Source organism: Zonotrichia leucophrys, chromosome 3 (assembly GCF_028769735.1).
Source record: "Zonotrichia leucophrys gambelii isolate GWCS_2022_RI chromosome 3, RI_Zleu_2.0, whole genome shotgun sequence".
Classification (NCBI taxonomy): domain Eukaryota; kingdom Metazoa; phylum Chordata; class Aves; order Passeriformes; family Passerellidae; genus Zonotrichia; species Zonotrichia leucophrys.
In genome coordinates this window covers 47,240,830-47,529,187 of record NC_088172.1, presented here as the reverse complement: position 1 = coordinate 47,529,187, position 288,358 = coordinate 47,240,830, and the positions used below count along the sequence as shown (strand labels likewise).

The window sequence follows — 288,358 nt, the reverse complement described above, 5'->3', positions numbered from 1 at the left end:
ATCTGTCCTCACAACACATAAACAGTTTCTATTCCAGATAATTCCTATTTGAAATATTCACTGTGGAGGTTGCAAGCATGTGATCATCAAAATAGGAGGTAAGACAAATAACCTGTAATCAAGCATTCACTGGTTATTTGTAAATGGCTTCTCAAGGGCTAAAAAGTATATACCTCTGAGAGCTTCAACAGGAAATTATGTTATTCTAACGCCACAAATTATTCCTGGTGTGGAATATATAGACTCTTACACAGAGAACAAGTCTGAAGTCATCTTTCTTCACAAAACCTGCTGTTCAGTACTAACAAAACTGCAGTGTGTTAAAATGCTCAGAAAATAGCCTAGCATCCTTCCTTACAGAAAAAGCAGTAAAGATGTTCAGGCAGGTTCATAAGCCCTAAGAAATGTTTACCAACAGTAGAAAACCTGCAAAGTGCTCTTAAGTCTTTGTTGTTGGTTGACTTTGGTAGTCAGCTAAACACCACAGAGCCCTCAGCTCATTTCCCCCCTTCCTCAGTGAAAGAGGGGAAGAGAAAAAGAAGAAGAAAAGCAAGAAAATTTGGGTGTCAAGATGAAAAAACAAACAAGGAAACAAAAGTTTAGCAAGTGAAGAATAAGTGGAAGAAGAGAGAAAAAAACCCAAAACAAGTTATGCAGAGGGAATCAATCACCACCTCCTGTGGGCAGACTGATGATCAGCCAGTCCCCAAATAAGAGGTGAGTAACAAAGCTAAAACACTCCTCTTTTTTCCTTCTATTATTGCTGTGCATGACATTGAAATCAGGACTCAGGACTGGAAGATACTTTAGTTATGTCTGTTAGTTTGGGTCACCTCTTGCCTCATTGCACACCCCTCACCTGTTCACTGGGGAGACACAGAGAGAGGGCCTTGACACTGTGCAAACGCTGTTCAACAAAAGCTGTAACATTAGTGTGTTATCAGTACTGCCTTGGTGAAAAATCTAATGTGCAGTATATGAGCTACTATGAAGAAAATTTATTATCTCCTAACCAGGCCCAGTAAAATCCTTTTAATTTTCTCCCCCAAATCTAAGACTAGTCTTAGCATATGTTGTGCCTTTCTCCCAAAGGAATCTAAAATTTTCTTGCTTTCACAAATTTTGCCTTAAGAAAGCACCGTACAGAAGACAAGAATATTATTTTCCTTGTGGTACCTCTTCTCTCTCTGGAAAAGTTATTCTTCCCTTTTTTGAAGCATCTTTTTTTAAGGGGGGCTGTAGTTATTTCTCACATTGCCACAGCCAGCAGATGCCTCTCTGAGACTGGTGTTTCACCTTTGAATATTTTTCCCTGGGGATGTGATGAGCACCCTTCTATCCTTCCAGAAATCAGAACAAGAGTCATCTCCTGGTAGGCAGTGGCTGACCTCCCTGCCAGCTAAATCAGAGGCCCGGCCTCCCCTTGATGTGCATGAGCAGGACAGGACCTTTAAGAGCCAACACAGCCTTATAGTTGCCATCCCACAAGACACAAAAGTTTCAAAAGGTCAGTAAAGGTTTTTGAGGTTTACATTTTGCACAAAGCCATGTCACATCAGATCCCTGTTGCTAGGGAAGTTACACCACGCTGTGCATGGAGCCTACAACTGCTGGAAATTTCTTTCAGCTCAATGCGATGCACAGGCATGAGGACTAATAAGAACATACTGTATTATTAAAAATATCAGCTTGACAGGGCTCAGCAAGTGTACTTCAGAAACAGGGGAAAAGCCTGACACCATTAACTCTCTGCATCTGAGCCTTCTTTCTTATCTGTGGAGAGAAGCAGAGAAATTACATGAGGTTGAGATTTTAATGAGAAGAAGTAGAAAACTAATGAAATGCTAATGAGATCGACATAACCCAGTGTGTCACTGCAGGCTCTCAGTCCTCCCAAGCCTGGTAAACAGAATAGCAACTATTAATTTGCTTGAAGTGGATTCATGAATTTAACAATGGAATTTATACAGCATTCAAAGTACCCCATGCATTTAGCAGTGACACTGAATCTTCAGGGTTTTGAGGTATTTCCTGGACGTGGAAGTAGGGACTCAATTTTAGCAATGAGCTTGCTAAGGTGGCTTCAGACTCAGACAGTTCCCTCACAGGGATAAGCAGGTGACCAGATGGTTTCTACTCAGGCAACAGCTTTGTTAGGAAGGAGCCTGATGGAGAACTGGGGATGGACCATGTGTTTTCCAGGAAAACACCAGTTTTGAAAAGGGAGGTTGCTTTAGGTGCTGGTACTGGGGAACGTGGGCTGGCTGCAAGACAAGGGCTTTTGTTTCTCCTCTGTCCAGCTCATCCCCCTTCTTAAGGCCCAGCACTTCCCAGCCTACAGGGAACTTTCAGACAAGTCTTTCCTCTCCAGAGCAACATAGCCCTGGGTCACAGCAGCTTGTGTCATAAGACCAGAGAGCTAAGAAAGGCAGAAGTGGGTTGAAACTATTTTTAAAGCTCTGTGATCCAAAGAAAATCTTTGTCTTATACAAGAGAGAACAAGTTTCAAGCTGTTCTGTTTTGCTTTGGGGTACTTTTGCAGCCCTCAGTAGCCCACACTGCTCTGCGGGGATTAATGGGATACGGGGCTGTGGGTGCCACTCATCTCCTTTTAAGCAAAAGGACTTGACTCCACAGAATAATAATGTAAATCAGAGCTTTCCCAGTACAAAAACAGCCGAAGGCACTACAGGATATGTCCAAAATTACTCCTTAAGTTACATCAGCTGATTTTTTTATTCACAGCTCCTAAAAAATCCCACTTCTATATAAACTGAACTTCAGGTTTCAATGTTACTGTCCATCACAGCTACATTTGCTGTGTTTGGGACCTTATTATGAAGGACTGGTAACTAGTTCTAACCTGGAGGATAATTTTTGCCCTAGCAGCTACCAAGACAACCCTAACTTTCCTTTGGATCCTCCATTTATAGAATCAAGTTATGAATTCCAAGCACTTGTTCCAGACAAATTGATTCTTTCCCACAGGGAAAAAAAAAAAGCAGAGAGAGAAAATAAAAGCAGTCATTCAGCAAATCTACAAAATATTTTACCTTGACTCCACCTTGTTCTATATGTTTTCATTTTTGTTCTTCCAAGAGGGAAGTCTCTTGCCTTTCAACACATCTTTTCAATTATACATGTATCACAATAATTTAGCATACATTTCTCTAATCTTTGATTAATGATTTACCTTTCACTTAAGTACCTATTAACATGAAACCATCACATCACATATAATTTTGCTTGAATTCTCATATCACTGAAGTACTGTTAATGAAAACAAGATTAGCATTTGAACCTTTCAAGAGATGATTGTTGTAGTGTTGGATTCTCTCCTGACAAGATAGATTCTCTAATTCTTTCAAGTGAGAGAAAAAGCAAAATTTCCTTCCAACCAGACTTCTACACTTGTACACTTCTACAAAATTCACAAGCCAGGGATTCAGCTTTTGGGTGAAAAGTGTTCCCAGGTCACTGTTGGACATTCTGACCAGCACCTATATGACATGCTCACTAGCACTACCTTATTATTTCTTTTTTTTTTTTCCCAGCTGATATGTATGTTTCCATCCTTGCCTTCTGTCTGTGTTTAAAGAGTCTGAGACAGGAATTACCAGCTACAGAAACACAAGCAACAACACATTTTACCTTCTAAAATTCCTCTTCTGAAACAAATTTCACCTTCAGTTATGAACGTAAATTTCATTCATTCTAGAATGTTCTTTTCAAGAAAATTAGTCCTCTATATGCCATCATAGATTTAGTTACCTTCTGTATTGAAAATAAATTTCAAGTGCCAGAATTCTGTGACTGATGATGCATTTGTGTTTATAGCTAACACTTTCAAGATCCACTGAAAAACATAAAGGCAGCCCTGAGATTAGCAGAAAATTACATTCTCGAAATCCCTCTGCCTTTGTTCTCACTCATGCAAAATGACAGCAGTACTGATTTGACAGAGCTACCATGCAAGACTTAAATTCACCAGTATTTTTAAAGTACTTCAGGACTCCAAAGTGAAGTGGACTTAAAGCACTGTTGCCTTAAGAAATGCTGATCTTTTCTTGTCTCTTTTTAACATTCTGTCAGAACTAGAATAACACTGTTTTAATCCGCAAGGACATTTTGTGCATGGGGTATTTTTTTCATGACCCTGTGCTGCATTAGCACCTTTATCCCTTTCCTCATGGGTGATGTGATCCACCTGGACACAAAGGTAAGGCTTGACATCACCTGCCCTGGATGTGCAAAAACAGAGATGAGGAATTCACAGAGAGCCACGTGGTGCTGCTCCTGGCAGTGCAGTGTCTGCATGAAGGATCTTGGATGCTTTTGCTTTGAATGCGAATTGGGTCAGCAGCCGAGGCTGTCCCCTGATACCACTGAGAGGCTTTGCTGCTGCTCCCTCCTGCTGTGCAGATTCAGCTCTTTCAGATATCAGGAAGGAGGGAGCAGGACCGCTATCTCAGACAGAGAAAAGGTCATCCTTATCCAACTCTTGAACTTACTCTGACCGCCACTGACCCTGATTTTTGCTAAGTGTTAATGAGGACTGATGAGTGTTTTCCTTAGGGCAGGGTCTGATATTCATAGCAGAGTGTGTGCTATCCCTGTGCTCAGCCTAGTTCAGCATAGTGGATTGTCATGTGTTTACATGGCTTTGCTAGTCTCCTTCTACTGTTTAATTAAATGGATATTACCTGAGATTCATTTGGTCCTCTGTGAAATCTGACTTGTATCATGCAGTTAAAGAAGACTGCTCTTGTTTGTTGAAGTTTGTCCAGTGTTAATTAGAATGTCCACAGAAACCCCACTGTAATCCTTGGCCTCACTACAACTTGTGCATGTTGCTTACCAAAATAATGTAAATAGTTCCACTGAAGCAAAGGCCTAAATTACACAGGATTATAATACAGTATTTCGCTCTTCATAGGTCATTGGAATGGTGTCTCAGGGGATTATGACACCACTTAACTTCTCAGTATGCTCATCTGTGCCTCATACCTCATTTTACTGCTTTGTTAGTCAGCGTCCATCTTATATGATTGATTTCTCAGTACGATCTTAGCAGCATTATTAGAAGCTTCATGCAATGCAAATAAAACGTATGGCTCTTTAAATAGCACAACATGTAAATTAGATATTAAGTGTAAAATTAGATACTAGAGTAAGAAAAGCACCAGTCTAGATTTCACAATGATTTCATCAATTTTAAAACTATAATACAGTCCTTTCCTCCAAGATTACACCTGGCCTGTGCAGAGTGGGGTTTTAAGGCGACTCCCCCAAACCGATGAATGGTTAAATAAAGCTTAAAGACAGAGAATAGAAGAAAGCAGTTTGAGGAGAAACTGGGAAAGACAAAATGAAGGGAAAAAAGGCAATTTAGAAAGCAAACTTCAGTCTAGTTCAACTTCAGTTAAGGGGAAAGAGGGGAAATAAACAATATGATACTTATATAAACTTTTGTTACATAAAAAGCCTATATTTCAGGTTGTTTATTTTATAAGGTACTCTGTAGTAGGCGAAAAGAGAAAGCTACCATTCCAGGGCAGATCATATTGTTTATTTTATAAGGTACTCTGTAGTAGGCGAAAAGAGAAAGCTACCATTCCAGGGCAGATCATATATCTATGAAATATATATAATCAGTGTATAAAACATCACCTTTTAAACATCTTTTTCTTTGTCTTATTCCATCAAAGGATCGAAAAGTATGTTCTAGCTTTTGTTACTCTTACAGTGATAACAGTGCAGGCTTCTCCTTGCAAGGATTTCTCAGGTTGTTCTTATGACAAATATTCATATAGGGCTCACCAGGACTGAACTGGGGAAGAACCAGATGTGAAAGACACTACTGGAGATTTGTTATTTTTTCAGAAGTGTGATGGATATAGTGGGCATTTACAACAACGATTAGCATCCAGGAATACTTCTTACAAAAGATTTTCCACGTGAAGATTTTTAGTTTTTTTCAGTTTCTAGCCCATTAAAATTCCAAAATGTAATTGTTTTCACAAAATCCGTGGCATCTTCTTATTTGATCACTCCTTGCATCAGATTTCACTCAGGAAAATGCTATAATAAACAAGTTTTGCATCCTTCTAGTCTGGGGTTTCTCCATGAATATCAGGCAGCATCTACATAAAGCCTAAGGAATAAAGTGTGGGCCTAAGATCCCCTGGTTCTCTAATGTAAGCAGCACTGTTGAAGTCCTCTCAGCATAGGTGCTTCATCCTTGCCAAGCTCCTGGTTCCGGGGCTAAAGCAGAAATATCTTGCATTTTCCTTACTTTGCACTGGAAGATTTTCTTCCCAGCACAAGGGAGGCTCTCCACACCTGCTGGGTTTCTGCAGGTGCTTCTCTCTGGATTGAAGGCACTGAATCCAACCTGGAAGGGCCAAGTGTCTGAATGCCTCCCAAGAGATGTACCTCTAGCTGGAGGTCAGACCCACGAGCACCAGCTCATGCCAACGCCACTTTTGGCTATGAGGCAAAGTGATGGAGGGTTGTTGATTTGCTGAGAATTCATGGAAACCCAGTATCCCAAAGAGTTGCTGTAGCAAGTAAGACAGACTTGGTGATTATTCTGCAATCTCAGGGCTCTGCAAGCCTCAGCTCCTCTTGCCCTGAGAGCCCAAGGCATAACAGGTGCCAGCAGGGTGACACATGCCCTTCATCTGATGTGAGAGGGACACACAGCATGGCAGGCACAGACTGGCAGCCTCACTGGACTCTTTCTCCTGCTTCCCCCCAAAGGAGGGGAAAGGAAACATGACAGATTTTGATGTCAAGCCCTCCCTTTGAGAAGAGTTGAGCAGTGAGGGTGGCAAGATGGAAGAAGAAACAGCCCTGTCTGGTTTGGCAGTGACATAAATGACTAGCACTGGCTCACATGACACATATCAACTGTTTTCTTTCCTGACACACTTTCTACTTTTAGATGTTTTAATTTGCTGTAATCTTTACTCAGCCACATGTGGGCAAGTAAACAGATTGCTCTGAATCAAACAGCTGTGCTGATTTATTGCCCTGTTTTAAACAAAGCTTGAACATGTTCTTGAGTAAATGCAGGGACTGGATGTACCAGCAGATAGAAACAATCTCCCTTCAAACTAAAACATCCCCAAGAGGCAGCAGCCCGGCCAGCAAGCAGGGTGGTTTGTGAAAGATTGCCTCCTCCTGGGTCAGGACCTTGCCTCAGCTGCACAGGGCAAGGGGATGGGAGGTGGGAGAGCCCTTCCCAGAGGGAGGATGCCCAGCTCCCTCCTTGCAGCACTGCTGACCATCTCCCAGTAGCCACAGGCACAATCAGGCACTGCAGCAGGCCACGGCTCTCCAGGCAGATGGTTTCCAGCTTCCCACATACAAAGCCAGCTCCTCCTTGCTTTTCCCTTTTGTTCTGTCCCATCTCCTTGGCAAGGAAATGAACATTTTCTTGTCTGGGACCTGTGCTAGGGACCAGTGCATAAACAACCCATAACAGAAGATAACATGAACACTCAACAGGATGGAGCTCCCAAATTCTTACAATAGTTTATACACCAAATCTAAGGCAGAGCAAGTTAAAAGATTCAGGGTTATGTCCTAAATCACAGAGCAGGGAAAACTTGTTCTGTTCTTAGAGTCTCCTGGTGATCAAGGTCATTCCTCTGTTTACATAGCAATCCTGCCTTTTCCTGACATAAGGTACAATCTCAAACACATTGTATTTCTAGCAATTTTCCTGTCTGATTGTAAGGCATCTCATGGACCCCCTGTTTATTAGATGAAAAGCAGAAGAACCCCACTATGAACTGGTGTGGAAAAATACACATAAGTCTGTAGTGAAAACCCAAAGAGGTTATGATCACCATCAAGTACTATTTTTTCTTAGTTTAATTTTTGTTGTCATTTTTGGGCTTACTTTCCTTTGCAATTCTCACATCTGAGTTTGCATCTTCTAAAATTTCCCTGAATTTCCACATCATGCTTCACTGAACATTTCTGCAAGGAGCCAAGCAAAAATATTTCAATTACATTTCTAATTATCTAATGCCAGGTGAGAGATCTCCTGCCTGTGCTTATATCTGCACCATGTCCTGACTGCCTCTGACACAAAACAATCTTAGGAGAAAAGTCCAGTGAGCTTTCCTGATAGGTAATCTGCACTTTGAAAAACAAGTTTCAGGCTTCCCCTGTGTCTGTTTACAGGCTAGCAAGTCACAGATTTTAAAAACAAACTGGGCTGCAATAAAAATATACATATGTATGTGTAGCTGTTTCTGCAACTGGAACTGCCCGGGAATGATGTGTTCAGCAAGTTTTATGCTGAGATTAATCATTGTGGATAAATATCTATGCTGACCTAACCCAACAATGTTTGGTAGGAAGACGACTTAAAAAAAAAAAAAGAAAAAAGAGCAAGCAAGAAAAAAGGAAACAGGTGGCCTGTTCCAGGCTTGCCAAGAACATTTTGGAGCCTTGAGAACATCCACTCCCCTGCTTGACTGAATGTTGTTTGTCTCATCCACAGAGTGATTTCTTCTCTTTCCTACAACTTCCTTCTGCTGCCAGCAAATAACCTGCTCTCTGCTCATTTTATCTGTTCCTTGGGGATAGGCCTCACCATAGGATTCTCCACATTTTCTCCTCTTCATGTCAACTCTTCCTGACACACAGATGCCAGGTGCTGATAGATGGTTAACCTCTCACCTCCATCCTCCTCATTCTTTATTTCCACCAAATAAGTCAACACTTTTCACTTTGGGGTTGAAAATGCTGCTGTTCTGTGTGGTATATTGATGGCATTGGGGAATGCAGATGACCAGGGTAATCATGAGCATGGCTTTCCTCAGCTCACCTCTTCCCTCTTCATCACTGAAAGCCAGTACAGCATTTACAGAAAAAATATATACTATCTTTGTTCTTCAGTATGAGTACAAACGAGATCCTGAGGATTTAGCTAGCCTTCTGATTTTAATAAAAGCAGGATACTGGTTGTTATTTCTCATCCATGCTTTAGAGATGCAAATCCAAATCCATTCAAAATAATTTCAGTGAATTATGGCATTAACAGATCTATTTACATTTTTTTCTTGCTCAGTACAGGACCACATATTGCCTAAAATTCTTTTGTTCTCCAAGAAATACCTCCATAAAATCTCTACCATACTTCATCAATACATAAATAGTGCTTTCATATCTCTTTTTATGCCTTAAATATAAACAAACATGCATGTCCCAGACAATATTGTACAATGGGGGCAGTGCATCCAGGTCACAGTAAACCCCAAAATGTTTGTGCTCGTCATTTCTGCATGGGCAGGATTTGTTCATTTGGGATTTCCACATGTCTGGAGCCTGGCCAAAGCTACTCCTCCACCAGGGCTTCTGGGCATCTGAAAATTCCAGACATCTGGAAATTCCTGGGGTGAAAAAGAGAACTTATGCAGAAACCCAAATGTATTTGTTCAACTTATCAAGAAACTCTAGACAAAGTGATGATGCTCACTTGTAATGAAAATGAGCATTAAAAAATATCAGTTATCTCCCACTGAAAGACAATAGGAGTGCCAAATTCCTCTTTGAACCTCTCAGATCCCTCTTCGTATCTCATTTTGCCTTGGGTTTATTATGCTCAATTTCATTAGATCTAAACAGACACCTTCAGTAACTTCTTTCCTCTCCTCTTCACTGTGAAAACATTTCTGAGTACCACATTATACAGTGCACTTTCAAGCTCCTATCTTTACTTGTCTCAATATGTTCAGCACCAGCCCTGTTTTATTGGCTTTTTTCTTCTACATGGCTCCACAACTGATGCTTCTCAGGGGACCTGTGGGCTATTTTTACTGGCACATCACTCCCTGAGTCATACGTGCACGTAGCTTTGCAGGGCTGCTGTACAAACCCTTGGTATGAGCTGTGCATTGCTTTATGAAACTTCAATCGATTAGGCAATTGTTTCAAAACAAGACTAGGCCTACATTACTCCTAGAGTTATCTTCTAGAGATAATAAACAACTTGTGAACTGAGTTCAATTCATTCTAAGAACAGTGTGGTCAAAGGGAACATTCGTGCTCAGAATATTTGGAATGAGTGAATATGCATGAACACTCTGCTCTTACTGTGGGATGAATCAAAGTCCTGATTAATGGATGTAACTTTCATGGTCAGAATGACAAATTAGACAGTAAGATTGAAGAGAAGACAATTAAAAAAAATATGGACACATGGGGAGAACATTTATATCCTTGAATCATCAATAGAATAACAGAATTCTGGGTGTGATTTTTGGTCAGATGGCTTGCAGTTAATTTTAAATACTTGACCTATAAATTAAAAATTAATCAGGCATATAAAAACACAAAAATAGAAAAAACATGTAGCTAGGTAAAATGAAAGCGGTATCAGATTTAGGAAAGTGAGAATTATTTCAGATCACAGTCCTGTTAAGACCCACACTTGGAATTAATGCCAGGAGTTAGTTATATTGCACTGAGGCAGGCAGGCTTTACAGATAGTGAATGCTGTTGCTTATAGCTTGGTGAACTGTGCTTAAATTTTCTTTATTTGTGAATAGTTGTTATCACCACTTACCTAATTTTTTCTCGGGAGTTTCTTCTTCTAGACTATTCTATCCTTTAATATCAATATTATTTCTGCTAGGACCCATTGTTTTTTCCAGGATGCTTTCAGTAATCCAACACTTTCAAGGCCAAAGCAACAACCATAGGCATTTCAAATAAACCCATTGCATATTCATGTTGGTAAAGGGGAGAGCCTGACAACAAATAAGTTCTATAATCAAAATGTATTTTAAATGAATCTTAAATACATCTTAATCTTGCAAAAACAGATAGAAGTCCTTTTGATGCATTACTTGGAAGTACATTAGTGAATTCCTATAGTTTTTTTTCTCAATGTGTTTTCAAGCCTTATAAGTAACTTAAGGATGCAGCTTGAAACTTCAGTTCTACCAAGTTCAATAAAAACTAAACCAAATCAGAATTAGATTGTGCCAAAACAAAACCAGAATATGTTCTGCATATGGCTTAAGGTTCACTTATTAATTTTTTTTATAATAATGAGTGTATCTATATATGTATTTAAAGTAATACTAAAGTGTTTTAACAGAAAGGACTATACATAAAATGGTTTGTTCTCTGTTTATGTGTTGTTATATTTGGGGCTTTTGGCTTGCATGGATTTTTTTTTTTCCACAGAATAGCCCTTAAAGGCCCTTTTTGCATTTACTCCCTATGACAAAGGTAATACTGGCCTTAAAATGTTTTTTTGATATCTTCAGCAAAAGGTAGGATTGAAATGCAAAATATTTGTATTTAAAAGTAGACACCATTCATTACTGGTATAATCAGCACTCTCTAAGCAAATAGGAGTTGAGGTTCAAATTTTTATAGTATTAACATGTAAGTGATTTTGAGGAAAGTTAATAATTTTGTAAAATATAAGATAATGTTTTCTAGCTAAGGAGTTGATAAAAATAATGGATTTCAAAGTAGATTTCAAAAGGATTTATGATGGTTTGAAATAATCCTTAAAAAGAGCAGAAAAACCTACATTATCCAGGAATACATGTAATCTATAATTTAATGCATAGTATCTGCTCTAACCCAGACATTACCCTGTCAGAATCTGACTCATTATTGTTTAAAAATGAATATCTCAAAAATCCAAAGTGCTATATGAAATCTTTAGGTAGAATTTACATTTTGAGTGGCAAAATCTTCAGAGAGAAAAAATTTTCTCTCCAGATCTTAACAAATTCCTACACCTGACTCTGTTAGGAAAGGAAAAACAATTGTGCCTGCATAATCTTAGTAAAGATATATGAGCTTCTCTATGGAAGTTTTCAGTTTTTAGGAACCGAAAGCCTACTTCTCAATCTATAGCTAAAATCCCATGTCCTTCTAATCTGTATTCACTGAAGAAAGCAGATGGGACTGTTAGAATGAGTAAGACATCATTGAGCCCAGAATTCTTTGACAGATTATAACATTTTAAAACTCAGTTTGAATGATCTTTCAATGTAACACACAAGTTGCAGAAGAGAAATGTACTTTCTATCCATTTCTCAATGAAAAATTGTTCCATATGGAAAGAAATTTTGTTTCCATTTAGGGAGGAAAAGTAGACATCAGATGGAAAACAATTTAATTTCTTGTTTGGGAAATTCCAATTGCCACATTTGTTTGTTAGTTGTAGGGGCAAAAATGAACTTTTAATTGCAAGTCTTGAAGTGTAGACTTACAATTTTATTTTCTGTAAAAACCTATGGAATCTATATAATCAAGGACAAGTTTAATCTGTTTTCTTACAGATGTTAAAATCGACATGCAAAAATCTTTTCCTGAAGACCATATTTGTTCCTCAACCTGGTTCATCCAGTTTGAAACGTTTCCTCCCAAACTGCCTGCCTTTGCAGTTCTGTCACATTTGTCTCTGAAAAATGTCGTGGGGTTGACAATGGAAGACCTGTTTCTTGTTGTTTGTTCTGTTCAGTGATTTTGATCATGGCATTTGGAAGCAAAATGCTTCTTCTTTCCTCCAATTCTTTAATCTTGTGTATTTTCTCAAGGTTTTTCTTTGGGTATATCTCCACGACATAGCACAGTGCCTTGACAGTAAATCCAAGCCACCCTGGGCACAAGAGCAGCACACATTAACACAATGTCCTGTCTAGGTTAATTGGCCTGGCTGAGAGGATTTGTAAGCAGAGTATCATGCTGATGCTCTAGCCCTTATTGCATAAGAATTAGGTTGCAGGGTATTTCTGAGCCATAATACGGCCTTGTCCTTCGACATCTTCAGTGTCAGAGGCTGCAAGGAGACAGAGGCTGCAATACATCTCAAGCAGCCAGAAGAGGACAAAGCTCTCAGAGACAGAGGACTTGTGTAGAGAGCCCCTTCATCTGCCTTGTCTCTCGAGCCCACTGCCACAATTAGTTCCTGGCAAAGGCTGATGAGGACTAAAAGTAGCTGTCTCAGAGGGATACTGGAAGAAAAAGAGTGTGTTCACAACACTTGGCTGGGATTATGAAAATCAAATCACAGAATGACAGAATATGCTGAGTTGGAAGGGACCCACAAGGATCATCAAGTTCAACTCCTGAACCTACCATCCCCAACAGTCACACCATGTGCCTGAGAGCATTGTTCAAATATTTCTTGAACTCTGTCAGGCTGGTGCTGTGACCACTTCCTCGAGGAACCTATTCTAGTGCCTCACCACCCTCTGGGTGAAGAACCTCCTCCTGATATCCAGCCTAAACCTCCCGTGATGCAACTTCAGGCCATTCCCTCAAATCTTATAATCTGTCAAAAGTTTCAGTGTCAGAAACCATTCACATTTTTCCAGACATCAGCTCTGAAGATGCTTTTGAATATAACAAATGCAAGACTTTTGTGGCTAATGGTGACTGCACTGATTGTGTTGCTCTTGAAATCTAACAATTCCAGATGTTTCCACATATTTGGAGGAGATACTCTTTTGGCTAATGTATTCCAAGAAGAGAAGAAGATGAACAAGCCCTTTATGGCACCATGAAGTTCCCTCAGCACCTTCAATGAGTACCCAATTGTCTATTTTCAACCTTGCACAGTACAAGAAATTTCTCTCCCCTTGTTTCACTGAAAAGGGTCATAGTGATGAGCACTATTCTTAAGTCAGCATGAATTTGTGCTATATTACATATCTTTTTTAAAGCCATGATGAGAAGTTATTTGTCCTCAGGAAGAAAGCAGTGTTCGTGATAGGTCAATTTTTCAGAATTCACCTTACTCAGATACATTTTAGTGCTAAATAGCACTGCCTGGACTGTAAAAAGTGAAAGCAAACAGGTACAATAAGAAAGTAGGAAAGTGCTTGCTGAATTTTATGCTGATGTTTTCTTTCTTGACAGTTAGAGCAGTGTAATTATCCTGTTGCTTAGAGAATGACAGGGAGCTTGACTCACACCTTTTAAGTAAAATATCTCTTTAACTTGTCTAAAACTTATTTAGGTAGAAATATAGTTTTTCATGCCTGACTTCAATATACTATGCTTTAAAAATTGCAAATAGTCTGATTTCAATCAGGAAGAAATTCAAAGTAAAAAAATTCACCCAAAAAAGACAAGAACTTTGTTCAACCTTTTAAAAATAGTCTTTGTAATGACTGATAGGATACACTCATGCAGCTGAAAACAGCCTGTAGACTCAGATTCATAATGTGCCTATACTATTAGGAATGTCTACAAATGAACCTAATCCAATGGCTTTGATTTGTTCTGTGGAACCAGAAATGGAATAATAAAAAGAAACTATTCAGGTTATGTGAAAATCTTGTACGCAGGATTAGTTCCTGTAACATAATTGGTCTAATGGATGAAGCTGTGGAAGTGCATCTTTGCTGATGATAGATCGAAAACAGAAATCTCATCTCAAACAAACATCTTTATGTATTGCTCCAATTCAAGACTTCAAATGACTGCAAAAGAAATTGCTTCATATTAAAAAACCCAGTCATTTCTCATTAGGTTGTTGGGATACTCAAGAGCTGTAATGGTGTTTTTGCAGCAAAGACAGGAAATTAAATACAGTATGGTGATGTTTAGTGCCAGTACAGCTATTAACCAAACTTCCATTTGCAGTAAGGACACTATAAGCTACACTCAAAATAGAATTTAATTAATGGAAGTCATGTTAATTACCACTAGGGCTTTATTTGTATTACAGCATTTCTTCTTCAACAAATTACAGTAGCTGTGCCTTTCAGTGGCACTGGCTGGATTGGAATTGTTATGCAGTGGGCATGTGTGAACTGCAATATTGTTTATATCAAAATTCTCTCCAGCAAGGACTCGATTTGAAGCTGACCAGGAGGTTAGAAATAACATTATAAACAACCCATGGTTCTCTGTTCCAATGACCTGAGCAGGTCAAATTGGGAACAGACAAGCAGGACCATGCAAGATGAGCCATTTATTTTGCCATATTGTAGGCAACTGCAATTCCTGATTTGTTTAATTGCCTGGGATCAGACCTGGTGAGTCCTGGGAAGCTCTCAGAGCATATATCTGGGATTCAATACCATATAATAGATACTGATTAGGAAAATTTACCTGTTAAATATTTCCTGTAGCTCCCAGAATTGTTTTCAAAATTGGCTTGCAGTTATAGTGTAGCTATAAAATACTGTCCAGGAGGTGAGTCAGCAGCACATGCATTTACAGATAATTTTTGAATGAACACAGCTGTATTGCTTAGTGATTCACTGCCAAGGTAGTTCAAACTTTTATGAGGCCTAATCAGATGAACTCAAGATGAAGGCAAATGTCTCTCATTATAAATGGATTTGTTATCAGAACTATTTAGCAAGATCATAAAAAAGGCCTTAGAAATTTTCTTCGGGGTGTTTAAATATTTATCTAGCATTTCTTTTTAACTCTGGTGCAAATCTTTGTCATCTGTATATTTATCCAGTGTTTTGTAGATTTGACACAGATACGTATCTCCTGTATAAATAAAGGATAAGAACATTTAAAGCAAGATAAAGCAGGATATCTGACAATGCTGGTGGGTGGGCAAGTGCAGATCCACTAACTGCTGCTGGTCTTGAGCATCATGAGATCCTTGTAGCTGAGCAAGACAGCAATTCTATCCATATGGATGAAGCAAGTAGTGGAAACTCTGGGTTCTGAAAGCAGCTGTCTCTGCTAAATGCTTTTAACCCAGTAGTCATCTGTCCTGGCTGGAGTCTTACTGTTTAGTCAAAATAAAGGTGGATGTGACGTTCCAGACACTAAGGAAAGTGGATATAGGGTCAGAAATGTCCTCAGCAGAGCTGAAGTTTGTTTGTGGAGGAGAAGCTTTGTGTTCAATAGTGGTATAACCTTTTTGTCACCATTGGGTGACAAGGGCTAACAGCAGGGTAATAGGTGTGATGTGTAAAGTGTAAATAAGTGTTTTACAGAACTAAGGAAAGGAGATGCATCAGGACTGCACTATAAAGGGTCAGGGGAAAGGAAGATGAAGATGGTAGTGGTTTTAGCAAAAAGCAGAGAGGGAGGAAGGAGAAAAAATAAGAATAAAATTATGAGAAAGGAGAAAATGCCAAAACTAGGGAGACAGGCATTTTCATTTAATTTGATGCAATAAAGAGTAAGACAATTCTTGTTGTTTGCTATTTATTTACCCACACTCTGTCTCCATTACTTGAATCAAAGTAATTTGTAGCTCAAATTTTCAAAAGGACCTCTGATGTAAAATTCACTGGGGATTACTCAATTGAGAAAAAAAAGTCTACTAATTTTTGTGGGCTGTTTGAAATAGCTTTCGTAGACCATGTGTTGGCTGCATGGCTAAGTGGGATACACCCAAGGGAAGAAACTGAAAAAGCAGCAAAGGACTGAAGTGAAACAGGTGAACTGATAGATTAGTCTTGGTGAGGCTGCACAGCAAAAACAGTTTGTGTGCTTCTGCTTAATCCAAGATGATTCCTGAAACATATCAGCGTTAGAAGACTAACAAAGTTACTAGCCAGCCTGCTGATCTAGCTCTGCTCAGGGTGAAATCCCTTATCACATCATAACATTTAGAAAAGCTCCTAGAATTTATCTTCTGTCTCTAACATTTGGACACTGATTAAACAGGATCATCAGACAGGATCATCAGTGTCTGGTTATACAGAGCAGCATTTTATAAAATTAAATCACTTCTATTCAAAACAGATGAACTTGAGATGCTGGCTGCCCAAATAAGCACTGCTGAAGAGCCTAGGACATGGGCTCCAGCAGCTATATCTGAAATACTGTATCATCAGAGAGTAGATATAGAATGGATAAAGAATGGAAATTGCTTTTTTGTGTATTCCTAGTAAGTGTCAAAAAGATAATATGCATCTGGAAATATGTTTTCTTTTACTCACTATGTATAAAACACTACAGCCATTGCATGGGTGCATAAGAAACAATTGTTAAGATTGCTTTTTAATAACATGTATGGCAGGGGTTTTGGGGAAGTAGATTCCTCCTGCCTGTGTTTCAGACCAGAATCCTCAGTGCAGACCCAACTGTCATAGAATGATTTCTCTTCACCCTACCACCTGTTTGAGGCTTAGAAATGGTCCCTCTGTGTGCATGTCTGTGCATGCATGTGTGGAAGGGTCTTCAGGTCACACTCTGACCTTACTGGCTTCAGTCAGAGGATTTCAGTGTACCTCTGTGAGAGGAAGCTGAGGGTGGAGGACAGTTCACTGGCTCTGGGAGCCATTGGAATCTGCTTTTTTTGACGGGTCTCTCATGGCACTTTTTTTTTAAATTGTCTTTTTTCTTTTTTACTTTTCTCCTTTTCATTCAATTTTCATGGATGAATGGAAGAAGAAAAGGTCTTACAATAAATAAATAAAGACTGTCTCCAGATGATAGTGGAGCAAATTGGTGCAAATTGGTGCAAATGGTGCAAATTTTGCAATTTTAGGATTTTTTGTGGGCCCCCAGGAGCTGCAGCCTACTACCAAACCTGCTGCTCATGTGACCCCCTTCACAGTCTTGGTTGACATGAGCACAGACTTCCCTCATCTCTGATGTGAGTGCACATGGGTAGTGTGAATAGCCTGGACTTAGAATTTCCTTCTGGGAGGGCTTAAGTAGTTTCTTTAGGACTTCACACCCACAGATCTGTGACTGGAATTTGACAGACAACCTGCTGGACATTCAAATGTTCAGTGTAATTATTTCAGCCTACAGTTTGTACTGCACCACATTTCTGTACATTCAGGTGCAGAGGACTACAGATATAAGTACCTTATTCCAAGTGGAGTAAAGTCTACCAGATTATGTTTGTACAGAAATGTATTGTTAAGTACGAAAATGAGAATTTTTCCTTTATTAAGATACATTATGTCACCTCTTCTGCTCCCCCATGCTCTTGATAATTGATCTGATAGTGTGGCACAGGTTGAACCAGGATTAGTTCTGTTATTCATGCTACTAACTGGAACTGATGGGAAACCAAGAGGACCTTTTGCATTATATTTTGACTTTGTGTTAAAAAAAACAGAAGCTGAAAATTATCCAAAAACTAACATGCTCAGTATGAGTTTTCATGCCAATATTTTGTTTTCCAACTAAATTCCGCTGTCTTCTTGGGAAGCACAGACTGGCAAATGCCTTGGCCTCTGAAGTTGAGATCAGTACATGGGAAATAGTTCATAAACTTTGTTACATCCTGTCTTTAAAAGCTGACTTCAAGGAGTTGAGCAAAATAGTAAATTTGAGCATCTGATCTTCCACATTTGCCCATACATAATTGGCCTTACTGAAGGTTACGTTCACTGTGTGAATAAAAAGATGTTTAGGCCACACCCCAGTGAATTATTAGATTTTTACTGCATATTGATTATTTCAGTTAGATATAAGTAACATTTTAATAAATAATCTTCAGAGAACACCCAAAGCCTGAGGTAAAACCCATCTTTTTTGTGCTTATCCTGACAGATGTGGACAAGAATTTGAAAAAAAATTATTTGAACACACACAATAATTGACCAAAACGTTTGTACAACATAAATCTCAGTGAAAGCAATAATTTCTGTGTGCCTCTATATTTCTGATGTTTCCTTGTATATGTGCTTTATATGCATATATTATTTTTGTCTTAAGCACTTCATAAATGTTGATCTTTAATAATTAAAGTTCACCCAATAATTTACACATGCAAGACAGCAAAGGATTCAGTCAGGGTATTTAATGTCCTTGAAATAGAACAGGTGAAGTTTAAAAATTATAGTTTTAATACTTGGCATTCCTTCATGCAGAGATTATTCCAGTCCTTCCTCTTCCTCCCCCTCTGTTCCTGGCTTATTTCCGTACAGTACTGAGTGTTAAGTGACTATTGTAATATAAACCCCTTCTCAGCACTGCCAAAGAAATTTTCCAGCTAAATGCTACATAACCAGCATATGCAAAATGTAATGAACCCATCTGTGGGTGAAAGTCTGTTCATTATAGCCTAATATTGCCACCCAGACTGCATCTGGGCATGTATCACTTGCATGAGAGTTAGCAAGTAGTTCCAAATATTTGTTGAAGAGACAGTAAATGACTTTCCCATAGCAAATTTCAGCAAACTGTTACTTACTTGCAGCGCATGCAAGTTTACCTGTCATTAATTCTTTTCGAAAGAGGAAAATACTCCATGTTCTGTTAGAGTGCAATTGGATAAGCCATAATTTATGACTCAGGAAAAAAAGATTAGCCCCCATTATAATGCACAAGACTAAATTCCACTCAATTATGTTGATATAGATTCACTGTAATTCCATCAGTCAGTGAATTTTTTTCCAAATTAATGTTGAAGTGACTAAAATTCAAATGCTTCCCATAATTTCTGTTGTCATCTTGAAGCAAAATGCAGAGTGTCTTGGTCTTTTTCTTTCTCCTCAGACAGTTTTTAAAGAGTGACTGAGGGGATGGCAGGCAAAGGTAAATTTCTACAGGGATTTTTATTCTAAGAAGGCAAAATTTTTAGATCTCTGTGTATGAATGTGGAAATACTTCATTTCCACATTTTTTGACAGGGAGCAGCCAAAAGTCACACACCAATCCACTTGCTCTGCAAGAGAGACCTGAGCAGAGCACTGCAGACACACTTGCAGGGCTGGGGGTGTTCCCAGGGGACACAGAGCATCCTGTCAACTCACTCAGCTGTTTCCACTTGTAAATGCCTGTGCTTGGCCTTTCCCAGGTGCAATTATGCAGTATCATCACTATTGTTTCTTGCACGTGCCTAAAGCTGACCTGGTACCAAGGCTGCTGATTCCAGGCCTTTCTCCAGTCACCCTTGCATTAATTAGATGTTCACCACATTTTTCTAAAGAAAAGCTTCCTTCAGCTTCCCATTTATTTTCTTCTTCTAAATCAATTATAAGCAATAAAAAATAGGTGAGATTTTGTGTTTCTGTTATGATGAATAATTCTTTCAGTATGACAAGAGATTTAGTCCTGAAAAACTGAAAAGTACTGTTATACACAGATATGCTATATTGCCTTTATTATGAAGAGTTAAATGACATTTTACTGCCTAAGGAGAAGAATTTGAAAAATGGGGAAACATCTCCTAAGAATATTTTAAATTTAATTATGCTTTAAATATGTATTTTATCAAAGTTTATCTGTCTGGAAAGACTTTTTCAATATCAAGCATGCTTCTGCAATCCATACCAAAGAGCGCACGTGCAAATTTTAGAACTCTCAAGAGCTTTTGCTATGTAGTCAGTATAGTTGGAACAAAATTAATGTCATGCTTGAAGCTACATGTTTCAGTCTTTCTCTTATATATTTTTTTGGGGAAAAAGGAGCCTTTGGAAGAGGCTTTTACAGCATATCTAAATTACATCAAATAAATGCTCAGACTGGCTGCTTTCTTCATGGCAATCATGCATTACTTTATCAGGCAGTCATATGAATTTTAACTTCCATTGTTCGCTTATTCACAGTTTTCTGAGGCGAGCTCATTTGGAGTTGAGGTTAGAAGTACAATCACATCAAATTGCTTTGAAAAGTCTGGTCAAAACTTTCTGAAACTATTAGTGCTGTGAAAACTTGAGGGCAATCAGTTCAGTTCCTCTTCCATTCTCTGTGTGCTATGAAGGAGAGACATCTCATTGCCTTACAACCAAAACCAGTGGGTCAGATGCTGTCACTGAGAGATATCAAGCATAGAAGTAACAGACTTCAAATGGCGAGACTGTGTGTCAGTTCTTGAAACGGATGGACTTCCACATTTTTCATGGAAATCGAAGAATGATATAACCTACCTCCATCTCCTTATGCTATGCGCATTGATGCTCACACAGCCTTCCTCCTTCATGGAAAGAGGGTACATTTAGAAGGAAAGCCAGTAGGAATAGGTAGGTGCTTCAGTGAGCTCATTTATTCAGGTTTCCTAGACTGATCTTTAAAACACACTTCACCTTCAGAGATCTGACATTTGTTAAGACTTCCTTCCTACTGTCTTAAATTGAAAATCTTTTGAGTTTTAAGTGCACTGATACTGATGAAAATACTCTGAAACCTAAAGTTCAAACTAAAACTAGGAATGGCATTAGAAATTTACTCTCTATAAAAAAATTATACCACTTCGGTTCTATCCATTTTGATTGGACCCTTATTTCTTCAAGTTTGGAGTGTTTTAGTAAATTCTACTTGTTTTGGTTTTGGAATGGTAAAATGATGTGTTGTTGAACTTCAAAGATATGCAGCTGTGCCTGTACACAGACCAGATGCTTTGTAGATAAGAAAATGTTGCCTAAGCAGTGATTGGGAAGATATTTATAACATGCAAATCATTTACTGGCATTAGACCTCACTCCCTTTAACTCAGCATATTTTCCCTCTTGTTGAACATGATTCTTCCTGGAAATCCTGGCTAGGTTTGCTCCAGAATGTAAACTAACTTGGTAATGGGCCAGTGGTCATTCTGCTTGCTGATGTGGAGCACAGCTGTATTTTCCCAAAGAAGCTGTTGTCACTGATTCAGAATGGCATTCACCTGGCATCTGCACCTTAGGAGTTCATGTTTCTATTCATGTTCTGAAATTAACATTGAGGGATGCAAATGGAGAGTCCCAGGTTCAGACTACTTTTCAAGCAGAAAACTGATAGATAGCTTAGGGAATTTTATGACTTTTGACCTTTTCTAAATATGCAATTATTATTTCATTGCTATATATTTTGAATCTCTTATTTGAGCTTTTTTTGAGATTTCATCTTCCAGCTGAAAGAAAGGGCTGCCAAAAAAAGTGCAAGAAGGGATTTTGTCTTTTATTTGTGAAACATTCAGGTTTTGATTTATTTTCATTTTACTTTTCTATCTGAATATAGTTTGCAAACAGTAAAAAGATCAATATAAGAGTATGTGCTTAAGCATGAAAGCTGCTTATTTAGGAAATAAAATTGTCCTAACTTGTTGCTGATGCTTAATCAAAGCAATTGACAGCTTATCTATGAAAGCATCAGAAAGAAAATCTTCATTGTTTTCAATCATTAGATGGCAGGGTTTTATATTAATTTTTAGCCATTATGACCAAGTGAAATCGAGCAACACTGCATCATTTTCTGTCTTCATCTTGTGAAATCAGGGCAAAGTTGCGGCCTCATACGCCTGTGGTAACAGAAGGAAAGCATATGTTTCATACTAAATTATAATTCTTTCTCTACCAGAAGTCTTGCAATTACAGAGAAGTTATTCTGATAATCTGGTTGTGCCAGCAATTTCCCAAAGCATTAGAGAAGGGATTAGGTGAGAAAAGACAGAAATAGACCCTCGTTTCTTCTCCATCTTTTTTCCTTAAATTCCTATTAAAATTCGACTACAAAGCGAAGCAGACTGGAGGATTTAGAAAACCCACCAAGGATTTTATTTTCCATACTAAAGTGTGCCCTTCCTAATCTCTTCACATTCTCTGGGAGTCTGGTGATTGATAAGCCTTCACTGATATCAGTCAGTGATGTTTAATGGGGCATATAGCTGACCAAGTGATCTGTGAAGCTCTCCCTCTGTGGCTTCCAGCTGGGAAGAAATTCTTGTCAACCTCAAGCTACCAAGACAATTTGCAGATTAATTTCATTTGGACTGCTGTCACACCACATTAGCTCTATGAACATTTCTGGTGGTAGCAAAACACAGACTTGTGGCATAAAAATGACATAGGAAGATATGTATTTTCTGGTATTCAGTGACTCAAGTATAATCATTGCATTAAAAAAAACAATTCCCCCAAATTGCCTAATTGGGTAGCTTTAAACCTCTAACTCTGGCTCTTGAAGAGCAGAACTTTCTGCAAGAGACAGTGGGTGATCTGATTGCCAGTAGCTGCTCTGGTCTGAACCCAGCTGTGGTGGTGGGAAAAGTGGAAGGGCCTTGTGTCCCTAGTTCACTTAGCATTGCTCCTCTATGGGAAACTACTGTCCATCAGTGAACTGCTTCTTGTTTAAACTGAACCTTTTCTTGCTCCAACCAAAACGAATTCACTTAAACAGTTTACAGAGTAAACCTTACTGACCTGGTTCTTCTTTGTGCAGTTAACACATGAAACTCAGATCTGAGGAGACCTGAGCAATTCCCATGGTCAGGATCAGCCGGGTGTGGCAAAAAGGGGTGACAGAAAAACTCCCCTTTGGCTGCAATAGAGTATTCCTCTGTCTGCATCAGCAACTGATTCTTTTTGGGAGAATTTTGTGTTCATCCTGCTGGTATACTCTGAAAAAAGGAAACAAACCAAAAATTTTCTACAATGTCACTGAAATCAGCAGAAAATATGTGTACAACAACTTGGGTGAGGAAGAAGATGCTCTTTTCAGATGAAGGCATGCCCCATTTTTTGCACTTTAACAAGACACTATTACTTATGATCAGGGGTTTTGCTTGGTTTTTTCATGGAACAGAGTGTTTAGTTGCATCTCACTCTTTGCAGGATAAGGCTGAAATGAAAATATCATCACTTTCCAAACACAGAGCTTCACCACTTCTTTTTTTCCTGTGAAGCTGCCTCCCCCTGTTCTGGCACTTTTCTTCTAGTGAAATCATTTTTGTTCTATTCCAAAAGCACTGATGCAATAGGGCAACTGGAAATATACAGGGCAAGAGGCATTTCCCTCAGTGAGCCCTTTCTTAAAATGTCTGTTGGTTTCTTCCATCATCCCACAGTGCTAAGGAGGGTCTGTTTTGGGGTAGAGCCTCGATGTCTCAGTGTCATTTAAAATTCTGCAAAAAGTCTTCTTAAACTACCATCTTTAAAAAACAGAGAATTTGAATTTTCTCAATTTCTTGACTTACCTTATGATGCCATGTGCCTCATGCCAGACTTATGGTTTACTACCTTCTTTTTAATTTTACTTCATTCCCTTTCAAGTATCTTCTTCAAGAAGTGTTTTACTAAAATTCAAGATATACTACCCAAACAAGATCTTTGCTCTGCAACAAGTACTTCTGTGGAGTTCAAAGCTTCAGTTTACATTAAAGGCTATTTTCCAGACATCTATTTTTGTCTCCAATCTCCAGAGTCTTTAGATGGAATAATTTGTGAGAATTTGCATGAGACTCTCAATTGCTTGTTCTGCTTTTCTGCTCTGCCTGTAGTTCTACTTATTTCACCATGTTACTCCAGGTTTACACATCAGGCTCAAGTGAATTAAATAGGAGCTGCCCTTCCATGTATAAAGCCAAACATGCTGAAAAAAAAAGATGGTAGGCGTTATGGTGTGGCCAGTCAAAGTTACTGAGTGCTCTTTACTTTGAAATATCTGCCTACATCCCAAGGGAAACGTGCAGGAAGATATTCAGAGGTGTAGTAACCAGAGGATGTTCACAGCTAGACCTTCTTATTGCTACATTTGTGTAGAGAACCTCAACAGAACTTACAACTTGAAAGTTCTGAGCTGCATAAATCCTGCTATAGTTAGCCTCAGCTGGGTTCATAAAACAGGCTCAGCTCTGATTCAAAATTTCTAATAAAAAGGGAGAGATTCTGAATACTGAGGCAGGCACCAGGGAGGCAGGAATGGTAGGTTGTAGTTCCTGATCTGGTGAAGAATAGTAACATAAAATGAGCTTCATAGGGCAAGACTGGCAGCTGAAATTAGTTTTGGACAGTACATAAATGCCATAGAAAGATCTTCTGATAATAAATGTATTATATTATGCTATGCCACTGAACTGTAACAATGCCAGTTGGAAGCCCTGGGGGCCCAGCCCAGTCCTGCACTGCCCAGACTGCTGCATCCTGACTTCATCCCTCTTGCTTTTCCAGGTAGTGCTGCTGCACAAAGTAGAGGGCTCTCTTCCTGCATCCACGTGTCAGGAGTCCAAAAAACATTGTTCAGTTTGAAAATTTCTTGCCTTTGAGGCGAGGAAGAGGGGAGAGTTTCCTAGCAAAAAATCCACAGAATCAGATCCCAGCTCCACAGCAAGAATGTAGCAGTGGGAGAGCAGAGAGGACTGAGAAGTAAAAAACACCCTCTAAATCATGACTCCCACAAACCTACAAGTACTGCAATACCTGGTGATGTTATGACATGATAGATTTGTTTTCAATTTCGTTACTGTCATACCCAATTAAGTTTGATCCAAATTAAATCTAGTTATGCAGAAGAAGGATTCAAATTTATTTTATCTAGTGTAGATAAGAGCTATTACCTACAAACTACAGGAAGAATGGCACTGAATCCATCACTTGGTGCTCTCTCATTTTATCCCAGATGTCGGTCCCTGACGTCCCTGACAGTGAATCTTGAGGGGAATGGAAATCTCCCACTCTTGGAAAAACAGTGCTGAGTCTGTTCCCCTCTTGCCAATACCTCTCCCTGGTTAGCAAATGTGTTCTTTGCTCTGTTTGTGATGGGCCAGGCACTAAATGGCAGAGTATTTTGAAAGCAGATGCTACAAATTACATCCTAAATCCTCCTAGGAAATTAATTCCCATGTCCAGGTTCTCATCTTGGAAGACGAGATAACTACCCCCTCCCACCTTGAATGGATATTAAAGAAATACATTCAGGTCTAAGAGGCACTCAGGTACCATAGTGAGGAGAAACGCAGCCTACAGAGGATAATTCCATCTTCAGATGAGGCTATGGAGTGCAGTAAATGACATTTGGTGAACTGCACACTGAAAAACAAGAAGAAAGCAAATATTAAATAGCTGCTATCTCCATGAGAATCTTGTGCTGAATGAGAGGAAAGTTAGAAAAAAAAGGTACATCATAAAAGTGTGTCATAGTTTGTAGGCATACAGTGAAATAATTAAGGCTGTACAGGCTTCCCCTAAATGTCAAATGCTTGCTTTTTTAAATTCTAAATTTTGTTCTGCTATGTGCTGTGTTTTTCTTTGAAAATGAAATCATGTATTTCCCGAAGAGAGTTTTTCCTCACTTTGTCCTAAGAAAACTTTCTCATGTAAAATTAAACCTGAAGAGTGTTATTTTGAAGGGATAGGCAGATTTATTTCATTCCCTTTTCCTCTTTGTGTGCCGCCTTTCTCTGGGGCAGACCAGCATGGACAGGTCCTTACTGGAGTTCTGTGGTTCACACTGTGCTCACCAGGATCGCCAGGCTACTCTATCCCCTGCACCTGATGCCCACCCATAATTTGTCTGATGTGCAGCCAGCAGTGTGGGCACACCCCCGGGTCCTGTGGGGTGGCTTCTCCACTGTCCCCCTGCAGGGTGTGCAGAGCCCAGCTGTCTCTGGTGGGTGCTCGATGCTTCCCCTGCACGACTGCAGGCAGCAGCTGGCTCACACAGATTGCAGCAGCCTTTGCTGGGTGGAGGTGTGGCTCACTTACCCACGGACACTGAGCAGGCAGAAAGGTGTTAAACACACACATCTGCTCATCTGCATTCTGCCCACCTTTCTAGAGCTGGGGTGGATGTCCAGCTGGCTCAAGCACACGCAGCTAAGTCTCAGTTCACTCTCCATTCCTGTTGAAGGCGCTACACATATATTTGGGATTTATACAGACATGTATGCATAAACTTATCTCTTCCAAAATTACTGCACGTTGCTCACTTTCTTTCTCTCTTTTGTTGACATTTCATAGTGCTTTTCCATCTTTTTCATGATAGCATTTTTTCTGAGCAGAGATTTGCCCTCAGCTTGCATACCTCACAGAAAGCAATTAAGTGCTTTCTGATGACTAGCTCTCATCTTGCTCCCGAGGGACCCTCATTCTGCTGCTGATCCCTCTGACCCATAACTGGCAGCCTCAGAGCAGAAACCAGCAGGTACAGTGAAGTGCCATGCAAAATTTACCAAGTCTCTCCAGCCTGGGCAGATTTTATAATGCAGAGCCAGTACAAGTCTCAGTTTCTTTCCATAGTTATTATTTACCCAAGTTCTTTTGCATTACCATTTTGCATCAGCATTTCCAGGATCTGGCCTTTGTCAACTTTAATTTGCATTTTGAAGAGCTCAGTGGGGTTCTCTTTGAGGTCATCGTGCTGAGGTAGGAGGACTAAAGAGATGACTCCTGCTGCAACAGGCAGCTTTAGGAACAGTGCTGGCTAACTGCCCTGGCAAACTGAGTGAAAAGAGAAGCTATTTGAGAGCAAAAGAAGAAGAGATCAAAAAATTTATATGTCCTTTCTGTGTGCACATTGACTTTCTGTTTTCCACTAAAGATTAGAAGCTTGGAAACATATAATTAATTTGTCTTTCTATGAATCTCATTTTCAAGTGTGACAGCAAAGAGAAAACAAGAGATAATCTGGCTTCTGTAGCAGATACTTCAAAGCAGCTTTTTCTTTTTTTTTCTTTTTTTTTTTTTCTTTCTTTCTTGAAACACATTGAAATAAAGCTTCCAGAAGCAACATCAAGATATGAAGTTCATGCACCATAATCAGTGTGCTGACAGAGTGACGCCAGCTCCTCCTGACCGGGTGGAATTATTAAAAATGTATCATTTTAGATGAACAAAAAACAACGGGGATCAAAGGAGATATGTGCAAAGGAGATTTGTAGTTTGTGAAGTATCCCACACTGGCTCTAAGATTTTATTTTTAATATTGCTAAGTCCAGACCTGTGTTTTATATCAATCCTTTCAAACCATTTATATCTGGATTATGTACAAATCCTGAAACAATAGCCAGAGCATGATAGCTGTGTAGTTCCTGTATTTGGCAAAAGTTGCTTGTCTTCGTTGTGTGGAATAGTCCATAATTAGTAAAAATATGTAGTTTACCAAGCCCACTGTTTCCTATGGCCTCGAATGGAACCAGAGAACATCGGCAGCTCAATTTAGGATTTGCAGAAGACATGAAGAAATTATGCTTTAAAATTGAAAGAAAAGTGATAATAAAAAACGTTTAGCTCCAGCCCCATTGCACTAAACTAGGCTTATATTTTTTATGTAGGACAACAGGATGCTATAACATGATTAGCTGTTTTTTTAGCACCTAGCATACTGTATTTAGATCATGGAGATGGGGAACTCATTCCCATACCTTTCCCAATGTGCCATTTACTCTGTCAGTCCTGAAGCTGAAAAGGCCAAGAGCAGCAATGACTTTAACAGCATCAGCGTATAGAAATCAGTGAACGCTGACAAAAATAGACTTGAACGTTATCACATCTGAAAGTATCTCACAGCATTAGAAAGTAAGATTAACCACAGGACATATGAGTCAATAGACAGCCAGATGCATAACTTTTGTTTTAAATCTTCGGTAACTTTCTGAAATAGTACCTTGTCGTTTTTCTACTTCTCGATTTTCCGGTTTCAGAAGTTTCCTCTTGGTCTCTTTATTCAGGCATACAGACTTTGAAGTCTTCATCAGGAGGGAAATTTTTTTGGTTATGAGACAGAGACAAAATTATGTCTCTATTCTTCTACCAGGATAACGGCAAATAGCATCCTTCAAAGCCAACTCAGTTAAAAGGAGGATGTGGCTTTGGTTTCGATTTTTAATGTAAATCTTCTTCCAGAAGAACCTATAGGTAGGGGATAATGTTTTTCCTCACACTTCTGTCATGAATTAGCAGAGAGTTAATAAAGCTTTAAAGAGGCATATCTAACGATCTTTAACAACAGGTGGTAAAACTCACTTACCCAGTTTACCCAATACTATCTGTAAATGAGGGTCCCTCAGGAGAACCAGCCACAGAAAGCCTCTCTTCCTTTAATAATACCAACCTCTGTTTCTATGGAAACAGCACATCGTGTTTGCTGCTAGCAAGGCATGCGTTTAGCCCCTTTTAAAATAAACTGTGTTCTCTTTGCACTGTTTTTAAGGCTGAAAAAAGCACTCATCTTCCAACACACCAAATTATTAATGCCTCTCCTTCCCCTCTAATTAAAAAAAAAATACATTGGATGTATAGCCTGTAGCTGCTAATTATTGTAACAAGCCTTTTTGTAGGTTACCATTGTTGTGAAGAATGGATATCTCTCTGCTTTATGACAGGGCATTGGAAATTTTGGAATTGTGGCTAAGAACCAATGTTCACCTCCTAAAGATGGTAACTGGCAGGCTCTGTTAAGTACATACTCACTTGCAGGTTTTTCCATATGTTGGAGTTTGGTGATTTGCACCAATGCATTTTGGAAGTGCTTGCTCCTCATATCACTAGGCACTTAAAGATGCTCAAAGGCCATCTGTCAGACACCTGGTGTGCCTCATACAAGTGCATGTAGTCACCTCTTCTTCTACCAGGCCAGCAGTTTTTCAGCCTGAGTCACTACAGAAATTAATGGAGTTTTCCTCCCAGCTGTAGATTTAAAACAGCACTGAATAATTAGATTGTAAATAAGTAAGATGTTTAAAATAAGAAAGCTGCAACTTATCTGCTTCATTGATGGGTTCTTAGGTCATACTGAAACAATTTCATAAGCTGATGAGTTTACCATGGAAGCTGGTTTTATGGCTTTCCATATCTTGAGCAGTGAAAACAGACTGGTCCACCTCAAGCTGTGATGGAACAAAGATTTACAGAGCTTGGGGAGTCTAAAGGATGGCATCATGGGGTTGTCAGAGTAACAGGCCTTAGGAATCTGCACTGTTTATGTTTAAAGAGAGAAGTCAGCTGGAGGCAGGCATCTGAGACATGTTGGATTGATTTGCAGCTTAAAAGCAGATTGTGTTTGGGAAGAGAAGAATGGAACTCTGGCTTGCATCTGTTTTTGAGATTATACAACGAAAAGACGTTTTCTTTAAAAATGGCATGAACAGCCCCACTTCAGGAGTTGCAGCAGTTTCAAACACCTAGTGAAGGACAGCCTCACTTTTGCAGCAGGCCATTGAGAGAAACCTGGTATCATGGAAGAAATCAAAGCAAACCAGGATAATCAAGCTTAAAAAGTAAAATTAAAATTGCTTTTCAGTTTTTTAAAGAAAGATATATTTTATACATCACCAGGCACATTTTATACAATACCTCATATGGTATCTGAGTACCATTTCCTGAAAAGTGGGAGAGATTTGGCCCTACATTTTTCACTCAGCAAGATGCCCTTGTTGTCTGGGGCCCTCTTCAATGCTCATGAGCCAAGTATAAAAGGGTCATTTGCATATTAAGCTTTAAAAAAAACATTGTGGTGAATACAGGTTGGGAAGAGAGAAAAAAAATTCAGACTTCCCAAGTTCAAATTAAGAATTTGTAAATCTATAAATTAACTCTCTGGATTTGCAATGCAAACATGGCTGATAGCAAACTATATGTCTATGTCTTTCCTTTGTGGGAAATAGAAGTTTTACAGTGCTACGAAGCTCTAGATATGTCTGTTTTTCCAGTACTTCTCAGCTATTCTTTGTAATTAATTACTGCAATGGAATTCCTTGCCTGTTAGTTAAATAATACAGCTCTTTAGCCCGTCTGTGAAGAACTGCAATTTTCTGTCTGCCCCTATTGTGTTAAATTGTACTTTATCTCTTAGTACTGTAGCATTTCCAATTCTCTGTTGATCAATACGGTGCACTGCCATTTAAAGGGAATATTTTCACTGGAGTTGAAAAGGTTTTGTACAAGACACACAGTAATTTTCTTTTGACATGACTAATCTTCTCCTCTGCCTTGTTCTACACTATTTCTCTGGGTCTTCAGTTTGTAAAGTACGTTCTTAATATCAGCTTTTAAAGATATGTGAGACCTATCTCTATTACAGCTGAAACTGATTAAATTATTAGAGATATAGCAAACTTTTTTAGTCAATTCCTCATAGCTATTTTAACTCCCAATTCCATATAATCCAAGATACTTCCAGAAGTTTTTGTCTATAAGTTTTTGTCTATTTTTTTTGTCTAAGAGAAGTTTTTGTCCTCTCCTAAAGACCCTATTATTAAAATAGGGCCTTTTCAGTTTCAGTTTGAATAAAATAGAATAAAAAAATAAAAGTATTTGCTGTATTCATTTAGTCATTTGTATGTAATTCTGTACTGGGGAACACAGGCCATCTAAAACCTCTTTTGATCTGCCCTGCTCTCTTATCTCTTTTTTCCCCAGCTTTTTTTGCCACAGAATGATGAGAAAGTTTTTTGACTTTTCTAACACAGCTACAGCTGTCTAAATGTTGTTTCCAAATTTTAGTGAACTGACAGTTTCTCTGCTGGTACCCAGGGTGTCAAAGAGCACCGTCTTTCTTGATCTTTCCTCTCAACATACTTTTAAGAAGGACTGGATGCTGAAGCAGAAAGTACAATTATAAATACTATTCTTTCATCAGCAACAGTCAGAGTATTATATTTGGCTCCAGTTGATGAAGAATATAAGCCTGAGAATGAACTTTTGTTAAACAAATGAAGAAATATGGTTTAAGAAATGTCATGGAGAATTATTATAGACTGTGGTTGTTAAATTATTTTTCCAGTTTGTTGATCCTTAAAAAATTAGAAAGGGTGGTATGTGGGCTCTGATATACCTTCAAAACTAATCAAAGTTTCCCAAAGTGGTTGCTTTTAATGCTAAGAGATACTATGATTATTTTGTATTTAAGGTAAACCAGCAAGATGCATCTCTTAAATGTAAATTCATGCTGAAACCATCAGGTCTGCCCATTTGAGTTCCTCAGTCTTTCTTCTGTGATTAAAATCAGTGTTACTTATTTACTCTCAAGTAGTGAGAGGATTTCTTCTCATATTTAAGATCCTCTTTATTTTTAAGTACCTGTAGTTTGTATGATATGATATGATATGATATGATATGATATGATATGATATGATATCATATCATATCATATCATATCATATCATATCATATCATTGATATGATATGATGGTGTTTGCTTATACTCCTACATGCTTATTTATTTATTTATTTTTGCACGAGTAATTGTAGTAACAGATGTTTGTGCCATCCATAGGCTGTGGCACAGCAGAGAACCTGTAATGAGAGTTTAGAAACTGGAATCCTCAGTGATCAAATGTGGTTCCAATACATAGTTCATCAAGAAAAAGGATGTTTCTGTATCTATGTTTATCAAAGAAGATGAGGAAAAGGGTCCTTTTTATTACTTGCAGCATTAAAATGTGATGAATGATGGGCCCCAAAATATAAAGGGCAACTTTATATCCCATGCACACTGGAGCATACGTGCATGTGTGTGTGTGTGCATGTGTGTATTGAACCTTCTTATTACAGGCTCTGACACTTTAAGCTTCCATCCTCTGCACCCCAGTTTCCAAGACAGGCAGAATGGAAACAAAGAATGGTACCTAAACATAACTGTAGGTATTTGTCTAGGGAGGTGTAGAATTTTTTTGCATTGAAATTCAACTGCTGACATTTTCCTGTGAAACAAAGTCTGTAATCTAAATTCACAAGCAAGAAATTGTAGATGATGTGCTTTTACTACGTATTCAAACATTCACTCATTGCATTTGTCCTCTGATTTGTCTAGCTTACCTCTCTCAAATCTTTGGTTTTATCCTGACAAGATTTTAAAATTTATTTTATTCTTCTACTGACGTGTGCAAATACTTGTAAAAGTACAATGATTCTGGAATGCCAATTCTGTCTGAACAGCTTCCTAAGGAGAGACTGAAACAAACCATTCTCATTTTCTTTTAAGCTGTTTCACTGATGTTAGCAACCAGATCTCTGTTGTGTCCCTGGCAGAGAATTATTATTCTTTCCCAGTGTTCATCAGCATAATTGCATCAATCTTCCTTTCTCAACTTATGCAAAAGAATATTGGAAAATAAGAAATTTTTATTGTCACTTACACATCACAGACTTGCCAGAGATTAGAATTTGGAGTAAGGTATTGAGACTATGTTTGTTAAATGATTGCTAGGATAAACTGGCAGGGTGTCTGCTTTTAAAGATAGGTTACTCATATACTAGCACCAGAGACTGGTAAAACCCAGGGAAAAGTCAGAACCCAGGTGTTCTCCTTGATGCACAGAAAATACTCCTTTACAAAGCTGGCTCTGCTTCTCCTTTTGCCATCCCAAAAGAACTGCAGAAAAGGCACCTTTTACAGGGAGGATTTCAACCTTGCAGCTTTCTATAAGTGCATAAATTCAAAACTGTAGATTTATTTTAGAGTAGATTTCCCATGGGAATACAAAGCTGGAACAGACCTACTGATTCATTGAGGTCATCCTCTACCTTGTCAGCAGTCTCAGGCAGTCGCATCACACACACTCTTTCAACAACTGGTTTAGTGCCATCCTAAAGCTAGATGGACTTAGATATTCTGTGCATTAAGAGAATATCCCAAAATTATTCTTGTGCTAAAATCTCAGATCTTCTTAGTATAACAAAGTGAAAGCCTTTGCAACTGGGTATCTGCTTTCATAACCCAGGAGGCTGCCAACTTGAGGGGTTTCCTGATTAAAAATTTTTCAATTTGTTTCCACCTCAGGCTGGGTCATTCCCATTCCCCTTATTCTTCCAGCATTTGGCCTGGTGTCCCTAATTTCATATTGGTTCTTTCCTCTGTCCTGTAATCTCTTTCTCTGTTCTCAAATTTTCTTACTTGAGATGACTTAAATATTTCTTGTTCGAGATGGCTTAAATATTTTCTGTAAATATTTTCCTTTTCTGATGTGACTGAACTGTCAGATAGGTAATGGCAAAATCTTTGACTACAGACATCTGCTTTCAAACCCTTCAGCACTCCAGATGCTTTCTTAAACTTGGATTTACTACCATTGGCTTTGCCTCCATTCCACCCTCATGATTGTTTCCAGAATTTGTAATTCAGCAAGACAGGCCAAGAGTGTTTGAGCGCATCAAGGCATAAGGTGTGCAAGTGTTAAGCACATGGTAGAATAAAAATGCCCTAGATAAGTACACAGCAATCCTAACAAGAATAATAGAGAGCTGACCAGAAGATTTGGCCAGATTTATTTCTTGTGTCCTCCTGACTCTATTTTTATGCTGATTAGTTTCAGGGAAGGGAGTAAGGAGGGCTGGCAAGAGGTCACAAAAGAGTGTGCTTGGTACCCGACACCTGCTGCTCTGACTGAGGTGATGGCAGCTGGTGAGGAAGGAACTGATAAAAGGTAAAAGGCATAAATACAAAGGACATCAAACTGCAATCCAGCACAAGTTCTGAAATGCTCCCAGTGTCAGTCCCTCAGGGCCAGCACAGCCCAGTACAGTCTGCAGGGCTCCAGCACAGAGGCACCACCTTGCTTCATAACAGCCCCTTTCTCTTAACCACAGTAGCAGCAACTCTGTTTGGCATGCACTTGGAGCTTGTGTGAGACAATTGCGTAAATAACAAAACTGAAAATATATTTTTCCTTCAAATAAGCTGTGAAAAGACTAAGCTGTGTAGGAGATAAATGAAAACAAGGGAGGCTTTGCTGTTTTATGTACTTAATAGCATAGCAATCTGTGGAGGTCATGTTTTCTATCAGCTGAAGGAAATTGTATACAGCTACTGCACACCATCTAGCTGAAGGCATAGTTACAAAGTTACAATAGATGATCCTTTAGGAGGCATCTATATATTCTTTAAATGTACAATTATTTTGAGTGTTTATGGTAATTGCATGTCTCAGGTTCAGTTCTGCAAGATGAAGTACACTATGGTGCATGATTCAGTTTCTTAGAGTGCTTCACTCTGATATTTGAACATAGGGAAATGAGGTGCTGATTACTTTTCAGTCATTATGTTTGATTTTTAGGTTTTGTGTATTTAATCACACTCCATTCATTTAAATACTCAAAATTACCTTGTGATTTAAAACATGCAGCCAGTTATGCCGGTTAGTGTTTAATACAGTGAACAAATAGCTTTTACATATTACCACTTTTGTGATGCTTTATATCATGACTAATATAAAAAAACATAATTTTCCCTCCGTACTTTTCATTTTGAAGAGCTGTAAAACCTTATGAGAAGAACAATAATACTGTGGGGTTTTGTATCTCCTTCATTTTACAAGAATAAAATAATGTGAAATCTCTTGGCATCATTCCAAGTAACGGTTTTTCCAGCATATGCACACCAATGAATATTTTATTCTTCCAACATTCTTTTTTTCTGCCTTTAACCACAGTAGGAATGGCACTATAAGTGGAAAACATATGCCACCCACATAATAGTTTATTATTATTATTTATTATCTTGATCCTAATGTCAGTTAAACTTTGAAATCTGCAGTTAGTGACCTAAATTCTTCTAAACAACTGTTCTGTTGAGGACTACCAATGCAGACATAAGTTTAAGGAATTCTTCCAGTATTGAGCATTCCATGAAAATGCAGTTATAGTAGTTCAAATTGGGACAGATTAAGTTCAGATTTTTTAACCACATGTTTCACAAAACGAGGAAGAAAGTAATCACTCTGTTTGTGCCTTATGAAGTTGTGCCCTGTTATATTTCTTTTTTTTTTTTTTTGCAGCTGACCACAGTAAAATCATAGAATCATAGAATCATAAGAGTGGTTTGGGTAGGAAGGGATCTTAAAGATCATCCAGTTTCAATCCCTCTGCCATGGGCAGAAATGCCATTGACCAGACCAGGTTGCTCAAGGCTCCATCCAACCTGGCTTTGAACATTTTCAGGGGTGGTGCGCCCAGATTCTCTGGGCAACATATTCCAGTCCCTCACCACCCTCACAGTAAAGAATTTTTTCTCAATATCTAGGAAGAGCAGAAGACCTGAAGTGCCCAAGGTGAGGCCCATCACTACTGACACACTCTGCTACCAACTCTCATTGAACAGTGCTGTTCAATAGGCAGCTCTGTTATAATATCATGCACAGATCTCTGTGCCTGCTGGAAAGATCGGGTGGCCACAAAAACCTCTGCTTGCAACACAGTGTGTATACACATTATCTCTGTGTTTTGAAGAGGAAGGATGGTGACTTGGCTGAGTCCCACCCGCGTGCAGATGTTGGGGAATTACCCTGGTTTTAGATCACTGGAAGTGGAACAAGTGAGTAGTGCCACCATATAGCCTGGACTTTTAGGGATGGCCCACATTTTGCCCAGTGGCACTACAGATGGTATCTGCAGGAATAGCAGTAGGGATTTGTCTGCTTGCAGCCCATGGAATGATCAGGCTTGCCTAAACTGAGGGAGTGAACAGCAATTTCATGAAATGGTTGTGTTAGCAATGTGTTTGTACCATATATCTTGTCCATGGATTGTAAAAGTAACTCACTTCCCTGAATGACTGGAATTACAATACTAAATTATTTGACCAATCCATGCCTTGGTGTCATGTAATTACGTGACACCAAAGCATTTTGAGCATTATGTATTATAACTATGATTCTCTTTTGAAGCCTGGTGCCATGACATCCTACTGCATCAGTGCCATGCTAGGTGGGCTCTTCTGCAGGAGAGTCCCCAGCAAGTGATCTGTGATTTATTTTTATCATGAGACAACCCCATCAATGAGCAGTCTGTGTCTCAAGGTACTTACCAGCAGGAAACAGTGCAGTGTACCTGCTCCACAGGTGAGCAATACAAGTGGCTGTTCAGATGGCGACCTTTTCCACCCCCAAGTACCACCAGTGCTTGGGTAAGGCAATGAGACTGAGCAAAACATAATCTGAGCCTAAAAGCTTTTGCTGCTGAGCCCTGCCTGATCCCTGAAACCTGGACATCCTTGCAGGTGCATCCTTGTTGCTTTCCTGTAGGGATACGAAGGACATGCTCGCAGCACTGCTAACATCATTCAAAGGACTGGGCAATCCATGGAAAAGACAATCCATGATGTGCAATAAATCAGTCTCACAATAGATGCCTGCCAATGAATATAAATGACCACCCACACAGAAAAGCTGCCCAGCTCTTCACACTCTTTTTTTTCTTTATCATCTGCTGGTTTTCAGAAGGCCGACCTGTCTTTGTGCCAAAAACTGCTCTGGATCCCCATGCTTACACTAATATTACTGTTCTCAACAGAGTTACACCATCCATTTTGATGAGACTCTGAAAAGACTCACCAGGAATTTCCCCACCTCCAATGACCTGGGAGGCCTGTATCTCCTCCCTGTAGGGATCCCAGCTGTCTGACAAGCCCCTCACAGGGACCACTCCTTTAGGAATCACCAATATTCACCAACAAAACACCGCTGGGGAAATACGAGACCACGTAACACAAATTTCTGGTACAGAACATATGGTAAAATACAATCAACACAGTGAATCTGGAAGAATGTGGTCTTCCCAACTGCAAGGGCTAAGCAAGGTAGCAGAGGCTTATGCTGCAGGTACAGCTGAACTTACCCTGTTATGAAGAAATGCAGCAGAGGATCACTTGGCTTGTCTTGCCAGTATCTGATGAGGATGAGACTGTGAAGACAAAGAAGTTTATGTCAATATAAGAATCTGTTTCCAGATATTATGGCAGCCAAAGTTTTAAAAAATGTAGTTGGAACAGCCTGACAAAATATGAAACAAACAGATGCAAATCTTTCAAAGCAAAATATAAGTGTAAAAGTTGATACTTCAATTAAAAAAATAAAATTCACTTCATGAAGCAGAATTTATTATTGTAGGTTTAGAAGTAAACATATGGGTCCATGATTTTGTGCATATATATATATAATAGAAAGGTATCCTTTGTCTGTCCTTTTGAACTAGAATTTTTTTGGAAATAGGTTTTTCAAAGTAATGCTGTGTTGCTTTTTCCTATCTCTTCTGCAGAGTATCTGAAGTTGTGGATTTATTGCTAAGTATATATTGTGGAGCAGGCAGATCCCCCTGAGCATGAAATCCATTTATATGTGCAATCACAAATCTTAGGCGCGCTATCTTTATTAGCAAGAAAAATAAGTGGGAACTCATTTTGACTTTTTGACTTTGTGTATTTGTGCATCATCTTGTTTCTTCTGTGCTGTTTCTTTCCTCCCCTACATATACTCTCATCAAAGGGTAAGAGCATTGTCTCTACCTATTTTTGTTCTCTAAATGCCACCAAATGTTTAGAGGAAGGATGAAAGCTTTGTGCTTAGCACAGACTGAGATAGGTTTGTTAGCTAGGCAGCTAGTGACAGGTATTGACACGATTCCCAGCCAAAATCTGAGGTGCTGACAGAAGATGAGGTGGAGATGAAAACAAAATATGAGGTGGAGATTCTCTGGGGATTTCGCGGAGGAGAGCATAGCTTCACACAGGCTGTGTAGCCTGTGCCCCACACACAACCCCGGTGGGACACAGGAGAGGCTGCTGAGAAAGAATGGCAGTGGGGAGCAGGATGCCACAGCTGCCACATTAATCCCTGCTGCCTGAAGCTCCGTGTCTAAAGGAGCCAGCTGGAAAGACGGCCAGTGGGCCAGATGAGTCATGTTCTAAAGGGCTGGATTGAATCACAGACTGTGGGCTGTGTTCCTCATCTTGGAGTGCTGGCTTGATTTCACCACCGGCCATTGAAGGTTGGATCAGTTTTAGCTAAAAAGAAAGAGGCCAAAATGGATATTTATGAAGTCAAAAGCATTGGTGTTTTTGCATGAGTCACCTGCTTGTTGGAAATGGAAAGGGTGAAGTGATTTTAGTAGTGCTTCCTCACTAGTGTAGAGTGGCTTCAAGCCAAGCTGGGCACATCCCTGAGCTATAGTAAAGGCACTGAAAATACATCCCATTTATGTCTGTATTTTCAGCGCCTTTGCTATACCTGCTCTGAACTCATATTCACTATATCTGTCTCCAAAGTTTCATCTGAAATTGTTTATCCATCAATATATCTGGCCTTCAAGTCTTAATTTAATAGAACACTGTTCAATTAACATTTTTTATAAATAATAAACTTTTCAGTTATTAACCAAGTCAAGTACAAATCACATTTTATATTAAAGTGACAGATGACAGAAGTGAACACTCCAAGACTGAGCACTGCAGTGGGCAATTCTTGCACTGCAGTTGTAGATCTGTTTTCTTGCTCTCTTTCTGTTGACCTTATTTTTTTTCTAAATTCATTGCCCAGAGATCTTTGTTAATGTAAAAATCATAAAATCATAGAATAATTTACATTGGAAATTATCATGGCAGGTATATCATATTGCATCCTCCTCTAGAAAAAAATATAGCGACATTCTCAAACGTCATGAGAATAATTAGAGTGTTTGTTTTTCCTTCCTCTATGCACAGAAAAAGGTTTCATCAGAACAAACAGTTTCTTAGTGTTAGTAATTGAGGTCTGTAAATCACATCACATGCTTACTAGGACCATCCCATCAATTCCTTGCACAACTAAGCCAAACATTAGCATCGATTGCACTATATTAACTTGACTGCATTTGGAACAAGGATCTAGCTTTTGTACCACTTTCTCAAGATTGGCTAAATAAAATGAAATTCTATACAGTCACACTAAGAAGAAATGCCTGGTCTTGCTAAAGTAGTTCTTTACCGTCCTACATTATGTTGTGAAATCTGCAACAGAAGTAGTATAAATACTTTGATCAACAGTATTTGTACTTCAGAATTGGAAATTATAGTTTTTAGTTCAAGGCTTCACCAAAGCCATGGTGTTCTTCTGAAGATGTTGCCCTCATAACTCTCCAGCCCTCAGAACACCCACACCAGCACAGCTGTAGCAGAGACAGAGGGAGACCTGTTCTCAAAGAAACACCCAGTGACCCCCTGGTTGGGGTGTTTGCCTGCTGCTGTAGCGAGAGGAGGTCCATGTGAACACTTCACCCAAAGCTGAGGGTAAGCACATGAGCACAGATTTTGAGAACACAGGGACTGTCAACAAAATCATGATGCAGGACAGTGTGTTGTGCAGCCACAAAATTATGATAATTATGATGACACTTGCAAATCATCAATGGTGCAATGGGCCCTGACACGTAACTTCCTCATAAACAGGTGAGGATGCAGGAGGCACCCTGTCTATTTGACTACTTGCATGAAATCCTTTTAAAGAAACTTTTCCTCTGATTTAACTTAAAGAAGTCTGTGGGAGAAAGTAGATGCAGTGTGACATTGGAAAGTACAGTTTCAGCCCAATACCCAACCCACTTTGCACATGGCTGCTGCTCAAATAAGAAAAAAATTAGTGTCATGAGCCAGCTGGGCACATCTTTTGCCCATCTGTTCCATATTTATTTATTTTTTCAACATTTGATTTACTGTTTAGTGTTTATATTTCTCTTATTTGGTACTTGGTAGAGAACAACAAAAAAGTCATCAATGTCTCCTTCTGTTCCAATCGTCCTGGAATTCCCACAGTCCAACACGGCTGCAAAACCAAGTGCAAGCTCGGTCACCAAGAAGACTAACATTTTATTTATGTGCTTATAACTCTATATTTCAATAACTGTATATTTCAATAAACTTCAATAACTGTATATTTCCCAGCTATCTCTACACAGTCACTACAACAGTAGCAAAATATTGGAATGTCTAATTTGACTTGGGAACATTTTCTTTTCCTTTTAAAAGAATAAAGAAGTTTCTAACAGATGAGCAAGTAATCATAATTCAAAACCTGGTATGGGAGCGATCCAAAATCCTCGAACTCTTTCTTCACTTCCTGCTTCGAAAGACCAGAAACACAATGTGTTTGTTTATTCTTGGAAAATTTAAAAACTGAAGGGAAGAACTGGAGGGAAATGAATCCTAATGCTGAATGTGTCTCATAGGATGTTATTTTCAGTTCTGATTTAAGTCAGTCATTGCATCTCTGGGAATTTTCAAGGCTGCTAACCTGTTTTGGAAAGCAATTTCACTGACACATTCTCAATAAATTAGTTTAGTTTTGTTCTTAAAAGACTGCTTCTTCATACTTGTTAATATTTGTATTGTAGCTCTGCTGCTGCAGGGACACAAGTAAAGATAACGGGGAGGAAAAGAGTTACCAAGTGATCATAACCTTAATAAGCATTTAATTAATCAAAAGTACCCCTTACAACCAGCCCCCCTGGCAGCACACAGAGTTAGAGCCAGATCAGCTTGTTCTTACTTGGAACAGCTAAATCCAAAGCACTCCCAAACCTTTCAGACAAAGCAGTCCTAGGAAGTCTACACGCAGGAGCAGGAATTTGAAGGGCTGCAGGCCACTTTGTGGGGTTTGCTACCAGCTCTGCTGCACCTCAGCAGCGAGCACTGGCACAAACTCCACCATTTTCCTGGCTCAGGAATATGACCTAAAGTTACAAGTTACCAGCACTGCAGGGAAATACAAAGCTCCCCAGAAGGAACAGCCCCTTGAAGTCTTATGCTGCACATCTAGGTTTGGCCATGTCTGCCAAGCAGACATTTCAATACTCCACAGGCTGTTGTTTTGTAGACCACAGCTACTCAGCTCTTGCCTGCTGCCTCAGTTCCTAATATTTGGGTAAGAAACTGCCTGTGCACAAAGCAATAGGAAACAAACCACTTCTCGTTTGCAATCCTACTGTCATGATCATAACACCAGTTCTGGTTTTGCAATTTCACTTGGGATTGTAAACATTTCTTGGAAAACTGCAACAGTCAAACAACTCCAACAGGACAAGAAGGATGATGGAGTTGACATCAACCATGAGCACAGAGCAGGAGGTGGCCAGAACAGCAGGTGCTATTACCATATACTACCTGAGAAGCATGAATCCATAACTACTAGTAATATATATTTCCTTTAGTTATTTGCTTATTCTGTTATTTAAAACCTAGTTATTGAAATCAAACTATCCAGTCCATTCTTCTATGAAGAACATAGGGACTATAGAATAATCCAGGTTTCCTGCTTTTCATATTGTGGAAAACAAAGTGTATTGTACTGTATTCCTGCTGTTTGCCTCATTTCCAAAATTTAGATTTATGATTATGTTCAGTATCAGAGGTAAGTCACACGTCTGTAAACAACGGTCACGGTACAATGAATTTTAGATTGAGCACCTCTCACTTAAAAGCATCTGTTCTCCTGTGTTTCCTAAAAGTTTGCATGTTGTCTATTTCATTAAATATCTTCTGTTCAGTACTTCCTATTTTTTTGGATTTCAATAACTTTCTTTCGGAAAAAGAAGACAGAGAGTGGCGCTGTCTAGGGAAAAAACCAAGATAGGCTTTTAATAACAAATTCACTGCTCTTGAGAGCAGCAGTGTATTTACAGGCAGGAGAGAGGGGAACCTGGAGAGCTCTGCCCTGTTGGATATGCAAGCATCAAGAGGCTGAAAATGTCACTGAAGATGACTGGCCAAGAGAAACAGTGCTAAGACAATTCCTAACTATTGGATTCCTAACAGTGCTAAGACAATTCATAACAATTGCTGCAGAGCCTGACAACAAAGAGATGAGAGCTGGAGGAGCTGGGCAGGACAGAAATGGTTATAGGGCACGTGTAGAGTCCTGGAGATCTTGAGAATGCTCTGAAAAGGTTTAGATACTTTTGGCAAGTGCTTAGGGAAGAATCAAGGCCACTCTAAATTATGTTAGCTGCCTGGCAATTGCACACAGCAACACGCAGGAGATGTGAGGCTGGGCTCTCTAGGGCCCCACTGATGCAGCCAGAGTGGCAGGTTCCACTGATGCAGCTTTCTGCCTCTTAGCTGATCTCTGTCGCAACAGAAGCAGATTATTTCAAGAAGTTCTAGTTTTCCCCATCTGATTTCATAACACAAAGTCAGATGATATAGTCAAGGATCTGTTTAGGAATAGAAAAAATATTTTTGAAGTAATTGTCTTCAGCTTTGTTATTGGTAAAGAGCCAACATTATCTTTATTTGTGTATGTCTAGGGCCCAGGAGTTAATAACATTATATTTAATCAGCAGAAAGCACTTCTGCAATTAATTTAATTTGAAACAGTATCTGGCTTTATAACATTGATTTTACACTTCATTGAGTTGATTGTTACATTGTCGTAAAAGGACCACAGCATTCTATGTATGATTGTTGTTTTTAAAGACAAAGCAGAGTTAAAAGACTTACCGCCATTATAGCTGCTACAGGTAACTAACAGAAACTACAAATAGCTGCAAAAATTAAAATAATAGAATCACAGAATAGTTTGGGTCAGAAGGGACCTTTAAAGGCTACCTAGACCAACCCCTCTGCAATGAGCATTGACATCTTCAACTAGATCAGGTTGCTCAGGGCCCCACACAAGCCGAGCTGGAACACTTCCAGGGATGGGGCACAGCTTCTCTGGGCAACCCATTCCAATGCCTCATTATAAAAAATGTCTTCCTTATATCTAGCCTGAACTCACCCTCTTCTTCTTAAATCACTTCCTCTACATTCACCAATACTTTCCTGCTCATCTTTATGATCCTTGTCATGAATGCAAACATGATTGGATTTGATGCAAAGTGCTGGTGTTTTCTGGATTCTATATTAAGATCCATCACTGTAAGATGAAAAAGAAAAAAATTAAAAACCTGGGGAAAATGGCAAAAATCAATAGTTCTTCCATACAAAGGCAGCACCTTTCATTCCCTCCCCAGATCTCCCTCACAGACCAGCCTGGGCAAGGCTGATGTGATGAATCAGCGTGGCTCGCCCTGAGCACAGTGGCAGAATTCAACGTACCTGATGATAATTTAGGTAGCTAAATCTCCTGCACCCACTTTAGCCAACTCATGTAGGAGGTGGGAATGCAGGTGCAGGGAGAAAAAACATCAAATTTTGTTCCATGCATTGTTCTTTATATAGTTAAGGGGAAAAGTTCTATTATGAGTTTTGTTATAACACGTTGGTTAAAGTACACAGACACACCCCTGAAAGAATGGAAACAGTGATTAGAGAGGGTACAACGACAGATCCACTGTAATAAAAAAAGGCCTAATTTATTAATATCCTTGAAATATCCTAACTAAAGCTCCACTTACATGATCAGGCTTTGTTACCAATTTAGTAATTTGTGTCCCAGGCTGTATTTACTCATGTGTAGGAGCATTTTTGGGATCAAATTCTTTTGGAAGCAGAGCCTTTATCTATGCTATGTGAGTACACAAATAACTAAGAGTCAGGCTGTCTCTGCAGGCAAAAATCAGTGTAATAGGATATGGGGAAAATTTTGGAGCTTGGAGATGCTGTTGTTGAAGAGAGAAAACCCCCTGTCTTCTCCAGAAGATGCCACATCCCTGAGAGGAGAACAGCAGGTTTTGTGGCGGCTGGGAACTCCAGGACTTAATCTTATGTCTCTCCTGCTTCCTTTTCTGTCTGCCAAGAGCTATTAGCCACACATGCACAAACAAACCAGGAATAGTTACACATGCTTATAAAAAGCTTGTGCTTGAATTGCTTCTTTAAAAAGCATATTTGTGCAGTCAATCAAAGCCAACAGTATCTCCCAGCCAGTCAGTTGCACTCACTATTTCTTGCAATATACAGCCTAAATACTCCCAGACACCCCTCCCTCTCCACAGTGGAGGGTTGCCGTTGGCATCTTCTTGCTCCTGCACTCTGCTTTCTGCTCTACTCAGGCAATATTAGAAATTGTTTGCTCCATCTTGTCACTGAGGTGATCTTTCTACAGAGGCAATGGCATTCCTCTTTCACACAACAGGAAGCCATGCTCAGTGCTGGGGAAGGGGAAAAGAAAGTTTCAGGTACAATAATTTCCCATATAAATCCACTCACACACCCAATGCAGTAGAGCTCTCTGTGGCTGTATCTTGCAGAGTGCCTTGTGCTGAAGAGCATCCTTGTGGGGTCTCCTGGGCTTCTTAAACATCTGCTACACTTTGATTTTCAAAATCCTTTACTGGGAAGTAATTGAAAAAGAATTCATAGGTAGGAAAACACTGAGCAGTTTTCAGGACACAAGAGAATCACAGCAGGAACTGACTGAAAGTTTGATTAGGTTCTTTAGTCTATAGACGTTGTAACTTGCTAATTAATACTGAGTGGTGATATAGATTATTTAATTAGCAGTCTCCAATGAACTGCAGCTGCTGAATTTCGTATTGGAGTTATTTCTGACAAAATAACATTATCTTTCTTCCTTAGCTCTTAGGAAAAGAGTTAAGAAAAACTAGATTTTAGTGCAAGGTTGCAGAATAGCAATTCCAGGGAAACAAGTCTTCTCATTATCGAAAGCACTACAGTGCAACCAGTTGCCCTGACAATGTGTCTAACACTGCCATGGAGAAGCCCAGCACAAGGTGTTGAGTGGGTGTTTCATACCACTTGCTTATTAAAACCTTGGTCTTTGCTCAAACTTCCACAAGGTCTCCCAATTACTGGCAATTGTGGTGATGGTTTTGACCATGTGGGCGCTTTTCCTCCAGGAAATGGGGTCCCACTGCAGCTTTGAAAGGGGTCTCAAGAATAGCATCTCTGAGTTCAGTTCAAATTATATATTTGCTTTGTATTAAAATCCTTCAGATATCAAACTTATAAAAAATGTATAATGAGGAAAACAATGATAAACAAAAATACCTAAATATATTCTAGTCTTAAGATAGCAATAGCAATTACTTTTCAGAAAACAGAGGAGAGCAGTGATAGGGAGTAGTTAATATAAGTGACAAGCTGCAAATGTGAGAATTTTACTCAAAGCCACTCTTATCACAAATTATTACTTAAATTATTTTTCTGTGTTCTAAAAGCCATTTGGATCAGCCATGACTGACTCCTAGTGCATATCAGTATCAGTATCTGTTATTATTAAAATTAATCCTCCAATGATATTGTTGAAAGAACTTTTTACATTTCAAAGAAGCTTTGAGCAGCATTACTTGGGTAATTTCTAAAATTAACACATGTAAGAGATGAGCTTTTTCGTAGAGACAGAATAAATTGGGGTCAATGCAATTTTGTCCCCATTATGCATGTTGGGAAATGTAACAATGAGGTAAAACTGGGAACCTTCAGAAGATGTATAAAGGTTTAGAAGCTTTTGGCTTGGCATCATTAGCAAATTCTTATCCATACAAATTGAATAGAAGGAAGGCACAGAAGCAGACTGGAAGAAAACTCCTGCATACATGCATGCTGATGTCAGCTCAGAAATCAGAAGTGGCAGCACTGGAGACACAGCTCAGAGTCTGAGTGGCCCATAAGCAATCCCCAGTGTATTAGTGAGATCAAATTGATGTAAGTTTACTCCTGTTACCAAATTTTAGCAGTTTTGATGCTTCTCCCTTGAAGTTTCAGACCTCTAAGTGTGGACTGGGAAGGTGGTATTCCTGGCAGGCAAGAAGGAATATTTTTTTCTTATTAGGGCATAATCATTAGTGAAACATTATTAATCAGCATCTGGCCAGACCTTATGAGAAAGGCAACAGTAGGCTCTGCTATGCAAGTACAAATTGCTTGAATGATTATTTTCAGAGCAAACTTATTCAGCCCTGGATCTCATCTGCCCTTTCAATCCAGGAGCTTCATAGCAAAGTTATTCTTGTAAAACACAAATTTCATCCTAGTAGCAACTGCTCTGATTGAGTACAAGTGGTTGGCACTTGGATCTTCAGGCCAAAAGCAAAAGGCCTCTCTATTTGCCACTTCAGCTTGAAAACAGGATGTCCTTTTTATTGAATAAGTAGGAACATCAGTGATAGCAAGAGGAAGGTGGGACCCATGTCAACACTCAGGGAGAAATGCTGAACTTCTCTTGTCCCCATGTTCTCTTGTATTCTTCTCCTTTTGAAATAGAAATTGCTCTGAAGAAGGGTAGTTTAATGAAATTGGGCCTTCTCACATTCACATCACATACTCCCTCTGCATTTGAACTAAATTTGGCTCAGGTGATTGTTCAGATTTTCTACGCAACTAGTCAAAATAGTAACAGCTGAAAGGGGAAGATGAACAAACGTTTGTTCTGCAATAGCTGTACTGTGGGAGGATGATTCAAAGCCCCCTATAATACTTTTTTTTAGAGTATTGAGGGATACCAGATATTTTCAGCTTTTGAAACATTTCCATTCAACATCCTTCTGTTTGATTAATGGCTTGTTTGATTTTTTTTCCTCACAGATTTTTCTGAAAAAAGTTGTGTGATGTGCTTTGCTTCAGAAAATATAAAATCAATCAGAGAAAAAGAAAATTGATATTTTCACATATCTATTAGATGAACTGGTCAAGTAAGTGGATTTATGCTCTGTTAGCAGAGAAATTGGAAGTTCTGTTTTAACTTATTGCCTACAAACTTAAACTCCACTAGGATGGCCAGTTCTTCACACAGAAATAGCTTTACAGCTCTGTCTGTACCTGACCAAAACATACATTTGATCTTTTGGGCAGCAAAATATATGTTCAGCATCCTTTTGCTATATTATACCAACCTCTTTGGATCAAACTACTAAGCAGATTTTTGTCACTCTGTTTTCCTTCCAGCCACAGCCATCACAGTGGGAAGACTGTCACATATCAGCACTGCTGGACTTCTTGCACTAGATGTTCTCAAAGAGAAATGCTCAAGCTATTATTTCTAACCAGAAAGATATCTCTTCCCATCTCATCTCATAGTAAATTCATCTGTTTGTTTATACTCTTGTCCCCACAAGATCCTTTCATTGATCTAATATATCAAGATCTCTGTCTTCAGATAAGCATGAGAAGCCAGAGCTGCTATTTATACTCTGATGTGGATTTTGATGGGATGGAGTCAAGTTCAGGCTGTTAAGAAAAAGCTGGGAACATGCATTAATGCTAAATTTAGGCCTAGTATCCTTCTACTAAACAGAGGAGCTTTCTGAGGTGTTCTGAGTTGCCCTTCTGTAGATTGTACTGGTTTTGCCCATCTGGGTTTGCAGGGAGCTAAACTGGGTTTTGTGTGTGACTGAACAAATACATGGAAGTGAAATCATTGACATCTACTAAAGACATCATCTCTGACTGATTGCAAAGTATCAAAGGCTGGGAGAGTCTTTCAAGAAAGTAACTTTTGCTCTGTTTTTTTACTCCTCTTGAGGCATTTCCTGTTGGTTACTTCTATTAGTACTCTGCATTTACTTGTAATCTATGGTGTGCAACAGCCTGAACCCAGAGAAGGTGAAAATCACAACCTGCTGAAGAAGAGAATTATACACTGAAGTTTGGCTCTAGCAATGCACCAGAAATTTCCATAATGGTAAATCTTGCCTACAGAGTTTTTGAAGATCTGACTCACAGATGTCTGTCCCTTCTTAATAGTTAAGCAATCTGACCAACAAACCTCTGGCTGGAACTTTTTCTAGATGCTGATGTACTTCAGTGTTCTCAGTGTTGAGACAGAAGATGCAGTTTTATCTTCCTCTTGGAAAAGCAGATCCCTGGAAAAGGGAGGCTGTAGGTACCTTGATCAACAAAATCTGAAATAAGCAACCTGCAAGAAAAGAGGCTAGAGCTCTAAGACTGAAAAGAATTCACACTCTGGAACAGACAAGAACACATGGCATTTTACTATGTTAGGACAAAGGATGTGCTGAGCATGTGTTTCAGATACTTAATACACAGTAACAAACTATTTTAAGAAAAAAAATATTGTAGCTATTTTCTATACTTAGAACCTAGTCAGAGTGCACTGAAGATAAAGAAAAAATGTTCATGAACTTTGGATCATGCTCGTTCAGGATAGCAAACATCAAAACAGCAGGTCATGTGTTTTAACTGTGCCCACTGCCAAGGATGTTTTCCCTTTTAAGACTTTTTTTGTTTTGGTTTTTTTCCTTTTAAAATAAAGTCAGAGGGCATCCTTGGAATGAATTTCCCCTTTTCTAAAACCAGACAGTCTGCTACATAATGTAAAAGACATTTTCAGAGTCTGAAATAGGTTTCACATGTGCTGAGATGGCAGGAAGGTTATAAAGAAGGCTGCAGTGTAGGGAAGTCTTGAGTTGATGAGTAGAGCAAACAAGAACACAGTTGCAATATTATTCCTTCCTCAATGAAAGCAGTGTTTCACTTTCACATCTTGACCTAGCTTATCTTCTCAACCACGAGAGGAGGAATGGGACATAAATAATTAAAAACTTCTGCCTTTACTACCACTGGAAGTGTGGGGGAGAGCCATTGGACATGTCTCTGTAGGACAGCTGTGTTTTTTTCAAGCTCCCGCATATCTGCAAAGCAGCAATATTCATAAAAGTCCCGAGACAACATCTCAGAAACATTTCTCCTAAAGTTGCAATGGTTAATTGTGCTATCATATAGGTCTGAAAAATTTCCTTCCCAAACAAATCAACATTTCACGTCAGGTTTATGTAATATCTATAGTATGTTCCCTACACGTATAGTTGTCACTCTAGACACGATCAAAATAAGCTTTTTAGGGAATTCTGGTAACCACATTAAATAAAGGAAGTGGAAGGTATATTTTGTAGTGATAAATTTCATTTTGCTGGTTAAGCCCTGCCATGTGCTCAGTTCAAGGAAATTGCAATTGTTCAAAGAGGAATTTTTGAGTAACTTAACTTTGAAAACACCACTAAATTCACATGTGTTTTTTCTCCATCTTGACATAAATGCACACCCATGTATGAGAAGATGTATTAGCAAGACACATTTATAGAAAAGCCAGTTAGACAATATTGGACTGCATCAACAATGATTCCAGTGAAAACAAAATAAAAATCAAGCTCGCTTCTATTTTTTGCCTGTGTCCAGCTATTGCATGAGTTGGACAGAATGACAGTTTGTAGCACTTATTAAACCCATACTTTGCTAGATATCAAAGAGAATTGCGTTATGCAACTAGTATGTTTCAGGGAAATCTTGACGGTTTTGTCAAGAAATAAAATAAAATTGCAAGCCACTTGACATCCATCATCACCCCGAAAACACATACCTGTATATCTTGTTATAATGATAGTACCTAAACCAGAAAATGAAATATTAACTCAGAATAAATTGGGCCTGAAATGAAACATGCCTGCAGCAAGCAACTTAGATCTCAGTCTTGCTTCATAAGCTTCCAGGTTTTGCTAGGCGACTATAGAGGCACCTTTTAAATGCGTTGCATCTGTTGTCTGTGGGAGTAGAAAATAAATGTTTCAAGTCACTTGGTTACCTCTGAGAGGCTTTTTGTTGAGACATTAACCATATATTTATGGTCAGTTTCTAGTAGCAAGGGAAAATGTAGAGGTAATTTAGTTGGCAAGTCAGGAAAGAGAAAGCCTTAGACAGAACAGATTTGTCTACTCAGTGTAAATTAAGAAATACTGTTAATTTAGTATACAGCATAACACAGTATGCAACACTTCTAGCTTGGTGCTGGTGAAACATTTCTACTAATTAGAAAAAATCACATTTCTAATTACAATTAATGTAAATAAAATGTACACATATCACTTTGCAGAAGTAAAACATTCTACATCCTGGGTAAAATTCTGAAGAATTCTGAACAGAAATTGTACTAAGTGTTATTCTGTTTAGGAAGCCTTGGTTTACCAACCACTGCATGAAGAACATATTTTACCAGAAATTGCATAGTTTCATCCCTGAACATGATGTTAAAACTGAAAGCTTTCACCTGATTAAAAAAAAAATAAAAATCAAAGTGCGGTTCCTCAGGCAGGAAAGGGAAAATGTCGCTAAAGTCATCTCATGAGAAACAGGACATGGCTTGACACAAGGAACGCAACAGAACATTTGAATTGCAAAGAATTAATGTTTTAATCTCTAAATTACGCACATATTGATAGTGATAGGACTAGAGCTTCTTTCTTAGGATGGTGTTAGTTTACCTGTTGTTAATAGAATTAATATTAATAGTGTTTGCAGATTCCTGCTCAGGACAAGGGCTTTGTTACATCAGATTCTACAAACACACACACAGTGATAGCGGTGCCTCAGTTCAAATTAGGCTTCTTCAACCCATTACTTATATTATTTTTCCTGTAAGCAGCCTGTTCCTCAAGACAGAAACAATTTTATTTTTAGGACATCAGAGTAGGACTCTTACGTGAAGGTGTGTCAGTAAATTACAAACATTAATGCTGATTAATATCAAATTAAGACCAGACCTACCATGCCATAGAACCTAGAAATGAGAATTTTTACTTCAGACTGGGTTAATGCCAGAAATTTCTTAAGACTGGCTTATATGTAACATTTTTGCTAACTAGACCTCTTAGCTGGTTCATTAGGTAAGTTTTTAACCAAACTCCTTAATTAGTTTTCATCATTCTTTTCCTGATTTCACTCTGTCTATAAGAATAAACCACTTGAATGTTAGAAAAATACAACTACAGTTTTGATTACTAAGTTTGTTTAAATACAAGACCAAAACATAATCATTGCTGGTAAAGTAAATGTTGTGGTTTGTTTGTAGAATAAACATAGAAACTGAGCTAAGTTTTATATTCTTTTGAACCAAAAAAGAAAAATGGATACTTCTTTCCATTTTGTTCCAACAAGTGTGAATATTCTCATTCCCCCACAGTGGCAAGTGCAGGCATGGAGAAGCTGGTACTTGCAGCTGGAATACCTACATGCCTAAAGATGTTGATGCCAAAACAACAATTTCTTATTTCAGATAGCCGTGAGAAGATGGAGCAGATTTGATCCTGACACCTGCTGCTGACTAACTCTGAGCATAACCAAAAAGCTCAAATCAAAACGTTTTGCTTTTAAAATTAAATGGCTGCAGTACCAATAATTGTGAAAATGGGAGGAATCAGACAATGTATGTTGAAAATGCAAATGCTACAGAAAGTGGCCTGCAGGTGGCCGAATTATTTTGGAAGGCCTGTTGTAATAAGTACTAGAGCTGGGAGGAGGCTGCAAGCACTCAGGTCTGCCAGAACTGTTTTCTGAGTTTCGAGGATCCAGCAAGATAAGTAAACAGGAGAAGGAGCCAAAAGAAGAGGTAGAGCTGGAAATGATGCAGGAAGGCTGCATGTATCTGCCATCCTCTCAGATCCCTTCAGACAGCAGTCCACAGGAGGCAGCTGCCTTCAAAGCCTTGCAAACCATTTAGAAACAGCTCTCACTGGAACCCTGCTTCTTTTTCCTTTGTGTACTTTCAGTACACTCAGCTGAAAAAGTAAATGGCTTCAAATAATGACCTGGGTTTGGCTGAAGTTCTAAAAATGCTGGTAAAATAATACTCAGTGCTGAGCAAATGTTTAAACACAGAAGCATAAAATCAGGAAATGCTCTGTTTGTAGTCAAGCATTACAAAATCCACTTAATATGGTTATTGTAGTAAGGCAAACTTTGGTGTCTAAGAAGACAGTAATGAAAGCTAAAATTTTACATATGAGCTAATTAGCCAACATGGGAGTAATAAATTCCAGAGTTTCAGGGACTTTCACAATGAGCTAAGGCTTAGACACACTTTGTTCTATTGTATGATCAATACAAGCACCAGCACCGTTTCAAAAATCACAGGAGTGTTTATGTACTTTGAATTCTCATTGTCAAAATTTCAAAGGGAACTAATTCTGCAGTAATGAGCAAACAACCTGAAAAGTTTCTTGTAAATTAGGTTTGGTTTAATCTGGAGGAGTTCAAACAAAGTATCTATGACTGCTGAGGATGTAGTGTAGTTAATGGTGGTTTAAAGATTTCAATTACCAAAATATTTTCTCAGTTCCAGATTTTGGGAAACATTGCAGCAGCAACTTCCTACAAGCATAAGAGAAAACCTCAAGGATGGAATCTGCCTCCCCAGGCCATGCTAAGCAAAACTAACTAAGCTAACACAGATCAGTTAATTCTGAGCGCAGGCTGTGCTTCTGCAGCTCTCAGGAGCCCTTGTGAAGCGTGAAGATGATGCCATTGGGTCAAATGCTTTGCAATTGCATGAAAAGGATCATTCTTGACCTGTGACAACCAGGCTCCAAGTATGGGTGAATATACAGATCATATGAGAAATATTTTCCACAGAAGTGAGTGGTTTCAGTACACCAAGAATCAAACCACTGGTGAAACCACCAGAGTACTGAATGAGAACTGCGGTGTCCCACTCTGTTCAAGAAAAAATTTATAATGGTTAATGGAAGCAGCAAGACATGAAAGCCAGATGGACATGTGTGAGGGCCAGGAGAGCAGTGCACAGCATAGTCAAGGAGCTGATACATGAAATGGAGAAGAGCAGAAGAGTCTGAAGGGAGAAGCACACTCACGAGTCAGTTTTAGTTAGAAGCACACCCACGAGTCAGTCTTAGTTAGGTTTGACTTGGGAGTAAAAAGTATCCAAAGAAATATTTGTGAGTAGTAAAGGGGAGCTGAAATTTACTTGTTCAAGTGCAGATGAGGGAAGCAAAGGAAAGCAGCCCAGAAATCTCCATCCCTGTGTATGCCAGAAAGTGAGAGAAGAGAGTTGTAGGAGGGGAAGTCAGCAAAAGGATCAGACAAGGAGAAGGACAGGTACACTGTTAACTTTCTCTGAGGAAAGCTACAAGATCCCATGCAGCAAGAGAGATAGAAACAGAAAAGGAGGATGTAAAAGAAGTGGCACAAACATAGTAGAAAAATTACCACTAAACAAAGATGGCTGAGGTTGAGATGAATTTTCACTTTACCCACTGCAGTTCTGAGGTGGGACTTTAAAGATGTGTCAAGAAAGTTTTGTCTAGAAAACAGGTTAAATGCAAAGCAAACCTGATTCTCATCAGGTATTTTTCTTAAGCAGCTCTTAAAGGATACTATTCTTTAAGTTTTTAAGTGTCTCCTGTGAAGTACTAAGCACTGTTAGTTTTCATGGTCATCAATTATTCCTTCCAGCAGAGAAATCCAGGACACTTTCCTCTCTAAGGACCACTGAGGTCACTGAGCAGCAGGAGATGCGTGAAGAGAGAGACAAATACAGGCAGAACTGCCACTGCTGGTCTAGGGAACCAGGTGGAGGGAGTAGAAATCTAACTACTAAACCTGTCATTGGTAGGAAACCTGCTGTAGTACCCATTTCTTATAATATTAGTGTTACAATTTTGTGAAAATATATGGATTTCACTTGACACTGCTAACCCTATGACTGCTGTGTAAAATATTTAACCATCTTTCAGAGCCTCTAAGGCTTCCAAAGTCTGTTGAGGACTTCAGTGCTTTCTATTCATAGTGTATGAATAATGCATGTAGACTTAACATCTCCAAAATCTTATTAGCCTTCCTATAATGGGTCTTCTTATTATCAGCACCAAAGTTTCCATGGGTTTTACCTGTGATGAAAGTAACAATGCAGTGTGAAACACATACCTCCCTGCTAAAATTGATAATCACTCAAATTTGTAAAAGTGAAGCCTGTACATACAGAAGAAAAAGAATCTTCCTGTCAGCTTAAGAGAATGATTGTCTTAAAATCTCTGTAATTGCAAAAAATCACCATTTTTCTTCATCTTCTCCCTTCTAAATGTGCTTTCACTCATAAATTCATTCCTTAGTCTGTACAATGAGTATTGCAAACCTAGTGTTGGGAATGCATTGTTGGGTTTTAAGCAGCAGAAGTTACCATTATGTGTCTGCAGAAGAAGGCATAAGCGATCAAAACCCTGGCCCAAAGCTAGATTGTATGCACATAGAAATGGATCAATAAGATACCCAGTATACTTTTATTTTCTGTCTTAAACTAGAAGTCAAATTTGTCAAATGTAAGTAGCAAATTAAGACACCAGAGAGGGAAGTAATAGGTTCTGCTTTTTGCTGTGGCACTGATTTACAGTGGAATACCACCAGACATGCCTGACACCACATGCAGCCATTTCTTCTGCAAAACAAGTCTTTAACTGCTCACACATATCCTTATTATTTTACACCTGGGTAGGTATTATAGGCATGATAATATTTTTTTGATTGACTGTGGCTTCATGAAGATTTGTTGAGGTTCAATGCTGGCATGAATAGAAGTTATCCTAGGAAAATAAAATAAGCCAGTTGAATACGCACATTTCACACATGCTCAGATAATTACTTCTAGTCCTTATCAGCTCTATCAGTAAATAAAAAGTACCCTGTAAGATGGTATCAGGACACAAAAGAATAGAAAGTACTGTGAGAAAATAATTTTCGTCAAGAAAATATGAACAAAATATTTCTGCACCCAAGTGATCTGTTGATAAAATATAATCGTGTAGAAACCATGGCTTGAGCACTGACATCTGCCTCAGTACAGCTTATTTTTATTAAAGTCACTGAGATTTCTCATGGGTGGACCACAAAACCTATTGAAACCCCATTGAAAGTAGCTGAGGACTGCTCTTTGGAGCATTTGGACCATCTGCTGATGATATTCTTGGAAGAGAGAAGATTCATTCAACTTTCAGTTTATAAATCATACTTATATGGGAAAATTTTAGCAGCCTTTAGAACACACACTCATATTGACATATGGTTGCATTTCTCTGAGCAGTTTCCCTCCTATTTTTCAAAATAATACACAGAATCCAAGAAATTGCTTTTTGTTATATATTTGTCATTTATATGAGTTCTAGGATGGCATTAGGAAACACAGAACATTGTAGAAAGGCTTGATTTCTCTTTAATATGCTATCTATTAGCTATATAATTTGAACTACTATCAATACTGTATTATTCCATTACTCAGCAAGGGAGCTATGAGGAACATATGAGCAGATTGCTGAATTATTCTTTGGCATTTCCAGTATGTAGCATAATTATTCAAAAAAGTACTACAGAAGACAAGCCAATAGATTCTTGTCACTCAAGGCAGGGAGAAAATAGAGAGGATGCTTCTCTTGTAATACATTAAAGAACAGATAAATGAACACAAGCCTTTGAAGCATTGGCACTGTATATATGTGCACCAACTTCCCAGAAATTGTTCTCTCTGTGAGATGGATGGCAGAGGGTCATGATAGAAATTTTGTTGATATAATGTTTGAAGAGCTTCGGTTTTGATCTGGTTTAATCTCTTTTGATTAAACTTTAAAACTGTTTATGTTTCAACACTTTGCATGAATATTATGACCAAAATTTTGATATTTCTTTCTTTGACAAGTTGTATCATGTGATGGTGTTCGCAGGGGTCTTAGGATGAGGGAAGAGATGAGAATGTTGACTCCATGTTTCAGAAGGCTTGATTTATTATTTTATGATATATATTATAGTAAAACTATACTAAAAGAATAGAAGAAAGGATTTCCTCAGAAGGCTAGCTAAGAATAGAAAAGGAATGATAACAAAAGCTTGTGGCTCAGACAGAGAGTCCGATCCAGCTGACTGTGATTGGCCACTATCTAGAAACAACCACATGAGGCCAATCACAGATGCACTTGTTGCAGCAGATAATTATTGTTTATATTTTGTTCCTGAGGCCTCTCATCTTCTCAGGAGAAAAAATCCTAAGGAAAGGATTTTTCATAGAATGTGTCTGTGACAGTATCATGTCACAGATAAACCAATGCTTGCAGTACAGGCACTATTGAGCAGAGCATAATTTGTAGCAAACTTAGAAATGTTTATGCATGTGCCTAATTTTCTGCCACAAGTGGCCCTGCTGAGGCCAATGAAGCTATTCTAATCAGCAAAGTTAAACATGCACAAAGATGCAAGTGTTAACAGGGATCCAAGCTGCACTGAGATACAGACAAGGAATTGAAGGGGGCTTGGGATGAGATTAGGACACTGGTGTCAAAAGCTATGTTCCCTAGTCAGAAATAGTTGTGGAACTGCATTTCTGAATTTCAACTCAGAGATGTATTTGCAACTCTGAGTACATCCTTTGTGTTGTCTCTTTGTCCTCAAGGAAAGCATTTAGCAAGGCTGTTATGAAGATATATTACATGATTTTTAAAATTGGACGGAGTGTTCTTTCCACCATACAGAAGGGAAGAAGAATTTCTAAAGCATTCTCTGTGCTGGAGATAGACTTCCCCTGATTTTGGAGGGAGGAGAAGATGCTCTGGCCTTCATAAAGCTGGAAAATCTGTGACTTGTCCTAGTGGAAGCTGAAAGAAGAGGAGCAGGCTCTTGTGTAGAAGACCTCTGACTCTACACCTCCAACAAACCACTGCAGTACATGCATGCCTCATTGTGGGATCCTATGTATTTATTACATAGCTAAGGAAATGCGAGCACATGAAGAATAAATTGCAAGCCTCAAATTATGCTTAGAGACCTTAAATTAGCAAAATCAGACTTGAATACAGCTCCAGTTATGGAACACATGGCTGGCTTATTACTGTAACTTGCATCAGAGCAACTCCACTGAAATAAATCAATAAGACCAGTGCAAATAATAAGGCAATCAAAAATGATCTACCACCCTGTTCTGCCATGCCCCCCTGAAAAATTAGGTCAATGGTTGTATTTGTGGAAAACATCTAGATAGATGTAATCTATTCTGCTTCATAATAACATGCAGACATTCACCAAAAAATTCAGGATAGATACTTTATTCCCTTGAAAAAATCCGGTCTTCATTCTTACCATTAAATATTTTGGTAGTTGAAAGTCTTAGAAAAAGCAAGGGTAAAATATAAAAACTAAATTTAAGGACTTAGGAAGTTTTTTAGTACAGGAAGAAACTAGTTGTGTTCTCCTCCAGAGAATTCAGCATTTTTTGATATAATTAAATTTAAAAATTGATAAGCAGAAGAAAGAGACAAATCATGGACCTACAGCCCTTCCTAAGTGTTTACTTTTTCATCAGTGAGCTTTCCAGTTTGATGAAGAATTATATTGGCCAGTTCATCCTGTTCATGTGGAACTGCAGAAAAATAGATGTGGAAGGCATTGGGATGGAGTGGAATGGACAGAGACATCCATCCTCCTGCTCTGTAGTACAAAAGATACACCAACATCATTCATGACAAAAATTAAGTATCCTTTTCTTAAAATCACCTCCTGCTGAAAACCTTTGAGCAGTGTCCCTCGGATACAGTGCCAGGGAAGCAAGTGAATTCAGGGAATTCATAAAAAGGCATCAAGACCACAAAGAATTGAGCAGCAGAATTTTTCACCTGAAAGTGAGAACTAGTTGTGACCCTTGGTTGTAAATTCTCATGAGAAGAAAGCAGCTGATTACGAACATGATGGTAATTCTTCCTGGGAAGGAATGACTATTTTCAATGCAAAGCATTGCATGAGAGCAAATGAAAGAACTCAAATTTCTAAAAACTGGGAGGAGCACTGGTTTTGCATATCTATTTTCTATGCGGATCTCTTGCCATTCTTTTCCTCTCAATTGTAATACATATCACACTTGCTTCAGTTTAACCTGTTGCTTTTTATTCCATCCATGCTTTCAGTCTTTTCTGATGAGGATTCTCACTGCTGGGTTCAGTTTAATTGGACTTCATGTTTCACAACCATACACATGTAGACATGCTCCTGTTTTCTTGTATAGCTATTCATTTCAGTGAGCATGTATTTTCTTAGATGGGTTGTGTGAACATGTAATGAAACAATTTTACTTCATATAATACATCTACCACTCTTCTTCCACTAGAAATGCATATTTTCTTGTCCTAGCTATCCAATGTGATTTGTTCTTGAAAAATCTCTTTTGCCCATTATCTGCTAATTTTCATACGTGCTTTGCTTATTTATTCCAGAATTTTCAGGATATTTAGTTGACCAGAGCCAAAGATCTAGCTCTTCTTTTTCAACTTCTTCAGAGGTTAGTATGTCTAGACTTTTCTCTCCTTTCAAAAACCTACCCAAGAGCCACAGTTCTTCATATCACCAGCTCTCTGTCCTGAAATGGCCTTGACCTGCTCTCAGGCTCTTGTAACTCATCTGAGAACTGCTAAACAATTTGAAAATATCTTACAGAAACAAACCCAAGGACTTTAACTTTTTATCCAAAATTCTAGCCTGTCTTTGTACTCTTTTAGCTACAACACTAAATTGACTGTTTATGGTTAGTGTTTCAAAAAGATATCAACCAATTCAGACTTTTTTCCTTCACCTATTAATATCATCCATTCTTTGTTGAAGAGCTAGAAAAAGTGTTTTGTCTTTCTGTTAAGACTTCAGATACTTTAAAATTAATTACTTTTGGTTTTTCTTAGCTTGTCACTTTGCCTATGCTTTCATATCCTTCGATTTTTCCTTTGCATACTACAACCACTTACTTTTTTAATTCAGCTTTCAAATCTGATGTTGCTTCTGATTCATCTGCACTTTCTCTTTTTCCCTGTGAGGCCATTGCAGAGCTCTTGGCACAGTTAGATTAGTTTTCTATTACTTTTCCATTGCTACTCTCATTGGGACAGTTAGCATTTGCAGCTTTGTGTTACTACTTTCTGGAACAATCAGTTTCCCAGAATCTGGTCTACCCAGCAGCTTCACTCATGAAGAACACAAGCTGAAAGTCATCATAGTTATTTTGATATTGCAAAATGTCTCCATCCTCTTCTCACTTGAAACATATATGAACACATCCAGAAGAGAGGAAAACCAAGGCTGTTTTACTTCTGATTCTGGATAGGGAAATGTTTCCTAATTGCATACATGAATGTGGAAAAGTATTTTAGTTCTTTCCAGCATTCTAAAAACAAATAAGCATGGAAGCATTTTCAACATTAAAAGAAGGAATAAATCACATTGTGAATATTTACCTAAAACCATTGAAGTTTCAGTATTGAGAAGTTTATGGTATTTCAACCAAATTGAGTATTGCTGTCAATAATAATGCTTAATGTAAATATGAGACAAGAGTTCATTTTGGTAAATGAGCTGTTTGGTGTCATCTCTCACAAATCGCTATTAAATTAAACTTTTCATGTATCAGAAATGTGCATGAAAACTTGATCATCAAGAACAAATGCAAGGGAAACTGAATTTTATGCTAGTTCAGTGATGATGGTAGAAGTTCTTACAGATTTAGCACTTATGGAGGTTTAGGTCTTTTAGAAAAACATGCTAACACAAGATTTGATATTCAATTTTTGTTCATTGAGAGACAGAGATTGAATGACATCAGAAGTGTTAGATGTGGTGATGCAAGCACAGAGTATTTTATTTATAGAATACCTAGATTCTCTGATGACAACGCTGAAAAGATCTATTTTGGGGGTTTTTTATTTTTGGGGTGTTTTTGTTGTTTTGGATTTTTTGTTTTTTGTTTCTTTTACAATCTTTTTTTTCATAGTCTCTTGTGAATATTTTTGCCTACACTGTACAACCTTGAACTAGTATTCTATTCACAAAGCTCCATTTTTGTAATGGATTGTAAAAATTCTCCTAGCACCAGCTGATATACTCTGCTTAAGTATGAAAACTGTTGATAGTTTGTATTGCTCAGAGTATTGCACGATATAAGCAATGTATGCTTTTACAAGATTACAAGCAAACAAACATGAAAAAAAAAGATTCTAATTATTCCAGCCTTCAGTATATTTGTTTATGTTCCAGTGTGACATGCATGGCTCTGGGATGTGTCCTATATGGTTTTCTGTTCTCTCTTAATAGCAAAGAAACAAAATAAAATAATATTCTTCTTAGACTTCCATCAAGGAGTAGGAGGAAGAATATGAGAAATAGAGAGTTATTTTTCTTCAGAGATGCTCAACTGTATTACACCAGGTCATAATTAAATCAGTCGAGAGTGATATCTCTGGAACACCCATTTTAAGTCAGACTGGTATTAATCATCTCCAAGGTGATCCCAGTTTCTATGGGAACTATGATATTTGTTTGTGTTCCTAGCACTGGCTGGTCGCCCAAGTTTGGCAGCCTCCTTATAGTAATCCAGCAGATTAGAATGTTAAGTCTCCGTCATGAATTTTTCATTACTGCTGTCAGCATGACACTGTCCTTTATAGAAGTAATTACTAATTAATAAATCCTGCTCTGTGTTCAGATGGGAAAGGTTGCCTATGCTAAACCTGCCCTTTTGTAACCGAGCTGTTTAAACCCTTTGCAATTTTGTCAAGCAAAGAAAGCTCATTTTTTCACTTGCTAAGCTCTTTCAAAAGCATGTAAACTCCTCACCATTTGTTTTTATCCCATGACTTTTAGAAATACTTTCCTGCTTCAATTGATATCTTTCCTATGTAGAGATGCCATGATTTGCTTCCCTTTTAATTTTGATAGGAGGGAAGCGGACAGACCTTATAAAGTCAGTTCCACTTGATTCATGCAGAAAAGCAGATCTTCTTTCACTGTGAAGCAATATAAACTCTCAAAGACACCTTCCTTGTCATGGCAAAGTACAGAGGTATCACAGTACCTCGTGTCCTTATACTTTTTTTCCTAAAAAGACATGCTTATCATGACGAAGTTGCTCCCTCCTCTTCTTATTGTCATTTCTTTTTTTTCCTTAAAGGATTGGGTTCAGCATCCATACCTAAAGCTTGCTCAAGCCTTTCTTTTGATCTGAGCCAAGAACAGAAGCTCATGGGGCTCACTACGAAGACTTTTAGCAGGGATGGCCCCAGTCAACATGTGAAAGGTCAAGCCTCAAGGAGTGGAGGTACGGGCCCAGGATCCATTGTCATCATTCATCAATCCTCCAGCTGCAGGAAACTCCAGAGTTCACTCGCTCTGAGAGGCCCCACTCAGGGGGAGGTTGCAAGAGCCTACTGTGGGCCAGGAGAGCTCAAAGGTCTCATTTTGGACTTCTGTCTATAAGGCCTCAAAAAAGTGGGCTTTAGTCCTAACACTGTTTCACCCTGGCCACACTTCACATTGGAAACTTTCTTTGACAGTTTGTGAACAAAACTACTACCCTGATTTTGCTGTTATTTAGACCAAAAGAAAAAGTTTCCAAGGCTGTTAAAAAACCTCAAAACTAACCAGGAACTTGTCAGACAGCACAAATTCCAGACATTCAGTAATAATCACTCCAAATGTTTACATCAACTTTATAGCATCACAGAAAAACACCCATGATCATTCCAGAGACACAAGGGAAATAGCTGACAAAAGTATTGCTCAAAAAGCTTTTACATCATTTGTAAAACCCAATAAATAAACGTCAAGTTCTGAGAATATTTCTCCTTAGCATATCACAAAGAATATTTTCTGACATAAATTATTACCAAAACCTCAGATTTATTACCAAGGGTAGATAATGTTACAGAGTTTATAGGTACATAGTTTACATTTCTCCAGTTATGTCTGCCACATACTATGGAGGTTGTTCTTTACTTCTATCAAGTATTCATCAGAAAAATTATTTTATTATTTTATTTTAAATTATTTTATTGTTTTATTGTAACAAATTCACAATTGTAATTTTCCTTTTTAGTTTGCTTTGTTTTCTACCAAAATACTTAATGAAAACAAGTTTGATTTAATTTGCCCTTTTACTTGCAGGTCTCCAAAAATGATAAAGCAATAGTCCCATTGGGAGTTAATCCAAGGGTCCTGACCTAGTCCAATAACTAATCTAATGTTATGGCATACTGCACTTCATGTAGATGTAATACGTAAGAGTTTTTGGCATTCTTAATTTGTCAAGGCAAAGGATCCTCACAGTCAAAATTCACAGAACTTTGTGGTAGCAACAGCTCAGCCCATAGTTGCATGTACCAAAGAAATGCCAAAGGTTTGTACCAAAGTATTCTCAACATCAGAACTTCAGTCCAGTCATAACTACTCTAAACTTAGGTACAGTATGTGAGTCAGACATGTAGATATGATCAAGCTAGAATTAATTATGATCTGTTTTGTTTTAACCCCAGACAGCAACTAAGCACCACTCAGCTGCACTCTGTGAGATCCTTAGTAACACAGAGCATGCCATAAATCAAAGCATATGTTAAAAAGAAAAACAAACTAGTTTTCAAGTTTCTCTCAGCGGATGTCACAGCATACAAACTAGAAATTTGGGTTATTCTTTGCTCAGCCTACCATATTTTCTGCATGTGTTCGGTAAAACGCTCACAGGGTTTCCAAACTCATTTAAGAGGATATCTTTCCTCATGAAAAATGAAAAAGCCTATTATATGAATAATGATGTGGTTGAAGTTAGCTGTTGTTCCTTAGAGGAGCACCAGCCCTGTCTAGTTTAGAGGGACTTACAGAAGAAAGGAGATCCACGTGTCACAACTGTTTTAAAGTTCATGTTGTCCACAGGGTGTGACGAGTCTCTGCACACCATCCATACAAAGTACCCTTATGAAAAACAACCTTTTCCTGGCACCTCTTCAGGGAAAGAAGCAGTTGTGAGGGGGATGATACCAAAGCTGCTTAATCCTCTCATAATGAATTTACTTTGTGTGAAGTATATCAGATGAGAAGGTCTTCAGAACTGTCTACCAGCCTCAATAGGTATGCCCAGACTCCCATACAAGAATCTGGCAGTGTGCCTTGCTTCTCACAACAAGCACATTTAAAGACAACAGTGCAGTTCCGCCTCTCCATGAAGCCACACTTTCTTTCCTCTGCCATCAACTGAGGTGGTCAGCTTGCCTTTGTGCAGCTCACTAAGTGGACACAGCAGTTTCCAGTATCAAATCAATAGCAGTGTGTGAGAACTGTTAACTTTAGTACAGATATTTGAATCTGCTCTCAAGGCTAACACAGCAATACAAGGCAAATGTGAAAAAAAAAAAAAAGCTTTGCATGGATACACTAACATTTGGGAGTTACTCTTCTTCATAAATGCTAGTGTCTCCACATATAGCAAAACTAGTGTATAAATAAGATTATGCAGCATTTGTTTTTCATTGTTCTTCTGTTTAATAAGTTTCTGTCCCCGGGGCAGCCAGCAAAGGAAATATTATGAAATGTGGGGTTTCTAAAGGCATCTCAGCAGTTAATAGTTGACTGACATGGGAATCTGAAAACTCTCATGCGCTCTATTAAGAATGCCAGCTCGGAGAAACATTCAAATGTCTAAACTATTGCACAACAAAAAGCAATGAAAAGGAAAGTCAGGTTTCAAAATCTGCTTTGGTTCTAAACACATAGGTACAAACAGAATTTAATTTGGATTAGCCTACTTTTAGATTAGTAATGGCTAACCAGGTGAATATCTGCCTACTATAAGCTTGAGTATTTCTCTGGGTATTTCTTTTCCAAATCAATATTTTACAGTAAAATCATACATTATGAAACAGCTAGTATACCTCATTGCATTAAAAATTTTAAAGATAAAAGCTTAAGAACTGAGAAAATAAAGAGGAATATTATTTAAAAACTAGCAGGAAGCCTGTAAGAAGTGTTTGTTTGAGTACAGGACTTTTGGCGGGAGGAAAAGGGGGAGTTAAGATTTAGTTATGATTTATTTCTGTTCGTGACAGAAAACTAACTTAAGATTTGCTTTTTTTATTGTACTTTTATCACCCAGGAGCTAAAAAGATAGATGGATATGTCATTTCAGTTCTGCAAGTGGAACTGTGCCAAAAAAGTACTAGATGAAAAATTAAACTCACCACAAGCAACCACAGTGGTAATAAAAATGAAAACATTAAATCTTCTGCATATGCAGCAAGACAGCCCAGATATCAGGCTTTTTTTCCAGCTTCTTTCTTCCACAGGGATCATTTACTGTTCTCAGCAAAGTCCAGCATTACAGTACAATGACTGCAATTTGATAAAGCAGAAAAATTAAACCAAATTAAACCAAAGATAGCCTGGTGAATTCAACTGCCTGCTTCAACTGAGGCGAGGTGCTCACCCCAGGATGTGCCTAAGAGGCCCCCAGCTCTTCAAGCAACCTCCTAGACAGCCATGTTTTCATTAATTAATATACACACTACACTCTGTAACTATATGAAGCTGCAGAAGATTTGCAACCTGTCAAGTACATCTGAAGGTGAACAGATCATGTTTCAACATCAGCAGTTTTAAAGACTTACTTGAACTAAGTCAAAACATGAGGTTGTATCTATGTCCCACATCCTTGCCTCTTGGGAGGAGAAAAGGGCTTGTCAAATATTCCTGTGGAAAGACTTGTGTAAGGCTTCCAGGACTAATTTTTAGAACAGTGACATGCTGCTGTTGGAGGAAAGAACTCCAAGAATTGGTCAAATGAAGTTATTAAAATGAATTTAGTTACTGAATTTAGTGTACAGGTTTAAGGCAAATGGTGGCCGTATGTATATTGGCTTATAGCTTAAGGTTGGACCCTAATAATCAAACATATACAGCTAATTAAAATTGCACTTTTTTTCACTAGAGGCATAACTAGATGTAGCAATGGAAGATGCAGGTGGTGCCAGCTAGATAAATGTGCTTCCACTGTCACTGTAACAGTATAAGTCACTCTAAGTTCTAGTAAAGAATGCAGTACTATGACCTAAATACAGGATATCACCACTCCCTCACTAGTCTCACAGATGGATAAACCAAATGTGTTAGGTGGACAGAACTCTTGCCCCAGTGCTATTCTCAGTGGTTAGATTATCACATATGCTCTGACTTGTAATTATTTTTAAATTCCCACAGTGCCTAATTATGGAGAATAATTTCCCAAGGTTCCCTTTCTTATAGGCAGAGAGAAATAGGCTCCTCTAGAAGGTTAAAGGTGTTTTAGGTGTGCTGATTCACTTACTATAGAGATTATTTTTTTCTTTGAATTATTAAATGCAAAGAGGCATTGGGCAACTTAACCTCACTTTCAAGTTTGTTTCAAGCACAGCTAATATATGTCTGTGTGTTTATATGGAAGGGAAGCAAAAAGTTTTAGTCTCCATTGCACAGCTGAGTCACAGTAGTTTTGTATGACAATGTGTGTTAACTAACTTCTATAACTGTCAGCAGGAGCTACTGATTGAGGAGGAAATGGCAAATTTATGAAGGTTTGCCCAGAAAAGTAACATCCATCCAAATTTATCTTTTCTAACCACTTTGGATCATCTTTTAAAAGATGGACAGAAATATTGGTCAGTTGGGATCCAAGTCTTACCTTCATCATTATAATATGACTTATTCCTACATTTCAGCATTCTTATGATGAAGCTATGTTCAGGGATAGAATAAATGTCAAGCTGACTGCTGCTAATAAGGGAATGTTGTCAGTGATAGCAATACAGTAATGGCACACATCATTGAGAGAAATTAATAGCATAATGATTTGCTTTTTCTTTTAATTGCTTTTCATTTTACTGAAAGATTGAGACTCTGCTTTCCATCCAAATCTTTTCACAAGTAATTGGTGGATGCAAACTTCTGTCAAAAGTTAATATTTTCCTATAGCCCTCAAACCAAAGTAGGCAATAGAACATTAGGTCTGGCATTTCTAATTAGAACTCTAATTACTTAAAACCTTTTTGCCCAAAACCAGCAAGAAACTGTTCCTACTGCTTAATGGGAGTAGTGCTCCCACCAATCAACATTCTGGTACAGTGTTCATTTGTGTGAAAAGTCCATTGTTGCCTGCTACCCACTGTCCACCGTTACCCACACGTAACTTAAGTGGCAAAAATCCATCCAGCACTTTACGATCCTTCCAGCTTTCTTTAAAAAGTCTGCCTCAGCATGGTGCTTTTCATTTTTTAATAAGTCTGTTATCAAGAATAAGCTAATATCAGAAGCACTAGGGAGCCACAGCTTCAAGGCAGCAAATTCCAATGTTCTTTTTATCACCACCTAGACTCATAGAATCATTTAGGTTGGAAAAGGCTTCTGAAGTCATCAAGTCTAACTATTAAATCAGCATTGTCAATTCCATCCCTAAACCAAGTTCCCAAGTACCACATCTATATGTCTTTTAAATTCCTTCTCCAGCTCCTCCACCAGTTCCCTGCGCAGCCTGTTCCAGTTCTTGACAAGTGTCTCAGTGGATAAATTTTTCTTAATATTTAATCTAAACTTGCCCGGGCACAGCTTGAAACCAATTCCTCTTGTCATAGAACCATAGAATATGTTGAGTTGAAAGAGACCCATCAGGATCATCAAGTCCAACTCCCAGCCCTGCACAGGACACCCCAAGGGTCACACCATGTGCCTGAGAGTATTGTCCACACCCTTCTTGAACTCTGCCAGGCTTGGTGCTGTCACCCTGTCCTAGAGAGTCTGTTACAGTGCTTGACCATTCTGTAGGTGAAAAACCTTTTCCTGATAACTAACCTAAACCACATCTGGCTCAGCTTCAGGCTGTTTCCTTGAGTTCTCTCACTGATCCACAGAGAGAAGAAAGCAGCGCTTCCTCTGTTATACCTTTAGTGTATTATTTTTTCTTGCCTCTTTATACATTTTTTCCCCTATTAAGTTCAATTAAAAAGTGTTTTTACCTCACTCTCTCAATTCTACATCACTTCATTACTATTTGTGGATCTTACAGCCCGAGATGCCGCTGGCAGCTGATACTGCTCACAGTTAAATAGCTATATAGTGTTACTCATCAAAGTAAACAGCTATATAGTGTTACTCATCAAAGTAAAATTTTTCACCCAGAAGAAAGAAGGAGGAATGGCACAAAATTAAACAAATACACAGAACACAAACCGAATATACCCTAAAAAGGAATATCTTGTGCTCTATGGGCAGGAGGGAGAGCAGGGGAGGTTGTCTCATGATGCTTTCCTCTCCGCATTGATTTTTGCCTCCTCTGATTACCTGAAAAAACAATATAGCCATACAGGAAACAAAAACATTGGCAAACAGCATCATAACCAGTGTTTTCTCCACTTTCTATGTTTCTTTAATCAGACATAAGAGAATTTTTAAATTCATATCTATAAAAGACAAAAAGAGAAAGCAAATTTTTCTCAGCACAAAATAAAGGAGTTTTCTGGCTTTGAAAATTTTCATAGAGCTGGACAGGAAAGAAACATATCTTCCCAGCACAATAGACTCTGTAGTAACCAGTGTGTGTGTGACAATTTTATGTTCTTCATGCACAATGTTTAAATGTACGTGAACTGCATCAAGCTCATGCTCTCTCTCCTGTGAGCATAAAAACGTAGGACCATATTCTTGCCTAGATGGCTGCACCAGCCTGTAATGTTGGTCAGGAATGGACCTAAAAATTTCTTGCACAAGAATAGAAATGTCATTAATTCTGCCTTTACTATTGACAGGTACCCTGGCTAAAGACTCAGAGTAAATCTTTGCGTTTGCTCTTGCAGAGTTTTTGTTAAAATTCCAGACCACAGCTTAAACAGTAACATTTAACCAAGACCTATTTTTTTTAAGGTATTTAGGTTCCTGTCTCTCCTTTCTGCCTTAAAAAAATGAGAGTGAACCATGTAAATTTGGCTTCACCCACATACAGGCAATTTTGCTTATATGACATCGGATCTGTAAGCACTTTTCCAGTGGTATGTCTCTAAATTCCAGGTGTGTTCCCAGAGGCTCAGTAATGTAGAAAAGCTTCTGATAAAAACTGCTGATAAAATGGAAAATATGCCATTGCAGTTCTGCTGTAGCACTTGCACATCAAACTCCCTTCCATGGGCTAAGAGCAGATCTCTGGCCTCTGCTGTGAATAACAAAAGCATAGCCCCAGGTCTTTGCCTTATCAGCATAAATCTAAGTGTCTGAATCACTTAAAACCTCATGTTCAAAGAGATTGCAGAAGTGGTACAAAATATTCATTTGTTTGAGAAAGCATAGAACAATAGAGGAATAAAACATTTTTTCTTCTTGAGATCAGCAGTAGGAATGCTATGGATGTTTCCTAGTCAGAGTTAGGAAAATTGACAAAGAGGGCCAGCAATTAGACAGCAGATCAGTGTGTACATCCAGTTAAACTATAAGGTCACTGCTTGAGAAATCCGTACAAACACTGAAGAACAGCAGTGAGAGGGAGTCTTTGAGAAAGGAACCCAGTGGCTCCATTCCTAAAAGACAGAAAGGCAATTTGCCACGGGAATGGCTGATGAATACGCTGTCAAGTCACCTATTTGTATTGTTCCTCACCCAGATCACTAACATGGCCTTTTAAACAGAATTCTGCCTCAACTGACAGGCTGAAGCTGGTTTCTCCCCTGAGGATTTTAGGATCTTACCAGAATTGCTCACTTGCCTTGGTCATGAGGACAAGATGTCAAAGGCATGCATATGCTTAGCAGAAAACAATGTCCTTTTTAATTGGTGAAAGCAGTCTTCCTTCTGATCTTTCTATCTTCCATTCATTTACTAATAATAATTAGGTTTTGCTGTCCTTCTTATTAATTTTGTTCTGCAACCTGCAGGAGAATCAGCCTCAAGCAGGTGACTGCAGGGAACACCACCCTGAGGTAGGGGTGGTGTCTCTGGGTCCTGCAAGAGCCTGTGAGCCCCACAGGGGTCTGCCACAGAGGAAAGCAGCCTCCATTCTGTGCCTCACTTTGGGCTGTGTTTGATGTTGCACTCCCCAGATGACGACAGTAGACTCCTTCTGTAAATGGTGTTTTCTTGTGCTTTATATTGGCAGGGAAAATCAAAATAGAAGTGTATTTATCCTGTATCTTCTTCCACAAGAACTATTCTTTCCAGTGATGGTTGTCCCAAGAGCCAGCATGTACATTACCCTTTTTGCCCTAGGGTATCTTTATTATTTCTATAATCTGATGCTTCCGTGTGGTGTTGTTTTCTCTGTCCATGGGGTGTTTAAAGGCTCTGCTCCAGCCTGCAAGGGGGGATGGCAATCTTTGTGGGTAAAAATGTATATTTAGCCATCTAGCAGCAGGCGCTTAGGAGCCTTCCTAAACCTCAAGTGTAAAGGACAGCCAGATTTCAGGGCAGTGTAGACAAAAACACCAGTGAATGCATCTGTTTAGGAGTTCTTACTTCATTTGCCTCAGCCTCCAGCCTCCTGCACCAGCTAATGTGGTCATTTGACTTGTGAGCTAGGACAGAGACAAGCAGAGCCTCTTGTTTCCTCATGTGGGGCCCTTTGCAGGCTGGTGTGCTTGTACACAGCTGGTGTGTGCATCAAGAATGCATTATGGCAGCCTCCAAGGGTCACACAGCTGGTCCAGGCAGAATATATCCCATAAAATGTCATAGGAATATGAGTCCATAGGGTTCCTGCAGGTTCCTGCATACCAGGCAGTGTTAATTCAAATATTGTCACACCTTATTTGAAACCCTGGTGACTGAAGGGTCTGTAGCTACTTAAATATTTCTGCTGATCATTGGAGTAATGTAAACGATCCTTACACCTGGGAGCAAAATTATTTTCCCTTTTCCAAAGCAATGCTTTCGACATTGCTTTGTTGCAAAAAGATTTAACATCTAAGTGATTAAGAAGACAAAGAAAGAGAATGAGAATACGTTAGACATCTAGGAAATGTTCTTCTTTCACCCTCTTCTGTTCTTCTGCTCTGTGTTTTGATCTGACACCCACTGAATTAAATGTTCTTATACACGTCTCCATTCCTGCCAAATCCTGCCATCAGTCACTTCTGAGGAAGGAAGCAGATCATTGTGAAATTCTGTTCTGGAATAAACATCACTTTTTTCTCCCCATCTCTATACAAAAAAACTACAGAAATTACACTTTTGAAATTAAATTTATCTTCTTTTCTGCTTTGTGATTTATCTTACCTTGTAAGAACAGTGAAGGAAAACAGCACAAAAAATTATTATAGTAGGAATCTATCCAGATACACCTACAATCATGTGGTTAATTAAGGAGGTATAAATTCATTCACCCATTTGCCAGCTCCATATGCTGCCACATGACAGATTCAGACTCAATGCTGGGATACCTGTAACCTGTTTCACATTAGATAAACATGTATTTCCTTTGGGTGCACATGGCTCTGCAAGGATCTCCCTGTTTCCACAAGGAGCTAACCTCAATGGGCTTTTATAGCTACCTCAATTCTCTCTGGGCCCATATCATCAAAATAAAATTCAAAAAACAGTCAAAAGTCAATAATCAAGAGTCTTCCTTCAAAAAAATTCAGATATTTTACATATAACTTATTAAATTTAAAAATGTAGGCTTTTTCCATAATTTTCTCTCTCATTAATATGCAGAATGTGATCAAATAACAATTGCAGGAGTTTTGGTAGGACAGAGGGTAAAGAACGGAGGGATTTTCTTGGGTTTGTTTTCCCCTCCAGTAAGAACAACTATTCCCACAAAGAGAAAGAAAATTAGTCTCCAAACAGTGCAAGACTTACAATCAAACCATGGCAATTGGCAATGTGTTTACAGCAGACAGCTCTTTGGCACCTACTGCTTTTCAGGACTCTTTCCAGCAGTCCTCAACCCCCCACTTCCCAAAATACACAATTTCCAGCTCTCTACTGGGTCCCTGTCTTTGACAGAGCCCCTTAACTCTGTTCTGGGGCAGCTTGTACCCCTCCTGTGGAGAGTCACTCCTCTGACAGCTTTCTTGCTTGCTCAGCAACCTGCCCAGTTCTTGTCACCAGACTCCCACCTGGTTCATAATGTAGGGCAGCCAAGACCTCAGGCACTTCTGCTGTCTCTAGCCTTTAAATCATCTCCTCCTGATGCTGATTTTTTTCAGGCTCAGCTTCTGCAGTAGTCTGCGGCATCTTTGCTGATTCCCCAGGCTTACTGGATGGGAGAGATGTAGTTTTCCTCGGAGTAGTTATCCCTGATGTTTGTCACAAAGTTCTTCTGGGTTACAAGAACTAGGAGGAGAAATACCCTACCTTCATTTTGTCTCAGTTGTCTGGTTTCCCTCTTGAGGAATGCTGCTTAACTTTGAGGGGAAAAAAAAAATGGACATTTTCTGCAATTGGTTGGCTTGTTCATTTTTACATATATTTCTGATCCTGTCTGGCAATTTTTCCGTCCATTTTCCCTGGCAGTCTCCCCACACAACAAGCATCTCACTCCTTGGCTGGTTGCTGCCAGAACTTCATGTCCAGCTCCATTTGTGACCTGCCGTGGCATTTGTAGAAAAAAGGGTATTGAACCTGGCTGAATGAAGAGGATGTGAGAGACCAGAGGTGTCGGATCTCAAGATCTCAGTCCTGAGATGCTGAGCCTCCGAGACCACCTTGGGGGGCTCGGGAGTCCTGGAATGTTGCCAGAAGTGTCTGGTGGCAGGACTTTAACCCTACACAGGAGACGACAAGGATGAGGGCTTCACAGGGTGAATGGTGAAGGGATTAGTTAATTAGAGAGTGAGACACAAGGTTTAGGATTTATGTACAGGGGGGTTTGGAGGAGTAAGATGGAGGAATTGGGGTGTGTCCTGTCCTCCTTCTTCTTCCTCTTCTCCTCCATCTTCTTTGGCCACGGTGGCACCTTTGGATTGGTTATTACTGAGAATACACCGAGTTATAAGAATAGATGGTATTGGGGAAAAATGATAAATATTGTACACGTAACAATGGGTATAAAGATACGTGGCTGCCCGGGAGGCCAGACAGTGTGCCCATGGCTGACTGCTGAGCAGATCTTTGTTCGGCTGAAAGAACATCTTTTAGATAAACAATTAATAAACATAAAAACCGAAAGAAGAACTGAAGCCTCTTCTCGTCCTTCGATACGCGGGCTGCCCCAAGGCCACCCCGGGCCTTTCCAGGCCCCTCAAACAGTCGAGATAAACCGGACACAGAGGAGTGCAGTTTCTGTGCTCAGGCAAAAAAGGAAAGAAAAGCAAAAAAAAAAAAGCTAAATATTCCTTTATTTAACAGCTTTGCATGGAACCAAAACCAGAAATTCACCTTCATTCTTTTCTCTTTCAAAATAAGCATCTCACAAAAGCTTCTACTTTCCAGTTACTCCATTTTGATATTTTGTCACTTATTTCTCTTACTCAATATTTTACTATTGTCCTATTGTCATCAAAAGAGGGAAGGAGAATAAATGTATTTCATGTTTATTAGGAGGAAGCAAGGATGATTCCACCAAATAGGAAAGCCACTACTGGAGGGATTAGCCTCCTTCTGCATCCTGATGTATATCCACTACTGTAGTCACACTCCAAACAATCCTGTAGTTTGGGGTTGGTTTTTTCTGTTCAATCTCTTTTGTATTTATGATTAAGGCTTGATGATGAAACTGAAGTCAGATTCTAGATCCTGCCCTGCACTGCTAAGGTTTTCCCTGGAGAAGAGAAACTGTTCCGCAGACACCTTCCTCATAACTATGGTCGACTTGTGAGTTGGGTTTTTCTTTCAGGAAATCAGACAGTGCCAGGAAGGATCTGTGAGGGACCTAAACACTAAGCAGATAATTTTCCATCCCACATAAAACATTTGAACAAAGCAAAACAGGAGAAAATTTACTGAAGGGATTTCTGTGACTTTAATATGAAATGTGAGCAATGCCCTGTTATTTACACATAAGATGTTTGGGGGCTTTTTTGGTCATTGCTTTAGAAATATTGCCAATAGCATCAGCTCTTAAGTTTATGAGTTGTCATAAAAATACAATTCTATGAGCCCTACAAAAACATTTTAACTTTCTAAAAGTGCTACAAAGACAAATTTCTTCCTATGCTCATTCCTCCAAAAGCAAACAGAACTTATATTTGGGATTCTACAAAGAGACCCTTAACAGGAACTAGTATGTTTTCAAGCATGCATTTTATTTAGTGGCACCTTTACAAGGATATCTGTAGCCTGAGGCCTGTGGTATCAATATTGTAAGGTGCAGGCTGTGAAGGATAAGCAGAGATTCTGGAAGAGAGATAGAATGATATGGAAAATAAATGAATTCAGCCATTCTTGCAAGGGAAAGGCTTTACTGCAAGAAGGAGTGTGCCAGACTTACTGCTCTGAGTTTTATGCCATGCCCCTGATATTGTCACATTGCCTCAAGTACCTGTTAAATCCTTCCTTCCCCATGAGCAACTAAGGGTGATGCTGTTCCTACTGAAAACATCCACAGTGTGAAAATGATGGACAGAGTCAGAAGGAAAAGGCAGTTAATTTAAGCACAAAAATTGGAATGGCAAGTGTCTGAAACAGGAAGGATTTAGACAATCTCCTGGGCAAATGTTTCCTTCTCATTTTCTTGTCTGTTAAAGCCAACCTTTCACTGTGATGGGAAACACAGAAAGGTGACAGGGCAAAGAGAAAAAGAAATATAAACCTCAATTCTGACCAGTAAAACACTGAAATTTTGTTAACTAAATAAATTCTGCTATATCCAACCACATGTATGCTGTGGATGTTCATATACTTTTCAATATGTTATTTATGTTGCTTGGAGAAAGCAAATGTTGTTTTCCTTTGAGATAACATTTCAGCAGTTATATATGTCCTTTGTCAGTATTACTTGAGTAGGAGAAAAAACAGATGGTTCCTTCACACTGAAAAAGGCATGTACTACATTCTGAGCTTTAGGATGATACCCACAGCCTTGAATAACAAAAGAATCCTGAAGGAATTTATTGTAAATTGAACTATGCTGATTCAGAGCAGCATAGTTCAGAGAGACAAGACTAAATGGAAACTTTATAATTTTAGGGTCTGCATCCTGCTAGTCCTGTTGGCATTTCTGATACTGTTCAGCTTTTCCCATGTTATTAGGCAGAAGTCCAGAAAGTGATATTTTCTGCAATTCTACTGGAAAGGAAATGTAATTTTGAGATAGATTAACCAGTTGTAGTATCAGCTACTGGATTTGCAGGAGATACAGCTGACTACATGAAGATGTGTACCCAATACTGATGTAAACCCTATTGTAAAACACAGATACCGAAGTTTCTGTCACCTTTGTAAAGTTCCCTGTGTACCTGATGTTCCTAGGATAATAAAACAATACCCCTTAAAATTTAGCAGTATATATGAAATAACTAAAGGGTCTTCAACCTTTTTTAGACTCTTGCTTATCGCACTCACATCACCACTAACTTTGGTTATTAAGGTTTTTTCCTAATATTAGAGAGGCATTAAAACAAGTAGATCACTTCAGCTGGATTTGTATTCTGGGGATACTTTCTTTTAAATACAGCAGATGCCAAATGATGAACAGACATGGAGAAGCCAACCCCTTTATGAGGAGATATTGCCATTTTAACTCTTCTGGCCAGCTCAAAAATTTTGAACAGAGGCATGTTTCAAGCAGTTGTATGCAGGAAGGAGGGGGTCAGAACACATTTCTGCAACAGGTTCATTTCTGTCAATAGAAAAATGAGAAAAACTCTTGTCCATATAATTTATCCATTCTCCAAAATGGCATGTAGTTAGTTCTGTCAGATGGTGATATTTTTGTCTTTCCACTATATCCAACTTATTCAGAATTCATTCAAAAGTGTGGTTTTTGGCAAGAAGCATAAGTCTTTCAAAATCATTTTCATTCAATTTCTACAAGTTCTGTGGCAGAGTTTCATCACAGAGAAGCCAGTTTTTAAAAGTTAAATAACTTTTACTCCTCTGTGGTATCGTTTGCTTCTACAACCTTGAAAATGTAAGACAAAAGACTACAATATCTTAAGGGGAAAATTAAGAAAGGCAATTACAGCATGGCCATGTTTGTCCTCCAAATGTCTGCAGCTTTCAAGTGACTTAGAACTTACATCTTTATCCTAGCAGACAGCCATTCAGAAAGAAAGTAATCTGTAGGCAATAAAAGCAAAGCACTTCACTAAACCAGGCCCTGGGCTCCTTAGGAAGACATTCAGGTAAACATTTTTGCAGGTTATGGCTGAGCTTTCTGAACGCCTAGAAATGATCCATCTTCTTTGCCATAGTACTCAGCCTGGATGATATAAGTAGCTACAGAGAATCTGTCAGCTTCAGTAAATTGAATTTTCCACTTCAAGAAAGCCAGTGTTCTCTTCATATCTCACTATGCTCAGGTTTTAAGTAACACAAATCCTTTCTGTCTCCCATTGCATGTTTCTTTATTCTGAATCTATATTTTATTAAATATAAAAGCTGTTCTTAGATAGATAACATAAAGAACTATAACCTGAATGCAAGGCAGATTTTCTTTTCTGTAGGTACTAACCAGAAAATTAATATTAGCTGGACTACATGATCCCTGTATGTGTTTGCCAGGAGTACTCCCACGTTGCTTATCCTGGCACATGGATGAAAGTACTTTTAAGTGTTGACATCATCAAAAGCAAATGTGAAAAATATCCTTGCAAATAAGGTTATCTGTGGCTAATTAATTAGTTGTTCGATTCAGTGAAAAGCAGTCTTCTTTTTCCCAAACCAAGTTTATAACCATGATCCAGGCTAGGGTACCCCTGTCAGGAAGCTTTGCAAGCCTCATACCTGTCCTGTCTCTGGCAAAGCTTACACCTTATCCCCGTGAGATCCTTTGCATCTGCATTGGAAAAGTAAGGACTATGCCTGAAGCTGATGTGGTTATCTTTTAAATAAATTCCAGTTTTTATTCTGCAAAGCATTGTTTTCTCACAATGCATTTAAATGCCTTTCAAGAAGCTGCCAACACCCACACATGCTTGCAAAGACTGGTATCAACACATCTGAGAAGTTAGGGTGTCTTTACCGTGACAGGCATTCCTGATGTCAAGGAAGGGAAGAAGGGAAACTAGTGTGATTGCATGGAATTTACTGCTTATTTTGATAAATATTCACTCTATAAGGAGTCTCAGGCACTGATCTCAGAGATCTGACTCAAAGGGGCTGCAAAACTGTCTTGGGAAGTCTATTCCCCTTTCCAGCCAGTACACAGGTGTGAGTTCCAGGATGTCAAAAGGAAAGAGTGATTTCTTGCTGCATGGAGAATTTGGAAACATGTATCTTAATGATGTTTTATACCACTTATTATGGAGATCATGTCTTCATAGGGGTTTTTTGCTTTTTGTTAATTATATATGTGATGGTTTGCTGCTCCCCTGCTCATGCCATAACCACCAGTGAGGGTTGTGATGTCTTCATCCAGCTTACTCCAGACTTCAGGGATGGATGGCAACACAGCACACAGAGACTATTTCTGGAATAGTGACCTAGATATCTTGCTGGCATGCAAATACAACTGGAAGTCAATCATCTTACTCCATAAACAGAGGACATCCCAGGGCCTGTTGAGTTCTCCTGCATGGCTGCACACCAAGGTCTCCCTGTGAGTAGGGATGCCTCCCCAGGCTACTTCTTGAGGCTGAGAGATTCTTTACCACAACAGATTCTTGGTAAGAGATGGCAATCTTCTTTGAAATATTAGCTAAGGTGATACAAAAGGACTGGTAGTGTACATATAATCCTTTAATCATAAACTGTATGTAGGAAGGAGGGGGGTAGATCAATTCTGGATCTAGCTGTACCTAAATTCCCCTCTGAGAAGGAGTTTAGAACACAAAGAGGCTCTTCTTGAACTCATCAGGATAGACCCCCTGACAGTTTTGCCTCACTCTGTCTTTGAGGTAAATAAGCAAATGTACATCACTGTTGAATTTTTTTAAACTACAGTTACCTTTACTATCAAATTACGTTAAATCACTGGTTTATATCAATAAACATATTGCTACTTACCCATTCCCCCTTACTTACATACGCCCCCAGATGAGGAAAGGGCTTCACTCCATCTGCAACAGTGTGTGATAAGAACAGAAATATGTTTGCAATGAACTTTTCAAGCCTTTTGTCAGCAACAGATCTCTTTCTGATTCAGCGCACTAACCTTTAAATTTTTCTGGGGTTCTCAAAAAATTATAAAATCAGAGATGTCACCTTGTTTTTAAAAGTCAGAGAATTTAATAACGTAGTAGCCTGAATTCTTCATGGCTCTGGTAATATTTTAGCTGCACAGTCCCAGACTAAGAATTAGGATGCTAGACTCCTTTTACAGTTCTTTAATCTCATTAATAAATTTCACACTTTATGAGTTTCGCTTTAATGATTTATATTGTGCTTACTTCCACCGAGGCAGGAACAAATAAAGGCAGCCCATCATTTTGGACACACGTTTCTTCCTCTCCCCACTCCCTCTGCACCCTGCTGTTTTCTCTGATGAGCAACAAAAGCAGAATATTCTGAAGTAGATCAGCTTTCAGATCTAATAACAAACGTTGTGTGTATATACATACACGACTAAGTCTGAAAATTCATATGCATATATGATCTAGCATATGATTCAAATTACATAATTTAATTTACAAAAAAAATCTTTCAATGTGTTCCGGAAGTCAGTAAGACATGAAAGGGCTCAGCCTTCGATCTGGAAAGCTGCTTATAACACGAACTAATTAAGATCTGCAGATCTCTAAGGGGAAAGTAACTGACTATTATAAACACAAAGTCATTGAAAAGCACCCAAGCCTACCTTTAGCAACAGAATAGAAGCTGAATAAATATCTTACCAATAATGCATATCAAGAAAACTTTCTGCTCTCTTTTCAGGAAGAGATTTTCATTTCTGCAAACGGTGTGATCATTCACAGACGATCACCAAGACACTGGATGCTTGAAAGATGACAAGAGTAAATACAGACAGAAAATCACAGAGAGACATTCCACAGATTCACAGGGCTTCATTACCAAAATGGATATAGAAGCTACAGCCCGTTATGTTTCTAAAAACCATTAGACTATCAATGTTGTCCAAAATCACAATTCATCTGAGTCACTGTGATATTATGAAGAGAGGGTGAGCTGCACAATCAGTTGAGGCCCATCTGTCCCCTGGCAGTCTGGGATATAGGTGAAACTGCAAATATCAGGAACTTGTCAATGACTTCCAGAAAAGCCCTAACCTGTCCTACCTGCAAAGGGAAAGTGCACAGTAAAATGAGGTACTAAGATAAAGCATGATAAACCTTGCAAAGAAGTATCAGTCTTATATAACAGTGAGATAGGTAAAAATGCCATTTGAATAAAAGCATTCATTCAAAAATTCAGTGGAAAAGGAACAGGTGGAGTTTCTTCCTTAGTAGAATAATCAGGACTGTTTTATGTGACAATAAGCAAGAGCCCTCCATTTCCATGTAAGTTATAAGGCATATGGAATTACAAAGTATAGTTTAATGAGAATCTAATGTCCATTTAATTAATTCCTAATCCTTCCTAATCTATTGTATTCATCTGACTCCTCTATGCAAGAATCAAAAGGTTCTGCCATGTAATAAAGTTATAAATCTAATTCTCTTTCTAGTCCTCATAAAGAGATAATAAAGAACACTTGTTTGCTGGAGGTAACACAATATGCTCACATCACATATGAGAATGCTTCCTGATGTTAAAATGATAATGAATTCTCTACGGGTGCCAGATGAGTTTAACTGTATTGTACCCTCTGTGTGATAGAAGGTAATATTCATATATTTCACTCACATTTTTTTATTTGAATCAATGAGGAATATTGAAATACTAGTAATTGCAGTCAGACAGTAATCACAACAATAACTGGAGCAACATTCCTTTAAGGTGGAATAAAACATGTCTAAATATAATTATTTCTGAAAAATGCTAAAAACTTGCACCCTGAAAAGAGTTAGGTGAAGTGCTTCTGTATGGTGATATCAAAATAGCATTTATGAAAGCATAACAATGAAAATATATATTTAACAGACTCAAAAATTAACTTCTGTGACTATACTATGGAAACTATACAGGTCATTACTGAAAATATTATATTCCATTGAGTCCCCATAGTAACATTGTACTCTCAGCTTGGATAGCAGTTTGTTCACTGTTTTCAGAATTACATTGGACAAGTACTGTAAACCTCCAGACAATCAAGATAAGTAGGTAGAAGCACAGGAATATGTATTAGAAATGGTAAAGAAGAGGTCAACAATAGGAAAAACAATCTGGAAATGGGAGACAGGAAAGTATGGAAAATGGAAGAAAGAAACAGTGAAAATGGAAGCTATGAAACTCTTCACCTATGAGAAAGCTGAATTCAAGCCCTGGATGCTCTCATAGTGTGAGGGCACATAATCTCCCCTACAGCAGGCAGAAGAAATAGTCATGTGAAACAGATTGTAGCAAGGGATTTCAGTAAGTCAACTGACCTGACACAGGTAAGGCAATGTATGCTAAAAGTATCAATCCTTTAAATTTATTTATTTATGAAACTGCAGATAGAAGGAGGAGTTATCTGTCCACTTGCAGACCTGTCAGAAACAGGTCATACAGAAGGCTTCAGAAAAACAAAAATCAAGGCACTAAAGACTAGAATGAAAATAGGAAGCAGGGTAACATGCAGAGTAGACGTGCTACACTGAACTAGTATCTCTTTTTGAAATAATAACTTTCTGGACAAAACACACAGCAGAACTCATCTGCTCTGAATTAAGCAAAGCATTTCACACAGTAGCACATGTGAAATCATTATCCAAAATGAAGAAGAAAATTCGGAGGGAAAATATGCTGAGTATCAAATGAGAGGTGGCAGACTGGGCTGGTAGGGGGTGTATAAGGCTTCAGGGAGATAATCAATGAGGTTTTTAAAGGATGACATGAAACTGATCTTACCAGATGGCATTTATTATCAGATCTATGGAAAATGGGCATTTTTGCTGATGCAATTCTCAGAAGTCACTGAGGGTGTGGCTGAGAAAAATGGTATTTTGAGGTTGGTAGTGTTCCTTTGAAATAAATCACCAAGTTGGCCTTGCGTACCACATTTCAGTTCATCCCAAAGAGAAATCTCACAGCACACACTGGACTCCCTACAGAGGCAAATAAATGAGGAGCTGTGCTCCAGAAAGCCATAACATATTCCAATCATCAAAGGATGTTCAGTCTAACCAGCCCAAGTGTGAGCTAGTCAAGTAAAGTCTCTAAAATGCAACCAGGATGGACAGTGAGCCCTTGGCAACAAGCACACATCTACTCCTGTAGGGCTGCACTGAGTGGGTAAGTGTCATCAATATAACAGAGATCAGAAGGAAAATTGCCCAATGGGCTGGAATGAAATGGAATATAATAATAAAAGTGAAAAAAACATGTAATTTAGAGGCCAAAACCAGATACAGTATTGCCTACAAAGTAGGAACCTATTCTGAGAACAAAAAGATCCTAGAGCTAAACAAATTGTATGGTGAATCACAGGATAGCTCTGACCAATTAAGTGATTAATTTCTTTTAAAATATGAAAAACAAACCCCCAGAAATATCAATATATTTACACGGGATATGAGGTTATTCCTGGAACAATTTTTTTTAATACTGGAGCCGTTGGCTGTTGGAATGAAATTACTGTGGTGATAAGAATTGCCAGCTAATAAGGGAAATATATTTACTGGCAACTCATAATTAATTTGCAGTAGTTTTCAAAATTATACCAGTGAATTGAAAGGCTTAGTGGGATTCAGAAATGGATTAGATGTTTCTGCACATACTACCCTGAATAATTACACTAGCTGGAATAAAAACTGATAAGGGGAATCCATGGCTTTATGTTTCTTCCTATGGACAATTCACAGAGGTTGCAGACAACTAATGCTAAAGCATTATCTACCTGAATTAGAACCAACACAACAGATTAGACATACAGATTTTTATTTAATACAGTGAGATGCCTTTTTTTTTCACTTTCAATTAACTTTTTTCTTTTTTCATTTGGCTCAGAGGGGAATCTTGAAGATCATCTAGTTCCAAACCCTCTGCCATGGGCAGGGACACCTTCAACTCACCAGCTTGCTCAAAGCCCCAGTTAACCAGGCTTTGAACACCTCCAGGAATAAGGCATCCACAACTTCTCCTGACAATCCATGCCAGTGCCTCACAATCCTCACGGTAAACATTTTTCCTAATATTTAATTTAAGCCTACTCACTTGCAATTTGAACACGTGTCCCCTTGTCCTGTCACTGTGTGCTCTTGTAAATAGTCTTGCCCCATCTATCTAGTATGCTCCCTTCAGGTACTGGAAAGCCACAATTAGGTCACCCTGAAGCCTTCTTTTTTCCAGGCTGAACCACCCCAATTCTCTCAGCCTTTCCTCATAGGAAAGGCGCTCCAGCCCTCTGATCAACCTGATGACCTCCTTTGGACTCACTCCAAGAGGTCCATGTCCTTCCTGTGCTGGGACCTCAGAGCTGGATGCAGCACTGCAGGTGGGGCTTCACCAGAGCAGAGCAGAGGGGCAGAGTCCCCTCCCTTGACTTGCTGGCTATTCTAAAATAAAAGTATTCTAACTATCCCATTTCCATTCCTAATGAGACTTAGAGTTGTAATTCTGCCAACTGTTACTCAGAAAAGCAATACTGTTAAGAAATGGGCTTTACTGAATGTGTAAAATACTTGAGGTTTATTTCAGATACTGAATCCTGAAATACAAACCAATATGGCCATACATAGAATATGGATGGAGGAATTAATAAGTGGCACTTAAAAGTTAAACAGAATAGCTGTGATAACTGCAATCAATTTGCTCCCGAGTTTAATTTGAAAAGATTTAGACAAAGGGCTTGCCCTTGAGTAGCTAAATCATATTAATTGAAGCACTCCTACATTGTAATAGGCTATTTATTCCATTTGCACTCTCATGTACACATACACAGTCTTGCTAGAAGATTTATACTTGCTCATCACAATACCATATTTGGTAGGAAAATTAACCAAAAAAAAAAAGTGCTGGGAAGATGAAGGCAGAATTTCCTGGAAAGGATTAGACAAAAACTCATATAAAGAAATAATTTAAGGGTATAAGACTAAAGCAATCCAGGAACTCCATAAGCAGAATGAAACTCTTTTCAGAGAGAAGCTGCTGCAGCAGGCTGAACCTATTTCTCAAATTTCTCTCAGGAGAAACTATAGGACCAGCAATGCTGCATTTTATGAATGAGCAAAATCAACTTAAGATCTGAGAAAAGCGATATGATACAGTTGCAAAAAAAAATTATTTAGGTAATGTAAGAGGCAGGACAGTTGCAGATGTCTACCTCCAAACCTGGCAACCTCAACAATTCTGCTCAGTTAATAACATAAAATTCCACTTCCAAAACCATACTGAGGGTGCCAGATCACCTTTCCATCCTTTACACAGCTCCAGCCTTAGGGCAGCCATCAGGATGAGTAACACTGTGCCAAAGCCCTTCTGCTGCTGAGAAAACTCATGCCTTCCCATCCGTTAAGCCATGTACAATTGAGCAGCTGAAAGCATTTGTCAATCCCTCCTGCTGAACTCGGCACTGCTCTGCAAGAAGGGTTTGGTTCGTTGCCTCCCAGGGAGAGTAAATTGGAATCGCCAGGGAGTAGTTAAACTATCAACCTGTCAAGAACCCAAGCCCTGATTCAAGGATTTTATCCAGCAACCACTTCATGTAAAATACAGAAGCAATTCTGGAAGAGATTGTAACCCAGCATTGTAAACCTATCATTGTAGAGTGCTGCTCTTTATTTCCTCATGAAACTTGCCCAAAAAATGTGCTTTGTTCAGGAGGGGCAGATGTAACCATCAGTCTGATCCACGGGCAGTGATTAAAAAGCTTACCTAAGAAGTAGAAAGTATATTTTTTAATAGTCTTAGGCAGAGGAAGGACAAAACTCATTGTTTGTATGATCTATTTTTTTTTTGGAGTTATTACATATAAAGGATGCAGAACCATAACAGGTCCTCTGAATAGATGTAAGATTTAGCTTATTCTAGGAAAAAGTTGGTGGTGTAGCTCCACAATTATTTCCTCTGATGACAAAACTGTCCTGACTTTGGCTCCTTTTTCACCCTGCAGTGTATCTGAGAAACTGATATATGTATTTATATTATAACAGATATATATATTTATGGACTAAAGATACAATTTAAGGCATGCTTTTGTCTTTATCAGTTCGTTACCTGCCAACAGCACATGGCTCCCCTTTTGGCCACTGTAAGGTTCCTGTATACCCGTGAAAGGATCCAGACATCTTTGCCCTACTGCATTTTCTGATGTCTATGTTCAGGCCTCTTGAACTTTTACAAGTTTTCCCAACCTGAGCTTGAGTTGGAACTACCTAAGGAATATGAAACTATGCAGTGTCCTCCATGAACCCTGAAGGAAGGTGAGCCTTCCCCTCAACACAGCACTGGTGAGGCCACATCTGGAGCGTGGGGTCCAGTTCTGGTCCCCTCAGAACAAGAAACGATGGACATACCGGAGCTGATTGTGTGACAGGCCACAAAGACGATGAAGGGACCTACGGGGAATGACTGAACCAGCTGGGACTGCTCAGCCTAGAGAGGGCTCAGGAGGATCTTGTACAAATACCTAAAGGAGGTACAAAAAAGAAGGAGCCAGGCTCTGGAAAGAGTCAGGACAAGGGACAATGGGCACAAAATGAAACACAGGAGGGTGCCTATGACCATTAGATAATCTCTTTTACTATGAGGGTGACCAAGCACTGGCACAGGTCACAAAGGGATGTTGTGAGGCCACTTTCCTTGAGGTTATGCAAAAATCACTTTGACACAGTTTTGGGCAACCAGCTCTACACTGTGAGACAGCCCTGCCTGAGCAGGAAGGGGGGTGGACAAGATGACCTCCACAAGTCACTTTCAACCACAACAGTCCTGTGATTATCTGAATGAAATACTTCATCCTATGTTAATACGGGAACATTTTTGTAGTAGGTCGGTCAGGCATGAAGTTTGTTTATATGGTGCTATTTTGATAGCTTTACCTTGGTAAATTTCTCCCAAGTGAGTACATTTTTCAGTACCTCCTATCTGTGTTAAAATAAAAAGTTCATCCCCTACTATACTTACAAAGGAACTACCATTCCCACATATGATAGTACGTGAAAAGTCTTTTAAGCTGTGATTTAATGCAGCTGTTAAGGAAATAAAAAGCTCACATCATTCAAATCTTTAATGGTGTTTTCCATTTTTAAAATAATACTTACTGCCAAACTAAAAAGAGCATGATGTTCTTTTTATACAAAGTTTCTCATAGCAAAACCACTTTGAATACATTTCACATTTCATCGGTAAAAAACGCATTCAGCCTTTCCATGTGTAGACATGTCACTGAAATCAATTACTCTGGAAGAAATATCTTGTGGCAGGCTAGTGATTTAGGCACAATGTTGTATACAGTGTCATGATACTCAATTATACTTTGGTATGCAAGATTAGAGATCACAGAGGAAAAACCAGGTCTTACAATGGACATGTGTAGAGAGACATTTTATTGCAAAAAATAGCAAATGTCTTAAGAACACTAACCAGTGAGTTATTAAAAGCTTCATAGCAAAATATTTAGCCAACTCTGTTACAATATATAGGCTTGAGGTTCTAACAGTTAACACTATGCCTCAACTCACCGAGCAAGTAATGCTCGTGATACATAAACATTGCGCAGTTGAAATACGGAGCTGAATATTTCGTTAAATTAAAAAAAAGAGAAGGTATTTTATCCTTGATCTTTCATAATCTAAGTAATTGAGAAATTACAACATTTTAACAAGCTTGATTTTTTTTGGGAAAAGCCATTAAAAATAATTCCTGAGTACTTAGGGTAAGTGAATATATCAAATCCAACCAATTAAAACCAACACCCTGTTGGGTGAGCCTTGCAGCTTTGAAGGGACATTCTCTAACGTGGCTGTAATGGCAGAATCATGGCCTAAACAGCAATGAAATACATGAAAACCCTCTGATACACACATTCCAATTCTCCTTTTCTTTAGCAATAGCCTACAACTGTCAACTGTGAAGCTTGCTTTGCTGAGAAAAACATTGTTTTAAATGTCAATTCCTTCTGCAAAATCTTGTAATGCAAATTGACACAGCTAAGCCTTCAGTAAACCATCATACCAATAATTATGTGAAATATATAAATCAAAATTTAGGCAAGGGGCTTTCATACTATGTTAGTATAGGTATTGCATTGTATGCTTTGTAGAAGTATTTTGAACACAGAGATCTAGTTACTTAGCATCTTGTTATTGTAATGACAGGCAATATATTCATTCTCCATTTTTGCCTTCAGATGCAAGTTACAATATCATCTTATTATACGCCATGTTTCTATAATCCTGTTGGTGTTCATCATTTTCCTAAGATTTTAATTGAATCTTTCTATTTTGATTTTAAAAGTGCTGCCAATCAAAGTGGTTTAGAGACTTAATCCCAGAAAAAAAATTCAGGTTTCTTACTTTATGTATGCTCTTCCAAAATTACAGGATTAAATTACAATAGATGTAGAAAGATTATTGTACAAAGCATAGTTAATAATTCACAACACTGGTATTCACTTGATCAATTACAGTGAATTCACAAAAATGGTTTTATTATATCCACTCTTTTCTATCCACCCACCCCAGTATGTAAACAAGTTTCTCACTATGACAATGGCAAGACTGCAGTTTCTGAGATGTACTGCAAGTGAAAGACAACACCTAGGAATAAAGCTCTGGATTTCACAATTCCACTACGTGCTCCTGTTCACTTCCCATTCTAGACCACAAGACCACTGCTTTCAGTCTCTTGCAGTCTTTAAATCAAGAGAACTTACAGGCAAATTGAGCTTTTTTTCCTACTGCAGTCTCTTTTGGTGAAAAGTAACATGCGTATATAGAACAAAAGAGATAGTGACTTGGGAATAATTGGAATCAGTCGTAACAAAACTGTCCAAGCAATGACAATGTATAGTATTGCAGCTGAATGTTACTAAGACAAGAAACCCTTGGTTTTACAATGATGAAGATCTCTGTTCGCACAAGCCAATTTTAATGGGCTATTAAGAATTTGGTTAAGAACAGGCTTGTGCAGTCTCACTGAAAAGGAAACACTTGTCAAAATGCTTTTAAAAATACCATATGATATCTTCTAAATTGCAATTTAAATATTAAAATCTTGTTTCAGAAGTTCCTCGTTTCAGGTTGTTACTCAAAAACTCATCATGTTCAAAACTCAAATTATTATGAGATCTTGATATCATAAGAAGCTTTTCCTTATTAGTGAAGTCTTTCTTGACTGCTGCTTGTGGCACAAGTAACCTATCCATGGGGTCCTCCTTGTTTTCTAGTTTCATATAGCCTTTACTGTTGCTCCGATCCAGCCTGGGCCAGCTGGGGTGTTTCCTTTGTTCAGCTTGGACAGTGAGCGTAGACGGACCCCTGTCCAAATCCAGGGACTTAGAATGTGAGGACAGAAGATGCAAAGATGTGTTGGAACCAAACTGCTTCCTGGCAGCACCAGGCGATAAAAGCTTTCCTGTGCTTGGTCCAAGGGTCATAGAAGACTTGAAGGGATCAGATGGAGTGTCCACAAATGAATTGTGTCGTGGCAGCATGGAAGCAGCTGGTCTGTAGGATTCATTGGTATCAGTTAGTGGAATTGCAAGAGAATCCATTGACAGATTTCTAGACTGATTCCTGGAGATCTCTGAGTCCTCAGTTATGTTGTCTATACTGGGTTCATCGATAACACAGTTATTCAGTTTAATTACCGGCAGTGTGAAAGCACTAATGGAAGAAGATACAATGGATTTTGTTTCACACTTTATGGAGTTAGTGTTTTTGTCATCTGAAGCCTTGCTGGTGTGAGGATAAAGTCCAAACACTGAACCAGATTGCTCAGCCAGCAGAGGTGGCAGGAGGCTACTAGTGGTCCTATCTTCATTTAGGGTAATCTCATCTTCTTCAGCAGAACTATCCATTCTAAGATTGCTCTTGAAGCCAGAGAAAGGCGCAACTGTGTTTGCAGCCAGCCGTGATGCACAGGAGCTCCCACTGTGCCGGAGTTCTGCTTCCCCCAACAAGCCAGTGAAGGCACCGCTCAGCTGCTTCTGTTCCCTGATCCTCAGGGTGTGGATGTCTATTACAGTGGAGTATATGTCTCTCATGTGTATTATTTTTGTTTCCTTGTCACGGTTTTCATGGAGAATGGCATTTGCACAAATAAAAATGAAGATTCCAATGCCCATTGTGAAAGGTCCCAGCATTTTCATCTTATCTGAGTGCACGTGCTGTTCAAAGAAGCGAAGCAAAATGCTTCCTTGGCTTCTTGGGGTCCGGGTTTCATTTACAGATGGATTATCTTCAGAGCCTAACAGCTGTTCCTTCTGGGGCCAGTATCCAAGGATGGCCATTGCAATTCCAAAGAATGCGATAAGCACTCCCAAAACAAGAAAGAATCCCGATGGAGAATAGAGACGGATTTTGCCCCTGACAATTACTACATCTGTCCTGGGCCGCCGCCGAACTGGTTTCTTCTCCTCAGGAACTGGTACTCCAGCAAGATTTACATGTTGCTGAGATCTGGCAGAGTCTTGCCTTTTTAAGGCAGCCAGTCCTGTTATGACTCCTCCGGTTGCTATCATAGCTCTGTATTGTGCCCTGGAGAAAAAAAAAGAAGCAAAAATGTTGAGGCAAGCAAAGGCTGTCTCTACAAAACTAAATAGTTTTTTGTTAATATGAAAACATTTCTTGATAATTAAAACAATCTTGACTATAAAAAAGCTACTACTATAGCTCCAGTTGTGACATAGTTGCAGTTTTGAGATTCACATGGTAACCTAGAAAAATTATTTTCCCAAAGTCCTTTTTCACTGTAAATATCGATAATAAAGCTTCCATCAGTGATACAGACAGTAAAGCTAGTGTTCTTAGTGGTGATATATCAGGAATAAAGATAAAATAGCCAGAAGTCTTACCAGGTAATTTATCTCTCAACTGGTCTGCAGCAAAGTCAATAATATATTATTACCTTATTGATAATTCCAGCACTTTAGCTACTAGTTATTTTTAAAACTTCTGAGACACAATGTCTGTGACTACAGTTCATTCTACATTTCCCCTTCAAGAGATCTTTCCTGATAGATTTCAGCATATAATCACACATATTTATTACAGCCTTTATATAAGCTCTTATCAAGTCTATTCAGATTTCCTGAGTCTCAGCTGAAGCATCATTTTTGCCTTTCTTAATAATGTTGATCCTCACATATATAGATATTTTCCCCCTTTGTTTGTTCCTCTTGGACTATTGGTCAAAAACCTCAGTTTTTATCAGACAAGAAATTTTCATAAATTTCAAATTAATAATTCCAAATTTCCTTAGTTTTATGAGGAGATTTTATTTCATTTTAGACTTACTTTGGTACCTGGTTGCCTGTTACATGAGAAATATTAACCAGCAAGGGTTTAAAAGACAAAGTCACATTTGATCGTTTTTTATGAGCAAAAGTAATAAATGAAACAACACAGTTCAGGATAATTCTATTTTACAAGGCATTTTGACTCAAAAATATTTTTTGCGCTTAATTAACTAGTATTAGAATTAATGAGAGATGACATTATAAAGTAAAATTAAGGTACTATAAGTTAGGTATGAAAAAATTATGTCCTGTTTGGCAGTGTTATTCTGCTCAGAGATGAAGAAAGGCTGACAGCCTGCTGCAGAGGAAAAGGCTCTGTGTCAAAGCTGGGGGTGGTTTAAAAAGCAAAACCAAAGTGGGACTGAGTGAACAAAGAGAGGTGCTGAAAAACAGAGGTAAAGCAAATCGGTGACTGCTTCCAATTTACAGGCAGTGATTCTCATCAGATCCCTCAAACTTGTCATTTTGTTTTAGATTTTAGCAGTGCACCTCTGGTAAGAAAAACCAAAAACCATTGGATCTCCTGGGTTAGGAGAGGCAGACAGACTCTGTTATGATATGACGCTGTCACAGATTTCCAGCACTGCAAGCAGGTGCCACATAAGCACATCTACAAGCAGCAATCGGCCCAACCCACCAAATATGAACTGGATTAGGAAATTAACAAGGCATTTGAAAAAAGTGACTAAGTGGAAGGAAATTGAAAACAGTGATTCAGATGACAGAAAGACTAACAACCCTGAACTCCCTCCTTGCACCCTCACTATTAGAGGACAGAGGGCTTCTTCTCTTTCTGGGAAACCTTTTCTTTACGAAGAAAAGATTTGAAAAAGTCTAGGCTGATAAGTATACTGCATTTTCTGAATTTTTGCAAGAGAAATCATAACATTATTACAAAAATCTCAGAAATTTCACTTGTACTCTCAGGTTTCATGTTCATAATCTCTCTGGGAATTTTCAGACTTTGTAATTAATTTCCTTTTTGATGCTCCCTGGACAATTTCCATACTTCAGTGCAAGTTAATGTCTTGAATGCTTTGTTAATTTTTTTTTAAGATAAAAATGTTTAAATACCCCAAAGAAAGTGATTTGACATTGATAGTCTTTCAAACTTTCTCGTGTGCTTACATGTTTATGGGTTTCAGCCAAAGCAAAAGTTCCTTATTCTGTAAAACAATGTTTTGAATGCCTGGACAGAAATAAACAGGACTTAGTCATTACAAAAGATGTTATATTTTGTTATGACTCAATTAAATATAATTTGTTTTCTCTATTAAATAACTTAAGGTAATTACAGCACATCTTTACTGAAATGTAAAATCATTTAGCTCTAATCTAGTTTGTTCCATTAATCTTTTACAATTGCCAGACCTTTGTGGTGAACAAGGAGTTTCCATATTCACATGGTATTTTACAGGCACACATGAACCCACTCTGCTTCTTCTCAGGGCTGCCAAGGAAGGGCACAGGCACAGCAGCTTAGTGCTAAATTCACACTGTGTCTGTTGGCAGGGTTTGTTATTTTATGTACTCTTCTCTGCTCATCACAGCTACCTGAATTGCACCAAGGCTGAACAGAATAAGCTTACATCTGCTTGCTAAATATTTTAAACATACCTCTAGCAAGATGTCCTCTCTAACTCCAAAAAGCAGAGCAAATAAAAACATGCTTAAGAATTACATCTGGGGGTATCTTTCTGTAGAAAGTTCTTATTTGCAAGTTTTGCAGAAACTGGGAAGCCATATCTCAAATTCATTATTATCTATTACTTGAAGGACAGAAATTGAGATTTCTGAAAGTGAGAAGAAAGCAAGATCTCTCAAGGCACACAGCTGGGTTCCAAACTATTCTATGATTCTGTGATTTCAGGGGAACATATTCCTCTCTTCCTTTTTACTGCATCAGAAATTGGGCTCAGGGGAAAAAAAAGTCTGGCTGCCAAAAGACACAAGCTTATTTTGTACATAGAAAGAGTCTCTTTCCTATTTCTTGAGTTTACATCAATGTTATTGTACTTTCTTTCACAGAAAAAAATCACAATCAGGTTTGTAAATAATAATTTGCGATAAGCCAATTTTGATATTTTCTGCATCTAATAAAATCAATAGCGCTAAAATACATGTTGGTACAAGATGGTTTCACTTCATCCTAGCAGCTTTACCAAACCAATTACTATGAAGTGCATATTAATAAGAAAACTGTATTTTAGAAAATACTGTATTTATAATAGATGTTGAAGATACATATGTTTTATTCTGCAAATCTGTTTGGTTTTGTCACATATGAGGCACAATATGAGTGCTGCTCATTAAATGCTGCTTAAAATAGAAATAGATTGGTGCAGTTCCACCTTTCCACCCTTGAGGGAGGCCCAGCAGGACTCAGAGGACTCCCAGGCCTCCCACTGTCAGGCAATAGGACAGCTGGTGGATGAAGGGAAGTGGAAGGGGGTCCCTATTTGAGGAGGTAATAAAGATTCCTCCAGACCTCCACACTACCCAGGTGCCGCTTCAGAACAGGTATGAGACCCTGGATCTAGAGGGTCAGCCAGAGGATGCAGAAGAAACTGATCTGCCCAGGGAGCCTCCCAATTATGCTTCATGTCAGAAGGATCAGCACCTCTAACATCAAGAAGAGAAGAAGGGTAATCGTAGTGGGCGATTCCCTTCTGAGGGAACAGAGGGCCTCATATGTCGACTGGACCCATCCCACAGGGAAGTCTCACTGAGAGACTGCCTGGGCTGACCCAGCCCTCTGATTATTGCCCACTGCTGATACTCCAGGCTGGCAGTGATGAGAGTGAAAAAAGAAGCGTCAGGGCAATTGAAAGGGACTTTAGGGCACTGCGTCAAGTGGTTGATAGGGCAGGAGCACAGGTGGTGTTCTGCTCATCCCTTTGGTGGCTGCAGAGCACAGAGCACCTGGAAGGAATGGGTTGCACAGGATGTTCTAGTAGCTCCAACTAACTTCTCATTCCACTGCTATTTATTTCTCTCTTTGACCTAGGAGGCCACCACCTTAATACCCATCTTTCCTGCCTAATGATCACAACTGTACTGCTTCCAAGTAATTGTTTTTCAGAGATGGCCTAACTATTAAAAATCTGATTTTTCTCTCAGTAACTATTACCAACTCTCAACTTGCAGTAAGCTTTAAAGCTTGAGGCGTCTACTTTAAATGCCTGAAAACTAATGCCTTATCTAATTTGTTCAACTATTTTGGTATTATGTAAGTTCTTACTTCTACCTACAACTTAGTCTTTTGAATACATGCAAAATAATTGGAATTACACAGAGATCTTTCACTTAATTTTAAATTCTTCCCTGCAAAGATGGGAAGCAAACTTTTTTTTCTCTCATTTATTCTTTAAAAAATGACTGAGAATTATGTGAAATTATCAGAACTGTACATGTTATTTCCTTGTAGTTTAACTTGATGTAAAGTTTTCTGAAAAGTTCAATTCTTGTGTGTTAGCAAAAAAATTAAACATTACCACAGTAAGAAGTACCGTGTGAAATCAGAACCTGATTTCTATTACTACAGCATTTCCTATCTGACTATTTCAGCTTATTAGGAAATTTATTTCCCAACAGTATTTGATTTGTTATAATTTTACTAAATTTTGAATTTTAACAAGAACACGAATTTTAATAACAGCAAAAGTTTCTTTCACATTTGATAAACCGAGAATCCCAGAAATTATGGAGGTGACAGACTGTTTACTCATAAAATGTTTCTCATAATCAAGAATGCAAATGACAAAATCATAAGAGAAGACGCAACTGAGTAAACAAATTAATATTAAGCTGTATTTAACACATCTATAGTTTCTATTGATGAACAATGTATACAAAACAATATGCTATCTCTGCACAGAAGTTGTCATCTGGTACAATCTGTTCTACTGCAAGGCTAAAAATATCCATCTTTATAGGCCCAAAGGGATTAATCATTCTGGTAGAGACTATACTGCAATAGCCAAACAGAGAGTAGTTCCACAAGAAACAGAGAAAACCATCTCAAATTACAATTTTATTTAGCAGCAATTTTTTATTTAGCAGAGCTTAACAAGCAGCCCCTCCAACAGCCCACCACACCAACAGGACCACCTTACAATGATTCCCCCTTCTCCTATCCATTCATCAAAACATGGCCTGGCTGAACAGATTAAAAAACAAAGCAAGCATGCAAAATCTGTCTTTTGCATTCATGATTATGGGGTATTTTAATTTAACTTTAATTGATGATAGCTGAGAAGAAAGCATGTGGAATGTGGCACTGAAAATCTTCATAACTTCAGCTGATATTTCAAAGTCATGCTAGCAAAAGCCAAGGGTGTGACATTTAAAACATTAAAGCTTTGAAATCTCCAGGTAAATCCAACCCATTTGGGTTCAAATTCCCTTTAATGGTGTCTCTTCTAGGTGGAATAAGCTTAGGGACCAATCACACCCTTTTAACGTCCTGGTTGCCGATTTGCCTGTGGAAGCAGGCCAAATTGTGCAAGCAGTTTCACAGCACAAAGAAGGAAAGGCAAGCTGCCCACAGGCCAGGCAAGGCAAGAGCACCAGGGTATCCAAGTGGCAGCAGTAAGCAGACATTGAAAGAGAAGGCTCCCTAGATGGTGGTAGACCATGCAGCTGTATCCAACAGTCTGTATCTGCTTTATAATAGTACCATGTTAAACGGTCAAATCTTCGCAATCATAACTGAAAAATAAAAGTTGCTATTAAGGACACATCTGTTGGGAATTCTGAAGTCTGATCCAGTTATTTTTAAAATCTGTATCTGGCAGTGGTTTTCAAATCTGCACTGTACTGGTTGAAGCAAGACCACAGGGGCCCAGCAGTTACCTCTGCAGAATCTGTGAAAGACAACTAGCCATGGCACATCAGAACTTTTCCATTGTCCTACTATACAAATTTGAGAACTCAAACAAAGAAGGGAAAATTAATTTTTAAAAAACAAGTTCAGGCTTTAATGAGAGTTACAAGATCTCATTTTTATACATATTTTTATAACTATACTGTGTCATTTTGAAGTACACACAGAGTACCTTTGCATTGTACAAAAGGTCACAGTTCCTTTCTATCAAAGCAACTTGGATGCAAATTTCAGTTGTGGCAGGTATTTGAAGGAGACAAACTGAATCCACAGTGGATATATCAAATACCTATTTGCACTCAAATTCATTCTATTTTATTAGTTAACCTGGACCATGGCACTCTTAATTGTGATCATTTTGACAGTCCACTGCCTTGTACTAAAGCACAGCAAGGAAAGTACAGGTGTGTCTGTGAGTAACCTAACTTCCTAACCTAGCTTTACTCAAGCTCTTACAATAAGTGTCTGCATTACAACTCAGTGGAGAGGGTATAAAATTACACCAAACCCCAGCAATTATGATAAGAAAGCCTTGGCCCTTCACTGTTATTTGGAGGAGGGGAAAATGAAACTCATACCAGAGCACCAAACTAGTCTAACAATGTTATACTTAATTAAGTAATTCTCTCAACTGGACAGGGACCAGACCTTTCTTACAGAGACACAGCTGATCAATACCCAAATCATCACAAGGATTCCACTTCTGTTGGCAGTAATACAACCCTCTATTTCCTTTAGAAATCTTTTTCTCTCCTTCAGAGGGAGAAAGTTCCTTCCTTTATCCAGTTTGCACCTCTTCTGTGTGTCATTGTCTCATGTCCTAAAACCATCTGCTTGGTTCTGGCTTCTTGATCACCCCTCTGTAGCTACTGGGGGTTTGTCCTTCCAGAGCCTCCTCTTCCTCAGGGCTGAATCCCTGAAGAAGGATTCAGCCTCCCAGCTCAGTCTGTTCTCAGAAGACAGCTTCGGGTCCTGGCCTCCCTGGAGCTCCATGCTGAACTTGCTGCAGTCTGCAAACATCTTTCTTCACACTTTATTAATATGAAACTCCTTTTCTTGAAACCACCTGGACTTTTATTTGGCTCTAAACTACTAACATGAAATAATAATAAAGTAATAACTAGGGAATTTGAACTAAAATTTGCAAACTTAGAAATACTGATAAATATAATTGCAGGGTAAGAGAGAGTGCCTGTTACTCAGATTTGGGGAGTGCTGTGACTCCATACTTTAAATCACAGCAAAAAAAATCCCTTTTGAATTACTTCATCACTTACAGTATCTGCCATATACATTAATTATTCCAACTATTATGCCAAGGTCAAATGTAAGGTGAACACCCAGCAGTACTGCATAAAGATGAATGCCTGAGCTGCTTATCCTCTTTGCTATTATTTCTCCTTCAGCCTGATCCTTTCAGTGGCTCATATATTGTAATTCTGTGCAAAATCAGCAACATTCAATACTGGCAGCATTACACAGAGCTCGTTAGCTACTCACAAAAGCACAGAACACACATCAAAGAGGGAAAGAAGGAACCTGAGTTTCTATATTTTGTTTTCAAGACGCTGCTCTATGACTTGGCCTAGATTTGGTCTGCCAGCTTTTGCCTGGCCCAGTTGAACTCACTTTTAAATTTGTTCCATCCACAACTATGTCTACTGGCACACTGCAGTAGAGCAGGTGTGAGTCTAGAGAAGTCATGGATTTTACCAAGGTAAAACTCAAGAAAAATGAGGTGGCTGCCAAGGTCTCCCATGTCTAGAACAGCTTTGCAGTCATCACACAGTGAACCAAACATGTTCTCAGGTCACAAAACACCTGTCTCACACAGCATACACCCACCTGTCCCACCACTGTCATGTGTGATGTCCTGAATTCCCAGCTGTCCATCTCTCTCTAGCGGTAACATTTTAAAGTCCTAGATGATAAACTAAAGAAACACAAGATCTCAGGCACTGCATGTACTTATTTGTGGAATGCTTACATAACCTCTGTATCCACTGTATTAAATTATCAGTAAATTCAGAGCTGTAACTTGTTTTTGGAAGTGTGCACCTATAACTTCTTTACTTATGCATAAAAATTTCCACTTCCTATGCACATATACATCACATCTTGTTCCAAAATCTATTGCAGACCAACAGCAAAAAGCAAGGAGCTAAAAAAAGTCTGAGGAAACAAAAATGGCAAGTAGCTTTATACTATTTGAAGAAAAGTTGTTTAAAATGCAATTGATTAATAAAGTTTTTAAGTTTTCTTCCTGGAAGAAAAAAAAATCCTCAGAATATGCACACAGAAAAATAAAAACTGGATAACAAGGTTTCACTGTTGCTTTTATTTTCTTTCATTATCCAGTTTGTCAGAGTTTTTCTACTAAAAAACAGCTAGGATTTTTTTAGCCTAAACTGAGCAAGGTGACAACTGCCCTTAATGACTGAAGTGACAAAATCTGTTTCCAAGCTATTTTAACACTTTAGTTTGTGTAAAACCATTTTCTAGTGAAAATCAAATGGAAGCAGATATTGGCTATTTAGCCAAATATTCATAATTATTTTAGATATTTTGGTCCATTCAAATTATTAGTGTTCATATTCAGTACATAGAAATCCTGGTTTATATAGGTCTACAGGTGAGAGAAGTAAACTATTTTAAATCTTTTATGGCATGCAATCTGTCGCTTTCAGTTACAAGAGAAAGCATTTTATCAAACATAATCACTTTATAAGCACAAACTAATTTAAAATGTGTTAAAGAAGCAGACAGATATTTATGTATTTGTTTTAATTTGGAGTTTTTTTAGTTTTTATCTTTTAGACATCACCAAGAAAAAAAAAGAGCTTATTTTAGGAGAAAGTGAAAATTTTGAGGTAATGCTATAGCCTATCAACCCCAAAACTGAAATCCAAAATGCACAGAACTAATCTAAATCATGAAGCAAGTTCACACGATGCAGATCAGAGACCAGTTATCAACCACAAGTCATGAAATAAATTTTATAATGGTCTCTAGATGTTTCTGAAAGACTGAATGTGTAAAAGCTGAGTAAAGGATTTGTTCTCTATCGTCTACTGCAAAGGAAAAGCATGACTAAACACTCCAGGGTTCAGCACTCCAGAAAGGCTCAGTTTCCTAATTTAAAAAAAAAAACCAAAACATGAAACAAGATTTGAAATGTTAGGAAATACCTTAATTTTCAAGCCCTAGAATTGCTGGTTCTTCAATTCTTACACAAAAAATGTTGAATAAGACACTGACTGACACTTGGTGTGGAGGTAAAAGCGCAGCTATGCCGGGGTGCTCTGGCTACCGTTTTACACTCACATATCATCCAGCTTAACTTAAGCAATATGTTACTTGATTTAGTCAGACACAAAATCTCCAGCCTGGACACACACCTAATACGTGTCAGCAAGCAGCTCTCAAGACCATACACCAAACAAATGTCCTTATCTTCACTACACGCTCAGTTAATCAAGTTAATTCACAGGTTCTAACAACTGTAATTTCCCACTGCATACATGTCCAATGACTCTAAGATCAAACAGTACCAGGAACAAAACGAAGTAGGTATTTCACAGAAGGCTTAAGTAATACCCATATTAGATATGAAATCAAATCTATTTGCTCTACAACTAAGATGTCTGAGCAGCACTTTCACCTTGACCTAGAAAATACTTCCTGTTCTCTAAAACACACAAACTCAAAAGGAGCAGGAGTAAGCATGCTGTGTTTACTCTCAAAGACATAGCACCAATTTTTTCAACATAAATAATGCAAGACTCTAATTCTGAAGACTATTTAGTTATCTATACTGTGCAGTTGTATTAGAAGATCTCAGTGAATAATAGAGGTAAAAAAATTATTTTAAGTGCTCAACAGAACTTAAAGATCTAGGACCAAAAAGTAACTGTGAAAGCCACAGACCTAGCCTTATTTGTCCATTAACCCTGGCAATGTAATTTTAAATAAGTGGCTGAGATACTTGTCTGGGAATTGCGGTGTCCCGAGTGCCAGCCCCTTCCACCAGCAGGAAACTTCTTCCTACATCATTAGTAAAGTCCATGCAAGGGGTCTTTAGAATGAGAACTGGAATCTGGAATCCCTGAGCACCCCAGCCACAAGGTGTGAGTGCTTGTATGGCCGAGAGAAACATTTGCCATGGCTCAGCTGTGGCCCTAAGCTATCATTACACCCACCTTGTCTGTAATTTCCTTCTGAAATCTCTTCTGAAAACATGGATGTTCCTTACACTGCAGGCCTTTATGCAAGTTAATCTGCTCTGCCAGGTAGCAACACAGATCAGCTCCTCCTAAGGTCTCTGTTGTTATCACTAACAAGGTCACAGTACCTGAGCTGTCACATCTAAAGACTGTTCCAGCATCTCAACACTAATTTTTGGTGATTCAGAGGTACAGGTGGGCTCTCAATTACAATGCCATTGTATTTGTTCACAGAGTCAGAAAAAACAGTGTTGGAGGTTTAGGTTATTCTATGTTAGCAAATCAATTAGGCTATCATTATATCACAGCTATTATTAGTACATTAATAATGGCGGGAAAATTTTCTTGGGTCTCAAGAATCCCACAAAAATAAGCAAACTGGTTAGTATGATGCTATTTCCAGTATGTCAACAATAGTTTCAAATACCAGATACAAAAACAGATAGTCACACTATTTCACAGAGAATGGAAAGCATAGTTCAAAAATAATTCTGGTATACCACACAGTCAAACATTTTTGTCCATTTATGGATGACAGAGAAATAAACGATTAGTAAGTTAACAGTAAACCTCAATTATGTCTTCAACTGCAGACTAGAATGATCCTGCCAGACAACCACACGGGGGCATCAGTAGAACCTGTAAGCATCCACACTACTACTTAGCCTATTGATGGGTAAACACAAGTTACAAAGTGCACACAACAGCAGCAGTTTCAAGACACAGATTACTATTTTACATGTCTAAAACAACAGAAATGTTGAAATATGAAGCCACTTCTGCTATGCAAATTATCCATCACAACCAATTTCTTCTGTAACTGTAAACAGCTCCACTGTCACTTGTATTATAATAACCACTCTCTTTGTAGAACCCAAAACTAAAGGTACTATAAACAGAAGGAACCCACTGGGACCAAAGTAACCTGTGAGCAGTGAGACACTAAGAGAAAGACATGCTGAAAAACTGTGGGCCAAATTTATGGAACTGAATCCTAAGCTTTGGTAGCAGAATTCACTTACACAGGATACATAACTTGCATAACAACTCCCTCTTTTTTTTTTACCATCAAAAATCTGTGAACATTATTGGGAGTTAAAGCCAAACAATTCCTTGGTAGTACATGAAGAAAGGTCAGCTAAACAGAACAGAATAACTGCTACCTCCTCAATTCTACTTGCTTCCAGAATGTCCGAGTGTTGTAAGCACAGGGGACTTGACATAAAGCACATAACTTGTGAACCCTAAAAGGTCTGCCTCCCTCACCTCAGACACCCACACTCCATACTGCTGCCCTACATTTTAAACATACACAGCTCATCCATGGGACCGAGTCCTCTGATATATGGCTAAATTGCTTTTCATTTTATCTCTATAAATCAGCATATTACTGTCCTGATATTTTGCAGAAAACCACCTCCTTCAGTTGTTCCAGTTAAGACTGAGTTCCTAATAGAGAGCCTGTGGAACAGCAGACTGCCAGGCCTTAGGAAAATTAGAATAATTCTAGCACATGGGGACTGATCAACAGCAATGCTGGCTAAGGCATGGTGCCCTAGTTAAGGACCTATTAATGGATGCATTGCTGATAACATGCTGGCTTATCTGGTGTGTTGTGCATTTTCAGTGCCCTCCATTTGTAAAGTCTATATATCTGTGTTTTAACATATTTGACCTGCCCTGTAATTGCCCATGTAATTTAAAACATTATCTCAGTTGACTCGTGTGATCATGACAGATGTCAACATTGACTGATGCTAGCTAACATTTTAATTTAGGAGGAGATGCAAACTATTATTAGCATGCATTATAGGCTGCAATTTCTTCACAAAGACTTGTAGTAATTTTTCACTCTTTGAGGTCCTCATTTACTTTATTGTTACATCACCTCATGCCATTAATATTTTACTTACTTTGCTTTAGCCTGGATATAGCCATTGTTAATTAAAGAGATAAATATCAGTTTAACTTAATGTTCTCCTGACTTACACAAAGCCAGTATAATGTTCAGAATCAAGCACTTAGAAATTAGGCACACTTAAACTAAAGTGAATGCATAACTATGATTGTTTGAGGCACCTTGTTAAAAACTGTTGATCTGTGATACAAATATAGACAGCATAAACAATTAAGAGATGATTCCAACAAGAAGCTAGATGTCCAAAAGACAGAAAATATAGTCAGGATTTTCCAGTTAGTGCAAAATTTAAATTTCTGGCTTTAGGATCTTCTCAGATAATCACAGAGCATTTGCAGCTATCAGTCAGTCTGGTATGTCTAAACATTTAGTCAAATTTCTGAACACACTGCTGAAGAGAAAAGAAAGCAGGGTCAGTAAAACTTAGCAGACTACTGAATGATAACAGATGCAGTATGGGTTACTCTTTTCTTTTAGGAAACTACTGCAAAACTCCCAACTCTGTGTAAAATAATAGGATGAAGAAATTGGGAGAAGAAGATTAAGCTCGAAGTGTAGCTACAGGAAGCTGTCAGCAGCTCACCATACAGTTTTCAGTTCAGAATGTAGGGCAAAGAGTGAAATACAATGACACCAGCTAATTACTTTTTCAGTAGAAGGCTAGCAACACATTGCCAAATTACTTCAAATAGATTTATTTAAGCAGTTAAAGCAACAAGTAAAAGCAACACTAAAATTATCTATGCAAATTTGAAGGCATTCACTAAAACTCACAGAAAATAGACAGAACACTTTTAAACAAATCTTTATTTATGATTCCTCTTTTCTCACAGTTCTGTTCAAAGGTCACAATTCAACACATGTTCCTCCTAGAGGAAATACAGCAGCAGTGCTAATGTAAGTATGGAGTAAGAGACAGCTTTAAAGTATAGCAGACATTATGGAACAGTTGGGACTGTCCAGATTATTCCAACCAGAGCATGCCTGAAGTGCAACCAGTCTCCAATTTTGTGAGATATTGTCACAATGTGCTGATTCTGAACACAGGCACTGAGCTCTTTCACTTCCTTATGAAAATCTCAAGGGCTTGAGTCTGCAGAAAAGGCCCTTCCTAGAAAAACATGGGTAAAGTAAATGGGTTAGACAGCTAGATTAGTGTGCATATCTATTTATTTATACAAGAGCTCAAGTTCATTATGTGACTAAAATGTGAATAAAGTAATTACTACTTTAACAGCAATGAAAGAAGTGCAATAGCAGTACAGTAAACCAGACACCTGATAAAGTAAAAGGACAACTTTCATCTGACTGTTTTTTCCTAAAACTGTGCCGAAGAATTAGCAGAGTAAATATCAAAAGAAAAAAGTTCTGTAAAACTGAGCTCATGAACTGAGCTTGACATTTGAAATAGTGGCTGATAGAGCTGCAAACATTGAGGACCACACAAAGTGAATAAAGAGATAGAGGAGCATGCAGAAAGATTAACCAGATCATGCAACTATGCACGAACAGCCTGGAATGTCAGAGATAGAATGTAATGTAACCAAGGCAAATGCCAAAAAAATTAAGGTAACAAATGCAAACATGCTAGAAAGCAAGGAAAAAAATCAAACCAACAAAGATACCTATGCAAGCAATGAGAAAACATGACAGATTATAATAAAATCAAAAGAGAAAGTAAAAAAAGCATCTGGTTAGAGAACTCTTTGATTTGTAGGAAATATGTAAGGTCTGTGGGAGTTAACTAGTCAGATACACTTGTAGCTTCTGGCAGATTTGGCAGCTGATCACATCCTCCAGGTTCAGCTGGAGGACAAGATTTTACAGAACAAAATTCTCCTTTTCCTTTCACATCACTTCACTGTTCCTTCTCTATAGAAAGGATCTACCATCACCTGCCCAGAGGCCAAAATAATCACTTCAGTGGTGCTTTATTTAGACTTCTAATTTAGGCTTCTCATTTACTCTTTCATTTTCCTCATCCTAGGGTATCAGTAAGACACCAGCAAGAAGCAAGAAGGCTTGCTGCAGTCCTCTCAGAAGTCATGGACTGCTCTACACTTGTTCAGTATAGACAACTAGCACAGCCACCATCAGACAGAGTGGATCATAACCCCCAGCCTCAGACACTCACACCACCGGGCTGCCCTGAAACACATGCATGTGGCTTCTCAGGCTGCCTTGACATGCCAGGGTGTGGTTCTAAGAGAGGCACATCCCAACTGAGAGCATTCCAGGTTCCTGCAAACTCTGATGCTTCTGCCTTTCAAATAACTGTGAATTTGAGAAAAGGTTCAACACAAGCCTTTGGCAATTTTTCACAGCTGAGTTGATGAGTGGGTGAAAGAATGGGTCAGAACAGAGGGCACTCAACATTTCTGCTGTAGCCACTGAAAGCTAAATTCAGAAGTTGCCTACTACATAATTTGAAATATAGTTTCTGTACTGTCAGAAAACAGGATATACAATTTGGTATTTTTGTTGTTGTTAATATTGGCAAATGTCTATTTGTTGCAATGTTTTATTCAGGATCTTTGAAGGATCCTGCTGCAAACTGCAACCATGAACAAACACCCTGAGCACCTCAGATTGGTTAAAAGTTTTGTCTAGATTTTTCACATGGACAGTCCACCTCCATATAGTTTCCAAGCTACAGAAAGATGCTTGTATAGCAGACCTCTATTACACGCTTACTGATAACACGTGGCAGCCTTGTGCCACTCAGACAGAAGGAGCCTTCCCCATCCTAGGAACAGACAGTGACAATATTGACCCTGATGGTTTCCCAAGGGCTGTTACTACATGCCTTTGCCATAACAGGAGCACAACACTCAGCTCATCACTGCCAGACATGCTGAAAGGAGGGAGACAATACTAGGAACTGCTTTATTTAAGCTGACTTAAATATCCAAATACAAACCCAACTGCTGTGCACTCTTCCTAACTTTTCAGTTCATAATTAACATGTAGATCCAGAAATCTAGCATGAAAAATCCCCATCTGAGCAGCAAAATAATGTACCCATTTTGCAGGAAGTTTGTGTGTGCACATTATATGGAGGCAGGACCTTAGAAGACAAACCCAGATGTGTCTGCCTGCTTTGGGACTAGTGAGACAGATCTCCAAACTAGCCTAGAAGAAATTACAGCTTCTCCAGCTCATAGGTCTTCCCAAAGAAGACTCCCCTGCATGAAAACTCTTTCCTGATAAAATATTCTCACTTTTATTGAAATCATTATAGAAATATGAATAAAGAGCATTTTTGTTATCATCAAAGATTGACAGAACAGTTTGGATTGAAGTGACCTTCAAGATCTTCTAGTTCCAACCACTTTGGTATGGACAGGGACATCTTCCAGTAGATTATGGTGCTCAAAGCTTCATCCAACCCAACTTTGAACACTTCCAGGGAGGGTGAATCTACAGCTTCTCTGAATAATGAGTTCCAGAGCCTCACCATGCTCATAGTGAATTATTTCTTCCTTATATCTAATTTAAACCCATCCTCTTTCAATTTAAAGCGATTTCCCTTTGCCCTACGCCTTTACATGCAAAGTCCTTCTCCTGCTCCCCTGTAGGCTCTGTTTAGGTACTGAAGGTGCTGTAAGGTCTCCCCAGAGCCTTCTCTTCTCTCAGCCTGCATTTATTGGAGGGGTGCTTCAACCCTCTGACCATCTTTGCAGCCTCCTCTGGACTCATTTCAACAAGTCATTAATCATTAACAGATGTTAATGACATCATCATCATCCCCTGGTGCCATAAATACCCCATGTGATCCTGCTCACAGAGGATCAGTATCTGTAAGGAGATTCCAATTTTCTTTCCATCTGAGGTATGATGCAGGTCATGCAACTCCTAAAGCAGGACCATGGTGTCACATAAACTGCTTTCTGGGAGCAGAAAGCAGTTTATGTGAGTTGCTGGGACATCCATGTCACTCTAAAAGCCACAAGTCCTGCAAGCTCTCAGAGTTGGCCAGAAATTGAGATACCAATGTGCCTTTTTTGCTAGCTTGAAAATGTGTAATCCATGCATGATCCAACAATTCATGCATGCTACAGCTCCTCTCCTCTCCTCTCCCCTCTCCTCTCCTCTCTCCTCTCCTCTCCTCCTCATTCTACTGTTGTTACACTCACAAATAAGCATAGTGACACTTGTCCTTGCTAAGTGTCCAACAGCTCTAATTGCATCACACCACCACGTAACACTTGTTCTGAAAAAACAGTACTGAAGAACATTAGTGAAGTGCAACACAGCCCACAGAATATTTGTATGAAACCTTCAATTTTCCAGCACTTCCTGATTATCTTCTGATTTGAGCTGTGTGACCCAGCTGAGCATTAACATTGATTTTTTGATTTAATTACAGACACTCTGGCTTGGAGAGCTGTGACAAGCTGAAATTCAAATGAATAGGGCTTGCCCTGGCCTCCTTCTAATACATGCTGTGCTGATTAATCCAATCCTGTTCTGATTTTCTGCAGTGCAGGATATGTTTATCCATTCCCATTCCTTCACAATGAGTGCTGCTCACAATTTGCATCCCTGATTTACCACTGATTAACCATATGCCCCACATCAGCTTTGAGTACTTCACTGAAACTGTTATCACAGAAACCTGTTGCTGTAAAAGGAAGAGGGGCAGTAAGAACAAGGCAAAGGGAGGGCAACCTGTGTTTCTGAGGAAGGATTTACAGATTAAGATTTGTATGGGCTGCAAAAGGAATATATTCTTCACAACATTTTTATTCTTATCCTTTTCTCTTGACAGCACATGTGGTTGCATTACAGCTCAATGGTTAAGAACCTTTATTTCACGGATAAAGTAAGTGGATTTAATCCATTCAGTGCCAACTCATGGAAGGGGTAAGAAAGAGATGCTATTCTGAGCTAAAAAGTACTGACTCATGCCTCTTACTTTAAAATCATAACCAAATCCCATCATACCAAAACCTACTCTTAGTCAATATCACAACAAAGTCATGTTCAGGAATATAGCTATAAAAATGATACCATCATCAGATTATCACCAGTAGAATTTAACCACTTCTTAAGCTGAATATTCATTTCCTCTTTATGGAGCAATTAATGCCTGAAAAGCTGAGGGCAAAATTGTGACAAGTGATTCAGAACTTTTTTCAGAAACTACCTGAGAATCTTCATTCAAAATAGAAACTGAATTCCCAAATTACTTATGAGGTTTTGAGAGTTTTACCTTTAGGGTCTGAACCTACAATTACAAAAGGTTCCTCTTTAAGCATCTGAGCATTAGATCTTCCCAGATTCAATCTGTTACCTGGGCCATGGCTCTTCTTCTCTGATCCTACAACACAGTCTTCAAATTCCTATTTACTAATCACCAAGAAATTAAGTTATAACTGTTTCCCTAGGGCAGCTGTTCCTACCTTGTTTCTGCCTTATTTTCCCCATATGTTAGCCTTATAAAGACTTGGATTTTAGATTTTCAGACAAGCTTTTAACTGATGAATTCCCACCTTTCCTGTCTGTAGATCAATGGGGCTTTACTGCCTAACAGTCTTTGTCAATGCAAAAAGAAGAAAAGCTGTATCAAACAAGACTACAGAGGTCATATTATTCACTTCCCTAATGTGTTTATAGGAATCATCCTGTCATTATTTTGGGACAAAATCTTTGCTTTTTTTCACTCTTTATTTCAGCAGTCCATGTCTGCTTGAGTTCTTGAGTTATACATAAAAAGCAGATTTAAAATATGTTAAATGACGCATAAATTCAGTAGTTCCCCCTTTAAATTACAGTAGGCTTTATACAGCAGGGAGGTGTGTTTGTGTGTATAAAAAACAAGCATATTAATACATAAGGTGTTAACAAAATTACTATCAAAGATTTACCAGTCTTTTGCTGAAAGGATCAGTCTTTCAATTTTGCTCTTTGAAAAAATGCTTCCTTGTAGTTCACAGCCCACCTGTGAACTTCTGAAGAAGTTTCCTGTAGAAAATTACAGTGGAGGGGGAAAAATAATAATATATTATAAATGTACACAGAAAAAAGTATTTATTACAATGCATTGCCATCATATATAGGCAGCAGCAATAGTTTATTCAAAAGCTCTCTCTTGTCAGCAGTGTATGTAATTTGTGGACTTAGCATCAAATGATCATCAAGTGATTACACAAGTACCACATTACTGAACATAACCATGCATTCAAGATTGATTTGCTTATACAAACATAAAATAAACATATTAATAGTGCAAACAAATTATATAAGTTTTTTTGCCTAAACAGTCTGCCATACTGGAACACTGAGGCTGGCCCCTCAACACAGTCCTCTTCATAGGAATCACTTCACATGTTACATTTCATATTCAACTGCTCAGAAAGCATTTTGTTCTTTATACAAAATTTAAAAGAAACTTATGTTTTGTATAATGTCAATATTCAGTATAACTTCTACAAATAGAGAATCATAGCACATCTTGATTTGGAAAGACCCAAGAATCGCTGACAAGAATCACTGAGTCCAACTCCTGGCCCTGCACAGGATTCCCCAAGAGTCATACCCTGTGCCTGAGAGCATTGTCCAAGCTCTTTGTGAACTCGGTCAGGTTGGTCCTGTGACCACTTTCCTGGGGAGCCCGTTCCAGTGCTCAGCCACTCTCTGGGTGAAGAATCTTTTCTTAATATCCAACCTAAACCCCCTCTGGCACAACTTCAGGCCATTCCCTTGGGTCCTGTCACTGGTCATGAGAGTGAAAAGTTTAGCGCCTGCCCCTCTGCTTCTCCTCATATGAGGATTTTGAAGCTTACAATGAGATCTCCCTTCAGTCTCCTCCAAGCTGAACAAACAAAGTGACCTCAGCCACTCCTCATAAGGCTTCCCCAACTGAGTGAAAATGTTTCTTTGATTATTTTTAAAATATTCTCTCTTTAAAGCTGTTCTTAAAGCAAACATAAAATCTAGGGATTATTCCCATTCTTATGAAATTCTCTTACTGCCATTCTAAATCCTGCTTCTCAGAGCCTTCTACTCCCAGCTGCTGTCAAACAGCATAAATGGAGTCCTAAAGAGCACAAGTCAGGCCTATGTGGAGCAGCTTAGGGAGTTGGGGATTTTTGCCTGGAGAAAAGGAATCTCAGGGTGACCTCATCGTTCTCTACAACGGCCTGAAAGGAGGTTGTAGTGGGCTGGGGGTCGGCCACTTCTCCCACGTAACAAGTGGCAGAATGAGAGGAAGAGGCCTCAAGCTGCACCAGGAAAGGTTTACATTGGATATTAGGAAAAACTTCTTCACCAAGAGGGCTGTCAGACATTAGAACAAGACTACTCAGGGAAATGGCTGAGTCACCAACTCTGGAGGTATTTAAAATATGTGAAGACATGGCAGTTAAGGACATGGTTTAGTGGTGCACTTGGCAGACTCAGATTAACTCTGGACTCTTGGCTTGATCTTAAAGGTGTTTTTGAACCTAAACAATTCCATGACTGAAGGAAATCTGAAGATGTATATGTTAGACTGTGCTCTCTGTGGGGCAGACAAGCTGTGATCCGCTGTTCTTTTCCAAGCTGTGCAGAGTCCACAAGTCTTGCCCAACAGGTTGTGTGCATCACTGCCACTCACCTACTTCGCATTCTCTCCATTCAAATATTCTCAATTCTGAATAATTTTTAGTTAACAGGTGATTTTTAAGTGTTTTCCGTCACCAGATACATTTCAGAAATTAAAAGAAATGCTCAGCTTTGACACCAATTTGTAAAATTCCATGAAAATATGTAAAGCAAAACTTTTTGTTTCACTTCTAGCCATTGGACAAAAGTGGTCTTATTGGAACCATCTTGAAGGACAGTTCTAAAACTGTGAGATCAGATTGCATACTGTACTCCTCAGGGAAACATTATTAAAACAAAAGAAAAACTTGCAGCCAGTGAGATTTAGATGGACTGTGTGCTAAGCATAAACACAGATGTCTTCCTGAGTCACTGCCTGAATCCAGGCACCCCAGATTAACAAAAATTAAATTCTCCAATCATCAAAGACAAAACAGAGATACAGAACCTACTGCTTACTCTTGTAAACCAAATATCATTTGCTTAAGAGAATATCTGTTGCATAACAGCAGTGAATTTAATTAGTTTGTTTCAATAGTGAATTTAATTATGTTGTTTATCTGTGAACATTTATGCAAAGATATATATCTTCACATTTGCATCCTGACATGACTAATGAAAGTACAGTGTTTTGTCTTCAACTAATTCATTTTCACTTAATATGGCAATGACTGATTAATTTCATTTTCTGGTGTGGAGGCCATCCTGGAACACACTCAATGTTCCTTCAGAACCTCTGAACTTAATTATCTCCAAATAGAAGGCGGAGAAATGGAGACAATTTTTCTCTCTTCTCTTTTCTTTATCTCTGAAATTACCTGCTGTGTATCAGAAGATTTTTCAAAGACTTATGGCTAAGCAAATGCAACTCTTATTGGTGCCCAATTCTCAACAAAAACTTTTGTTGTCATTTGTGAGGCAAGTAAAATTCTTTCTGGAAACGTCTTTTGGGATTACATTTATTTTACATAATTTATTTGAATTAAATTAGAAAAAAATCACCTACATTTATAGTTCTGGTCCTACTTTTTTTAACTGCATATAAAACTATGATTGGCTTCTGTGGAAGTTTTAGATGTGCAAGGAATACAAAATTATGTTAAAGGATAAGGGCCATTTACTTATTAAAGGGTTTGACTCAATGATCCTTTTGGGTCCCTTCCAACTTAGAATATTTTGTCCATTTGTGAATCTATTTAAGTTGCTCCTCTCCCAAAAAATAGTATTATGAATACCAAATAACTATACTGGTGAGGAGATCTCGAATTTTGAGAACACAAATTTACAGATGTATCCTCTCAGTATGGAGCAAAGGTAGGTCTTTTCATTCAATTTCTAATTGTTTCAGCTTTCCAAGCCTTCTCACATCATTGTCAAAACATTTTTTCATTCCACAGTTATGGAATGTTATCTCAAACTCTGATACATGACTGATAAACAGTAAATCAGGTATGATGGCTGAGTCACAAAAATCAAGATGGCTGTGACAGCACTTCATGAAATCCTAATTACTGACATGAATTGCAAAAATTTGCACTGACTTATAAAAGGAGAGACCTGCACATGTCAATTAAAAGATTATTGTGTAGATATTCTGACACACTCCTTTCACACACACTACCGTATTTTGGAAGCTACACAAATGTGAGGAATACCACATAGAAAATGAGAAAACGTAGCATGCAAGAAGAAAATTTTTCTAACAGTGCTAGCTTTCTAAAATAAAATATTATGATTTCTAGAGGATATGCAGCAACCTATGCACCAACTCAGCATTCTGAAGTTTTAGTTGCCCAGGCCTGGTAGTCCAGGAGTAATTGCAAAAATGGAACAATACGGAGAATTGTTTAGATGTGAATATAAACAGCTTTTATCTTTCTTAGCAAAGTCTTATGCAAGCAAAACTAGTTCTGGGTCAAATATTTTTTTTTTTCCTGTGTGTCATTACCAGTTTAAAAAGTTACCTTTCAGAGCAAATTTTGACTAAATACATCCCTTTGTGAGGGGAAAAAAAAGTTTCACTTTCCAAACACTCAAAAATATTTTGGTTGCTTTAACTTTTGTGTTCAGTTTTTCTTACTTTAGCCAAACCTGTCTGCTGAATGTGGTATGGATGCCCATAGAGGGATCGTGAGTTTTTTTTATTTCTACTGAATCCTCTGCAAACAGTTTGTATCAGCAAAACTGCTGTTCTGGTACACATGTAGTATATCCTGTATTTTGCCTCCATCCTCTTTGTAATTTCCAACAATGATTAAATAAAGACATGATGAAAAGAAACTTTACAGCAACTCTTCTTTCATATTACTGTCAATAATATGAGTTGGAATGAAATGTTTCACATGTAAAAGTGATTTCTTTAACCAAAACATTTCAGGTACAGAATGAGTCATATATCACACAACTTCTGTCAAAAGAAAGACACACATCATCTAGAACTGAAATTCATCTTATTAAAAAAATATCTATTTATAAAATGTGATTCTGATCTCCACAAATTATGCTGCTCGTAAGAAACTTTTAAACAATACTCACACCATTTTTAGATTCATACATTACCAGCTGTCACAGACTGCAGCCAGACTTGCCCCCTGAGGTATTCCAAATTCTTGTCTTTGCTACAGAACATCCTACAAGCCTGCCAAGAGCTAAAAAGCTGCTGCCCAAATCAAGCAGATATATTAGAAAAGCTGAAGATGTTTATTGCAGTGACCAGTTATTTTCCCTTAATGTATCCCATTGTTCTCTCACTGAAATCTACTCTTGGTTGCCAAAACTTTTACATAGTCCTACTTGCTGGTTTTATGAAGAACGGATTTTTAAACAGTAGCTGCAAAGCTATTTTAAATCAGGAAGCTCCACCAAATGGATATTCTCTACGGGTGATGGAGTTTCTGAACTTTATTTCCTCTACAGTATTTGTCAGACAACATAGTACTTATCCTGGATAGAAGCTCAGTGAGGAAAACTCCCTTGCAAGGTAATGATCACGTTTGTAGTATCCTGCTGCATCTTGCTCTCTGCCAGGCAAAAGACCACACATATCCTTCCAAGTGTTGCCTGGGGACTTACGAGCAGCATTCATTTTACTTTCACTAAGCGACCCCTTTTTCCCCTTTTTAGGGCTCCCTGCCTGGTATCACACATGGCAAGATAAGCAGAGAAACAGAACAGATGGTGGCAACAGATGCCATTGCTCATCACAGGTGAAAGGCCATGGCTAAACTCACGATCCCACAACTCCCATGTTTCCCTCAGTCCCCCCACCTCACATATTGTTACAAATACACCATCAGGAGAGGAAGTTGGTTACACTGCATCCTCAGGCCTACTCATGAGTCTTCCAACTCACAGCAAGGCCAACACCTTGATGAAGCTCTGAATCCATGCTTAGAATTTAAACATAGCTAATTAAAATAAAACCAAACTTTCAAGTATTTTCTATTCCTTGTTTTACTTGTTTCAGGAACAACTGAGAGCAGCTAGCCAAAGGACACATTTTATTTTTTCTCAACTTTGTGTATCTGCCAATATTTTTGTACAGCAGGTTCTCTTTTTAATGTGGTCATTTAGACTGTTTTTTGTAAGAGATTTATTATACAGCAATATAGAAAATAAGATAAATGTGTTAACATATCTGGGAGCACTCAGAAGTCTAGCATTTGAAACTAACATCAGGCACTGATTTCTACTGTACATTGTCTCCCTTACTACTCTTTAATATAGATTGAAGCTAAAAGTACTTCAGAACTATTTGCACTGTCCTAACAGACAGCCTTAAAAGTGACAATGAAAAATAAAATATTTATGTCTCCTGGGAAGAGACTTCATGATTACTGCATGATGCCACCCGCCAAAAGACAAATACCAAATTCCAGTTTCCAGTCAAAATGCCAAGGAAAGACTAAAAGCAAAGACGAGGGCAAGCCTCAGAGCCATAGTTCACCTAGTCAAATATTCATATCCCACATCACGGATTTTACAACTTCTGATGTTTGCAGACACCTAAATATTTCCAATGCAACCTCCTTTCATTTTTATATGAACCTTTTTCATCATCTTCCATAAGTGTCTTAGAAGTTGTTCACAGACCCAGCTCCATTAACTTTCCATGAATTCTAAAGACCACATGCCAAAAGCCACAATTAGAAATTCAGCAGCCAACTATCTTTTAAAGCTGAAAATAATTAGTTTTAGAAGACAAATTTGTGAGGAAAAATTATGGCGGGAAAAAATATGGGCAGGGAAAGAAACCAAAATAAAAAATGCATACTTGAAATTTCTTTGCTGCATGTCAGAATGATTTCATAGAGGTGTCCAGACATTGCAGCAAACTTCTTAACTTCTCAAGGCCAAATCCAATTGTCCTCATCCCACAGTAAATCTCCAAATCTCTTACGGCCGTAATGGACTGCTGCTGGAAGGCAATGGCAAGTCTCACGTCAACTCCAGAAGGCAGAACTGGGAGGGATCAAATCTCTCTCCCATCACCATTATGTCTCCATCAAGTAACTCCTTAAATTTCCATGTCTAACTGCTATGTTAACAGCCAGATGTCTTAAACAGGCACACTTAAGCTATGAAGCAGATCTTCCATAGATGGGTCCAGGTCCTTCACGCTGACTTTGACTGAACCCTGCACTCCCTACACTCCCTGCTAGGAAACCTTCAGCAGTTGCCAATCAGAAGCTGTTTCGTTCACATGTAACTGTGGAAGTGCTATGAGAAATTAAGTAAGATCTCTGCAGTGCAACAATAAGTATACCTGATCAGAAGAAAATAAAGATATCAGAAGAAACAAAAAGCCCAGTATGAAGCTTTTACTCATGGGAAGAAAGCATCCATACAATAACCTTGGATTAGCCCTAAAACCTAGAAATTAACAAGACATTTGTTCCTGAAAACATTTGTTTTCCTGGTGCTCATTAAATTTTTGAAATATACAGTTACTTTTGCACAAATGTTCATACTGTTCACTTATTCAATTCATCTGTGTTGATGATAAAGCAATCATAACTTATCATTTTCTCTAGTCTCAGAATTCAACATTCCACTCCATAATGCCAAATTAGAAAACACTTAGGCAACAAAGTAAAAAGTCCCTGAATGCTGTTTATCAAAATAGTAGCATCTGAAAATGAATTCAAATACAGAACATCTGTTGCTGTGCTGTCATAAAAATTCACAGCTGCATTACAGATCTGTGGTCTACATTCTCTCAGAATATCGGCTGAGCTGGGGAAAAAGAACCTCAGCCCAACAAAGGAAGACAGGTTAAAAAATTTTCCCCCTGTAACAAGGGAATTAAAACGGACATAGTATCAACCTCGAGCTGAAATGCAGATATGTTCTTGAACTGAGGACAGAGATTTGCTGCCTGTAGATGCAGCCATTCTTGCCATAATCAGTATTTTGCTGGCTGGACTAGATGCTGTTGCTGTGACTCATCTGGGATATCACCACGCTGCAGAAGAAATCCTGCTGTGAACTATGTCTGTTCAATGTAGGAGTATTACAGTAGCTCACAGAAACTGTTCTGGGGCACTTACAGATGCCAAGATGCATTACTTCTCCTACAAACAGTTCAAGTGGAAAACTTGAGCCGGAGCTACTCATTTGAGTAAGATTTTATATACTGTTGGTACACATGAAAGACGGTCTTAGCATCTCTTAAAAAATGCAATTTTCAACACATAGTACACTGCAGGTTAAAAAATCCTTGAGGAGGTTTGAGAACAAGTCATACACTATTCCAAATCCCACTAACACTCTGTTCACTTGGGTCTTTGTGCCTCTAGCTCTTCTGCATCTTATCTGCACTACATGCTTTCTTCATACACTTTCCTCAATCTTTCTTACTTGTTTCCTATTTAGGAAGAAATTCTGGATTTCAGTTTTACTGGAAGGATTGTAAGATCTGAGATAGAGATCTGTTATGCCAAAAATTCTAGGAGCTGGCACCAACCAGCTCTTCAATTTAGTGCAATATTTCTCACACTGAACTCTGTACAATAGGCAACTGAAAATCCAGGAAGCAGAACAAAAACATTTAAAAAAACCTCACCAAAATTTAGCAAGATAGAACACTAATAAAGATTAAGAAACACACAGATAAGTTATGTTTACAAAGCTATTAAAACAGTGACTGGAGTTTATATCAATTAAGATGTCTCAGCTCAGTAGGGCTGAGCGCTGCCACCAAGGGAAGTGCATTTTCCGTGCTGCATCCAAGCCCAAAACTTCTCAGTTCGGTCTTGCAGTGCCCGTGTGGAACAGCAGAATCAGATGCGCCAGGGCCAAAGTTACTGCAAGTTGCAATGGAACATGCAAACACTTTGTTAATCTTCAAATCACAGTGATTTGTTTATATGCTAAAATATGACCTACAGCAACCAAGGAGTTGTCATGTAGTCGCACCTGCTGCTCCGAAATGGAGGGAAGCTTTTGGCAAGCACAGGGATGAACAGCTGCAGGACTAACATCTTACACCACCACTGCAAAACCTGCCACTGAACCGGGGTCAGGGACCAGGAACACTGTCTAACTAGCCAGATGCCTTCCCAGCCTTTGGGTAGGTTGAAAACAGATTACAGAGCTCAAGCTGTCACTGTCACCAATGCCACAGCCTGTTTGTGTAGGGCATGTGGAAAGTATCAACCTCATTAACTTTACCCAATCAAGGACCTCTTCAAGGGGACAGTAATCTGAGAGGGGAAGTGATAAATAAAAGCACAGGGACACAAACTGTTAGACAAGGGATAAACAGATACAATGTCAAAAACCTCCAGATGTCCTCTGTCTGTGTGTGTGAGTGTCTGGGGCACCTGTTTAGCCTTGCTACTGGTCAAACCTCCAAACAGGAAAGCAGCTGCCATGTCCATCACCTGGAAAGAAGACCTCTAGGTTTTAGGGCACCTCAGACTGGGATCCAGCAGCCAGGAAAAACTGTCAGGCTCTGGAGCTGCTGGATGGAATGGCTGCTCACAACATCCCATAACTGTTTGCTGAAGGCCGCTGTGTAGATTGCCTGCAATACTACACTCAAATGACCATTTCTTAAGTAACAGACCTTCTTTACATGACCCATACTACCAGCTTCCCATTAAGAAAAAAATTATTTCACATTCATAGTCTTAGCTCACTGCTTCTGGAAGACTGCTGAGAATTTTGAAATACAATACAAAAGGAATCAATCTTATCCCTCCCACCAGAAAGTGGTAAAGTAAATAAAGTGGTAAAGTTTTTATAAGTAAAAGCATGCCATAAAAATTAAGATAAGCCCAAACTTTGTTTAGTTACCTAGTTATAGGAGTGTTACATGAACTAATCTTTAGTTGAGAAAAAATACTGGAAAGGAAGAGGTATGGAAGCCATCAAATTCTAGTGTTAACTTTCTTCTTCAGGTTTTCTGCCTATGCTTCCCCTTCATTTCCCCATGCTCTGCATAATTTTCAAGTAATTTGTTTTATCAATTAGACATCTGAATGCCTGTATGTGCTTCAAAAGCACACAAAAAGACAAAAGGTTAAATCTTAAGTTCAAGCAACAGGAGGTTCCCATCAGTTTAAACAGGATCAGAATGTTATATGGAAGTCAGAACTATTATTTTTTTTTATTCTTAGTAATTCTTGATTTGTGCCTTGCTGATTTTCAAGATGATTGCTGCTATGGTTTATTATTTATATGCTTAGGAGTCTTTGGAGGTGTTCTTAAATCTTAAGAGGTCAGATCTTGTTTTTTATTCTTAAGCATTCATGCTTCAGCATTAAATTGCCTTATTAAACAATGTGATCATCATTATTGTGAAACTTGAAAACACTGATCTTTTTATAACCTTAAAAAGTAAAAGTCCCATTTTAATTTACCCACAGGAATTATGGGAACTTAATTTGTTATTTCTTTAGTGATAGAAGTATGCTTCATGTTTATAAATTTAGCATAAACTTCTACAGACAGCCTGATTTGTAAACATCTGCTTATATGCACTTTCTTCTTAATTTCAGAATCACAGCAATTTTACAGCAAATTCATCAGAGTTATTGCATCTTGTATGCAAAATAACATCATAATCTTACAAGCTGGGTGAAGAATTTGTTCAGAAATAAAATGCCTTCAATGCACCTAAATCTTGGAATTCCACCCATTAAAATCAATGTGATTTTTCATGTGACAAACGGCTGCTTAAAATGGCAAAAATTTGCAGAGCTGAGGCCAGAGTACCATAGCTTTTTATTCTGCTGCTTGGCAGTTAGGAAAAAATTGTCATTCCACAGAAACTGGCAGATCTAATAGTATGTGTAATTTCATATGGTTTTGCTTATCAAAGAAACATGCAAGCTGTATGATTTTCTAAGCTTATTTAGTTTATTTGTAGGATTGACACTTTGGCTAACCATAAGGAACTAATAGGAGACACGTGGCCAAAAAGTGGAAAAATTATTTTTATAAGTAGTCCTGCTGTGTAAAATTTCTTCCATTTTTAGTTTATGAAAATAGTTCAGCTCTTAAGCTTTTAGCAGCAGCAACATACACAGCAAACACAGCACCTATGAGCTCCTTTCAGTATCAAAGACTATAAAAATAAAACACAGTAATCCACATCTCAAAAGAGAACCACAGAATCACAGAATACTCTGAGCTGGAAGGGACCCACAAGGATCACTGAGTCCAGCTCCTGGCCCTGCACAGAACATCCCCAACAGTCACACCATGGGCCTGAGCATTGTCCAAACACTACTTGAGCTCTGTCAGACTGGCGCTGTGATCACTTCCCCAGGCAGCCTGCTATCCTACACCTCCCCTGACACAACTTCAGGCCATTTCCTCAGGTCCTGTCACTGGGCACCAGAGAGAAGATATCAGTGCCTGCCCCTGTTACACCTTCAGTGTACTTCCTTGCCTGTATACACTTCTTATTTTCCTAGTAAATTCAATTAGAAAATTGCCTTTGCCTTGCCTAACTGGTGACTGTAGAGAACACAGATGTTGCCTCTCCTTTTCTGCAGGCACATCTGTGTATATGCTTCCAGCAAATGCAATATTACCCTCACTCCCCTGAACTTCCCCTAGATTTTAATTTTCTATTACGATGCATCAATTATCCTGAGGAGTTTTTCATATTAAAATTACTTGAAAGGTGCATTCAGCAGCGTATTTTCATGCTCAGCAAGCTGACTGCAGTTAAGTATGGTATGACCAGAGAAAAATATTTTCTCTGAATATCTTTTAATCTAGGCCTGTCATATGCTTCTGTACTCCAAAAGCCTTATTTTGGCTTGCTCCCAGTGTTCTCTTGAAACAAAGCCTGCTCTCTCAGTGGTAGATAACTTGTCAGTATGTTACCATACGTGATGTGAAACAGGGGTGGTATCTTCCGCACTTCCCTAGAGGATCCAGGAAAACTCAATGTTTTATCAAAGTCACTCTAAGATGTTGACTATCAGAATGATATTCTGACATTTATAGATAATGCCTACCATTGCCTCATCTTCCTTCAAAAACTGTTCCAGAGTGACAATAAAGGCTTTATCCAAAGCAACCTTACGACATAGTGTGCGTTCAGCATAAAGCAGACCACATGAAAAAAAATATGGAACCAACTAAGACAAGACTACATTACAGGGAGAATAAGGATTGTATGAAAATACTAACTCACTTTAGATTCTCACTGATTTCCTTAACCCTCTATGCTTCCCTTCATCTTTTATTTCCTAAGTCATTCATTTGTTCCAAGGCCATAGGAGCTTTACTCAGCACAGCACTGGACAGATTTTTGGTCAAGAAGCTGAACTTCTTTTTAAGTTCATTAATGTATGATGTAAATGCACAGTGCATAGGTTTTACAGAAGTAGAAAGACATAAAATGTTCAGTATAACATGTAGTAATGGATAGTGCACTTGTACCTGTTCAGTGCATGCGGAGCCTTCAGCAAATAAAAAGTGACTAAATTATTACTTTCAGATAAAACAAAGGCGTTTACAGATAAATCCAGCATGTATTATTAAGTATTTGCTTTCACAATATTACCAGCACTTTTACAAAAATCACTGGATATTCTCTGTTGTCCAGCCTTTGAACAGACACTAAGGAACTTTTGTGCAAACCATAAAGAGTCTTTCCCTTTTATGATCAGCCAGAATTGCAGCTACTGGGCATACTAAGACCATGTAAACAAGTGCAGTAAACTGAACTCTGAGCTACAGCCAACAAAATCCAAAACAAAGCACCGTGCAATGGTGCTTGCTTGGGCCGTGAAAGCAGAGAAGCACATCCTGCTGCCTTGGATGCAACAGCATTTTTTTATTTCTTTTTGCAGAGGTGCTGTTTTCCCCAGATGGCATGGTGCTGGTTAAGCAGCCAACAAAATCTCTGACACTGCAATGTGCAGATACAATCAGCTTTGTGTTGAACAGCTCCTTATTAGCTGAAGGGCTCTCATGCAAACCAACAGCCCTGCCCACCAGGCACTGGTACCAAGGATTGTCGTTTGTCTGAGGATCCTGCATCCTAGGGAAAGTACAAGAGAAAATTAGTCCTCATGCCTGTCCTCACATTTTGACAGCCAGTGCTTCTTTTCTCCACATTCATCCAGAGTTATCTTTTAGCATAACTTCGTGTGTGTGGCTGACAGAGCCCAATTTCTAATGAATACATGATTAATTGGAACATGAGATGCACAGTTCTAGGGGAAGATCTTTATGAAAGGTCCACTGCAGACCACTTACTATTTTGTAATGATTTGACAACAAATCATTTCCATTAGATTTTGGGGAAGTGCATGGAGTCAAAATATTTCTGACTGCAAAGACTTGTCATTCACTGACAGAGAAATGATGGACTACAGTATACAACTGTCAAAATATTTAAATTATGTGCTGTAATATAAATCCTTAAATCACAATGAAAAACTTTCATGTCTGCTTTCAACATTAAGGCTGCTTGATGTCCTTTCTGTAAAATCTCCCACTTCCTCTGCCATTAGCATCTCAATTTAAAATGTAATTATTGCTAATGATCACTGCAGTCAGATATACTCCAGATGAAGGGCTTTTGCAGTTAAAAGTCAAACTGAGCCTAATGAAACCTCCCATTGCTCACCAAAAAAAAAAAAAATGGATCCAGAGTATGACTCAACTCTCTTTCCATAAGCATTATAATGAAGAAACAGTTACGAAAATCTGTCATTCTTTGGTAATTCTTGTATTTTCCTGACTAAAATTTTTCAAGATTATCCACCAAAGATACTGAGCTTCTTCAGTATTTTCCTTGTACCTCACTCTGCACTGACACCTTTGGTTTGCAGGAAAGATGAAATTTAGAACTAACTAGGTAGCTGTACACTGACATTATTTCCAAATATTTTGCTTTAAAAAAATTATCTGAGTCTGCAATTTATAATGCATAAAACTGCATACAAGAATGAATGGCTTGACAGAACCTAGTCCAGCAGTTCCAGCTGATTCTGTCACCTACCACAAGAATTCTAAATGGCCCGGCCTCTCTTCTTTCCTGCGATACACTGTAGTCTGTAGCATTGCAAGGAAATAGGTTCCTCTTCCAAAGTCCATTTGAAATGCCAAGTTACCCAGTTACTTGGTTATCATTTTTTGTAAATTCTTCTTTGTAATTTTGCCAGAATTCAATAGCTTAGGTCTTTTATGAAACTGCATCTGACGTTTTTGTGAAAACTTCACCAAAAACTGACTGCATTTAGCTTGACTGCTAAATGAGATTAAGGGAAAATATATAGCAACAGTGACATTCATATTTTTAACTGCTTATTTGAAAATCTGAAACTTCTTACATACATATAAATTCTAGGCTGATTGTTGGTATAACTGGGACATGAGTTCTGCGATCTGATCAGGCTCTACAGTAACATGAAAGAACAGGATACACACACACAGAATAATGATCTATTCTGTGTAAAATTGTAAAATACGATTTAAAGAAAAATATATCACAAAACCTTTTTTTATGCAACACACATTTTGCAGATTAACACCTCAGTCCTCCATTATTAACCAAGATACCATATTTAAGAATGGGGATAATTCTGAATGTTTCGCATAATATTCCATCAATCCTTCTCATATAAATTATTTTTCTTGTAAAAAATAGTAAGTCAGGAAGAACTGCACAATCATATTAAGCTAAGAATCTGGGCAATAAAAAATGTTTACTCATATTACATAACGAAAATCAGACTTTTGAGCCTAGTTCTAGACTCTGCAAACACAAAGGATTTTTGAAGTTCAAGAGTTTTGGCTAGCAAATGAGAATTTTAAAACAAACAAGATATTTATGTTATTAAATTATGCACATGAAATTCTGGTTCCACTGAAATTAACAGTCAAACTCTCAATGATTCTTTGAGACCACCACATCATGGGTTGCTTTGACATGTGAATAAAGTAAGAAATCTTACCCACAATTTGGTCTAACCTTGCAAATACACAAGCAACACAGCAATTCTCCATAGCATTCTCAGTAGGTGCTAGTGCAAACTTTTCCAATTTGTTATTTAGCCTGTAAACAAGTTAAACCAATTTCTTCACCAACACTGTGTTTGGTAATTTTAACCTTCTTTGTTAAAACAGCCAAAGCATTGTTTTGCTTATAAAATATAGATTCTCTCCTTACACTGTTAATTTGAGATAGCATTTGCATGACATACTAGAGGGATTAAGTGTGTTTAAAAATCATATTTCATTCACAGTTAGCTAGACCATGTTGTCATCTATTTTATTTCTGTTTGGGAAAAATTGGCATGTCCAACCTTCCTTCTTTCAGGTCCACCAGTGGGGCAGTCCAACACCTCACCAAGAACAAAACACAAATGTCACAATGTCCTAATGATCTAGTCTCATCAGTTCCTTGGCCAGAATCTCCAAATCCCACACTGGAGGTTTAAGAGTAGACAAGAGTAACTGAGACTCAACCAACAGGCGTTGCCTGTAAAGAAAGAGAAAAGGCAGTTTTACAGTGACACCTTCCTTCTGGGTGCCCTTCCAGCAACGGAGATATCAAAGGTGCTAGCCAGCAAAAAGGGCAATATTCCCAGGGAAAGGAAGAGCATTCTTGCTGACTGTCCTGCATGTGCCACCCTCCCCTCCATGGCAAACTTCTCATTTAGCCCCACAGCAGAGAGGGTGGTCTCCCTGTCTTCCCAGTCAGACTTGTCCCCAGAATCCATGGAAATACAGGACCTTGCCACCCAAAAACTCTGTCACTAAACACTGTGATGATAAAATATATCCTTAAGTATTTAATCACAGATTTATTTCATTCTAAGTTAGTCTGGCAATTAGTCACACAACGGCTCCAGCACTAGCAACCAACTGTTTTTCTGACCAGTACCATTTTCTAAACAACACAAGCAGTTAATTATTGCCTCTTACTGGCAGATGTCTCCAGATAGTCAGAAGTCAAGCCAGGTCACAGAATTAATACCAAGGTCACACATAATGTTCCATCTGTCAAAAATATATTCAAAAGGTAGTCCTGATTAACTTCCTGCAATATTAGGCAACACTGGTAATGAAAAAAATTATATTCCACAAACAAGATATTTTAAGACAAAAAAAATAGGAATGTCAAACTTTCAGCTATTTTTCCTTCAATTCCCAGAAGTAAGGCTTATGCTTTCCTGATGAACTGCTGAGCCAATGCACAACCAAGAACTCAGGCAGGCAATTTAACAGGGCAGAAGTCACAACCTTCACAGAAGTGTTAAGACAGACAGTGAACCTCACCTCCACAGTCAGTAAAGGTGTCTACAGACTGCTTCACATCTAGAATGGCTCAAACTCCATCATCCATCTATCTGTCTATCTATCTATCTATCTATCTATCTATCTATCTATCTATCTATCTATCTATCCATCCATCCATCCATCCATCCATCCATCCATCCATCTATCTATCTGTCTAATCTATCTATCTATCCCTGTCCAACTACCTGGCCCCAAAGCATTCAGACTCATTCTTACATGCATATAAACCAAAATCATGTATTCTTAAACCACAGAACTATGGAATAATGTAGGCTGAAAAAAACCTCCACCACTAGCTCCAAAGTTAGATCACATATGCAATTCACATTGATTTTCCTATAAACTGCAAAGGAAGACAAAAGAAAGACTGCTATTTCAACTGAGAAGAGCTCTGAAAAGGCTGAAATTATTTAGCCATGTGTGTCATATAAGACACACAATTCAAGTCAAATGATGAAGAATATTACCAAACTGCTTGTATGCCACATTGTACAATAAACCTTGCTCCTTACAACTCATGGTATGACAGCTGCCCCTGTACTTACAAGGTTTGTGTCAATTATCCCATCCTGTATGGAAATATCTGAATCATACATCCAGTAGACATCATGTCCCATGCCATATTAGCTCAGGCATCACCAGAGGTACTGAATTTTATTTGACAAGCTTACCAACACTAATCCTACTTCTGCCAAACACAAAAAAATGCATTAGAGGCATGAAGTGTCTGCAGAATTTTGCTTCTACTTAGACATTTGTTTCATTCACTATGTTGAACGTGTGCAAAATAAACTTTATAGGAAGTGCATGCTGGAGAACTGCAGTATCTTCAACATGTGTTTATCCATACAGTTGGAGAGAGCTGCCTAGAGTAAACAGCTGAGCCATTATGTTTGTCTATATAACAAGCTTACATTAAACAGTTCATAATAATATGTTTGATGGAATTTAAATCCCTCTAGAGAAAAGCACTGTTTAGCCACAAACTTATGACTGACTGTTCAGCCAAAAAAAATATGTATATGCATGGATATTTTAGGCCAGAAAAGATCATTTTCTTCTGCATACATAAGCAAGGATATTCAGTTTTGATTTCTGTATCAAGTCTGTAACTCCTCCATGATTTACTTATTTCAGAAAGATAGTCTTGATTTTAATAGACACAACTTGGCTCTTAGAAGATACTTAAATTCCTTCTTTTCACTGTTAGAAATGTTTCCAATTTCAATTGTTATTTTATTTGCAGTTTCAATATTTTGATTTCCAATACATTTTGGTGCATGATGTCTTTTTGGATTAATGACTCTGCTCAGGTACCAACATTCACAGGGCTCTTTCCACTCACGGTATGTAATACTGATTTGACTTTGCATAGCACCTGTCATTCAAATGTCTCAAAAAATCCTCATGGGTGTGTAAGAATGGCATACTTCCTACAGAAATATCTCTATTTTGCAGCCAGGCAAACTGAAGGAAAAGACATTAAAGATCATATTCTCCAAAGGGATGAAAATAACATGGGAACAAGGTTCCTGTGCATTTCTGGGAAGGCAGGGTCAGACAAGCTGTCCAATGTCACAGACCAACTCTGGCAAAGCCAGGAACAAACCCCTCATTGACAAGATTTGCCTGTCACAACTGCAATCTGAATACATTATTTGTAGATACTGTTGCATAAATTTAGGTGTACAACTCTGTGTGTGGAACAGCTCAGAAATACACTATAGGCTATTCTGAATACTGGTATTTCAATTACAGCAGCAGTACAAACTGTCCAGCACAGGAATGCAACAGCTTTTACACCACTTTAGCAACTGGCTGCTCTTACCCCTTCCCATACAAGACACTTTAAGCCTAATGAATCACAAACACCAATATTCACAGCAAGCCCAGATTTGCCTTGGCAGCTGCTGGAACTCTGACCTGTGGCAGAGAAAATGAAGATCTCAGCCTGGCAGTTCAGTCCCCAGTGACTGTGTGTCAATGGAAGCGTGCACACTCAGTCGCTTCTTTTCACATCTGAACCTCAGAGGAAGGTTTTTTTCTGGATCAATGAATACTGCAGAGTAGATGAAAGAACTTAATAGCTTTTCCCCAAAATGCAGCCAATAGCTACCAGAGTGTATTCTGAGAGAAGCTTTATTAGGCATAGACCTCTTACTCCCACAACCTTATGTCATACAAAGCAGCAAGTGAGATCACAGAAAATTAGCATATCCAACCCCAGGAAATGGGGTTGCAGAATCCTAAGGAAGAAAGCAAGTTCTCAACCCATCTATATAACCCTTCCTATAATGCCAATCTTAACTGCTAAAGCACATAGATATGTAAAGGTTACTGAATTTTACTACTATTTTTGAAATGAGATATATGGGTTTTCATGAATGGTCTTTTTTTGGGGGGGAATGAAAATGTGATGTCCTGAAATTCACTGGTCACAGAAAGTATTCCTTTCCTGTGTTAAGGCATTTCTGAAAGTTTTCTAGAAAGTGTTTCTTCTGGACTAGAAGATACATCTTCCCAATTATGTTGCCATTAAGAGTTTGAGTATCACTAATAAGAAAACTACACATCTTCTTAATATCTTGATTAACTTAATTAACCTATCATATGGTTCATAATGTTCTATTATAATAAAAGAAATTAGATGAAAAAAAAATCTCTCCTTCCATATCTGAACTTCCAAAGTTCATTCTACTTCAGGCACGTTACTCATATCATTTAGAAATTTCAAACAGAGACATTTTAAAATCCAGCTGATAAAAGCGTTTGTTCAGGGACAGTAAGAAAATAACAACACAAAAATATCACCTTAACATGGCTTAGATAAACAAGAGTGTCATCTTTGCAGAAAGCACACTTTGGAAGGCTTTAGGGGTTTCCCAGGATGGCAGCTTATTAGCAAAAATTGATTGTCATGGCTTTGAACTAAAACACTTCTAGCTGCTGAGAGCTGTTTTGGCTCGCTCGTGTAATAAAGGCATAATTCACAGAAGATATTTTTGACATTTTTGGGCCATGTAGGAACCAGCACTAGACTCAAGACTACCTAACATATTGAATGACATCCTAACCTTTTTGAAATACGTAAGAAATCTGCCTATGACTTCACATAGCCAGGATCTCAAGACACTACCAGAGCAACAGTAACCAAACAAGAATAATTCAATCTTTTTACAGTGTTCCTGAGCTCACAGCAGGAAAAGACCATTTTTGACTGTCATTATCCAATACTCAATCAGCAATATCTAACTCTCCACCAGTTTTATGACATATATTAAAACTTTCATTAAAATTGAGGATTTATGCTGATGCAAAATATAACCATAGCAGGGAATCCAAATTCTTGCATCTTTGCTGACCTGTTTAATTTATACAACTCTAAAAATTAGCTTTGAAGGAGTAATTCAGTAGTTCAGTATGCAGCTCCTAGATATATGCACCCTATGCACCTTAGTTATAAGCAAAGCTGAATTACCATTTGATTCCTGAAGCATTTGCTGCTCTGAAGTAGGAAAAAGCAAAAGAGGAGATGCAAAGCAAATTAGAATAGGATGGATCTCCTACACTACAAAGAGAGGAGAAAGCATTGCATGGACACAAAAAAATCTGAAGGATTTAAAGTCCTGTTTCACACACCTTACACCTAACACCATGTCCATGAGATTGTTACATGTTTTACCACACTCTGGTTATCTTGTTTACATCTATACAATACAGGAGTGGCATGGGTTCACATCATAAAGTAGGGCTACAGCATTAAGGCGCTTCTTCAATTATTCTTTGAAGCAAACAAAAAAAAATAGGGCCTATAGAGCTCCATATGAAGCAAATCCACTACCTGGTTTTATTTTTTTTAATGAAGAGAGGAGCAATACTTGCAGAAATTCCCCAGTCTTCTCCCAAGATATAGATATAGATAGATATGTAGATATAGATAGATATATATACACACACCCACACATACATACACATTCATACACGGAAAAGGCAGGTTTGCTTGAGGAAAACAGAAATTACTGTCGTATCAGCCAGAAGAGCCATATTAGATTCAGACAATCATTCAAATAATGCAATACTATCTTGTCTACACAGCCATGCTTTTTCCATGCTCCTTCTTCAAGAGCTATCCAGACAGAATGCGGAGAGTTACTGCACTATAAATATGCAGTCTGTCTCTGTAAAAACAAACAAAATCCATATCAAGAATGAGCAATAAAAAAGTTTTACAATAAAGTATCCTGAAAACTGAAACACAAGCTAAATACAAAATTATTAACAGAAGCCATTCATCAACTTCAACTTTATCATTCTCCCAAAGCTGTAACATGAAGTTGTATAATCTTTTGGGTTTTGATGGAATCCAGGATCATTTTTCTGTCTGTTTTACAGATCTCTGCTGCAGCTCATATTTTCTGTTTTTACAGTCTGATCATAATGACTGATAATCCTTCTGAAAAATCTGTTTAAAGCAAGTTATGCTCAGCAACAGTCATCCCCTAGCTTTTGCACACAATGAGCTTGTTAAATCACAGCCACATGGTTTTACATGCGACATACGTGAAAGTGATTTTAAACACTTTTTCAGCCATTTCTATTGTTTTGACCTCCATTTTTAAGGAAAACCTCACAGTATCTAAAACAGTAAGAAATGTGTACAGTAAGATCTGTAGACATTTTCCGTCTCATCCTCTCATTGATGGTGCTGTCTGAGAAGGTAGTTTCCTATCAAGATGAAATTTTAGGCACAGGAATTGTAGAAACCTGCCCACTACCTTAACTTCAAGGTCCATGTGATTACGTGCTCAAAATCTCAGCTTTTGAAAAAACAAACTGCCTTGAGACCTAGATAAAAAAATCTTGAAAACCTCATGCTTGTCTTAGCAACCTCTGTGAATATCTGATCCTGCAGACCCTCCATCTACCTTCCATATTGTGAATCAGCGTATGTAGGCTGGAGCAGGGCTGGAACACCATCCCAGCATGCACTACCCACAGCACATCAGCCACAGTACATCACAGTCTAAAAGGCAGAAACAAGGTGAAAAGAAGACAAGAAGCAGTACAAAGATGCATATGACCATATATGACCATGCTAAGGACAATCTTTCAGAGCAATGCAGTTGTTGAAAAGAAGTTTTAAGTTAAGTGTTTGCAAAGAGTTCTAAAGCTACAAACCTCTGGAGAACAGCAGGCATAACAGATCAGACCCCTTTCTAAGGCCCTTCTGCTCTGACAAAGCCTCTGCTGTCACTGTTAAAGAGCTAAGCATTATTCCTCCCATGTTTTTTCTCTTCTAAATTGCCAATCTTGCTAAATGCAAACACCTGGCCTCATAATTCCTTGTGGATTTACTGAAAGACATGAAGGAAAGCAGTGTTATGATATTAATGCCACACATACTTCTAGCCACACTACATAAGACCCACTTCTTCCAGTCACTCAAATAAGAGCCTCCAAACTACTTGACTAAGTATATTATTTGCAAAAATTATAGTCTTGTCGCTATAAAATAATTGATGTTTGTGCTTGTTGCTGTACTACTGACCTATCCATCTATCTACATTCTGCCTTCCTAGTACCATTATATTCACAGTCCTGCAATTGTAAAGGAATAAAATTCACCTACAGTTGTTTACCTACAATTTTTTACCAAAGTATAATAAATTGTGCCAGTTTGTGTGAGTTTTCTGCTACAGCACACAGTTACTGAATGCCTGTAACTGAATCAAATGTAGGTGATTAAGCACAACAATGAGACTACTAATACACAGCAATCAAAAAACCCACATAATAAACATTACTCAGACCTCCAAGCTTTAGGTCTAACCTGAGAAGCCACAAGCCTCTGAGCTCTAGAAGACTTTCAGCCATATGCTTTTGGAAATACGGGTATTCCCAAGCACAGCCTTACTGTTGGAAGGGCAACATTCTCAACTAATTTCAGAGCACATGAGTCATCAGAAAAGTCTTCCAATCCAAATTTCCATAACATCAGCACCCTCTCCAGGGGCCTTCTGAATTTCAGACTGGTTTAACCAGACTCTCTCACTTTCCCCATCTGAATTCATAGTCTGCTGTAGCAGACCTTTTGTATTTTCCTTCTTCTTTTCCTCCTCATTTCCCCAGTAAATGCTTCTTCAACTGTGAGAATAACTGCATTAGGAAAAAAGCTCAAAATTGAATTCTGAAGCTCATCTCTTCAGTCACGAGGTTTAACAAAGCCATATTTAACCTGAGGGTGATGCTGATCTTGGCTTTTTAAGGAGTTTTAAGCAATGTGTTAGACCATTTCCCAAGCACTCAACATTCTCAGCTGAAAATTACCTCCTAAGCACAAACCTGAAAACTAAGACGACAAATCCTACTCACAATAACACTTTGGCTAGTAACAATTAGAATATTTTATTAAACAGATAAAGAGTTTTCCTGAGTCCAGATCTAAACTCTGGAAGGAAGGACTGCAGAGACTAAAGCTCACACAGACTACTTTCAGCTCCACGTTCTTCCTTTGGAGTTTGCCTTCCTTAAAATGAGGTAAATACTTGGTAACATGCACACTGATAAAAATGGTTGTAAAAGCAAAGATTAGGTACTCCCAAAATTCTTTGGAGAAAGTAGGAAAAGCTATGAAGGTCACATGTCATGAAGTCATAGAATCATTTAGACTGGAGAATATCGCAGAGATTGTGAGTCCAACCATTACCTTAGTGCTGATTTCCAAGTCCACCACTAGACCACGTTTCTACATGACACATTAACATGCTTTTTAAGTACCTCTAGGAATGGTGACTCAACCACTTCCCCTGGCAGCCTTTTACAATGCATGACAACTCTTTCAGTGGAGAATTTTTTACTAAGCTATAATCACACAGCATGCTGTAAAAGCTGCACAACAAAACATTACCAGAAAGCTATTCTACTTCATCTGGGCCCAGCCTCTCATAGACTAAATCTGATTCTCTGATAATAGTACATTTTTTATAGGAATTATGAATAGGAATATGTAATGCCATCTAGTCATAATCTCCGAATTTCACAGGTTAAAACCAACCAACCAATCACCAATCTACCTGAATTTAAAAGTTCACAAGATTAAGAACTTAAATAAAAAAGAACTATGGTCTCAGCGATAACCTCTTTTCATTACCATTTCAACTGTACAGCCAGTATAACAATAAAAAAATTACAAACTGGCACTCTGCAAAACACAGCATTGCTTGTCCTTAATCAGTAAACGCTTCTGAGTGTAACTTAATTGGTATGCATACTGGTTGCAGGCTTGGATTGGACCCGTGTCTTTCTAATATAATATAGTCTATTGAACTATGTTCCAGCAATGTATGCAGATATTCCACCGTGGGCACCAGTTAATGAGGCCACGTCCTAGGAGAACAATATTGAATTAGCAAAAGAATGGCAATAAATTCAGAATAGGCGTCTGCAAAGTAATTTGAGAAGAAATGTCTTCCTGGCAAAGAGCAAAGCAAATACTTTGTAGGGGTCATAGGAAGGGTTTGAGGAAAGCACTTTGGCACTGAATTAATGCAAAGTGATTCTACTGCTCTAAAGTCTATAAACTGTATTAATAGGCAAGACAGGACTTTCCAAGAAGAGTATGTTAGGCTTCTGGATGTTTATTATTAATGTCTGCTAGCCAATTTTGTACAGACTATTATTACCAGGTAAATAAATGTGACATTAAGAAACTGTCAGCAAGATGTTTATTTTGTAAGTTTTGTGCTTGTTTGGCAATCTCTTGTAATCCATTTGGGAGTATGGTCACAGTATTGTCAAGTTGGAAGTGACCACAACAGCAGGTCATCTGGTACAACCTCCTTTCTCAAGCAGGAGAACATGGCATAGGATCGTGTCCAGACAGTTCTTCAGTATCTCTAGTGAGGGAGACTCCACACCCTCTCTGGGCAATCCACTCCAGCACACAGTAAAGAAATTCTTTCTCGTATTCAGCTGGAACTTCCTGTGCATCAGGTTCTGTCCACTGCCTCTCATTCTAGCAGTTTGCAGCACCAAGCGGAGCCTGGTTCCATCCTCTTGGCACCACTCTTCAGATATTCATACACATTGATGAGGACCCCTCCCAGTCACCTCTTCTCAAGGCTGAACAGGCCCAGCCCCCTCAGCCTTTTTTCAAAAGAGAGATGCTCCATTCCCCCAGCCATCCTCAGAGCTGGACATGCTCCAGGGGCTCCATGACTCTCCCGTACTGAGGAGCCCAGAACTCCCCACTAGGCCTCACCAGAGCTGAGGAGCTGCTAACGTCCTCATTGTAACCTGAGTAGGCAGCCAGCCAGTAGAACACCCATCCGTCATCATTGGCCAACTAGCCTCATTCACGTACTTCACAATCATCCTAGTTTCATTCCCCCTTGTGGCCGCCCTTGTCCTGCTGGCAGTGCTCTTCCTAATGCATCCCAAGATTCTGCTGGCCTTCTTTGCCACAAGTTGGCCACCCTCTTGGTGTCCCAGTATGTTGTTCCACTATGTCCACAAATTCTGCGTATCCAAGCAGTGTTCCAAATTCCATTCTCCATATTACTGAAGTTACTAGTGTGATAGCAAAGTGACATCAGATTTCTTTTAACATAATTAAAGCAGACAGTGTCTTCCAAATATAGCTTTCAGCACACTACTTCTATTTAAAATCTGTGTACATTAGGATCATTGTAGTAAGATAGTTCCGGCTGAGATGGAAAAACATTCTGTCAAGTAGTGGATCTCGTGCTCAGTACTGGCTGGTGTCCCTAGGCACGGCCTCAGGGACCTACCATCTCTCTTTCACACTACCACAAGGATGCCAGGGACATTCGTGGTCAAGGTCAGCTAGCACACTCTCAGGCACTGGTTCAGTCCAGGAGCTCTTTCTAAACAGTTAATTTGGATATGACCATCTGAAAGACAGTTTAACACCCACATTGAGCCAGACCACTGTTGCTGACCTCAAAACATGTCTTGGTTTAATTAGTTTCTTGACACAGATACAGCCAAAACATATCAAAAAGGAAAATCTGTGCAAGTAGGGTAGCTAAGTATTCACAATAAATACCAGTTAATTATCCAGCATTTGAAGGATGTTCTCATTGTGCTTATTGTGGTCACTGGTCTTCTGAGAGATAATGACAAATTACCTAGATTAACATGGTGATAACTTTGGAGTTTAGAGTATTAGTCTGCTTGAAAATGAAAACAACAGTTCACCTAACTTTCAAGTACTTTAAAATGCAGTTTCTATCTTTGTAAGCAAACTATCCTTCTTAGCTCCCTTTCCTTTCTTATGTCTGAACTGATTTACTTACAGTGTATCTTCTGGAAGAAGTGTTTAACATCATTTCTGCAGAACAGTTTACCTACTACACAACAAAGACAGTTCATTTAAAATGCATCTCAGTGAGACAAGAATTTCTCCATTTTCCAGTCTGATTTTCCATGAGATGCTCCAAAAAAGAAATACCACCACATTTTTTATTCTTACTTTTATTCTAATCTCCATTATTTGAGTTTCTTTCCATTTATAACACTGGATGTGGCATAATTTCTCTTTAGAAATTTACTATATCTCATCCTTTGTCTTCCTTCATATTTTTCCTATCTTCACTATTTCCATTTTGTGTTTTGCTCTTTGCTCCCGCTTCCATTCTCCTGCTCCTGCTTTCTTCCTTGGGTTAGCTTTGGGATTTTTTTGGTCTGTTTTCTGTCATCTAACTTCTTCCGACAAAAATAAGCCACACCTCAGGTGAAAGAGGCCAACTGTTAAATACACAATAATTTATAACAAGAAGCAGACCTCTGCCAAATCTCAAGCTGTAACAGGTTTATTCCATTGATCCCACCACGACATCCATGTAAAGAAAGCACACTTGCAGAGTGTGTCCCTTTTTCCAAGCAGAGGGCTGCCTCACACCTTAGGCACCAAGTCTGTCTAGCACAAGATCATGCAAAAGACAGCAGCTAGAGCAGCTGTTACATACACCCTGTGTGATCCAAGGAACAGCCCTTGGGAAGGCTTGTTTGCTGCAGTGAAATGCTGTCCCAACACACAAGGCTGCTTCCATCCCTCCTTATGAAGGAATAAAGTTGCACATCTCACACGTATGTCACATAAAATGTGATATGCCTTTGTTACTTTGAATTACCCACAGGAAAGAAAACGTCAGGATTTTGAGCAACAATTTTACACCAGATGGATGGACATATAATAGCACTTTTCCCTCATTTAATACATAATAAAATGGAAGTGATAAAATTAACTAGATAGAAACACATTCTTCAACAATGTGCAACTGATTACAGATAAGCAGAGCAATTTATTCAGACACATTCAGATGGAGAATGTGAAAAAACTCTTTATTACTGTGACCACTGACACCAAATTCAACAATCTAAGTGACATTTATAACAGGCTTCTAATTAATGTGCTTTTATGGTAGTTTAAATCAACAGAAAATTACTTTTGGAATTTTCCCTTTATTAGAAAAAAAGAAGTATGACTACTATTGAAAAGCTCCAAAAAACTTGGTTTGATATCACATTCACTCTCTGAGCTAATGCTACAGATTTATAGGTATCAAAGCCCAAACCTCTACTACTTAAAGAATTTAGTGAAACTAACCAATTGTCAGAAATGGTAGGCTATTAGCATCCAACTGTACCAATGCTTTGTCAAAAATGTCCTTCCCATTTCACAGTCAGCATGAATGTAGTTTCAAGTGACTCAAATTTCACCACTTTTCATCAATGAGTTTTAAAACCACAACACTTGGATGCTCAGCCCAACTGTATCTGTGAAACAGCAACTAGAAAAAACAAATTCATATAAAAAGCGATTCGCCCTCTTTGCTTCTTCGTCCTTAGTTCCTATGAAAAGTTACCTATGCTATATTTTACATCTCTTGAGATTATTATTGAGTGTATCTCAAGCATTCTCCATTAAAGTGACAAAATCTTGTTTTTCCTGATTCAGTGAGCTTCATCATTAAGCTTCATCAGCTTAATGAGGAAAAATCAGAAGACAATTTAGAGAAATATCTCCCCCATTTCTACTTATTTCAATTGGAGGAAAATGGCCAGACTTCCAACAGAAGGAACAATTCCAGTAGTATATAAATGATAAGATGTTGATATAGTAAGACAAGATAGTAAACTGAAAACCATTTACATTTCCCATAAGACCTTTCAGAATCTTTATACACAAAAAGGTAGTTTATTGCTTTATTTTCCACAAGTCTGTTTTTCCTGAAAATCTCCTCTGTATCATTACATCTCTTTGCAATGCTCCTCAGATGCCTAGTTTTGGTTAGGTGGCTTTGCACCACGCTGTCACACTTTTTTAGGTACTAAAACATGCAGAAAAAGGAATAATAACTTTCCCCAACTAGAAACACCGATGGATATAGGATAAACATCCTTCCTTCTCAAGTCTTCTGGACATAGAATAATTTTAAAACCACCACAAGCATGTTCTGCTCCTGCTGCAGATAAAAGGCTTCAAGTAGCTCTGTACTACAGGTTATCCATCCCATTTGACTAGCTGTGCAAAAAAAGGAAAAACTTGATTTTTAAAAGGCATCTATGAATCATGTAGTTTAAAATCACTGATCATGTAGGAAAGTTCAGTAAGGAAAATGTCATTTCATTTACACTAAGAGATCAATATAATATCAGTATTTCAGTACTAAGTTCCATCATCAGGTCACTTGGGCTCCCTCTGGCAAGATTCACCTACTTGAAGAGCAGTTACACACATATATATATATATGCACCTCATACTGAATTGTCTGATGTGGAATTAGGTAATGATGGAATAGAGTAACATCTTGCTTTAGAGCTAGACTGAAGCCTCAGCATGAAAATTTAGAATAGTGCTTATTCTCACATCCCACAAACAGTGGACACTGAGGAGCTAGTAAAACTAGTGGGCAGAGCAACAGCAGTTTAAAACATCTGCTCAGTAGTTTAATTCAATTATGTTGTCAGCATTTCACCCTTCCATGCAGTCAACAGTCCACTTAACTCACACAATCTCTGGGTAAGTAGGTTCTTATGCTTTACCCACTGAAGAAGAAAACCAGAAACTTTTCCTTACAGTGTTTTTGTTGTACAACTAATGTGCTAACTAAAACTACAGCACAAACTCAAGCACTACTTGCAATTTCCATTTACTTCTAGTAGGCTTGGAGAGCATATGCAACTCCTCTAAAAGGATTTTTTACTCCTCAACTATTTATTAGCACCTTTGAGTTACTCAGACAGACAGAAGCACAGGAAGCAATACAAAGATTCTACTGATAAATGGGCACCTGAGAATGGACCTCCCTAAATCCTGACAGCAAGGGATTTCTTCTCGTATCCATCATAAGGCAGCATCAGAATTTTTCACAAGATTTCTGAGAATAGACTGCTCTTCTTAAAGGCTTTTACCATGGACCTGCAATACAAACAATAGCATTCTATGAGGTTGTCAGCTGCCTTTCCAGAAGTGCTCTCCTTAGACTGTTTACCAGCCTCATACAGAGGTCTGAAACACCTTAAGATGTCTAAACTGGCATAAGACACCTATGTCTTTATGTTTCACATCTTCCTACATAACTCTCCTGTGTTGCAACTAGAAAATTATTTGCAATTGCCTCTTTGTTCCAGTATCATGAGATCAAACATGGAGATTACAAGTAACTGATCTGTTTATAAAGAGCAGTGGCACCAAATCAAACTGAGGCATCATCACTAGCTAGGACACAAAGTTCCCCTCCTACTACGATCTCTACCACTATTACAGACAAGACTGAGGATTCTATCGTTAATTTTTTAAAAATTAGTAACTATTCATGACAACAAGTTTAATACATTTTATATCATAACCTTGTCTGGTTTCAGTAATTTTAGTGGGAGTTTTCACTGATTTTTCAGCATTTCAGACTTCTGGCTCCTAAAATCTACTGAACAAAACATAAGAAGTAGCAGTCTCCTCCTGCTGTTGCATTGATGTACTTCACTCCTTAACCAATTTTCACTTTGTATTTTCCCCTTTTGCCCCTGAGAAATGATAGCCAACAGAGAATAAACAACCCATGAGATGTGGCTGAGGTGAGCACCTGCACACAGCACAGGTATTTTGTGTTGTAGATCCAGCATTCAGGGAAGTAGAGGCAGAACACACAGAGAGGGCTTGGTCCAGGGAAGGTCCAGCAGTGCAGTTAGGATAATGAAGAGTTTCACTGAAGTTACCAGGACCTACTGCTGCCACATGCAACAAACTCAGACCTTGGGTGATCACTAGGGATGAAGCTGGAACTGCCTACCTGCTTGAGAATGAGTAAACTTTTCAGTGCTTTGTCAAAGCAGGGCTTGCTTAGTCCATACTTCACAGGATTAGATTCCAACAGCCCACTTTTTATAATCTGATTACAAAGCTTCAATAAAATGAATTCCAGTGAGGTTATATTGAGCAAAACATTTTTGTACATCAAACAAAATAATTCTACTGTGCTGAACGACTGCATCAGTAGTCCAATTTTCATTTGGATCATTGTTGCAATCCAACCAAGGAGCAACAAATAAAATGTTTCTATGCCAACAAAATATAAATTATATATGATTTTACTTCCCAAATTACTAGTTAAGTACCTCATATCTTTATCCATGAGTGTGTTTTTCTGTTTTCAGAACAAAACACCTAATTGCAACTCATGTTTTGAATTACCAAAAATTATCTTACAATTATCTTCTAACAAGTATTTATCTAGAAGTACATTTCCTGGCAAGAAAAGTACACTAAACCATTCCAAACCTGAATGATCCTTTAGCTTCATCATTACGGAACTTCAGTTACATACAATGGAAATAACATTTTCTGGTTTAAATGTTGGGGGGTTTTTCACACTTTCTACAAAGCAGCACCAAAACTACTAAAAGGAAGGCGGGGAAAAAAAAAAAACCCTGCTTCTTCCTATTTGGACACTGGTTTTCCATCACATGGATAGTCTGCACCATCTACTTAGAGAAAAATAACAGAATAGTTGATAGTGTATTGATCTAGCATCAAGAAAAGCCAGAGAAACCTTTGCTGACAGAATTTTATTGAGCAACATAGTCCTCATGTCCTAAGAGCATTATGAAGTGCAAGTCCACTACATCGCTACAGGTTATTTTGTAGTTCACGTTACACAGAATGCAACACTAAAGGAATACTTCTGTCTGGGTACTTTCACCTTTGAACAATAAAACCCGCATTATTTTTCATAACTACTGCGTACAAAAGACTATTAAGCGTCAAGTAGGATACAGCTACTGCAATTCCAGATCGGCGCAACAGCTGTTCATGTATTGAATTCAAGCGCAAACACTAACTAATGTTTATGTCAGTAGGATACTAGGAGTATCTGCCATGTACCCGAGCTGTTCGCAGCACTTTTGTTTCAAAGTCTGCCTCCCCAGTAAGATTATGTCTACCCGGTGAGCGATTTATTTAGCACCGAGTTACATTCGCACGCAAGGGAATAAGGCAACCCCCTTGTCATCCCCAGCTGTCTCATCCTTTCAGATAACCAGCACACCACCATTTTCCCCGCAAACAAAGGTTAAGGAAAGCCCAGCTCCCGTGAAAATAAAGGCAATGGGGCAACTCTCCGGGTTGGCAATGGGGAGCGGCACGGGGGGCTCAGCCCGGGGGCAGCCCCCGGCGGGGCAGTGCCGAGCCGGGAACCAGACCGGCGGGGCAGGCGACGGCAGCACTTAAGTATTTCGGACCCAGCTCAGACAAAAGAGGGTGTGTAGCAGCTGCGCGGAGCGCGGCGGCCGCCGGCACGCCAGCCCGCTCCGTTCGGGAGGCAGAAAGTCCATTTCTGGCAGGGAAAAACCCACCGAACCACCCACCGCTGCCGCTCCCTCTGCCCCTCGCCGCCGAGAGCAGTGGCGCGTCCCCCCGCACCGCCGGCAGGAAGGCGCAGGGCGCAGCCCCTGCACTCCGAGGAGAGGTGACGGCTGCGGGCGGGCTGAAGTTCGGAGACGAGGGCTAGACCCCGACCAGACTCACACCCCCCTCGCCTCGCCGCTTACCTGTGGGGAGGTGCGAGGTGCCCGCAGCCCTCCCGGCGCAGCGAGCAGCGGAGCTGCGCCGTGCCCGTCAGACACGGGGCTTCTCCGGTGAGGCGGCGGCTGGCTCAGGGAGTGACAGGGCGGCTCCCCTCGCCCTTCCCCGGCACCGTGCTCGGCGAGAGGCGGGCGGGGGCAGGCATGGCCAGCAGGCAGGAGCGGGGCCGGGGCGGTCACTGCCGGCCGGAGGAGGACGCCCGCCACCCGGGGGCTGCGCACCCCCCCGCCGCCAGCGCAGGGCCAGCCGGAGGCGGCCTCCCCCTGCTCGCCCCGCGGCGACGGGCGGGTGCCATAGCAGCGCTCCGCGGGAGCCGCCGCGGGGGAACGGCCGCCAAGCAGCCGCCCAGGGGGGCGTGGGCGGGTGGCGGCTCCGCGGAGCAAAACTTTCCCGGCTCCTCTGCAGGGTGCCCGGGCGGCGCTCGCCCCCGGCGGCGCTGCGGGGGAGGTGGAAGGGGACGGACCCCGCTCTCAGCCGGCCCCGACCGCTCCGCTCAGCGCCGCCCGGGCTCGGCCCTCGCCTGCCGCCCGCAGCAAAGTTTCACTCCAGCCCCATCTCTATGGAAACGGCCCCCTGGTTTCCCTCCGCTCCCCACGGGACGAGGCGGAGGTGGGCAGCCCGCCCGCCGGTCGCGGCGATGGGAGGCATCCGGGACCAGCCCCACGGGCGCTAGGCAAGTCTGGCCGCAGGCAGCACCGGGACGGGACGGCAGCCGGGGAAAGGGGCGGACTGAGCCGCTGGACCGGGACGCGGCTTCTTCTCTCCCACCCGCCCCCGGGGAAGTTTGCCGGCTCCCCGAGGGAGAGCGCAGGCAGCCGCACCCCGCTCCTGCCGAGGCCAGCTGGCCGGAGCGCCTCCTCTGCGGGACCTCCCGCGCTGCTCTGCCCACAGCCCCGCCGGAGCGGCGGATTTGTAGCGCTCCCGGTTCCGCCCCGCCGGGCTCCGAGGCCGCGGCCGTGAGGGAGGAGGGAGGAGTCACCGGGGGCGGTGGCGCGGGAGGGGAGCGTGGGGATGCCGGTCACGGCGTCTTCTGGGGCGGGAATCGGCCTTTCCCGGCGGGGTCCGTCTGTCCTGAGGGTGCAGAGCGCAGCGGGGACCCTCCGAGTGTGGGGCCGGGTGCTCGCCTTCCCTGACCCCGTGTGAGAGCCGGACGGAAACCGTGGGAGCGCAGAGTGATTCACCGCAATGTGGGGGCTCTTTACCTCGGGTGCAATTACATTTTATGATTCAGCTTTTCATTTTTACGCTTATTTTGGGGAGTTTCTTTTGGTGCCGCCCGCCCACCCCTCGTGTACAACCAGGGACTGCAAAGGTGATCTACCTGGTGCTCGCACCTTCCAGTCGGGTGAGGTAATCCAGCAGATGCGCTTGGGAGCAGAAAGGACTCCAGCCTGCACGGGAGCTCCACATTTATAAGTCAAACATGTCTTTTGGGAGGGAAAGTAAAAACAACTCTGCACTTGGTTTGCATTGATAGCAGGTTTTATTTCATTTTTTTAAAGTTGATTGGACTTAAGTGTTGCTGTTTCCTTTTATTCAATTTACCAGAATTCTACCTAATGCATCTTCCAAGAAAAGAAAAATACAGAAACTTGGTGCAATCGTATCTAAGTTTTTATCAGGAAGTGTTTTCCTCAAGGAAAACACTTAGGAAGTGCCATCCATCCTGAAATAATACTTCCAATTATAAGTGACTACAGTTGCTTTGTGGTTGTACAGTGTGTTGTCTATTCTCAGTGTATGCTTTATAAAGATTATAATCCTGGTGGCTGCAGTGATTTCTGCATTAAGTACATCCTCCATTATCGCCTTATTGTAGCAAGGAAACACACACACCAGCTATTCCAGACTAGCAAAGAGAGGGGTACTATTCCTCCGAAGTTTGAAACATTGCATTTCAGGTGTTTGGCATGTTTCCTTACAACAAGTGAAGAATCACTTTCAGGTGTCAGATTTCTCTCTGTTCATTCAACTATTGCTGGATCTGTAATGTGGTTTGTGTGTGATGTAGTGTATTTCACGTCAACTACTAAGAAGACAGGTCTGCAGGCAGTTGTGTATTTCAGAGATCTCAAATTTTGAAAGACCCAGCTGTGTATCACAGAGGCAATGGATGAAAGGATGTCCACCAAATCCCAAGTAGATGTAATATTTCTACTAGTAAAAAAAATCAGAATTTTCTTTGGAATTTATGGAAAATGTCAATATGGAATACATAGGGAAACTTTACACTCCTGTGCTGTCAGTAGATGATGAAATGTTGACCAGGAATGTGACATGAACCACTGCTGGTCTCACCACTGCTCTTGTACTGTCTCTGGAAGGGCCAGAGCTTTTAAATCTAAAAGGCAAAAATATTGTTCAGTTCTTACTACTGACCTTTTTTTTCCCTGCAACAGTGGACTTGGTTGAGTATCACCGTACCTTTCTTCTTGGTGTGGTTTAACCCCAGCTGGCAACTAAACCAACTGTGGCAACACAACCACTCACTTGTTCTCCCCTGGTGGGATGGCAGAGAGAATCAGAAGAGCAAAAGTGAGGAAACTCATGAGCTGAAATAAAGACATTTAGTAGGTAAAGCAAAAGCCACCTATGCAAGCTTAGCAAAACAAGGAGTTCATTCTCCACTTCCCATGGGCAGGCAGGTGTTCAGCCATCTCCAGGAGAGCAGGGCTCCATCACACATAGCAGTGACTTGGAAAGAGAAATGGCATCACTCCAAACATGCCCCTCTTTCCCTTTCCTCCAGCCCTATGTGCTGAGCATGATTCCATACGCTATGGAATATCCATGTGATCAGTTGGGGTCAGCTACTCCAGCTTTCCAGTCCCCTCCCAACTCCTTGCGCACCCCCAAGCTCCTCACTGGTGGATTGGAGTGAGAAGCAGAAAAGGCCTTGGGTCTTAGATAAGCACTGCTTGGCAGTAATTAATGCATCCCCATTTTATCAACAGCACAGTTCCCAACAGCTAGCCTCATACTAGTTGCAATGAAGAAACCATCCTCATAAATCCTCAGATAATTTATGGATGGGCACTGTCTCAAACAGTGCAAGTGACAGAATGTGGTTTTTGGGGGCAGAAGGAATAGGTTGGAGGACTAATTTCAGTACTGTTACTAGGTAAGAAGCATCTCTAGGGTAAACGTCCCCTTGCTTTTGCTGAATTTGCAAAACTCACTGACAGTGAACCACATAATTGCTGGGTTTTTACATGATCCATAAGTTATATGTAGAAAAATGTGATAATTTATATTAGCGTGAGCAACATATTTTGTGGGAGATTCTGTGGATTATAGTACAAGAGCTGCCCACCCTAGTGACAGACATTTGGAAGATGTGTTTTGCAAGTGGATGAAGTTCAGATTTGCTACTTGCCTGTGTTGCCTGGAGCCTTCTAAAATTCTACCAGTGCATTCTTAAAGATGGGTAGTATCTGCTCCTTCTCCTAAATACAACAGTTTTATACTGACCTTAAAGCTATTGATTTAAAGAATTTGCACCTGATCTGCAGTAGAAAGGAAAGGAGAGAATAAGGCTCTAAGGCTCTCCGCATCTCAGCACATCTCTGGAGAGTCAAACAATGTTAAGACCAATATTTCAGGCATTAAATGTCAACACTGATATTGCTAGCAGTCAGTAAAACAAACATTTTAGTACATTAATTATGAAAGTGGTAACTTCTGGGATTACAGCAAGAATCAGTAATTTTAGCCTTATGAGTGAGATTCTCCCTTTGAAAGGCATGGAATATTTTTATTTTAAATTTGAGATGTCAACAGTATTGTACTAATTTCCCTTCCAACCTACACCTTTTGGTTCATGCTATGAAAACCCATTAATTTACTATAATAAGCAAGGCAGTAGGTGGATTAAACTGTGTGTCTTCCATAAATTTAATCCAATTAAAGAGAAAGCTAGCATTTTTTAGCTTGGAAGAGAATATTTTTCAAAGATCCAGATCCATTTCTACTTTAAATTTTGCAAGAAATTGTGACACTTGACTGTCCTGTGTGAAATATCCTGAATCCTGAATTGGGAACATGAAAGAAACTGAAGATTGAAAGGATCCCCACTAGAGGTAAAGAGCTGTGGTCATGTCCAGACCACTATAGTGAGAATAAATGACACCATAAGATTTTATTTTTGCTAAGACTTACTGTGGATTGTACTGTGATACTGTTATCTTACATACCTTTTCTTCCATATTATATGTGAAAAGATAGTCTACATCTCATATCTCTTTAATTCTTATTAAGACATAAATCTTCGAATCATCATTTTTCTAATAGATTTGTTCATACTCAATTTTTTAGTGTAATTGACAAGAATATGGTCTTTATAATCAGTGAATGGGTGTCAATTTATTTGTGGTAATACATTATTTGTTAGTCAATAAATAATAACTGCAAAGAGAACTCTGCCTTAATGACTGAACTTCTGCCTCTAAAAGTACAAAATCCAAATTCTTTAATCTGTACATGAGAAAATGCTTAAGCAATCAAAGCCTGAAACAGTTTCTCAAGTATTAAATACCAAGCCAGCTCCATGTACTCAGGACATACAAGCTCGTAACCAAAATTCAGTCATAAATGATCTGAATAATCCCACTGTCTCTCTTCAAACAAAACCCACTTTTCCTCACCATTAGAAGTCTAGAAGAGGTGTCCTTACTGCTTTTACTTATTGTGTACATATACATCATATACATGCTATATACTGGCTTGTACATGCTATACTGACAGGTTAGCTCCTTGCCCCTTAGGCCAGTGTGTATTACCAAACAACAAGATGGTTAATAGATAATTTTTTTTTTTTAAACTCTGGTGCCACTAGGCCTACCAGGAGTTCATCATCAATACTAGCAGAGCTACGTCACTGGTGTCTGTGTAACACCAGTGTGAGACTCATTTTCTATTACCTAGAAAAATCCTGAAAACAACTCAGCTGCTGCAATGCTGATGCCACTGATTCTCAAGCCGAGCAGTTCAGTTCCTGGTACTTGTCTGTTACACACTGTCTTTACTCAGCTGGAAGCTTTTCGGGGCAGAGAGCATCTCGTCCCTTTGCAGCTGTATGCCACCGAGGGAAATCAGTGAGATCCTGTTTAGCAGAAGTATGGTGCAGATATTTGTTAACAGCAAGGAAAGCCAAGAAACACGGGGCCAAGAAAATGTCAGAATCATACAGACAATCTTGGCATGTGTCACTATTTATCTTAACAATAGCTACACAGCATGCAATACTATGTAATTTGCCATTTATTGGCTTGTGCTTTACCTCAGCCAGTTTCTGAAACTAGTGAGAATACAGACAGAAATGTCTGCTTTGAAATGATTTGTGAGCTGTCAACAGCACTTAAAATGCTGATTTAACTTAATCCTTTCATACTTTCCAACAGTCTAACTTTTTAAAAAAGGATAGAAAGTTAGCACTCCAAGTATGATGAAAGCCTATATATATATAAAATAAAGCCTTGGAAATCATGTTGGTAATTTCTTTAAGTAGAAGCGCAAGGTTTTCTCCATGAGAAATGCTTCTCTAGCATTGAGAGTATATGCCTTTTTGTATACAAAAGGAAATTTCTGGAATATCTATTATCTTATTAACAGCTGAAGTATTAAACAAGTACTTGAATTCAGAAGGTTTTAATCTGTCTTGAAGTGGTTTAAGAAATCGGATTTTCTTAAACATGTTCTACCTAACAAAATTTTATTTTGTTTTGAAATACAAATTTTTTTGTATTTCAAATATTTTTTGTACAAATTTATTTGAAATGTTCATCTGAATAATGCATTATTATATTTTATGAATACCTGGGTATGTTAGAATGCACAGTGTTGGCGTCTAATACAAATCACAGAAATAGAACCATTATTTATTATGCACATGTAAGTGAACAGGCTCTGAACTATACAGAGAATAAAGGAAGTAAAATACCTGTGAAGTGGAACTCTAATGAATAGGATAGTGAGTTTGTTGTTTTGGTTTTTCTTTCAAAAAAGATATTCTTTCTTTATTATTAAAGTCCATGTAGCTTAAGATTGACCTGGGTCTGGAAGACTTTCTGTAGTTCGCATCCTTGAATAGCAGCACTATCTTGAAAGAAAGTTAGAAAGTAGCATACAGCTTTTATGTCCATCATATCAGAAGCACTTGATAAATAAAGTACTAGTGGAATAGTTTTTTAAAGAAAAAATATACAGAAAATATAGTATTTTCTCAGATTACTGAATTGTTTGAAGCAGACACTGTTTCTTCCCTGCATGTAAGTTTTCTTTATACTGAATCAAAAAACGCAGTTCTTCTGTTTGAGCATTCCAGTCAAGGCAAGAAGGTGGGATGCTGGGACAGCCAGTAGAGTATTCCTTTGTTGGCATAAGGATTTTCTCTGCATTTGAAATGCCAGAAATAGTGCTAGCAAAATAGAAGATGGCTTACAGGATTGCCATCTTTTCATCATGTCTTTCTGGGAAGTTAACAAAAAGCAACATACTGTGTGACTTAACTTACTAATTTCATAAGAAACTTCCCATCCAAGTGCTGTCATGTGCATCAGTCATACTATCTCCAGATAAAATCCTACTGGGGACTTAGAGGAAGTTAGAAGCAGGTGAAGCAGGACCATCTTTGAGAAAAGTATTGTTGCTCTTCTGAATGAAAATATAAGTAATGGAGAAAGTATACTTGCTTCACAGTTTTGAATGGTGTCACTGAAGTTTTATACATCATATAGTAATTATTTGTGATCATTTCAGTTGTGGTGATAGTGAGTTCAGTTTTCATGCCATTCCATGCCATCCCAAATTTTTCTCACTATTGTTGGGGTGGAGAAAACTATGAAGCACCTGGAGAGGTGAATGGATGACTCATTTGAAAACATATATCCCTTCCAAAATGCATCATTTAATGATCAATTATTCCTGTCACATACATAAAGAAAAAGCCATATCTATGTAAATAAATTCAGTCTTATTATGTAAAATGTGTAAATAATTACCTACAACTGCTGCCAGTGCAGTTCCTTAAATATTATTGCTTGTAGACAAAATAGAAACTGGAACTGAACAACAGCTTTGTTAAGAAAGCATGAGGGTCCTTTCTGTTGTGTCTTCCTGTGTGACATGATTATGCAAGTCTCCCAAAAAAATGAGTCCCATTGAGAATCTAGACAGAAGTTTTATTTTGAAAGTCTGAGAAGGTGCACAAAACCATCAGATCTTCTTGGAAATGTACTATAAAATATCAGTCATCATTTCCAAGCTTTATGAAAAAGAAATGGTAGGTTGTTGTCCTGATACTTTTCATGCTTATTTCTGAGAGACAAATGCTGAATAATTCTTTAACAAAGACAACCAAATATGGCAATTAAAGCAGACTGCTTAATAACACCAGGAAATTTACATTTCCTATGAGGATAATTATGAAAATGGTATTTATGTCCAATCTAACATTTTGGTTCCAACAAAACACAATTCTATAGTCTATGTTGCTTGTTATTTCAAGGACTTTACCCTGTGTAAAATATTAGTCCCTGTAATTTTTTTTTTTCTCGCTAGTCCACCACTTCCACTTGTTTTTTTTTAATCTGGAGAAGATTTCAGCAGGGACAGACAGTTTACTGCTTAAATGCTCAGGTAGATTTTTGGAGAAGAAGGATTGCTCTGGTTTTGCTTTTTACATTTCAGTGGTGTTAGAAGCTAGACTATGGACTCAGGGAGCAGTGTTGTCTGACAAACTGAGGGAAGAGAGTAAAACTAAAAGTAAATGCAGTAGAATTAAGGGAATATCCAATTTTTGCTGACATGAATTCCTTTAAATTCAGTACCCAAAATATTTCCCTTAATGAAGTGTGGCTTGAGCCTCCTCAAGATGCAGACACCATAAAATAAACATTTCAAGATGTACTTTACTTTAAACATGAATAAACATGTTTAAACAACTGAAAATCCCGTGGGTTTGGACAGTGTTCTGACTTTTCTGCTAAACTGACTCAGTGATGATTTGGGGGTTTTGCGCTATAAAAATAATAAGATTAGAGTCTTAATTCTTATTAGAGTTTTTCTAAAATATGAGTATTTGGTAAAACTTACTGTTTTGTAGTTTTCAGAGTGTAGTTTAGCCCAGCAGTAAGGTCTTCAGATACTCTGCTTATCCTCCTCAGGAGGTGTTCTGAAACAGCGGAGAATTGTTTTAAGCCCTGAAGGAAAGAAGACAGAGTGACCTCATGCCTTTTTCATTTGGGTCTGTATGAGAGCTATTTCTGTAGTCATATGCCCCATCCACATGTGCATGATAATCTGTTGCAATAACTTACATTTTTTCCTATCACCTTAGAAAATATTTTGGGTGGTTTTTTTCTGGCATGGAGCTTGTGCTTATAAATAGTGGATTATTAATACATACATACAAAAAATATTATAATTACTGTTTGAAAAAATACATATTTTCCTCGTTCCTGAGAAATATTGCACTGCATAGGGATTTAAGTGTTCCTACAAGAATCAAGCAAGATATACAGGAAGGTACATTGCTTTTAGAGAATTGTAAGCAATCAAACTGAAAGACATGTCCCAGCTACAATAAATGAAAAAAAACCCAGAAAGAAATCCTTGACATTTTTAGCCCAGTTTAAAAGGGCATTCTGCTGTCTGTCATTTATGTAGACATGAGTTAGAAACCTGTAAACAACATTTTTATTCATGAACCAGTAACCCAGAATACAGCAGATTCTCAGCATAGTTTATGTCAGGAAATTGTCTTAGAAGAGACTGTGGAGGTAGCTACTATGTTAAAATGTAAAAGCAAAAATTAGGGGATAGGGAAAACCTCTGTGCAAAGACACCACTGAAGGCTTTTATTTATGTTTTTAATGTTCTCTGTACTGCTTCAAGGATTCTAAATGACTGTAAGGGATGATTTAGATATGAACATGTAATCTGCTGCCTATTTCCAGTAAATTATTGACATAAAATGCTTAAGAGAACAAGAAAATTACCAGTGGAGTCATTCATTATTGTGTTAAATTTCCATAATTAATAACTCTATGACAGTCATATCAATCTGCCATTCAGCCTTTTTATCACAATGCTGTCTCAAATCTCATTTATGAATGGGATTTTTGCAAATAACCATGGTTATTTGCAAAAATGAGATCTGTTTAAATGGTAATTAACATAGGAGCTTGAGGAAGGGAAGTCTGTAATTCATTATTTCTATATATTTCCCAGGATTTATTATATCAAAATCCTAAGTACAACATTATTTTCTTCAGAGAAATAGTGACATCTTCACTGAAGTGCAAAAGATGGAAAGGGATCATGTCAAAACATATTAACCTGATAACAGAAGAACTTAATTTTTAAGATGTTTTTAAGATATTTTTAAGCAATTTTCCAGCTGTATTTAAATTAAAAGAGATACTCTGGAACAAAAAGCTCTACTTGACTACCTGAGCATACTGCTAATTATTTCAGCACATCTGCTGATGAGCACATAGCAGGCTGGCTGGAGCCTCTGTTAATGAAGTTTTCCAAAATATCAGTTCATTCTTTGTGTTGAAATGAAGCACATGAAATTTTGTCAGTCTAGTTTGTTTATTTTAATGTCTCTTCTGAAAATATCTTTTACTTCACAGCTTGACCAAAGCTGGATAATGTCTTCCTCAGGAGAGCAGTTCTGGTACAGTTATTTATACATAAGCAGACAGTTTGTTATGTACCCATCTGCTCTCAAAATGTCATTGACTTTAATGTGAAATTAGTGACCTGGATATGGAAGAGGAAGGTACTGCCTAATTCTTACTGCCATTTTATCCTTTAATGAAAGGCATCATGTAGATGGCAGGGTAATGATGTTAACCTTGGCCTCACAGTTGTATTCTAATGTGAATATTTACCTTTTTTTGTATTTTAAGTAAATTTTCCTCTACAGTTTCCAATTGTCACAGCTCTCCTGTTCTCACCAGAGCTATTAGACAGCAGGTCTACACTGACTGACTGAAACATAAGAGCTTCCATTTTTCCTTTAGTCACCAGCTCTGTTTCAACTCTACCGGTTATTTACCATGGGACCTGAAGCATCTTAAATCCATAAATCCATATCTTTAGGGGGAAAAAATACTTCTGGTTTATAATACATTTAAAAGTTCATTTGGTTTATTTGAACTTTGCTGCTAACCAGTTTAATTCAGCTAAAATCCTGTGATTTATCTGTGATGTTGACGCCTTTAGAAGCACTTGACAAGCTGAGATTAATGCCAGGCATGCTGACTGGGCAGGTCTCATATTTTTTCCTACTACAGTGTTTTTCTCTCTGGAGTCGGGGATTGTCATGGATGGAAGAACGTGATAAAGTATGATTTCATGAGCATGCTTTCATGTTTATTGCCAGAGCCTTTGTTTCCCTACCCTAGCACATGCAGACTCATGACAGAGGAAATGTTCAAGAGTGCTGGCTCAGCACCATGTGGAGTAATGAACTTTCATTATCAAAGTGTGGGAGATGTTAGTACAAGTGTAAGTTCTTCACACATACTAGTAATTAGAGGGGTTTGGGTTGAAAATTATCTTTCTGGAATAAAAATAATGAATTTCCCAGGCAACAGAAGTTTGATGTGCCACGACTCTCAGCCTTATTCTCTAACACCTGTGCCATTCTGATTTAACCCTGCTTTTATGGCACCTTTCTGACCAAAAAAATTGTAGAGAAAATGTCATAACTATTCTTTACAGGTGGATTTTTCAGGTCATGATGAGTCAAAATGGGATGTTAGAAATACTAGCAAAGTACCTACCTTTGGTCTTATGATAATGCCTATGAAGTTTACAGATAATGTGAATTCTGGAAATAGGAAAGCCTTGCAGTGAAAAACATTCAGAAATACTTTTAAAGCACTGGACTCCATTCAAATGGCTCTAGTTTGTTGACCTGTGGAGAAATCTGGAATCTTATTTCCATAACATGAAAGTAAGTTGCAAGAATCCAGTCGCACATCACATGTGCATAAAGAGGCTGGTGTGAGGCAAGGTTGGACATAAATTTAAACTTCATTGCTGTTTTGCATAGTCTCCACATAGATAATGCATTTGAATTTAGGTCCTCTACAGCATTCTGCTTAGTCCTCTTCTAAAGAAAGGATATTCTGACTTCACTGGAGTGTGTCAACATGCAGAGCCACTGCAAAATATATATTGATTGCAGTATCCCTTATTGATTCTATCACTTCTTGACAATGTGCCATATATTGATCTCAGTGGTGTTCAGTGACAGGACAGGAAGCAATGGGCACAAAGTGCAACCCAGCAGAGTCCCTCTGGACATCAGGAAGCACTGTTTTACTGTGAGTACTGGCACAGGATGCCCAGGGAGTTTGTGGAGTCTCCATCCTTGGAGAAGCTCAAAAGCCATTGCCTTGGGCAAATGGCACCAGGTAGCCCTGCGTCAGCAATGAGCAAATGATTCTGGAGGTCACTTCAAACCTCAACTATTCTGTGAGTCTACAGCTATGACTTTTAGAAAATTTAAGTTTACTCATTCCAAGAAGATTTATCAGATGAGGAAGGATAGAATTGAATTTTGTCCACATTACATAATAAGTCTGGTGCTTTTCTGGTCTTAGATATTAACACCTTTCATCTCAAGTTAACAAGCCAGGGTTTATCCTTTGCAATAACTCCAAAAAAAAAAAGTAATGGTAAATTGATTTTAATCTTGATCTGTTCTCGAACACACATTTTTATACCAGTTGAAGGTAATTGCATTTGCTCAGCATGGATCCACCATGTTCCCTAAGTGAAATTTATCAATATATAATGCAATTGCAACAATACAGCTGCAGCCACCTTATTAATACACCCATCTGCCATTCCATTGGGTTGTAAACTTAAATGTCATACTCCTATTATCTCTGCCCTTATTGTTTTCTCAGGTTCTTTCAAAACCCAAAAACCAGTTTCACTACAGTGGTACCACTGTGTGGTAGCCAGGCTTATTGAAATACTGCTCAATGCCTTCCACACCACTGATAATTTTGCAGAAACTTCTTCAGGAAAATTCTACATTCCTTTAAATATACCTTTCAAATATTTAAATACAGCACACAATCTCAACGGCTTTGCATATAACAACAGGGAACCTTACCCATTTTCAAGGACCTTTATTTATGCAGGCAATTCCCTTGACTTCAGAATTATTACTGGAATTGGGTCATGTTGCCAGGATCCCAATGCTGTGTGTGAAGTACACATCAAATATTAACATGTGTTTATACGGTTAAATGGCTCATTGATTTCCTACCCTGTTCATTGTTTTCCAAAGATACACCTGATAGTTTCCTCATCTAAATGTCTGAATTCATTACTCTGTTTTTCCCAATCTTCAGGGGTTTTAAATTACAGATTGATTCAAATCAAGCCTGCAGTACTTTACCTGCAATTAAATATCTTGTAAAATCAAATCTCACTTCAAATATTCTTGTTCAGTGATTGCTTTTCATTTGTGTCTAAATAATGTAAGTAATTCAAACAAGGATTTTTCTGTCATTCACATTTTGAGTTTGACTGCTTTCCAATGAAATTCAAAGTTTCATGCATTTAACAATAAAACAGAATAATGCATTTTACAGCTTTCAGTACTTGGAAGCAGATTGTTCCTGATTTCCAGTTTGTTTGTATTTTAAAGCTCAGTGATTGTATGTAGAATTATTTGAAAAACTTCAAGCTTATAGGCCAAAAAGAGAAAGCAAAGAAGGGAATAACTTAATATTATTTGTGGCTGTTTTCCAGTGGTAATCAATGATGTATATTTCAAACAACAGGGCAATAAATGGGCAAAGGCAACAGGAAAATTAAGAGCACAAAAATAAGTTTATCATTTCCTAGCAGATGTTTACTGAAAGAAAAAAATCTGCTATTCTTCAGATGGATGACATTTTTCAGAGCTACAGATTCAGAACCTGAGAGCAGAGAGAATGTGTTTAATGTTGCTTAATCCAAATTGTTTATACATCTATAGAGCTGTTCCTTTTGCAAGGTGGGGTTTATCTGCTTTCCCAACAGCTGATAGAGGAATCATGCTTCCTTGCCTCCCCCTTCTCCAAAGATCCAGCCAGTGGCTTGTGAGATGCAGAAGGCAAGGCTGTGTCTACGTCCTGATGGCTTTGAAGAAACTCAAAGAAACTGGAGAAACTTCAAGCTTCATGCAGCAGCAGCAGCAGCAGCAAGATTTTAATGCTCTCCAGGGAGATTATCATCAAGGCTTCAAATTTTTACAGCTGGTCCTTTAGCTCATACTCAGAAAAAGAAAGGTTGAAAATAATATCAATTTTCCTCAAGAAAATTGATTTGAACAAATAAACAGAGGTTGATATTTTGTACACGAACAGGTACAGTTTCTAAAAACAGATAAATATATTTAAGTGTTTTATTTTATCTTTGTTCTACTGGTCTTCAGAAATAATGATTTTAGTTAGTTGGCTGTGTTGTGGTTAATTTGACGTAAAGTTACAGAGTTTTGCCAAATACATTTTTTTTATTATTCCTTTTCCCTGAAATATACGCAAGCACTATAAAAATGCAAAATCTGTTCCATTTAATCATGTACAGCAACATCTCTAGCATATCTCCAACTTATTATATGTAATTTCAGAGATGTAGGTCTTCTGCTTGCCAGTCTAAAAGCATGCTTCAGTCCAGATTGACCACAACTGAAATTCCATCAGGCATGATGCTGGGATTCTAAACCGCAAGTGCACAGCTCAAGCAGTTTGTGAATGGCAGCCAATCCTTTTGATTAAATACCAGAACTGGGATTTAGCTCAGGACTTTGTCACTATCTGTCATCCACCAGTCTTGTCCCTTCCCTAGGAGAAGATAAATTGTCAAAGGCACAAGAAACAGCCTCAAACTGCACTGCAAAAGTACTTGGAGAAGCTGGTAAGAAGAGATTCTCGACTTAGCAGGGCAATGATTAGTCCTGAAGGTTGGCATAAAATGTAACCAATCTCACAGTCATTAATGAGGGGAAATTAGACTAATAAAAGGTTTCCTGGCTAAGTACTGCATGGCTGGCTTGACCATGAGCTCACAGCAGCAGCAGCACCACAGCCATACGTTAAGCATAAGTGGCTGAGGGTGCATTGCAGAACGGAGATAATTGGATAATTATGGTGATCTGTATCAGGAAAGAGCTTCCTTACAGAATATTTCAGTAAATCATCATTACCCATTCTGATTTTATGAATGTTGACTGTAAGGTGTGCACAGAGGTGAGAAGGATCAATTGGTTCATCTGAATCCTTGAAGCTGAGAAGACTGAATTATTTCAGTCTGATTAAAAATGTATTTTGATATTCATTTTCCCTGCTGAGAATGTTTTAAGCCATTTTTTTTCCTCTAAAAAGAAGGGGGAAAACTGCCATTTACAATCTAGCCATAAAATCAGAGAGAATCCTGCAAACTGGTAAGATCCATTTTCAGTCTCATATGAAACCAGAAGACTTTGGTTTTGAGTCCATAGCATCATTATATCTTGGAAAGCAGTCAGACGGAGCAATCTTCTTTCTCAGCTTAATTTGTTCTCCCATTTGGCACCACACTCTTTGCCCTATACCAATTGGTTCTGGAGAGTGCAGGCAGTGCTTATATCGTGGTTATACCTCTGCAATGTTTTACTAACTTTCTCCCTTGCTTAGGACCAACTCAAATTACTTCTTTACCTTTTAACAGCTGCATATTACATTTATTTTTCTTGTTTGCATTTTGAAGTTAGAATTCATAGTTAATCTGCTGTAGACTTGACTATAAGCTGTGGTTGAACTCTTTGTTAGGAATTTCTTTTTTTCCTGTTTTATTCTAGATTTTTACCACACCATATTATATGCACGTCATTTATCAGATACACAAGATAGCCTTAAATTAATACATGTTCTGAAATAATGACCTATTATAATAAGTTCGTTTTATTAATATTGGCTTCCTAGTAGGCTGTTTTTCTGTCTGTTTTTATATCCAGCTTGGCCAAAAAACATCTAAAACACACACGGAATATGAGAGAGATTTTTCAGAAGATTGCTAGCTATGCTGCCACCTAGTGAATCTGTACCACCTCTGACAATACTTTTGTTCATGAAGAGATTTAGCTTCTTTTTCTTGAAGGCAGTTAAATAACTTTTTGAAAAAAGAACATTTTCAATAAAATAATAGGCTAGAAATGTATAAAATGCATTACAGTTTTGTTTAAAGTTTTGTTTTACTATAGTTAATCATTAAATACCTTTTTCCTGTAGGGTTTTCCTACAGAAATTTAAAAAAATCATAAGGCCACTGTATGTGTAAGTATCTGTTTCTAATCTTTGTGTTCTCTCTAATGGTTAAAACATCACCATTTTACCAGCCATCCTGGGTTTGTTCCTTCTCAAATGAAATTAAGGCATTTGCCATTTTCCTTAATCAACATGGGTGCTTCTGTAACCGCAAGACTGAATCCATGTTTGCTAAGCTGTTTATCTAATATGCCCAAAAAGCATATCAGTCCCTGTTTGCAAATACTCTTTTAAGGAAGAAAGACTGCTTAGATTTCATCAAAGAAAATCACAAACTCAGTGGGCTTGATTTTTTTTTTGTCTGTTGCACATCTTAGTGCAGGAAAACGTTGAGTAACTGATTCTTTCTGGAAACCAACAATAGATGATCCACAATTAAATCAATTCTTGCAAACAGTAGTTAGCATTCTATGAGAACAACAATAACATGAACTTTGTCATCTAACATTTAGAATTTTTTCATATAAGTGAATGATTATATAATGTTTGTGCAATCTTAATGCTCTATTCAAATCCTAGAAATATGTCCTGAAAATCCTTATCCTATACGCTTATTATCCCTATAATATATAAAAATAAGCCTAGAAAAATAAAGACAGTTGATCATAGCACTGTATAATGTATATTTCTCTCAGGGTAAATTTTCTTGTTTGCAGCCTGCAATTAGGGTTGCCTCTTGTTTGTTCTTTGTCTCCATAACATTTTGTTCTGCTTTCTCAAAGGGGAGTCTGCTCTGGCTGCTGAAGCTGGAGTTGATGTCTCCTGAGTCTCACATCAGGCTGTTCTGCCTGATGTGAGGGTAGTCCCACCACCCTGAGGTTAAAGATGGTTTAAATCCAAGTAATCTCTTTCCTAAATGAGTCACTGTGCACTATCAGTCTGTGGTTTTCATTCAGTAAAGGACAATCAGAATAATTAAGGAATAGGCTGAGCAGATTTAAAATGCTGGGAGTTTTAACATTTTAGAATGCTAGGAGGCCAATCCAAATCTGGATATCATAAATTCATTTCATAATCCTTTACTGTATGGAGGATTTAAGTATATATAATACTTCTGTAGCTCCCCAGAGATTTAAGTTTCATTAAAGTGTGCATCCGTACAGACATATCTGTGGCTCACAATAAAACCACTTCTTATTTGAGATAAATTTATCATCTATAATGATTTTAAGGCTGATTTTAAACATGTCTACAGTAACTTAGCATTTAGGAACCAGGGAGTGTAAGCCAGCATGAGATTTAACAGTCTGAATCTTGACTAAGATTGGAGTTCATGTGAAATTTAGATTGAGAGGAGCAGAACCCATGCTTTTCAACCCTTGTGTTTCATTTCCTAAGTAAGTTATCTTCATACTAATGTACGTGCAGACAACCAGAGAAGCTTGCTTAGTCTTAGGGCTGCAGTATATGGATCCTAATGATCCAACTCTGAGTGCTTAACACTTTCTCTAGGGACAGATTTTAGTGAAGCAGACTATTTTGAGTGTTGAAGTTTCTGGAATATTTGGTTTGTAGCAGTCATAGCAGGAACCAACCTAAATGGCCAGCCTTGCTTTGGGTTGACCTTTGCAGTTGTGCAGCTCAGTGAAAGGTGTCCTAAGCTGCAAAAGCACGTGTTCAAACCCAGCAGCCTGACAGCAGCAAGGCTGCTGCAGCTCCCTGTCCCCAGGGCTGAGCAGCAGCATGTCTGCAGTAGTGGCAGGAGTTCATGTGGCCCAGCAGTGAGCACGCACATACTCAACACAGATGGACAGACACACTGCCAGCCACACAGAGCAGCACAGAACCCTGTTCCCCTCTCTGGCTCAGCTCTACGTAGTTCTCCTCGAGGGAAATGTGTATCTATATATGCAGTGGGAATCCCTCAGGTTGCTGGACTTAAACACATTCCACCTGGTACACAGCCTTGGATACTCAGTCTCCCCAGCTGCTGGCACCTGGGATCCCCTTGAACAAACACCCCCACAGCCTGCAGCACACACTTGCTCTTGTGAGCAAAGGCCAGTCTTTTCTATTCAAGATAGCTAAAAATACAAATAGGAGAACGAAGAATTCTTTTGTAGTTTGTCAAACACTTGGGAACATTCAATACATAATGCTCTTCTAGTTTTAGCTATTCTAGATCTGCCACTTTCCAATAGGCAATTATCTGCTTTTATTTCTGGTAAATCAGTACAGAATGCAGGATATAATGCTAAATGCAAGATTATGTGACATCCTGTGAACCAAAGACATGGTTTATAATAATTTCATACAGTGTGACATTCACTTTAGAGAGAGAGACTTTATAACTACTTGCTTTTTCTTTTGAAAAGCTACTAATTAGCAGCAGTAGCCAAGCAAGATACGCAACATTCACCAATATCTCAGCTGACTATTCTTTGCTTCATAATGTATCCACAATAATATTATTAACAGTAATGTCTTACATGGATATTATCTCTGAGTGGCAGTTCTGAAGGTGCTTATCTCCTAAGGATAGTGTGCGCTTGGCCACATTACTACTGTTTTCCTGAAATACAGTGTTATATATATTGATTTCGTTCTAACAGTATCCAGCCACACTGCTGCATACAGCTGGTGTCATTTCTAGCCTTCCAAAAAGAGGATCAAGAGCAGTTTCAGAATCAACAACAACATTTGGGCAACATTTGGCAGGAGCAGGTGATTCTTGTGTCTGTGGGATGTCTGAGTCTTTCCTGGGTGAGATGTTTGGATTGGCAGTGGTAAATTTTCAGTGAGGATTGGGTATAGATTCTTGTGCAGTACAGTGATGTGCTTGTCACCCTGAAGTTTCCAGTCCTATAATTACCAAATGGTTGAATTTGGGTGATATTTCTGTAGATTCCTGTAAAGAAATGGAGAGATAGAATGGCCAGTCATGTGAGACCACAGAACCAGTCAGACCTCACAAAGTCAGTTCTACTCTGAAAATGCACAGAGGACACTGAAGGTCAGGTAAACTGAGGCAGAAAGAAGGCTACTGCTTTGCAAGGGAATCTAAGCAATATTACTATTACTACTAGTTGTGCCAGGGTCCCTCAAAGCTGCCTTTGCCAGGACTGCCTGGTTATGCTACTGGTAATGCCCAGTGCTCCTATTCTGAGGGGAAAAGATGGAGAAGGTCTTTATGCCATACTGCTCAGGAAGGTGTTATTGCAAGTCTTCTCCTGATTACACTTGAGAAATGACAGAAATCAGTGTTGGTGCAGCAGCTCAGAATGTGGCATTATCTAAGTGAAAATTGTGGGTAGGAGGCTCTGTGGTTAACAAAACTTACATGAGTAAGAGATGTTCAGTGCCATATCAGATGAAGCCGCATAAGGCAGGGGAGCAGTTTCAGAGGAAAAGGAGGGGGGAGCATTATATGCTTTCCAGCATGTTCTCAGATTATTCACACTTTCCACAACATCACATTTCTTCATTCCTTATCTGCAAACTTTTCTGTCCAGTCTCCTTGAACATTGCGGACTGCCAGCAGCATGGTCCTGATGATCTTCTCCTCAAACTTGAAAATCCACAGATACTTCTGTGCTATGCAATCTTTTGATAGTTCCCTAAATATTCCTCTTTCTACACTCTGCTCCTGTTATTTGCCAGATGCTGAATGCCCAATAAGAGTTGTTATCATCACAAAAGACAGGCGGTAAGGTGGGAGGGAGAAGCATTTGGCTGCCACAGTTTTATACCCTTTGTGAGAAGACATGCTGATGAACAAATGCCTATTTCAAAAGTTCTAAATGGAGCACATGAGGTAGGTATACTGACATCATTCACGTAAATGCTCCCGTTTTGTATCACTCATGTTTGAAAGGCCTGAACTATCAATTCTGAAATGAAAAACATAGTGATTCTGGTGCTGGAACTACAACAGAGTGCTTTTTGCAACAGAGTTCAAAAGTTGCATTTTCTACCCCCTGCAGTCAGGCACAACGTCTACATCGACATGAACAGAGTTACACCAACTTTGAAATTAGAAGGTGTGGTGACCTAAACCTGTCACCTTTTCAGTGCCTTGTTATTTGTGCAGGTTTAGGCATTCAATAAGCAAAACAGCAGCTGGAATGGTTGGGTTTTGTATGAGACACCCCCCTGCTCACAGACATACAGAAAGCCATCCAGTTGTCCTGCTGAAACACAAAACTTTTGTGCTATGAAACCCAAAGGGCCCCTCACCCTACTACTCCACAGAGCTTTACAAGATACACTATAAAATTTTAGGCACTTTTAAAAGAGCATGGATCAAGTTTTTATATTTTTCTGAATATAATATTTATCATAATTTAAAGTCTGCACTGTACACAGGCCAGAGAGGAAAAAGGCCACTCTTGTGAATGCAGAGCAACCATGCATCCACCTCCCCATAAGCAAGACTAAGTGCAGAATAAGAGGGAAATGGATTCCGTCTAGTGGCCTGATTAGGTACAGAAAATCTTTAAATGTATGGGCATGAATGATCCCTCCATGACATGAGCAATATTCTAGATAAGAGTGGAAAAGACTCAATGACTACTGAAAAAGTTAACCAAAATATTTATAACAAATCCAAATCTGACCATATTTCCAGCCCAAAATAGAAGTATCGTCGAGAAATCTGACAGATGAAGAAGTCTGGTCTGTATTCTTAGAGAGCTTTGTATGACAAGGAAACTGGTTTTTAGGTGACTGTTACCAGGCTCCATTCTCATCCTGGGAGCATCTCCATACTGCAGTATCTCAGCGCCCTTTTCCAAACCACAGGCAGGAGTGTCACACAAATAAATCCTTTTCCAGGCCCACATAATAATAAAGAGCTAGGTGCTATTTTGTCTCTTTTTGTTCTTGGGACACTGTGAGAAATTTTTTCAAGTGGTTCCATACTGCAGGGCAGACATGACTTTGCAAGGCAAATACTGTTTTGAGAGTTTTGTGAAGACCATTGCTATGAAGATTTTTCAAAAGAACAAATCCTCACCTCTTCCCAAAAGACAAGGATGCAAGTAGCTTATTGTTTTAGGCAACACACATTTTGAAGGTGAGCAACCTGGCCTACTGGAAGGTGTCCCTGCAAATGTCAGGGACTTGAAACTAGATGATCTTTAAGGTCTCTTTTAACCCAAATCATTCTGTGATTCTATTAAATTTAGAGTGCTTTTAACTGCAGAGAAAACTTTCCATCAGGAGATGGTATCTAGTTGAGCCCAGAAGTGTAGAGGCCACAGGAATGAACTACCCAGCCAGTCATGTCAGGGTGCCAGCCTGCCAAAACAGCAGGCAAAATGCCGATGAACATCAGTGTGTGTGAGCTTAATGGGCTGTGGAGTTTCATTCCTTCAGACACAGCTCGCAGAGCTCTGTACTTTCTTGTCAGCTGATCAGAAGCAGGTCATGCACATGCGCACAACCAGCACTCGGTGCAAGCAAGGAGATTTCCAGATCTATTTAAACTGATCTAATCCCAGAATATCATGGACCTCCCTTCCCTGCATCAGTTACCAGCTCATCTTGTCATATCCAGGGGTAAACTTGATTGTACACAATGAGATCAAAAGTACGCATCACTAACTTCTGCTCTGCCACTTCTGCTCCCTGTGGATTAAAACACATTTAAACCGTGAAAACTGATTTTGAAAATGAAAAGCAAACAAATCCTTAGACTCTAATGATCCTTCCTCATCTATTTTTCGAAAATAGATATTAAAGCTATAATGTTAAATAGCAGAAATTGCTTCCATGATGCAAGACTGGAGAATATATGCACTGCTTAATATTTTGTAATAATTTTTGAGAATTGGAACAAGAGTTTGGTAATAAATGTAGACAGCAAAACCTGATCAAAAAGCTTAGAAGATCAGAGGTAAATTCAGAAACCTCTTTGTAATCAAGGGAGTCAAAAGTGACATAGTTATGGTTGCCACCAACAAAATAAAGGGTTTTACAAAGATAAAGGCAAAGAAGGTAGGTGTTTTTCATATACCTAACTTTTAAGTAGGTAAATATCAGCTGTGTTTGAATTGAAAGGGTACACTACTTGCAAACTGAAATGTCAAGACTTAAAAGAACTTATAATCTGATTATTTTTCCTTTAAATGTAGTAATTAGTTCCAAAGGAATTCTAAATTAATATTTTTTTAAGAAGCAGTTTAGGCAGTTTATAACTTTTAAGGCATTTTGATATTGAGACAGAAAAGACTGGTCCTAAATACCAAGACTACCACCCTATCAAATTGTAGATCATCTTATTTTAATGTCTTCTTTGTGAGCACTAAAACAAGCCTCTAGGCAAATTATTTTGGCTTCAAGCTTTTGGTCTCCAAAACCCATTTGTACATCACTGGTTTAACATTTAGGTTAACTCCCTGTTTGGAGTCAGTTTTTGGACTTGATGACCCTCGTGTGTCCCTTCCAATCCAGAATGCTCTGTGACTCTATGATCCAAGTGTATTTTCTGAAATAGACTTCAGGATTTTGAATAGTTGGGTTGTTTTTCTCTTTTTAACCTGAAATAAATATAATCCCATTGCTCACTTCAACATACAGAATATTTGGGGGTAGACATCATATGTGTACATTTTTTCCAGACATAGAATTGCTGGAAATTTTCTGTGCAAAGTTAGTTATGATATCCTTAGACTAGAGGTGAATCATGTTTTCTGATAAAACCAGTAACTTGAGGCATCAAAACTCCAGGAGCATTAGGAAGTCTGTGCTAATAATAAATTGTTTTGACTGCAGCTGATGTCTTAGTATGCATACAAATAAATTAGTTAATAAGAGAGCCTACCGAGATTATAGCAAAATCCAATTAATTCATCATTTTGCATGTAATTAGGAAAATGCCAGTCATTGAAAGAATAACTGGCAAGTGTCCTGCATCAGAGCTTTAGCAGTTAACACATGGCTTAGTTAACATTTACTTCTACCAGTCTACTGGACCAGTTTCCATGAGCCGCATAATATGTTAAGAATAAGTGTAAGTAAAACAATACCATTAGCTATCACTGCTGATAAGACTATAGAATGTGTCTCCATTCTTTCAGTCAACATCTCGTGTTCTTTTTATTGGAGAAGCATAACTTAAAAGAAAGATCTGCTCTGGGCATATTTAAAGCATCTGTACTTAAGAAGTAAGTACAGTAAGTACTCTTTTTTTACTTTTCCAATACTGTGATTATCAGGACATCAGATACTGTTTATGCCGCTGTAAATATTTGATTTGTTCTGATGCAGATTATTTTAGTGTGGGGTGAACCTTTCAATAAAAGTAAGGGAGAAAATCTATCCCCACTGAAATGCTGTTACCAACTGTCATGATTTTCCGCCAAGGCAAATCAATTCACCACCTCTTGAAGGTGTTACACACTGAACTGACAGTCACAGGGATTTGCTGAACACAGCAACTTGGACAAAGTTTTTATCTGTGCCACACAGACTACACAGGTTTACTTCAGTGTTGCCACACTAGAGTCCAAAGTCTTAGGTGTAATCCAAAGTAGCTTCTGATTGTAGCACTTAATTAAGTGCAAACCATCAATTACATGCAGTACAAGGACTAGCAAGATGCTTCCTGGTCTTTGCTCCCATTCTTCAACAAGAGCTGAATGTGAAATATTTTTGCCAATTGTCAGAGTCAGTGACATGGGAAATGTCATCAGAACAATTACACATTGTATTTTTGAACAATATTTATAAAATAAGGCCTGGTTTTCTGCAGGAGAGGATACAGCAGACAAGAACATAGTTTATTTTTTTTCCTTCAAAGTCCATGAAACCCATAAACCCAAGTTTATTATTGTTAACTCTTTCAAAAGACAATAGGGCATTTTTCAACCATACAATATCAGAGCTGAAGGAAAATAACTAGGAAGAATTCATTGGCAATAAAAACTGCAGCAAAATCCCTGTTCTGTTATCACTTGCTTATGTCAAATAAGGCTGTTAGCTCCAACAGTGTTCTGTGATACTTTTTACCAAAATTCTATAAAGTTTAGTCACTCTTTGATTTAATCAAAACCAACAATACAATTATTTTTACTTTATCCTTCCAAATGGGGAACAATACCCAGTTATTTCCAAAAACTCCTACTGTAAATAAGATGATATAACAACATTGTGCACACACACAAACACAGGCAGCTGGAGGTACATTCAGGAGTCTGTTTTCTGAAATTTGCAGTCTGTACAGCAAAGAAAGATGAGGTGATTGTAAAACAGTTCTTGAACTAACCAAGTTTATAGCTCAGAATTTTTAAGTAATGCAGAATTAGCTGTGGCTTCTTTTCTAATTTGCTATCCTAGCAGGGACATGCATTATTGAGGTATTGGTGAAAAGCTGTTAATCTCTTTGGAGCAGTTTGGTGACAAGACTTTAATGTCAAGAGATCCTAACAAAGGAAAGCTGGAAATACAGCTTATTATTTCCTCTCAGCAAAATTAGATTTGTGGATGGGTTTTTGAAACAAAATTGACAATGTACTTGATAAAATATATCTCTACAAACATTTCTTAAAATTATAGATAAGAGTGATAGAAGTATTGTTGTATGGTAGCATTTGAAACTTCATTTAGTAGTCACTATGCCACCCTTTGATTGCCTTGATTAAATATTTTAATTATAAAAGTAATAACAGTCCACATTTATTATTTTTATCCCTTTAAGACTAAAGATTCATTCAGCCATCTAATCTAAATATCTGTGTATCTCTGGCAATTAAAATCACAAACAACCCTTAGTTGATGTAGAACAGGACAACATGAAGGGCAAAGCAATCCTGAAGAGGTCAGATTTTTCAGTGAGAAAAAAATCCCCAAACTTGTCCTGTGCTGTGCTCTAGCAACAGGCTTGCATGGTTCTGGACTGGCATGAGCTCTGATGGGACATCTGAGCTCCAGCCCTGGAGAAGCCCAGACCTCATGCTGTGACAGGAGGATGACCAGCGATTTTGAGGGTGTTATTAGAGATTCTAAACTCCCAACTACACTTAGGAAAGAAGATATGAAAAAGAAACATCTGGCTGCACTTATAAAGAAGACAAGATTTGCAAGTGTAATGTGAGGAATTCCAAATGCCAGAGACTGAAATAATTCAAGTTTCCTAGTAATGCTGATTTCCCCCTTCACCCCTCACCCATTGCTGAAGACCGTCTCATCCACATCAAAATGGTAATGAAAATCTGTCTACTTGCTGGAGTCCAAGATAAATGCTGTAGGAGGATTTCAGCCCTGACTTTATATTAAAGTGGCCATGAATACATTCTCTTCCACTGACTGACACCAGGGAGTAACAAGTTGCCAAGCAGCAGGAAGATGTGGCTGAAGCACTGATGGCCTGAGTGACTGCCCCAGCCATTTCCACTGCAAACATGTAAGTGGAGTCCCATGAGGCTCATACCAAGCCTATAGACTGAATCTCTTCAGCACTGAATTTGCAGCCAGTTTTCAGCAGACTGAGCATGAGTGAACAGCAGCAGCAGTACCAGCCTCAGAAAAACAGAAAAACCACAATTTTAGCCATTGCCCACGACTTGGGGAACAATAAGACATGAATGAAATTAAATATCTGGAAATGTAGGGGGATACAGTATGGGTAAATGAAGGTGGTATAGAATGTAATCTTACCCCCTAAAAAGTTGCAGCTGAGCCAATTATTAAAGATTAGGAACAGGCCTGACTTTAACAGGCCACAGCTGTAGCCAATCAGCAGAGTGTTATAAAAGAGTGGATTGGTTGGTTGAGGGGAACTGGAGTCAGCTGGCTGCTGTGAGGAGAAGGAACAGTCAGTGCCTGGAGGAGCTGCCTGCAAGAAACATCAAGGAAGTATAGATCTCTAGCAATATGGAACCCTTGCAATGTAATGGCAATAGAACTCTTGCGCTATGATGGCAACACAGAGAATCCCAAAAGCAAGTCTAACCTGCAGAAAAACCTACTTTCTCTCATTCAGGCCTTACCAGGCATTCCTACCAATAAGATTTGTAAGAACTGCTGCAAATACAGAGATCAGTGCATCTCTAACCATGGCAAAGGCTTACTCAGCATCTGATGTTTCAATCGGGCTCATTGTGAAAACCAGCCAATGGTGATGGAAGGTATCCTGCCTATGGTGCCCATGATTGCCTCCTGCTCAGCTAGAGTGGTCTATGGGAGTCACAAACAGCTGAGGTGTGACAGCTTTCCAGCTGAGAAACAGTAAGTACCTGGAGATCATGCTTCACATCAGGACAGCTCTCTCCAAAATGGCTGTTTCTCTACATCATTATTTAAGCTGGTCACTAGTCCAATGAATATTTTAAACTAAATTCTTACCAAGTGAGTAAAAGCATTAAGTCACAGAGACAAAACCCTAAAGTAGCTCCACAGGTACTTTGATGCTTTGCAGCTGTGCATTCTGTAAGGCCCGTAACCCTGTGTGTAATCTCTAGCTAAACCTGTTTCTATTATAACACTTTAGACCTGCTTGTATTATGTACTGTATTGGCAATATTTAGCTATTGCAGGAGCAATAAATCTTATCATGACCTTCCACATAATCAGTGTCATGCTTCTCATGCCTCACTGAGTCTTGTCTCCACAACTTTGTGACGCCCTGACTGATGAACCAACTATACCACATGTTTTCTCATGTTCAGCCGGTGTATAAGTAAATACAAATAATGTACAATGTATATGGCTGTTTGGGGCATGCATTTGCTTAAAATTATTGGCCTTTTAACAGTGAAAAGATAGCACTCTACTTTAGACACATGCAGAAGAATTTCTTACCTCTTTTGATTTTGTATTGCTTCAGTTTGCCTGCCTGCAGTGTAAACAAGATCTATAGTCAGAAAATGTTTATTTTTAAAATATGTAGGTTTAGGAGCCACAGAATGAGTGAAACAAAGCTAAATTAGAAACTCTTACATTTTCCTGTGTATGTTGTAACTGCTTAGGCTGAATCACAAAGCAGATTTCTTTAAGTGCTTTTGGAAAAGAAGTTTAGCTTCATTAATGAGCTGTAGAAGCATAGCACAACTGTGATGTGGCTTTGTGACACAATATCTTCAACCTGTAGGAAGATATTTACTTACCCTTGAATTCCTCACTCTGGCCCCTCTCCTGGAGAAGGTGTTGAAGCTGAGATTGGTCCTTTTCTGATGTATCATTCCTGACATGTCCTCCCCTCCAAATGACAATCCCACCCCATTTTGTAATGGATGGTGGGGTGAAGGCTTGAGATATACCCTCAAATCCCTGCCCTGCCTAATCTGAAGCAAGAATTTAAAAGCAGTTTCATGTGTCCTATGTGCTAACCAAGAGGCTCTGAGGCAATTCACAGTGAAACTGGGAGGTTCCTCTTCACGTAAACCATTCAGAAGTCGTGAAAAGCACAAATTACAGCCATCAACAAGAATGTAGGACCAGTAATTGATATTCTGTCTAAGAATACAATCTTGCTAGATCCTTAGACCAGGAAACTTACGCCCTTATCACTAGAACAAATGTTTTATACACGTACGGGTTTTTTGGAGTGGGGTTTTCTTCATGGCATCATAAATTTGCATAGCTGGAATAGAGGCAAAAATCAGGAGGAAGCAGTCCTCTGAAATGGCCTTTGAATCTTTTTACTTATGTCATGATTATATGTCATCCCAACAAAACAGGAATTTGCAGATATTCAAACTTTCCAGTTTCCTATCTCCATTGTGTAGGTAGACATTATTGATGTCTTTCCATCTTTCCATTCATGGTTTCAACAAACATTCTGTATCAGATGTGGAGTGGTTACATCTCTTCTTCTTCATCTGGATATGATGAGGACACAGCCACACTCAGGCAGTGGGCAGAAATCACTGGTTTAGTGTGGTATGTTGTAAGAAATGGGCTGTGCATGCCCTAGATATCAATGAACTAAATAAATGCATTTACCATGTGGGGTATCTTTTTTGAATTAATACTACATTACTTAGCTCATCCTTGAGAGCACCTTGAACAAAAAGAGTCTAAACCAATGGATGCCAAATTAGTTAAACTGTTGCTGGTAGTGTATAAAATAGGACTGTGAGACAGCCTGTTTGGTTTTACCATCTAGCTCAATTACACCCACCTCACCTGGCTTCATACGCCAACATAATGCCTTATCACAACAATCTGTGACTGTCTGGAGCTGTCATTATTTAATGAATCATATAAACCAAAAAACGTGCATAGTGAAATGTGTTAAAACTTAATTATTAATCATCCTATTCATATTTATGTGATGAATAAGCTGGAGGAGTACTGTCAGTGCTTAGCAACATATGATTCAGCAATCCTCAGTCTGCTAAAACAGCAATCCAGAAATGCTGGGTAACATCATGCATTGCTTAGCAGTGGTGCTCCACTCCTCAACTCAGTGATTCCTAAAAGAATTCAGTATCTCTTCCCAGGAGGTGCATGACTCCTCCTGCTCAGGGGTGTCTTGCCCAGTTTGCTGCAGGAGGAGGGAAGGTGAGTGTAGGAGAGATGGCCATGCCCCCAGCCAGCCCACAACTGTTTGTCTCCAGCACAAGCCAAGCAAAACCCAAAGGCGTCTTTGCTTGAGCAGGTCAGACCCCATTCCTCAGTCTCACCATGACCATCAGAGAAGTGGCCTCTGGGCCAAAGCTGATTGTACACAGGCACCTGTGTTTACCAACAAGGGCACTTTGTTCATTTCAGGATTTGCTTCTATGTCTTCCTAGTAACTCTCACTCCTCTGCTGTAGGGGGATACGGTATGGGTAAATGAAGGTGGTATAGAATGTAATCTTACTCCCTAAAGAGCTGCAGCTGGGCCATTTATTAAGGATTAGGAGCAGGTCTGATGTTAACAGGTTGCAGCTGTAGGCAATAAGAAGAGCGCTATAAAAGAGTGGGTTGGTTGGTTAAGCGGGAACTGGAGTCAGTTGGCTGCTGTGGGGAGCAGGAAGAGTCAGTGCCTAGAGGAGCTGCCTACAAGAAACATCAAGGAGGTACAAAACTCTAGCAATATGGAACCCTTGCAATGTAATGACAATAGAACTCTTGCACTATAATGACAATACTCTACCTAGCTGGTTGGTCCTACTGATTGAATGGCAGGAGAATTTAAAAATTTTGTTGAGGTTCTTGTTTCTTTCCTGCCTGATAAATATTTCTAGATATGGCTTGTAGCTCTTTTTGAGGTTGGGCTGTCTCAGACATGTGGCTGTACCTGACGATGGTGTATTTCTCAGAGACTAGCCAAGACCATTCTCAGCCAAGAGTCACAGTCCTGACTTGGGGCATGATTGAGTTTTGGCTTGACAAAATCTTACATTGACAAAACATGGCTGAAAAATCTAATTTTAAATACAAGATGTAATATATAATAAGAGCAATTAAAATGTGTGAACAAAATTCAAGAGATATTTTATAACACCTTTTGTGTACTGAAGGTGTAAGAGCTGTGTCGATCACTTACTCATGAGAAAAACGTGTAAATGCCACGTATCCACATGGGAGCCCCCACTTAATGTCATAGTTCAGCTATACTGACTCAGTTAAGGATATACATCACTTTCTAGATGTTGCCCAGGCTGAAAAGGTTTCTGTATCCATCCCTTGGGAACAACAGAAAGCAGCTTTGTTGAACATTAGCACCTTTGAGGATCTGCAGGTTAAACCACTTATAAAATGTCACTAGGCATTTTCCATCAGAATAGACTTGGTAAGTTGTTGTTTTCAGTTAGCATTAAACATTTTTTATAAGGTCACTACAACTGACTGCTGGTTCAGCTCTCTGAACTCGTTTGCGGCTCTAAATCAAGAGCAGAGCAAGCAAATAATAGAACTTTGTATCCATCCTTCTCAGCAACTAGAGGATCAGCCTGGGTTGGTTGAGTATTCATCTTACTAGTCTTATTTACTAAAAAAGCTTGAAGAGTAACCTTTCAAGGGATACTTGAAAGAGATCCTTTCAAGAAGCAGAGCCAGTATCATTCCAGCAAAACAATTTGAGGGACCAGAGATAGGTACATATAATTTTTTTTTTTTTTAGGTAAAGTAGTTACTCACAGTTAGGGGTTTTGGCCTAACTTTACAAACCAATGCTCCATTAAGATAGAAATCTTCACTGTTCCAACGCATTGAAAGAAGGATCAATGTACACCATGATAAATCTACAGATATGATTCCACCATCTATTTTCACACAATTGGCCAGCAAGTTGGTTAAAGATACTGATCCATCCAAACCCACCGAAACACGATATTTTCAGTTCAGCCTGCACTGCTGATTGCATGACCACATGAATGGCTGCAGGGAAGAGAGCTGGATTATGATTGCCAGTTCAGGCCAGGGGGGATTGCAGTGCCCAAGGTTTCTGTATTGCCCAGTGACAAGAGCTGGAGTCCTGTAGTAAGCCAGCAAGCAGCAGCATGATCACACAGTACTCATGGCCCTGGTGAGAAACTTGCGCTTTGGGGAGAAAAGTCAGCATGATATCATTTACAAGATGAAATTATTTTTTTTCTTTAGTCTTCTGGAGCAGTGTCCATGTCATACTGAATATCTTCAGTCTGATTGCTTTCTTTTTGGTACATGAAATTTCATTTTTGTGTTTCATGAATTTTTAACTTTTGCTTGACTTTTTGATGGTTCTCACTGCCCAGTAACATTGTATTTCTATTTGATACTTTTTTCTTAAAGGTGATTAGTTTTCCAGGTCGTGGTTTTTGGTAGCCAGTGGGCCACAAAGATGGCTCCTATGGGAAGCTGCTGGAAGCTTCCACCATGTCCAGCAGAGCCAATCCTTGATGGCTCTGAAGATGGATGTGCTGCTGGCCAAAGCTGGGCCAATGACAGAGGTTGGTAATGCCTCTGTGATGGCATATTTAAGAAGGAAGTCCAAACAAATTCACAAGGTGTTTCTGCTGGTCTGGGAAGAGGTGAGAACATGTGAGGGAACCAACATGGAGACACCAAGGTCACTGGAGGAGGAGGTGCTTGAAGTGCTGGAACCGAGATTCCTCTGCAGGCCATGGTGAGACCATGGTGAAGCAGCCGTGCCCCTGCAGCCTGTGGGGATCCATGGGGAATGCAGAGATCCACCCACAGTCCATTCTGGAGTGGGTGGATGCCTGGAGGAGGCTGTGATCCAATGAGAGACCTGGTGGAGAGAGGGCCCCTGCTTCCAGGCTGGAGCAGCCTGTCCTTGGAGGACAGCACCCCGTGGAAAGAGAGCCCCATGTCGCTGCAGTTTTGGGAGGACTGACTGCCTCCAGGGAGGAGTTCACATTGCAGCAGCTGTGGTAGGGCTTCTACTTGTGGGAAGTGGACCCACAGGAGAAATTAATGGAGAACTGTCTCCCACGGGAGAGACCCCACAGCCTCACAGGGGAAGGACTCCTCTCCTGGAGCAGTGGAAGAAAATCTTGGTGATGAACTGACCAAACGCCAATGCCCTGTCTCTCTGTGCTGTTGGTGGGAAGGAGGGAGGGGTTGGGGAAGAAAAGGTGTTTTAAGGGCTTATTTTACTTCTCATTATCCTCCTCTGATTCTGTTAGTCATAAATTATTCGCTCTGACCACATTTTAAAAGGTTTGTCTGGCTTGTATCCCTTTGTCTACAGCTGACTAATGGATGTGCTTGTTTTCTTCCTAAATCTTCTTATATAGCCTTTCTCCTAGGTGATATGGGTTTTCTCTTGCATCTGCTGTACATTTGCATCTCTCCTTGTCTTGCAGCTGCATGTGTCTTCCTCTACAGTGGCACAGAAATGAAAACTGGTATGTTGACTTTATTTGTTTCTTCACTCATATTGGGATTTTTTCCCCCTTTCTTTCAGGCATCTCTGCACTATGGCTCATGCTAGCATAAACATGTGATAAATAACAGCAATATGTTGTTGGCATTTTCTTCAAGGGATGGGGAAGGTGACAGAGATTCTACCTCAGATCCTTTTCCTATATGTTACTGAAAAGGTTTGTGGACAACTGTTGTTCTTATCATGATAATTCAGCACTGGATCTGAGATTACATATTCTGTCTTGAATACATTTGTTTGAATCTATTTTTAATTGTTTTAAAAAATAGGTTGGTAGTAAGTGGAAAGAAAATAATAGTCTCTCTAGTGCATTTGAAGATGAAGCCAAGTTAAGACAGCATAAAATTGCACATGGGATACTTTACTTATATTTTTGATATGCACCAACTCCTACTCATCACACTTGTAACTTTGAGACCTGGCCCTTTACAAAATGTGCCATACAGCTGTGATGTATAGCTATGCACACAGCACATGCCTTACACATTCCTTTAGTACTAAAATGTGCTAAAATCAACCTAAACTCTAACATTGTTGAAAACCTCATGGAGGCCTGTCAAAAGTTGTGCTATTTGTAGTCTGTGGTGCCATAGGCTTTCTCATAGGTAAACATAATAACTCACTCGTCATGTTTCAAGTGTTTTGATATATTGGCTTATTCATTTAGAAGTGTCACTTCAAGATTGTGGCAGCTGTGGACAAGCTGTGGAATAATTTGGTGCATATGTAGTATGCATCTGCCAGCACAGGCATTGCTGGTCAGGATCCCTGTCTCTTGCTATTGAGTAACCAACTATGTGAGCTGAAATCTGTACCATTGATACATCTTTATACCTGAGATTTTCATCCTTCAGTTTTGAAGAATTTTATAGTAAATAGAAGTGTTCTCCTGTCACATTCTAGGGAAAAGTAATTTTCATTGATTTCATCACTTAATTTCATAAACCAGGAGTAGTTAAATCCTAATTGTAGTTATTGAGCCCAGGTGTATGAAGAAATGGGTCCCAGTGATTGGCTATATTGCTAACAAACAGAGAACTGTTTTTAGAACTGTTCTGAATTTGACTTGCACTTACACTGTAAATTGCTCTCTAAATGTTTCCATTATTGGGTTTTTGTTGTTCCGACTTATAAGACTTGATTGAGGAATATAAATATTCACAGGTTTCACCACATTCAACACAGGCAACCCTTTGCTGGGTAGTCTTTTGATGCTACTGTAATAAGTGGAATCATTAATGAAGACAAGTATCAGCATCTGTGCTCAGTCCTTGTTGTCTCCATAACACTGATAGAAGACTGATGTGCTCATTTTTTTGTTGCTTTATCTATAGCAGATGCAAGTAACTGAAAACACTTTTGAGAAGCATTTCAGGTATTGATGTTTCATGACTCTTAATGTATATAATCTTGTTTTTAAAAAACCAGCCTCTAAGCTATCATCACTTCCCTCAATAAACTGTGCAGCCTGCATTTCCATGTGCAAGTGACCATTTTGCTGTAGAATTAGCCACCCAGGGCTAAATGTGCACATTGCTGTGCATGGCACTAGAGTTTGCTTGACACTTTCTGAAGTGTCGGTATCTGCCTGTCTGCTTTAGAAGAATTGTTCTAGGGTGTTAGTCTTCTTGTAGGGTGAAAAAGTGACCTTTCCAACATTTAAATGTATCTCTCTCCTTTTACACTGCTTGGGTTGATAAGGGAAGTATCTTTCTGCTTTGCACTCGGTTTTATCTTTCAAGGTTTTGGAGACTTTTTTTTCTTCCCTACTCTTTGCAAGGAAGTAAGAAGTGTGACAGAAAGGTGTGATTTTTAATTTACACCAGAGTTCTCAACAAATAATGACTTTTCACACCCTGTTCTTGTTGCTTAGCCTGGGGGAGGAGTTGTATGGCTACTGTTGTCATATCAAATTAAACCCACTCATGTAATTCAGAAAGGCATTCCTCTTAAACTTAACCCTTCTAAGTGCTGAAGTCGACAGGCATAAGAATGTAGGCTGAAGTGTGTGTCTTTTGGAGGGTCTCTGATGCTGAAGGATGGAAATGGAAGAATTTTTTTATTCAAGGAGTTGGTTTTTTTTTCCCTTTTCTTTTGAGCACAGATGCTGATGAGGTTTGTGAGGGTGAATCCTCATGTTAGCCTGGAATTTGCTGGAGGCTCAGGGTATGGAAAGAAATGTTGGGCCAACAATGCCAGACACTCAAATGCTTGTCTGAAAAATGGACTCCAATAGTGCTTTGCTGTGGACTGCAAGCATGGTTGTGGAGCACTTGGTCCTCCTTTAGGTTGAGCTAAAACAAAATAATTAGAAAATTCCCCTCAGAGAGAGTTTGCTCTGCTGAGAAGTTTGCAGTGTGGGACAAGCTGTGCCTTTACAAGTAATCTTCCTCTGGGGAGGTCGCTGGTGGTTTTGGGGTGTGTTGCACCCCCCCGTCATCCGAGTGAGTCCTTCAGGCAGGGGGGCACACATGGTATGTGCAGGATTCATCCAGAGGGTGGATGCGCCTGTCCCAGCAGCCCCAGAGACTCTGCCTTCCCAGGGCACCCACGGCATCCTCCCAGGTACCACTGGAGCAAGGAACCAGCAAATAACAGCAGGAGCAGCCTCCTCCCTTTCCCCTTCCTTGTGCCTAGCTGTTGGTAATTCAGGGTTAAGTATTTGCTGGGTACCTGCCCTGCCAGGCGGTGCAGAGGGGGTTAAAGTGTTTGACTGACTGTAAGCATGGATGTGACAGACTCTTATCTGGTGGTGGGGTGGCTTGTTTTTTTTTTTCCTTCTGTAAAATGTCAGCCATTTCCTGATGAGCCTGATGGTGGTGGTGAATTTCACACCTTTTTTCTTCTCTGTATGGAAACCTGGGTGTTAATGGTACCGGAGCAGGTCTTGTTTTATAAGGAATGAGGCTGCCTCAGAACCGAGGGAAGCCAGAGACGGGAAAGGAGGTGAGGAAAGGGATCCAAGCAAACTGCCGCTTACAACAGACATTAACTGGATTATTTAGCACTATTTTTATTCAGGGCATGTAGATATATTATTTGCTAAGTGCATTTTTTGCTAGGAAATGTTGAGTTTGGCTTAGAGCTCAGCACAAAAATAATCCCCTATTTTCATTTCAGAGGGAAATTTAGTATTGAAACAACTGAAGATGGAAAGTTGGTCAGTTGAGCAAGTCTGCAACTGGTTGAAACTGAGAAATTTAGGAGAACTAGTTCCTAAGTTCCGTGGTAAGCATTTTTATTGTTTGGGGGGGTGGTGCTGTTTGTTTAGTATATTTTGCTATGCATTTTATTGGCACTGCCTACCTTGTTTTGGTTTGGGGCATGTGTGTATATGCTAACCTCAGACTTTTATAGAACTTTATTAGTGTGAGAGCTGACATAGATCTGATAAATCAACATAAGTGTACAGATTTGTTACAGAGTCTGAGAAATCCTGGGGGACGAGATGTGTGCCTGTATATAAATAGACACACCTCAAATCGGAGCTGGCAGTTTAAAAGTCCTGCCAGGGCCTATTTTATGTTGTAGAAATCTCTTGAAATAATGCAAATGTGGTGTGTAAATGTTTTATGTTCTATAGAAGAGTGCACAAGAAACTGTAATGTGAACAGCCTATTTCTTGTGTACTCTGTTAAAAAGCTTTATTTCCTTCATCAGCAAGCAACAGTCTCCTGTGATTCAAGCAAGGCCTGATTTACAGCATTAAAATTGTCACCTCTGCCTCTGTGTGTTTCAGACTTGGCTCTATGTCAGGGGAAGATATCTGGGCAGTGATTAGGACTCCTGGCACTGCTTGGGAAAGGATGGTGACAGTTTAAGATGACTGTCAGCAGTACAAAGCATCCTTCCCTTTGACCCATCTTCCATCACCATGGTTTTAGGCATACAGAATGTAACTGTAACTATAAAGATATTTTACAGTAATGATTTTATCCCCTTCAATCTGCAGAAGAAGAAATAAGTGGAGCAGCTCTTCTGGCTCTTAATGATCGTATGGTGCAGCAGCTGGTGAAGAAGATTGGGCACCAGGCAGTGCTGATGGACCTGATTAAAAAATACCAGCAACAGAAGAGTGGGCTGGAATCCCTCACATACTGTTGTGAAACAGCTTCTCAAAAATTTCCAGAAGTAATCAGTGGGTGAGTTTGTTCGTGGCGCAGCAAATATCAGTCTGGATATAGTTGTGTTCTTCTCATGGCATTTTAAAACGGGCGTTTACTAGCTCTTCATCTGTATCTGTTTTTTTTTTATTTTCAGTAACTGTAGCAAATGTGAAATGTAAAATTGGGTTCTTACCTTGTGGTTTTTAACAGGGCATCAACATTCCTGAACCATGCCATTAATTAATTTAAACTTCCTTCGTAGCCAGTTTTCATTTGAATGAAGCACTGTCAAACTTTCATTATAGCTAAGATTTTCTCTGTTTAATCTATTAGCCTTTTGAAGAACTTACTTTTAAATGCTTGCAAGTCTTAGGGTAAAATAATGAGCTAGCCAGAGATAGTAATTGTCACAGGTATATTGAAAGTCAATTTATCAAAGGAAACTCTGGATTTGGTCCAGATATAAGCATTTAATAATTCCATAGTGGATTATTAAACTTTATTGTGAAACTAGATATATTTTTAGAAAACAGATTCCAGGGAGATTGTCCTCAATTATTATGTTCTGGCTCTTCATTTAGCAGGTTTTCTTTGTTTGTTTGGGGTTTCTTAGGGGAGAGAGGGAGGAAGGGGCAGAGTTTGTGGAGTGTTTTTGTTGGGTGTATTTGGATGAGAGGTTTGTTGATTCTCCCATCCTTTACTTCCATTCTCATCTATTGTAAGTCTAGCAGGGTTATGCTTTTCTGAATGTCTTGGCTGTGGAGAGAAATCCTGACCTCCAAGTGGTCCCTTTTACACTCAAGAATCCTGGCTGTAGAGAGCAGCTTGCCATGGATCCAAAATGCATTTTTTGTCAAAGGAAAGGACTCTAGCACTAAGGCTGCATTAGTCACAGTAGGATTAATCCCAGAGGATTAGAACTGCAGAGCATTTGCCTTCATCCAAAAGGAGTCCAGGTTGTGCACTCTGAGGTGATTAACAGCCCAAACAAAAGCCTGATAAACAGTGATAAGAGTTACTTCCAAACAAATTGAGCCCATGAGCAGAACTAAACTGCACAGGGAGATAGATCCTCTTGTCCTTGTGGAAGTATTTGTGAAACTCCTGAGGTAAATGCTCTTACACCACTGGAGAGAAGGGGATTGCAGGAAGAAGACCAAGTCACAGCATGTAAGATTTATCACAGGCCTCAAGTATGAGATCACAGCCAGTCTCAGTTCTCTGCACCAAGGGCCTGTCCATTTGATTTATTGGAAGCTCCTTCTTTGGGGGTAGGGGTGTCGGCTGTGAAGAAGACTACTCCGTATATTGTACTTCATCCAAAGTATAGGGGTGCATATACCACGATTTCAGCAGGGGGTTCAGAAGAAAACATGTCCTTATGTTTAGGGCAGTTAGGATGTTGCTTTGGATGTTTAGCTTTCTGACTTTGTCAGGGGTGTTTGCACAGACTGTGTCTCGCATGTGGCTGTTTGTCAGCTCTTGCAGGTCAAGCCATGCTGTCCCACAAAGAGCATGCAGTTGCAGTAACATGAGTGCAACAGTTTTGCTGTGAAGCTCTGCAGACTCCAAAAAAAAAGTTTAAAATATCAAATCTTAGTGAATATAGTTTACATTAAAATCTTTCCCTATCTAGTCTCCTTCCTGGAAAATAAGCTGCTGGTATCCTTCTCTTTACAGGGAAATTGAGTAAATGAGCTGCTGTTCCTGAAATATGTTTTGTCATCAAGAAATACAGAATAAAATCCAAGCAAGTTTAAGATGCATTCAGTCATGTATTTTAGGATGAGTAAAAAGTCAATATATTCTGTGCATTTTTGGGTATAAAATTATGGAAAAGCACCTATAACGAAAAGAGTATTTTGTTACAAAACTGAAAGTTGTATCTTTATATGCAGATAGTTCTGACTCTCTTTTCTTAACACTGCAGTGCTTTTCTTGGTGATGTAGTTCAAAATTATCTTTGTCAGTTCGGTACATCTTGAACAAAGTCCTGTAAGAATAATTTCTTTTGATCTAGTTCAAGGACTCATGACTTGAGTGTACGAGACACCGTTTTGAACTAATGTAAAATTCACAGTTCTGATAGGTCACAGTAGATGTGAACTCACATTTCCTCCATTGCTCCCTGATGTTAGGCTGAATTACAGTGAGAAGAGAAACCATGTTAAGTTTTGCAGATAGTAGCATCCACAGCTGGGTGTGTGGTCCTCCTGTGGTGCCAGAGAACAACGGTGAAATCTGAGTTTGCATGCTCCTAGCTCCTATCATGCAGTGCTTGAGCCCAGGTGAAAACCAACCATCTTTTCTGTTTTGCAGAATTATTTCTCAGTCAGGCCAGTTCCCAGAACTTGCTCACCCTGCCAGGACCAGTGACAGGGTGGAGAGGGCATTGCTCAGGGCAGGAAGAAATCATCATCATCACAGTCTCTTTCTGGGTCAGCTGAAGTCACTGTGGACCTTCCCAGAGCTGTCAGCAGTATTTCCCTGTTGTATTTCTCATATAAATGCTATCCCCAGTGCTTTTTGGTGCACTCCTGGCTGCCACCTCTTTATCCTGGTGTCCTTGGCTCATCCTGTGACTGTGTATGGATTGTGCTGACCTCTCCTCTCTGACAGAAACAGGAACAAAGTCCTTGGCTGGACATGGAATTTAGAGTGCAATAGCTGAACGCTTTCTGTGTGGAAGTAATAAATTTGGCTAATTAGAATGTGGCTTACATCTCCAGCAGTTTGGATTAGGACATGGGAATAGCATCCTGTGTCTGTCACTGGTTCAGTGGAAGTGTTCCCACAATAGAAACTGCTTATGTGTGTATGTGGAGCTCACACATAGACATTACCAGGTAAATATGAAGCTACCTTCCACTTTAACAATCAATTGTTTCCAAGAGCCACACAGAGAATATTCTAAGGGAGTTTTTTGTTGTTTCATTTAACTACATGGCTGAAATATATTGTTTCATGGAAAGGGAGAACTCCCCTTATAAATATGGCAAACTTATATGTCATTTCCAATAACAGTCTTTTGTGTGTTGAGTGCAACTGAGGCTGGAACAGTTTCTAGAGCATCTTTAGAGTTCAGATGTTCTGAAGAGAGAGGAGGTTAGGAAAAAAATTAATGTTTTATGATTGCCATGAATTCTTGGCAGCATAACAGTATCCCCTCTCTTAGCTCTGCCTTTTCCCCGGTACGGGGTAAAACTGTTGGTGTTGGCTTCCACAACAGATCTACCAAAACAAGAAATAACAAGACTATGAGGAGGGAGAGAAGTGGACACAAAGGTTAAATGGAAAGTAGTGGACTGGCTCATAGCAAAATGGATATCTAGAGTTCTTGTTCCTAGTGATGAGCTGGAGCAAATGGCCAGGAACTGTAAGATCAGGAAGCACTTGGAGATCTTCTAGAGTGGCTGGAGTAATGCAAAGCTGACTTGATGCTTTTGACTTAACCTCCAGAAAAAAACAATTTTTCAAGATTCTAGAAATGCATTTTTCAAGAAATGTATTGAAATGCTGTGTAATTAGCTCTTTCTGCTCACCCCTTACATGTTGCAATGGTTAGTTTTTCTCAGAAGTTTGGGGATGCCAGATTATGAAGATGGATGTTACCCTGCAACTCTGAGAGGTCTGATTTTCTTGGGATTTGTAACTGTGTAGTAATTAGAATATAAGCAGGTACAACTTTCTGCATTTTCCCTTTTAATTTGTTAGTTGGATAATTGAACTGAGAAACTGATTAAGAGGCACGAGCATATAAAATCATGACGTATTTGATATGTTGATTTTTCTTCTTTTTTGTTTCTGCCACTGGCATTTTAGAACCCTAAACATCCTCTTTTTTATAAGCTGCACAAGACCTGAGAGTGATTTTTGTTCTTTTTTTCTTTTAGGGCTACTGAAAGACAGATGTTAATTTCTTCTGGTCCTGTGGAGCAGAAGTATCTGTGTGCACATGAAAATGAAAAAGGACTAATTGATCACAGAGTGCTAAAGCAAAAGTGAGTTTATAATATATTAATGAAATTTTCCTTGCCTTTTGAAAATTACATAAACACTTCATCTTGCTTCATTTATACTTTTTATAAAAGTGATCTTAATTACTGGAGGTCAGGTTCAGGTATATCCAGATGTATTTAAAAAACAACAGGAACAGGAATTTATTTGACTGAATGAAATAGCCTGATGGTGTGATTGCATCCTCAGTCCTTGCTCACTGTTTTGTGTTACCTCTTGCAGAAGGTTTGTCTTTATTTATCTGATTTTTAAAAATCATATTTTATGTATGTTTTCAACAGCAATCTGACAAATTAGTACACAATGGAATATGGCTATTCAATAAATTGTGTGCTTGAGGCATCTTAAATATAGCACTTTGCGAGGTACGCATGCTGATTCCATTTTTCCATTTGCACACTCATTTTCCTTGGTTGTCAAAATAAGCCTACCTAGAAACTGGAGGCAGGACAATGTGATGTGTTTTTTTTCTTTTTTTTTTCTTTTTTTTTTCCTTCTATCCATGATTTTCTTCTTTGTCATGGGCAGGCAGTGTTGAAAGAGTGCCCTGTTCCTCTTTCAAGGCAATTATTTTTGTGTTTCCAAAGCTTTGTCTGCTTGTCATTATCCCCCTTTATTTCCACCTGCTACAACTTCTCCCCCTGCCATTCTCCCCTGTAGATATGATTTAATGCTTTTAAAAGTCCTGGTACTTCTGTTTTTAAAAGAACATCCCAAAAACTCCAAAGGTCCTGTCAGTGTTGTTATCAAAGAAACAAACCCAAGTTGCTTGAAACCTTGGAATAAACCACTAATATGATCCTGCAGTATTTAGCCTGTGCTTCTAAAGGATGCCTATTTTTAATTAATTTGCCTTGTGCTGTATAAAGAGTTTAAAATGGATTGTGTAAATCAGAGTAACCATTACACAATGCACAGTTTAAATTATTGTTACTTGGCCAGGATTATACTTACAGCCTCTGTCTCCTTATTAATTTCATCTCATCTGAAAAGAAAAACTTAAAATTTTTGGTTGATTTATTTTTTGTTTGGTTTTGGATTTTTGTTTGGTTTTGTGTTTGTTTGTTTTAATTTGTCTGTGGTGTTGGGTTTTTGTGGTTTGTTTTTGGCTTTGTTTTCTCAGAAGATTCATGGAGCCACATCTTCAGTAACTGTATGATTTTGCTGGAAGTGAATTCGTGGATGTTTTTATGGATTATTAATGCTGCTGAATTAGCTCCAAGTTTCTCTGTGTTTCCTGTGTAGGTAGTCCTAACAACAGTGTTAAATACACTCTTCTATATTACTAAATATTACCAAAATATCAAAGAAAATTGTTTAAACAGAAAAACAAAAACTGTCTGGATGAACCAATTGTATAATTTGTTTTCTTGTCTTGAAATTGGGCATACATTAAACCAGATGAGGTTTGCAACCTACTGCAATGGAATAATGCTTTGACACAATGACAGAAGTAAAACCAGCCCATCTTTTTGTTAATATCCCAAGAAGATTAATCTTGAAGCAGTGACTGTCTGTGAAGACAATAAGATAGACACAGAGGACAATTCAATAAATGCATTTCCCATAGTCCTGCTTTTCTGTACTGGAGTACTAGCAGTTTTATGGCTCCTGACAGCCTGGGGTTTATCTTGTTGCTAAGACAGAGGCTTTTATTATTTGTAAATATCAGATACTGCTGTGGAAAACCAACCTTTTATTGGTTGGTTTATGTGTCCTGTCTGCCTTTCCTCAACATATTTGCTTAGCAAAATGACATTGTATCCCTTTTTCACTGTTTCCACTATGATGGTCCAGCTGTTTTCCCTCAAGAGTAATGTCCTGGTACATGTTTATTTGTACATTTATTTTTTCTCTAAAAACATGTTCTGTACCTCTTGAGTGCTGTGTAACAGGTTTACTGTCTGAATGCCTTGGGGTAATTTGCTCAGAGCACAGGCAGGGTAACAGATCTTCCAGCCAACCTCAACAGGTTTGAGCTTCCCTATTTGCTGTGAGTTTGGGAGATGTGGTCAGTGCTCAGCTAAACCTGGGCCCGCTGAGTGTTGATGTACCAATAAAGCTTTTGTCAGCATTGACAGAATATTGGTGCTGCTGCCTGCATCAATTTGAGCTGATAGCAAGGACAACCAACTAGAAGATTTACAATTACCTTTACCTCTGCCCTTACGAATTTGGCATCCATCTCTACGATGGCCATGATGGCCTGCATGGGTCATTCATTTCCTCAGTGGAGGAAATGCCTTTAACTAGGCCAGTCCCACATCTTTTTTGGTCAGGCTACAACTGCCCTGACTGCTGGGTGGCTGTGTCTGAAGTGACCTTAATTATGATACGTTGTTCTAAAGTTCTTTAGAGAACTCCTTCCTTTGCCTCCCCTATAACCTCTACATCAGTATTGTTTATCTGTTTGATGTGTTTTATCGGAAATGCATTTATGCTTGTGCTTAAAAAAAAAAAGGAAATTTTTAAAAGGACAAGAGAAAAAGAGCAGCTAGCCTGAAAAATTGTCACTGAGTCAATTACTTCAAATGATTTTGCTCTATTTACACAAGAGGGCAAATATTACATGTGTTTGTATATGTATGTTTTATATAAAAGTATCTATAATCCTACAATGAAAACTCAGGAGGACTGTGCTTTTTATGCTTTTTGTTAATGTATAGCTTAAGAGTTTCTTAGTTTCTAAGCAAAGACCTTATTCTTGATATCATCACATATACCAGAAATAATTCTGATGATCTTTTTTTCAGTTAGCTCATAAGGACATGAAAAGCTGACTTAAGAAAACCATGTTAAGTCTTTGACAGTGGTCAACAGTAGGCAAGAAGTACGGCCTGTCTATTTTGTTCAGAAGTACAGATGTCAGATGCTGTTTGATTATACCTTTGGTATAACATACCAGAAAAACTATTTCATTTTTATGATTTCTGATAATTTCACTTCAATTGCTATTGCATCTTCATGAAACCTGTCTTATCTGTGAGTTTTGGTTTGGTTTGTTGAGGACTTGAGGGTGATGCTTTAAATTTAGGCTTTTAATTCATGTGGATGCAAGAATTTCTGCCACATTTTTTTGTTTTAAGTCAGCATTTCATGTCTCTGTTATTGCAGCAGGATACTTAAGGATACTAAACTAAAAGACCTAGAAGACTCATAATAATAGCTATTGTCTGTTCTTGTTGCCCTGATGTTTTGAAAGTCAAGACAACAGGACTCATGGTTTTGGAGCACCTCAGGTCATCAGAGCTGAATTTAATGACATGGTGCTGTGAGTCTTCCACAGAAGTTTACAGGAAAAAAGAAATAAATTGCTATGTCTTTTCCACACCAGAAATTAGCAAGTCTTAAAAATGACTTGCGAAATACACTAATTGCATTGCCTTATTAAGGTCTAACAAAGTCATAACAGCAGCACAACAAAAATTCCAAAAACCCATAAAATTCTTGGGATACAGTATACCACATCTTAGAGGGGTGAATGCAAATAAACCCTGTTTCTTTTAAATGGCTGGATTTAGCTGGCAATTTTGTCAGTCTGATTCCCTAAAGAGCATTTTTATTTCCTCTTTCTGCAACCCACAGCTGCTGCCCTCGCATAAGGTGAGAGTGCAAAGCCTTCCCCTGTGTGATGTAGCTCCTTAGGCCGTCAAAAAGCCTGGACTTCTAGAAGAAGGTTGTGTCTGCATCTTGCAAACTTTTTTGGAAGCAGAATTATTTTGTCTGTAACTTTGTAGTCATACTGAACATGATGGTTTCTATAGAATGGGTTCTGCAGGGGAACCTGAAGTGGGAGCTGCTCCGGGAAATGGGCATCTTTGGCACATCTCACAGCTCCCACATCTCAGCCTTGCTGAAATTGTGGGTAACTTCTTTTTCGGTCTAAAAGATACCTGCCTTTATGTTTTGTGGGAACTAAAAAATAGAGGCCAGCATCAAGCACTAGGTACACTGTAAATCCCAGGCTTGAGGGAATAACTGGGAAACCTTGTATTTGTGCTCAAACGTTGGAAATGACGTTGAATCACTAAAAGAGAATGGCATGAGGATCTTTCAGGCACAGATATCAGAATTGAGAACAAAAAAATAGAGCCCTTTTTATCTGACTATTGACAGGAAGAAGAGTTTTTTTGATATTTCATCTTCTGTCAGAATTTCTTCCTTTTGATGGAAATAGCCTTTGCAACTTTGAATGTTGTCATAAAATTGAAAGCATATTATACATGTATTAGGGAAATGGAATGTTTTTTACAGCTGAAGACTTTTTCTTTCTTTCACATCTCCATGTTCCTTGTTTTCTCCTCTGTTTCTTCCTTGGATTTGTTGACATGGACTTCCAGGCTACAAACCTTCAGATCAGAGTCTCTTGCTGATGTGTGATGTAGACAGGTGAAAGGTTAGACTTTCATTTGTGAATAGTGGGAATCTATTGAGACTTCACCTATGTGCTGAGTTTTATGTGGATATACCAAAAAGGGAGCAACCCATTGATGTCAGCAAATTTCTTCTTAACTGCCATGTCCTCTGACTAAATGGGATCTGAGCTGATACAAGATAGAGCAATGGGTGCCTGACTCACAGACTTTAGCAGACAATAAGAAAAGCTCATGCCACACAGCACATTTGTGTGTGCTCAATTGGCCTTTAAATCACATTTTCCCCTAAATGATCAAAATAGATCCTTCTTAACAGTATGCTCAGGAGGCTTAAAAACAACAGTCTTATTATGATTTAGTATTTGAACTTGTTTCTAAGTATCTATGGCACTGTATACAGCTATCTTGATTGAGTTGTCTGTATTGATACCAAGATTATTTTTACTGACTTTTTGCAGCTAATGCAGGTGGCTCTCTGTGTCTGTGTGGTGTTGCATGGCACTGAACTTGGAGAGATGATGCTGTGTTTACTCCCCACTCTTCTCTCCAGTGTAATCTAAAACAATCACTGAATGGTCTGGGTGACACTGCAAATGTGTATCTCTTTGTCTTTTGGGCAGTAAAACAAGGTATTCCCTGGGATTAGGGATGCCAGGGGTTATATAATTCAAATAGATGGGTCTTTGAGGTCTCTTTGTGAGGTTTTTTGGTGTTTGTTTGTTTTTTTTTTTTTTTTTTTTGTTTGGTTGGCTGGTTTGCTGTGAGGTATTTTTCCATTTTTCTGAAGGAGACAAACAGCTCCTCCCAAAATAATGCTGTTTTATAGCCTCATGTCTCAGTAAACATGCTGTGCATGAGCAGAGTAAGGTTACAATGGAGACAAAGAAGGAAATAGCTGTGTGAGACAGGACTGTGAGCACATTAAAGTGGCAATCTACAAAAGCTGAGTGGTAAAAGCTCTGTGAATAGTTGTCTCCTTGCTGAGGAGGTTCCTCTTAGGATGCAGTTCCTTACTGCGGCTAAGCATAGAGAGACCAGTTTGCTTCATCTGAATTGGTATTTGTTTCACTGCATGAGAAGTCGTTTTGGGGGCTTAAACTGTGAGAAAACGAAATGAAAAGAATAATTAAGAACTTTGTCACTGTAGCTCCTTGTAACTTGCTGCAGGATTCCTAGTACCATTGAGAAAGGAGCGCAAATAACTCAGATGTGTGACAGCAGAGAAAGAGGGACACTGAAGTTTTGCCTTAGCTAGCCATTGGATTCATTTAGCTGCAGAATCAAAAGCCTCAAGAAATGAGACAGGAAAAGATGTATCTTGAGATTTTGAGATTTTTATGAGGTTTTTTTTTTTGCAATTTCAAGATTTTGATATAATTTGATTTTGATTTCTGCCGCAGGTTAGCTAGAAGAGGTGTGAGCAGAAACAGGCTACATGTATTTGTACCTAAATCTCAAAACTGTACATGCACTGGGATTTATGTGTAGAGCCAAAATCTCTTGTGATCGTAGAGGACAGCATTACAGCTGAACTCAATTGTTCTTTTAGTTAAACAAGTTTGCATGTGAGTGTTTCTGAGGATAAAGTTTATGTGGAGTTGTGTCTCTTTTCAAACAAGCTTGTATTTCATTGTGAAATATTACAGCACATGTTTAATATGACTTCCCAACAGCCATGAGTCCACCTAAAACTAGTAAAATATTTAATCTCACGCACTGTGGAGACCAGAGGAATTTTTGATCTTGTTTGGAGAGCAAGGAATTATTTTTGTTAGGTAAGATAAATGAAGATAAGTGAAACCTGGAGTATTTTTGTTGCCATGGCAAATGTTGAAGGGACTTGGTGGATGGGAGAGTTGCCATATTCCCTGATTATTAGCCATCCCAACTGCAAGAAACTTTTATTTTCTCGGGTGACTGAATGTAGTCCAGTGTCCCCAAATGGAACCTGCTATAAACCCCTCCACTTTTTGAAATGGCTTTTTGACTTCAGTGGTATTACTAACAAAAGGAATTTCAGTGCTGCTTAGATGAAAAGTACTGTAAATTTTAAACTTCTGTCCACTTTTGAGCTATATTAAATGGTAGCATGCTGAAAACATTACGTAGTAACTTGCAGCCTGTGCATCACTTCCATCAGGAAAGTTGGTGAAGGTACAGGATGCAAACTTTAAGGTTGCAGAGCTCTCACTGATGCTACATTGAACATCTGCACTTTGTTTGCATAGGAGGGATTTCCAAGTGATTTCAGAATCCAAGTTGGGTTTTATTTTCCTATTTGTATATTAATTTATCACCAAAAAAGGACATGAATGTGTCTATGTGGATATGTTGTCACTTCCTGCACAACTTTGCCTTCTTTTAAGATTTCAAAGTGCAAACAGAACTTCACTGCACTCTGCATCTACTGTTAACCATCTGTGTCCCATGGAATCTGGTGAGCTTGAAAAGACAGCAGTGCTGACCACTTTGTGCCTGTTTTGCATGGAGGAATGGTAGTGCTGAGTACTTCTACTGATGCTGGGAGCAGAACACAGTACTGAAGCTGTATATTTTTTTTCCTCAGCACTGCATTGCCATTTGTGGTAGGGCTGGCATTGGTGCAGTTATACCAGGGATGTAGAGTTTTTGATAGCCCACAAGACACATTAAAAAATGCCAAGGTGGTGTGGCAGCATAAACAGGTCAGAAAGGTTGAGAGTTACAGACCAACCTGCTCAAGGAGGTATTGAGATGATAACTGGCTGTTGGGACCCACTTTTTCCTGTGTTCTTTCAGAATTAGGGTTTGGGCAGCCAGTGGTGATAACCTGCCCCAGGTTCACCCCAGGTGGGGTGTGACTTCTGTAAATTGTGGTCATGGTGTTCTTGTGACTGAAGCTGCTGGGCTGTGTCTGCTCTGTTTCCATGAGCTGATGATAGCTGCCTTCATCCCTTCCTTGCCTTCCCCTGTGGGAGGACAACCTTAAATAATGTAATGTATAGTATTTTATTCAATTAAGCTGTTTGTCTTACTAGAGAGGAAACATTATAAATTAAGACAGAAAAAGGTGTTTTGCAACAGCAGCAAGCCCCCACTGACTTCTGCTTTTGCTTTCAGTTAGGAAGCACCTCCTACTGTCTGCTGGTTATAACATTCCGTATTTGACATCTGCTTTTTCACTCTGTGTGTATTGATCACTGCTTTTGTAGGTATTCTTTATGCAGAAACAAAGACAGCAGGCCTTGAATTTCTATAGCAATAACTTTCCCTTGTGTTGTGTTTTTCCATGTATTTATCTTTCCCTCCTGCCTGCATTTCCATAGAAGAAAGATGTGATGGTGATAATACAATCTTTTCTTTTACAGAAAAAACCTGAAATCATTTTTTGTGAGACACAAGATGTTGCAGTGGACAAGTTCTTATGTTTTGCCAGACTTCCCTTACGATGTCAAGTGCATATTAGCAGAAAAAAAATGCCCTGATCACAGTATGAGAATAAGAATTATTGAATTTTTACAAGCAGACATGACAAAATACCTGGAAGGATCACTGTAAGTCAACACCATTACCTTTATTTGGGGGCAGACCTGTTGTCTGCAGACATAAATTTTCAAATGGATGTAAAGATATTCTCTAATATATTTGCTTAAATAAAAGAGGCTAAGGGCCTGACGTCTACTGAAACCAATAGAAAGATTTCATGCCTTTAAGCTGTGCCCTTTGTTATTTGCAGGGCAGCTGATTGCCTGAGAAATAGTCAGAAATTATTTAATCTAGATCAAAATAGACTCCAGTGTTGAATACTGTCTAGAAAACCAAGTATTTCTTTTCTATCTCCATCTTGTTTGCACAGGTATCCGAACAGTCAGCAATATAACATTGTTGTCAATGCTCTGCTCCAGGCATACCCATTCCTTGATGAAGATGGGAATGGCTTTGTAAGTATTGTGGGCTTTTCCTACATAATCAATCACAAGAAAATAATCTAGTTCAGAGGAAATCAATTTCAATCTCTTATATGCTGGCTCTATTCACAGTACACACAGTTGGCTGTGTTTTGCAAATCACATTCTTATTTGATTATATCAATTAAAGATTAACGCAGGTATAGCTGTACCTCAAAGCTACCGTGAGATCATGCAGACCTGTCTTTCTTTCTGGGCTGATAACTGCCCAGGGATAAAATTAAATCTGATTTTTTTTCTATTTTTAAAACCTAAGAAGCCAGCTCTTTAGAAAATTGTCTGTGTGAAGACTAACATGTGATCGATGCTCTTGCAATGTATTGTGATTGTTTGTGTGTTAGATATAAAACTACAGCATGCAGTAATACTAGTGGTTTAAGGAATCTAGGTCTAATTTTAAAAGAATTAAAATAAATATTGGAATATCATTGGGGGAAATAGCAGAAAACAGTGGAAGGAGATTATTTAAATTTGAACTACCTTCTGATTTAGAATATCTGTCTGTGCTCTTGGAGGACAGTGGTTGCCTCACTTAACATCATTGCTTTGCCATATGATTCTTTTATACCATCTTGTAAAAGCTTGTGAGCCTCAGAGGGGACTCAAATATATCTCACATGCCATTATACTGTAGAAAGCAAAATAATTTTGGGAATAAATAAAAAAGTTGAGGCTTAAGGGTAACTATTCTAGTTCTCCCCTGAGCCCAGGCACGTTGAAGGGAAGGAACTAAAGAAAACAAACACATCTCAAAGAGAAGAAAGGGAGCAAAAGGACCAGAGAGAAACAGCCTGTCCTCATTTTTAATCAGGATATGGCTCTGAATACCCCAGTGGTGGTCCTAGGGAAGGGTCCTGAGTAATGCTGTGGCTTCCTCTGGCTCCCTCTATGATGAGGAGCTGGAATGATATTCAATTTGTTCCAAAGAGAATTTTTAGTTTTAACTTTTAAAAACTGTTTTTAAACAGAGGTTCTTAAGCTAGGTTTTCAAAGGGCTTTAATTGCAGAAGGACCACAGGCTGAGGGAAACTACTTATAATTCTGTTCTTCGGGAAATAGTCATTACTTGCTGCATGGATGGCAGAACTGGTGCTGGCAGAAGTTGTGAGAGATTTCAGAGTGATTGGTCTTTATCTTTTGATCTTTTCCCCCCTTCATACTAGAAAGCATTCTGGCAATAGCTGCAATAAATAAGGAAGATGGAATTAGCAGTTTGCAGTATTTCTAGTCTACCACTTTCTGATCCAGCCCCTCTTCATTGCCTGTGTTGAGAGAGGAAAACCTGCTCAAAAGTTGTATGCCTGCATTCTTAAATTTGGAGGAGGGTGTGAGAATTAATTAATATTTTTTATTGAGCCTACCGTTAGGCACTCTGTTCTTCCTTCTTGATCATAAGCACTATAAATACATCCTTTTTCTTGATCTGACAGTTGTGTGTTACAACAGTAACAGCTTAAAACAAACCCTACAATAGATGCATAAGTATTTATCACAAGACTTGCAGTAAAATTGAATTCATATACCTTTAAGAAGCAAATGAACAGCAAAAAAAATTTGACAAGTCTTTTTTCCTTGGAAGGCTCTTCAGCAATTAAAAAAAGCAAAAATTTTATAGGCTTTTCTTTTCCAACTCCTCCAGCTATTAAGGGAGTATAATTGTTGCCCTCTGTTCCTGATAATAGTATTAAAATGTAAGAGGTAAAATATTGATTACTGAGAGGTTTTGAATGTCTTTAAATTGTTTATCTACAGTAATTAAACAGTTGTAGTTATTATTACAGTTTTTAAAATAGTACATTGAAAACATTTAAGAAATTGACCATCAATAAAATTCAGAGGAAAAGGGGACTGATAGTTAAATGTAGAAAGAAAAACTAGCATGAGAGTGGTATTTCAAGCAAAAATGCTACTTACATTCTTTGTTAAGTAGCATTTATATATAAACTTCTGGGGATGCAGTTGGTATAATGTGGTTTTGGTGTCAACATTGGGAAAGGAGAAATAACCACCTACTTTTTTGTGTCTTGTAAGGCTGGAAAATGGGAGACACCAAACATGGCAATTCAGCTGGGCTGGCCTCTGAAAGTAATGGTTTCCAATAGTGGTAGTGCAATAAAGTCATTGGGGACTATTTAGAATACCAACAAGACTGTTTTCAATGATTGGACTTATTTTTCCTATAACTTTGAAAAGAAATTATAACTTGTTGTGTGCATTTAGAAACCAAAAGGGCTGACTGCTGTTTGGAGTACCAAGTTTTGTGTTCCCTCTGGTGTGCTGGAGCTCACTTCTCTGTTGAGTACTATCCTTTCTGCCATGTAAAATATACCACTGTATTGTTAATGCCATTCATTTACTGCTTGCTATTTATTGCTGTGCCGTGTCTCAGTTCCTAGATTCATTTTAACTCTACAGTTATGCTTAAAAGGAAAGCAGTTTCTCAGCCTTTGGGGGTGGAGGAGCAGCCACAGCATTTGCTGGGCTCTGCAGAAGGCAGCAGTAGTTCTTAGAGAGATGTCCTGAGAGGGTCTGCCAGTGGTGGGTGTGATTTTAATTTTAACTCACAAGTCTTAAGTTTAAAGCCCTTCGCCAGACATGGATGTGTGCTGGCTGCTGGAAGAGTGCAGCAGAAACTGTTCTGGGTTTCTGCCTGGCCAGGGTGCATGCCTGTGTGGCTGGGCAGGGCTGGCAGCTGTGCTTGCTGGGGGAGGAAAGGGAAAACTCATCCCAGGAGGGATCTTGGGATTCCAGACTTAATGCTTTCTTCTGGCCAAGCGCAGAAAATCAGAATGTAAAGAACTTGATGTTATTGGTGTGCGTGGATGGAGAAGCTTTGAACGGTTAATGTCAGCACTTTTATTGCAACATTTTTGCAGAAATGAGGTGAAATTAACAAGTGGGAAAAGGAAAGATTTCTGGCAAACATAGAGGAACATAGAGGAAAACATAAGACCACCTAAATTACCACTTGAATTTTCATGACAGGAAAGAAAAATGACTTGCAAAACTTTAAACATTCCTTTTTTTTTTTTTGGTGGGGTTTGTTTGTGGGGATTTACATCTCCAAAATACTGGAGTTTTGTTTCCCAAAATACTTATTTACATCTCCAAATTATTTTAAACAAATAATTTAAACCATATGTGTCTGCAGTCTAATATTTTCAATCTCATACTCTTGCAATGAGGGGTCATTATATGTTTGTGGTTTCAAGATTTATTAGTAGATTATTCACAATTCTGTACTTATGTACTCTGAATTTTAAAATAATGTTATTTATGAGGTCAGTCTAGAAGCAGGGATTAAGAATTATCTAAAATTGCAAATAATGATTTAGAAAACTAATTGTAAAACTCATTTAAGAAGTGAGGTATCTGGAATGAAATTAATTCCAAGATTAACTTTTGGTAAGCGTGCTTTAAAGTGGCTACATAAGGAAATTTTCCCATGGTATTTCCTTCTACTTGCAGAACAATGCTATCCTAAACTAACATATGACATTTAAAAAAAATAAAAATCTTCATTTAATCATGGAATAGTTTATTAGATTTGTGGTGTGTATTGTAACCAGTACAACATTTGTAAGTTACAGACATATAGCTTATGCAGAAAAAGTGAAGGTCATAAACAGAGCAGTCAAAAGGAAATTGGCATGACACTCTTTCTTGACAACTTGCAAGATATTCTGTCTGTGCTTGTCTGTTTTTCAAGGCTTAAACCCAACAATTTGGAAAGAATCATCCCCCTTATTCTGTTTCATTTCTGCCAACCTTTTGAAAATTGTATGGTTCCAAGAAAACATGACATGAGGAAGGGAGAGAGAGGGCTCCCTGCTCCACACCACTTGCCCTTTTGGCTGTGCTTTGCAATGAGCAGCTCCCTTGAGCTCGTGCCTATGAAACCCAGGGTGCCACTGCTGGCATGCCCCATTTATGTAACTGCTGCACACAAAGTGATTATTTGCTAGTAAATAACTGATTTTAATCTGTGTGTAATCCTTTCCCTCCTATGTCAGATAGACACAGGCTAATCCTCCCACTCCCTTACCAGGAAGGTAAACCTTCCCATGGTGGTGTTTGGGGGAAGCTGGGGAGAGCAGGAGAATGATAAGAAAATAAAATTTTTGGTTCAGAAATGGTAACAAAAGCATCCTTTTTAGAGCACGCATTACCCACAAGGGAAACCACATAAATGTATGTGCTTGCAGTCTCATTCTGGAAAGAGGTATGTGAGAGGGGACTTGCCTAAGTTTATGACAATCCCATTATAGAAATAGATTAAATTAAAATTCTTAATTTATTGGGGGAACTGGAGAATGAAAGTTTTCAACTTTGTGGGATATTAAAAGCCTTGTATAGGTGTCAGCATATTCTTTCATGTGAAAGAATAAGCAAAAATATTTTCTAGCCAAATAAAGATTTTCAAAAGAAAGAAGCTGTGTGAAGCTCAACTACAGGGATGCTTAAATTGTCAGCTGCTAATATATTCTGGGATGATCATGTTTTAAAATACTGTAACATCTGTTAAACACTTCAAAGAAGCATTAAACTAAGGTTTTTGTTTGCTTTTCTTAGGAACCTTAAAATAGCAAGCTAGGCATAAATTTTGCTAAGCATATAATGATGAGGTATTTGCATCAAAATGCGTAAGGCCAGAACTATAAATGTACTTAGGGACCTTAATGATTCAGGTGAACAACAAGTGGGATTTCCAAGGCCTGTAGTCACCTTACTGCTTCTGAAAATGGTGTTGAGGTGTAATACTCATCCTGAGGCAGTGACTATGCCTTGTGAGAAGACTGGGTGAGCAGTTGTACTGTATTTTTAGTCATTACCTTTAGGTTAGTGCTAATGTGGCTTCTGTTCTGGCAGAACCCTAAGCCTGAAGTTTGCATACTAGAAATGCTGATGGGCATTTCTAATATGCATGTATAGTATGTATACTTTCTTTCCAGTTCTTGGGTGCTGAACTGTGGCTGGCTGTGAAAAGATTCTTTGGTAAGGGCACCTAGGAGGGTGGCAGAGAGTGTCCCTCTAGGAAGGGCGCTCCTGCCCTGGTAGGCCCAGGGCTGCTCAAGAAGAGCTGAAGTAGAGACCAACAGGGGTTGTAGTCTCATAGCTCTTCCATTCTAATTTTTCACCATTAATGGAGGTCTTGCTTTTAGGATTGAGGGCCTGTAGGTCAGCTAGAACCTGGGGAAGTGGGAACAGTAAGCTTGGCAGGAGAAGTGCAAGGTCACACTGCTTTTACCACCATCTCTTGAGAAACCCTCTTATCTGTATCCTGTGAGTGAGAAGAGAGATACTGTACTACTTAGTCTACTTCTACTGAATTCTGGTTTACACTAAGTTAGCCTTTCATATCATGTGATCTTGACTAATAAATGTCACCATTTTGGTAAGAAATGTAGGGTAATCATTCTTCTGTTTACATTGTGTTTCAGCATGTCAGTGGTCAGCATGACTCTTGGCAATGTCCAGGGGCAGGCTTGAGTATAGTATTAAGTGAGTGTAATATTGGAGTCAGTTTTAGAAAACAAAGTGACAGATATTTTAATTCCTCCCCATCTTTTAATTTACAGTCACTTTCTGACTGATTTTTTTCCATCTGACTCTTGAACACTCCCCAGTAGCTGGAATATGCAACTGCTTTTGAGGAATGACAAAACTGTTCAAAACTGCAGGTTGTGCCTGCAGATATGTTGAACAGCCTTTGCTTAGAAATTGCTTTCTGGGGTGTCAATGTCATGGCTAGCTCCTGCCATGGGACATTCAGCTTTGGGCCACATGCAAATGGCCATTGGTCCTTAAGGATGCATGAGGAAGTTGCTGTCCCTACAACTTTCAGCAGTGACTTTTCAATAACTGAATAAAGAAATACAAGAGGGTGACAGAAGCACTGGGGCCATGTAAGCTCTGCCTTTGACTGCCAAGGAGTGATGAATGGCTGCGTTAAACAGGACCTGCATCTGCTTGCAATGCAGAAATGCCTTTAAGTTGCACTTTACATACCTTGAGGTGTCTTAGAAATGCTAGGACCTTTTTAAATGATTGTCTTAATTCAGCAGTTTTGAGTTCAGTTTAAAAATACCCTTGATCCAGTATAACTGTAGACTCCCAGCAAAAGGCAGTGCCACACTGTGTCTTTCCCACTCCCATTCTGTTGGACACAATAATCACGAAACTGTGCAACCAGTTAGATACTGCCAGAGGCAAAATAAAAATAATACCCTAAACTAAAAAAAAATCCAAAACAAACCACCAACCCCTACCCCCCCTCCAACCCCACAGCAGTTTCTGTTGTATCTGTGAGCTGATGTGCTTCACTATGTAGTTTCACAACTCAACTATGCTCATGAATGGAACATAAAGTAAGAGCTGAGGAGGGGACAACAGTTCAGTTTCACTGGTAGCCTAGGACAGATGTAAACCTTAGATTCAATTACTGTTGTCCTCAGCAAGCCAGAGCAGTGCCATTAGCCCAGCTGTTGGTTGCTGTAGAGCCATCTACCACGGGTGCTTTTGTTTCCTTCCATCCTGAAGCCAACACTGGTGTTGCCCTGTGAGCCTTTTTCTGCTTAATGGCAAACACTTTTTTTGTGGAGTTAGTTAAAAAAAAACTGACCTGCTTTAGGCTGGGGCAAATTCTTGACAGATACTTGTAATGACAGCTATTTCCCCCCCCGTAGTTGCTGTGGAAACGGGCCCTTAAAGATCGTTTCAAATATGTGCGGAGACCCATTGAGGACGACGAGCAAGTCCTGAGGAACAAATGCAAATTTGGCCACAGGAGGGGACAGAGCAGAAAATCTTCTTTTGCTGAAAATACTCTTGATGGTGTCCAGGGGCAGGTAGAGGTAAGATTTTTTGGTGCTTGACCGAGTTCAGTCTTTCAGCTCCTCTGTTGACAATAAGGCCACCAGCCAGTAAAGGGGAGAATGGATCTCATCCCATTTAAACTCATTTTGCATAGAGCTTGTCATGTTGCCAGACCCTTGACTTTGTTGGGTATCAACAACAGAGCTAAACCCGATACTGGACGCCTTGCTCATTTCTTGTCATTTAGAGTTGTAAATTGGACAGAAAATACTGTGTTTTTTTAAATTTAATGTTTCTATTCTGCTTTTGATTGTATACCTCCAAATAGAGTAAAAAACAATAGAGAATTATGTCTACTAGCTGAAGCCTCTGTACAAATAAGAATGCAAAGAGGTATGTGAGCTGGTAACAAAAATCCCACTGTCACATTTGTTATATAAAATCTCTTTGTGTAGATGTGTGATATACATGGGCATGTTTACGAATCTGTGCATGCAGTTGCTGTGTATTCCTTTAGTTGGAGAATTCAGGGAGTTATCACTGTCCTGTAAGCAACCTAATTAATTTATACACTTCCTTAAATTCATTAAGGTTCCAGGTTTGCCAATGCTGCACACACCTCTTTGCGCTGAAATTAAAACATGGTAAAATTTAAACAATTGTACAAATGTGATAAAGAAGATATATAAGTAGATAGCAATCTTTAGCTTATCCATATTCATCCTGCTGTTTACCAGACCCTGTATTTAGGGAACAAGAGTGGTTTATTGGATGCATTTCTGCATATATTGCCCTTGTGATTGAAGGTGGCTGTAGTTTCCCATACAAAATGCAAATACATGTTTGCATTGGTTTTTAGAAATTTCAGTGATTTCTGTTTATTTCCTTTGGGTTAATATGTTCAGGAATAAACACAGGCCCCTTCTTGCCTGCTTTAGTTGAAGAGTTTGCAGCATGTGTGAAGTAAGAAACCTGTGACTTTGGTGCAAAACAATAAACAGTCTCGCACCCAGTAAAGAAGAAATTATAAGCTCCTGGTTTTGTGTGCACATCAAGAGTTAGCCATCCTTTATCTGCTAAAGCTTGGAAAGGGCACATGTGGATCTTTTCTGTCTTATGAGCTCATTGAGAAGGGCTTTGGAGTGATCCTGTAGGGACTGCTTGCTAAACTTCATTTTTCTGTAGAGAGGGTGTAACTGCTCTGTGCTTCTGCAGATCAGGAATCACCGCTCTTAAACTGCATTGCCTGAGGCCAGCACTGGTCACACTTGTTTGCATTAGAAATTAAAGACAAATATTGCATCTCCTCTAAAGGCCTAGGCCTTTTTTGCTAGCCTGAATATTGTAAGCAAATTAAGGGTAAAACTTAAAGGTGGTGAGAGGATGCTGAATGTCTCTAAACAACTTTCCTTTCTCTCTCTCTCATTTTCCCTGTATCCTGAACATATAAATAAAATACAAATATAAATGCAAAAATCAACTCTTGTGGGCCCTATTAAAGATTAGGAATGTATTCCATAATTTGAGGGAATCAAAAGTTAGTTTTGAATGTGTTTCTACATTGAAAGCAGCGATGTCTGACTCTGAGATCCTAAATTATGTCACTACATATCTGCAAAATGGAACAAAATGTTTCATATTATTTTTAACAAAAGCAGTGGGGATTTTCATTCCGTACATTTAGGAACACACATAAAGGCACTTTCCTGCCAATCCTTTGCACTGATTACTCTATGAAAAATAGAAACTGTTAAACTGTCTTAGTCTCAAAAAATGAACATTTTATCTAGAAGCCAATACCACAGGCAAACTCAAATTATATTCAAATTACTGTTAGCCAGATCCCCTTGTCTTCATCCCTTTTCCAAGACTGGAAGAATGAATCAGCCTTGTGCGAACTAGAAGCCAACACATCAAAATTAATTGAGGTGAAAGAGGGGGGAAATGAATTTGAGGTTAAGGCGACCTTTGGAGAATAATTAGTGAAGGATCCTCAGTCCCCTTGGGCCAGCACGCTCTGCTTTAGATAGGCAGAGTAGGACATTTAGGGCATTGCAGGTCAAAGCCGACTGGCAGAGCTATGCAGATGAGGGAGCACATCTGTTCCCAGCAGATGACCTGCTTACCCGTCACACGGCTGATTTCTGCATGGAGCTTTATTTCTGAGCAGCCATAAGCTGTCACCCTGCCATGTATGCTTTCTGTCAGTGTAGCCTTGGATTGTTAATGGCATGAAACTGATAAAAAGATTGTTTACTGATCAGAAATGTCTCACTGTTATACCTGGCATTTATTTTATGTGAGAAGAGTAATAAAGTTATTACTGAAATAAACAAGGGCAGGAGACTTCTTTTCCTTTATAATGCCTTTATTAAAAGTGATCAGCTCAGGATTGGGCAGCTCGGCAGGGCTGCAGTCCCCGTCGCGTCTCCCAGGGCGAGTCAGAGGATATGCGCAGCTCTGTCCACTCGGGGCAGAGCCGGGGGATCCAGTCCTCGTGAGAGCCTTAGGGCGTGAGGTCCCCGTCAGATGTTGACCCTGTGACCTTCCCAGGTGGCTAGTCCCGGCGTTGGAACCACTCCCTGCTCAGGGCGAGAGGGGCTCCGCATCTCTGCAGGCTCAGCCATCGGCTCCTCATGTCCAGACATCATTTTAGTCTCTCAATTCTTGGGTGGCTCGTTGTTTTTGGGGTTTTTTCCGTGGGTTTGGAGTCGGGGTCCCACAAAGCATGCTGGTCTTGGAGTCACTTTGCATAAACCCCCCCCACCCTCTCAGGTGTCTTCACTATGCTGGGAAAAGAGCACCTTAGCCTTGGGGAAGGGCCATTACCTCGCCCTAGCCAGGGCTTTTACTAATACAAAAGGAGCGATAAGCTACAACGACCCGTGATTACAATAACAAAACACGCAGAAGCTTGGCAGGGACAGAGATCTGGCTGCCTTTTTGTAACTTTTTCTCACCAAAAAAATATTAACCGAATTTTTGTTCATAACATTACTACTAATAAAACCCTTAACCAATCTTTTCACTCCTTCATGTGAAAATCCAGCTGCTTGCCAGGATAATCTTTCAGTGATGTTTTGAGCTGGATGATATCTGCCCTTTGGACTGCCCAAGTCCCTTCACCTTCCAGCCAGGCATTCTTCTTCAAAAGCAGCTCAAGCCTACTCGGCAGGGTATACTCCCGTGCAGGGCATTGCTGCCAGGTGCAGCATCTGGCTTTCTCCTCCAGTTTCTTTAAAACATCTGCTGATGTATTCCTCATTACAGAGCATTATATTCAAACAAGATTGAAGAGTAGCTACTTTTTTTTCTAGTGACTAGCATCACGTGAAAGGTCTTGAGCAAGTGCAGGGTAGTAGGATGATGGTAAGTAAGCACCATGCTAGAGGTGTCTGTCACTAAGGGAGATTTATTTAAATGATGCTCCCTATAAATATCCATCAGGTTGCACCACCAGGGAAAGAAGCTTGGACTGTGCCTGGCAGACATTGAGTCGAGTCTCTGTGTCTGAGGGATATTCAGAGTTTTATCAGGAAATCCTCCATAAACAACAAATTTTATGGCTATGGTGTGAGAATCCTTCTCAGTCATTTTCCACAGTCAAGCAAGTATCTTGGAGCTGCAGTAATCCAGGGGAGAGTGTGTTGTAATGATAATGACCTTCATCTGCTGCAAATGGAAGGTCTTTCCATGACAAGGGGGATCACACTGTTAAAATACATAAGAAAAGCAAGCCAGCCTCCCCTCTGCAGTAAGAGTGGGATTACTGCTAAAGCAGCCGTTCAGTGGCTTGTTCTGACTGGTCTCATTATTTTTTTAGCATCAAGCCCCCTTTCTCTGCCCTAAGGACTTGTTTGATTTATAGTTCTTCCCTCACAGCCAGTTCTTCAGGCTGTGAGGGAAACCACCTCCTGCCAGTTGTAATAGGAAGGGCCCTAGACTTGGGGGAGCCAGAAGAAACATAAAGATAGGACCTTCCTGGTCCTTGGCCAAAGGATTGCCAGAAGGCAAAAGGTGATGGAGAAGGAAATGGGGTTAGAGCTGATGATTGGCTTGCATACCTTGAGAGCTTATGGCTCAAACACTATTTTAGTCTTCCCAGGGGCAGTGACTAAAGAGCAAATTTTCCCTTTCAGATCTTTAAGTTTGGAAATCTTGCCAGTCTCAAGCAGTGCTGTTCATAGAATGTGTGACTTCACTGTCAACTCAGTTAGCTGAATACAGAAATGAAAATCCCTCAGATATCCTGCACGGCTTAACCTGTCAATTCAGAGAGGTGTGTGTTTCCCATAGGTCCAGTATTGTATTCTGTTCCCAGAGGCTTCTGGAGTACTCTTATGATATCTCAAATGCCACTAAATAGCTGTATCTATGCAGCTGGATTAAGCTCCTTCAATCCATCCCAGACATTAAATAAGATAATATCTCATCAAAGGGACTACCCAAGGGTGGCTTAAGCTTCCTGAAATGTAAGGGAATATAACAGGCTAGAAGACTGCTAGAAGTTCTTGATATTAAACAAAAATGGAGAGAGAGTACAGTTCCTCTTCTAAAGCCTCTGATTTCTTACATCTTATGACAGCCTGTTTGTGAGGTCAATTGGGGTTTCTCTGAAGCTGTCACACAAATAAATTTGGAGTTAGGTGTGAAAAGGAAAAATAGGCTCTGACAAGACGTCAGCTGAGATAGCGGTAGATGTTTGCAGATAAATGGGAGTATTTGCCACACCCAGCAGAGCTGGGAATAACAAAATGAAAACAATTTATAAAGGGGGCACTGGCACACAATCTTCTTTCTGTGTCAATGGGATAGAGACAAGAAAAGCTTTGATGAGAACTTTGACTGGGAGAAGCAGGAGGATTCTGCAGAAACTTTAACTCATGAAGTTAGACATCTATTGATATTCCTGAACAGGGAAGATAAGCAGAAATTTTGAAACTGGTGAGCATGCAAATTCTGTGCCAAGAGGACTAAATGAAAAGCAGAGAAGACCCCTGGCCAAGGAGGTGCACCATTTGTGCTTGCTTTGGTGGTATCATGCAGTACAAGAATGGTGAAATTTACCCTGTTGTTTTTATCTAGAAACTGTCTTTTCTGATGAAAGGAGGAATCAGGACTGAGTGAAGTCTACCCTGAGATGGAGTCTCTTTTACCTCAGATTAGGTAAATTAGGCAAGGTAGACATTTCCTAGGGATGTGCCTTTCTTTAGTGATAACTAACATCATGTTTGTTGATGATCTTATGCCACTGCAGGAGTCAGAAACTTGAAACAAGATTTCAAGGGCTCTAGAAAGACTAGGATTTGGAAAATGATGGCTGGAGAAAAAGGGAGGAATGAGAAAAATAAGGCAACAGCAAGGGAAAAGGAGAGCTAAAAGTCTGTAAAATTCTCAGAGGATGAACAGCTTGTGTACAATATGCTGAAATTCTCTTGGCTCAATCTTATGGCACTATTGGCAGGCAGAGCATTAGGTACCATCTCTGCTGAGAATGCCATGTCCCAATGAAACAGGGGTGATAGCACCTTTCCCTCTAAGATTAACGGTCTCCAAATAAGGTGTTTGAATATTTACAACGCTGGAATGTGAGCATGCATATATAAATGATCTTTCAATGGCTGTACTGAACTGTTGTAATATGATTTTTCCACTAAAACTTTGATGTGCATACATCAGACTTTGAGCGTGTAGTGTTGCTTAGTTAATATTTTGAAATGCTTTTAAGTCAAAGCAAAAGCTTTAAACACAAATCCCCAGCATACATCTTGCACTTCACCTTCTTATTTGTGTCAGCCAGTGTCTTCATTGTTCTGTGAGTTATATTGTCAAGCACAGGTTGTTCCTTGGTAGAGGAAAACAGATTTCTGTCATTTTGCTTATGCACCTTACAAAATCAGAAAGCGGTTGTTGTGGTCAGAAATAGGCTGACTTACGTGACTTTGAAAGTTTTTGGTTAGCACTGGCACATAAATCTAGTTCTGAAGTTGCCTGCCTGGGTCAAAAAGGCAATTATGTGTAATTAAAGCAAAGCCTGCTTTAATTAAGCATCTCATAGGAGTACAAGTCAGTGTGGATCCTGCAGATGGTTACACACTCATTTTGCTTGGAAGCAGCCTGTCCATGCTGTTTCACGTCTTTGTGTGCAGTGTTTGGATGTGAGGGGTTTTGATGTCTTCTCAGTTCTCTCCCACCATCCAGGATGAGAAGATGGGCCTTGAGCAGTGCCCAGTTTACAGCCTGCCTTTTTAGATTCATACTTGCTCCAGATCAGTCTCCAGTGTTTGGGGGTTTTTTTGAGCAGACCTTCACTTTCTCTCATTGCTTGTTTTGATCACTCCTCCTGATATATAAAACAGCCCAATGTTCATTATAGTAAATGTCATTCTAACGACTGTGATTGTTACCACAGAAAAAAGGGCTGTCCCTTACAACAGTGGTAGCAAAAAACTGGTCTATACACTGGGCTTTTATGATGCCTTGTGTCTGGATGAGGTCCAAAATAGCAAGACCCACTTTTCAGTATTCAAATATCAAGACACAGAGATTATGCTTGCTTAAATAACTGTGAAAGCTGCTTCTCACCCTGAAGAAGTTATAAAAGGCCAGTTAATGGAAAAGATTATTCCAGACAAGAGTCCTAACTACCATCAGGCTTTCTTGTGTAAGTACCTTGGGTGTTGATGCTAACTAATGCAGGTAGACCCAGCAACCAAGAAGTGTTGGCAACATCAATGCTCTTAGCAATAGCATGACTTGGAACATGCATTGGCATCTAGCAAGGAAAATTTGAAATGTGTTTTTCAAAGAAAATAATATTAGCAGCTGCTGGAAGCTGACAAAAGCAATAATAATGAAAGACTGAGGCCGTACCAGCCCATCAGCATCCCAGTCCTAGTGTATGGTTTTTAAAGGACTTCCCATTCAGTGCTGATCCCACTGAACCTGCCTGCACAGCACTGCTGTTCTAGGAGATTTTTTCTACATTGCTTTCCAGCAAGCAGATTAGTCTCCATCCAAAGGAGTTGCGTCAAAGAAATGTTTCCAGAGCATCCCAGGTGAGGTACCTGGATCACTGGTTGGCAGTGAGCAGACTGACAGCATGCAGTAACGTCCTCATATACACCTCTTTAACTCCACTGCTCCTGTTAGAGTTAACTCTCTCAAACTGAGGAGCCAGTAGGTCCTGTTGGCATTCATCAAAAAGAGATCTCAATCTTTGTCCTTTGCAACAATGAGGCTGCATTTACCATTCAGGAACTGGTCTAAACCCATGTAAAGAGCAAAGAGTTGTCTGCTGTCTACACCAGAGGCACTTTCATCACTCTTTGATTAGGCAGTCATGTTTTGTGTTAACATTCATGTCCTTTACAATTTATGATGCTGGCTTTCAACAGGGACTGAGAGCTTAGACCTTGGAGATCACATCATGCAGAAGAATTGCTCCCTCCATCCTCACAAACTGCAGTTTCACTGCCTTGGCTGTGACACTGTTTCATAAAGGCACCCTGCTAGCTGGGGCTTTTTTCAAGAAGGTGCTAATACAATCTTGTATCTTGGGAAGTATCAAGATCCATCAAAAAGGCATTTAGGAATCAGGCCTTTATTTAGAAATCCACCTCCAATCAAGTGACTATCCTCTTGCTTCAGGAGATGGGAGGAATTAGGAATTTGGAGTCTAGTAGTTTTTTGTTGGTATGTTTTCTTGCTTTAATGTGAGCATCTTAACACAGTCTGCTTGTATATGGTTCCAAGTAGAACTGTGAATAGAAGGTGGGGAGTCACAGTCAAAAGGCATCTGGAGTGTAGGCAAAGAGCCTTACAACCTGTGTGCCTCCCAGACTTGGAGTCTTCAGTCACAGATACCTGAGATTCCAAAAAGTCAAGAGTGTTTGTGGGCATGGGCAACAAGGGATGAGTTCCCTGCTGCTGTCACCTTTGAGAGTGAATCCAGCAGAGTGAGTAGGAGCCTTGGCAGGACCATCCTGCAAGCTAGGGCTAGGTTACTCTGACAGGTACTGGGTGTCCTCTACATTAACTTCCTTTTCACATCCTTATGCCTTTTTATTTGTTATGCTGCACTTCTCATAAGCTTGTTGATTATAAGGCAGCTTCTTATTTAAAGACTGTGAAATAAATTTTTGTTTGTTCCAGAAATATTTATTTTTAATAAATATTTTTTTGTTTAAAAAGAAATGAAACCCTTTACCTTATAGACTAAGCATGCGCATTGCTAAACAAGACAAAAATAATTAAATATTGCCAATTAACATTGTTATTGTTGCAACTGAAATGGATGTTACTGGTGACACAACTGAAAATCTGGCCAGAGGGGTCTGGTGACCTCAAGGAGAAAAATTCCTCATTTAATGAGGCTATTTTTTAGTTCTGTGTGGTATACATGCTGAACTTTTAGCTGTGGCTTCTTCGGGCATTGAGACAAGATCCCAGCTTTGGTCTAGATAGGATTGGTTTTGCACATTATCAGAATAACTGAGCTTTAACCTTATGGTCAGTTTTACTGGAATATTGCTGCTCTGTAGCTAGCTTTCTCGCTGTGATGGTTGAAGTGGAGAGGATCTAGAGTCCTCCCTAAATAAAGAATTGGGTGGGCTGATAAGCCAGTTCAGTAACCAGCTTCCCAAATGCAGATTCCTCCTGCAATGTTAAAGTTAACTATAAAATAGTTTAAATGATATTTGGAATCATTCTCCAATCAAATGTGTGTCCCACTGAGATCACTTATTTCCACCAAAAGAAAGTACCTCTCCCCTTTCCACTTACCTTAAAAAACAACTTATTCTCAATCAAAGAAGATGGAAAGATTACAGATGTTGATTGCTTTAAGCAGGATGAACACTGCAAGGCAATCAATTCTAACACTGACTTCTCCCAGGTAATAGATGATTTACACTACAAAGTTTAGGCTTCCATTGCTATTTTTCCCCCCTAATAAATAGCTATGACAGCAATTCTTCTTTATACTGCTGCCATATTTCTATTGGTGGCTTGCCATTGCCACTGATGAAAATGTCAAATGGTCTCTTTTAGCTAATTAATAATATCATCAGCTAAACTAGGTCTCAAGGACAGAGCTGACCACAGGGAAAGTCCATCAAATCAAGCAGTTTGCCTTGACAAGGGGGTTGGAGAGAAGCTGGTGTAAAGGTCACAACTTCTTCTCGTGTTTGTTTCTAAGCAACCCAGTCAGTCAGTCTGTGGTTGCAGCACACTGGGTTGAGTTGTTTTGCTTTCTTGTCTCTGCAAGTAAGACGCTGAAGGTGACAGGCCCTCAGGGAATGAGCCACTATGTTCCACATCAGATAGCTGGGGAAGTTCCTGCTTTATGGGCAGGAGGCCTAAAAGCAGACCCACAGGAGAAACCAGTGGTGAAAGGGCTGTTGGGAGTCAGAGACTTCAAGCTAGCTCTTGCACAGATTAAAAACATAAATAAAAGCCCTAACAACTGCCCAAGTTTGTGTGTGTGAGAAAATGTGGGTATCTTGAGACTGACAAGAATGGGTCATCCCTTGGTTCTGTGCCCTGGTCAGAGTGAAGTAAGGGACAGCCTGTCCAACTTAGGGCAAGTTGGCAGGTTAAGGAATAGTTGAATGGCCCAGTTGCAAATATGTGAATACTAGAATGGTATTCATAGTAGTCAACCAATATAAATTACATACCAGAAACCATCAAAGGCTGATGCGGGAAGCTTGCAGAGATGACACACCAGCAGAAAAACAAAACTTTGATGACTCTGAGTGATCTGATGGATGTTTACACAGAATTCTTTTTTGTGGCTTTCTGCCTTTTCTACATGGGTTATAGAGGCTTTCTTACCAGGGTGAGAAGCAAGAAGCCTGATGCTGCTAAGGGACAGGAGTGCTCAAGGTGCATTCCCTAGGTCCAGGGTGGCTGGCAGAATATAAAGCCATACCAGAAAAATGAGATAGATTTGCAAGCATTCTCAGTAGGTGAGTTCAAATGATCACATTACTGGGACCATTCTTCATAGGCATTCTTCAGGGCATCTGTCTCAAGACATGCATGTCACTAAAGAGGACAGAATAATTCACTAAAATGAGCAGTAACACATTTTCAGGATCAAGTACTTGCACAAAATTTTCAGTGGTGTCCAAGGATAAAACAGGTAATCTTTTAATTGGGATGTACAATTTTTCTCATATTAGATAATTGGAGGTAACTAATTTCATGCCAGTTTCTAAAGTTTCAGGAGAGAGCTAGGGAATATATGGACCAAGAAACCTTCTGCTTTCACTGGCCGAGTTGGCAAGAACTGTAATGCAGACCCAAGAGATTAACACATTAGGAAGGAATCAACAAAGTTTTGGTAAACAGACCTAATTCTTCACAAATTCATTAGTTCTTTGAAGTATTCAACAGCCCTGAGGACACAGGCAATCCAGCTGATAGAGTTTACTTTAAATTCAGAAGAGATTTTAGCACATGCCTTTCAAAGGCTCTTAGAGGATATAATCTGAGAGGGATAAACAGGAAGGTCCTTGAATGGATAAACAGTTATAAGATAGAACAAACAAGGCTGTGCAGAAATGGTTGGAGTTTACAGTGGAAAAAATTATGAATGCTTAGTTTAAGCAGTTCAATATATTTCTAAATAACATGAGAAAAGTAGACTAGTTGGCAGATTACCTTTTATGATGATACCAAGGATACTAAAGACAAAGACTGAAGAATTGCATAAGGACCCCATTCCAGGGTGGGGGGAACCCAGCAGATAAAATTCAGTTCTGATAGATGGAAAGTAAGTGACAAGGAGAAAACCCAGTCCTGACAACACTGATAGTGATGGGCTCTGAGCTTATTAGTACCATTCACAAATGCTATTTTTATACTAGGCTAAAGAATATCTGGCACAATGCTAAGCAGCAGTCAAAACAACAACAAAAAAGAAAACAACAACAACAAAAAGAACTTGATTACACAGAATTATTTAAGAAAGGAACAAAAGGCAATGCATTATTCCACTGTATGCCCCTGTGGTGTTCCAGTACATCTCAACAAGTACTTTTAAGTTATACTGCACCTATTTCATAAAAACTACAGTGCATATACAGTAACAAGGATAATTGAAAGTATGGACAAGCTTTCATATGTGGAATGATTAAATAGCTTAGGACAGTCTCGGCTGGAAAAGAGATGGCTGAGGACAGAATATGACATGTCTGTAAAACTATAGTGGCATGGAGATGGTGAATAGGTTTTGAATCCAGTATGATAATTAGGAAGCAGAAATAGCAGGAGAAAAACAAATAAATGCATTTCCTCTGACAGCATATAGTTGAACTGCCACATTTAAGGCAGGATTTTGTGGAAGGCATGATTTTATGAGAGTTGGAAAAGTGACTGTGAGAAGTAATTGTAGGAGAAAAAAAATCTACTGAAGGCTGTATAGCGATAAAGACTGAAGGCTATTAAGTATAAAGTTTGGGAATCCACAGACCCCAGTGTAGTGAAGCCTTGACAAACTCACCATATACTCATCATTTATACTTTTTCCCAGCACCTCTCCCAGGCAGGTAGGGGAGGGTATGGTACTGACTTGTCTCCCCACCTCTGCTCCTGTGCTGTGAGGAAGAGGCCAGGAATGCCTATGCAAGCGGTCACAAACGCACACTACTGTTGTAACACAGTGAAGACTGAAATCCCCTATTAGAAAGAGTGCAGACTGTGCTAGCACAGAATCCTAGCAAGGGCCAGGGAGTTGTACAGAGGGCACATTAGGTATCTCTCCTCCATGCAGAATCCTATTTTCTTCTGTGATGCCTATAATGGCTATTTGTAGCTATGGATATATACTAGGAAAGGCAGGTTTTTCACTGCATTGTGCAACCATTCTTGGAATATCACCTGCATGATTTTAAAGAAGGATGTTAATTAAAATGGAAAGTTTAATTGCACATGCAGAGCACTGCGAAGTGGTTTGGGATGCTGTGTGTTTCACAGCTCTGTGTTGGGAATGTTCTGGGGGGCATTTTGAAGTGTCTCAATTCCCTCTGGCATTGACCCACAGGCTGCCCATATGTGTAATCACAGCTGCATCAGTGACAATACAGACAGGAAAAGCCAGCAGCAACACAGCTTGAGGATGTAACTGTGCCAGCTGTGCATCTCTGTGTCCCTCAGCTTGTTTCCCTGTGCCCACTGATGGATGAGCTACACACACTCAGGCTGTTCCACTTGGTGTACTGCTTTGGATAGCCACCCCTCCTCTCAGTAATTACTGGCTTTGGAATTACATCAGGGACAATAACATTAATTTTGAGGAAGGTTGTTAACTTTCCTCACGTACAAAAATACTTTTTGGAAACACTAACAGTCAAACTGCTCAAATAATGGCTTTCAATACTAGGTTTTTAGTTCAGCTAGTGTCCTTGGGGGTAAAAATTCCAGCTGCATAAATGTGAAAGTTGTCCTGCTTTTAGGATCCATATGGGTAAGAGGAGAATACTAAAATTCTCTTGGTAATACAGAGTTAATATTGCTAAATACTGAGTTGTCGTTAGAACTGACTACTCGTTTCCAATAAACCACAATGAGACAAACCAGACACAGGAACAGGAATTTCATGAATAGCCTCAAATATGCAATTTGGGCTTGGGGGACTTGGCTGACAGGTATAGTTTTATATGAAAACAGACCTTAGTTTAACTTAGAATATGAGAGTGAGTTCAGAGAGCTGGAACTGAAACCACACTACCCTTTCTTCTGAGCTCAACTACAGTCAAATCACAGAGGTCACATCAAATGACATGAGCTAAAAAGCTGAATAATCAGATAAAAAGGCTGATTTGTTATAATTCTGTCCTTAATTTCTTCATAGGAAGAACCTGTTCATCTTAAAGGCAGTGCAATGGATTTACATATTAAGTGGCTTAATGGAGAATATATGAAAACTCAGAGGAACTGGGAAGAAGTGGAAAACAGAATGAATGTGACAATAGAAATACGGAGAAAGATGATCAGTGAGAAGGCACCTTTAAAAGATGTTCTTAGACTATTTCCTTTCTTAAGATGCCCTTATCAGGTAACAGAGCTATTTTTAATAATGACATTGAATCCTGTGTTATAGATGTGATACATCTGTAGGCGTGTATTGCACAGGATATTTCCACTGAAGTATCCATCAGCAACGTTCTCTTTAATTCATACTGAAATCCCATTTTAAAAGGTTCATCACTTCAATTCTGAGTTAAAGGTGCCACACACACCACCAGCGTCACTGTTTGGTGTTACTTGATGTATTCCTTCCCTGCTTTGAAAAAAATTTACATCACCCTCTTGAGTTTATAATCTTATTTAACTGAGTTAGTTTTATCCTGTCTTCAAAGTGCATGCATTGTTTACAGTTTTGGTTTTGAGGTTTGCAATACCAAATACTTGTTTTTCTTTTAGCTTTTTAGGGAGTTCCAGCTTCTCACACACATGGACATTCATAAGAAAACAGTCGAGATTTTGGAGATTTATTCAGAAAACATATTGTCCTTGTATGTGGTGAGGAATAATCCAATTAACATTATGCTGCAAGAAAATCTGAAGCAGCACACAGAGGAAGACGTTCTGAAATGTCAGTACAAATCTCCTATGCTCTGAATATCAGAGTTTTGTTGTAGCTAATTGTTCTTACTTATGTAACTAAACTAGTTTCAATTGTACTGCAAACGCATTTCAAAAATGTTATGGTTTCTTTGAAAATATAGAGTGATGGTGAAGCATTGAGAATAAAAGCTATTAAATTAGTAGGAAAATTAAGTCAGTCAAGTATTGAAGCTTTTTTTTCACTGAATAAAAGACTGCAGGTTTGATAAAGTAAGTAATTACCTTAAAATAAGTATTGCTAGATGAGCAGAAGTATGCATTTCTAGATATGAGTGCTTATTATTTTCTAAAAATACCTGCAGAAAACTAATTTTCTGCTTTAGAAATAGCCCCATAAAAAAGACACAATTTCCTTTACAAGTCAAGTTTCTATGGTTATAATCTTTACCCCAGTAAAATAAAAGAAGTAGTTCCCACTAACCATTTCAGGCACTCTGCAGAGAAACAGTGCAGGAAAAAGGGCACAGACTGGTGCCTCTGGTGAGGTCCATGTATCCTGGCTGTGGGGAGCAAACACCTGCTGACACTCAGCTTCTTTCAGTCAATGAGAAATGTGGGGAGTGTGGTCCTGCAGGGACAGAACTCTTCAAGCAGTCATTCAGAATTGCCATTCTTGCCCAGCTGCCCAAGCTCAGCTCTCTGAGAAGTCCTCCCTAGACTCACTTTCTGTCAAACAGGCATAATAATTTCAGGATGTCAGTCCAAGGTCACACCATATGAACACGTGTGAGTCCTATAGCACTTTCACTCCATTTATTGCCAGGTCAGCTTTGAAAGAAGCAGGAAGTGTAGGTTAAAATTCTGGGGATTTCCTTCGCTAAAGTTAAAAACAAAAGTACTCATGGTAGATTAAAATTCTTCCGTGAATAGTCTAATCCAGAAAGCCTTTATGGACTTTCTTTTCATAGCTTTGGCCAAGGTAATCTATGGATATAGTAAGTAATTTCCCCTTTTCTTATACAGCATGTCCACAGAGATTTTGACTCATGCCTTAGTAAAGTCCTAAGGCCTTTCCTTTTCTGTTTTTCTCTCACAAACAACTTGACCTGGCACCTAGATAATAAATGCATGGTGAGGTAAGTTCAGTGAAGCACGTGACACCAGAAGCCTGACTTGCCAAAAAAGATGTTATAGTCAATAACACCTGAGTCAGAGGGATAGTAGATACCAGGTGTCAGGAGGTTCTGCAGCACCAGCTAGTGCCATAGCCGTCAAAGCAGAGTCCTGGAAACAGGACTCCCCAGACTTCAGTTTACTGGGGAGAGAGAAGTTTGGGGAAGGGCAGTGAGAGGAGGAAGACTACTCAGCTCACAAACTCAACTAAAAGCAACCCAAAGGCCAACTTACTTATTGTGAGGAAAATTGAACTGTAATATTGAGTAGCAGAGTCCCAAGAATTATTTGACACTAATGTTCATTGCCAGCTGAGTTGCCTAAATATTGACTGTGGTACAAACTACTCTTCCAAGTGGACTGAACAACAGCTCCACTACTGAGCTCTTAACTATTACATAGACTGCAATCTGTTTTTCCAGGATGATACTGCAGTGCCAGAAAGTTTTTATTTGTAATTTAGTATAAATCCTTGCCTTTGACAGATATGAAAATGACTGCTGCATGTTTGCTCCTGCCAGAAGTCTTTGGAGATGATTCCAGTCTGTTTGCTGCAGTGAACGAGGAGGTAGGAGACAGAGCACCAGCAGCCTTGGTCTCTCTTCCTTTTGTCACCTGCATGTGCACATCACCTGGGCTTTTGGTGGCTCAGCTCAGCTCTGGGAAGAGGTGACATTAGTCTGCCCTTTGAGTAGAAATACTCACAGAAATATTACCTAACTTCAAAGGAGTGTTATCAGTCTTACTTCATTCTCTGACATGTTCATCGTAGCAATGTTGTGGCATGATTTGAAATACACTTTTTTAAATTTAGGTAAAGGCAGTGACACCAGTGCTGGAAGTGAAAAATCCCTTCAACGTGAATTCATGTGAGTTTGCCCTGTACATAGAAAGGGAAGAGCTGGCCCAGCTCGATGACTGCACCATGGCTCTGGCAGCGCTGGTGGCTGCATTCCATGTGTTTGATATCCCATGCCCAAAGAGAATCCACAGGACACTGAACTTCCTGGAGTCCCTGGTCTTTGATGTGAGGAGCCCAGCATCCCTGCCCACCATGGTAAAGACAGGGCTGGAGACACCCAAGCCTCCAGTACCTGATGGTGCACCCAGCACTCCTCTCAGGAGCATGTGATATTTTGTCAAAATAATTCCCTTTGTGCCATTCTTTCTATTCAAAGTGTATGTATATTTAAAAGCTACGTTTAGTAATGCCCTCCTTTTTTTATTGTACTGGCTACTTCTAACAAAAAATTAAAACTCCAGCAATTTCATTATTTTAAATGTAGATTTTAGAGCAGTCTAGAGATAATAAAATTTTCTGGATTACTTTATGTGTTATGTATTATTTTTCTATAAGGAGCATTTGAAAAATTCAGATATTTTGATTGTAAGAATTAAAAAAATTATGACCCAACATGAGCATTTCACTGCTTTAGATGGTAATACAGTTAATATTTTGAAATGGCACAAATTAAATATCTACTTATTACTATTACTTCATAATGTTATGATTGCTGAGAGCCTAATATAATAATTTTAGTGGTTTAAAATGGTGGGCCTGATTTTCAATTTACAGGATGACGACTTTTGCTGTTTTCTTCTTGCATGAAACATTTTGTTTCAACATTAATCCTCAATTTACTAAATAGGCATTCTAAGACGAGCTCTCAAAGCAGCAAGAATGACTTATCTGGGATGCTGCCATGTGCATTGGTGCTGCAGAGGGAACGTTTCTTTCCAAATTTGTTTCTCATTTTCTTTCCAAATTTGTTCCCTGGAACAAATCAGCTTTCTCCACATGGTGACTCTGTAGAAGCCCTCTCCTCTCTTCTTCCGCAGCCTTCTCTCTTTCCCAACACTCCATTCGTAACTTCTGTGTGAAAATCCCAAGGGTTGCTGTCTGGCATTGCATGGCTTTGGGCAAGTGCCTGGCGATAGGAACAGCAGCCAGGACTCATTGCATTAATTAGAAATAAAAACTGGCTTTTTATTAAAACACTGTGTTCTGTTAGAGACCAATCTCCCACCAGTTCCAAAATGTCAGCGTAGGCAAAGCAGCCTCTGTGGTCACGATGACTCTTTAAACGCTCAAACACACAGCCTGGAAGATCACAGAAGCTTTGGTAAATTTTGGCTGTGCAGGGGTGACTCCAAGGCAGTGATGACAGTGGGAGATCCTTCAGGATGAGAGGAGATGGCTGCATTTGATGGCCAAACTCTCCTGCTATAGGCTTCACATGGTTCCCATGGAATGCAGGGAACCTTTACCAGTGTGAGGGCTGGGCTACCACAGATACAAAACAAAAACCAATGCCATTTCAGAGATTCAGTAGGTCTGATGAGTGGTTTTAGTTTCTTTAGTCAACAAAGAAAATTTGTTGACTGTAGTTTTTGTAACAGAGGTGGCGACACTCAGCTACCTCATCACATGGGATACAAAAGTAAGGATTATGTATGTCCTCATTATTGTGATAGCTGTGTGAATAAAAAGTTGGGGTCAAGTGAGGTTTATTCTACATCTTGTAAACAGTAATAATTTAAATTAATTTCTTAAACCACAGTACTTTGTAAGTAGTTGTAAATAAAAATCCAGGGAGGTGCTAACATCCCCAGGTGATTTCTGTTGAGCTGCAGCTCTCTTTGTTGGTTATCACTGCAGGCTGTAGACCTGGCACACAGGACAGACACAGAGGGCAGAGGAAAATAAACTACACAGAAGGAGACAATGAAAGAAAACAGAAGAATTTAGCTATTTACAGACCTGCCTGTGCAGCTTCAGGTATTGGTGGTGACAAAGTCCAGGGCTATAAATGGCATTCTGATTGTAGTGGCCAGGGGGACGTGAGCTTTGGGAGTAAGTGTTGAGGGAGAGGGCACATAGCAGTAGTTAAGTTGCTCTTTTAAAACTACTGGCTGCACTGAGCTACAGTGAGAAATCACTCCACACACACCCATCAGGAGCAGCTGGGTTCATCTGGGAGTCCTGGGCACACACAGAGGTAACAGAGGCTCCAGTTCAGGTTTTATTTGTATTGTAGTACAATAAGAGTGCAATTTGAACGTACACATATTGAACAAAATGTAAAAAATATTATTTATGCAATGCTATGGGAGGAAATTAACAGAGCAATGCAACTTACTTAATACTGACCCTGTTTCACCTCATATTATGGCAGGAACCAGTCACCTACACGATCTGGAAGGGACACAGAGAGTGAAAACTTAAGAACTCCAGCCAAAGAAAAGCCAAGCAAAATCTGTGGGAAGATGTAACATTCTCCCAGCTCTGTGCAGTGGGAATGTTCTGTTTGTTCTCAGTTCCACAGCTGAGCAACTGCCCACTGCAGCACTAAACAGAGGGCTGCCAAAAACCTGATCCAACTCTTCTCTTCTTGCAAAGTAATTCTGGAGCAGTCCTCAGTATACAGGTAGCTAGGCTTTCTCCCATATAAAGTGCATCTGGTTTACATCTTTCATGTAAATATACCACGTGCAACGACTTTCCCTATAACAATCCTCCAAGAAAGGAGGTTGCCTCACCTCAGTACCTGCTGGTGACATCTGCAGCCTGCTAATGACCTGGTGAATTGCATGTATTTTACACCTAGCATGTGCCGGTGCACCACAAGCATTTAAGTGTCCTTTTCCCTGTGCTTTGCCTTTCTCCATATGCCTTATCCATTTACAAATCAAAGTTTTCAGCTAGAAAGTGGTGAGTAGAATAATTTTCCCACCCCTGGGAAAGCAAATCTCTGTAGAATATGAAACCAGGGTAGCAGTCCTAGCTTGAGCACAGTTTTTCTCCATTGTTGTTAACTATGCTGAAGACTGGGAAGTGCAGACACAATTGAATGTAATTTCTTTTCTGCTAATTTCCTTGCCTCAAATTACTCCTATTTTCTTCCATGTTCTGATGGACTGTAGCAGACTCCATGTAAATGGCTGGGACTCTATTGTGCAGCATAAACAAAAATTTTCTATGAAGTCAAACTTTATTTTTCAGTTGCAGCCTTCTCTATACTGGTTTTTTGATAAAATACATGAAAGATGCTGGTGGCAAAACTCACGTAACAGTTTTGTAATCGTGCAAAAGTAAAAACATTCAGTTATCAAAAAAGCATTATAATTTCAACCCCAACAAGGTTTGTTTTGTTACAAGCAAACAGACAGTTTTATTATCTGTAAAGTAATATGCTGTAGCATAAAGTGTCACATATGTAACATTATGTGTTTCATTTTCAAACTATGGCACAAATACACATTAGCCATAACAGTCTCATCTGGCTACCTGTAGCCTAATTTTTGGCTGATCAGTTTTTATTTTGATAAAATGAAGTAGAAGCTTCTGAAAAGTAAAATGGGTACATGAAGTACAATTCAAGAATCCTTAGAAAATATTAACGTTCCCTTATATAATACAGCATAAATAATTAAGGAAGGTTTTCTTGATGTCCAGAGAGAGTTAGGGATCCTAACCATCCATGGAGAATTAGCGCCATTAGTTTGGTAAATGAGACCAGCTGACTCAGGTGTCACAGTACCTTCTCAAAAGCTTGAACACTTCCCAGAAGGATTCAGATGTGTACTGGCTCCAGGAGATTATAAATAGTCCACGAGTGCTGAACTTCAGTTTCTTCCTTTCTGAGAGTCCTTACTCAACACTTCTAGTGAGTCTTTGTGCTTTGAATAAAACATGAGCTCCAGTGGAGAAAGCTGGTTCGTGCACATTTTCCATTATCTTCAGAGTTCATTGTGTGAATTTTTCTCTGCAGCTTTGAACATCAGAATGGAATTAAAGATTTTTAGGGCTGGTCCCAGTTTAATGCTCATTATTTTGACTATGTCTGATTGGGTCATTAGCAGGAATGCTTCTCCATCAATTTGCTTTAAAAGAAAAACACACAAAGCTATGAATAGGTCTGACAGTGCAGCAGTATAAAAGTTTCAGAAAACATGAAAAGTCCCAGCAACTTCAGACAAAGTTAAGGACTGGCTGAATACAAGCACTTTCAAATGCTTTCAGGAGAGCTTTGATTTCCTTCAGACAGATCAGCTAGTCTAAGAGAACAGGATGATCTTCTTCCTGCTCAAAAACAACTGTCTGGCTAATTTTCAGCTAAACGGTTCTCATTTTCATACTGACAATATAAAACCTTTTGAAGGGTAAAGTGGGTAAATTAAGTGTAATTCAACTATACTGAAGCACAGCAATGCTTTTAAACATCTCAGCTATTCATTTTATGCCAGCATCCATAGGAGAAGCTTCTGGATCTCACTCCCGGCTATAGAGCCTTCAGGCCACCACTTCTCTGCTCACTAAATAGCAAATTGACATGAATTTGATCCCAGATGAAAATAGGGGCCAGGCTAATAAAACTGCCTTTTGGACACAAACATAACAGAACATGTCAAAACATGGAATATTTTTTCTTTGCATTGTTGATACTTTACAAATGAACATTCTCCTGTAAGCAAATCACTCTCTCAGCAGGAGTGCTAAATCCCAACAGGAAGAGCCCCCAGGGTCCTCACTTCAGGGGCTTCAATGGGGCCAATATTTCCTATGTAACATTTACATCACTTAGGTATCTGTAGGTAAACTTTCAGTGTCAGCTGGATAGCTATACATAAAATGCAACTGTGATTAGACAGGAGCACTGCTTAGCCTGAGATAAAACCAGTCTGAATTCCTGTAGGAAACAAGTTTTCTGAATCAGACATGCTGCAAATGACACCCCAGCACTCTAAGCTGAGGAACATTGCAGTCAGGACAGCACCATGTGGTAACCCACAATTACTTTCTACTCATTTCATACACAAAGCCAGACTTGGTGGGCTCAGAACATAAAGTGTGTGAACTTGGGGCCCCCCAAATAAAAAGCTGAAGCATCTTAACAGAAGCAGGCTGAGGGTTCATTTCCATATAGAAGTTTGAACTAGCATCTTCTACCTACTGATGTCAGTCAGTCCATGCTTCAATGACCTCATTGCCTCAGTGGGGGACATTTAATTTACTAGTCACAGACAAAGCCTGAGAGGCTGAATCTTAGAGAAGGGAAACATTTTCTCACACCTCTGAGAATGAAAGTGTTAAGGATTCAGCATCTCTGTGGCACTTGCTGTTTGCTGACTTGATTAGCAATATGCCAACTTTTATTTCTAAATTCGTTGAGACACCCTAAGTGACATAGGGAACAATCCCGGCTTGAATACTAAAATGCTCAACATCTGAGCTAGTGCCAAATGCCCAGAGAAGCAGTCTCTCAGTCCTTTGATAAGCAGCTGTAATAGTCATTACAGTCTACAGCACAGCCTGAAAGCTTCTGTTGCAGGAGATTAGCAGAGCCATCTGTATGCATTTTCCTCAGGAGGTGCCTTCCCGAGTCTAAGCAGCAAAATTATTCTTCACTTGAAAGGCTGGCTGACTCTGCCCATTCAGGTTGTCTGGCTGGGATAAGCACCTGATCACTCTGGCATCTGTGATCAAACTGCCTTCTTGAAGCTAAGCATTAACATTAAGGAATAACAAAACTCTGAGCAGAAAAAAAAAAAAAAAAAGACAACCTAGTTTAAAAGGCCTAATGTATCTAAAACCCTATCCATTCCTAATGACAACTTTGGAAAAACAATCTTCTCAGATGACAGAAATGCACACCTGACATGCTCACAAATTGAGTATATGCTCCTTTGAACCTCATGAGAACCTTCAGATCTTCTCAATCGCTGGTGAGTTAAATCACATTCATAAATTGGCTATATCAGGAGGAAAAGCATCAATAGCTAAATGTGATGAGACAAGATGCAAGGAGTTTTAAGGGGCGGTTATCTCAAACCACCGTTCTGCTTTATTTTACTTATTAACATCCTGGAGAACTAAAATAACATCCTTGCTTACAAATCTTGTCCAATCAGACCAAGAGAGAACAGCAGTAAATCAAAAAGTTTGTAAGTAATTTCAGTTGGCAGGAACAAAGTTGGAAAAAGACCTGGCTGACACTTGGCTGGTTTTCTCTTTACTTTCTTCCTATTTCATGACCTGAAAACCAACCTAATCTTCTATACATTTGCATCTCACTTTAAACAATGTGGCACTGAAATGTGTTGTCCCAGGAGGTGGTGGAGTCACCATCCCTGGAAGAGCTCAAGAGGCATCTGGATCTGGTGCTGGTTGGCAAGGTTTAGAGGCTACAGGGATAGTGCTGGATTGGAGGGTTAGACCTAATATTTTAAAGAGCTCCTCCTTCTAACCCTGATGATTCTATAATTCCATACACTTCATCCTACTAATTTATATGTATTTCTACCAAGCTTTCTTGTCTCTGTCCTTTTTTACGCACCTCATCTTTAAACACCTTGCCATGTTCTTCACATCCTGGTAAACTTCGTATAAATTCAGAGACCTGCCACCAAAGCATAAAACAAAAGATTTAGTCAGACTCATGTTTGCTCAAAATAGTCTTTAAGGCTGACAATCATTAAAGTATTATAGCTATTGTTTTTACAGTCTCATATTAGGTGTTCCACCTTGTTCTGTAAGTGCATAGAGTCATGCTTCTTTTGTTCTCTGATTAAATGAGATCCAACTGCCTCAGGTGCAGAGAACAGTCACAGGTACTTGTGAAAGTAAAGCAATTACAAGATTCTGTCTGCCCAAGCATTGCTACATACCCGAACAGAGGCTCTAATCTTAAAATCAGGTGCTATGGCCTGCCCATATCCATACAGTTCCTCTCTGCACTGTATTCTCACTCTCCAAAGCAGTGCACCACATCCAAACTACGCACCAGGAATAGATGCTTGCTTCATGCAGACCCCTACACTGGGGTCCATTCCTTCAGAATGTTTGTGTGGGGACTAGATGTTGGTAGTGGAGACCATGAGCACTTGATATGCTGGGCCATACATTTAGCACTTCTCTTTTCAACACCAGTGAATATGCTTTCATATATATATATATGTATATATATATATACATATTTATCTGCATCAGTACACATATGAATGAATACTTCTGCTTCTGGGGCTGGATGGCAGCGGGATGAGCATTTTGGGGATCACTTACATTAGACTTGGCTGAGTCTAATCCTCTGAGTAGTCATGTATTATTCTTAATCTATGGGGATAATCTAAAGCTCTAAATCAGCCTTCAAAGACAGTGGTAGTAAGACAAAAGACAAAGAGGGAACCTACCTCATCTGTACTCCATTTAGAAACTTTGCTGGCTGGGATCCCAGCCACACTTGGAAGGAGCTTGCTCTGCTGTTCCCAGCGCAAGGGCAGGCCAGGGATTTGCAACTTAGAAGACACGATAACTGGTTGGGAGAGAAGTCTCTGCGTGTTAGGTTCTTCAACATCTTCAGCAACAGGAAACAAGAAACAAGAATTAAATCCTCAGTCAATGATGAGATCAGTCATGGGAAAAGCACATTCATTTCTATTCATGGGCCTCCCTACACAAGCTGTACAGTTTTGCTTGAATAGTAAAATGCCATGAATGCCAAACCAGAATTGGAAGTGCCATGACTGTTCTTCCACTAGTATAACTATCATCATATTGGCTCTCTATAAATACAACTACTCCTACATGGAAGAAGTCTCTTTCAACACAACACAATTCCATGCCATCAGATCTGTTAGCATAACACATCTCAGGTCAAACAATTTAAAATATTTTGGTACAATAAATCACACTCATATTTAATAGTAGTACAGCAATACAAGAATTAACTTAATTTTGGGGTTGAGCTGTTAGAAAATCAAAAGCAGCACTGCAGTGCTACAAAATTCAAGTGAATCAGTTATACAGTCCCAGCCCACACAACATTTATGGCTCATCCACAACAAAATGTTTTTCAGTTCTTCTAAGGAAAAAACGCAAATGTCTGCAAATTCTCTGCTTCCACTTTAATTGAATGTTTTGTTTGGAAAATAACATTAAACTCCTCCGTGCTGCATTTTATCTCACTCATCCATAATGGAAGGAATGATCTCCCATCCCACTGTCCCCAAAGGTAATGCACTGGTGGGAGGCTGCCTTCAGACACACGCTGCTGTTGTCTGCAGATGTGTGCAGCAGGAAAGAGCGAAGAGTCATACCTTGGATGATGTCAAACTGCCTATGACATCCCTGTTCATTTAGATCCATTGGCAATGCAAAAGCAACATGCCTGTTCTCTGAACTCAGACCCAAGTGCTTCCCAATTGCCAACTCTGATTGTGGAAAACCTCTGAAATTCACTTCTTAAGGAACAGCCAACAATGAACACTCTTAATGCCTAATATTCCTTAATGACATGGTTCATGCAGTTACTGACAAATCCCTATGCTATTTTTGTTGGGATTGTTCATTACTGTTGCAGTTCCATTCTACTTTCACTTTTGAGAAGCTGCTATTAACCACAATGTTCTAGTTTTCACACATTTGCACCCAACAACTAGGGCACAAATTCCCATTATGGATTTTTGCCAGCACAGTGAGTGGGGCTGGTGTATAATACACCTAACATAGGATGTTACCACATTTGCTTGTGTTGTTCTGCTCCTCGAGCCTAGTTTTTTGTTACTTTCAAGATCTATCCTCATTTCATATTAATGCCTATTATTCTGAAGTTGACTCTTAAGCCATTTAGTCAGCACTGTCAGCCCACTCATTCATTTCTTTTAAAATAGACTCCTTAATATTTTATTACCATTATACTCCCATTCTTCAAAGAGAGTTCCCTAAATGTCTTTTTACACTTCACTGTTGTTTTACAAATGCTCCTTAGAGCCTCTAATACTAATAAAAATCTCAGCGAGAAAGGAAAAGGCAGAAACTATGCTGAATGTAAAGCATATTTTACAGAACAGTATCTTTCTAATTGTTACTCAAATCCCCTCCCTATCCTTACCCTCTCATCTTTTCCTTCTAGACAAGGTCTCTCAAGAGCTGTAAATGTTAAGTGTTCAGCTATTTTTTCCTTTCATTCACAAAATATGCAATATATTGATAGTGCCACATAAATAAGAAATAGCAGACTGTAATGCTGTGTGAAGAAAATACCACACAAATCACACCCTGTATTCACATATATAAATATATGCATGCACACAACAGCACACAGGTACAGGTATAGTGAGCAGCATTCTCAGTCTGTGTAGTATCTGCCTCATAGCTAAGGCAAAGAGCACCAGTGGACCATGTAAAGTACATTTCACTCAACTAGATTGAAAAAAATAAAAAATAAAAGTCCCTAGCCCTGTGGCAGATAAAACCGCAGCAGCAAAAAAGAGGAAATTTAGATTTAGTGTGGGTAACCTTGTAACAGGAAGCCCAGAACACACCACTTTGGCTACAATCTGTATCTCTAATACCACACAGTTAAAAGTTTTCCCTATCCTCTGGAGTAGGGAATGCTCTGGAGTATTTCTCACTCTGCATGCTCTGCTTCCCAGAGAGAGGCAATCTGTCTTTCTGGGCCATAGAAAATATGAGATCTATTCCAAGTTATGTCTCAACTGGGACATTTGGAAGATTAACTTGAGGTGAACCAGAGCTTAGCCAGTTTCATCAAAGAACCACAAACAGCTTCTTCAAGCACTGAAGTGAAGAAAGAAAATCTGCTTGCCAGCTCCACAAGACAGCAGCCAGATGCACAAAGTTCACACTTTTAAATCTTAACCATGTGTTTTCTGATGATATTTCGCTTCAGCATCAGCCCACCTGCCTTTACGTTGTTCTTACTTTACACCACCTTGTTATCCTTCTCTCTGAGAGTTCATCTCTATCTTCCTAATGAGTTACCACAGAACAAAATATAAACTTATATTTCATAGAAGGTAAGTGGCAAATACTGTCTGGCATTAATGAGAGACCATTAACACTGCTCATTGCCTACTGCATGAGTCTAGCTCTTAGCATCTATAAGGTTTTTAAATACAAGATTTATGCCCATAAAAACGTTAGTATAAAGGAGCAGTGATTTCAGTGGAGTTCTTTAGCTCCAAATAATCTTTCTCCAAACAAAGGAAGACAGCAGTACACATTTTATAAAGTTATCAGTAGGGAACTGGTCAAGTGAGTATGGCAAAAGTAGGCTGAAGAATAACAAGGTAAGTGACATGCCAAAAAACCAGGTCAAAAAGCACAGGTAGCAACAATGACAGTTCGTAAATGCACAATTATTTTATCTTGAGATTTCCATGACCATGATAGCAAGAACTTAATGATCCATTTTCCTCTTACAGCTTAAATGTGCCATCCTACTTAAACACATAATAACATAACATCATGTGTTTAAAAAGGACAAATTTTTCCAGACAATAATGTAAGAGAAAATGTTCTATTTTCCTAAATCTAACTATGCAAGGACCTAGCAAGCAGAGGTTGTTGGTGTCAATTCTGTCAAACTCAAAATGGTTCACAAAATCAGGCCAGCTTTCTTAGAATTAAAAGAACAATACCAGACAATTTAAAATGCTCCCAACTACTTGAATGTTTTTTGTGTCAAACAATGCAAAAGTTAACATCAAAGCTGCATATTTCCTTCCCGCTGAAACAAAATAGCTAAAATTACTAAAAAGTCTCTATTTGCTTTAGAGACTTGCTTCTTTTAATGCTGCATTTTCTCTAGAATACTGAGCTACATGTTTCAAAACACTAATACAGTTTTTTCACAGCTCCTACAGTAGATGGAATCTCTCAAATTTTACACTCACCAGAGTGCCTCATATCTGTCTGAAAAGTACTGGCAGATAAATAATGTCATAAGATAAAAAAATACACGAGGTAAATATTTCAAAATAATCCACTACCTCAATTTTATCTTTATGCAAGCTCTACCAGTCTCAAAGAATTTCCTGCATTTTACAGAGATGAGCTCACTTAAAAGGAAAGACATGTAGCTCTTGAAGAAACAGTTACTCAAGCCAATTACTCAATTTTGATGAAAGCTTTCAAGCTGTTGTTGTACAAAAAATTGCTGAAGAAAATAATCTAAAAATACAAGGAATTAAGATTAGGAAATTAAGATATGTAACTTGCATTGACCTTGCATCAGTCAATAAAATTAATGCAGCAAAGCTGCACTGCAACAATGCACTGACTCGGTCTAATAACAAACCTGGTACTAAGATTTACCCATGAAAAAATTAGCAAATATAAGACTCTGATATTCTGGATTCGTGCTGTATTCTTTCTAAACAATGAGGATAAAAATTATTAATGAACAGCTGCTTCCATCTGTCCAAATGGATCTGTGAACAGACAAGAGTTTTACTACAGCTGTACATACAGCCACTCAGAATCACTGAACAGAAGAAAAGTCCACATTGGAAGAAATCTTTGGAGATCTTATAAGAACTTTCCTGTCTCACCAATGAGGAGCCACAATCTGGCCATCACCCTCAACAAGACTGAGGCTGGGTTAAATAAGACATCTTAATTTTGCATTGTATCTGTAATTTAACTTTCAATACATTTTCAAGGCAATATGTGAATCTTGTATCTTTACAATTCAGGCTGGTTTAATAAACTATTTTGAAAAGTCAGTAGAAAAACATCATTGAAATGAGATTTTTTATATTGCTATTCATTTTGCACTCATCCTTACAAGTGTGATAAAGTTCTTGGAAAAACCTTTGATGGTTACAAGATAATCTCCTGAACAGGTAGGGGGAAGAGTTGCTGAATTTTTCCCTTTAAGGAACATTCCTTTGGAAGTTGCTTCCAAATTTGCCCCAAACCAGGACATAGTGCTGAAAGTGTTGCTGTCAAGAAATTTTTAGACACAGTGAATGTGGAAAATAATTTGCAATATAGTTTCATGAGAATTTCCAGGGACATCACACTTCTTCACTTCTGCAGATTTTAATTTGAAACATATTAAGAACTGCCAATTTACCTTTGATTTCATTTGAAATGAGCAGCTTATTTTCTGTCTCCTCATCTTCACACTCTTTGTGCTTTATGGCATCCTTTGTTTGTAGTACTCCACTGAGGAAAAGAAGATGTTCAATTTTTATTAGTACATCATAAAAATCACTGAGCATGATAAAATCTCTTGCTAGCAATACTATTGACACACCAGGATTCCCACACAAAGGATGCTGTATCATTATAAAATAAATAAAGAAAGAGGATCTTATTTCTGACTTACACAGAATGGCATGACTACTGACAAGAATTTTGCAAAGAAGGCTCAAGAACAGTGTAAACTAATATTATGTAAACCATACCAACACACTTGACTTAGTAACTGAAACTGGAAAATACACAAATGGAGGTAGTGGATGTGTCCACATCATAAGGTGGGAAGAGTGAAACCCACATATATAGTAGCTGTGTGTCCTACAAAGCCTGGCTGGTTATGCAGCCCATTTGCAGGAGCTGTCTGAAACAACACTTACTCCTTTTCCTCTGCCCAACATTCATCTCCACAGGGCATCAGCTCCTTGTCAGTACAGTTACTGACACCCTGTTGTGCAGCTGCTAGTGATCCCAAAAATATCACCAAAAACATTTATATTCCTTTGCATCTGCTTTTGCATTACTTCTTATCCAGTGGCTCCCTAAGCTTGCCAGCCCAAAAATTTGCAGAGAGGGAATGTCTTCCCCCTGTCGAGAAAAACCAGGCAAGAGATGTGGAAACAAGAATTTCTCAACGTGGGGATGTATGGGGTGTGTACATTCCCGTCCTAAAGTCAGCCCTTGGGAAGTTCCTTTTCAAACTCTGCCTTCAGAAGGCATTTCCAGATGTATTTCCTGGTACTTCCTGGTTTCTTACAAATGTGAAGTGATATTAATTTGATGACATTATGTGTCTACTTACTTCTGATTTTTAAGAATTTCAGAACACTTTGGTTGATTCTTACTAAGCCATCACAGATACTCAGAGCACTCAAAGATACCAAGTACATAATGAGCATTTTCTAAAAATAGACACCAAACAGAATGATTCTTAGAGCCAAGACTACAAGAAATCCCACTGCCGTATGAACTGATGTTTTACTATCTAACACAGAAGGAGCCAAGAAGAACACCTTAACAAATGTCAAAATCACAGAGGAAAAGCAGATGCACACCTAACACTTTGTTAGGCATCAAGATTAGCTAACCTCAAAAAACAAATCCATAGAAGAAACAGACCTATTTAATTCCACTGTTTACATTTATACTGTTGAACACCATTTATGTATTATATACAAGAAAACATTTGTGACTAAATCAAGTAGGAGCTGCAGGTTCACTGACTTCAACAGAAATATAATTATCACACTAGTGATAATTATATATGGCAAAAGTATTTGCATAATGGTGCAAAATGAACACTGCAGATCAGGAAATCCAGCCTTTTTAGTATGACAGCACACAAATAATAATAGTGTGACAAAAAATACCAGTGGAATGCATACAGCAGGCACAACATCCTGTGCCACAAAAGACTTCTCCACAGTATCTTCCTCAGAAAGATTTACTCACTTAAAACTTATTTTCCAAACTCCACAAACACAGAAAACTTTCTAAAGTAACATGCTAAAATAACTAGTGCAACTAATTCCAAAAGGCAAAGGAAATGACAGCTGTAATTCAGCTAAGGAAGAGAGATCACCTAACCCTGTGAGGAAACAAGTACCTCCCTATTTTCTCAAGGGCAATTTTCATAGCAGCATACATACAGAAATTTGACCTCATTAGTTAAATATGACTGTATCATGAATTGAAGGTTTTGGGTAAGAGGCTGGGAGACAAATAGATTTTTTTTTTAAGAGCCAGTATAATTTGATTCCCAAGCCTGAGTGTTCAGCTTCCTTCACTGTAAAGATTTCCAGAATAGAATTTTTATTACAGTGAAATTCTTTTGCTACTCTGAAGATACTTTAAAATTGGATATGCTGTAGGCATGTAATTTTTATCTTGACTTTTAATCTCAGGAACATTCCAGAGGGACACACTGCAGTATTTATGTATATAATTATATTTTTGAAAACCAAAATTTTCTAGTGTACTTGTTTGATGCATAGAGAGAAAAAAAAAAAAAAAAGAGAGAGAGAGAAAAGAAAAAGAGTAAGTGGAACCAAGATTAGCTGAGTACCACTTAGATTTAACATTACAAAATAAAACTTATGTTTGGGATCATTTGTGGTTGGTTCCTCAATGAAAGGATTCTATGAAATAGAAGATTACCTTTGAATACAAAGGTATACACAATTGAACTGAAGTCAAACATAATTAAATCCACACTGTGAGCTCAGCAACTAAAGAGCACACAAGTGTGTGTATCTGTGTCTTCAATTATGCATGTGTACTTTGAATACACATCTAAAAAGATCCACTGGGTATTGCAATAAGCAGATGCTCAATATTTTATAACCCCAGCAGTTCATATATACCTAATGTTGTGAACATTATTTTTCATGCCTTTTTCAAAGGGAGATTATTCAACTGAAAGTCCTCTATGACTTTGCTGGATACATAATGAATGAGGAAAGCTAGATGATAAAATGCAGCCAGTCATCAATGTATTCAAACAGTTGAAATACAAGCTGCAAAGCCTCTGGATAATTCAAAGCTGGCACAAGACCTATTCTCTTAATAAAACTGACTCAATACAGTGAACAGATAGCACAAGTATTGGTTATTTTAAGTCTTCTAAAGGCAACACCCTTCAAAAAAATAAAAGACGAAAAATTTTTTCTTCAATTAATCTTAAGAGGCAGTCTGTAAAGCCAAAGTATATTTCTAAAAAAATTTTGAATTTATTGTTAGTATGATAAAAATGATGAATTACAACTATTTTTTAATACAGGTTACTTCAAAATTACACTTGAAGCCATCTTCCTTTCTGTGCTGTTTAAATTCACTAGAGTATGACTAGTGAATGCTGTTTATTATCCTGAGCTGGAAGGGGCCCAATAAAGATCACCAAAGTCCAACTCTTAAGAAAACAGTTCCATTTCAATCATCAGCTTTACTGTGGGCTGTTTTATTTACCATAAAATACCAACTTCTCCTGTCTCTGTCTCTCAAGTCTCTCTATTATTGCTAACACAGTTCATATATTATGAACACAAAATAATGTAGCTCATGTAAATATATAACAAATGTCATATCTTCTTCCAGGGTGTCATTTATTTCTGTTTGAAAATAGTCAATAAATTAATGTAGCGATACTGTAACTAATTAAAAGTGTAGGGAATCCTATTGCCTCACATATCCCCATGAAAACACTGAATTGGGTATTTTTAGCTTCAAAGATAGTTTCCAAACTTGCTCTGGAGAATAATATTTATGGTATAAAAAAGTTCTCATGTCATTTTCTGTCAAAAATGCATGCCAGATGCTGAAAGATAAATAATTACTTTTAATTTTTCCATATTTGTATATATAAAATAATTTGGACACAAACCTAGGATACTCCCTTCCCCTCTATTTCTAAGATAAAGAGAGCTGAAGAGCTTCCATCTCCTTCCCCACTGCTTCTAAGAATTCCACAGACAAATCACTGGGCTGCTTTGCCTGGTAAGCTGCATTTTGAACTGACTCCAAACACACTCAATACTTTGAAAGGAACTGAGATTTACCCAGGTGCCTTCTTTTCTTTCACATTGCATAACAGGGGCTTCTTGCAAGGAGATTTATTTTCTGCATCTTCCAGCTTGGTTGTTTCTGGTACAGTTTTCCCTGATGGTCGGTTGTGAGGTGAAGATTTCATACCTACATGACCAGGGCTGGGGCATTTTCTGTCACTGTTTAAAACAAATTAACAAAATGTTTAGAAGTGGAAGCAGCAAAGCTGTTTAATTTATTTTTCTCTCTATGCACAAAAAGGAAACTGAAAACATCCAAGGTGGTTTTTTTGGTTAAGAAATACAGAGAAGTTTTTTACTTGCCACTAATAAAACTGTATACATGGCATTTTCAGAAATCAAAATAAAGAACTCTCTTCTCTATTAAGTCAATGGTAAAATGATTAGACAATTAAACAGGAACAGAATTTGCCTAATATTACTTCTGATAATAAGCTGTCCACTTCAAATATTTGTTACACAAGAACACTTTGAGGTATTATTTTTCTCCTACACCTTCTCTCCCCTAACATATCACTGTGCAGCCTTTAATGTGTTCTGTGCAGCCTCTTAATTGGCAATGAAAAAAGCAGCACTTGACACTGTCCCTGCCACTGAGGACTTTGCTCAGAGTGCCAGTAGATTCACTGTAATGGCAAGCAGGCTACCTGCCAGGGAGTAATTAAGTCACTTCAGATTTCTAAAATCCTAAATTTATAACAATCACATCAGGCAGAACTCTTAGACAGAGGAACATTCTGGGTTTTAAAGCATGAAGCTGAAACTGTCTTTGAGATGGCAATTTAAAATACCATCTATTGAAAATATATGGTCATTACAGTGGGAACTGGAAATCTTCACATTTTCACATTTCACAACATTCGCGCTTTCACATTTACATTAATGTGAAAAGAAGGGAAAGCATCCCTTCCCTTCCCTTCCCTTCCCTTCCCTTCCCTTCCCTTCCCTTCCCTTCCCTTCCCTTCCCTTCCCTTCCCTTCCCTTCCCTTCCCTTCCCTTCCCTTCCCTTCCCTTCCCTTCCCTTCCCTTCCCTTCCCTTCCCTTCCCTTCCCTTCCCTTCCCTTCCCTTCCCTTCCCTTCCCTTCCCTTCCCTTCCCTCTTAAATTATCTATTTTTCCCTATAGCCCAAAATAAGCACAGGAATCAATATCCACGATTTCTGAGATAAAATAATAATCTGAAAATAATCATCTTGGTATCCCAATCCTTTGTTTTTTCCCAGTGCTCCTGTTTAAAAGCTTCAGCTACAGACTTCAGCATTATTCTTGCAAAACTCAGTTCCAGTAATTTGATTCCTCCCTCCCACTGTAAAGACATAATAGTGGCTGTTCTTCAAAGAGCTACATTAATTTACAGTCACATCAATAACACCACTACAGCAAACAAAAGGAACAAAAAGAAATATTTTTTTTAAAGGGAAACCAACTGGTCAACATTCAATTTTAAATTCCAATTAACCACTTAGTAGTCTGGATAGTTACAGTGAAGATGAAACTAAACTCTTGTTAAGCCATAGACAGTAAAATCAGTATCAGTCTTTGACAGCTCCATGACCTTTTTGACAAGCATTGAAAAAAACATTGTTCTTCCCTGTAAATGAAAATGTAGATAAACAGGCAGGCCTTTCTGAAACCATTCAGTCATTGCACAGTTATAACTTGCATTGGAGAACACAGAAATAAAATATTGCTATTAGTTATGGACATTGCTTCAATCATAATTACCTGATTACAGGAGAGGTGCATCTTTCATTTGTTTCCACTTTTCTGTTTCTGGGGATGGGACTGGCTGCTGGCATCTCCCCACTCAATCGGTCGGGTAAGAGGCTTTCTTTGTTCAAGTTCATCTCTGAATATGGACAGCTGACTGCACTAGAAGTTGAAGAACAACAATTACTCCTTATTCTCAGACACTTTACTAATTTCAAACAAAATGTCATTTCCTAGAAGTAGATGCAATAACTTAAAATAAAGAAGATTTTAAAAAAATGCAGTAAGTAGTTGTACTTTAAAATGTAAGTAAATCCATCAAATAAAACTCTAAATTCCGCATTTTGTTTTGACAGCAACTTGTGTCACACAAATTGCATTAATTTCTATTACAACGTTCATTGTGGAAAATTGCTTGATAAATGTTTAGCCTGCTCCCTCATAATTTTAATGGTATTTATGCATACAACACAGGATGCCTTTAACTATACCCATGTCTCTCCAAATAAAGTCATATTACCATGGTTAGTTATTTATGTGAAGGAGGATATTTCTATTATGTAATGTCTACACAGAAGCTGCATTTCAAGGGCAAAACATGAGGATTGGAGCACATCCCCTCACTGCAGTGAGTGCCTCATCTTTGCAAATGCCATTTTGTGATACTCCATTAAGAGACTGATATTTTTACAGTCTTTCTTAACATTCACTGCACACCTGCTGGGGAAATAATCTGACAATGAACACTGACACAATGACTTTTAAGTACTGCTCTAAGAAATGTGAAAGTTGTGCCAAAGTCAGTAAACCTGTGTTTGTACGAGAAGTAGGAAAGGGAAAAACAGCAACACAAACCAAAACACGTGGGGCTGAACTAGGATCTTTCTTTAGTACAATAGAATGCTGTGCAGTGTACAGCTGACTAGTCAGCCAGACCACATACTCAACACACCAATGATAATATCCTATACTCTGAATAGTATATACATGTTACAACAGTGAATAGCATCACACTCAAGTTTTCAAAACTATATAAGGTACAGGACAGACTGTACTAAATATGATGCTCCATTTGTGGCTCATGAGCTATGACATTAACTATATTTTGAAATTACGCCTTCCTAACTCACCTGTATTGTTACAAAGACTTCCATAATTTTAAAAGGTAAAACCCCCACGGTTCTACAATTTTTGCTTATTTTCTTTTCTGTGTCATGGACACAAAAGAAAGAAGTTACTGTAACTACCCATCTTTCCATAAATCACTGCAATGTTTCATTTGTTTCACTGATAGTTACATGCACGATTTCCAAAGAGAATTGTCTAATATAAAAAATTCTACGTTGACAGCAATATGCCCTGCCACCTCCAAATTTCAAAAATTAGTAGAAAAACAACAGCTTTCACTATAGTTTTCTTTCTAAAAAGCACAACATTAAAAGAGAAAAAGGCCTTTTAATTTAAAATATGCTGTACACTCTCCCCTTACCAACAAAGCTCTGGGTTCAGAATGATTATGTAACAGCTCCTATAATGGGGTTGGACCAATATTGGTAATCTAATTTTGATGTTGCCAAGATAAACAAAAAGTTGGTGGAAATTTACATTTCTATCAGCACTTGCAGAAAAGGAGAAAATTCCTTAAGGCCAAGACAGTCAGCCCTTGCTGGGGTTATCAGGACAGGATATCAACAGTATGTTTGATTTCTTTAGCTGGCACATTTGAAAACAACCCAGTATAAACATTTTTTTTAATACTATACTATTATTTTAAAATACTTGAGTAGCTATGCTGAACTTGAATTATGAAAGAAAAAAACAGAATAGCTTCTGCTTTCCTAGTCAAGATGGGATCCCTGTTAAAGGCTACTCCAAGCAGATGTAACAATCTGTACAGTGCTGTAAAGGGACACGCAGCCATATCTCCAGGTGATCCAAGGAAGCACAGAACAGGCATCTTTTTGCCTTCTTCTGAGGAACTCTCTGTTTACACATCCAAATCAGCTAGAGTCCAGCCACCCAACTGGCTACAAAACACTAAACTTGAAGTATGGTATGCTTTTGTTAATGAAATTTTTTAGAGACATGGAAAAATATACAAATAGAAATTAACTTGGAACATTCATCTTTTATTTCTACTTTCTCTTAAGTAGAATGTGGTATTTTATTTTAAATCTATTTATATATGTCTACTTACATTTATTCTCAGCTTACTGGTTTTGTGTGCTTTAGGACTAGCCTCTGCCAGAGGACTTATGCTGCTGCATCTATCACAATGATTCTCTTTCAAAAGAAATACAAGATAAAAGATACAGGCTTCTGCTCAGAAAAAGGTTTGAAGGTATCAGTGCTACTGTGATTTAAGTTCTTGCTGTGACAAACACATACCACTGTGATGAAATACAGTTTTCAGAAATTCATGAATATATTGGTTAATCTCAGTTCTGCCATTGCTACAGGGCAAAGCATGTAATTTTCTTTTGGCTTCCTAGGCTCACAGAGGTGTTTTGAGCAATGTTTCTGAGCAGTTAAAGGGCTGCCACAAGGAAACACTACCAATGTGGTATTTAACTTCAGTTGTGTATTATTAAGCAAGGCTTACAGTCCCAATGAAATCTGACAATATAATTGTCAGACTCCAGCAGGTTTTCTGTTTACCAAAACCACTAATAGGTTTTAAATTTAAAAAAAAAACCACAAAAAACAAACAAAATACCCTAAGAAAAAGCCTAAATATTCAGTCCTTTATTATAACTTGTCTGCTTATATACTACCTTTCCCTTTAGTATTTTCAGGAAAAACTGAAGTTGAATGACAGTTTCAGTCAACAATAGTTATAATATTAACAATGCTTTGGAACACTAGATTCAGATGACTTTTTCTCTGTAATTAATCATTCAAGTTGCTGTATAATTTTTAAAAAACACCTTGATAGTCCTCTGATGTTACTGTTACTTGAGGCAACAAAAGAACCCATGTGGTTTCCACAGTTAGCTAGTTTACAACAAAACACAGCATGAATGAACCTGTGTATGACTTTGGATCAATCAGTAAATGCTCCTGAATCTCAATGCCTCCAGCCTTCAGTTCAGTTTAACTTGTATACTACAAAGAATGAAAAAAATTAATCTTGTTATTCCTACATAATAGAAGTATTCGATTTATATAGAACTGTAAGATTTTAACACAACTCATCTCAAGGGCTCAGAAGCCTTGGTGTTCAGGTTATTTAATATTAAATAAGAATTTTTAACTCTTCTGTCACCTTAAACCTGGATTTCTGCTCCAGCTTACATTTTGCTTTAGCCCACCATTTTGAAAACAGCCCAAGTTCAGAAAGTTGTTTCCTAAATGATCAGATGTCCTTGGCTTGGGGGTACCAAGGTCTGCCAGAGGCTCAGGAAAATGGCATGAAGCAAAAGCAGCAGGTACTCAATGTGAAACCTCTGCTATTCTTCTGGCAGGGCTGTACAGCCCCCAGCACTGCCCACAGCTTTGGAACCAGTCCAACACCAAGACCTGAATTATCATTGGAGCTGCCTCAGTAAACAAACATTCACATTAATGCCACCTGACACACACACCCCCACACACGAGAGCAATCAGCCATCTCCAGATGCTGAAGGATCAGCACAGCACAATAATTAGCTGTCTGCAGGGCACCACTGAAATGGCAGCAGACTGCCTGGCAATCTGTGTGTCCATGACACAGTTTTCCAAGGAAAGGGAGCCACTGTTTCCAGAGTCCTGCACATGCTGAATAAAAGCAGCATTAAAATAAGTTTCTGTTTTTTACTGAATCATGAAGGATGAAGAGAGAAAAAGGCAATGCACCATTCTGATTACAGGCCTGGGATTTTCAATTCAACTCAGGTTTTACATTACTAGCCCTTTCCAGAACTGAGGGAAGAGAAGTGTTGAGTAGCATACCCCACCTGTGTTTATTTGCAACTGCTCTTCTGTCACACTCAAGATCCATCTCTAAGTGCAGTTACATACCTATCTCTTTTCTATAAAGTTCAAGGGTAGGAGGATAAAACTGGGCTGCTGGTAGGCATGGACCTTAGACTCTCCAGACATTTGAAGATGCTCCTATCTTGTAGCAGTATGCAAATTTTCTGAAGCACAGAGTCCAGATGCAATACTCTCATCTACACCTACTATCAGAAGGGAACATAGGCCAGGATTCTTCTTCAAACTAAAGAAGAGTAAGGCAGCACTCTGTTAGGTCTAAGAACTTGAATATGAAGCACTATTAAATCTAGATTATTAGTCTTTTTGAACACTTGGAATATTGTGCAAACTTGTATTAAGCCACAGACAGGTCTCCTGGTCCAGCTGTACTGTTTGGAAATGTCACCAACACCAGCTTCTCATTGCCTTTCAGGTGCAAGTTACTGCTGAGCACTGCCAAGAGATGAAGCTGTATGAGTCCAGACTGGACTAATGGATGGATTAGACTGTCTAGAGCAGCCTATGTCCAGGTGATCACAAAGCTGGCAGCAATATATGATTAGCAAGAAACCATCAGAGAAAAGATCCTGACAGCATCTGAAGGATGTGGGTTTTGGTTTGTTTTTTTTTTTCCTGACAGATTTTGTTAAGTGATCTCTTTACTTCAGGCTTTAAGAAAACTAAAATTAATTAAATTAATTAATTTAATTAAACTAAAACTAAGAAAAATTTTTAACTAGTCTCATAACGATCAATGCAACTATTCTCTCTCATTGCAAATTAAAGTGCATGCGTATCATCAAAGTATTCATTTTTCAGGAGAAAGCTGTTTCAACAGTCTGAAGATGAATCAAGAAATCAAGAGTACTTTAGAATGGATTTGGCTGGTGCCAATGACCCTGAGACTGGCATCAAAAACCACTGAACAAAAAGATGTGACCTCCTGCTGACCTGAGGTTTCCATGTTTATGTAACGTGTTCTCCTACAATACAGCCTCTACCACAGCACTTCAGCTCACTTCAGCTTGCACAAAATGCACAGGAAGTCTGAAGTTTCAGGCAAAAATCTTTACTCATGAAGAATTGACTCAAAACTCTAATGAACTACTTACAACTGACCTCTTCACGCTCCTGCTTTAACTTGAGAATTACTGCATGCATTAAACATCAGGGTATACAATTCACAAGCACAAATATGCAGGTGATCTGCATAATGCTAACAACCTGTACGTCAGGCTGTTTCAGCTGCGCCGCACATAACCCGAGATCAACTGGTGATAGATACCAAGTCCTTAATAACACTGACTTTTCCAAAAAATAAATGCTTTAGCACTGCTATATAATTAATCACAGAGGCTTTCATCTGATTCCTAAGGAACAAGCTCTCAAAATTATTTCAGAGCTACTTAGCATTTTAAATTATCATCTTTTCTGCACACAGGCATTTATGCATTGCACCTCATCACAAAAAACAAGATAAGCATGGTTAAATACATTTCAAGGTTGCCAAGATAAAAGAGCCAAGGGAATGCTACCTGATGTGGAAAATTGTACAAATTTTAAAATCTCTTGGTTAATTCAGGAAAAAAAGTGGTGGTACAATGTTAGAATTTTTGTGGAAACCTGGACCCTCAAGTCTGTAGGCTCCAGAGGAGAAAAAATCTCATTCTTTTCCACAGAAATACTCAGGAACAAAACTAGAGCATCATCACAGAGGGCAAATCAACAGCTAGTGAATGAGATACTTACTGGTAAAATATACTTGCTATGAAAAAGCAAATATCTGTCTTACATTCAACAAAATCTCCTTGGTTATATTTGTATACCCCAGAACTATCAGTTAATGTGCAAATAATTGGATTGCTTAGACTACAGTAAAAAAAAAGAAGCACAATGAAATGCCATGAGTTTGTTTCTTTTCTTAATATTTAGGATGAGTAAGTATAACGACCTTTAAATAGCATGGAAAAGGTAGCTATAAAAGCAAAGGATACACAAAGTAAATAGATATACAGCTCTTACTCATCCCTTCCATCTAAAACATTAAAACTTTTATTGCCAATGTTTATTTAGAGAGATCATAAATGAAAAGCTTTTCAGACAAATTTACCTTCTTTTTTTTTTTTTCTCATTTTAAGTTTCATACATGGGTATGAAACCCATGGTATGTCAACCTGATTCTAAGTAATTGAGATAGCACTTGGTAAGGAATTGGAATTTACTGTCCCCCAGATTAGATGCAACGATAAACCTTACAACACTCAAGTCTACTAGAATGTGAAATTAAATGGGTTTCAGACAAGCAGTAAGGAAGCTTTTTAGGCAAATCTAGTTTAGTTCATAGTTTGTGCACCTAACAGCACAAACAATGCTTCTGCTGCAGACAGGGAAGAATTTGCAGCAGAAGATGCCTTTTGCATATCAAAATGTAATACAGTGAGTTTTTGCTGGCCAGGTATCTTTGATAGGGATTAGTCAGAACCTCAACACATGGTGATACACCATGAATACCTTGCAGCGTAACTTGAGTCAACAGGATATAATGATCTCATCAAAAACGTGAAAAGATTGCAGAGCTCACTCTTGGATCAAGGAAGTTTGAAAAGATATTTTTAAAAATGTGTAGATAAATAACCAAAGAGCAGTCATCTAACCATATCAGAGAGCAGGAAGAACAAAGGATTATGACATTTGAGAATTCTATGACTGTGTAATGGAAAAATGACAACTTTTGGAAGCTCTAATTTGCAAAAAGGTAACAAGATGATATTTATGGTGCTTCATTCTCAACTTAACATACTATATTACTAGTACATCCCTTACTGAAACAGTCTGGATTCACTACACACTGGAAATATTTTAAAAATAATAAAATTTCAACTTGAGAAATGTTTTCCATTTACTCAGTCATTGTATCTCTGTCCCTTCCATTCCATTCTCTGGTGCTAATATCAACTACTGTCTAGGATGGGATGTTCATATTTCTGAATATTTCTTCAGAAGGTGTCCAACAAAGTATCTTTAGAAACACTAAATAGAAGCAGCAAGTTGTCATTCAGGAATACGTCAATGAGAATTTCCTTCCTAGCACTGCTCCAAGCCAACAAGCAAATCCTTACCCTTACCAACCATGCAGAACAAGAACACCTGACCATAACAAAATCAGTGGCCTCATATTTCGAGAAGTTTAAAAGTTATTGCTTTATATATATATATCTGTCTGTGATATTTTGCAAACTGGACAGCAAGCTGAGGAATCCTCAAAGGAACAAAATACAGAGTAACCGAATCTACCAATTGTGACAAAAAGTAATGTACAGCAAATCTTATCTCAGCACACCCTGGTGAAATGAAGTTACAGATTGCTAATGTTTATTTCAGCATGCTCACCATGGCAACTGAAATAACTGCATATTTAGGTTTACAAGATTTCCTATTTTTTTTCCAGCTTGGATCTGTTTTCTTATGAGCAACAATTTAAAAGAACCATCTGCACACATCCCTCAATTGAAAGAATAAAATAATTTTCACAGAACATACCTATGATGGCCGATATGTCTTGCTCTTTTAATGTGTCCAACTCCCTTACATCCTGCTGTGGGACACCCTCCATGCTCTAAAGCTTCCACCAGTTCCAAGGGACCTGTATGCCAGGTGAAATTACAAATGAGACTCAAGAAAATTATCTAATATTTAAAAGCTATATAAATATGCACAAATACCAGTGCATTGTAGCAAGCATGAGGAAATAAGTAAACAGAAATACTTCAATAATACATTCTGTAAAAGCATGATGGAGATTTAAACAACCTAATCCACTGGAGAAATAATTTTATTCCATGTGAATAAATCTCTACAAGAGAACTACATTTGAATAAAGAACACAAATCTTGGAGGAATTGCATGACATTGAATTTCTCTTCTACAATCTACATTTATTTGGAACCTGGTTGTTTTGCAAGAGCACAGAAAAAGTAAGCTACCCTATCCCTGTTCCTGAAGACAGGGAGGTGTTTGCAATGTGTACTGTTCGTACACATTTTGAAACTGAAGTTTTCCAGTAAAAAAGATGTGAAAACGAAGGCTGAAAATCCTACTAAAAAAAAGAAGCCATCAGATTTTTTTTACTTTTTCCCTTCTCTGAATTTGTGTGTACCTGATTTTCACCAACCCGTACAATGATGCCTGCAGAGACATCAAAGGGTGTCAAAAGGAGCTTTGAGACCCAAGCAAACATGATGCATAAGCCAGAGTTTCACAGCAAGTGAGAGACAGCCGTGCTCCAGCACACGGCACTGGGAGCACCTGAGGAGCCTCTGCAGGTACACAATGGCCCCTCCTGTTCCTCCTGAACAGCACATGAACTTGTATCTCCCCCTACAGATAACAATACAGACATGAAAAGGTCTATTTAAGCATTTTTCCAGATGAAAGATTCTTGTTCGCAGATGGATAATGAAGGACAGAGAATTATTATGTATAATTAGAGTAGTCTAAAAGCCTTTTTTACCAAATGTTCCAGCTATGCAAAAATTACAGAACTATCACTACACTGAAGTCCAAAGACTTGTATAGCCTTTAATGACTGTAATTGGTGAGAGAACAGGGAATTTTACCTTCTCTACCTTTATACAGAAATCATGCTTATAATGTAGCAAGTAGATTCAGAGGAGGATTTATCTGAATAGAGATGTTTCTGTAAAGAGAAGTCTTGTTTCACTGATGTTCTGATTTTGAAAAAATTAACTCCCTATAACTATTCTCTCTCCACTTAAAAATTTTAACTCTCTAAAAATGTAATTTAAGAGAGCTACAACTGGTTGTCCATGTTTACATGAGAAGCTGCTGTTCACATCACTGTAAAATAATGTTAAAATCATCACCAACACTTGGCTCTTAATTCCCTAAGTGCTATCAGAAAGGTCATAATCCTTCAGGATGACTCCATTACATCTGAAAACAGTATGAATACATGAATACTGGGAACCGCTCTAGACTAATATTGCTAACATTGCACAGCATTCACACAAAGCTTCTCATGTGAAAGGCAGGGATCTGCACCTCATCATTGAAAGTCCTGTCATACAGACTGAGGCAGAAACTGTCTCGCCTTATTTTCTTCCCTCCTTATGAGACCCTTGCAGAAGTCTGGAAATGCCTTTTAACTTGCATGGAAGTAATATTAACATTTTTTAAATATTCTACATGGTAATAAAACTAAGTAATATTGTTGGATTAATATTTTATTCAGTAATCATTCTATTTTATAAGTATTTGAGTAGATTGTTACTTTTTTCCTATTTAATGGATGGTCAACGTCCTCTCCCGTCATATCATCCATTTTAATTTTAGTAGCTTAACAGAAATTTACTTCTACCAGTTACATCCTAAAAGGGATGAGCAGTGCCTCCTAAGCCACCACCTAGAGGAGATGACATGCTGGGCACCTGTACCTCGTTTCTTTTAATGTCTCAAAAAAACCAATTTATATATTTTATACTCCCACCTAGGTTAAGATTTTTATTTATATATCAGTCTTGCATAACAAAAACGTTGTAACCTTATTCAGCTCTTCTGCCTTATGATACAATTTTTATACATGTAGCCACAGACTACTTTTCCCACCGGGCTGCTCATTCAGCACACAGGACAGCACATCTCAGATTAAGAAGCAGATATGCAGCATTCTGTCTTCTCCTCATTATTCACTTTGTGCTTTGGCATTTATGGCACTCTATTCAGATTCTGAAGGCAGAATGATTAACTTCCTAACAGGCAGTCATCACTGTACTGCTGGAGTGCTCAGAAAACTAATGAATATACTCTGATCACACCCTGGATAGGAGTAATTTCTTCTTGGCATTCATTGACTTGAGGTATTGTGATTTTCAGGTAACATATTCACACTTATCTCAGATATTTTACATAATGTGACTTATCTCAGTTATTTTGCATTAATTTTTTTCTGAGTACTTGGCATTGCTCAGCATTTTCTATTTTCCAAGCACAGCTGTTTCTGACCTTCTAACAGCTGTGAATACTCAGCACTTTTGCAAACCACACCTCAGAGTCACTATATAAACCAACTCACTTAAAAACTCATCTGTTCAAAGTTTGGCTAAAGTGATTTCACTGCCATTACCCAGAAACACGGTGGACTAGGCAGGGATATATTCACCAAAAAGTTTCTTCTCCCTGCAGCCTCTCCCACTTCTTCAACAAGTAAAGCAAAATCCCCAGAGAGGACAAGCTGGTAAATCCAGTGTTATTATTGGTACCATGCTCCCGTTAGATTTATTTTCAAAGTGGGCACCATTAATCCCTCTTTGCTCAGCTGAAGAAGAAAAGGAAGTTTGTTGTTTCTGAGGATTTGCCACAGCATCTGAAAGCAGTGCCTTCTCAGTGCACTCTGGACTCTTTTGAGCCAGAAAGCTTAGTAACCATCCAGAGAGATGTGAACAAAGGATCTTAAGAGTGGTACCCTGCACCCCTACTGAGTGCCACAGCAGTTTCAGTGCTGGCTTTGAGAGGGCCAGGATTTTACACAACAGATCTTTTACACCACTTCTGGTTTTGACTTTGGTTCTTGTATTTCCATTGCAGTAAGGGTCAATAAAACCATCTACTAAAAAGTGATTAATTACTGACTGTTGATTTTGCACTAAATGTCCCATTTGCAATTATTTTGCATATCTTAGTGGCTTCTCTTCTTTGAATGGCACTGGCAGGGACAAAAGGCAGCACAGCACACATGCCTTTTACCATCATTACATCAGAGTGTGGTTTCCCTTACTAAGTGGGGGCTGAAGAGGGTGTCCAGTTTTCGTACACCAGCCTGCAGGATGGATATCAGGGCTGTCCACATCAGTCCAATAATCATAAATACTATCCCAGCCATCAAAATGAACCTGAAATACAAAAAGGAGAATAGTGCATTTTGGATCAGGAAAATTCTTCATAAAAGCAGTTTACCTGAGCAATCTCTAGAAATTACATGTCCGGTAGAGAAGTCACGTTCAGAGAACTATTTCAGTTACACAGAAAATATACGTACATTACATTCTGGACTCTGGCACACTCTCACTAAAGTAAACAGTAAACAACCATATGTCACATGGTTGTTCACTGTGTTGTCAGCCTCAAATCCCAGAAATAATGCAGTTCTCACATTAATACTTATATTAAAGCATGAATTTCTGCCTTTTTAATGTCTCATAAAACACACAAAAATCAAAATGTTTTTAAATCTCCTGTTTGGACTGGATTTAAGAACAGCAGAGCAGTAAAGCAAAGGACTACAAAAATGAATTTGTCTACAAAAGACAAACAATCCCCACAATCATACAAGCAACAGAGTTTTAGTAAAATCTGACTATACAGGATAAAGAGTTGAAACTGAAGAGAAAATGAAGCATGTGACTTCACAGGACAGCACCAGTATGGGTTATGCACAAATTTTTTTTCCATGAAAGCTAAATATCTTCAAATCCTGCATGATCTCTGTACCAGCAAACTCCTCAGATCTCTCACACACCGAGGTGTGGATGCACGTACACACAGACACACACACAGAGCTCTTTCAACAGATGCTACAGAGTTAAATTACTGCCCTAGAAGTTACAAACCCTTTAATACATTAGACTGGGGAGTGGGATTTTTCTTTATTTTGGGATGGGGTTTTTTCTGTTTCCTTTTTGGTTTTTATTTTGCATGTCCACCTTGAAGTAGAAAATGTGTAGGTGTGAAGATACTGCTTCTCATGACTTCCTACCAGCAATTAATTCAGATGATTCAAAATGAAATGTCAGCTGCATCTCCTACTTGAAATAACAGGTATGCCTAGTAAATCTGTACAAACTGCAAACATCCTTCATTTCTAATTGGATATCTGGTATATGTTAGCCCTTCTTACACAATGTGTTTTGCAGAAGCTGTGTACTTGAATTAATTCTGTTTCATACAATGAAACAGAATTAATACAAGTACACAGCTTCTGCAAAACACATTAAAAATACTTAGTTTAATGCAATCCAAAGCCCAAAATTGACAGAAACTTCAGAATTGCAGAAATCACTGACAAAGGACAACAGATCAGGGCTCTTTCATATCTCCCATGTATCTCTCTCTTCCCCTTGGAAACTTTTAGAAACAGATTCAATTAACACAAACCAAATATTTTATGGTCCCTAATACAAATATCAAAGCAGCCCTTCGACACTTGATATTGAATATTCACATTTTTTGATAGAATAGACAATTGTCTTCTATCTGGTATTCCCAAAGCAATTTTCCAGTTATATTCAACTCTGCTCTCTAGCTACCCACCTCAGCACAAGTATCTAAGAGGACAACAACACAACCTATTTCAAAGGAATTATGCATAGATCAATTAGGGAAAAGCAAGAGCAAAAGCTTAGCAGGACAGAGCAATACCACTTATTTCTTTCCATGATTAATTTTACAACCTCAGCATTTTGGTTTTATGAAATCCTCATCATTTACTTAAGTAGGATAGTACAATAAGACAGAGGAACTTACTTTTATTCTATAGTCATCAGTATCTACAATGGTTGCTACTCTGATAAATACTGGATTTCTCTTGTCAACCACTTCAAGTTTCATATTTTTCTGAAAGCCATGAGAAGGTTTCTAGAAAAGAAGAACAATATTGTGTGAAACAACAAAACTTCAAAATCTGATGCAGCTATAAAATATATCTAATCCATCAAAAATTTTATGCCTTTATTTTTTCCAATCTGCCCTCCCTCTACTAGAAATTCAAGCATAAAAACATAATTCAAACTAGAGTTATCAATATAGTGAAACAAAGTAACCACTTGGGGATTCCAGGTTCTCCTGGAGTGGACTGGATTCAAGCCATCCAAAAATCTAAATGGGTATCTTCGGTTTGAATCAATTTTTTTTCTTAATTTCTCTAGAAAACTTTTCCTTGAGGTTTTGGCCAACAGTTTCATTACAGTATTTAATAAGGCATTACATACCAGCTGCCTGAAATGTCTATGAAATTGTGTACAGGAAACATATTTGTGTTTTCTGGTATGGATTTTTGATTTCAAGAATCAAACCCTTTTTCACTCTCCTACTGAAAACATAACTAATTCACAGCACAACAGTAAAAAGCAGGGCCAAATGCCTGGGTTTGTAATACTATTTTGATAAATTCAGCATCTTTGGTAGGAGTATCAGATTTTGTGTTTGTCATCTGTGGTTATGAAAACTAAAGCAAAATTATTTCCATTTTAAAGGAACATATTCACAAGAGAAGTTATGAGGTTTATTCTAATTTTTATGAACATAATGTAATCTGTCACTCTAGGACTTTGCAGAGTATTGGTGTTTTTCCTTCAGCTGCAGTTTAAGAACTCAATTTTCCCCCCATAATACAACACAAAGCACTGTTACTGTCTCAGATATAAACAAATAACTTCCTAATCCTTGCTAGGAGTATTTGGCTGAGAATGTAAGATTGAGAAACATTACCAAGACAGACACACCTTGGGGTGATAAACCACAGGTCATGAATAACTCTGGTAATCCACTGACCCCAGAACTGCTATAAACACCACATTTTGCCTTTTGTTAATCCAGCTCTCAGCAAAGTTGAGAATTAGTGTCCCTAATATGAAAAGGTGAGGCAAAGGTGCTTCAGGATGCTGTGAGACAAGGGCTGGGAGCTACCGGCCACACAATGCTGGCTCCCAACAGCAATCCAAGAGGAACAGAGGGATGGAGCCCCTCTCTCATGAGGAAAGCCTGAGAAAATTTGGTTTGTTCAGCCTGGAAAAGAGATGGCTTAGCCTTCCACTATCTGAAAGGAGCCTATGAGAAATATGGAGAGGGGCATTTTTACAAGGGCAGGTAGTGACAGGACATTGGGAAATTATTTCAAACTAAAAGAGATTAGGTTTAGATTAGCTATTAGGAAATAATACTTTACTGTGAGGATGATGGGGCATTTGAACAGGTTGCCTAAAAATGTGGATGTCCAGCCCCTTGAAGTGTTCCAGGCCAGGCTGGGTGGAGCTCTGAGCAACCTGGTCTAGTGAAAGGTGTCCCTGTCCATGGCAGGGGGATTGGAACCAGATATTTAAGGTCCCTTCCAGCACAAGCCATTGTGTGATTCCTTTCTGCACTACTGATCATCACTGAAATCTTAAGAACTCAAAAAGATGGATCACTGAAAGAAACTAGCAAGAACAAAGATAAAAGAAAAGGATGTTGCCCATAAACCCCAAAGCTAAGCTGAGAAGTTGCCTGTGGGTGCTGCCCACATGCCCTAGCTGCAAACTTGCAGAAGAAAAATTCTGCTAAAGGGCCCTGAAAACAAGCCCAAGACAATGGACTAGATGGTCAAGCAGACTAACCTCTTACATTTTTTTTCACACTGCACCATATAAAATGTACAGAAATACGTATCTTCAAAATATGTTATCATGACTCAGTAGCTATCTTATTATTTGTAATAAGTAGGCAGTAATTTTCCATAGCAAATTACACTCATTAGTAATACATTTGTAGCATTTAATCCCATTTGTAATAATTAAAATAATGCATTAATAGTTATTTATAATAATCTGATTTCTAACAGTGAACTGCAAACTTGCATAAAAATAAACCACATATTTGCAACTAATTAACTGGATTCATTTGGAAACATAGGAGAACCATATATGTATTAAACAAATTAATTACATGAACTTAAAAGCATGAAAGAAATTTAAGCATTTTCTCACCACTTTAAAAGCCCTTGCAGGTGCAGGTAATGAACTGGTTTCTTCCAAATACTTCTCCCAAGAAAAATGCTTAGCATGTGGATAATCTGGCACAGAAGAAACACAAGCAAAATTAAACACAGCAGTGCAAAAAAATGAAGTTAATGTCTAATTTACAGAGTGCCTAGCACTTTTATAATACTGTTTTGATTTATACACTGGACTTATAAAATCATTACAAGAAAGGCTCTTCTAAATTGTCTCTGACACATTCACCATACAGGTTAAAAGAGTCAACAATCCTCTTATCCACACTACTGAGTACCTATTGTACACGATTGCTCTGTATATGAGAATATTCTGTGATTCCCTTTGCAATATAAATAATGTGGAATGGAAAAATCTGTCCACTTAACTGAGGAAATTAATTCAAGCAATGAACAGTCATTCACTGGTGAACAATCTAATCAGTGATAGCTTTGTACCACGGTTGAGCACACCTGACTACTTGTTAGTCTTTTAGTGAGCAATTTTTTACTAATTTTCTAACAAAATACCCTGGACATTATGAATCATCTACAGACATCATCAAAGATGATGTTGCCTTTCTCAGAAAATGTCAAATTTATAAACATTCTAGGGAAGAAACACAAAGACAGCTTGGCTGTTAAAGAAAAGGCAGTGCCTGTCCTTCAAGTCTACACCAGAACTTCAAGTTTAAGTTTAAATATTAGTATTCATAAGCTAGAAGAGAACAAAACCAATTCTAATTTGTTTTACAAGGGATTCACTGAATAATAGGCTTCCATTACATCCTAGCAGACAGACTGCTTATGACTTTTCAAGAGCGATTAGAATTTTTGTCAAAGTTAGTATTAACCAATTGCAACCTTCTATGTTCTCAAACCCCAGATGCCAGTTTCTGCAACAGGGCATTTAGGTCATCCAGCCATACACAACAGCGCTGAAAAACATTTCAGGTTTCACACTAATGAATACACTTCCTTACTTCACCTCTCTCATAGCATTTTCCTTCATTTCAAACACCCCCTACAAGTTTGATTCTTGATCACATTAAGACAATTTTCTCATCAATCCGTTACCTTGCACACTCAGTTCACATGAAGATGTTTCTCTTATGCAATGATCTCATACACCTGGGATTTGCTTTATCAGCATTTTCAGAACGTGAGTCTTACAGTACTTGTCAGCCATTCAGTCAAAATTACAAACTTGTTCAGATCTCAAGGGATGTCTTTTAAGTAGATGTCTCTTTACTAAATCAGTATGTATTTGCATACTTAATGCCAAACATCTATTCTACTTCTGTTTTCAATATATTAAGTCTTGTAAAAAAAATTACATCTCTGCAAATATCAATTCCTAATTACAGAAAGAAAAAGGAGAATTGTAAATTATAATGATGTAAATTTGTACATTTTTATGATGCTAGCTGACTACAGCCACCTTAAATCTTTTAGACATTTAACAATATACAAACCTGGTGGAGTGATGAGAGTTCTTTTATGTTCTTTACACCATCCAACAGGATGAATATGTGGGCTAGCTGCCTCACACCTGGACGAAGGGGAGAAAAAAAGAGCCTGAAAAAGCAGCTCTTCATACACCCTATTATGCTTACAAACCAAGACCTACAAGAGACACTTAAATTCCAAACAACCCACAACACCTTCAACTTAAACTGCAAACATAACCTGAAGACACAAACACATCTAACACAGGCTTGTTACCACCGATACAAGCAAAAGGCTTTATTTGCAATTTTGCTTGAACATCAAGAAAATAAGTCCTTTAAATTAGTGATAGGTGTCTTTTGAGAAGCTATGATGCTGTTCACAAGCAGACATTCTTGGTAGAATCATGTTGGCTTGTTGCAAGAACACCATAATCCCACCAAAGACAGATGGAATCTTGCAATGCCAAGACCAAAATTTGAAATCAGAAACTTTAAGATCTTGATTAATGGTCCACGTTGCACCTGGAGGTGGAGGAGGAAATCACATATAACTTCAACACCCTGCCAATAGCAAGAAAAATTCAAAAGTGGATTCTGAGTGGCTTAAATGGAGCTATAAACATGTTACTGTAACCCAGCAGCACATAAGCAAAGTCAGTCTGAGAAAAACTCTGAAAAAAAACCCCAACCAAAACCCCAAACCAAAACAAAAAAAAAAAAACCAAAAACATAAAAACCAACAAAACAAGCATTTGAGGCCCCAAACTACACAAAAGAATTAGTGATCCAAGACTGCAAACTGCTCTTCAGAAACAGATCAAACTCATTTACTCAGAGTTAACAACTTACTTCCCATATTTTCTGTAAAGTGCATCCTATTTTGCACTACTGCAGTTGCCTGTGGCATGCCAAAAGAGCCACAGAAGACCAGCAGAGGCAGGGTGAGCTACATGTGCTGGCACGTGTCTCAGGCAGTGAGAGATCACTGTCACTGCACTCACTGGGTCAGTTACATTGTGCACAGAGGAAATCAGAAGCGAGTGCTGGCTATCAAGTCCTCTTACAAAATCAAACACGAGACACACACTGTAAAGAAACTGATCTAAAAGCAGACAAGAGAAAACCTGTTTAAGCCTTCTGTAATATTAAATTATTATATATAGAACTACATATCCTTATTACATATTATGTTATTATTTCATAACATAACACATTTTGCACAATAAAACACAGAGTATATAATATATAATGTATATACCACAATGATTATATTAGTGCTCAATATTATTAATAAAGGTAAAAAGTAAGACTGATCTACAGGAAAAGTAATAAGCTGTCAGACTCTGCTGTGAAACATGCACCATCCCTACGTGTGCATTGGTACTTACTGATGGTTTTTGAGTTGGCCAAACAATTGACAGTACTTTTTAAATGAAATGCATTGTATTTATGTTGCCAGGATGACTAAGAAACATGCTGCTGACACAAAAGGCCAGCATCATTCTGCATGGCACTGCACTACACTGTGCAAACACAGTGTTTGCCTCTATTTAGTTTAAAACCCCTACATTATAACCATGTAATACCCATGTAGATCGGCCTTAAACGACCTCGCTTCTCTCAGGATCCTGCCCCACCTAATTTCTTCTTTAGTTAGATAAACTCAGTATCACAGTGCACAACCTCTCTCCTCCACTATTTCCTGTCCCTAAAGGTGTTTCAGTAGCTGACATTAAATATTTCCAGCTATGCCCCTCCTCTCTTCTGGAGAGCCCCACCAGCATTTCCATCTCTCCAGTGGCCATGAGCTCAGGGTCCCACTCTCTGCAAGGACCCAGCAAAGCCAAAAATGAAGCCTGAGTAAGTTGAAGTAGCTGAGGCCTTCATTCCCAGCTCCCCAGGGAGAGATCAAGAAACCAACCTTAAGCAGCCAAGCAATAGTCTAGACTCAAACACTGTGTCTCCCTCCTGTGTTTTCCAAACACTTCTAAATACTTAATGAGAAAAGAACACAAACAGAGAGCAACCATGCATGAAGACACATACTTCATAATAATCACTGAGCAAAACACCAAACCACTCATGATCTAGCTTCTATTTAATCTCTCTCTGAAGTCAACGTCTCCATCATTAAGCTGGAGAATAACAGGTATTCTTGCCACTTTACCTCAACCCGAGTTACTAATGCAAAATACCAAACAGTGTGGGGCTGCTCTCTCTGAGTGTTACAAAATAATTGTTATCTCTATCTACTCAGAAAGTATTAGCATGCTAGAAGTTCAAATTAATTAGGTTCCCTTAATTAAAATTCTTCTAAAATATGACATGCTGATAATGTGCAATACCTAAAAGGGTGCAGTGAACTGTGCATGAGAGAAGAAGAAACTAAAGGTGAATTATGCAGGCACTCCATAGTCTTAAGATTCAAAACACTGGGTCTGCGGATCTGGGACACAAACATACTTTAGGGATTGCAAAAGGAAACACAGCACAGAAAAGATTGTAAGACTGTAGATTGGACACTGGGCTATACCACATTGCAGTTTTGAACCTTCAGTGCATAAAAAAAAATGAAGGAGCACACCACAATTGAAATACATGGAGAAACTTTTTTTTTTTTTTTTTTTTAAATCTGAGAACTATTTTACATGGTGTCTAAAATTTGGTATGGATAAACTTCAACAACAGAAAGGCAGGCTGGGTGCTCCAGAACCTGGTCTCACAACAAGCACTCCTCTAGCCTTCTACCTAAACAGAGTGAAGCACTAATGATGAAAAATACTTGCCAACATAACATCATTATCTTGTGGCTATATATATATGAAACAATTCTGCTGGTATTTCTTTGTAACGATGCCAATCAGATAATTCCAAGCAGATAAAACTTACATTAGATAGACTCTGTAAGGGCTCTGACAATAGCCAAGGATTTTAACTCAGTTCATGAATACCAACTTTTTGTCCTTCTATAATATATAAAGCTATATTGTATGTATTTAATTTTTATAGCATCACACCAGGTACTCTCTAAATTGCTGAAGTTGGCATCAATAAAAGGAAGCAAAGGAAACAGGAATCCTTTTGTGATAATTTAGCTCTGTTAAAATGCAGCAACTGAATCCTAGAAATGTTTTGCCTCCAAAAAATACGAAAAAAACCCCAGTGAGTCATTCATGCTTCCTCTGGTCTCTTCCTTTCTCTTTCCAGTAACTCTGAAGAGAAGCTAGCAAGAATGTGGGACAGCACTCCTCTCTTCAATCCCTCTTACACTGGGAGTTTTACATGTATGAGATACACTTCTGCACTGAAAAGACATATCCTCTTACTTCCTAAAAGGTTTTGAAGTAAAGTTCACAAATGATTTTCAAAACTCTCCCAAGTTAAATTTGGGAACAAGTCCCATGCTCAGGATCAATATGGTATTATCAGTATTATACTTAAAATAATCAAGCAGATGTGTAAAAACACTTACCAGGACAAACCTCCTAAGTTCATTTGGGTTGGTTTGATTTCTCAAGCATAGTCTGAATATACATTTTAATAAAACTCTGAAAAGTGAATGCCACTGCACACACTTTTTGCCTTGAAGATTCAAGAAGAAGCAAATGACCAAGGAACATTGCAATAAAAGATGCATTCCTGGAAGATGCTCTGACATTACAGTGAGCATGAACACAAAGCAATCTGTGATTCAACAGCATTACAAAATTACAATTACAAAATAGCCCTATGAAACATCTCCAGACTTTGATTTGCTTTAAAAGAAAAACCCAGTCATTACAGATAAGCCTATGAGCAGCTCCTGCAACTGCAGTTGGCTCTAGAAAAAGAAAGATCCGTGTTCCAGCAAAATCAGATCACACAGTCCCCATCTTCACCTACTGATTTCACACAGCCTTTTAGCTTCTAACAGTTAATTTAACAATAGAAAGTAGAGATCAGTAAAAGTCACACACAATTTAAAGTAAAACTATTATGCTTTAATGTGTGTTATTTAATGGATATGTATCTAGTTTGGAAGAACAACAATAGACTAAGCCTTAAGAGTTGTCAACTGGAATGTTAAAGGCTATGTTGACCTTTCACAATCAATTTGCCACATCCCACAGCTTTCTATTTCCTTTGTTCCAAAACAGAAGGCAGATCATCCAGCTCACATGCTTCATAAAACACGATGATCCATGAATTGTGAGGATGCTTACTAGGCCAAAAAAGGTTACCAACACTAGCAAGAGCTGAAGGATTTTGCGCCTCCAAACCTACCTACTCCTGGATCACAGCAGAGCACCAACACCACCTTCTGCTGAGCAATAGAGACGTGACAAATGCACGCTCGACTAATAAAACAAGATTACAATGCCCACACAATTCATGTCACTTGTGAACCATTCTTTCTGTTGTGTGAGAACATGCAGTCAGAAAAAGAAATCTAATATCCATACTGGAAACTGAAGCTAATCCAGGGAGCTGAAGTGGAGCCAAAAGCAGCAGAGTGCACCAGCTGAACCTGTAAGAGAGCCACACAGAGGGACAGAACAAGGCACAGCCTTCTGAGCTGTGGACATCTTAACTACAGAAAAAAACATCAAAGCAGGGAAGAGCTACATGATGTAAATGGCCAGGAAATAGTTCTGCAGTAAGGAAAACCGAGGGCAGCTGACAGTGTGATTCCCTGGTGTGTGCACCACTCTGCCTGAAAGGAACACGTGTAAGGTTCAGCAGTCCTTAACTCACGGCAGGAGGGCACATCCCAGGGGGGAGACACATGTGGAAGACAACTTAATATTCTTCTACTGATCACTTTCACCTGTCCTGCTAATTTTTCCCAAAAATCTGTTTCACATATACAGCTCATCCCAACTAGATCAAGAGAGATAGATGATAATGCTTGCTGCTGAAAAAGTTAATTATTTCAGCAAAATATTTTCTTAAATATGTCTCCACCTAGTGCTCTGGACAGATTTTTTAATTAAATGGTCAGCATTGTCTTTACAATAACTATATGTGTTATAATAATTTTCTATTTTGAAATTATATCTGATTTTCCCTTTTGTGAAACAAATCTTTGAATATTTTGATATTCACTTTAATAAGTGTAGATACAGTCTGTAATGAAAATGTTATCTATCAAAAAACACTCATACACACATGCCCCATACACCCATAAATAATAAGGTGCTCTCAAGAATGCTACTTATATGAGGTCTTGACTGTGACATGTCAGTCATCCAACAGAGCAAAAAAAAAGAAAAACATAAAAACTATCCTGCAGCCCCATCTAGTGCATAATTGAGAATACTTCATCATTGACAAGTTTAAAGCTGGTACAATTTTAGGTCAGGGCTTCTCAAAATGTAATCCAGGAGGTTGTGGCATGCATCCAGAGGTGGTATAGCACTACCATAAAACATTATCATATTTTCTATTTAAGGTCTGATAAGAAAGCTGCACAGTGATTCACAGGAAACTTAGGGTCAGTTCATTATCCATTTAAATAGTTAAACATATGCACTGTGACTCATGCTTCTTTAAGATTGTTTTATCTTCTTTTTGATGTAATATTACCCCTCCAAAAAGACAGTTCCTTTCAAAGAGAGAGTGGAGCAAAGTTAATTACCTCAAAAATGAAACAAGAGGAGTGTAGCTTTTAAGGACTTGGCTGCTAGGAAAGTAGTAAATACTGATGGACAATAGGGCTGGCCTCTTACTGAGTCTCATTACAAAGTCCAGTCTGTTCCAAAAGTCATACAGATCAAAAAATGGTTCCAAAAATCAAAAGCTATTTTATTTTCACAGCAGGCTTTAGAAATCATTTTTCTATGCAAGACAGAGAGGAACAGAGCAGTGAATGGCACATGGGTCACTGTATTTTAACACACTCCTGGTAAGCTGATCCCAAAATCTGCCTGTACTGCCTTCTCTGCAGGGGAACTTCAGCCCAAGCCAAGGGAATGAGGGTACCCAGAGCCTGGGATGCAGCATGTGCAGCACAGCCATTGCACCACTTCTCCTGTGGCAAACAGCAACAGGCTGGCACAGCTTCACCTCTTTCATGAGCTCTGGCTATGTTTCCATTGGTCACAAAAAAATTAGGAAGATGAGACAACATCGATCTGTGTGTAAGCAAAACAGAAGAATATAGGATGGACCTGTATTTAATTCATAGTTCTGACATACCAAAAGATTCCCAATTCCATTTCCAGGTTCAGACAATGGCAAGAAAATTGAGAAGTCCCACTGAATGAGAATGCCTTCAGCTTTCAAAGTAGTATTATGTTTCATCAAAAGAGATGGAATAGATGGAAAGGACCTGGAGGCTTATGTTGTAGAGGTCAAACTTCTCCTTCATTAAGTAAAATCTTGAATTTGACAATTTTGTTCATTTTTGTTCCATCTAAAAGTCACTATCAAAGGAAAATTTAATTGGATTTATAACACACTGAAAGTAGCATGACCATGCATTAAAGAGCTGCTATAATGACTAATTCAATCCAGAGTACATAGTTTCAACCAAAAATGTATTTTCTAATGTTTAGTAAGAAAGTAAGGAAGAGTATCTTCAGGCTGAAAGCCTGGAGCCTAAAAACCCTTAGGCAATCGTAATGGGTTTCTGTTGCCTGAAGTCACAATATCAGTCAACTCTCTTTTAGGTATACAAAAATAGGAAAGGTTTTTTTTTAACCTCAGTGAGAAAGTTCAGCCTACTCCAAATAAAACACAAAACGTATACAGAGAAAAGAGGTACTTGTTTGAAAATAACCAACACACACAAAATAATTAATTTCACTTTCATTATTATTCTGAGATTGAAACTTACATGCAGGCACAAAGAAACTGTGAGGTTCAGTTCTGGGCAATCTCAAAAACCTTTTTGTTTTTAGTTAGAGACAGCAGTTGGTAGACATGAAATGTATGCACCTAAGATATTTTAAGGCCCTTACAAACCTGATATCTAAAATTAAAAATGTGAGTGGGATGCATTCAGGTTACATTTTCAGGCTCTCTTTTGGTCAGACGTTCCACGGCTATTTTCATTTGCCGCTCTTTTCTCTCATTTTCTTTCTTTCTTTCTCTACTCACTATTCTCAATGCAATACTGAGAGGTAGACCACATTACTGAGAATTTAATTTCCATGTACAGTACTTCCAGGAGCATCTTCTCGCTGCTTCCAGAAAGGTATTTCACAATTTCACCAAAAGAACAAAACTTAAGCTTAACCTCAGTGTAAGCACAGCTCCAGTGATTTCTGAAAACCTATAGGAAAACCTATCAGCTTTCCACATCAAATTTTTCATCCTTTAGGAGGGTTTTATGTCATGTATTCTACATATAAAATTCAGAAAAACCACTTCAGGATACTATAACTAATGTTATAAATGTAAAGCTTGGTTATGTACTTGAAAACTACTTCTCCCTCTTCTGAAAAGAACCAGTGGACAAAGTTCCTGTTGACACTGGAATAACAACAAGTCTGAAATTCAGTATCTGTCTGCTATATAGGCTGCAGCATTTTAGAAAGATGCCTATGCTACCTCTGAACAAACTATGGGTTATATTGTTTCAACATACAGAAAGCTTTGCCTAACTACCATTTTAATTATTAATGTCATAGCTATTATTAGTGAACAGGCAAATGCCAAAATATTCAGATTAAGTCTCCCCATCCCCAGTTTCCTGATGCTTTGTAGAGTAAATGTATGGTTTGTGTTACTTCTTCATGGAAATAATTGCTCATCTTTCTTGTCTTTGACTCATATGGTCTATTATCTTGATATTCAGTTCTTGACTTCACTTAACTGACTGTTCACTACTGCTTCAATAATTCAGTTCTACTTTGGTTTATTTGTCACATTGGCCACAAAATTATTATTTCAAGAGATGCACTCACAAAGCTTTGAAGTTACTTTTATAGTTTTGTGACATTCTCATTGATGGAGTGCCAAAGTAGTCATCAAATACAGATGAAGAAATTTTTCTTCATTTATTTTATAGGCTCAGCTACACAATTAAGTTGCCACTGCCGAACCCTGGCCATAAAGGGAATCCACAACAATGCTCTCTACCTGCTCTGCAGTAACTTACTCTCCAAAGACTGTAAGGTAAACTACATTGCTCCAAATGATCTGTCAAATGAAGATCCAAGTGCAAATACAAACCTGCACTGTAACAGCCTAAATATCCTTCAGCATCTTTATGCTCCTAGTACATCCTGCTCCATCCACTGACTTTCCTAAAGATACACACAGCCCCTCCACCATAAAACATGCAGAAAGGTCACCCTGAACACAGGTCAGGATAGCAGGATCTCAGTTTCCACTGGAATATAGAACACAGGACTAAAACCAGATTTTGCCACTATCCTGATGCTTTATAGAACACGACTACAGTTTGGTTTCAGCATAAGTGGATCAAGAACCTTATGAACACATGCAGCCCTTCGTTCAATTTACAATTATAAGTAAAACTAACTCCAAGTACACTTAGTCTCATTATCATGGTGTATATTCTCCACTTATCAACCTCAGAGATAATATGTAATTGAAATCAATCCACAATTCCAGATGCAGCAGCACACACAAACACTCACTCAGCACAACCTTGGCATTTTTTACGTGCAACTTTACATGGGAAAATTAATTCCTCCCATCTGCCACTAAGACCTACTTTGGTGGCCATACTTAAAAATCCAGCAAAAGTTGGTATGGTGACTGTATCACCATCCTGGAAAGTATCACAGAAAACAGCACTTAAAGCGAACACATTTCTGATACATCTCACTAGGATACAAAACAAAAACATCATACCAGTAGTCATAACTCTCATCCCAGTTGTCAAAATGAACCAGAAAACGATTGTCCACCATGTCTGTTACCGTGGCAACACAAATGAAAGTCGGGTTCTTCTTGTCTACAGCTTCCAGCTTCATCCCCACTCGAAATCCCGACGGAATCACTGTCTACATAGAGGAAGACATTTAACTGGAGATAAATACTATAAATCCAGAAATCTCCCCATTGTCCACAACCAATATATTCACGCCATTTCCAAATTTCCCAATTAACTGTCCCAACAGAGTGGCAGCAGGCTAATTAGCTGACATAAGAGATGCTCAAACACAAAGACTTCTGGTTAATGAAAGGAAAAAAATCCTAAATATGCTGCTAAAATGAAATGTGTTAGTTTTCACTGTCTTAGATACTCTCTCTGAAAGACCATTCTTGTTCCACAAGATTATGGTGCAAGACACAGTACAAATAACAAATCTTTAATTTAAGAATGCATCAGAAGTTTAAACAGATCAGTAGAAGAGTAATGAACTGGAACTGCAGAGGTTAGCTGCGCAGTGGAGGATGTCAGAATGTTATTCATTTTGCTGTAAACACTTTTGTTTTAAATTTCAGACTCAAGTCTGCCATCACTGAAATGTGCTATGAGTCTCTACCACACACAAGCATGCTCACAACTACACCATTAGTAACAAGGGAGTACTTACTGCATTCTGGTTTTCAAACAGTGATTTAGGAGCAGCTTGAGCCCTGCATGCCTTTAAGTAGGAGGGCCAGCTGAATTCTTCTTCCTTATATCCTAAATGAGAATTGTAAAAGAAGGGCAAGAAATTATGGTCATGAGACACACATATCAGTAAGAGACAAATTTTATAGTTTTATCTTCTTCCCTTTGAACGAACACCTCCAAGAAGCACAGCCTAAAAGTCGCTTCTTTGTCTCTCCCAGAGAAAACCTCACCTTACCGCCACCTGTCAGCCTCACAGGTACCACCTAACTTCCCTTTGCTGGTCTCACTGTCACACACACAGAGCCAACAAGTGTTCTCCCGCTGCTTTTCACTCTGCTGCTTTTACTTCAGAATCAGTAAAAGACCTACAGATCCCAAAGTTCTTCCCACTATGCCAGTCAGTCCAAGAAAAAAAAATCCCTCCTCCTCCAGACGTCACCATATTACATCATCAGGCTATCACTAACACAGCATCATCACTACTGGCTTTAAAACAACCCCTCTAGGTTACATCAAAGCAGTTGCTTACACTACCAATGCCTCAGGACCCCTTCTCAATTTTCAGTATAAACTGTCCCCTGCATGGACATTATACATTTTTTATTCTGTGTATACAACACTTGAAAAGAAATCTATTTCTGTTAATGTTTAGGGGAAAAAATTACAAATAATTCATAATATACTGAACTGCATAAAATAATCTTCAAAATACTATTTGTAGTTCTAATCTAAAAAACAATGCTAGGAGCTGGAACCAAATAGATTTCCCCCTTCATTTTTCTGTTATGGAACAGTTGCAGAAATATCTCTTTTAGTCAATATGTTACAAACCAGTAAAGTAAGACCAAAACCACAACAAATTTCAGTGAGTGACTGCCTTTACTGAAATGTGTCACCTCTTAAGTACTTGAAGTATTACTCAAATATGCCAGAGACAATTGCTTTGTTTAATCTTCTCATATTATAACCTTCTCATATTCTCATATTATCCCAGGAACCGCAAATTTAAAACCTTCACCTTCTCTGCATAGAGCTTTCTCACTTTTCATTTTAAATAGTACTCAGCATAAACTAACCTACAAGTCCAAACAAAAATACTTGTCTTATCCTCCAATTGTCTGTTTTCTTGATACACTACAGCTGTGTGTCAAGCTTTGAAACCATTTTTATGTTGTATGTATATTATATTTCAAATGTATGTATGTATATTTCAAATGCTGTATCATTTGAAACCATTTTTAAAGCAATACAGTATTTAGGCTTTTCATTTTTGCTGCGAAATTCTAGAGAGTATTCAAACCTAAGAAGAAGAATATACACCATGATAAAAAACTCCCACCTACTGCATGAGTGAAGGGATCAGTTACTGGGACTAGGACAAAGCCCACGGGAAAAAATTTTGTTTTAGTAAACTGCGAAACTGTTTCTGGGCAGTGTGGGTCTTCCTGTCACCAAATGAGAAAGGGAGATCTAAGCTCCTAACTCATCTCTCATAACAAGACCAAAGGCCAATTTGATTTATTCACTGCAGATACAGATCAGTTGTAGGGATGTGTCCCAGTGAATGCAACTTTTACATGCATATATATACATGTACATCCATTCTCTTGCTGCAGACTTTGCCTGTGGGAGATAAAAAAGTGCCCTCTTCTACACAAAATGAACAGTGCCCTGACCACCATCTTTTTTAATTTCTGTGAAATCTAGTTTGATTTTGCCTCGTAGCTCTCCTATATCTGCTGGAAGCCCAGAGTAGCTGCCTGTTGCCTCCCATCCCATCACAAGACCTGTCCTGCCCAGCAGCACTAAGAGTTACCCATCCTTTCCATTTTAATAAACATGGATAGAAATATATTTCAGAAAACATGTAAATAATATTCTTCCTGTCTCATGTCCCTCACTCCCCACCCCCTGCCCCCCCAAGTCAGAGCAGCAGGTTCCAAATTGCTGAATGTTTATACCATGAAGGTCATAAATTTGTATTTTAGCTGGAAAATTGAAGGCTACTGACACAAACCTTTGAGTTCTTCTCTGGGGTGCTATTTTATATAAATACTCTGTCCTATGCCATAACTCTCATTGGCTTTAGCATCTGTAAAATTTGCAATGGGCACTACAGAAATCATTATTAAAATGTCATAACACACCAAAATAAACCAATCTGTCCAATCCAATTAAAACAGAACCTACAACTGGCATATTATCCTTCCCCTTGGAAAAGCAGAACCCCACAAAGTTCTTCCAGGGGTAATCATTCATGGTTAACAAAAGTTTTCTAAACCAGACATGTAAAATTAAAAGGTGACAAATCCATGTCATAGATACCAAACTTACTAACCACACTGTAACAGCATCAGGAAGGCTCTACCTGGGAACTACCCATTTGCTATATACAAGTTATTACATCAGCAAAGGCCAACCTTCTAAGAAATTCTTATTTATGTTCAAGGAATTGCTATTTCTACTCAGCCAGTTGTGCAGAACTGTGTCCCAAGACAAGCAGCACCCTGTAGCAGAGTGGAGCTTGCAGAGCACTCAGAGGAGCAGCTCATGTCCCTCAAGGCTCACACAAAGAAATGCCATCCTCTCACATTGGTAGGCCCCATGCCCCTACACTTCCAGTGGCTTTACTGTCACTTTTCCACACCTGAGCCCTTACCTCTACAGTTTTGTAATTCTCTGCAAGCACATCCTCTTCAATCTGCGTACTCCTCATTTTCCAGCCCCTCTAAATCACACTATACTACCCTCACTGTGTACAGCAAAATGGCACATTCACTTACATCTCACTTTTCAGACTTCAGGACTTGCTCCCTTCATCCCCACGTACTCTCTCCATATTCCAAAAGGACCACATTTATCTATTTTTCATAGTACAGTTCAGTACATACACCCTCCAATTGCCAAAAGAAATTACACAATGTGAAATGGAAGTAAATTATGCAAGTAAATTACACCCATTTCAATATCTGTATACCATTTACATAATCCATGTACAAATTACATTTTCAGGCTTGCAATCTTACCTTTTTTTTCTCCCTATTGATCTGTTAATTCCTCTTTTTGTCTCTATTTCAGACTTAAAGACTGTGCTATTTCCACAAAGATTATTAGCCTGTACCAACATTTGTACAATAACAGTGATCACTATGCAGTAGCAAAAATGTCCTAAGACCTTCCACTAAAGGATTCTCAGCTGCCTGTGAAACTTCAGTTTAAGCATATAATATGTCACGAGTATGCTGCCATTTTCCTTGCAATAAGCTGGGGTCTAGGCTTGCTGCTCAGATTTTTTATTTTCCTTATGCCTTATGGATGACTCTTATGGCCCATTTTGTTTTCTTGGTTTCTCTGAATTTCCACTGAATAAAAGGGGCATGCTTTTGAATCCGAAATTCTAGGCAAGATATGCATTTAATTTGCCATTTTGAAATACTCTTGACTAAACAAACTAAAACATTTCTGGCAAAAAAAAAATACTGCAGCATTACACAGGTACTCTCAATCTCAGAACTGCGTAAAACACAGAGATTTAAACTAAGCAATACCTTTAGGTGGATGAAGCTTGTGACCTGTTTTTTCACACCATCCAACAGGATGAATGTCGGAAGAATCAGCATTCACCCAGAAATCGTAACAATCTGGGTATCCATCAAAATGTAGTCTTACTCTGTAGCCACAAACCTAAAAGCAAGAATTGACAACATACAACACTAAGACCTTTGCCCTACACATAACCACTTCCATTCAATATTATGTATAATTACTGTATGGTTTTAGTCAGCTTTTTACTCCTGCCCAATCCAGCACTGGATTAATAAATTCATTTGATAAAAAGGAGAGAATTAAAAGGCAAAGCTATTCTCAGTCTGAGTGCCTCCTCTTCTGGTCAAAAGAATTTAACTAAAAGCTGGCTATTGCCAGTAGTGCTCAAAAACTTGACAATGGTTCAACCCAGCATCAAAGTAAAACATAAGCCCTACAGAAGAGCGTGAATACATCTGATACAACCGAGGAGAAAGTGCAGATAATGAGGTTCTCAAGCTATCCTGATTAACTGATATGCAAGGGAGCAGTGAGCAATAAGTGTGTTCAAAAGGCTCTCCAGAGAGATACTGAAATCTGTTTAAGTAAAGATGAGAAGTCAGTGGAGGTATTCCCCAGAACTTCATTATTCCATGAAGTAATAAGTCAACCACTAAGAGAAGAAAAACAGGACACAACACTGTCTCTGTACGGAAGGTCTCCACATCTCCCTGAGTGTCAAATGCCATAAATTTACTGCAGCTATCAGTGAAAAATCTCAACATCAACCCTACTTTATATTTAATTTGTACTCTGACATAACTTCCATTTCCCCATTTTAATTAACAAATGAAATCCAAAAACCCATTGAAACTATCCAAAAATTTAAGTAAGGTATTTTTGAAAGATATTCAAAATACAGGTTTTCTATTGAGAGCAAAGAAGCTGTTCATCAGAAAAACTATATCATGAACCACATAAAAAAGAAAATCTGGGTTTATATTTTATGTTAACTTGCACAGGTTGCCAATACAGGCAGTTTCCATGGCCATCAGCATGAAAAAGTTGTAGCACAACAGCAACATGAGAAACTTTAGCTATTCGTATCAGTGAATGGAGCAACTGCAAATACTATCAAACCTCTATAAAACTGTTGTGTATCAGTTGTCATGTTTGTTTTCTATTTATTTTTCCTTTTAAAAACAAACTACAGGATTACAGATAAAACCACATATTACCCAACTAGTCTAACACTCTTTTCTGTACCTGTGTATGTTAAATATATGTACTGCTGCATTGACACTGGATATATTCTTTACATGCCTATCAGGCAGAAATAATACAGCATTATTAATTTAAAAACCATCTTCCTACATATAGTTTCTGTCTGCCTGTTAGGTAAGAGTGAGGGTTTTCAGCGGCTGCTGTTTCATGTCAGTCTCTGCCACAACCCAGCACAGCTTGCTTACCTCAGCCACTGTGAGAACACAGTAGATGGACTGGTGCTCAGGATCCACACCCTCCAGCTTCATCCCTACCTTGAAGCCATTCTTGTTGTACGGGAAAGACTGATACTGCAATGGAAAAGAAGTTTCAATACTTCTGAGAGTATACCAGAGAAAGACACAATATCTTTATAAGGAATAGAGCAATCATTATTTATTATTCATGTTTCTGAAGGAACTAATAAATCACTTTATGTTTTGCATTTTCAAAAATGTGGAGAGGAAAAGAGAAATTGATGATTGTTTGAAAAACATAATGACTTGAAACTTGCGAGTATGTAAGAAAATTAGGAAGAATTAGCAAGAGTCAAGGGAAAGATGACACCATTTGTCTTCAACTTTTTTCACTAATTGACAGTAAAATATCTTAGCAATTTAATTATTCAATTTTCAGACTGCACAGTGACACCTTCCTGGTGGACATAATTCCTATGATAACCACAACAATGACTCTGTTTTGCCTTTTTGGTTCCACATCTCAGACCATGGAAGATGAACTGAAAGGCAGAAATATTGAACACCGTTTGTATGCAGAGATGGCCTATTTGCTGTCCTTTATATGCTGAGTCCACACGAGGTAGTCTTCCAGGAGAATTTCTACATCACAGGAAGATGACTACCCTTACATGACATTACAATGAACCCAGAAGAATATCTGTCAAAAAACAGAAAGTGAAAATGAGGCTAAGCAGCTCAACCACCTTTTCAACCAGCAGGCATCATCATCCCTCTGGTAAAGAGGATGGAAGGTAGCAGATATTAAGGTTAAATTGGAGGAAATACCAGAAAAATAAGTAACCAAAACTAAAGACAGCCTTCAACAGGTTAGAAAATTCACAGTCAGTTTTGTGTTACAGAAAAAACCACAGGAAAAGCATCTTAATTGTTCCCATTTTCCTTTTGTTTCTGTCTAGGAGACACATGTTCCCGAGTCAACTGCACTACTCTGCAGCCAAAGGGAAGAGAAGGGTACCAAGGGAAATACTCAGAGAGGTATCACCTACTTGGAAGGAAGGGAAACCTTGTGAGACACAGCTTAGAAATCATTCCAAGGTCTAAGGAAATGGCAAGGACCCTCCATCACCCTCAACATTCCTAACTAAGTGTAAAACAATACAGTGAAAAATACTGCTTCTGAAATGGTAAAATAAAAAGAAAAAAAGAGTAATTCTCAAAATCCAAGCAGAAATCAAGGATTCGCGATTGATTGTGATGTTTGGTTTGGGCTTTTTTTTAACCTGTTTTTGTGGCTTGCTCGTTCATCTGTAAAATGGAGAAAAATTACCTGGCCAATTCTGTGTGTTATTAAGAATTCTCTTTCTGCTACAGGCTTTAAATACTGCACACTAAATCAAGCATTACCCAGGGGCTAAAAACTTAGAAAGAAAATACTAAATTACATGCAATGGATGAGAAAGATACAATGAGAAGGAAACACCACATAACTCCAGACATTAGCACCATGTGCAGTGCCCTGCAAAACCTTTGTACTGCTTCAGCATTTCATGGACCTTTAGACAGGCAGAGCAATGCTTTGTAAATCTACCTTCCCACCAGGGAACTCTTTAGATTGTTTTCTTGCTAATTTTTGAACCAGTACATAGCACTATCTTCACAGCTGAAGACAGTCAGAGAACTGTTGTTCTTGCACCTACAAATCCATGGATTCTGTAAACCTAAATCCCAGTTCTTCACTTTTCTCACTCAATAGCAACTAAAACACCCATTAAAGACCAGCATCACACGGCATGTGTAAGCTGAAAACTAATTCCCACAGAGAAGATTTAATAGTTGAAGTATGAAGCATACAGAAAGAAATGGATGCAAGAAACAGAAAAGTAAGAACACAATTATCAGAAAAAAGCAACATATAGCAGGAGTACAGCAGCTGAGACATCTTCACATGTTTCACCAGGTTTCGCAAGGGAAGATAACAGCAAAAAAATCTTGTGGATTTGGATACAGAGCTCTCTTCCAAGCAAGAGAGGTGGCACTAATGAAAGCACTGAAATGACAAAGCATAGCAGGCAAAGGACAAGCAGGACATGATGATGTGACATCCAATCAGATGACAGGCAAAAGGAGAACAAGACAAAGTAGTATCTGATGTAGTAACAAAATATAATGTCAGCAGAAGCTGAAGAAAAGACAGGTAATATAATCAAAGCAACAAGACAAAAGATGACCTTTGTACCACCTTTCTAAACATATTTAAAGAAAATTATATGGCATGAAAAAGTGTGGGTATGTGTCACACTTTTTAGCTTCAGAGACTAGAAGGAATGGCTAAAACAGCAGATTTTGGAGGAGCATCTGCTTTCTGCAGTCTGATTTGACAGCATTCATCTACAACAACAGAATTCTCTGCAAAAACAGAGAGAGATAATTGCTTTCATAATTGCTGATGGACACAGTATTGTTTTCATCATGCAGTTTTTCCTGAGAAAAGAATAAAATATTCAAATTATTTTTTGTTTATTGATTTCCTAGGAATTTCATGATCTTAGGTGGTTGACTTAAATTTCAAAGGTCATACCTCCTTAAAAAGCTTAGTAGGCACTGCAATGGCCCTTTCTTCCTCCAGATAGGATGCCCAACACCATGCTTGCCTTCCTTTAGAGGGTACAGCTACAAAGAAGCATAAAACAGGGAAATAATTCTGTAACTGTTAATATCTCAAGAAAAAAAAATCCACAACACAAGTTCATAATATTCTTGAATTTACATTTTATGAAATGCACTCATGGTGTTGTTCAGAACTTATTTCAGAAAAAGAAGTTCTGTAGGCTGTGAAAGGCACCAGGAACATGAAGGTTCCTGGTTTGTCCAGAAATAGATCCAGCAGCTCAAACCTTGATTAGTAACAAGAAAAACCTCCTTAAGGTGACAAGAACAACTTACAAAGTCTTGCTCCAACACGTTTTTCCTATTGCTCCTAAGAAGCATTAAGATATACAATTTGCAAATGTGTAAAAAGATGAGTTCAAATAACAAAACAGCTCAGTATTTTAAGGGGTTTCTTTTTTCCCCATGTCCTTCTTTAACTGCAAAGCATTTTCAAGTGGATACTGCTCATAGTAAGTTTTTTAATCAGGCTTGAAAGACTGCACTCTTCAACAGTGTTCAGACTGTTTCTCACCTACCCCATCACTTTGTAGTTTGATGGTTTTGGGTAGAAAGGCAGTGATTTAACAGTATTTTCTGCAAATCTTCAGAACTGTCACCAGCGCTTCTTTTCCTCAGGATGTCATTAGCATATGAGAGAAAACTCCAGTTTCAGGTTTGTTCACACACTGTGAACACTTGCACAGTAATTGCAATACTGCTTACAGTCCATCTTAATAATGGCTACAGTCACACGGTTTTCAGGCCTCGAAAATAAGGCACTACCTGCACAATAGCAATAGCCAGGAACTTCAAGAACAGATGGCCATGTATGTATCTACTTTCACACACCTCTACTCTGCTCTACTGATCTCCACCTAAAATGCCTCCTCTGCACAGGCAGCTTAGCATTTCAGACTATAAGCTCACACTGTCAGAAGGATTCACCACAGTCCATACTGTGATTCTGGCTTGATCCAGACTGTGGGCTACTCACAGGAAAAATAAATCCTTTAAGTAACAGTCTGGCTTAGCATTTTTATGATTAAAACATGAACCATAACAATAGTAATGCCAAACTCTCCTGAAGAAAGCTTACAATAATGTAATCAAAAGATAATAAATTTCAGAGTGATAGTAATCGCTTAACACTATTAGACCACATTAGTTTTATTTGGGATTTACCCAGTTTTCATCTATTCCATTAAAGAAATTAATTGCACTTGGTTCTGAATACAAATTGGTCTTTGATACCAGTTTATACTTTTATACTGATGTTTTCCCAAATAAAAATTTAAAAAAAAACCTAACAGAAGAAATTTGTAAATCATTCTGTCAGTGGGCAGCAGTGATTTCCACAAAGCATCAGCTTTGTCCCTGTGTCTCACACACTTCTTATCTCTTCAGCCTTAGAAGCAACTGTAGAAACATTTCAGACATGATTCTGTTTTGGGAGGGAGATCTTTCATAATATTTATTGTTGCATCTAGTTATCTGCCTGGTGTGCATCAGAGCTAACTGGAGTTCTGTGTTGATGAGTGGCCTGGCAACCTCTGTTAATGTCTCCCCATCTACCATAAGACGCACTCTGGAGGGCAAGATGTAGGTCTGTGGTTGGTGTACCACTGAGGTATAATAGCAGCTGATTCTCCCATTCTTCCTAAAACTATCTATCATACAAATAGCTTGAAAGAACAGCACTCATTTAAAATATGTTTTATTATGTTGCTTGATGCAGTATATGTCCCTTTGGATTGATTATAGCAATTATTCCTAAACAGTTCCATAAACGTGTCTATTTCCAGCACATAATGAAGATGCAAAATTGATCCCCAAGGAAACAAAAGTAAACTTTCACTTCTGCTTGATACATGTCTTTCAGCATCTGGGAACTCAATGGAGCTGATTCCCTCTAATACTGGCACTATTTAGAGGGATGAAAAGAAAAAAACCTAAAATGCACATTAGTTGCATTTACACTCACCAGATCCTCCTCCATGCTGCCTTAAAATTTAATTGCTATAAATAACACTGTCACTGTCTTTTTACAGTAATGAAAAAAATTCAATAGGGAATATAAATTTTGTGAAACAATGCTGGCAATCCACAATAAGATATGGCTATTACCTGAAGAATTGATGGTTGAGATTTTTGCTCCATAATATAACTTACTTTGTTTCAAAACTGTTATGTCCCCTTTTCTTTTTCTCCTGGCTCTCTGTGAGACTCTCAAGATCCTTCCTTCAGGTTTGTCCTCCTAAATTAGAAAGAGAAAAAAAAATAGTACAGTAAGCTCATTAGCTTAGAAGTCTAATATGATAAAAGTTGAGATACTGAATTTTAAACTGTGACTTCATTTAAATGGTTATTCACCCAGCTCCCTCCTACCTCAAACAAGCGTGCAGATGTCTCATAGAAGCCAAGTGAGCCATCAGTGACAAATCACAGCAAACACAGTGAAAATGGCAGGCAGAAGGGCTCTCACCACTTGGCACTCAGCCAGCCAGCATTGACCCACAGACCACAAAGCCTGCAGCAGACCCCGCTGGGACACTGATAAATAACAGTATCTTTGGCATCTTCATGCCTCCAAAATAATTTAAAAGAAAACCTCACACCGTTTTAATCTGGTTTTTCTTTTCCAAATGTACAATTGCTTTATTAAATACAAAATGGCAGTGTGATCCTTTCAATTTTTTTCACTGTTTTTGTATTAATAGTTTTGTGAGCATCTGAACAGATGAGCAGAGTAAATACTCATCTGGGAGGGCAGATGCATGGAGACAAAGAAGGTGTCCCCTGACTTTTGCCTAAGATACTGCTGCACAGAGAGCTGCAAACTCCCTCCTGACAACTCTAAGTGTCTTCATCCTTTTGACAATTCTGTAGTTGCAGAATCTACCCTTCTCCCTGAAAACTGTGCTACCCCCAGGAGTGTGACAGCTATTAGGAAGAAAACACATACTACAAGAAACAAGCATTATGGGAAGGTACTGTGGGGTAAGTTTTTTTCTAAAATTAAGAATAAATCCAAAAGGAAAAGAAAACAAAAGGTGCCCCAAAGCAAATTACACTGCCACACAAAAGCAGAACAAATTTTGGGATATGATTTTAAAAGGCAAGTTACACCAAGAAAATCCAAAGTATTCCCTTCTTAACTGTAGTATAGCTTTCTTTGTAAATAAATTAGTGGTCTATAGTTATTTATTCATGTGTAGAATGACAAAGTAACAGGGTTGTTGGGAAATATGTACTCCTGTTTTTCCATGCTGAAGACATGGCAAGTAAACATTAGCATCATTTTTCCTTTGAATTCTTTTTGTTCTGTTCTTAAAAAAGCAGGGAAAAGAGACCAAAACTAGCTTTTATCAATTCATTGTCAATAATTACAATTTACTGCTGAGGCATAATTAAATTGGCAAACGAAACAAACACTTATTGTGGCTCTGACAGAGTGATGAAGTCTCTCCTCTTTGTGCGCTGATGGAGCTACTGACATTGCAACACAAGGCAGAACTCCCACCCAAATACTTGCAGGAATGGGTTTATGATGCATACTAACAATTTCATCTGGATTCTCCTTCTTCTCCCCATTATCCCTTGACTCTTCTTTGAGAGGTACTTTTGCTTTTCTTTTCCGAATGCCTTTAGAATCATCTTCCCCATTGCATTCCATGCTGGGATTTTCCTCCTTTGGTTCTCTATCACAGAAGTAACAAAATGACACAAAGCCAATATTATTTCACTTCTCATATTCATAAAACAAGTAAAAAAGCAAGTAAATGTGTGGGTCCCATAGTATTACACAGAATATATTCTTAGAAATACTACTGAAAATTAAGTCTGTCAAAAGAATTAATCTGAGAGACACACAATAGCAACTGTAAAAGGAAAGCTGTCAGCTTCTGCTGAACAAGTTTTACATGTTTTAAACAGTGTGTCTTTTTTCATGTACCATCAAGTCTCCCGGAGAAGCAAACTGTGAAATGTTTAGGACTGCAGGGCAGTTTAGAAGAGAGGAAGGCAAAGGTAATTGTTAAGTCTGACAAATCCAATTGGAGAAAGCTGGTATGTGACTGTACAAATTGCTAAACAAGAAATCAGAACAGGAAACTTTGAAGCAATTAGCTAAAACTAAGGAAAATGTACAAAACCATAAATGTTTAAAACTGCCAAAATCTAGCAATATGCAATACAGAATGGACACACTAACACAAACATGCTTTTATGATGCGATGAAATGCACTAACTGAAAAAGAGGAGCTGAGAAACTGCAGTATGCTCATGTTTTCACTCACTGTCAACTATAAAACAGCTCTTGCACTTAATTATAATTAACTTACCACCCCAACCATCTCATTACTGGTTATCTTAATTCCAATGACTGAAACAGGGTGGGAGTCTGACACTGATTCATGCATCCCATAGACTGTTTTACTGCTTGCATCTGACAGCAGAACACAGCACACTGAGTAAAAAAGACTGCCTTCAATGTCAGTGTTAGACAAAACCAAATGTTGTTAAGGCATTTACACAAAAAAACAGTGAAAGAACATTATAAACCAATGGTGACACTGAAACTTGTCTGCTTAATACCTCCCTCTGCCCCATCATGAACATTTTATCCCACCACTTCACTCTCATGCTGCATTTATGCCAAATTCTTTGCTTCTATGCTTTGTTATAGTACCTACTTGTTTTTTCCTTGCTGGGCACATTTCTGGCTGCAAAATTTCCCTTCAGGAACAAATTCTTCTATGGTACCATAGCGGTAACAGTTTTCACAGAAAACAAGTCCATCCACTTTTGCAGTTTCCTTCAACCTTGTGGGGATCCCTGTCTTTTCTGAAAAGGCTGCACAATGACAAAAGTTAACTTCACTTAGGCAGAGGTGATACATTCCCAAATGTCCTTAGCAGGCCTTGCCAAGCAAACAGAAAAACATCAGCCACACCACTCTTGTCAGAATGAAGAACTAGGAATTAGTGTTTGTATGAGGTCCAGATTGCTGACAAGCAGATCAGGTTTTCACACTGCAACAGGAGAGAGGAACCCACTGTTCTATGGTTCTGTCACAGCTTGATGTGGCTGCTTGTGGAAGGACTGAATTTTGTGACAGGCACTGACTGCTCACAGAGCCATACTGTTTAGAATCCATGACCTCATTTCTTGCTGATACGCCTATACCTAAATTTGGGAGAAAAGGGCTGGAGCAAGTTATCTTTTCATTAGTTGAAATTATTTCTGGAAGCAAACTGCTGACTACACTCTGCAGTCTCTAGCAGCAGCTACTGCTCAACCTGCCTGGGGTCCACCAGAAGTGAAACATCACTCAACTTCTAACAAAGCAATCTTCAAATACCAAGTTACTCACTGATCCTAAGCTGCAATTTCCCCACAACAGGCAGAGAGCCTAGGAGAAGCTGTATGCAGGAGAGAGTGCAGTTACTTTTCCTCACAAGCAAGTATGAAGCATATGAAGCACTGTCAAGTACTCTGGCCTCTAGAGCAGGTTGTTGTCTTTGTACCTCCCCAAAAGACAAACTTCAAGTCACAGACTATTTATGTTGCTTAAGCACTGTACTGTCTTTGAAAGCAGAGTCAAATGAACTCTTGCATGCAGGCTACCTCCCCCAGAAGAATATATAATGTATGTTATATTTACACACCAGCATCATAAGTGGCTCAAAACAACTATTTATTCTCACAGCAGAAAATTTTAGCAGTGATTTTACTTTTGGGGAGCCCTAAATTAATCAAGGATGGTGTCAGGTAGCAGCAGAATGCTTACTCTTTATGTCTGTATGTTCATGAACAGTTCAATTCAGTAGAAACACAAGTTTGTGTTTAGGTTTGTCAGACTGGAGGGGATGCAGTTGTGTGCTTTGCTGTAACTGATCTCTCAGTCTAAGCAGAGAATCTGTTGTGCTACTACACTCTCACAATGATGCTACTCTCCTCACAGATTTGAAACCTGAATTAACTATCACTGCCCTGCCAGAGAACACATTAACAGTGGTCTGCAGCTTCAGACCTTGGGGGTCCCAAACCACTTTCCTACCAGTGTAAATGTCCCACATGACAACTGTGAACTCACTGTGAGGGAGCAGCAAAGGAAAGCTCTCACTGACTTCTCATGCTTTAGGGAAGATTATGAAACAAAAATTGTGATGTCTGCTCTTCAAAGGACTTACAGAATACATATTTTAAAAGGAAGTTGATCAAATGTAATACCAACAAGGAAAAAAACTAGGTAGTTGTAAATAATCACAAAACCAGTTGTGATATTTTCTTCCTCACTCCTCCATCATTACTGGAGTCAGTATAAAAAGATTGCAGTAATTTATGACCATGTAAACCAACTTTCCTTGAACAAAACAGGTGTTTCTTTCTTCACAAATTTAAATTCAGGAAACACTTGATCTGGTAGATAGATATTACAACTCTAAGAATTTCACCAAGATAAACATTAGCTGTTACTGCAGACTGATTTTAATGCTGCAAAAAAGCATAGTTGTCAGGAGCAAGGCATCTGTGGGGGTACACACTGCACACTGGACACTGACATGGGTGCTGGCAGCTGTGCTGACCATACCAAGGCAGTTTGCAGTGCACAAATCAACTCTAGGCTGTTGGCAAAGTCCGTGGAAAGTCTGGGAGAACCAGCTCAACAAAAAATTCAATAACTTAAAATTTTAAATTCTCAATAATTAAAAGAAATTTACTATTTTGCAAATTAAACAGAGGGAAAATACCAAATCTAAATTTAGAGAAAATTACTTTAAGGAAAAAAATGTGGCTGTAATTGAATTTCAGATGTTTACAGTGGAATTATTTGCTTTCAACTTGAAATGAATTTATTTTTATACTAATTTACATCCCAAGAAACAGGTTACTTCATCAGAGATACTTTGTCCATTAAGGCAAGTAAATTGTTTTGTTGTTTTTTTTTTTCACTTTGGATGCAAGCTTTCAGGAAAGTTGACGCATTAAAGAAACTACAGTCCATCACAGAAAATGTTTACTGCTTCTTAACTGACCTTCTTGAGCAGTTGGAACCATCCAGGTTGTGGTAGCAGTTGCCTTTTTAACACTTTCCATCTCAGTTTCATCTGTAATTACTTCCAGGGCCCCAAATTCATTGACTCTAAACTGTAAGACAAAACAAATGGCACATAGCACAGTAAAAATTTACTGGAAGTCTCCTGAAGTATCTGCTATTCAAAATAGTTTTTACATGGTGTTCTCACCACACTGCCTATTTTCTGTGTGTTTCTGCTTATCCCCACGGAATTCAAAACAAGCCGTTCTTGCTTTGATCAAGCTAAATGTGCATTCATTTTGATATCTATAAATATTAATTTGCAATAGATACTGATACAGATGCCTCCAATATCTAACTTGCACCCATATTAAAAAAAAAAAAACAGTAACAGAAATTCATGGGAACAACCCCATACCATATGTTTTTCACTGCCAGCAAAATAACACACTCCAGACACTGAGTATTCTTTCTGAGGACAAGGGAGCTGAATGAACATCACACACCAAATGCTTCACGGAGTACAGAAATTTCAGCATCCCCTGAAAACACAGTACTTCTCCACTAAAAAGCACACATAAACAAACATCTCAAGGCAGTTTATGAGGTGTTTAATTACACGCTGAATGTGATATTACTGTCAGCCAGACGCGCGGCTCAACAATGCCCCACATGCTGTGTTTACACTGGAGCACTGCGAGTTATAGCTGTCCTGCTGCCAGATGAAAAGTTTCTTCCCAATGCTGTAGTGATTACAGCACTACCACACCAAAATAATTCTGCTTCCCAGTCACTGCGTGGTTTGCAGGCCCAGCTGGTGACCTGGGTTTAGCCCAAGGCAGTGTTCTGTCCCTGACGCCTGCTCTGAACAGTGAAGGGGTGCCTCTGCCACAGAGAGCAGGTCTTTATCAGTGTGGTGCTCCTACCAACAGCTTTCTACAGGGAAAATTACATCTGAGAGAGTCCTTCAAAGCTCCCTGGCATCCACCAGAGAGGATATTCCTTCAAGGCCATAGCATGAAGCCTATTTCTCTTTCTCTGGTCAGGCTACTTTACCTTGGAGAATGGGAACGGGAACAATTGCCTGGCACTACGCTGACCCTTTCTGTGCCTCCAGAGGCTGTTGAACACATCACACCCCCTCACTTTGGACCCTGCTATGTACAGTACTGAAAATAAGCCATTCTGGCTGCAAGCAAAGGTGACTCCCATATACACACACATATAAAGTGTGCTTTCACTAATACAGTCCTCCCAGCTCTACGGAATGTGAACAGCTAAGAAATAAGCTGGGGGGAAGGAAAGGAAGAAGCAGTCCTCACACAGTCGTAAGATTTCTGGAGCTAAGATTTTTGCTTGCTATCAGCTGTGCTCACAACAGATATGAAAGCATGGACAAACTGCTGATAAATCCATCTGGACTGAAACACCATGAGTTCAACTTTGAAAGGCAACCAAATGCACTAAACACCACGTGCTGATGCTTCAGTTTGTGGAGAGACATTCATGCTGTTCCAACCACAGAAAAGCAGTGGAGTTACTATTCAGAAGAGTCTTACAGCTGACTTACACACTCAGTCTAGTTCCTATTTTGGCTAAGCTCATTTTTGCTATTTGTGCTTTGCTGCCACTGCAACAGGTGGATGTCAGAGGGAAAACCTTTCTTGCTTTCAAGAGCTCCAACTCTGCAAGAGCTGTCTCACAGCAGGCAAGCTGTGAACACGAGCCAAGACACCTGCAGGTTGCTGCAGCCTACCAGCAGGCTGGGCACAGGGAGGTGACTGAGCAGCTCTTTGAAACACTCTCCCACACCTTCATACAGTGTCAGCTGGAACATCCAAGCACCAAAGGTATTTCTGAGCAGTCCTGGGACACCTAAATACCTGGGATGTGTCTGCAGGTTCAATCAATGGCCAGCCCTGACACCACACACATGTTCCTCCTCCACTGGGACCTGCTGTGGAATGCAAGGACATGCCCCCAGGCAGTGCAGTGACCTGCCAGCCCTTCTGGCTCCAGAGGGCTCAGCGCTGACTGATGGGCACCGAACAATGGAAGACAGATGACTGCAGGGAAGGCAGCTCCAAGCCACTCTTTCCCTGGAGGCTGCTAACAGCAGCAAGAGCTGAACCATTAAAGAAAAGCTCCTCAAGGAGTTCCTCAAAGCCAGGCAACCACGCTAAGATGGTCTCAGTGATGGGGAGTGACAGCTTGCCACTGCCTTAGCAGGCAGGAGGGCACAACAGCTCAACTGGGCACTGCCTCATTGATCACTGTAACTCCTGGTTTTGCCTGCAGCTTTGCCTTTACCAGTGTCAGAGGCCTCCAGCTCCTGTTTGGAGGCAAACTTGAATTCATGACTGCTCTCACTCCCTATTTCCCCAGTGACAGCATCAGCAGTAATGGAAACACCAAGCTCTTTGTGGCTAACCCAGAACAACACCTCAGACCTGGGAAATAATACTGTGGTTTTAGCTGGGGAGCAAAAGACATGAACAGCTTGTGACAAAGGTTAACTGCTTAAAAACAGGATAAATAGATGTACAAAGCAGCATGCTGCACAAAGTCATCATAGGATAAGAGCTGCCAGAGCAACATGCCAACTAGTGTATGCTGCTGGAAGCATGACAAAAAAGGATCTAGATTAATGGTGGTTTATGTGCCTATGAAAAAAATTCAACACATTTGTAAGCCTCTTCTACTTAAAGTGTGGGCAACAGAAAACCTAAAAGTAAAGGTTTCATCACAATATTTCCTCCAAGCTAAAATACAGTAAGGGCAGTCTTCCCAGGCACTTCCCTAAGTGTCTTGACATTTTGAAATGTCACAGCAGGTGACAGTGCCAGGCAGCCAGCTTCTGAGGATGGATCCACAGCTTTCTGAGAAGTAAAAAGTTGTTTTCAAGTCACAAAACTCCTGAAGTAAATATAGAAATTTGCATTAGATAAAGGGATTTCCCTTCAATCCTCATTGCATCAAACAGTGAAACTCCCCTTGATGGAAACAAAGGCCATAACCAAGCACTTAACAAACAGACTAACAAGAAAGACCGATTTTTGTCACTACAATGTTTTTTAAGTGAATAAATTATAAGGCTTATTGTGTATAAATTCAATCCACTTGACTTTTGTCAAATGCCTGTTGGCAAATTTTAAGTAATCTCTTAAGGTTATTCTCTGTCCCATGCTATGAAGCCAATGGTCTTAAAAGGTCAGACAGCAACAGAGAAGAAAAAGAAACCTCAGCAGCTTTCCTGAACAAATTCATATGAAGGTAAACAGGAATAAATACAGCATCTGGGTAGGAAATTTAAATTCCAATGTTTTGTGTACAGGCGAGCAATGAGGGCAAAAATATACATGCTGAAGAAACTGCAATTCTTTTAATGCAAACATATTGTAACTGAGTTGGCAGGAAGAGTCCAGCTGCCAACAGGTAAGTATACAACACAGAACTTACTCAGCTGCCTTGTCTGCACTTTCCACAAGGATCAACAACAGTAGCTTCCATTTAAATCATTAGAGATTCCTTCCACAAAGAGCTGAGATACATTTTCATGTTCTTGAGAAATGATGCCTTGATATACTAAAAACTCCAGCTTTTATGACTGTTAATTTTATCCCCAGGAAAATTTTAATATTCATTCAATAGATAATGAACATACTGAGGGAATTCAAGGCTTAAATAAATAATAATCAAACATTATCAATACTTTCTGAACCATTTATGTCCATCTACATGCTAGGTTTTTCTACTGGGATGAAAATTACTCTTAATAAACCTTTTCAAAAAAATTAAAATTGTATGAAAATTTACACAGGACTGAAACAAGTATCATAAACCACTGATATGAAGCCTTTGTCTACTACAAGCAATAGTATCACACAAAGTATTTCATAAATGTTTCAGAAGAAGGCAGGTTTTCTGTTACCAGTGCACTGAAAGTCCTGAATTTCTTTCTTGAAAAAGTTTCTTATATATTTTAATTTCCACATATTCATTGTCAGTTTGTACCCATTTTTTCTTAAACCACATTAACCTATGGATTACATAGCTGTAGTACCCCAATACTTACTCTCTTGGTATATGATAGAGCCAGGAATTATGTACCCCCTCAAACTCCATTTTATTGTGCTAAGCACATGGTCCCTCTGCTCTTATGAAAATATTCTCCATCTTCCTGCTCAGCCTGTCATTCTTTCTGAACCACAGAAATCCCAGGGAACATGACAAAGCACAACTCCAGTGGGTTTAGAGAATTTCCATTTCCAATGGAAGTTCTGTGCCTTATCCTGCTGGCTGGAAGACACTGTGGTTTTATGTATGGCTAATTGAATGCTAAAAGGGCTTTCAGTTCTCTTTTCCATATTTCATAAAAGTACTCTTGAGCATTTGTCTCTCTGTGGGATGAACAAAAATCGCAAACAATGCAAAATGTCTATCATATTGTAGATTATTTCTTAAAAACTCAAACCTGTTGGGAACAAATGCATACAATCTAGTTTCAAATTAAGTCCCCACTGTTACATGTGTCCAATTCAGAGCAACACAGATCAAACTATTAGTGTTTGCTGCTACCTGTGCCCCCTTAAGAATGTAACAGATCTCATCAGTTCCCACAGATATCCAATCAGAATAAAAGCTGCTATTGTTTTACATATGGTAAAATTATTATTTGGGAGGACAGACACAAAAAAAAAAAAAAAAAAAGGATGAGCAATTGAAATGCAAAGGAGAAAAAAAAAAGACCAAAACCCCACATATGTTAATGCACAGCTTTAAAATAAATTAGAAAAATCAGCCAACACCACCATCTACTGGGCAAGACAAGGACAAAGAGTTCATTGCAATAAAGACAATTGTTGCTGCATTCTGACAGAACTTCAGCAACAAAACATATCTTGACGCCACAACAGTGACTGTGAACACTCTCAGAAGAAATCTGCAAAGTTTTAAATATCCAAAACACAAGTAAACTGAGTAAATGTTCAACACTTTTAATGCCTATGAAGTAGCTAAGCTTAAAGTAGCAGGATTCCACAGCAATTTGTCAAGAGGAGTGACACCTGGGACTTCAGTGATACAAGAACCACACTCTGATCTCTAGCTAGCAAAAAGTTATCATCATTCTTGATGTTAATCCCCATTTAGTCACAGTGGTTTCAGTGGGACTCCTCAAACAAATAAGAGCTTTCCTGGCATTTTACAGTCTTTTTAAAGTGAAGGAATTGCCTGTCACCATTGAATTGTCCAACCACATCCTGCTACATGCCAAACTATTTATAACGTATTACTGAAGTTGAATAAGTTATTAAATGCCAGAGCTTGTCCATTCAACCAGACCCCTCTTCCCTGTGTGTGTGATACACTCTTTACATGCACAATCACATACTACTTTTTCCACAGAACCCCTGCCCCAGGCAAGGGCTGAATAGCATTCAGAAAAATGAGGCAGCTGTTGGTATTTTTATACACTTTCTTCAAGCAGTAAAGCCAGTCTTATTTACTCTACATGGTTTGAAAGCAGAATGGCTGTTTATTTTCTTTTTAAAAAACCCCTATGTACAACAAAGAACACATATCTTAAAAAGCTTTAGGCACTCTAGCAATTACTGTTACAATGCAGTGTAAAGTAACTCCTGAAACAAAATCTCTGTTCTCAGCCACTTAGAAAAGAAACAACCTCCCTTTGGTAGCTCTTCATCCTTCTGAGCACTCTGCTCCCAGCTTATTTTAAAGCACTCAGTTAGCATGTGACCCCTTACAGTTGCCTGGTCACAAAATTTTGACTCTTTTAGGGATAGAGAATACTGGGGAAATGTGCTGTTTCTGCACCTGCCAATTCTGCTTCTTCACTCATGAGAAAGGATCCTGCCTGCACACTGCTACGCTGCAAGTATGGCAAAAGACAAACTTCAGTGGGATCACAGGGTATCTACACCTCCTAAATCACAGTCAGCAGAAATTAAATTCCTCACCACAACCAAGGGGCAAGGCCAGACGCACTCTCACTGGAAAGATGGTGTCAGCAAGAAGGGCAAGCACTTCCACCAGTCTTGGACTGATTTTAAGATGCTTCAGTAACACTGCAACAGGCTAATCCTGAAGTAACAAAGAAGAGAGAACAATTTGCATCCAAAAAGAAAGGGTTTTTTTCCTATCTGGGCAGGCACAAGCAGGAAGGAATTGCTATCAAATTATATCCTTCCAAAAATAAAAAATAATAGGAGCATTCTCTCATTACTGCTGAACAGAAAGCTAAGGTACCATCAGAAAACATATTCCTTTAGCAAGAGAGACTGACATTTTCCCAGTATATACCAATACCTCAGTCCTGTCTGCAGTAATGTTTATCTACTTTATTCTTAGACACTCCTCAGGCTCTTCCAAACCCCCTCCCATCCCACTTCAAGTGCTCAAGAATTATCTCAGTACCAGAGGGCTTCCCACTGATTTCTCTACACTGCAAACTCAGCCTGCCTTATTATCTCCACTTGAGTAGGAAATTGCAGCTAAACAGACTTTCTTAAGGTGACACATAAATCAGCAACAGAGCCAGAAGTCAAGGCCTGCCAAGATGACGTTTATTGATCCAGAAGTTGACCTACAAGGCAACCCTGGCTCCAAATTATTTTGGCCAGAGTATTTCTAGATACAAAACACTAATATCTCATGGGAAGCCCAAGCTAGCAAGCAAATAAAAAATGGCTACCTGCCAAAAATTTGGTTCCAGTGAGTTGCTCAGCATTGCGCAGAAAGGCTGCGGTAGAAACAAGCGCGGTGCTAAGCGTTCCTGTGCGGTATTTACCTGCAACAGTCACAAAACTATTCCTTTTCCTTCCTGAAACCCTCTGCCCAGTTGTTTGCAAATTTAACAGCATCTACAGCAAATAGCACAGAGGACTTTGTGGTAAAATTTCATGTGATCACTTAAGACTACCATGAATACACATGAGGGAACCCAAATAAAAATCCAAAGGCAAACCTAAATCCAGCATTTCTTGCTTTTGCAGTTTTAACGAGTTTAATAGTGAAATTTCCTTTTTTGGTCTTTCTTTTCTTTACATAAGGTTCACTCATTTTATGACATTGGAAAGTTTTAACCAGAAATCCATGGCACTGAAGCAGAGCAAGAGCTAATTAATTACAGTAGATTGCAACAGAACAACGTTAATTTCATGTGGAAAGGACCAGGCCACTGGGTAGATCTGCTGGGGCTCGCACATGGTCAGAGGAAGTCCCCATCTACCTTGTTTTCTGCTCCCTAGGCTACTCCTTACCACCTTCCCTGAAGGGAATCCATCTTCTCTCTGGAGCAGCACCTTCCCAGTGCTGGCAGAATTTAACCAGTTACCAGTGATGTTTCCCAGGGACACCACTCTCATGGACCCTCCCTGCCTCCCCAGATTCGAAGTGCAGCCCATGCCACCTCGAGAGATCAGGAACAGCGTTGCACTGTAAAAGCACTGCACAAAGTTATCACCCGAGACACCACCCATGTTTCCATAACAGTGTGAGAAAATAAGTTGTTTTAAAATCATTAATTATTCCAGGCAAGCTGGAACACAACTTCAGAACAGGCAGGTGGAAGGATGCACTTTAGTGTCTTGAGCTGCTGCAGCACCCCTGCATTCAGAAACACAGCAATCCAAAACACTCTAGCCCTCTTGACAGCACTGCTGGAAATACCAAACACCACTGGTCATTACTCCACCATTCATATCCACTACTCTGTTAGGTTTCCTACAATATTTGCTGCCCAACTTTATTTACAGGTTAATTTCTTCATCATTAAATTTTAATTTTTTTTCCTTTAGGTTCAAGCACAATTTTCAAGCTGGAAATAACCAAAATTCTGTCTCCACGCAGTTTATAACTGCTCACTTTCCAAACACAGCACTAGAAAATGCATTAAGAAGTACTTCATAAACTTCTGTCACTGCAGTAGGAAGTGACTGTAAATTATTACAGCTTTTCCAATTTAATGAGTATATTTAAATCTTGAAGCCATAGTGTTACTGTGTGCACTCAGCACAGAGATTTGAAAAAAAAAAGAGAAAAAAAGAGAAAAAAGAGGAGTGTTTCACATTTACATTCACACCATGCAGAGTAACTGGTAAGCACTGATGTTTTTCAGATGAGCATACATTACTTTGCCTGCCACATGAAGGCATTCTGTAATTTGTAAACTATTTTAAATTCTACTGGAATTCAAGTTTTCTGTTTTATTTCAACATATTGAAAGAACTAATATACAATGCTAAAATTTTTGTTCACAGTCTTCAGTGCATCATACTGTACAATTTTTAATTCTCCCTATTCCCTATGTAATTTGAAATTCTAGCATTTTCCACAACTACTCACTACTGATCTGTCACACAGCATGTTCAAAGCAGTGTTCAAGGAGTGTTAACTATTTTTGCTGAAGATTTTTTTAACAAAGTCTGTATAAGAATGTATTTCCACAGCTTTCTCCAACTACATGTGACAAAACCCTGAGAATTAACAGTGCCCAAACTCATAGGAAAATAACATTTTCAGCATTCTACTGGTATAGAAACAGATTCAGGAATAAGAGACTGTGGCATGGCTGAGAATGGAGGCTTGGTATCTGATTTGCTCCCTCATTTTGATTAGACTGGGAAACAACAAAAAGAAATAATCCAAGTATCTATTCCTGATTTAGAGTTCCTCTGTACCTTAAGAAAAGTTAGATTTAAGAAATTTAAGAAAACATTGAGAAAAGTTATTTTTAAATGTTTCAAAACCATTTTGCTCTGCTTACAATAGTGTTTTACCAACTTTTCACCATTGAGGAACTCATATTCACAAAAATTAAGTGGTTCTAAAAAGAATGGTTGCTCATATATACTTGCCTGATAACTCCAGGCTGGATTTTAACAAAACACACAAGAAAGAGATTTCTTAAAACATGCATATGTTAAAATAAGCATGACACTTCATCATGCAAGCAGTAAAGACAAGTAAATGCTATATTATTTATACAACTAAAAATAAGGACTTCAATTAGGTAACTCCCTAAAGTGTTGATATTAAAAAGCAGCATTCCAATATTTTGTATAGGTTTAACTTATTATGCTGATACAATACAGTTTACCAAATCTGACTGTTCAATTTCCCTGAACATCTTAAGAAGAGAAAAGATTAAACGTGAGAAATTAAGCAATACATTGTCTACAATGGATATTTAAGGTATCGCTTACTATTTGTTATAAAATGACTCAGATACTCTAATCTATTACCAAGCTGCAAAACCAGAACATCTGTGTTTAAGTATCTCGCCATTATGGGGTTTTCATCAGATTTTTCAAGTGCATTTCAATGTAAATACACAACAATGGCTTGATGCCTTTAGTGGAACAAGTCTATTACAATTTTTGAAAGACACACACAAGCTCACAATAAGTAACTGCTACGTAAGGTCATTTTCTTTAGGTTCAGGACACAATGTAAAATACTCTGTGAACAGGAGAGTTCAGGTAAATAATCCTCATTAAACCCATTCTGAGAATTCCACATAGAGCATAACATATCTTCCACAATCACATTTACAATTTCAAGAGATCAGTCACCATTTTAACCATCACTATTTAGAATCAGTCTTGAAATATGAGTCGTTACCATTATCATAAAAGCTTAAAAGTCCTTACTATTTTAACAGCTCAAATTGGTTATGATATCTGTGTGAACACCTAGTCTCTCACTGAATCTTGATGTTCCCCGGTACAGTGACCTTCTTGGAATAATTTTGCATTGTTAGAAAATATTTATTCTTCCTTCAGTCAGTCTTAAAATAGCTCCATTTCAATTTCATCCCTTCAATGAAATTGTTGCTTTTGTAGCCAACAAAATGCAAACAAGCAAACAAACCCCCAAATAATGACCCAAAAAGGAGCTGCCTGGCCAATACTCTGCATATTTCACCATTCTGGATAGACTACCATTGCACCCCTGAATGCACCTCCCCTAATGCTTGGACCAAAGACAGAATCTCTGTCCAAAAATCAAATATGTATGTTTCCAAATGATAATAAATAAATTTAAAAAACAAATAAATACCCAAATAAACAACAATAACAACCAAAAAAAAGGCAACCAAAAGAGCAGCCTTAAAATGAAGCTCATGCTTTCCTGAAAAGGACATAGTTAAGAATCATCTATATGATTTCTTGAAGTTACCCTTGGCTACCTCCCAGCTCCTTTCCCTCACTTCTTCCCATGGAAACCTTTAGTTCCTCTACTCATTAGTGATTAACTTTGCTTCAGTTTTGTACAACATAGGATAGCCACAATTGAAAAAAGCACAAACCAGTGGTTTATATGAGATTATTATATTTTCCTGCACTGTTCCCTTTTGTATTGCTCAAATATTGCAATACTATGGTTCCCTTTCACACAATGTTGCATATTAAAATAGAAAGAAAATTTGAAAGCCTGGACTTAAAATACAGAACTGTCCAGGGATGTGAAAGCTCATCATAGCTTTGGCTATCATCATCACTATGACATGATGAAGTCTGAAATCGTGAAAGAAGCCAGAGAAACAAATAATGAAGTAGCAGCCCTGGACTTCAGAAGAGGCGTATGTTGGTTTGTCCAGAGATCTGCTTGGCAGGATCATACAGGACACTGTTCTAAAGGGTAATAGCCCAGGAAATCTGTCTCTCTCTCTCCAAGGATGTCACACCAGGAGAATGAGGCATGTCAATGTGCAAGAAATTAGGCAAATGTGGATGAAGGCAACTTGAATGAACCAGGGACTCCTGACTTAGTTCAAAAAGGAGAAGGAGGTAAGCAGAACATGGAAAAGAAACTTCACAGACAAGGTATGTAGTGATATTGCTGCGGTGTACAGTCATGGAATTAGGAAATCCAAAACTCAGCCAGAGAATAAACTAGTAAAGGGAACAAGAAAGGCTTCTCTATGAGTACAGGCAGGAAAAGTAAATTATGAAATTGAAGAGAATGGCTGATGGACTGAAGGGCAGGGTTGCTGGTCTATCTAGACCTCAATAAGCTGAAGAAGACAGGCTAACAAGATGCCATGAAGGTCCACCAAAGCAGGCACTAGAACAGTGCCTCTCTGTGCACCAGTTCAGAGCAGGGGCTGACTATCTGAGAGCAGCTTTGCAGAAAGCTGTGAGCTGAACATGAGCCAGCAATGTGCCCTGGCAGCAAAGGTGGCCAGGAGCACCCCAGGCTACCTGAGCAAGAGGGCAGCCAGCAGGACAGGGGAACAGACCATTCTCCTCCAGCGAATACTGATGTGCCTGCTAGGAGAAAGGCACTCTCACACTGCAGCAAGTCCACCAGACCAGGCACAGGCTGTGGAAGATGACATGCAAGAAGCTGAGTGAATCCATTTGCTCAGTCTTAAGAACAGGAGGAGAGATTTTACTGCACTCTTCCAGCAGTTAATGGGAGGATATAGAGGGGATGGAGCCAGGTTCTTCTCAGATGTGCATGGGAGAAGGACAAGAGGCAGCAGGCATAAGCTACAAAAGGAGATATTTCAACAAAGTATCCATAAAAGGAAAAAAATTACTATGAGTGTAGAAAAATGCTGGAGCAAGTCACCCAGGGAGACTGTGGTATCTCCAGTCCTGCAGATAACCAAATCCTGAGCAACCTGATCTAACCCGCCCTGAGGCCTGGGATACTCAGTCTGGGTGGTGGCCTGAAGTCCTCTGCAAAGAAAATTATTCTGTACATTTATTCTGCTGTTCTGTGACTAAAAGCAAAAATTCAGGCAAACCCACAAAACAAACAAATGACCTAACACCAACACAAAAACACATTTACAGCATGTATGTCCCAAATTTCAAACATTTTTTTTAATTTTTACTTCAACAATAGAAATTCTATCAGGTACCAAAAGATAAAAATTTGTTTCAAATGCCACACATTTTCTTGTGAGACTCCTTTCAAAACATAAACTACAAGCGAAATACATTAGTTTTAACTATACAAAAATATTGACTTTAATCAAGAGGAAATAGGTACAGGACAATCTCTAATATCAAAATTGCAAGCACAGCAAAGGATACCTTCTGACGACAGATAAATAAAAAGAAACTGAAAACGAAAGAGTTGTGATTCACTTCAGGAAACTCAACTGGTGTGAGAAATGTAAGCAAAATTACTACTCTGATATAATTCAAATGTCTAAACTGAAACTGGCTCAGAAGCACTCACTTTATTCATCTTTCTAGGCACCCACATGACAAAAGCATAGCAAAAATAAACTATTTTTAGAAATAAAAAGACCTAAGAATGTAAGACTGTGAGAGTCAACGACAGTATGAAAATTCTTAGTGATACAGTAATATAATGCTCTAAGTGGACTGCATTTTCACACTTTTGAGATTTCTTTGGGATTTTGTGCATTTGATTAATTCTGTCTGTATAGTGAGGCAGTGCTAATTTATGCCTTCCTACAGGGATGACGGCTGTCTGTGCCAGCATCACAAACTGAATCAAGAAACTCCAGAGCTAAAACCTAACAGGCTACAGTCTCTTAACTCAGAACTGCAGATTCATGTTTTATTCATAAAAGCAGATACCTACACACCAGCTTTTCAAATGCATCCTTTTGTCATTTAAGATTTTTATTGAAAAAATTACGTATCTTACCTTTAGGTCACTTCCTGGCAAAGTACCTATGCCATCCTTCCAGTCCATTGCACTAAATACATCAAACTCCTGACCATTTCCACTGGACGCAGATTCATTCATGATGCATGTACTGGAAAAAAAAAAGAAAAAGGTTATCTGACAATTCTGTAAGTGGTTTAATGCTTATATCATCAGGTCTTTCTTCTAATGCATTTCACAGATTTGTATCAAATGCTTCCCTCTGCACACTGGCTACGTGGACAACTGATGACAAGGCTGATAATATACATGATGTAATGAAAGTAAGGGGAAAGCTTTCTGAAACTTTGAAAATAATACCTGTTTCACACACTAGGAGGCAATGGGGCTGTACTGGAGAGAAAAGAAAAATTTCAAGCTGCAAATAAATTGACATGAGGAAAACATGTCAAGTACACTTAAAAACATCTGTTCTAGGAAAGGCAAGACATGACTGCATGCCTCTAATAAATACACTAAGCACTGATTAGCAGAACTGGATTTCCTTAATATTGGATAGCATGCTGATGTGAATGCTTCACCCAAGTTCAAATTAAAATTTCAAAATTGATTTGAAACTGTCAGTTTCCTGGTCTGACTCAGGACACTTGAATATTCTTCATCTGTTTCCATAAAGATAAATTTTGAATTGTATTTGTTAAAACTTATTTCCATGTTAGAGAAGCACACCAGGACTTTACTAGATCCCTCTGTTTCAGAACAATGAATGGAGAGAAGATAATATTTACTTTCAGAGATAGTGCATCTGGACATCCCTTCCTGTGATAAAGAATTTGCACAAGTAACAGAAGTACATTGCATTTGCCTCTGGCCCCTGGCTTCAGCTCTCCACTTGTCACCATCAGTTGCACTGAACTGCAAGTGTTTCTAGCAGCCAGTTGTGAGTGCCACCAACTTCTTCCTTTCCCCTTCTCACAAATCCAGCAATCTTTAAATCTGTGGCCTGGCACCTAATTTACTATTTGTGCAATGTGGAATCTGAGTCATTAATTTTGTTTCTGAAGAACGGCCACACTATGCCTAGCAGCTGAAATAATCTGTGGCAAAATTAGCTGTCATTGTTTGTGAACTATTAGCAAAACCTCACCACTTTTGAAATTTGCACTTTCTGAACTTTTTGGAATGTAAACTCTCTGAACTTTTAAACGAGCACTTTTTAAGCCTTATACCCCATCTGGAGACTGCAAACTTTTGCTGCAAGTATCAGTATTTGAAATTAAAATAGAGAACTTCCTCAAAGTTTAACCTTGTTTTCTAAAGTCTAATTTCTAACTTAGGTCCTACTCTGAATCTGCAAATACTTTCTGGAGATCTTGACTTTTCACCAAAAAAACCAAAAGGCCCAAACAAACAAAAAAATCAACCAAACAAACAAAATGGTGCTATTTGTTCATTCCAATAACAGAAAAAGATGCAAACCAAGCAGAAGTAAACTCTGGTCATCTAGAAGCTTTTTATTGAAAGGTTGAGGAGAAAAAGTTTGAAGTAAGAAGAACCAAATGATTCAATGTGTCTTTCCCACCTTTAGGTAATTCTTTGTGAGAAAGTATTAACAAACCATAACAAAAAGGTACAAAAATTAACTTAACTTAGTTGCATGAAAAACAATTGAATTTACATTGTATTCATCAGAAAAACAGTATCCATCACTGTAACATCCCCACTACAGACACATACTAGTTTGGTTTGGGGTACACAATTTGAACTCCCTTTCATTTCTCCTTGGTTTCCTCTTCATTTTCTAGCAGAAGTGAGTAACACCTTTCTCCATGAGTTCCTTCATTATCCTACAGCAACTACATGGTTATCATCAAGATAACAGGAGCTGGACCTCAGTCAGTATCCACTGCTAAGAGTAAAAGCCTTTGCATTCCCCTTTATTTCACAAGATAGGCAGGGTTCACAGAATGCCTTTTGAGCAAACCTCACATTTTTCACATGACAAGTTTGAAGTAAGAAGAACCAAATGATTAAATGTGTCTTTCCCACCTTCAGGTAATTCTCTGTGAGAAAGTATTGAAAACCATAACAAAAATGTACAAAATTCATTTTAGAAAGCATCAATAAATCTAAACAAATTCAGTGCAAACTGAGAAATTCCCCAAAGTCATAGATCTCATCTTTTATAATCCCAGGCAAATCCACCGCCCTACCTCAGGGCAAGCTCCTGCAGCACAACTTGGGATCTCTGCTTGATCTGAGCATCAAGTACCACTGGAAACCAATTCAAGCAGGCTTGAGCAAACTGAACTGCAGAGGCACAGGCCTCCCCTCAAGAACACAAGACCCAAGCTGCTAAGGAGTAGCTAAAAAATGGGATCGCTCCAGGCACCCGTGAAGTTTTAAGGACACAAAACATGCTGGTTCAAGCACATTGGTGGAACAAGCTCCCCAGGATTAGCCTGGCTAAGCAAACACAAAGCTGTGTTCTGCATTAACTGAAGTCTCTAAGTAATCTTAAATTATCATTCTATTTAGAGGACACTTCACTCAACCCTCTGTGGTTTATTACAGACAACATGCTCCAATGATTTCTGCAGAAGGTATGACAGAAGTTGGGAAAAGGCTTGGAAGGCTGTGGAGAAATGCTACCTCTCAGCAGCTGCTGTAGCACAGAGCAAGGAGCATTGGACAGCACAGCTGCTCCATCAGATGCTGCCATCTCCCACAGTGCCACTCCCATTACAGACACGAAAATTACTTGGGGGCTGGGAAGCTGAAAGAGTCTAGCCTGTTTAGGCAGGGAGCAAACCATGAAAGGTAATGAAAAATTGGTAACAGAAATGTTCAGGGCATACTTGTCTCAAGAAAACATACAAATTCTGACTTAATTGCACATAAGAAACTTTCCTCAGGTAACAAGCAGCAATAATGATACATTCTGGAGATGTCTAAAGACATCCATTATTGCTTTCCTTTTGAAATTAACTCAACGTCAAAGGCACAATGTGTGTATGTTTCACATTCTGCAGCCTTCAGAAGTGTTCTTGGTGGGAATGAAAAGGTCATAGGGCAACGCAGATAGAAATTAATTTACAAAAAGGAATCACTTTTAACAAAGTATCTGTTTCCAGCTTTGCTGACTTTGAACAGATGAAAGATAGGCCTATATCCTTCTACTAATGATAGCAAGAAACAAGATACAGACCAGTAAAATTGTTACAGCACCGAGGTACTAAAAAAGGAAGAACTCACTGCAATAGCAACATCTAAATCTCAGAACAAAGAAAACTAAAAAATGTCTTATCTACACCTTTAATTTTTTTGTTTTTAATGCTCTGATGTGGTTCTTTGAACTAGTATAACTCCTTCTATAATGATTTCATCTGGTATCATTTCTGCTGCAGCACTGCCAGAAAAATAGTAAAAATACTGGACGAATAAGGGGCCTGTCAGTGAATGCCACCTAATGTGAAGGAAAGGACATAATAGTAAGTACTTGGAGCAGTCATCTTCCAAAAGCATCTCCAGAATCTGCCTTTAGGGATGCAACTACCTTCAGTTCTCACAGCCGTAGGAGAAGTGTGCTGCATATTCATATTTCAACATTAACTTTGTTTCAGACATACGTAATAAAGCCACTAAAATAAACAAGCACATTTAATAAGATTAAGACACATCCTTTAGAAAAACCTTCATTTTTACCAACAGGTTCAATGATAAATGTGTACTTCACAGAGGAGATACTTACTGAAAATAACAGCACTAAAAATGAGATAGTTTCCTCTGGTGAGAGACTGTCTAAAGATATAAAGCAAAGAAGCAAGACAGAATATGCCAATTAGACTTACAAGTAGTTTTTGAAGTAATTATAGGGTTATGTAGTGAATACATCAGAAAGTAGTAACAGGAGTCTTCATTTCAGTCAGTGATTTAAAAAACCACCTGACCCCTACCCGAATTTTTAACATCTAAGATGCTAACTGTGAAATGCCTGTATGATTTCTAACCAGTGGGGTCAACTCAATACTGGTCACTGGCAGCAGAAAGAGCTCAGCAGTAAAACCACCAGTCATCATTGCAAGACTGGAATAACATGCCTGCAGTAATTTGCCATTTCTTCTTATGCATCTCTGTGTACTTTTATTTGTACTTTTGAGGATTTCTGTAGCTGCCATGACAAGACAGCCTAGCAGATTTACCCCATACTGATCCTCTCCCCAGATGACAGCTCCTATGAGGAGACCCAAAACTGGGAACACAGAGCCACGGGACACCAACTGACACCAAGAGTGAGTTCCAATGGAAAAAGAGATCCCAAGAGAGACAACATCCTTCTACAGGCAAGCCATGGTCTCTACTCCCCACTGGACTGGGTGACACCAGCACTGACGGATGTTCAGAAAGAAAGGCAACAGGTTAGCGTTTTTGTCCTAATATTATATACATTTACTTTGGACATCTCCAAGGCTGACTGGTGTAGCACTCATGAGCTAAAAGGACACATTTTCCCATATCCAGTAAATAAGGAAAACAAAGTGAATCTGAAGGGAACAACTCTGTGTACCAGAACTGCAAATACACCAACTTCTAGACACCAGGGACAAGTAGATATTCAGCTTAGTTTTATTTAACATGTAAGAATGTGAATATTACCAGCACTGACTTGTTACACTCCCAAAGCCACATGAAGCAGAACTACTCCTTGCAACGTAAGTTCCCTATATTTGACAACAGTAGTGAGTTCGAGCTTCACAACAGCAAAAGCAAAGCCAATTGACTGTAAACCCACTGGGGTGAGCCCTGCTTCTCTCTTCACAGTCCTCTCTTTGAGCTGGGCACATCTCACACTTGTCTCTTTCTCACCCTTCATATTTTTGCACCAGACTCTTCACTTACAGAAAAACAACCACAACAGGAACAGCGCAGGAAATGGTAAAATTCTTTGATGCTACCCACCACATTTTAAAATGTGTTTTTTCTTGTACTGTTTAAAGGTTTAATTATTTTAATATTTCACTAAAATAAGTATTTTCAGATACCCATTTTCCTCAAAAAACTTATTTTTCATTGTTTGGAAACTGCTAGTTCTGCCATGTTTCTATTCTCTGTGCTGAAAAGTTGTTTGAGTAAATGTCACTATTTTGCCTGTTGCTCATGAAGTTTACTACAAGCAAGGTATTTTAAAGATGAGATATAGCTTTTATATGTATTCACAAAGGGACACAGCTTAAAATTCTTGGCCACTCAAAGGTTGCAACAGAAAAAGGACCAGAGCTCCTATTGATGATGTCCCCTTAGCATTATTTGCTCTTTTTTATCTGTTGCTACTCTTCTGACTACTAGATGCTCCACGGCTACTCTTTATGTTCACTCTTGCTTCCCAATATTTTGGCTTTAAAACTTTTTCCCTACAGGTACAATGTGACCACAAAAGCATCGAAAAATACTGTGAAGCCTGGGTCTGCACGGGTGGTTAAAGGAGGTTCGTGCTGTCCTCATCCCAGTCTGGTCTCTGTCAGCAAGGTGACACAGTTATTGCTGTACCATTGCTGGAGACTGGGTAACAATTACACACAGCCTTCATCTAGTGCCTCATTTTCCAATATCCACAAAACACTACAATAGTTACCCAATACCAAAGCTGTTCTGTCATCTAATGAAACTTACCACTGACAGCCTTTCCTTGTTTATAAACAGCCCGTACCTCACACTAGAAAAGTATTTCCTCTGCAAAGCTTTCATGGTTCCCTTATTTCTGCTATTGTCCATGCAGGCCTGAGTGGAAATTTAATCCACTCAGATAGTAAGAGTTGTACACAACAACTTGGAAATCCTGTGTCTTAAATTCTCTTAAGTGCTTGAACCAGGCACAGAAAGTTACAAACAACTTCTCTGTTTATTTGTTCCTCCTACCTTCCCGTACAAAGACACTGCCTGCACTGAATCTTCACACCTCCTATCACCTGACCTGTTTCAAATTGTTATTTCCTACCCAAAGTTAATTCAATAGAGATCTGAGCATCCCTTCTGTCTGACTCATGCCTTCCTCTTCCTCATCTGTCAGTTATTATCAGCTCCCATAAGCTCTGCTGCTCATAAACAATTAGTTCACCTTTTCTAGCTCCTAAACACATGCAGAAGGTTACTGCATTTATAGACTTTCCCTTCTCCCCCATTCATAAAGAGCTGCTGGCATCTCCCATTGTGATGAGCAGTCCTACTACTGGAGCACTAACAAGCTATGACTACACACATGCTACCGCTTTCTTCAGTAAGCCTCATGCCAGCTCATCACTGATTCCTCACACCCATCACTCACAATCCATCATCCTCCCTACCAGCAGCATCAAAAAACAGACACGACTAAATTGAACAGCCCACTAAAACTCAACCATCTCTCTTCACAGAACAGGTGATGCCAAAAAACCCCTCAACAAGTTAGAGGAAAAGAAGTCATCACAAGTTATTGAAACTTTTAAAGTAATACTCTAAAAAACCTCAGTAAACTGAAGGGAAAACACACACCACAAACTAAACCAGCATTTATTACCGTTGTCCAGCTGACAACAAGGACCATCCAAGATGACTGCTTCAGCCACCTTCACTAGAGCACCAGTTTAGGAGACCAACTGGAGCACAGCCAAAGCTGCTGAAGCCTCACCGGGAAATAACGCCTACCCGGCACCACCCGGATAAAAGCGGAAAGCTCTGCTGCCTTCAGCCACTACTTTCAGGGAGCTTCTCTCGTACAGATGTTCATCATACACACTTCTGGGAACGTGGTAACTTTCCTGGTAAAAAGCATTGGCTCCTGAAGAGCTTTAAGATTTGCACTAAGAACACTGTGTTACAATTCTGAGCACAGACTATTTCCTAAAATGACATAGGCTGAACTTTTTATATCATGAGCTTTATTTATGCTCGCCACCTGATTTTTAGCACCCACGACCGAGCATCCATTCATGAGTACAAATAGCAAAAAAGATCGGTCCAGTGCCACTCAACTATACGGAAGAAATAAAGAAAATAGAACAAAAGTAAAAGCGTAACTCCCGCTGCCTTTCGCCGTAAAGCTTTTACACGGCGCTGCTGAAGCACAGGTAATTAAAAGACACGGAAGAGGCCGTGACCCTCACGCCCCGGGGGAAGGCTGCCGCATCTCCAGGGGCCGCCTAACGCGCGCACCGCTCCTCGATCCTGAAAGCCGCGGGGGCTCCAGCCGCGCTCTGGAGCGGGACGAGCGGGACGAGCGGCACGGCCGCAGGGAGGGCGCGCCCCCTCCGCTCCCGCGCAGGCCGAGCCCCCGCCGGGCCCGCCCGGAGCCGCTGCCCGCCCGCTCGCTGTCCCTGCGCCCGGCGCGGCGGCGGCCGGAACGCTGCGGCGAGGCCCGGCGGGCGCGGCCGCCGCTCCCCGCGCCGGCAGCCCGCGGCCTACCAGCAGAGGTCCCTCCTTGGCCAGTTTTGCGGCGTGTTTTTGCTGCACTTGAAACTTTCTGGAGAAAACCCGGGCTCAGGTCCGCGTCTTCCCCAGGCTCGGGCAGAACCGCCGAGACAAAAGCGCCCGCCCGGCTCCTCGGGAGGAGCGCTCGGGGAAAGCGGTTCTCGAGTCTCTCCGTTTCCCTCCCGAATTTGCCGTTTTATCCTTCGCCCCCGCCCCGGGCAATTAAACAGAGCGGGGGAAGAGTGCCCCCCTGGCCCGGCGAGGGGGCGGCGGTGGGGGCGAGCGCGGTGCGGGCGGGGGTGGGAGAGGAACTGGGTGTTAAGTGTTCCTGAGGAAGTTGCACAACGAGAGAGGGACTCTGCTTGTTTACCGGGTCCCTCGCCTTTTTTTTTTTTTTTTTCTTCCCACCCCCCCTTTCGCCTCCACCCCCCGGGACCGGGATCCGGGAAAAGGAGGTTGCCTCCGAGTGGAAAGGAAAAAAAATTTTTAAAAATGTTACCTTCTCCTCCCTCCTCCCCTCCCCCAGCGCGGAGGAGACGGAGGAGGAGGAGGGGGGCGAGCTCTCTTTTTTCCTAGGGGGCTGCGGGGGCTCGCTCCTCGGCCGCTCGCAGCCGATCTCCGCGCATCCCTGGGCAGAGGAGTCAGCCCTTGCCACGGGAGGGGCCGGCACACGCCGCCGCCCCGGAGGGCTCGCCCCCGCCCGGCCCCGCAGCCGCCAGCGCCCGGCCCCGCGCTCCAACTTTTTCTCTCACGCTCTCGCGTGCGCCCGCTCCGACGGGGAGGGGGGAAAACCATGGGGGTGGGGAGCGGGCGCCGCCGCCGCGGCCCCGACCGGCGCCCTCCGCCCCGGGCGCTGTAGCCACGGCCGCCTCTCCGAAGCCCCGGCCGGGGGCGGGCGGCCGCTCCGCGGGAGCGCCTTCCCGTCGGCCGCCGCTCCCTCCCCCCGCGACCGAAAAAAAAAAAAAAAAAAATCGCTTTCCGCCCCCCACCCCCCCACCGAAAAAACACCGCCCCACACGCGCTAGCGAGAACAAGTGTGCCTATATCCTGTTGTTATATGCACCGGCTGCGGAGACGGGGAGGGAGAGACGGGCGTGTGCGCGGGGGGCCGCTCCCCCACCCCGGCCGCACTTCAGGCGAGAGCGCGCAACTTAACAGAAAAGCCGCGTCCTATTCCCTGCCCCTGCCTGCCCCCCCCGCTCCCTGCCCCCGTCGTCGGCGAAATACGCACTCACGTGTATGTGCGCTCGCACACACCGCCGGCACCCCGGGGCCAGCCCTCGGCAGCCCCCCGAGGCCGGCCCGCGGAGCCGGCGGCGGTGACAGGCGCCGGCCCCCGCCGCCGCACGCAGCCCGGAGCGGGCAGGGGCCGTTCCCCCGCCGCCTCACATGTCTGCCGCAGCGAGCGCGGCGCACGCACCGCACAGAGGCAGGAACTGAGCACTCGAGCAAAAGACTTTTTTTTTTTTCGTCTCTTAAAAAAAAAAAAAATTGCTACAAGCTTGCCTTTTTTTTTTTTTTGTATGTGTATGTGTGTGCAAACTTTCCCCAAAATGGCGGAAATTGGGAGATGATTATATTTTAAATATCTCTCGCACACGATCACACAAAGTGCAGGAGCGACGGAAAATACAAACTCTCTGCTGCGCGCTGGTAGAGGCCTTCGCACACGGGCACCCACGGCACATTCAACCGGTATATCCCGGCAGCCGCCACCTCTCGCCGCTTCCGACCGAAAAACCCTTTTTCGCACCCCTCTCCGCTGCGCATTGCCCCCTCGCAGCCCGCACTTCTCCCCGTCCTTCAGCCTGTGCGAACAAAGAGCCGGGGCTGCGGAGGGGGGGCTCGGGTGGCAGCGAGCCCCCTCCCTCCCTCCGCTCCGCTCCGCGCCCTCCCCGCCCGGCGCTCACACGCACACCCGTGCCCCCCCAGCCTCTCCCCCCGCCGCCCGGCCGCGGCACCCGCATCACATTGTTCCCAACAGCACGGCGGTGCCCCGTAAGTGTCATTAAATGGAGCCAACTGACAAGCTCATTGGTGGGGCAAGTCTGCAAAATGTCTCTCCCCTTCCCTTCCCCCTCCCTTCGGAACCCACTACCCCCCCCCCCCAAAAAAAAAGGCCCCCCCAAACACATTTCCACAGCTCCCTCCCCCGTGTATATATATATGTACATACACATACGTGCGTGCGTGCCTGTGTATGTATATAAATATACAGAGCATATATATATACATGTACTCCCTTCATGTGTTTGGGAAGAGAAAAAGAAATACCAGGCACCTCTCTCTTTCTTTTGTTCCTCTTTCACACTCGTACACTTATGATTTAGTGAGATCCCCGGTGCCCCGGCCGCTCCCCAGCCACTTGCGAGTCACTTGCCCACTTTACCCGGCATTAACTTCCATCCTTTCTGCTCGAGGTGGTCGGGGAGAAGCCCCCCTCCCCTTCCCCAGATACGTTTCGTAAGGGAGGGAGAGGAGGTGCGTCTCTCCCTTTATCTCTCGCGCTCTCTCTAACTTTCATCCTCACCTAGGGGGAAAATTAAAACCCGTCACCAGCCTTTGCCATCGCGGCTCCCTAAACGGCTTGCGGATCAGATCGGAACCCGCCGCTCCTTACCCCCCCAAATTCTCTCTTTCTCCGTCTCTCGAGTAGTCCTGACAAATATGGTCCAGGGCTGCGGGCACAGTGAGCATGCGCCCGCGGAGCCAGGGCTGGGGAAAGGGGAAACTGCCGCCGCCGCCGCCGCCGCGGCTCCTCTTCCTCCCTCGCCCGCCCGCCCGCGCTGCCGCTGCGCCCCGGCCGCCCGCAGCCGGCACCCGGCAGCCGCCGCCGCCGGCGGGCATCGCCCGAGCCCGGAACGCGGCTGCCGACACGGGCTCCGCGGAGGTACATCCTCCCCCTGATTTACTGCCGACGCTGGAGGAATAATAAGGAGACTTGTGCAGCAGTCGCGCGCTATTTTGGGCGCTTTCAAAAATAACGCCCCGCACTTTTCGGGGAGGGGGAGGTCCGGTCCTCCAGGGTCCCGCTAGGTGCTGCCGAGGTCGGCTGGTGGGCGCCGGGGAGCCCGGGAAAGCCTGTCTGTGGCTCTTGGCCCCGTCCTCGGCGCAGAGCAGACCTGGAGCAGAGGCAGAACAGCTGGGCGCCAGTGAGGAAAGTGCGGGTGCGGCGGGAGAGGGGCTGCCCTCCGCCGCGGCCGGCGAGGGATTCCCGTGGAGAGGGTCTGAGCCGGGCATCGCTGAGCCGGGCTCCTCCTGCGCTCCCGAAACACGGGTGCGTTCGGTATGCACGCATTCCTTCTGATGGGCCTCGTCTGCTTTACAACCTAGCCAGCTCACAAAATAAAACTAAGTCTAAGATGTGCCACCTGCTTGAATACTCTCCATCGGTGTCCCTGTATTCCTAAAGACAAATATCGTCTTCATTCATTTTCTGTCCCTGGTTCAGAAAACAGTGGAAACTGAAGGCCCTTGTTATTTCACGGGAATGCCCAGGATGAACTTCACCTGCAAGGAGATCTGTTAGCAAAAGAACATTACACAGCACAGACCTGTATGAGGCCTAAGTGTACTGGGAAAGCGGGAGGATGGAGGATTGTGATCAGATGTAAATATGATATTTTCAAAACTGTGTATACATACATACATGCAGTTTGAGGCAAAGTATTAAAGAACACAGAACACAATCTTAATTATACTAATCCTATTTTTTTTTCAGACCACACAGCATCTCCCTAAAGTCATTCTATCCTAAAGGCAAAAACTGACAAAGTAAATTCTCGATTTTTGATAGTTTGGCATATAATGATATATCTCCTAAAACTCTAAGATCTCATCTTTTGTTAATCCCAGTAATTATCAAGGACCAAGTCTTGTCTTGCTTTTATATATGCTCCCTTCTACAATTACATTTCCAACTTTGGCCCAAATTACTAGAACAGAAATAATCATAAATACTAATAGGCAGCCAGTAATAAGTATCAGTTGAATATCAGTAGAAGTAAATACAAATGACAAGACTTAAGTACAACCCTTTAGGTATCATGGATGCATACTGCATTACCCTCTGATCCCCATGATGGGGACAGCATTGCACTGGGCACGAGATAGAGATGCTCCATCTCTGACAAGACTTGCTAGCCTCAGCTCCTGTTCAGTAGAGTATTTACTTCAGAACGTGTGTTAGAATATTTAAGAACCAAGCTTGACAACTCTGCTCCCTTAAACTATGCCCATGTTCAAACAGTTCAGACAATCAGGCTCTTACCATACTATCTTGACAGTTTCTGTCTATTTAAATGACTTTTTTTACACAGCAATTAAAAGAAGTTCATAATTAAGTATTTGCAGAATTGGTGCCTAAGCAAAATATATTATAGTTGTTTTATTATGAGCAATGATGAGACTTCTCACACCCCTTCAGCTCAAATGGCATTGCATATAGGCTGTAGTTTTCATCAATAAACATATGTTCATTAGAAACTAATTACAGAAAACAGTATTAACCTAATTGTAATAATTAGTGATAACATACATTTTAACTCTTCTAAAACACAAATGCAAAAAATAGTAAAGGATGAGAAAATTCCTACTTTCCACCAGTGAACTCTTACTTGAGGAAATTTGTGTGTTAGAAACAAAGAATAAACTATAACTGAAGTCATTCAGAGCTTTTTTGAAAA

At 39.1% G+C, this 288,358-nt stretch overlaps 3 protein-coding genes across 10 annotated transcripts; 1 reads left to right on the top strand and 2 right to left on the bottom strand.

Moving 5' to 3' along the window:
• Positions 1–84,162: 84,162 nt before the first annotated feature.
• TMEM200A (transmembrane protein 200A) lies at positions 84,163–136,772 on the bottom strand. Of its 2 annotated transcripts, XM_064708058.1 has the most exons (3): positions 135,861–136,772; positions 105,296–105,392; positions 84,163–87,638 (listed from the first exon to the last, which is right to left on the bottom strand). In XM_064708058.1, the coding sequence occupies exon 3, from the start codon at positions 87,620–87,622 to the stop codon at positions 86,147–86,149; it is 1,476 nt and encodes a 491-aa protein (XP_064564128.1). In that variant the 5' UTR covers positions 87,623–87,638; positions 105,296–105,392; positions 135,861–136,772; the 3' UTR covers positions 84,163–86,146. The 2 variants fall into 2 exon arrangements, with proteins under 2 accessions (XP_064564128.1, XP_064564127.1); XM_064708057.1 differs by lacking the exon at positions 105,296–105,392 and having other exon boundaries at positions 135,861–136,771.
• A 24,171-nt stretch (positions 136,773–160,943) lies between these two features.
• SAMD3 (sterile alpha motif domain containing 3) lies at positions 160,944–206,238 on the top strand. Of its 2 annotated transcripts, XM_064708054.1 has the most exons (13): positions 160,944–161,043; positions 161,137–161,381; positions 166,894–166,935; positions 170,094–170,201; positions 170,926–171,115; positions 174,973–175,080; positions 182,820–183,005; positions 183,308–183,392; positions 190,106–190,273; positions 203,095–203,298; positions 203,667–203,838; positions 205,469–205,551; positions 205,798–206,238. In XM_064708054.1, exons 3-13 carry the CDS (start codon positions 166,926–166,928, stop codon positions 206,113–206,115), a joined length of 1,632 nt encoding a protein of 543 aa, XP_064564124.1. In that variant the 5' UTR covers positions 160,944–161,043; positions 161,137–161,381; positions 166,894–166,925; the 3' UTR covers positions 206,116–206,238. The 2 variants fall into 2 exon arrangements, with proteins under 2 accessions (XP_064564124.1, XP_064564125.1); XM_064708055.1 differs by lacking the exons at positions 160,944–161,043; positions 161,137–161,381; positions 166,894–166,935 and adding an exon at positions 169,880–169,919.
• Positions 206,239–207,999: 1,761 nt separating this feature from the next.
• L3MBTL3 (L3MBTL histone methyl-lysine binding protein 3) lies at positions 208,000–286,807 on the bottom strand. 6 transcript variants are annotated; one of them, XM_064708052.1, is made up of 22 exons: positions 286,796–286,807; positions 276,270–276,381; positions 263,614–263,725; positions 261,268–261,427; positions 260,136–260,274; positions 258,746–258,830; positions 256,506–256,597; positions 253,934–254,038; positions 252,488–252,623; positions 248,917–249,008; positions 248,228–248,379; positions 239,447–239,523; positions 237,967–238,052; positions 235,751–235,861; positions 234,006–234,120; positions 230,753–230,855; positions 223,274–223,420; positions 221,544–221,708; positions 217,865–217,956; positions 213,174–213,337; positions 212,321–212,383; positions 208,000–209,867 (listed from the first exon to the last, which is right to left on the bottom strand). In XM_064708052.1, exons 2-22 carry the CDS (start codon positions 276,369–276,371, stop codon positions 209,724–209,726), a joined length of 2,442 nt encoding a protein of 813 aa, XP_064564122.1. In that variant the 5' UTR covers positions 276,372–276,381; positions 286,796–286,807; the 3' UTR covers positions 208,000–209,723. The 6 variants fall into 6 exon arrangements, with proteins under 6 accessions (XP_064564122.1, XP_064564119.1, XP_064564120.1 ...); XM_064708049.1 differs by lacking the exon at positions 286,796–286,807 and adding an exon at positions 286,294–286,391; XM_064708050.1 differs by lacking the exon at positions 286,796–286,807 and adding an exon at positions 286,294–286,391 and having other exon boundaries at positions 234,042–234,120.
• Between the last annotated feature and the right edge of the window lie 1,551 nt (positions 286,808–288,358).

Bases quoted from the DNA above. Each gene is read 5' to 3' on its own strand.
- TMEM200A (XM_064708058.1), bottom strand. From the start codon at position 87,622: ATGATAGCAACCGGAGGAGTCATAACAGGACTGGCTGCCTTAAAAAGG.
- SAMD3 (XM_064708054.1), top strand. The intron at 171,116-174,972 runs GTGAGTTTGTTC...TTTTTCTTTTAG, and splicing joins TTTCCAGAAGTAATCAGTGG to GGCTACTGAAAGACAGATGT. The intron at 190,274-203,094 runs GTAAGATTTTTT...ATTTCTTCATAG, and splicing joins GTGTCCAGGGGCAGGTAGAG to GAAGAACCTGTTCATCTTAA.
- L3MBTL3 (XM_064708049.1), bottom strand. From the start codon at position 286,370: ATGCTCACTGTGCCCGCAGCCCTGGACCATATTTGTCAGGACTACTCG. The intron at 234,121-235,750 runs GTAAGTTCCTCT...TTTGTATTTCAG, and splicing joins CTGATGACTATAGAATAAAA to GTTCATTTTGATGGCTGGGA. The intron at 230,856-234,005 runs GTAAGGGAAACC...CCTGGCATACAG, and splicing joins CCCTCTTCAGCCCCCACTTA to GTCCCTTGGAACTGGTGGAA.